The sequence below is a fragment of the Falco cherrug genome, chromosome 9 (assembly GCF_023634085.1).
Source record: "Falco cherrug isolate bFalChe1 chromosome 9, bFalChe1.pri, whole genome shotgun sequence".
In the NCBI taxonomy this organism is placed as follows: Eukaryota; Metazoa; Chordata; class Aves; order Falconiformes; family Falconidae; genus Falco; species Falco cherrug.
In genome coordinates, this window is record NC_073705.1 from 12,567,750 (window position 1) to 12,804,734 (window position 236,985).

The window sequence follows — 236,985 nt, forward strand, 5'->3', positions numbered from 1 at the left end:
AGGATCTGTGGTCCACCCCCTGACCCAGAGCAGGACCTAGGTGAGGTTGCTCAAGACTTTATATCTCCCTCTGAGTTTAATGAGGTTTCTGCCAGGCTGTTTCTCCAGCCTGTTGAGGGGGTCCCTTTGCCCACAGCCCTGCCCGGTGGATCTGTTACCGAAATCTCGGAATGAAGAACTTGTCGACACCAATGTGATGTAGATGAGCAGACACTTCTTTATTAACGGCCAGGTGCATGAGCGAGTCCTCTCACGATCAACGCACGCCAGGTCTCAAAATCAGACACCATATATAGAACTTTTTCATGCATATTCATTAAATATTCATGCATAACCATGATATTTCCCATAAATCATTAACATATTCTCCTCCTATATCCGATTCTGCACAGTAGAGCTTAGAAAGGTCTAGAAATGGGTCTGGGGTACGATTTGGGTAGGTGGTATATGAGTCGGTGATTGCGATCTCCCCCTGCCGGAATTACCTTTTACTAAAGTTCACGGTTTCTTGGCAGGTAACCACAAGCTGTTCCAGTCGACTCTCCCCAGTTCCCATTAATTCTATATTCTGACATTTCAATACACCTCTACATACAGAAGACTGGTCAAATACAAAGAAACCTTTCAAACCCTAAAGTTATTACCTAAGTTTTAACAATGGTTCTAGCCCCTTCTTCTAGCCTTGGTACAGGATGTACAGAAGATCTCATAGCAGCTTTTACTGTGCAACTATAAGTTTCATTAAAAATATTTCTTACCCTTCTATTTTTCAATTTTATAAAATGATTTTATAAAATCAATTAATCAATCAAATCAAGTCAATCAATCTTAACTTATTAACGAATCGATAACAGATCAGCTGTGCCCACAACTTGGTATCATTTGTGAACTTGCTGAGGGTGTGTTCTGTCTTCAGGTTATAAATTGAGGCATTAAATAATATTAGCCCCATTAAAGGCCCCTGAGGATCGCCAGGAGTAACGGGCTGCCAGTTGGACCTTGTGCTGTTTGATCACAACCCTCTGAGCCTGGTGTCCCCCTGGTTTTCCGTGCCGCTATCTGAACTGTATCAAAACGATTTGGTTACATGGATTCTTCAGACAGTTGAGTCAAAAGCCATTTAAAGCCAAGGTAAGCTACCCGCTGCGCTCCCGCCGCCCACCACAGCAGGCGTCGATTTGTACGGGGTTACTGGGTTTACCAGGCACAGGTAACCCTTGGAATTTGCCCATCCTCGCTGGCTGTGCCCTGTCCTCTTTTATCCCCTTTTATCTGTCATGTTTCTGGATACGATTTCCACATCCACACCCCCTGTCACCCCTTGTTCCTGGGACTTGCGCACTCGCAGTGCCAAGTCACGCACATGAGACTTTTCCATTTCCTGAAGATGTGTCCAAAAATAAACAAGCGCTAGTTCAGTAGAGGTGGAAATCCCTCCCCAAAGCTGCTGACTCATTGCGTGGTTTTTCTTCCTCCTGGGCTCTCAAATGCTGCGTGAGGAAAGTAAGTGTCACCTCTCTCCATCGCCTTGGTGCTTTATTTTTCTTTATGCAGGGACTTGTCTGTGTCTTGCGGGTGAGCTGGGAAGGTGGATTAGGTTTGGGTGGGAGACAGGGGCACTGTCCTCTAGGCTGTGCTGCCTTTGTGCACCTCGTCTCCCCTGCGCGCCGGGGTCAGTGCTGCCTTTGGCAGCCTCTCAGCCCTGCTGGCATCGGACTTAGAGGAAACAGGAACTGGGTATGACAATTGGGGCTGTCCTGCAAAGTTTTGTTTTTAAACCGTTTAAACTGTCATGGTAACTTACGCAAAATAACATCCCACGCTGCTGGCAAGCCTTGTGCAACGAACCTACTGGGGCCTGTGCTCTGCTGGGACTCGAAGGTTGGTTTAGGTTTGTGTTGGGGATTCTCTCTGTCACTACAGGTTTCCCGTATACCGAAGGTTTCCCTTATAGCACTTGCTGACGTGGTGCGCTCCTGCAGCATGAATTTCTTTTAATCCAGGCTGACTGATGTGCTCCTTGGTAGAAAGACCTCTTGTGTTTTAGCCTGTACCCACAAGACTGAGATATGTGCTGGTGATTTTTTTTCCCAGGTTTTTAGATCCACAAGGAAATGGAATCCCAGAGCACAAACTGGCTGTGAGCTGTGCTGGTGGATGCTTTGGTTGAGGAGGGGAAATCGAGGCAGCCGGGAGTGGAAGTGGCTGCCAGTCTGTGCTCTCCCAGCCTGCCTTCCACACAAGGATGTGAAAAGAGACACTTTTCAGAAAACATATTTTTACTAGTGAATATCTTGGCTTATTTCCATTCTTTGAGATGAGAATGGTTTCGCTGCAGTGCCAGAGCACCCGGACTCCACTAGCACAGTAAGCCTCACCCCAGCGTGGCAGGAGCTGGCTGTGGCTGCCTTGGCTCCTGGTCCAGAGTTGGGACATCCCTGGGATCTGCCCCGGGGTTCCCGTCTGGAGGAGTGTGCGCTCCTCTTCATCTCTAGATGCTCTTGTATCAGATGGTACAGCCCTGCCAGGTGAAGTACAGCTGCGCCGTGTAAGACAGTGTCTTTTTAAATTATTATTTATTAAATCTTAATTTTAAAAAATATATATTTTTTTTTTAATCTTCTGCCCTGCAGGTAGCGCCGGGATGCCCACGGGGTGCTGTGCGGTGCTGTGGGTGCGCACTAGAGGGTCCTGCTCCCCCGGCTGCCCCTGCTGCTGGAAATCTCTCCCTTTGGCACGGCACAGGGAGCTGGAATCGCTCCCCACTTGCACTTGTGTCGCAATTTGTCTTTACAACGGGGGTGTCATACCTGTGGTATGGAAAAATGTGTCTTCCCTCCAAACCTGCCATGCCTGACTGGGGAGGGAATTTGTACTATGAATTCTAATTCGCTTGAGCAGTCTGGTCCTCTCTGTGTGCTTTTCCTGAGAGATCGGAGCAATTAACAGCCCGGGGACGTTCCTTGGGCTTTTTGGATGGTTAACATTGAAATGAAATATTATGTTAAGCTGTGAAATGATTTGGATTGAGCTTCGTTAGAAGATGGATAGAGCACTGTAACTGCAACAGTCAGCAGAAGCAGCCAGTTATGGAGGCCTGTGCTAGCAGAGGAACCGGGTCTTATATAAAATTAGTGGGAAAGATTATTACTATAATGAAATACTATTTACTGACACCAAAAGCGTGCCTAGCATAATTTCAAAAATGCAGCCAGGTTCCACTCGACACATTGGTTTGAGGTAGGATGGCTTTGTGGACCAGGATAAAAGGAGACCAAACAAATCTCCTTGGCCAGAAAGAATAAGAAGACCCCCTGGATACCCCTCAGCTATTCCGAATCCCTTCTATTTTGCCAGGAACTCTTTGGTTTTTAGGGGATTCCTGGCCTCCTCTATACAATAGCTTAAGGGAAACCTGCCATAGGTTTAATTTCAGAGATAAGTGATTTCATTAATGGGGTTGTGCGGCGCTGGTCAGTGGGCTCAGGGGTCTGGCTGCAGTTCCCCCTGCTGTTCCTGGGGGTGTCGGCTCTGCTGGGACAGTGGCGCTGGAGGCTTTCTTGGGGTGACACCATCCAGTTCCCAAAGTATGGTGATAGGTTGGGCTGAAATTCCAGCCCTGGGATATCAGGGATTTATTATTCGCTTTATTAATAATAATAAATTTGTTATTATTATTTGCTTTAAGAAAGGAAATAGCTGAAAATCATATTTTCCCAATTTCTGTGCATTTAACTGCAATCCAGAGCAGTAGAATTTCTTAACCAACGGGGGAAAGAAAAAAGTGTTAGTCCAGCCTCAGGAGTGGCTGTGGCTTAGGTGCTGCATCAAGAGGCCCGGTGTGGGAGAGACCTTAGAGGTTTCTCCCCAGAACCAGACGAGGGTTCCGGCAGTGCGTACAGCGTGGGGAGGAAGTGTGCAGGGTATGTCCTGTTTGATTCCCGTGCTGAAGTGGCCGGGTTTGGGAAGGCGCATCGCCTCCACATCTGGCCCATCTTCTTGCAGAGGTGAGCACAAAACTGGGGTTGTCCTGAACTTCACCCTGTGGTCCCCGTGCGTCTGGCTCTGGAGCACCGGTCCCAGCACACCAGGTCTGCTAGGGGGTCTGCTGGGGGGATGAACCGGTCACCGGGGCCAGCTCGCTCACCGCTCCAGGCGATGCGGCTCTGCCTCGCCGGTGGAGCGGCCGGTTCTTTGCAGATGGAGAGTGGCCAGCAAACGCCAGGGACCAGCTTTTGCCTTTCCAGGTGGGGCAGGAATTACGCTTTGCAGTCATCTCTCCTGCCTTAAGCTTGGCTGTAACACTTGGGCCCATCGTGGTTTTAGCCTGAAATACTGGAAGCAAATATCAATCCCCTCTTGTTCTTCTAATTTTGTGTCTCTGCCCACTGTGCTGCCTCAAGTAAAGCTTGATTTTTGGCCAAAGCAAAGGAGCATGGCGTTGGGCTTACAAGTGACTGTCCCTCCTCCCCTTCTCAACAGGACTGGAGTGGCAGAAGTGGGTTCCTGCAAGGATCTAAATGATTTCAGCAGGCACAGGACCACGGAGAAGCATCCGCAGCGTTTTCACATGACATGTCCTTTGCTACCTCCTCTGCTGTAGTTGTTCATCACCAGACAATGAGGGCTGCTGGTCTGAGGGCTTCCCTGGGGAGGGACGGGGGCTGTCAGTCCCAGAGGAAACAGCCCTCCTGACCTTTCCTCCTACTGCTGGAATGCCTGAGGTCCACCCAGACCGTTCTTGCTGTGATTTCAGAGGCTGGCTACTGGGGCAGCGTGCAGTGGAAGCAGGTAGGCATGTTGCCTTGGCCTGCTGAGACTCAAGAATAGCCTTGAAATTAGCCTCCTGGAGAGCACCGGTTGCCAACTTCTGGTTTCCAACCCATTGACGCTATTTCCCAAATAGTCCCGCAAAAGCCACGGCTGGGACCCTCGTAAGGGTGAGCTCTGTTAGGCTGGTAAAGGTGGTAAGAGGTGGGGACCCAGCAACTGGAAGGTGGTGTGGTGCAGCTCCACAAGTCTGAATGCCCAAAAGCAGCTGCTTGGTGGCACAACACCCTGTTCTTAGTGCTGTGGGCAGTGGATCCATTGGAAAAGCGGTCGGGAGCAATGGGTTGTGGTGCAGATGGCCGGAGGGAAGATGGACGTTGAAAAGAGTGTCTGACAAAGTCTGGAGCAGATGCTGCACAGCAGGAAACTGAATTATTGCTCTCCAGGATACTTTTCTGGTGGAACTGCTATATGGTTCAGGCTTTACAGTCACCTCTAGGTTAATTCTGATGCGTTGCGTGTGGTGGGAGACTTGGTATGTGGCTTTCCCTGTAAGCGAGAATCCCTTATCCAGCTTCCTTGGGATGAATGTCTTGCTTTGACTTTGGGAAAGTGGTATTTAGCCTAGAAAATGAAATGGCATGAAAATTCTTAACTCCTTTTTCAGGATAGTTCAGCCGTTTGAGGATGGAGAGCCCCACAGATTTTGTCTGCAGGTATATATAAATGTACTTGTCGCTGCCCTGAATTTTAGGTCTCCTTACGCTGGGGTTGTTCCTCAGAGGTGACCAGCAGCAGGGCTGTGTGGGGCAGGAGCTGTGCCACCGCCTGCACCCGAGTGCTCCAAGTCTCTCCCAGATGCAGAGAGGAGACTGAACACCATGGCAATTCAGAGAGCTTCTGGCCTTCATCACAGTTGTGACTGATGCTGCTTTATGTTTTCTTTTGTACAGTGGTAGGAAGCCTGTCCTGGCATACAAATGCCATTATTAATACAGCTGTCTCTCTGGGGACACGTCTTGATGGAGCAGCTTTTCAGGAGGAGTATTTCTGCAATTATCTTTGCAGCTCTGGTAGATCCCACTGTGACCACAGAACTCTCTGCATTCTCTGGCTTTGTTTTCTCACCTTTATTTCCCCTTCAAGCTGTTATGTTCATAAGGGCTGAGCCCAACAGGGCTTGTGGACCAGTCCAGACTGTCCCCATGGCTCCGAACCGACAGACATGCTCAGGGTCTCCTTGCCAGCACGCTCCCTCCACCAAACCAGGCTCAGCATTAAAAATCAAGGGGTGAGTCGGCTTCTGAGAGCTTCAGGTGGGTGTAAAACACTGATTAAGGGCAGCTCCACCCAAATTCAAGTGTTGAGGGCACATCAGACAGGGTTTCAGCTCCATGGTTGCTCCAGACTTCGCCATCCATGGAGATGCTCTGCATCCACTGCCCTTTCCCATGTCCTTTGTCCTCTGCTTCTTGCCCTGGGGCACCTGGCACTTATTGCCACCACCTTCGCCTCCATTCTCTGCTGCTGCTTCTGGTCTCTGAGCTGACCCCAGCAGACCAGGCAGTTCGACTGCCAGAGGTCTTTCCCACCTGGATGAGGGCAGGTGCCTTAACCCTTCCCTCCAGCAGGCTCCTGGGAATGCTGGCTCCCGGTGTCGTGGTGGCTGGGGCAGTGGGACAGCCGGCCGCGTGCTGGGCTTGGCTGGGTGGGCAGGGGGGTGATGCCTGGCTCTGTGTGCTCGAGCCCCGGCTCCCCCTGTGCTTACAGCCCAGGTCTGTGCCTGGGGCAAAGCACAGCTCAGCCTGGGGTGTTGAGGGACCCGGGGCTCACACGCGTTGTGAGCAGCGTGTTCTTGCCTGTTAGTCTCGTGTGCTGGGAATTCACTTATAAACTACCTCTAGGTTTGTGCTGGGTTTATATGTCAGCCCTTAAAATTAAGATTTTTCTGGCAGGAGACACTGTTGTTGGAAAGTTTCTTGCTTTCTAGGGGAATCAGATTTTAAACCTGGCTGATACCCCGCTCGGTAATGCAAGAATGACCGTCAGTGAACAGAGGATGCATTAGCACGTGGAGACCATGCTGAAGGCAACGAGGTCGGTTCAGCTTGAAGAAAGCAGCCGAACCATCCGTGTGGGTGGGTTTTGACCTGCTGGACCTGCAAGGGGAGTTTGATGAGAAGGACAGAGCTGAAGAACTGGATGCAGTGAAACCAGCTTCCTTGCAAAACAGTTGCACAAGGTGGAAGAGGCATCTCACCAGGGCTTATGGACAGCTGCACCCAGATGGGTCCATGTTGCTGCTGCTCCCGATCAGCAGGGCCGGTCCTCAGGGAAGGCGAAAAGCATCAGCATGGGACCACAGAGTCTGCACCCACCTGGGTTAAAGGCAGCAGCCCAGAAGCGAGCATCAGTGCCTTTCTCACCTCCTCCGGGTTCTGTGAACATCAGCTCTGTGGCAAGGAAGGTAAGAAAGGTAATTCCTGTAATGAGCCACCCAGCTTGAGCCAGACTAAACTCCTGCTGGTTCTTGTGCCTTTGTCACTGAAAAAAGTCCAGAACTCAAGAGGCAATTATTATTACTTGTCGTTTTAATATTAATTTTTTCCCTCAGACTAGCATCAATTCACTGTGCCAAAGCTGTGTTTTCTGATCAGAGTTAACAGAATTTAAAAGTAGTGAAATGTTTATCAAACCCTAGTGATGAGTCATTAGCAACCTGATACAAAGCAATCTGATGATTAAGAGCGCAAGTTTCATTTTTCAACCACATTTGTAGGTAGAAGCAATTAAAAATCCTCCGAAGAAATATGTCTCAGAGCATCTGTTCTTTGTCTTTTATTAACTGTTGACTCACATGAGGCTGTGGAAGGCGCTGATGGATTCTGCACTACCTCTTTTTCTTTTTAACCCTGAAAATCCCTTTTCCTGGCCGCTGTGAAGGCTGAGATCTGCTCCCTCCTGGCTCTGTTGGCAGTTGTATTGCCACTTGCCCGGCTGGTTCCAGATCTGTTCGACTTCTGAGCTGAGGAAGGCAACACTGATGTGGATGAGGGAGAAGAGAGGTGTCTGCACGTGGTGTTTTTTCCCCTGCTCATGAAGCCTCATGTCGGTGTGGGAGTCACTGGGCTGGAGTCGTTACTGGCTTGTTGCTCCCCAGGCTTCGTTTGACAACAAAGCAGCTGGTCCAGTAGGTCACAGCTGTTACCAGCCCACCGCCCACTCCAAATGAGCACCGTGGTCTCTCTTTAATCTCTAATGAATAATCTTCTAATTACAGAGGGCTTTTTACAGGCAGGTTCCTTGCAGGGCAGCCAAAGGGCAGAGAAGGGAAGCTGTTACCGATCTCTCCTCTCCCGGCAGGACAGCACTCACACCCTTTGGCTGAGGGCAAGTGTGTACGGAGATGGGGGAAGCACCCCTGCAACTAACAGCATCCTGCTCAGGGTGTTTGGTGACACCAGACCCTAGGACCTCAGGTGCACCTTTACTAGCACAGTACCTAAGTAGAGATGCTTCTACTTACAGATGCTTGTGGCCCGACTGCTGCCTGTGGGGGATCACTGTGTCTCCTGGGCACCACAGGGATTTTGGACCATGACCCCATCTAAGAGCTGCTTGGGCCTGATCTTCTCTTTAAACTTGTGTGTGTGAGGTTTGATGTTTCCAGCCCTTGACTATCCTGTTGGCTGGAGGGATCCCTGCAGCCCCTGAGCCCTGTGCAAGGGGAATGCAGATCACTGTCTTGTCAGCAAAGCTCTGAAGTTCCTTCAAAAAAGCCAGTAATTGCAACAAGTTCAACACACAGTTTAGGTCCACCCTGACTTACTGTAACAAAACAATTGCTGCTGCCTTTCTGTGATGCTGTTTGGAGATTCTGGGAGTTCTGGATCAAAGGTGAGCCTTGGGAATGGTGGGGTTTCTGGTTAAAGTCAGTTACACCATCTTCCAAGTGGAACAATGGGGTAATGGGTGCTTCCAAGGAGCCTGAAGGAGGGTGACATTTGGTGTTGCACTGTGCCCTTGGGGCTGCAATGAATATAAATGCTGACTGGCACCTGCCACCTCTATTTTTTTTTTTTTTAAATCTCTTCAGCAGTAAAGAGGCTTAGATTGTCATCTGACAAAGAGGGCAACAAGCCCTGAGTAGCAGAATGACCTAGTCCCATTCCTCAGTGCCTTTGCTCCAGCAATACACAGCCCAAAAGAATGGGAACGCTGCAGCAGTCAGGCTTGCAGGGGATTGAAGGGCTTGGTGACTACTCAAGTGTTGGGGGTTTTTCTTCCAGCCCAACTAGCTGGACTGAGTGCCTTGGACAGAGGAGCTCGGCCCCATCTCCACCCTGGTTTCACGAAGGAATTGCAAACCTGCACGTGCTAGTTCCACTGCTTCTGACTGAGATTGTGTCAGTGCACCAGTGGCTCAGCTATGTCACGGTTCCTTGTGTGTCTGCTTAAACTGTGGGTTGAAAGAGTTGTCCTCTGCATGGGTTTCTGCCCCACTGAAACTGGGGCAGGCTGCTTTGTATCCAAGAAGTTGCTTTTCATGTCCTTCTGTTCTTCAGAGCCCACCTGAGTTCCAGGCTCTCTCAGGTCCTGCTTCCCTCTTACCTCAGGCTTGGAGAACTTTCTCCATGCCACTTCTTTCACTCAGCCTTCATCCATATTTGACCTGCTTGTCATTTTTGTAGACTTGCCTGAAAACAGCAGGAGAGAGGGATGATGTACCTGAGGAGTGCTGACTCTCAATTACAACCATTTGCAGAGCAGTGGACAAGTCGAGAAGCAGACCAAGGCTGCTCTGCAGGTTCAGGCTGTTTCAGCGCTTGGGTGCCTACGTCAGGCGACAGCCTTGCATGCCTCTGTGTATCTGTCCTGACTAATGACTGTACCAGGGTGTGCAAGAGCTGCTGCCGGCTCCGACCCTTAGGAGTCCCCAGCATGTTTGCTAACCGCTTCTTGGCCCTGCCGAGAGTACTCACGCGGGCTGAAAGACCCACGTCGGTGCTTCTGCTCCCACCCCACCGCTCCAGGCCGACGCCGAGGCTGTGCCCTTGGGCTGAGTTCAGGCGCTGGTGTGGGCTGGGGGAAGAAGGGAATCACCTGCAGCTTGGGGGGGATCTTGGGGTGCCACACAGCTTGGGCAGGGGGGTCCTGGACCCTCATACCACATGTCTGCTGGTGGGGCCCTTCAGTGCCATCCTGCCCTCCCCTCCCAAACTGGGCTCCAATCGCTCTAAAATCAGCCTCTCCCGTTCCTTGTTTGAGTCGTTTGCCGAAGAACTTGCTGCTGGTGACCAGTCACCAAGCTGCTGGAAACCAGCTGCTCTATCAGGAGCTCTTGGCTCTGGCAATAGCTCACAGGCTGTTGGCTTTTCTACATGACATTGTATTCAGGATAAATTGGTGAAATTTTTCACACAAAAAAATGTGTGTTAAAGTTTAGGTAGCTTTTTTAAGACTCAAAAAGATTTTCAGACCTAGGTGATGTTTGCTTCGGTATTGAGGATGGTCAAAGAGCAGAGGCAGCCTGCTGGGATTTTAGAAGGAGCATCAGTCCGTCAGGCTGTGATGTTCAGCAACAAGCAGATTTTTCAAAATGACTTTGTGTTCATCAGATAAAGCACCTAATACAAAACTAGGAGTAAGTTGTAGCGAATTGTCCTGCCGCTCTTACCTCAGCAATTTCTCTCTTTGATTTTGTGTAAAAAGCTGCTCTCCCCAGAACAAAAGAGTCACGTTGCCTTTACTCATTAAAAATTGCACATGTATAAAATATCAGTGTTGTCTTTAGACTAAAATCCCTTGCTACGTATGACTTGTACCATACATCAGAACCCATCTCCTGCAGCCTGGCAACTGTCTCTGTTGCTATAGGGACGGCTCCACTATCCTTTCGTGGAGAACCTCAAGTATTCCCATTTTTGTAGCTGTTAGAACACCTTCAGTCCTTCTTTGTTCCATTCACTTGCTCACTCCCATCCATGAGATCTTCTCCTCCCAATTTAGAGTTACTCAGCACTTCTGCACTCATAAATGACAGTACATCAGCCAGCTGGAGGGAAGTCACAAGCACTTCGAGGTGCATATTTGACTGGGGCGTTGATACTTTGGTTTATTTAATATGCAGGCATACTGTCTAATTAGCATTCCCCAGTGTGTATTAAATTTGTATTTAATAGAAAACGATGAAAATCCCTGGTTTCTGCATGCTTGTCTGCAGTTATATACCAAAGGGCAAAAGTTTCTAAGAAAACTCTGGCCTCAGGTGTTGGACCCCCAGGTAACGTAGCCGGAGTGAGCTGGGAAGCAGCTTCCTCGGGTGAGCTGGCTGCGACGTGGCACGTTACGTGGCAGCCGTGCACGGCCTTGAAGATCTGCACAACCCAGCTCCGTGCTGGAGAGCAAGGCCAGCAGTGCCTGCGTGTCGGAGCTGTGGAGTTGAAGGTGACGAGGGTCCCTGTGTTTGCTCTCCTCTGGGCCACCTTTTCTGCACCGAACGGGCACAGCTCCATTAAGCAAAGGTAGGCTGGTTGATCTGCCTTCTTGCTTCTAGATGACCCTGATAATTAAGTAGTTGCAGAGGGCTTACTAGTCCACCTTTGGAATTTCACTGGAATAACATGAACTTTGAGCAAGATGGTTTTACTCATAAAAAACACACTGGGCGGGGGGGGGGGGGCATTTTTTGTTGTATTTATCCAAGTGTCTAAACAAGACCCAGTTATGCTTTTATCCTGCTAGAAATACCAGGCACATGTATTGCACTGTGTCCTGGTGGAAGGGAGAGGCTGAAGTGATCTAGTGTCGTGACCAGATCTCAGCTGAGCAGGATCCTACGCTGCTAAACAGAAACATGTCGAGGGGCTGGGAGAGGAGCCGTGGTGTGGAAAAGACTGGAAGCTGTTGCACCACGGTTTTCCTGCACATCAGGTACCCCACCAGAGCTTTTCCACTGGGAAAACAGCAGCTGAAGGAATCAGAGGTAAGGAATAATGACAAGGAGAACAAAAAAGTGTGAGAAAAGTGAGTAGAAGAAAAGATTTCTCAGCTGCAAAATACTCGGTCACACTCCCAATGAACACTGGCTCGGTGCATCCCAGAATTCTGAGACACTGGGAAGAGGCAGCTCAGAGAATCCCTGGTCATTGACTGAGGGTTTTAATTTATTCCTTGCAGCCAGACAATGCTCCCCTTGCCGGCTTGTGGGCACCGCAGCCGCCTCTCCCCCCGCCACCGATCAAAGGGGCGCTGCCGAAGCCAAGCGGCTCTGGCGATGGAAGGGTAGGAAGCTCATGGCTGCGGAGTAATGCAGACAAAGCATGAGTGAGAGGGAGACAAAAGGGATGGAGTCCCAGAAGATGTGATCCACCCCGTTAAAGGAAACGTCCGTAGGCTCTGCAGCTGTGTTTATGCTGCTTCACGCAATAGGCACCAGCCTCTCATCCCCCCCGGGGAGATTTTTACAGCATTAATTCACTCTGCACAAAACCCAGCCTGCAAGGCTCCTCTTCAGCAGCAAACCTTTCATCCCTCCAGCTCCCCCCGTTCCCGAGAGCCCTGCCCGCAGGAGCTGCACCCCTCTGGCTGACCTCCCATCGCTCTCGATCAAATGTCACCTGTACCCAATGAAGCAGACCCCGAAGTGCCACGAATGGATCCCAGGATTCTTATTTTCCTTCTCTACGTGATGATCCTTCACGAGCTGGTGAGTGGCTGGATGGAGTACCAGAAGCAGATAGCCAAGCCAAAGAAGCAGGCGGGTCCGGTTTGGTCTTCTAGGTGAGTTAATGTCTATTCTGTTTCCAAAAGGTGAAGAACTCTGGTATGTGTTGATGGGGAGTGTTGTCTTTTGTGTACATACATCGGTCCTTATAGCTGTGTGCGTGCGTGTATCCTCCGTGCGCATTAATGCACAGCAGGAGGATTAAGGTCCATTAATCTTTCGAGCCTGTGTTGTCTGAATGTGTCCTGCACATTTGACACGCTCGCAGATAAATTTGCCCGTGATTTGTGGGATTTTTCTTTTGTGTGTGGAAATGTGCCGTAACTCAGCACAGTTATCATCGCTCAGATTCCCAATCAACACACCTGGAGGAGAAAAATGTGGGCAGCACAAGGAGCTACGCTTCATGCATGATATTCATCAATGAGGCACAAGCCTCTAGAGACTCTTTGCAATCAGAGTATTTCATGTTAAATCACTAGTGTGCATGTCACTATCTCGCCGTCTCCTCCCACTCACTGGGCTGTGCCCACTACACTAATTCCTTCCTTGTTTTCTGCCCAACAACAAAAATGAGCTGGAGAAATAAGGACACGAAAGAAAAATGCTGCGTGTCCTTAAAATTCAGCTGTTTCTGCAAACATGGTTTACTTGTAATAGTGGTCTTCATATTGTTGGGGTCTTGTAATGAAAGGTATCTCGGCAGCTATATATTGGCTGTGTGATTAGAGATGTGCACCCCAAGACCCAAAATTCACCTCCTGGCAGATCTCAGGCACCGGCTCACCGACACCTCGTAGCTTTGGACCGACAAAGACGCCTGTGACCCAGTTTGCTCTAGGTGTGACAGCTGCAGCGCGAGCGCATGGAGCTCGCCGCTTGCTCCTCACCCGAATCCCCTGACGTGCCGCAATCCCAGCCACAATCCCAGCCCCACTGTGCCTGGGCTGCACATCCCCACCCCAAAGGTATCTCCAGAGGTGAGACCACCGAGAGTGGCGCGAGGATGCGCCCACGGCTCGCTGGAAGTCAGCAGCCAGCAGGTACCAGCCTCTTCGTCTGCAGTTCAGGGATAAATGCACTGGTGGAATTTCCAGCCCACCGAGGCTGAGCTGCACCTTGCGCTGTCTGGTTGTACCAGTGAAATGATGAGCACAGGGAGCACGGCCATGGGTGGAGACAGCTCTGGTGCAGAAATAGCTTGAAAACAATGGAGCTGGCAGGGCTATAATTGAGGTGAGAGGCAGAATTCCTCGCTGTCTTCAAGGAGGAGGGGAGGGAGGCATTGAACAATTAACGTATGCTGAGGGACCCTGGTGCTAGCAAAAGGATGCAGTGCAGAAAACCTAACGGAATCATTTTATTTACGAGAGGCCACCAAACAACTTGCATCAGGCTGCTGGGATCATGTCACAGGACTGACTTTTTTTTTTTTTTTTAAGAGAACCTAAGGAAATTAGGCACACTCACTCTCAAGACACAAAATCTCCAGTGGTGCCATCTAACCCAGCCTCCTCTGGGGAGGTGGGACCAAGCCGGATGATTTGTGCAGGGCCCTGTACCCTGGGGACACCCCAGCCACCTCCAGCTGAGCTGAACGTGCAGCCCTTGCTGTGACGGCAGTCTTTGCCCAGCCTGTCCCTGCCCTAATACCTGCTCCTGCTGCTCCTCCAGCTGACTCCAGCCAGCCTGGGAAAGGAGAGCCACCAGACCTGCATGTCACACAGGTCATTCACAGGTTGCACGGTGAAGAGGTGAAGCTCTGTGGCCCGGAGAACTGGAAAATTACAGGATGAATTGGGATCCTCTCAGCAGAATTATGGTTGCCCTGCATGTGCACCCTGGTTCTGGTGTAGCCTGGGCTCATCCACCCCCACTGCAATAATGCTGAAGCTTTCTTGAGTGATGACCCCCATGATGTCCACGTGTGTGGACGTTGGGTGATGGCCACGTTTCCATGCTCAGAGAGCACCGCTGGAGCAGCACGAGGAAGGTTCCTCACGCCTCGCATAAGGTCAGGAGCAGCACAGCACCAAGCCGGCTCAGAAGCGAGGTTTGCACCAGTTGGTTCGATGCTGGACCAGGTACCATCCAGCCCAAGAACTGCCTGTCTTCTTGCAGCTGGTACAGTACCAGTATGAAAGCGTAAAGCACGCGGCAGTATCAGCTTTGATTTAATTGACAAAGTGACTGTACGCCCACACCTGTGCCAGACAAAGTACGGAACTGGGGCACCAAGCCCAGCTCAGCCCTGGTGTCAGCGGTGGTGGAGCGGGATGCTGCGCGCACAGCCACCAAGCATCAGCGCTGCTGGATACCACCTCCAGCTGGGAGGGATGGGAGCAAGGGGCTGGTGTGGTCTGGGATCCGAGGATTATTGAGTTTTAGGAAGGGTTTGCAGACATTGCTGAGGTAGCTGCCCGAAACTTTCCTGTAAGAGCTTAAACCTGAGCTGACAACAGGGCAGACCTCCCCAGAAGCGGTGGATGTAAGGCCACCCTGCTTCCCAGCACAGCCTCGAACTGGGCCAGTGCTGTGGTGGTGAAGCTTCACCTCCTGCCACGGGGCCTGAGTTGCCACCTCCCCAGCCTGTTAGAAGTGATTAACTTGAAAACCAATTAGGAAATTAAGTTATAAAGCAGCAAGCTAATTAGGGCATGAGGAAGCTGTCTCTTGCCTGTAGCCTCAGCACAGGCAGGGATTTCAGGGCTCTTCCTCCTTTTGTGGATGTTGAATAGTAACAAGCTCTGTTGTAAAGCAGCTTTTTCTCACATTCACAGCTTTTCCGCAGCGCTCTCTTCCTCCGCTCCCGGAGTGGCTGGCGGCTCCCCCACTCCCTGCCTCCATTCATCAGCTGCTGCTGGCGTCCAGTGTCGCTTCTGCTCCCCGCTAGGCTTTCCTCCACGACAGGCATGGGGGGAAAGGATACCTGGATGACATTTCTTGGTAAAACCACTGGGGATCAGAGGAGGAATAACTCTGAGCAGGACCTAGAAAGAGGAGAGATCACCGGACCCAGAGAACACTATTGCACAGCCCTTTTTGCAGGGAGGGGGAGGGGATGCGCTTCATCCCGTATGAATTTCACTGCAAATTCCTACAGAGACAGTTGTGCTTCACATCACCCTCTGCACTGGCAGGAGAAAACGCACGTTCACTGCACCAGTCTTTTGCAATCTTTGCAAAAGCTAGATAAAAAAGTGAATAGTGAAGGTGTTAGTGAGGAGGAAGAAAAGCAAAACCTGGGACCGAGTGCTTAGGGAGAATAGAAATGCCCAGGACAAGCGGGCCTGAGCATGAAGTCACCCCAGAAGAGCCCTAGGTGGGCACAACCCCACTGCTCCTGCAGCCGAGCCAGCTCTGCCAGGCTGTCCCGGGGGTCTCTGCACGTGGGGGTCTCTGCACGTAGCGTGGTTGCTCGTGGTGTGGTTGGACCACCCCCCGGTTAACCCCCGGGGAGAACACGGGCTGTAACAAGGGCGGCAAAAGCCCAAAGAGCTGCCGGGTGAGGATGGCGTTGGGTCTCATGGTTTTAAGGAAAGCTGCTCAAAGGGGTTTGAAGGGGAAGTTTCGGCAAGCCAAGGGGTTTGGTTTCAGTGACCCCCCTGGCCAGAGTGGTCGGTGCCTGGGGCTCTGCCAGGCTGTTCATGGGATTCTGAGCTCGCATTTGTGCACCTGTAGTTCAGCAGCTGTTTGCAAGACCTCCAGTAGCTGGGACGGGAGGGTCCCCATCACCACTTGAGGTGCGTAGGAGTACCTCACCCCTAGGTCTCTGCAGCCCCGGCATCTGGAGCATCAGGGGCTGCAGCAGGGTCCAGTACCAGCCCTTCTCTCGCCAGCAGTGGTGGTGAACCCCTTTCTGCTGGCCAAAATTCTCTACCTGTTTAGGAGCCTCCACTAGCAGCAGGAGACATGTCCCGGCTCTGACCCACACCAGTAACGATGTCTCACTTTGTTCCCCACTAGCAATGCCACCAGATCAAACCGCTCCAGCTTCTCCCGGCCTCTGGTCCACTCCGTGCGCAGGGAGAGGTACCGGGACTGGAGGAAACCAGGGCGGATCATCCGGAAAGCGTGAGGGAGCATCCACCAGGGAGCGATTACTGAGCCAGAGGCAACCGTCCCTCGCAAGGTCCGCACCGGCACACCACCCTGCACCAGCCACCGGCGTGAGAGCATCCTCCGGGATCTGCAACCTGCTGCTTTCGTCCCATCGCTGAGCCTGGCACGACCGAGAAGGAAGGAGCCCCTGTCTCCAGGGAACCCATCCCTGCGCTGGGAGGAGCTGCGGGGGAGACACCCCAGCAGCACGGCCCGAGGTGGGATGAGGCTTTTGCCACCCAACACAGCGAAGTGACTTTTCTTTCTCCTTCCCAAAGGGTTGAGTAGATTCCTTGGGGGAACAATGAGATTTGCTCCTGCATGGGCGGCCCTGGGAAGCCTCCAAATGGTTTCAGGCTCCTCTCCTCCTGCTCGAGGATTGCGTGCCCAGTAAGCAGCATTTCCCAAAGTGACTGGAAGATCGTTGGTGTCCAGTTTGTCACCGTTCCCAGGAGAACTTGCTTTCATTGGGGCACCCACTTTGGGAATGCTGGCTCCCCGTCAAGTCTCATGCACTGGGAGTCTGTAAATTTTTTTCTGCTTTTCCTCACCCTTGATAATTGAGTTACTCCAGGGTGGAAGGGGGAAAGCGCCCTGAACCAGTGACTCAGAGTTATGCTACCAAATGCAATTTACTGCAATGACCTTGTAATTAGCGTTCTTTGGAGCATTCTCAGCAGTCGAGCTAAATGAGAGCGACTTTCCAATGAGCAGATAGATGGGAAAGGAACACAATATTGCTCTTTTATCAGAGTCTGTGGTTTAGGAACAAAATTAGATTTTAGAGGCAAAAGTCAGTTGTCTCATCCTGCCACCCCACGGTAACAGTTGGCGCAGGGTGGGAATTGCTGGGCACTGGAGGGATGCTGACACTGAGCTCTAGCAGCCGCTCTCCGTGGCAGCACTGCCTGCTTTATTTGCTGAACAGAATGTTTGGCTCAGACGCAGCCTGTTTTTCTCATTGCCAACCATTTGTAAACCTGACTCAGATTCACAGACGCATTATCCAGAGGTAGATGGGGAAGGGAGTCGGGATAAATTATGCATTCATTATCCAGAAGCAGCCACCAGATACATTCGCACGTTTGTCTGCTGCTGGGTTGTTTGCAAATCATTCCTGCGGGTTGATGCTGTGTTTGTTCAGTCACCCAGGCAGGAGTCCCCTGGCCCAAGGCAGAGCTCCGTGCCTGAGCCAGGCATCCAGACCTCTGTGCCGCAAAGAGGGGCACGCGAGGGGCTGCCGTTTGTCTCCTCCAAAGTTAGACGTCAAAAGAAAGCTGGCTCAACTGTGCTCCAGGAGCGCCCAGTCCTCTATCCCAGGCAGGCTGGATAAGTAACTCGGATGTACACCTCTGCTGTTAGGGGGGATGAAGTTTTTGCCTTGGGAGATGAAGCTCATGCCTTGCATTCAAATATTTTTGAAAAGGGAGATGGGAGTGGCAGTTAACGCTTTCTGCACGTTTCCAAGCATGAACTCTGCAAAGATGTGCCTCTGCTCTGTGACGTGGTGGCTGTCTCCTGAGGTGTCCACTGCCCAGCCCAATACATGCAGGTGCATCACGTGCACAAGTAACAGCGCAGCAAACGGAGAAGATGTCAGGAGGAAAAATGCTCAGAAAGCATTTCTGGGTGGTGGGAGACTTTGCTTTCCTGGAGTTGTCTCTGGTCTTACAAGGGATGTGCAGCTGGGTGTTCTCCCTGCTCTTCTGCTAGAGCGCGTGTGAATTTGCTGGGAGCATTTGCTATGCAAAAAGTGTTTGAGTTAATTACTGAAGTGGTGCAGGGTCAGGCTGGGCTCCCAGCCTCAGCAGGACAAACGGACTGGAACGGGGACAGACCAACCGAATGGGGCAGGCAGATATCCCAGCTGCTGTATCCTTCAGGAACGGTGAGGGGACAGGTAGGCCTTGTTCTACTGATCACATGCTGGATTTACCCCTGTAAATATAGTCACGCTTATTTCCAATAAACTCTTTTACATATACGATGTTTAGGTTGTTTCCATTCTCATTCGGGCTGTGCATCTCTCTACTGGTGTTGGCTTTCCCAGCCCAGGAGCCAGCGAAGGCGGTGGCTGGAAGCTACCCCAGAGGGACAGGTGGTGGTGTAGGGGGTGAGCCAGTGCGGCTGAAAGCATCTTTGATGCTGAATTGACAGCACAAACATTTGTTCTCTCATCCTGTAAGCAGAGGAACACGTGATGCAGACCAGTCTCGCTTCAGATGGTTGTAGGCTTGGCTTTGGTTTTTTGCAAACATTCCAGTTGCTTTGCAGCTCTGTTGGAGAAAGTCCTGCCCAGAAACACACCTGGTGGTGGGGGCCGATGATGGTGGAGGGCTCAGGATCCACCAGTCGCCAGTGGTGCTCAGCCCAGAGACCTGAGGGAGCGTCGCAACCCAGCAGCCTCAGGCCAGACCCCCGCCAGGGCTCAGGGTTGGTATTTGCACAATTAACTGGGTTGACTAAAGGCTAATGAGGATGCAGCCAAGGGCAGCCAGCTTGCGTCTGTCTGCTGGGGTAACTGACGCCCCCGGGGGCGGGGGCTGGGTCTCATTCTGCACTCTCACCCCGCTGCTCCCCCATAGCACCCTTGGACGCACATTTGCCACCCACGGAGGGGAGAGGGTGACACCTCAGCGAGGAAGGGCTGTGCCATGACACCACCATGGCAAGAAACGACTCCGCACAGGAACCCCTGAGATGACACCCCATGCGCTGTGGCCAGCAACGTCTCTGACACAAAACCAGCACAGCCACTGTTCTTTATCATAAAAATAGAGAGTGATCTCCCTCCAAAAAAAGAATTGAGCGTGCTACTTGGTGCTCACCGCAGGCCACGGAGGCAGTGCTGCTCCTGGAGGGCCATGTAGCCCGGTGGAAGGGAGTCACCTCGTGTGGCCTCAGCCGTGTTAGATGAAGTCCCAGGGCGGGCGGCTGTGGGGGCTGCTGGCTCCACTCTAAACAGGCTCTGTGGGCTGTAGGCTGTACGCCAAATGCTTTTCTTAGAAACTTCCTTTTTGGCTTGAAATGGTTCAGAGAAATTTCTAGCCCTTCCACGGTGAGCCAGCGAAAGCCCTGCTCCTCCCGGGGCTGGCTGCTAGCAGGAGCATTCGGGGAGGTGCTACAGCATCATGTCTTGACCATCTGTGGAGTAACCTTCCTGCAGCGATTGTTTCCATCTGGTCCCAAAGAGTTCATTGGGATGGAGCATTAGGATTTCACCCTCTGGCCTTTTGATGTCAGCTGCGGATGCTGTCCTGCCTTACAAAGCAAGTGTGTGTATAAGTTAGAGCTGGTGGCAGTGAGTTTCATGAGTTGGGCTTGGATCAGAAGATTGCTGGAGTCAGCACAACTGGGATCATCTTCTGAGTATCTCAGCAAAGCCCCTTGGGTTTTATCTTTTGCTTGGGAAAGAAGCAAGGAGACAGTTTCAGAAAGTCACATTTTCTGGCCTACAATATGATGCTTGTTCTTGTATCTGGTGTGACTCAGGGGCATGCCTCGCCATCCAAATCTTATGATCCCACCGAATCTGCAGCTTTTACTGAGCCAAAAGAATAATAAGCAGCACCTCAAACCCACTGTATTTAAATGCTATAGCCGAGTTCTTGGGCTGAAGCCCTCCCTTTGGTGTCAGATCCTGCCTTTGAGGTTATCACTACTTAGCTATTAGTGTCTGCAGTACCTGGAAACTCTGACTGCCTGCCCAGCTCACCCATGTGGCCCTGCTGCTACAGTCACCTACCTGCTGGCACCCCAGCGGTTTGGGGGAGCAGTATCACCTCAGCCCTGCTGAACTCTGCATCCCTCGATGCTTCCTGCTGTGGCTGTGGTGCTTGGCTGGGGTCAGGCTACGCACGTCAAAGCAACCGCATCACCTGCATCCTCAACTTGCAGGGACTGTGCTCCCCTCCCCAGCGTCTCCTAGTCCTTCCCCTGGGGAGAGCAACCCCAGAGGTTCTTGCTTTTGGAGGATTTTGAGCAAAAGCAAGCTGTTCTTGTAAATCAGCTGCTGCTTTTCCTGCCCGCAGTTCTTCAAGCTGCTGCGGTTTCATCACCGAGCTCTCCTTTCCATCGTACAGCCAAGGGTCACCGGAGCCCATCGGTTCCTCTCTCGGTGAGTCTGAAGGAGCTCGGCCACCAGCTGCAGCGTGGACTGACTCTTGTGGGAGGACAGGGTAAGTCTCCCCTGCGGCTGTGCGTGATGCTTTATTCATATTCTGTTTTAACAGGAATCCGTTTCTAAAACTCTCCATGGGTGTAATTCCATGCAATGCTGTTGAGGTTTTCTAAGGGCTCAAACAGGTGAGGGTTTTTTACATAAAGAACAAGCAAAACCCCTGCAGTGCTCAGGGATGCAGGGCTGGATGCTGGTCCTCATTCCTCCCCTTCACATCCAGATTAGCTCTAATTCCGCTGCTGTTTTCCAGGAAAGTGTTTGGCTAATGGCTCAGGTAATTCACCTTCAACTTAAATGAAAAATAACTTTTTTTTCTCCTGCTTTGCCTTGTTAAGTTAAAGCAAATTTGAAATGTTTCAGTAATACTTATGTATTTTCTTCTCACCGCTCAAAACGCCTCCTCTCAGAGTACAGATCCTCTGCCTCTTTCATTAAGAAATTATTGTATATATTAAAATTTGCTTTCTACAGAGTGGGCATCAATTCTGAGCTGCAGCTAGTGTGGGGAAAATGAAGCCCATGACCTTGTGGATTTTTGTCACCCCAAGAGCTGAGCTGGTCATTGCCACCGCAGCCGTTCTGCTTTGAGTAGAGAAGAAAGGATCCACTTGCTGCCAGCGTGGCTGCTCTCTGCAACAGGGTAGGATTTCTGGAGCTTTGGGGATGATGATAATGATGCCAAAAGGCAGTAACAAAACAATATTAAAAAGTCCTTAATTTGGAAAAGTGTGCTTTTTGGGGAAAAATTGTGAGAGACAGAAAAAAGCCAATGGTTGATGGCTGCAGTAGCCGTAGACATCTCTGTATTAGAAGCCACCATCTTTAGCTAATGGCTTAGCAAATAGTAATTGGCATTCCCCAACCCCCTGGCTTAGACTCCCAGTTTTACCAAAATGGGCGATAAAGGCTAGATTAAGGAAATGGCACTGGTTGAGCCAGGTTTGGGGAAGCCCTGGTGAGGATGAGCCGGTTCTTGACCCCTCCTGAACTGTTCAAGCCGCATTCAGCCACCGCAGAGCGCACAGGAAGGGGCACTTCAAGTTCCTCTGGCTGACCAAAGCCAGGAGAGGTCAGAAGTGCCTCTGTCTGAAAATGCATCAGTCCTAAGAATGCCTTTAAGACTGTTTTCTCGCCAGGAGCTCACCCACGTCTCTCAGGATGTGGTGCAGAGCTGTGAGCTGTGACCGCAGCAGGGCAGGCTGAGAGCATCTTCCTGGAAATGGCTCATGACACGGAGCCATTATCCCAAAGAGCATTTTGGGGAGATGCTGGGATGCCACACAGTCATACCCCAAAGGTCAGAGTGAGCAATGACTAAGAGCCAGGGTGTAAATCCAGGTGTTCAAACATAATCAAAACTGTCTGATTTCAGAATTATCCACATATGGATGTGAGGGTCCCAGATGGCCAAGGAAATGTTTTACTGCTGGTGAGACATCAATGGGCTTAAAAGCTGCGTCCCAAAAAGGGACAGGCTTGGTGCCTGCCAGATGGGGCTCAGTGCTACCGTGACAGTCTCACTCCTTGCCCTGCCATCGCTCCTGCCAACGGGAGCCTGGCACAATTTTGGGTCCCCTCGTGGTTACAATTGTGCTCAATGGAAAGAGCAGCTTTGGAGGATGCTGTGCCCCCAAACAGCCCCCCTAGCTGTTGGTACCACTAGCAACAAAGAGGTTCCCAAAGGGCATGAGCTGGTGTGGGTGGAGAGAGCATCAGCCACCTGCCCTGTGGTCCTCCCTCCAGGACAGAGACCCGACGCGCACAGCAGAGACACCCCCTTCACCAGGCTGTGAACTAACAGCAGCACCTTGGACCCAGCGGGGTGTCCTGCTGGGCAGGGCGATGGGAGAAGTTTGGGTACGGCAGCTGAGCAAGGCAGACGGAGGGTGCACGGGGGCTGCTCTGTTTGCAGGGCTGGCAAGCCTGGCAGCGGGAGAGGGAGTAGGTCGGCGAGCTGCTTGCCAAGTGCACTGTAACAAAACCGGCTGAAATAATTGCACCATGGGTGATGCTGGGATCTCACCAGTGATTTTAAATGCAGAGGCTTTTGGAGCCAAGCAGTAACAGCATCATCTATTTCATCTTCCCCCATCAGCAGTTAGTAGTGGTGAGCATTAAAGCTGCTCCTGCTGTTCCTTTGGAGCCCTTTCTCTTTCCTTTGCAGCACAATCAGAGAAAGTCGTGCTGAGCATGGCAGGTTTGAGCCCAGTTCCCACAAGGGTTATACACTTGCATGTGAAAAGCAAGACTTGGCCCCTTGCACCTGCCAGGTCTCCTCCTGTGGAGGCTGAGATAAACAGTGGTCAGCTTTTGGCCACAGGTCTTCAGGACCAAGGATCATTTGAAAACCTGACCCTGCTGCTTCAGCCACTGCTGCCTCTGATCCAGCTCAGCCTTAAGATGATGAGCTCAGGTGGTTTCACTGCTTGCTTTTCTCCACCCAGCCCTTGCAGGTCAGCACAGAGGGTTCTCCTAAGTCCTTGGAACTGCTGGACTCCTTCATCTTCATGAACACTAGCATGGACTGCGTGGCCCAGAGCCTGCACCCCGCCATCCCTGCCCTGGGGACCCTTCTCCTGCTGGGCTGCATCCTGCTGAACGGCACAACCCTCTGGGTGTTCTGCTTCCGCATCAAGCAATGGGATTCAGGCATGATCTTGCAGTTCAGCCTGGTCCTGGGAGACGTCCTGGTCATCCCTGCTACTCCACTGAGGATTTCTTACTTCAGCCTCGGCAATCAGTGGCCATTTGGGCAGTTTCTCTGCCAGTTTGAAGTCTTCCTGCAGAGCATCCACATGTACAGCAGCATCTATTTCCTGACACTCATCTGTGTTCACCGGTACTTTGTCATCGTACGGTACAAGAGCAAGTCCGTCTGGAAGAAGAAGAGCTTTTTGAGAAAACTGTGCTTCTTCATCTGGCTCATCCTCTTTGTCCAAGGACTGCCTTTCTTCTTCTTCCTTAAGACTTCAATTGTCAGTGGCTCAGCAAAATGCCTAAGCATTTATCAGTCAGAATTGGCCTCTTTTTACTACTCCTACAACATGGTTTTGGTCGTGTTCTCTTTCCTCCTGCCCTTTGCCATTTCCTTGACTTGCGGAGCTCTGTTGGGAGCTGCCATTGCTAAAGCAGCAACAAAAAGCTCCAGAGGCAAGAAGATGAAAAGCAGGTCTCTGCAGATAATAACAGTGTCTCTGGTGATTTTTGCCATCTGCTTTGGCCCCCTGCACATCTTGAGGACTGTTGGCGTCGTTGTGAAGTACTATGGCATGTCTTGCAAGCTCTTGCACCAAGTGGAGTTTGCCTATTACATCAGCTGGCTGTTCACCATTGCAAACACCTGCCTGGATCCCCTGATTTATGTGTTCGCTAATGTCAAGTTTAAGAAGAGTTTTGCTGACTCCTTTCGCAAATGCTGGAGCACCAAGTGAGTGCGAAAGATCCGGGAGCCACTCTAGACATTCCTGGGAGATCCCGTGGAGTGGCTGCTGAAGATCCAGACCCTGAGCTTCTGCCTCCTCCTCCTCCCGTTCTGTCACACGTCCCCAAAGCTAGTGGTAGCAGCGCTGCAGGGGTTTCAGGGTTTCTCTGTGCTCCTCCAGTGTTATCGAGGAGTTGTTCCTGTGGGCAGGGACTGCCTGGGCTGTAGCAGCTCCAGCAAGGTGCTGCTCCTGCCGGTGCCTGGGTGGCTGGATCTCCCAGACGTGGGCTTCTCTACACTGCTGAAGTGGCCAAACCCTGTTGGGTGCAAGGGGAGGAGTAGGGGAAAAATTTACACCTAAAGTCCTAAATAATGAGAAAGTCCTGCGAAAACTGCCTTGAATTTCCTGTCCATTAATGTTTTGTGTTTCTTCTTGTCTGCGTGAAGCAGGGTCTGTGCGAGCGCTGAGCTGAGGAGTGTGCTACTCTGAGCCCAGCACCCTGGCACAGGGGAAAATAACCTGTGTCCAGGCACCTGCTTTTCCCTCGGCCACCCAGAAGCTCCCCAGGCCTGGAGACAATCCCAACCCAAGTGATGGGATCAGACAAACTCTTACCTATCAGTCGGCTCTTTTCAGATGAAAGGAAAAAGTGGCAGATGTTAAGCCATGGATGAGCAGTACAGGAGGGAGATGCACACATGGGGAAAGGTGCTTTACCACTTGCTAGGAAACCTGTTGGAAAGTCCTGTGAAACAGGAGTCAAGCCTTATCTCCAGAAACACTGGTCTGAAAGGCTGTGAGGAGCTACCCTCCATCCTAGCCTGGGTGGCAGCCAGCGAAGAGCAAGGCCTTTTACAAGAGTATGGGTGAAGAATGCAGAAAACTGGAGACTGGAGACAAAGCCTGTGTCCATCTCATTTTGGCATGTTACCTAGTTCACGTGAAGCTGAAGGTGAGCAGGGCCAGACCCCTGCCTCCTGCCTGCTGCCACCCAATGATCCCTTTGCCCTGCATCAGGGAACCAGCCTCGTGGTCTTCTCCTTCCTCCACTGCCCTACAGAGATGGGTGCCTGAGCCCTGGGAGCCCAACCACCCCGGCAGGAGCAGCTTCTCCTTCCAGGTGGTAGGAAGCGGCCCATCTCAAGGAGGGAGCCTGGCAGGAGCAGAGGGAGTGGAAGAGACTGGGCTCATGGGGACAAAACTGGTGAGCTGGGAGCTGGGTTGACCAAGACAGAAGAGGAAGAGTTGTGGGAGGCAGCATCTCTCGGGCTGGCCAGGGTTCCTACAGATCCTAAATACAGTATAACTGTGAAAAACATTATAATTTGGGGGTAGTGGTGCTCTTGTAACCCCTGTGTTTCACACTGAAGGATGCAAGAGGGCAGTGCTGGAGGCACTGGTTGCACGAGCTTGCAACTGGAGTTTTGTAGGGGAAGGTGAGGTACAAAAATGACATTACAGAGCTGTCACATTGTTCCCTTCAGTGCCGTGTGCTCCAGCCCTTCCCCTGCCTTGATTCACCTGTGTGAAAGAGACCCAGAGACCCAGCAGAGCTCAGTTGTGCTGAATAAATGCACTTGCACTTTCAGGCAAGTTTTCACATTGTCATAGTGTTGCAAACTGTGGGAAAGAAGGCAACAGAGCAAGTACAAGAGCCAGGGGCCAGAGAGAAGAGATGCTCCTCTGGTTAAGGCAATGGCCTGGAAGTTTGAGGGTTGTTTTTAGGCTTTGCTGTAAACTTAACTGTGAGCATGACACAGGGTCCATATTTCACTTCTCCATCTCTCAAATTGGTCTGAATTGTCCTTCTTCCCTTTTCTGTCCTGCCTCTTTCAAAGGAAAACCTGTGGTTACAGTTAGTAGCTGTAACTTGCTTTTTGTATCAGCAAAGCCAGAGAGACCTTGGTTTTGTCCAGGTTTTCTGGAGAATGCTGTGGTAAGTGCTGCTATTAGGGCAACAGGGAGCAAGTCCTCATCTCCCAGGAGGAGTTGGGTAGTAGTTGGGCTTTTCATCAAGGTTTTGGTTCCCAGTGCTCCACTTCAGCTTGGGTTCGAGTATCCTGGTTGTTGGATCTGCCTCCATGGCCACCTCTGACCACCTCCGCAAATGCAGCCCGTGCCAGCAGAGCCCCCCAAGTTGGCAGCAAGTTTCCTTAGGGCAGGTGTGGTGGGTGCCGTGTTTGTGCCCCCCTGTGAAGAGATGTCCTGGTTTTGCCTGGTACAGGCTAAATTTTTCTCCCCAGTAGCTGGTACAGTGCTGCGCTTAGGATTTAGCGCGAGAACAGCGTTGATACCACAGCGATGGTTTAGTTGTTGCGAAGTCGTGCTCACCCTGAGCCAAGGACTTCTCCGTTTCCCATCTCTGCCAGTGAGGAGGGGCACAAGGAGCCGGGAGGGAGCAGAGCCAGGACAGCTCACCCGAACTAGCCACAGGGCTATTCCATACCACAGGCCCTCATGCTCCGTACAGAGACTGGGGGGAGCTGGCCGGGGGCCACCGATCGCTGCTGGGGGACCGGTTGGGCATCGGTCAGCAGGGGGTGGGCAGTTGTATTGTGTCACTTGGGTGTTATCCCTCTCTCCCCCTCTCCTCATCATTAATACTATTATTATTGTTATTTATTTACTGTATTTCAGTTATTAAATTCTTCTTATCTCAACCAACAGGTTTTGCCTTTTTCCAATTATCCTCCCATCCCAGCGGGGTGGGGAGTGAGCGGCCGCCCGGCGCCCGGCTGGGTTCAGCCATGGCAGGAGGGGTGCAGCCCCCTTCCCCGGCACCCCTGGCACCCACCGTGCTGGCACACCGAGGCAGGTCTGCCAGGGTGACTATTCGGGAGGTTTTTAGTGCAGCAGCAGGTGCAGAAAGGCAGCTGCAGGGGTCTGCCTGTAATGTAACCCAACAAATAACATGTTTATCCTAGAAACTCCTATCAAGGGTAGGGTAGAGGTGACGGAGAGACTCACTTTCTAACTCAGCTTCTCTCTGCTAATTAATTCTTTGACTAATCTCCGCCTGCCTACCTCACTGAGGGCTGCTGTGAAGCTTAATTGAATTTGTGTCTCTAATGCACCTTGCAAGCTCGGGGGAAAGGTGGTGTTCCCTGCTGTTGGTAACATTCTGTTGGATAAATCCTGTTGCAAAACCCAGGCAGGCTCCAGAGCCCTTCCCATAGTGTGTGGGTGGCAGCAAACAGCAGCTCAGTTTGGGGCTCTTACTTAGAGGAGGAAATGTTTTTGTGTTGGTGATTTGATGCTTAAATAAGGGGACGTTTGTGTATGTCTGTGGAAAAGGTGGCTGTCCCTGTCCCCGGTCAAAGAGACAAGTCTTGTTTCAAAAGCCAGGTGAGCAAGATGGGAGAAGCAGAATCAGGATAATCCCTTTTTATTCCACCAGGGAGCACAGCTCTAATGATTTTGATGCGTCAACATTCGCCCTTCTGTTCTTAACTAACCGACAGTCACTCACTCAGGACAACCAGCTTTAAAATCCATCGTTGTTCAGGCAAGTACAGATACAGAAATTATTGGGAACCAAAACACATCTGCAGTCCTGCAGGTGAGTGTCATTACACCATCCTGCATTTAAAACCCAAGCCCTACCCTAAGCACTACCACAAATCCTATTGTCCGTCCTTGATTCAAGCAGTTACTGAGTTTTTAGTAACCCCAGTAAAGTCACCCCATTCCAGACATGTTTGATTTGAAGAAACTTTTGGGAACATGGTCCCTATTCACTTGCTATGGGGAAAATGGTTTTAAGCTTTTAATGTTTTAAGGTGATTTTCTTATGCTTTTCTGAGATGAACTTGTGCGCTTACAAGGAGCATGATGATACCATCACCTGGTTAAATCCAGATTATCTATCACTGTTTGACCACTGCATCTTTACTGGATCTGGCCTCTCACCCTGAAGGAACAAGACAGACCACTTGCCCAGGGCACTGAAGGTCTGGTTCACAAGACAAACGCGGCTGGTTCCTAGCGTTGAGCAAAGATGAAGATACTGATGGCTTCAGATGACTGACCTCTGCCACTTTCAGGTTTCCAGATCTTGACACCATCTTTTCCACCTTGGTTTAACTGACCTTGGTTCCCCCCAGCCCCAAGCCCTGGTTCACCCCTGAAACGCAGCCAAAGGTTGAGATTGGGAAAAGGGGATCAACTAACTCTCTGTAGCTGGGCAGAAGGGGAGAAGGAAGCCTGAGCTCAGCAGGAACGTTGCGGGTGATGGAGACTCATCCCCAGGCTGGTTCGCAGGTGGAAGTGGCTGCCTCGGGCTGACTGATCCTTCATCCACCCAGGGAGGGGGATTGCCATTGCCTGTTCTGCACAGACCAGCGCCTGTGAGTACCCCAGAGGTTGCTGACCCTCCCACAGGGCCATGATGAGCACCTTGTGACTTCCAATGATATTCCCTAGTTTTGAGGCAAGAAAGAGGCACCAGGTCCTCGCCCACTGTGCGCGTGGCAGAGCTTTAACGGGACAACTGAGCTCTTGTGAATGGTGGTGAGCAAGGGAACAACATTCATAATCCTGTTACTGGTCTCCTGTATTACTGGTCTCCTAAATCCTCCTGACTGTTTAGAGAATGGCTGCTGGTGGTGCTGTGGTGGATCTCAGCTGGGCTCGGGCTGGGAGTCCGCTGCGGCACGACCACAGCAGCACGTGCGGTGTTGCTTCAGTGACCTGAGCCCTTGCACTCACAAGTGAGAGACAGGCAAATAAACAGAACTCTGATGCCAGCATTGCAGCTGGTTCTCTGTAGAGCATAACGACCTTCTGGAAAAGCCCTAGTGAACCCAGCCCCAGAAAACTACCATGGCACCAAAGCCCCCTGTACAGCCTGGCAACATGGAGGCCCTGGTCCTGTGTTGATCCACCAGGTTTTATTTTAGATTTTGGTATTTAAGCTCACCAAGCAGCACAGCGAGGGTGGTGCTGTGGGAGTGAAGCCTGTTAAAAGACTATAAACCATGGAACCATCCCGGAGCACAGGCCAATGGTGCCCCTCCACGGGGCAGCTGGGTTCAACCTCCGGATTAAGCCAGTAGTTTCTTCCCAGATTGACACCAAACCCAAACCGTGTGGCAGGCTTTGCAAAGTACAACAGCGCTGTATTAAGGCTTGCCCTGTAGAGTTTCACACTGTACGGCGCATTGCACTGAGGTTTGCATCATATGGTGCTGCAGCACATGGCACACCTGGGAGCAGGGGTGTTATAACCAGGTCCTACCCGAGAGGCTGGAGAGCCGCTTCTCCACTTTTTAGCAGAAAGCTATCACTCCAGACGCAAACAATTCATTCTGTGGATTCCCTGGTTTTCCCACAACCTTTTCTCCCCCAGGGAAATATCAGCCTATTTGCATATTAAAGATGCTGGATGATGAGCTATTGAGAGGTTTTCTCATGATGTCAGAGCCCTCCTGAGCATTTCCAGTGGTTGCCGGTGGGAGGAAGGACTCCCTGGGGCCAGCTGGCTGCTGCAGTAGGGTTGGGGAAAGCCCTCAGCTTCATCCCTCTGTGCAGGGCTGGGGATCTGTTCCATTATCGCCTGAGGATCCCGACAGTACCGATCTGGTGTGTGGGCAGTCCATGCTGACAGCCTGCTGGCCCAGCAGGAACGATGGCCACTTACCCACATTTTTAGCTGGTGACTCGCAAACGTGCTTCCTGTTTATGAGTTGATAAAACCACAGCCTGCATGAACAAGCTGTGCCAAGGCTCAGCTCATCCCCCTCTGATGGTATTTACTGGATGCTGCCTGGTGCTACTGTGAAAGCTTTCTTCCTCTTCTGCGGACTGGTTGAGGTGGGAAGGGACATCTGGAAGTCATCTAGTCCAACCCCCCTGTTCAAGCAGGGTCACCTAGAAATAGTTGCCCAGGATAGTGTCCAGGTGGCTTTTGAGCATCTGCAAGGATGGAGATCCACAATCTGCCTGGGCAACCTGTGCCAGGGCTTGGTCATCCTTGCTGTAAAAAAAGTGTTTCCTGATGTTCAGCTGGAGCCCTCCTGGGACACACAAGAAGAAGTGTCCCTTGCTTCTTGTTCTAACACTGGACACCACTGAAAAGAGCCTGGATCTGTCTTATTTGCACATTCCTTCAGGTATTTCTAGACACTAATGAGATCCTCATGAGCCTTCTCTCCTCCAGGCTGAATGGTCCCAACTCCCTCAGCCTCTCCTCAAACGTCAGATGCTGCAGTGCATTCACCATCTTCATGGCCCTTCCCTGTGGATGGCAGGATGACCCTGTGATGTACCAACCACACCTCCCAGTTTGGTATCATCAGGAAAAATCGCTGAGGGTACGCTCTGCCCCATCATCCAGATCATTAATGAAGATGTTAAACAGGACTGGACCCAGGATTCCCAGGATGGACCCCTGGGGTACATAGGTACATAACTCCAACTAGATGTCCTGCCACTGATCACCACCCTTTGGGCCCAACCATTCAGCCAGTTTTCAATCCACCTCACTCTGCTCATCCAGCCCCCACAGCTGGATTTAGACCCAAGAGCTGGGGCTCCAAATCACTATGAGGGAGGAGATGAGCCACATTTTCAGGTTTGTGTCTGCATCCCAACCAGCTGGGAAATGGACTTCGGAAAATCTGCAGGTTGGTCATCAAGGGCAACTGAAATGCCACATCCCTTGAGACGTGCAAACCAGGAGCTTCATAGCAGCTTTTCTTGCTTCAAACACAAACAAAAGCAGCTTTAAAAGCTCCTGTCCTGGTGAAAGGATGAGCATGCCAGCACCTCCTGGGCTGCTTGCTGAGGGAGGCTCATACAGAATAAATGTTTGCGAGAGGGATTTGTGTGAAAAGGCACCTTTGAATGCTGCAGGCACTGCTTTTGGTTAAAAAAACCCACCACCTTCCCTGAAACCTGCCCCACCAGCCTCTGTCCAGCTGTGCACTGGGTTGGCTCGTGGCACCTGCTGGGGTCAATCCCACCAAAACCAGCACAAAACCAACCCAAATCCACTTCTGCTGGGAAAGGAGCCATCGCTGGCTGCCTTGTGGCTCAGTTTCTTTCTAGAAGAAGTCAAAGTTTATTTGCTACCCGTTATCCGATGCGGCTGTACCCTGTGAAGCTGCTCAGGTCCGGGCTGGGGCTGGAGTGTGCTGCTCAGCATCGTGGTCCTGTGGGGAGCAGCATCGCCCCAGCATGTGCTGAGCATGCGATGGCAGGTCCATGCCCACAGCCTCCCCCGCACCTGGCTGCCCCAAGCAGGTACCAGCCTTTCCAAGCCCACCCAGCCCAGGTAAAAAGGATTAACCAAAACAAAATCAGTGCCAGCCACCATCACCAGATTGGCACATGGGTCCCAGGGGAATGTCCCTCCCCAGCAGCAGCACGGGGAGACCCTGGGGCACTGTCACAGGCAGAGACATGCTGCTTCTTGCCCGTGCCAAGGAGCTGCTGAGGGCACCCCTCGCCCAGGCTCAGCGCCGCAGTGTGACCCCTGCTTGGGCAGCCGCAAGGTTGGAGGAAACACAGGTCGTGCCTGTGCAAAGGGAAAACAGGACACACGGCAGCCGTGTCTGTGCCTGGAGGCTTGTCTGTCTTAGAAGAAAATAACAAAGAAATGTATTTTTGCAGCCACACCGAGGAGCTGGAGGGGAGCAAAGGCCAAGGAGGGGCTGTGCAGCTCCTGGGGCTCTGTTTAGTGCCAGCTGCTGCAGAGAGCTCGCCCCAGCTGGGGGGAGTCCAGCTCAGAGAGGAGGAGAGGCATGAAATGTCACCACGGCCCCAGTGCCTCTTCCAGCCAGCTGCCAGGCATCACAGTGCCGTGCCTCAGTTTCCCTCCCTGCCCCTATCTGCTGAAGACTGTCACCCATCCCGAGGATGGAGAACCGGGGGAGGGATTTCCCTCTCTGCTTAGGAAAGCTTTGGGGTTGGGGTTCCTGATCCTACCCCCAGCCATTCCCCACTCCCAAGGGCTGCATCAACTTCCCCCCAGCACTGCTGGGGAAGGTGAGGGTGTGGGATGGAGGGTGATCATCCCCTGCAGCTGGAGGTGGGAGGTGCTGCTCAAGGACATTAAGCCCCAGGGGTGGGAGCAGCCCAAGGATGCTGCTTGGGGCTGGGCAGGGCTGCAGGACCCTTGTTGTGAGCACCAGGACCTACCTGGTAATGGCCAAACACGGTGTTATTTTAGCTTTCTGCAGCAGTGGTTGGCATGGGGAGGGTGATGGGGGTGCCTGTGGGCAGCTGGGGCTCAGCCAGCAGTACCCCAGGGGACGGGCACTGTCCCACCAGCCCCAGTGTAAGTGTCCCAGCACTGGCTCCAGGTGATGGCTGAGCTCCCCAGGGTCACCCAGCACAGCCTGCAGCCGGGCACTGGTTCCTGGCCTCCAGCCTCCCTTATTTTTCTAGGTCCACTCCCAGGTGAAGACTGATGAGGCCACCAGGGATGGAAAGTGGATGGCACCTGGGCCAAGGGCCAAGAGGAGGGTCCCCACCCAGGGCTCACCCATTGGTCTCACAGGATCTGGAGCACCTTGGCACCCTGGCAATGGTCCCCTCTGAACTTGGTGGTCCCTGGCTTGGTGGCACATATTGATGGCCATGGGCCCTTCCATGGGCAATATCGCTCTGACCAATATGGGAATGTTTCTGGATGGAGATCCCACCAGTGGCAATGCCACAGCTCCCTTGTGTTACAGCGTGTTTCCCTGAGCTCTCCCAGTGGGAAACTGTGGGCTGCACTGGCTCGGCTGGGACAGAGGCTGCTTTGTTCCCACCTCCCCTCTGTCCCTGCTCCCTCCTGCCCCAAGCTGGGTCAGGCACAAACAAGCGCATCCAGCCGGCTGCGAGGGATGGGTGGCTGTGTGTCCCTGCCTGGGGCATTGCCAGGGGCAGGTTTCCACCCTGCCTGGTTGGGATGGTGCTGCAAACCCCATCGGGGGGGAGGGGCCATGAGCCTCCCTTGGCTCTGGGTGGGCACCCCCAGGGGGTTCCCATGGGCAGGCACAGAGCTGTGGGCTTATCGTGTTTTGGTGTTTGGGGGGGTTGGGTGGACCCCCAAGGGGTAAGGTTGGCACTGCCACTGCGGGATGGGGAACATTGCCCTTCCTCAAGCTGTCCTAGCTCCTGTATCCATCCCTCTTGGCCACCCTCCTCTTCCTCCTGCTTGGCCCCAGGAGGCTGAAGCAGGTCTGGATCTGCAGACAGGGCTGTCCTCAGCACTCACAGGGGACCCTCTGCGCCCCCAAGGGCTGCCTTCGCTGCCACCACCCAGCTTGGTGGCCCCGGCCAGGGCAACCTGAGCAGGTATTTACTTCAGCCCCATTAAATGAGGAGCTGTCCCCACTCTCACGGCAGTGGGTTTCATCTATGGGCAGCATATACCCCCTTGTGTTAGGGGCTTCTTTACTGTCTCCATTAATTCTCCTCACCCTTGCAGTGTAGAAAACCAGCAGTCATTTCCCTGAAGGTGCAATGAGATGGATGGATCCTCAGGCAGAAAGAGGCTGAAGTCCTCATAGCATACAGTCCATACATAGCATCGCTGTTGTCCCCGCAGGTCCCCCATGTGCCAAAGCAGGTGATGGAGCAGCTGGAGAGGGCTCAGCAGAGGGACCCTGTCTGCAGGAATTGTGGTTGGCTCTGGTAAAAGGGGCAGAGAAATACCTGGAGGTTTGTCCAGGGCTGAAGCAGGCTCTCGGTCCCGCAGGATGCTAAATTCAACTTTCCTCTGTGACTTCTGCTCTGACTTGTCTTGTGGCCACCTCAGCCTTTAGCCAAGAGGGCAGCAGAGCCCCTGTCTCCAGCAGCAGCTTGGGTAGAGGTGACATTACACCTGTAACTAGACCATCTCTGCCACCGTGCTGGGAGGCGAGCAGCCCGTTAGGAAGTTCTGCTGGTCCCAGACCGCTTTGTGTTCATGAGTAAGGAGTAAGTAGTGACTTCCCAGTGTCTCGAGGCTGAAGGGTGAAAGGGAGGGTTGGTTTAATGTTAGCAGCCTTGCTCTGGCTGTGCGGGAAGCAGTGCAATGGCCATCGGCCATGGAGATGCCAGATGAAGGGCATCAGTCAGATGAAGGGGGAAGCAGCCAGCTCTGGTCCTTGCGATGGGGTTTTGCTGTCCAGGTCTGGGCAGCAGAAGAAAAAGGTGCTGGAGGGGTGTTTTGTCCCATCCTGGGATGTGAAACAGGGAAAGGGGATGGGGGCTGCAGAGGGGGGCAAGGGTGGCCCAGGGCAATGGCTCTGGAGGGGTTAAGGCAGGCTGTGCCACCCGCTCCAGGAGGCTCCCAGGAACCAGCTCTGGATGTGGTGGGATGTCTCCAGCCACGATGGGGTGCTGCAGCCCTGCTGGCCAGGCTGGATGCTCAGACCTGGGAGTGCAGCCCCCCTGCCCACACATGTGCGGGGGCTGCCATGTGCGGCTGTGCCAGTTCTGGCTTCGGGGCTTTTCTGCCTCATGCCATCGGTTTGGCTGTTAATGGGCTAAGGCAGGGCAGGGGACGATGGGGGGCTGCATTGCCAGCTCACCCCAGGGCGATGCTGGGAGCAGTTCCCAAGATTTGGACAATGAAAGAAACTGTATTTTGGTCTTGGTACTGTTTGGAAGAGGGTCATGTTGGGACAAGCACCCAAACCGGGAGTAACTCTGGGGTGCTTGTTGCTATGGCAGAAAAACGAACTTGCATCAGCTTAGTCTCTGCCGGGAAGGGATGCTCTGCTAGGGAAGAAAAGTACTTCCTTTCGAATCAATTTATTTGTGAAATGGGTTAAATGAGACCAAACTGAAGTGCTTGGCGGGCCTTTTTCCCCAGAACAAGGGAGTTTCTAGGGCCAGCAGGTTTGCTTTAAATTCACGTTAAAGCCCTCCTGAGAGGGGCTTCTGGGGTTACCTTTGTGGGATACAAAATGAGTCACAGACTCTGCAAGTTCAAACCGTGCTGCCCAAGGTGCTCAAGTGCAGCTGGCAGCTTTGCTCTGGGTTAGCTCAAAGTCAGCTTTTGCCAGAATTTGCCTTTTGTTTGTGCAAAAGGCTGCAATAAGCCGGCAATAAGGTGGTTTTCTTTAAAAATCAGGCTTTTGCCCCCCAAATATCTACCCAGCTGCACTAATGGCCTCAGACACCACACAGAACCACTTCAAGGCAGCCTTGTTTTGTGTATCTAAGGCCAAATCCTGCAAGCTGTAGGAATTGCCTTAAAAAGTGCCTAATTTAGGGTTTTTTTTCTCCTTTAAAGTTCTAGCTCCTGAAAGCACGTGATTGCAAGGCGATGGCATTGCTTCTGGGGAGAAAAACACTGGTCTTGGGTAAGAACCAACCTAACAGAAACTACCAACAAAGAACCTCCCCCTATTTTCTTTGGAACCCCCCCTCGTGGCCTGACCCAGTAAACAGTCACGCTGGTTTGAGTGCCCAGGCTGGAATCAGGGAGGGCTTGATGTGAGCAGCGAGGGAAGTGAAAAAGCTTTGCATTTGTGTAAGACTGCAAAATCAAGTTGCCAAACAGGATATAGGCTGGGAAACCAGCTGGGTGAGGTGGCTGCGGCTGTCTTGCTCGGGTGCATCGCTTGCTGGTGGTTATAATCCTATTTCTGATAAATGGTAGTTAATCTTTTTGGTGGTTCACTGCTTATTTAGAGACTCTACTCAGAGCACTTTGCTGCTACGGCATTTCTGATGTGCTCTGAGATTTAGTTTTGTTAAAATAAATGCTATCGGTCAAAAAAATCCCCTGGCTTTGCATCCTGGGAGGCTGGCTGGAGCCTCGGGAGGGGTTTCAGAGGGTGGCAATGGGACCATTAGTCCTGTCCCCAAAGCAAAGAGCTGCAGAAAAAAACAGGAGCTGGGCAAGACTCCCACGGGACAGGGCTCCCAGCTGTCATGTGGGGAGCTCCAACTCGTGATTTCTTTCTCTAAAGAAGTGAGAAGGAACTCTTCCCCATAAGTCACAGCTTGGTGGGTCCATCTCAGCAAAGATCATGGAGAAACTGGTCCTTCTGGGTGGCCAAGATATCTGCAGGCACCCCAGCCCCACCGCCTGTTCCCCGGCGAGCTGGGGCAGCCCTGCTCTGTGGCTGCTCCCGGCAGCTTTCCTCCCCGGCTCTGGGCTGTGGGTGACCCAGGGGAAGGCTTGGGTGAAATTTAGCCCGGCTGTTCACCTATCTAACGGGTTTTGTGCTCCTACTCATGCTGAGCCACCCTCTGCTGCTTTTCCTACACCATCAATCTGCAAATCGTAGCTCCTCGGCTGGAGATCGGCCCCTTCCACTTTGGCTTCCCAAGGTTGTGCATGTGCCGTATGCCCCCTTTTTTTCCCCCCTGGTTTCTTTCCTATAGCCTGAAGTGACTACCAGATGATTAAAACATAAATTCAAACAAAAACTTTGCAGGAGGAAACTGCTTGGGGTTTATACCTGGGGTTTGTTCTGTCTGTGGGCTGGAGGGGTGGGCATGCTCAGGGGTGGCGTGAGGATGCTCAGGGCAGCCCACGCCCTGTGCCCCTGCTCTGTGAGCCCTGTCTGCTGCTTGCTGAGAGCAACATTGCCCTACAAATGCACACACGTCCCTGAAGCTGAACAGAACCTCCAAAATAATTTGTAATAGCTTCCTGCAAACAGAGCCTAATGCACCGTCTGTGCTGCGAGGAGCTTGGGCTGTTACTGGCAGCTCACACCAGACCCGCGAGGCTGGATGGGGATCGCTGGCCTCGCAATGGGGTTTCTCTGTGACCTTGAGCAAGTTCCTCATCCCTCAAAGTCTGTAGATGTTGCAAGGTGTTACCTCCCCGTTGCCAAGAGGAGACCTCTCTTCCACAGCAGCTGCCCCAGGGGCGCTGTGAGCATGGGAGGGCATCCTTCCAAACCAAACCAGCCCAGCAAGGAGCTGCCAAAACCAGCCCGGGTGGCACGCGGAAGAAGGGACAAAGCTTTGCCACATTGACATTGAGCTGCTCCAGGATGAGTGCCTGATCATGCGCTATGAAGGTGGAGAGGCAGCTACACTACCCCAGGCCAAATACCCCCTTGTGTGTGCATGAACAGCAGGGACCTGCTTGAAATTCCTCCTCACCTGGCTCAGAGCAGGGTTTGAAGCCCCCACCAAGCCCAGGGAGACTCCCTGTCGTGGGCTTCCCCTGCCTGGATGGGGCTGGCTCTGGTGGATCTGGAGCCACCAGTGGATTGAAGCTGTCCCAAGGGGATAACGGAAGAAAATAATGGTTGGGGCCTCCTGGGCTTCCCTTGGGGTAGGAGTGAGTGGTGTGTGGCTGGGGTCTCCTGCCGCTGGCTTTGCCAGTGTGCGTGGGGGGAAATGGGTGGGATAAGTCTGAGTGGGAGGATCCCAGCTTTACAGGAGGGATGCAGGTTGGTGCTGTGCACTTTGGTGGCTGCCAAAGTACTGTTTGAGTTGGGATTGTGTGTTCCCAGGCACGTTGCTTGATGACAGACATAATTCTTTATGTGTATACATATCTATATGTGTGTGCGTATGTACAGAAGAAGGTATAGCAGTACTGCTTGAATGAAGAGAAAGTGGTTTGGGTGCAAACATGTAGACATAAGGAGATTTGTTGTTGCTTAAATGTGTTTTAACTGTAAAGGGAAACTGTCAGTTCAGCTGTTCTGTAGGAAAAATGTAGAAGTGAGTGTGGGGACAGGGAAATGTCAGCACAGCCTCCCCAAACAGGGTGCTGGGTGGTCCCTGCCAAACCCTTCAGCAGTGATCTGACCCACCTTGGCCACCTCCTGCTGCATCCCAGCAGCATCCCTGCAGACTGGCTGGGCCATGGACACCCTCCCGCTGGCCTTTCTTCACAGCATCCCCCTCGCATTTTCTTGGCTAGAGAAAATGCCTCTTCCCCAGCAGTGCACACAGGAAAATTCCCACCCACTCTCCCCCCACAGCCTCTCTAATCCCTTTATGGTGTTTGTGCTGGGCTCCCCCGCGCTGACCCTGCTCTTTGCCTTCCCTCTAATCTCCCCATCAAACAGTTTGGGTAGAAGAAAAAAACCCACAGATTGTTTGGTCCCAAACCTGAGAAGAGAACATGCTTTCCCCTGGGGCTCTGGGAGATGCTTTTGGGGTTTAACAACCTGGGTGAAACCCCCTCAGTTCTGAGCAGCAGCTTGAATCCTGGAGGATAATTTAGAGTAAAACCCAAACTCTCCATCCCAGTACTCTGCTTTCAGCTGTGCCCAGGGACGATCCCTTCTGGGCAGCCATGGGGAGGGGTCTGACAGCCAAGGCTGCAGGGTCCCCAGCCCCAATCCCCTGCCCTGCTGTAGCACCAGCTTGTAGCTGTGGTGAAGGGGTTAAAAGTCATGCCAGGAGGTAAGTCAGTCCATGTTTAACTCCTTCTTGGTAAAGCATATTGTGTTACTGACGTTTTTCAACTTGGAAAACTTGCTAAGGCTTTTATTGCTACTGTTAAAGCAAAGGCTTAAATAATATCTTTGGTGTATTTTGGCAAGGCTGAAAAACACTTGGGCTGATAAAGTCTCAAAGTCAGAGAGATAAAAACAGAAAATATTTAGGCCTCGGCCAGCGTTCCGCAGGAGACCTCTCCGGGCTTCGCTGGCTGCAGCTCGATGGCCATCACCCAAAAAAAGGTGTTGGGAAAGAGAACAGCCCCACCGTGTCCCACAACATCGCCTGCAGATGCCAGGCTATCCCTGTGGGTACCGGGATGGCATCTCAACCACAGCGGCAGAGGCGATGGTTCGTCTGTAGCAACAAGGTGGAATCAGCTTCTCTTCCTGCTGTCCTTTGTCTCAAGAAACGCTTCTGTGCCATGCCACAGCTCTGAATGGTCTTCAGCAAAGTCCCTTGGAGATTTGATCTGTGACCTTTTACTTCCACAAGGTCAACCCTGCTCCCTTCCTGCCTCCAGCCCCTCCGGCCACCTGACCTTGGGCCAGTCACTGATTCCCTGAGTCGGGTGCCTCGTGGTGGTTAATATTTACTGTACCTGGTGCAGAGGGGAGCAGGCAGGAACCCACTGATTGCAAAGAGTGTGGGTTTGCTTGGGGCATAAAATATTGTTCAGGAGAGGTAAGGATCCAGGTGTGAATTGCGTTTGGCATTATTAGAGTAATGTAGAGTTGATGCCGTAGAAATGGCTGAAATTAGACTGTGGTGAGGTAAGACTTGATCCCAAGAAAAACTGAATAATCAGGTGCCCTACACCGTATGGCAGAAATACTTTTTTCTGCTTCCTAAAATCCCTTTTGACATGAAATAATTCGGCATCAATTGAGCTGCTTCTGTTGCAGTGTTTGGGCAGAGGTGGGACCGTGGCCATGCGCCTTCAGGTTGGTGTCATCCCTACTGCCCCCAAACAGCCATAAACACATGGTGTTTGCCCTCCTGGGGCTGGGTGGGCTTTGACCAGGTGAGGGATTATCGGTGTTTATTCTGTCTTCCCCATTTGGGTATTTTGGTGCTCAGTGGTTCCAGCTGTTCAAAGAGGAGCTCTGCTCCCCAGTCCAGATTACTAGTGAGCATTAGCACAGCCTGAACTTTGCTTTGTTCCTCCATGGTTTGGAGTCCACTCATGCTTTGGGGTGTTTCCAAGCAGCTGGGCATGGCATATCCAAGAGGGAAGCTGGGGCTTTCTTTGGGGATAAAACAAGGTTCTCCCACACACAGCTGACTCGGGGAGGTGTGGGGTCTTGGCTGAACCATGGCATCTCACGTGAACACACTGGTTGCTGGTCCTGCAGTCTGCCATGAAGGATGCAACGCATCGGGCTCTGGAAAGGTGGCTCACCTCTCCCTGGGCTGGGGATACTTCCCAAGGGATGCAGGTCCATCTCCATCCTCCTTGCTTTTCGTGAAAGCTCAGCATCAGCTCCTGCTTTGCCAGCCCTGAGGCTGGTCCCATGGGCTCCAGCTCCCCAAGCAGGATGGAGATGGGTTCACAGGGCTGAGGGACCCGGCCAAGCCACTGACGCCTCTCTCACTCGTGCTGGCTTGGCTGCATGTTGCAATGCCTCCAGGAAATGCTGCTGCTGGGTTGCACACCCAGGGGTACGTTTCCTCCTGCACTGCCGCCCTGCTTAGGATGATTTCCAAACAGGAATGAGGAAATGCTGAGCTTTGCAACAACATTTGTGGAAGTGGCCCTAAAATACCCCAGAAAGGGAGGTGGCCGCTTTTGAGATGCGCCCCAGTTTCAGCTTCAGGAGACCCTGCACGTCACCTGGGCAGCATCAAGGACATGAGTGACACAGGGGAGGCTCACGTGGCTCTGCCACTGCTGCTGCTCCGCAGAACCTCAGGCACATCCCTGGGTGCCAACCTCCTTTGCACAAGCTCTGCTGGAGGCAGTGCCCATGGGCAGTGGGGTGGGTGACGTCTGGGCTGCCTGCAGCCACTGATGTCACCATCTGGGACCAAAATTGGTAATTAAGTTTTGCTTCCCTCTCTGCCAATCTCATTTCCTGGTTCTCGTGCAATCGCAGATGCTTTCAGATTCCTTCTCGGCTCTTTATCTGCCTGCCAGACCAAAACACCTTCAGAAGAACGACAGAGCTGAGGGTCCGGAGTCGGTGCCTGGTGAGGAGATGTGATGGGGGGCAGTTTGTGGGTCTGTGCCAGCGAGGAGGTGTCCTCGGTGAGGGCAACAACTGTTAAGGGATTTTTTTTAGCTGCTTTGGCGCAAATGTTTTACTGTTTAACAGAAAAAACATTCCTGGGGGTGAGTCATGCAGCCGCAAGCATTTGTCTGCCTTAAAGACTGGGGGAATTAGCAAAACCCCAAACTGCCTTGGAGCCCCATCATGCTTTAAAGCCTTTTCTCCTCTTCTAACATTGAAAAACTGCTTAAAAACAGAGGTTGGAGAGTCACGGTGAGCTCACCTGGCTGGGTTTGCTGGGGGTTTGTTTGAAATCCTACCCTCCTCCCAGAAAAAAAAATATACCGGAATATTTGAGATAACACTGGAGAGGCGCCGGCTGTTTGCGCTGGCACGTTTTGGATCTGTCTGCTCTAACAAATGTGAACTCTGTAACGCAGTATTATTTTCCATAAACAGAAAAGGCAGCAGCCCTTTTAATGAATCTAATTGAGATTTGGGTTCAGCTCAGTAGCTGGAAATTGCTGCTATATGGAAATAACCGACTGAAATTCACACCTGTTGGCTTAGATTTTTTTTTTAGGTGCCCATAAACCAGATCAGAGCCATGGCTGTGTGTGGGTAGTTTGGGGTTTTGAAGGTGCTTAGCTACACTCTGGTGTTTAAAAGTGTAAAGGAAATTGTACTTGAGCTCAAGGATTTATAGATGCGAGGGGCTGGAGCGGGTGATTTCGGTGTTTTCCCTGGAAAGCAAAGGCAGCCCTGCCTCCGTGGGGTGCCCAGGGCAGGATGGGGGGCACAGGGGTGGTGGTTGGGCTGCCAGGCACCTGGTTGCCCCCATCGCCAGATCTGGTTGCCCCTGTCCCCAGGGCCAGCCAGGCACACCCTGCTCTGTCCCCAGGCATGGCATTGTCCCAGCCAGGCTGGGGGTGCCCGGGGGGAGCGCACCCCTGGGCTCTGCACCCCGGCAGGGCTGGGGGGCACAGCACCCGCTCCGGGCATCCCTACTAAAACAGAGCCGGGGGGAGGGCACATGCAGCCAGGGGGTAAATAATATTTTCAATGAGTAATGCTTGTTCTTTTTTAATAAATAACTAGTTAATCAGCCTGTAACTTGTTATTTATTCACAAAGTGATATTTTAACAATATGAAAGTTGTTGTTTTTAATAAGTAATATTTTAATAAGTAAGAAAGAAAAATCGTGCTGAGCGCTTTCACTCGGTACCGGGGGGTGGGGCGGGATCGTGCCCGCCTCGGGGCGGAGCCTCCCCGCGCCGGCGGCCGCCTATAAAGCCCGGCGGGCGCGGGCGCGGGCAGCGCTGGGGCCGGTGAGCGACGGGATCGCGGGTTCGAGCCCCGCGAGGGGACACTCGGCTTGGGAAGGGGACAACCGGGGGGGAGGTTAGAGGGTGACTTATTTTGGAAGGGTGGGGGGATGATGTTGCTTTTTAAAATAAATGGGAAGGGGGAATATGGGCTGGGGCTGATGCCACACTCACCTGGCACGCTCTCGCAGGGCCATCACCATGTCGGTGTCGCACAGCTCCAGGCTGAACAAACTGGTGCGGGAGCAGTACATGAGGCTGCCCCAGGATGGGTTGGTGCAGGTCACCTACGTCTGGATCGATGGCAGCGGCGAGGGTGTGCGCTGCAAAAGCAGGACCCTTGATAAGGAACCCAAGAACATTGAAGGTAACACTGCTGCTTATCCCCCTGGGTGAGGGGGGTGGGTGGTGGAGGGCCCTGAGCATCACCAGGGAAGAGCTGTGGGGTGCTTTGGACAGTGGAAGTTGGCACTTGCTCTTGCTGGTTGCGTGGTGCTGGTGATACCCGCTGCAGTTATCTCGTGGGGTGATACCAAGCAACAGGGTAAATATCCGGCCTGTGTCTCTGCGGTTTGCTTAACCTGCAATCTCTGTCATTAGTGCTGGGTGGAAGGGGAGGATGAGATCCTCACCCCTTTCCACCGGGCAAACAGGCATGGAGGCATGTCGGCATCCGGATGGGGTTTGCTGGAGGGAGGTGAAGTGGCAGGGCTGATCCTGCCCCAGTGGTACTGGGGGGGTGAACACACTGATGCTTGGTGAGCACTGCGGGGCTCCAGGGTTGTGCAAGAAATCCTTTGAGGCTGTCATCCCACGGCACTCTGTGCCCTCTGGGCTCTCCATCCCGGGTCTAAGCCTCCAGCACTTGGCACAATCCATATGTGAGATACCTTTTCCCAAAGTTGCTCCCACCTCTGTCCCCCTCCTGTATCACAGATGTCCCGGAGTGGAATTTCGATGGCTCCAGCACGGCGCAGGCAGAGGGCTCCAACAGCGACATGTTCCTGGTGCCTGTCCGCATGTTCAGGGACCCTTTTTGCCTGGACCCCAACAAGCTGGTGCTCTGTGAGGTGCTGAAGTACAATAGGAAACCTGCAGGTGAGCACCTCCAGCGAGCACCCCCAGCTCCCAAGGGTCACCCACTTATTATTTAGGGTGGCATCTCTCCAGGGGGCTGCTCGTTCTGGACCGCTGGCATGGGGGAGCAGCTCTCAGCACTGAGCACTTGGCCTGAGGCTCTGAAATTCAAGCTCTGGTGGTGGCGGTTGTTTGCTGGAACCTGTTTTAGCAGCGCAGGGTGAGAAGAGCAGCGAGATGTGGAGCTCGGGGCGCTCACCAGCTCCAGCATGCCCAAGGCGTCACCGGGCTTTTAAGCCCCAGTGCACCCAGCCCCCGGGGGGATTAGGGGGTGGGGGGCTGGAAGCTGCAGGGGTTTTAATGTGCTGGGTTCGTGGCCATTCTCGTTGTTAACGGGCAGCTGCAGAAAAGGAGGGAGAAGGTGCTGGGGTGGCGTGGGGTGGCTCGGAGTGACCTTTTCCAAGCATCCCCAGAGCGTGCTGCCTCTTGGTCTTATCACACAGGCAGAAGCCTGCAGTCCCGGTAATGTTCTGTCTGTCTGATAAAGCCTGAGTTGGAGGAAGGGAAGCCGGTTTGCAGGGACATGCCGAGGGGCTCCCAGAGGGGTTATTTGCCGGCAAATAGCCGGTTATTTACCAGTAAAGCGGGGCCAGTGTCCCCACTGGGTGTGTGGGGGAAGGGAGATTATCTGCGGGATGATGCACACATCTGCCTGGGAATGGAGAGGCTGTGGGCAGCTATGGTGAAAGACAGGGCTGGCTCCTTTTCAAATGGGGTCATGCCTTTTGGCCACGGGGGAAGCATCTGGGTTGAGATTGCTGCCCGGCAGCTCCTCTGTCGGAGCAATTTGGCAAGAGAGCTCCTGGGGCTGGAGCCGGGGCAGAGAGCTCAGCCCTGAGCCCTGCAGATGAGGGGGGTGCACCCTCCAGCTCTTCCCACAGTGGGTCTCTGTGGGTGTTAAGGTGCTGTTTGGGCTCTGGGGGGGAATTGCCTTCCCCCCTTCTCCCATCAGTGCTAGGGAGATGTCACCACTCTTCTCCAGCCCCATGCTCTGGGCGTATATCGTAGCTGCTCTGGGGTATGTTATTGTTATTTAAAGGCAGAATTGCAGCCTGGAGACTGCCTGTCTCTGCAGCAACAGTTTTTCAGCCTTCTTTTCCCCTGCTGTTTCAATCCAAGCTCTCGTTCCCCTTGCCTGGCATGTTGTCCCATGTCAGGATGGTTCTCTGGTATCTGGTATCTGTGTCTCCCTGGCAAAGCCCTGGTTGCCCTGAGCACCACGAAGGACCAAGGCAGGGCCAGCCAGCCTGGGTGCTAACCAAAACCATAGAGTTGGAGAAAGATAAGGATAATTAAGCTGGTAGAAAGAGGATGGGTGTGAAGTCGTGATGGGAGATGTACGGTGCCTGTTCCCAGATCTACCTGAGGCCAGTAGGACAGGGCTGCAGTATGGCTCCTGGTCTCTCAGTGTCTAAGAGGAGGATGTTCCTGGACCATTGGCAGTGTTTTGGAGAGTAGGCTAATTAAGCCCTCTTGGTCTGTGGCCTGATGCTGTAGTGATGGGCTGTCTCTGTGAGGAGGAAACCTGTGAGCAAGGAGTGTTGCAGGGAGGGGGGATTCACTCACCAGTTTCCTTGAGGCTTTTGTGGGAAGCACTTGGCAGTGGTGGAGTCTCAACCTCTGAGTGGGATGGAGCAGTGTGGTGGGTGCCTGCCCATGGCGTAGGTCTAACCCAGACCTCTCTGCTCCCAGAGACCAACCTGAGACACACGTGCAAGAAAGTCATGGACTTGGTTAAGGACAGCCACCCCTGGTTTGGGATGGAGCAGGAGTACACGCTGCTGGGCATCAATGGCCACCCCTACGGCTGGCCTGACAACGGCTTCCCCGGCCCGCAGGGTAAGTCCTCCCTCCCTTCCCCAACCCAAATGCCCCCCTCGGCTCCCACCTGCCTGCGTGGGAGCACTGCCCAGCAGCAGGCATCCTGTCCCTAACCTCAGGCACAGCTTTCCCGTCACGGCTGACACCCGGCAAGAGCCAGCACGAAGTCAGGAGCTGTTTGCCCAGAGTGCCGGGTGGCCCGTGGCTCACGTGAGCCGGCCAGCAGTGCCGCTCCTGCCGGACCCCAGTTGCACAAACAACTCAGCTGCATGACTTGTTTGGCAAGGGCTGGAGATCTCGGCTAGGAAAACCTCCTCCCTGTGGCTGTTTGGGAAAGGGCTGGCACATCTTGCCCTCATGCAGCAGCAAGCAAGCCCCAGCGCCTCAGTTGCCTCCTGGGAGAGGGCCAGGGGTTTCCCAACCTGACTTAATCAGTCTTTTGTGGGGACTGGCTGCTTTCAACATCTCCCTTCCCCCAGGCAAAGATCTTCCCCCAGATCTTTGTCTGACCTACTTGAATGAGGAAGAGCCATATACAACGACAGGGAGCTGCATTTTCCAGCCATGAACAATGCCGGCTGTTGTCAGAACCATCTTGGACACTTGATGGGCTCAGAGGGTCAGCAAGGTGCCGGGGGCAAACTGAGCCAAGCTTTTGTTATCTCCTGGCCACCTCCCAGTTGATGCATTGCAAGTCCTGTTTACTTGCCTAGATAAGGCTGAGGTTGCACAGATGAGCTGCTCATGCTGCTGATCCTGGAGAAGGGGTCGGTGGCTCCATGCATTGTGGAGGGCAACACCATTTACTCCCCACAAATCCACTGCAGATGACGGCTGGTACCTGGGAGTGGTGGGATTTCGCTGCACTGCTGTTGCTCCCAAAAGTTTTACATGGTGGTGACTCCTCTTTCCTTTCCAGGCCCCTATTACTGTGGGGTTGGAGCAGATAAGGTGTACGGGCGTGATATTGTGGAGTCCCACTACAAGGCATGTCTCTACGCGGGGGTGAAGATCTGTGGCACCAATGCAGAGGTGATGCCTTCCCAGGTACGTGTGGATGGCACCATGCAGCTCCTGCTTCCAGTGATGGATATGAGTTATCGTGAGGCTGGAATAACCCAGCAACTCCCAGCTCTGCTGGGATGCTAAATCCACTCCCCACATCAGTTTTGTCTAGGTGGGAGCAGGTGCACTGCTAGGATGAAAATGTACAAGTTTGATTTTTTTTCTCCTAACCCACCCTGGCGTGCAAATCCTTGCTTTTTGGGGCAGGCAAGCGAAACCGCAGCTGAGCCAAACTGCAGGTGAGCTCCTTGCAGAGCTCAGCCTGAGTCCTGGCAGCCTGTGCAGAGCTGGGTGCTCCCCTGCACTTCCCTTCTTCCTCAGAGGGGGGATGTAGGGGACAGCATGAGCCAGGATGGGCTGCGGGAGCAGCATGTGGAGCAGTGGGTGTCTGCATCCTGCTCCTCTATCCTGGGAGCTGGGAGGCTTGGATTTATTTAGGAGTCAGCTGGAGGGAGTCCCTGATTGCATTAGTGGGTGGCCAGACTGGCCGATGGTAATTTGGCCCTGCAGCCTGTGAGTCGCTGACTCTCCTGCTGCTGATGTGGCAGCGATAAGTGGGGGGCTTATCTGCAGTGTAGCTGAGGCAGGACTTTTAACAACCCTGCTGTTTGCCCTGACTTTTTCAGGGTCCTTCTTGGCTGCCTTCTGCATCCTGGGCTCGGCCAGGCCAGGCCAGGCCATGCCAGCAGCCGTAAATGTGTCACCCTCTGCTTAGTCACCGTGGGTGGCGCAACCCTGGCTCCAGCTGGGGAGGGAGCAGCACCGGGAAAGGCTAACAGGCTCCTCGTTAGTCCCCTGCCCTGTTTGCAGTGTGGGTTGGGGATCCTGCATGCCAGCAGCCCCAGCCCCAGCCTGGAAGGCAGGCGTGGTGCTTATTTCCCTCCATTTTGATTAAAACCCCTCTGATTTGCTCAGTTTAGTCATGAGCGGTTTATTCCCATTTCTTTTGTGTGCCAAAGCTGTCCTGTTGCTTAACTTCATACTCCCCATCCCTGTTGCTGATTCCCAAGGGGTAAAGCTCAGCCGTCGCCCAGGCTGGCAGCCCTTGCTGGAGGTGGTGGCAGGGATGTGATGGCTGGGGAGGCACAAACCTGCCCACCCTCACCAGCGCATCTGCTTGCCCCTTCCAGTGGGAATTCCAGGTGGGACCGTGCGAAGGCATTGAGATGGGCGATCACCTCTGGATGGCTCGGTTCATTCTCCACCGTGTCTGCGAGGACTTTGGGGTTGTGGCTACTCTGGACCCCAAACCCATGACTGGCAACTGGAACGGCGCCGGGTGTCACACCAACTACAGCACCGAGGAGATGCGGAGGGAAGGGGGTCTCAAGTGAGTGCTGGGGGAGTTGCCTGGGAGGTACCCACGAGTTTTGGGGTGTCCTTGGCCATGTGGCAGGTCCCCATAGTGCATGTGTCTCTGTACCTGTGCCAGTCAGGGCTGAGGCTGTCCCAGCTCATTTTATTTTAAAAACAGCTGGTCATATGAGAGTGTCCCTTGGGCTGTCCTCATCCCTGGACAGAAGGAAGGGGTGACAGCCTTCCTGGCCATGGGACCCCCCCTGCAAATGGACCTACTGACAAACCCCACCCCATTCTCCTCTCCCACAGATACATTGAAGCTGCCATTGAGAAGCTGAGCAAGCGGCATGACTACCACATCTGCGTCTACGACCCGCGAGGCGGCAGGGACAACTCCCGGCGGCTCACCGGCCACCACGAGACATCCAACATCTTCGAGTTCTCTGCCGGTGTGGCCAACAGAGGTGCCAGCATCCGCATCCCACGTCAGGTCGGACAAGATGGCTACGGCTACTTTGAGGATCGGCGGCCGGCGGCCAACTGCGACCCCTACGCGGTCACCGAGGCCATCATGAGGACGACGGTGCTCAATGAGACCGGGGTGGAGACCAAGGACTATGCTGACCCCTGAGGCTGCGGGGTGGGTGGAGGTTTTCATTTCCACACTAGCTTCTCACGTGGGATTTGTGCCTGTGCGGTGTCCTCGGCTGCAAGCTCAGACTCTTTAGGAACCTCGCTTCTGGTTTTGTGAAACGTCGCCTTAGAAATATATATATATTTTATAGTAAGAGGGAGGTGCCCAACCTATTTTCTCAACCACTTTTTTTTCTGGTTCCTGGTTTTAGATTGTTCATGGGGAGTTTTTTTTAAAACTTGGATTGAATTTTTTTCCTGATGGACTTTACACTGTGATGTACATAGATCCCTACATGGAAGCTGCAGCTGCTGCTGTTTGCACCTGGGGAGGGCGGGTGCTTTTTTTCCATATCTGTGTTGCAAGGAAATGATAATAAATAATTTTCCTGGCTGCGTGGCAGCCAAGTTATGCGGCAGCCAGTGCATTTTTCTGTAGCTCCTAGAGCTCTGTGGAGGATTTAATTTGGGTCTTGCTGATGAATTGCAGCTACTGAGCAGCCTGCACAGGGGCTGGAGGAGCTGAGATGCTGGAGGATCCTTGGGACAGGTGCCTGGGGCTACCTTGCCCCATTTGCCGGCAGCCGAAAGGCCATCATCTCCTTCCATCGTGATCCCCCGAAAGGCAAACAGAGTGGCCGAATGAGCAAACAGTGGCTGGGGCAGCAGCTGGCGGGCGTTTACACAGGGTGTGTGCTGCTGAGTCAGCAAAGGCTGCACAGCGCTGGGCACAGTGAGCAGCAGCTCCCCTGCAGGTACATCTTTGGGTGAGAGAGGGGAGCCTGGGACACCCCCGTGCTGCACCCCAGGCGATGCCTTGCTGCATCAGAGGGATGTGGTGCAGGTCTTTGGGTGGGAATCTCTCTACAAGGTGGGGGTTGTAGATTTTGTTCAAAGTCAAACCGTGACATAGGATGCTCCCCTGTAGATGGGGTGTCAAACGCATCTCCAACAGCCAGGCTCTTGGGGTCCCTCCATGCTGCCGCTGTGGGGAGGAGCTGGATGGAAGCATGGGGACAGCTCTGGTCCCAGTGACACCCTGAACAGGCAGGTCATGTCCCATGGTGGCAGTCACCAACAGAAGGGTTATCTGTAGGCAAGGGGAAGCAACAGCATGAATGGACAGGGGATGTCATGTTCGTTCCAGTGCAGTCATGAGGATTATGAAACTGGTTTTATGTATTTTTTAATCTAATGCAGTTGACAAGCCAAAATAGAGGACCCTGAGTCCCTCCTGTAGGTCACGGTGCTGCAGGGAGTGGGAGTAGCAGGAGCTGGGGAGGGAGGTGGCCATGCCCCGAACCACAAGCAGCCAGGAGCCCGCAGTGTCTCTGAGCTGCTCAAGCATAAATGTAATCCGGTCCCCACCCTAAGAAGCATAAATTTTCTTTCCAGAAATTGCTGTTTGGGATGTTTAATGTTTTTCATCAAAACCACAAGGCTGTCTTGTTTTCTTCTCATTTCTATGATGTCTTTAATGGGTAATTTGAGCACTGGGACAGTGACTGATGGATGCAGCTGGAAAATCAATAAAGAGCTAAATCTGGAACAGAAAGATTCATGTTTGTTTCCCTGACTGTACCAGTGGCTTAAAGTACTTCAGCTTTCATCATACTGTGCTGTACAGCCCTCGCTAAATTTGGGGAATCACGTGAATTTGCATTGCCAACATGCAAATGTCTTTGGTCAGACACAGCACTGTGGTACAGCTGAACACTTTGTACCTGTTCCTGGCTCTCACCCTGCGATTCCCCTCTGACAGAGGACTGTCCTCTTCAGGTGAGGACAGTGAGGCTCCAGGGGAGACCCAGGGACTCACCCCCAGCCACAGGTGGGGCTTTTCCCCAAGCTGGGATCAGCCCTGGCCACTGTTCACTGGGGATGCTGCTTGCTGGTCCCCACGCGGCTGGAGCAGTTGCGTGCTTGGACAGTTTCATGCTATCTTTTGCCAAACACAGATCTTCTTGTTTGTACTCTTTGAGGTCAAAATGGGCCAGAAACTATATGTCAGGGTTTTTTTAATTTCCTAAAGCAGGAGTGGTTCCTACCCACAGGGCCTGCGGCAGAGGGGAAAGGACACCAGCAAGTTCCCACAAGAGATGTTCTCAGAATTTTGCTGCGTTTGCAGATGTCGAAGGTGGGTTGTTGGGTTCAGCCAGCGGAGCAGGCACTGGTGATGGAGCCAGCCCTCAGGCTGAGGCTTGAGGCCGGGGGGGGGGGGGGGGGGGGGGGGGGGGGGGGGGCGGTGCCCCCAACCCCACCCAAGGGTTGGACAGTGCCCAGCTGAGATGTGCTCAGCATCGCCTGGAGCTCCCTGCTGGACCACCATGGGTGGGAGCTGCACGGGGACCCCCCAGCTGGAATGAACCCCCCGGACGGGGCTGCTGGGGCCGCTGCAAGGTGGGAAACCGTTTCCCAGGGCTTTCCCGAAGGCTTTCCCGACGGAGCGGGGCGGGGGGGGGGCAGGATGCTGCCGCGCTCCGCCGCCGCTCGGCGGGTCCCTGCTGCCCTCCGCAGGCGCAGCCCCGAACCGCAGCGAGCTGCCCCTCTACCCGCGGCTCCGCGGGGCGGCCGGCGAGAGCCGTGTTCCTAAGAAAGGGTTGTGGGGGACGAGGCCAGGAAGCTCTTCAAGAGAAGCTCCTCTTTTTTTTTCTTTTTTTTTTTTTTTTCTCAGGCGCTGACCGTGCCTACCTGCCCCCCAGGACCACCCTGCGCCCTCTGGATGGATGTGTTCACCTTTACCAAATTTTGCATTTCCACATAAGCCCTCATGGATAGTGGCAAATAAATCCCGCTTTGGGCTCTTTCGCATACCCATCCCACCGCTCAGCTGGACGCATGGAGCTGGGTGCTACCAAGGGGTGCATTACCCCTCAGGACAGTTGTCCCCGGGGCTGTGACCGAGCAGATGGACAAGTGGCTCTGGCACAAGGACCAGACACCCACTGTGTCCCTTCCTTCATCTCCCACCACCGAGCACCCCAGGAAGGCACTGCAGAGGAGGACACACCGCGTAGGTGAGCATCACAACCACCCCGTGATAGGGAGTGACAGCATGGGAGCTTGCAGGCTTCTCAGTCTTCAGATCTCTTTTTATCACTATAAATTCCATTACTTCAAATTCAGTCAAGTCCTTCAGGATTTTTTTTTTTAAGCCAGTTATAAAAAGGACATTAGAATTACAGTTCTGGTGCTAACAATAGCATTACTCAAAGCTGCTGGCCAGAAGTAGAGAGCTCTGGGTAGAATAAAGACCTAAACTAAATTGTCAATAATAACTTCTTTTTTCCCCTCCCTGTCTTCCAGCCTCCACAATCTGCCCGGGTCTGTCCATCTTAATGAGTATTACAATGGTTTCAAATTAGATCTACAGAAAATTGAATTTTTTCCCCTCAGAAGCTTATTCTGGCCTTTAAAGGCCAGTGATCATATTTTGGTTTGTATAAGAGCATCTTTGATCTCAAAGGCTCTCAGCTTGTAGAGAGATACGGCTCATTACCAGCAATTCGATGCTGTTGAAATGCAGCCACAACTGAAAGGATGACAGGCACCGTGCTGCAGCACCCAACATGTCAGGAGAAGAGTTAGGGAGACGTTTGGCCAGGGGTGCTCGGTCCTGGCCCCCCACTGCCCTGCGTGGCTCTCCTAGACAGAGCACCGCTCTACTGACACCCAGCTGGCATGTAGGTGATCACCCTCCCCCAGGCAGGTGCTGGGTTTGCAGCCAGAGGCTTTCAGCACCGTTTGACTCCTGAAAGTATGGGATGAAAGAGCCCCAGCAGCCCAACCTAGCTCCAGGTGGGTTATTGGGGAGCCCCTGGGGACACCCTGGGTGACAGCAGTGTCTTGCTGAGAGGGTGATGCAGCCAGTAACCTGGCAATGCACAAGGGATTTTCTCATCTATGTGACTGACCCATGTAGCATCGCTGCTGACCCAAGCATGGGGCTCAGGCACAGGTGCTGTTCGGGGAAGGGATCATGCTGGCTGCAGGAGACCTGCTGCTTGCTCACTGCTGGAAAGGTACAGCAATTAGACTTTCCAGGAAAGCCCGTTACCATAGCAGGGCACTGGGAGCAGACAGTCACTTACCTCATCCACAAAACAAGGGGGATTTAGTCTTGGGGGGGGTTCAATGGGCCCAGCAGCTGCAATTAGACCTCCCATCTGCTTTGCATCTAGATAGCGCAAAGCCGAGCAAATCGTGAGCAATGTGATGCCCTGTGGCAGCATCCACAGTCTGGGCGTTGTTTGTAGGGGCACTGGGGACAAATGATTTCATGGTGCGTGGTTGGGGGGTAAGATGGGGCTTGCACCTGGGTGTAAGAGAGGCCAAGGGGTCTGCCCTCCTGCTCCTGGGAGAGAAGGCAGCAGAGGCTGCAGAGTCTCTGCTCCTTTCAGCCATACTGAGGCAGGTAAAGAGTCCCCAGTGCCCTGGCAAGGATGGGGCAGGGTCTGCCTTGGTGCTCCCTGCTCCAGTGGGGGCTGCTGCTTCGTATGGACAAGGCTTTTTCATAGAGCAGTGCCATGAGGCCCACAGCAGTAGTTTGATAGTTGGTTTGAGAAAGGTCTGTAAAGATATCAACTCCCCCAGGTATTCCTAGAGCAGCCTCCACAGAGTCCTTAATGACCTGCAGCAGCCACCTCTGCTCACCCCAGCACCCATCCTGAGCACCCACTCCCAGTGATGGGTGAGTAGGGCCAGATAAGCTATCAAAAGCACCCTGCCAGCTGGGGGCTAGATGAGGGCCAGGAGCTAAATAGGGTGTCAGGGCACTAACAGGCTTTAATGACCCTGACCAGCCTCCCCTGGAGCCACAGGCCCTGGGGGATCCATTTAAGCTCTGCCAGGGGCATCAGTCACTGCCTAAGTTGTTTTGAGGAGCGTTGGTCTCCTGACCTTAACCCATGGACTGATTTCCCAACTTGATCTGCTTTATCACTGTAGACCTGCTGAAAGATGACCAGGTGCCTCTCACTGATCCTGAACTGCAGGCTGATTTTCTGGCTTGATTTTAGACCTGTCTCATTGTGGGGAACTTCCCTGATGGTCTGTCTGGACTCCTGGTTGAACATTTCTACTACCTCTGCATCTGCCACGATTTGGAGCAGAGGAATGGGGTCCTTGCCGGTAAGACTGCCCCATAGCTGTGGTGTCTCTTCTGGCTTCCTGGACCTTTGGGAGCCCCTGGCCCTTGCTGTGCCCTAATGGGGGGTGGGGTGGTGGGGGTTGTATAAGGACTACCGGAGCACATACAGCGTTATGAGAGAGGGAACTGTGGGGTATAGGTGTTAACAGGGCACTATCTGCTGGGGTGCTGTAGGACAGTCTCCTCTGCGATGCCCGTTGCAGCACTTGCCAATGCTGCTCCAGTGCAAGGACCTTGGAGACGGGTGTACCCACAGCTGGGGTGCAGAGGAAGGAGGTGACATGTTAAGCTGTGCAGCAGCAGTTGAGCTGTGAAGCTGCAGCTGATTTCTCAGGCATGCTGGTGCAGGGATGCAGACTTTGCACTTGTGGGTCTGGGATCAGATTCCTCACCGGTATCTGTCTCTGTTGTGCTGCCTTTTGAAGCACACACCGAGATGGCCACGTTTCCAGCACGGAGTCAGCTCCCTGTAGTGATAACCTTGTGCACAGGCACCCATGTGAGGAGCTGGGAAACCAGAAACTTAGACCCCACAGAGTGCTCTTACCAGAGAAGTCCCCTGACTCTGCGTGGGGTCAGGCAGTAGTAAACGGAGTCTGGGGAATTTACTTTCTTCTTCAATCCTTACTCCCTGCAGCTGCTGAGATGGGATGCCATGAGCAGGAACGTACTTGCAGAGGATGATGAGATGCAATTGCCGTAATGTCTTTCTCTTTTTCAAGCCTATTTCATTTAAGCTTTTTGCAGCTCCCGCAGGTGCTTGGGTTGCAGCAAGGAAGGCAAGTGGTGAAATTATAATGGCAGAGCTTGCTAAGAGCAGGAGGGACAGGTTAAGCTATAGCTGTGCTGTAGTCAGGCAGGTGTCTGGTGGAGAGATGATTCAAACCCAAATGAAGTGATTTCTCCTGGTGCTGCTCTAGCCTGATAACTGTGATAACACAAATTGAATGCATTTGTTGGCCTTGATTCACATCACGGTGGGTGTTTTCAGTGGCTGAAATGTCAGTGCAAGGCAGGTTTTAGGAGGACTTAAAAAATAGCTGTAGTTAGGGCTGGGCTTGGAATATTTGCCCGTGGGAGGAGCATGCAAAGGTGATGGGTGCTGTCAGGAACCAGAGCTGCTAGTGAAAGAACTGGTTTCATCCTAAACCATCTCAAGCTCACAGGATATAGGGGAGACAGGGAAATGCAACTGTGATGACATAGTTCAGCCAAAGTGAGAGAAGTTTTGACAGCTTTGGCACCAGCTGATCTGTAAGGCAAACTCCAGCCCCAAGGAGAACGGTGAAGTAAAATCAATCTGGGCAGATTTAGCTAGGATGACTGTCTTCTCCATGGAGCTTAATCCAGGACATGGACCCGCAATGCCTGGGATGTTTCCACCTCACCCACATACTCGGAGAGAACTGAAGCACGCTGTTAACAGTTATCCTGGCTGTATTAAATCAGGCATACCATGCCTTTTCCCTCCTTGTCCTCAGAAAAGGGTTCCATGGCTTTTCCGTGCTTAGTATGTCCCGTTCCCATCTCCCAAGCCTTTTGAGGGAGGGAAAGGCTGTCAGGTCTTGTACATAGCTCACTGCTGGTCTGCCCTGAGCTGCCTTTCTCTGCTTTCTGACTAGTTGTGCTGTTATAACACACTGATCTACTCTTGGCTTTCAGTTTAAGGGGTGAAACTCTCAGATGCCGTGTGTGGCTCTCCAAGGCATGGGCTCTGCCCTCCCAGCTGCACCTGCTGGATGCTTCTCTGCTGCTTTCCTGCCAGGCTACACCCTTGTACCAACCCGGGGTTTGGAGGCTCTTGTCACTGCCTCTGTTGCGCTGCTTGTCTCAGCCCCTTTGGGACCCTGTGCCAGGACAGTCCCCAGGATGGGACAATGGCTTCAGCTCACACTGTCCCAGTAGGTAAACTGGGTGACTGTAGCTTGGCAGGCTTCCCCCACAGAGGCAGTGTTGGGGGAGTAGACATGGACACGCAGAAGCTCATCACGCTCAGCTCCTGTCACTGAGAGAGAGAGAGATGTGGAGGCAGACAGAGCAGTAAGGATGTACTGACAGCTTGTTGCCTTCACTTACCTCATGGTGGCAGGTGCTGGCTGCTTCCCCAGGGCAGTTTTGCCAAATTTATGTGTATTTTTTCTGCTGTCACCACCCTGCACCTGCAAATATAGACCTTTGAGGTGGGCTGGGCAGCTATCCTCTGTGCAGAGAGCTGGGGGCTGCTGGCAGGAGCAGTGTCCCAGGAGCTGCTCCTAGAACCTGTCATGAGCTGCTCGGTCCTCTGCTTGTGTCCCCCTGGGGACAGTGGGTTTGACTTTTTCCAGCTGGCCAAATACAAAGGCCACAAAGCAACTGGCTGCACAAGCATTGTTGTTGCCTGGTCAGCTGGTGAAAGTGGGTTGTAGACCCACCTTCAACAGCTCAGCTGGCAGTGTCATGGGCTGGCAGGAGACTTCCAGCACATGGTTCTACCTCCATGGAGGAGCCTCCATCAGCTCTTCATGTGAACAGCACCGTGCGGATGTGTGGCTGGGCAGGCGTTGCACATGATGTGCCAGTGGAGGACTTTTTAATGATGCCTCCAGTACTGGCCAAGGCAGGTTTGTCAGATGTGACTCACCTGCCTCATGACAAATCTGGCTGGCCAGACAAGTGACCTTTGAGTCTTGTGTATTAGCTCATGGAAACCCGAATCAACAATGACTGAGGAAAGGGAAATACCTGACAAGGAACAATCCCAGGACAGCCCCGCTGAGGAGCTGGGATGAGCAGGGGTAAGAACCGCAAGGTGAGGGGGGAGGGACACCCATGCCCCCCTGCTTTTCCAACCAGCATCCACCCATAAGCCAGCCAGCCAGCAAACTCTTTTGGAAAGCATTACTTCACAAAGAAAAATGCTCAGTGGCTGACAGTGCCTCGGGCAGAGCACTGCTCTAGCAGAAGTTTAGGCTCAGAGGCCAACTCCTTCCCCCTCATGCCTGGGTCTGGGTGGCTTTCTGGCCCACCCTGTAGGGTGTCCTTGGGGCCAGCGCTGCTGGCGTGCTGTCCTGTCCCTTACCCAGGCCCTGGGTGATGGAGAAGGAGCTCTGCACGTAGGTTAACCTAATGCTGTAGAGGGGTGGTTTTGTTCAGAAGGGGACTTTCAGCTGTGTCATTAGGTGTTGGGCTGCTTGCTCTGCTGGAGCCGCTTGCAGCAGCAGATCGGTGGCTGGTCAACATCATCCTGAGCCTTGGTCCTTTGGGTGCGTCTGCCCCTGCACCAAGCCATGGTTTGGCTCAGACATCCCACTCCAGCATGTGCCAAGAGTTGCTCTCTGTGTTCCTGCAGGAGCAGCTGCCGAAACATGCTTTTCCATGCTGGGGATTGACATTTTTTGCTCTGGACACATGGAGTGACTGATGATGAGCAGGAAAATGAAGTGTTTCTCTCGGCAGCAGGGGGTGAGATGCGTGCAGAGGGAAGGAGTAGAATTCTCTGTGAATTGGCAAAGGCAGCCAGGTGTGAGAGAGAAGCATGGGTGTTGTGGGGTGCCCCCACCCCAGGGGTCTCAAGCTGGGTCATTGACATGTACTATCTCCTCTCCCTGGACACCTCCTCCTGGGCTGCGTGGAGGGTTGGGGGACTTCTTGGTGAGGACGGGGTCCATCCCACAGCTTTTTATCAACTAGAAGTGGGACATCTGAGCTGGGTGAGCAAATTAATCCAAGCAGGGGGCTGCTGAGCCACACAGAGATCCACTCCTTTAGTTGGCAGCTGTGGTGGTCTCTGATATCACTGTTGCTGCCTTCTATCCCTGGATATTCATCATTGCTTCTCTGCTGGAGGCCATCTCCACCACAGCCAACAACATGGGAGTGCTCCTCAGCCGTTTCTGGGGGGAGTCCAGTGGATTTAGGTGAAAGTGCTGGAGGAGGTGTGATTGTGGACTTTGCACAGGAGTGGCTGATGAGATGTCACATCCCTGACAGTGAGTCTGTGGTGGAACAGGGGTCCCCACCAGGAGGGACGGTACCAAATGTCAGGAGTGTGGGAAGAGCTGGTGCCTGGGGTCGTGGCACATTGCTGTCTCAGCCAGCTATGCTGTGATGTTGTTAGAGGAGCCTGTTATGGGGAAAAGGGAAATAGAAGAACTGGGCAGTGAAGGGAAGGGAGACACGAGAGCCAGTCAAATACACATGTCTTGCACCTCAGGTGGTGATGAGGCAGGGTTAGCGACCTCACTGCTGCTGGACCCTCTGGCTGCCCAGGACACCTCTTGGGATGGCAGATGCCAGGTGTCGGGCCACCCTGCTCAGGTGGCACCGCAGTCCCCTGAAGGGATGCCCATAAGCCTTGACCTCAGCCTGCTCACGCATGTTAAACAGCGACTGCTGCCTTTCCCTGGCATTGTGCGAACCCCAGCCCAAATATGTGTAGGTTTGCAGTGAGGGAGAAATGAAAAAGCTGCCCAGTGCTGGGGGTATGACAGTGCAGCCCTTGGCTTTTGTTTGGCCCTTTTCTCAGGTGAGGTCCCGCTGGGATCACCAAGGGTGAGTAAATCCTTCCATTCCCAGAGCCCATAGGTGAGGGCAAATAAACCGTTGTCCCGGCTCTGCCTGTGCACAGATGCTGAGCCCTGTGGGGAAGGGAGGACAGGCGTCCCACCATCTGATCCTCCTCCCCAGTCCCACAATGAGCGAGAAGCTCTTCCAGCAAGAGATCAGAAACCCAGGCAGCACAATTAGAATTATAATAATAGTAATTACTGCCTTGCCTCTCTCTAAGGATTTTCTAGTGAGGCTCACCAGGTGCTGGCTGGGCATTAACTAATTAAAGCAATAGCATCCACGTGAAGGGGATGGGTGCCAGCTGGGTCACGGGACTGCAGCAGCTCAGCTGGGGGCTCGTGATCTCCCTGCCCTCATCTTTATCCAGGCTTGGGGGGGGAAGGTTAAAAGGGAGGAGCTCGATTGGGAGGTATGTCCCCGAATGGGCCCTCTTACCGCAGGGATGAGGGTTAATGTATGGGAGAGAAGAAGAGCAGGTCAGGAGCACTCCGCATGCTACCCACGGGTGCTCCTCTGGTCCCCAGTGATGTGAGCTAAAGGGCTTGCGCATACCTCTGTGTGCGTTTGGGGATAAATAAACTCTAATGCATCAACTTCTGTGTGTGCACATGTCTGTACGTAGGAGGCTGCTCCTGCACGCAGATTTCCATCAACACACAAACGCCAGTATGTGGGCCTGCGTAGATACAAGCCAGCACAATAACACAAAGGCTGGAGAAAATGTTTCACAGGGAGAGACCTGAAGACCTCAAATTGCTCAGTTTATCAAGGAAATTGAGAAGTGTCTTGATTTTGGTGTGTAAGTATCACCACAAGGAGAAATTGCTTGGCGCTAAAGGACTCTTTAATGTCAAAGAACGAGAAGCCTGCCAAAGTCAGACTAAAAAGCAGGCACACATGTTAGCAGCTAAAGGGATGAGCAGCGGAAGCAAACTGCCAAGGGACATGGCAGGACTTTCTGTCTGTGGGTGAAGGGCAGCCTCATCTCTCTGGCGGAGATGTGTCTGCCAAATTATTCTGTAATCAGGCATGCAACATGAGTGTAAGCGGATGATATTTATTATGTTTTTACAGCCCCTTAGATCTGTTTTTTTTTTTTCTTTCTTACTCCTTGAACGAGGCCTGGGATGCTGTCTCAGGGTATGGGGTCATGAAGCATCCACGGGACAGAGCCCAAAGCTGCTGCCTGGCCTCTGTGCAGTGGCGTCTCCCAGCTCTGCTGTGTGGATTGTTCCTGATCACTTACTGCCCTTTTCTCATCAACCCTGGGAGCGGGGCTGCCACGTGGCCCTCACGTCTGGGAGGCTGGTGCAAATGTGGGGTGTATCAGGCAGATGCAGTTTCAGGCGCTGCTGCAGAGCCCTGGGACATCGAGATCCCAGAGCTTCGTACACCACTGGTGGGACATTTAGCTCCAATGTCACCGCATGCCCTTGCCTGCAAGCTGCCTTGCTGGCCCACAGCAGGGACACAGGGGACCTCTGCTGTGGCAGCCTGCGAGGAGAGGGCGGATGGGCAGGCTGAACCAGGCTAAAAGTCACTGTGAACTGGTGAAAGGTGTCAGCCCAAAACAAAGGAGTAATTGTTGTTGCTTTTAGTATCAGATGATGTGGTTGACTGGCCAGGGAATCAGCTGAGAAGCAGAGAAATTATTTGGAAAGGTAATAAACGTAAGTGTAATATAAATATGCCTTTATTACGGATTTTATATGCATACATAGGTATATGGAAAAATTATCAGTGTATATAGTGTAACTGTATCATCAGTGAGCCCTCTGTGGGCTCGTTGTTCACGTGTGTGTATTTTAGTCCAAGGGAAGCTTAAGAAACTTAATGGCCAACTTCCTTGGCCGTGCTGCTCTGCTGCTTTCTCTCTTCCTCCATCACAGCCGCTCCCCCGCGCGACCTCGCAGGGTGTGGTGGGCTGCCCAGCCAGCAGCAAAGCCCCTATCGCTCCCCTCAGCAGGACCAGGGAGAGGGGTTGGAAAAGCAAAACCAAGGAAACCTGAGGGTTGAAAGGCTCCTCATCTTGTATCAGAGGGGCGAGAGAGCAGGAGAAGCTAGGAGTGTCCCCAGGGTGCCCGGCAGCACCCTGTCTCGTCTGTCTCCCCAGCAGACACGCACCCTGAAGCAACAGAGCGGGTGGAAATCACTGTGCGCACTGCAGGCTGCCCCGGGGTGACATGCTGCTGCCTCACCCAGGAGTGTCCACATCATTAAACCCGCTATCAGTCACAGCTCAGGTATTCACCACCATTTCCGCGCTGCCTCACCCTGAGCACCCCTGGGTCCCTCGCTGGGCTTGGCCCCTGCCCGGTCAGACTGTTGCAGCCAGCGCAGGGGAAACTGAGGCATGGTCAGGTGAGGCTGTACCTCCTCTGTGTCACCAGGCACAGCTGCAGGACAACAGCTGGAAAGCCAAAAGAGGAACAAATTTGTCTGCAGACAACACCTATGGACTTAACCGTGAAGCCTTTTACATCTATAGATCAATACACGTAGTTATTACAAAACTCGCAGCTACAGCTGATCCCTTCGTGGGCATGTTTTGCCCACGCGTGACAGCATGTGCAGCTGCTCTCCCCCTGCAGGGCCTGTGGGCGAAGCTCTGTGCTGCAGGCACAGCACGGCTAAGGTGCCAGCAGGGGTATTTTATTGATAAATGTGGGTTTTTTTTAATAACTACTATGTTCTTTGTCAAGAAATTTCATGTTCCATGAAGTTAGGGGAATGTGATGGTGTCTGAAAGGAAAATTTTATTCTAAAACTAAAGTTGACAATTGTTTTTCTTTTCTCTTTTTAAATTTCCCTTTTAATAAAGGAAAAAGGAGGAAGGGAGAGCAGACAGAACCCAGAGGAAGTAAGATTTCCCACCACCACAACAAACCCTTCAAAACATTTTTTTTAAAGCATAATAATGGTTCAAAGTTGCAGGAAAGCGAATCTTTTGCAGTTTAACAAACATCCTTAGGTGATGGTTTGGTTTGGTTTTTTTTTTAGCTGCTCTGAATTTCAGCGCTGGTGAGTCCACAGACAATTAGATAACAGGCATGACTCTGGAGCACGGGCAGATGAGCAGGGAGGCAGGAATGCAAATACACATTTGACTCTAATGAGTAAAATCCTCCTGAACCTAGCACCACCGGGCCCCATACAAGGAACAGCAGGTGCCCTGGCATCGGATATATTGAATTATTCCCATCTAGTTACGTCTTACTAACTGCTATGCACAGTGTAGCTGTGGTCTGGGGGGTTAGTGCTGTTGCTGACCGTGCCATGAGAAGGGCTCCTGTATTTTGTGTCTAAGTACACTGTGCCTGTCTTGCAGTACTGTAGCTGTGCCACAGCATGCACAGCCGGGGCCGGAGCCCCAGTGCCTCTGTTCAGCAGCTGGCGCAGGAATCCTTTTTATTCACGTTGTGACCTTGGGCAAGCAACTTCACCACGCTTAAAATTAACTTTCCTGCAAACAAGGCGTGTAAGTCTCTTTGCGCCAGGAGAGCTATGGCACAGCGTGAAGGGCTTGGTTTTGGCAAAGGGTATTTTTTCACCCTGTTGTCACGCCTGTGGTGTCCCTCTGGGCCAAGGGTGCCATGCTGCCCCGGTGATGGGGTGGCCCCAACAGTGGAAAAAGCCCTGAGTCTTTGGCTGCTTTCCATGGGGGAACAGGGCTCAGCAAAATCTTCGGTAGCACAGGGTGCTTTTGCTGTCCCCCCACCCCCCAATTTGTTTGTTTTTGCTGGCAGAGCTAAACAGGGGCTGCAGAGACTGATGAAAGAGGCTGCAGGCTCGTCTCACAAAAAAACTGAGATGAGAAAATCAGTGAGCTTAGCTAGCCTGGCAAAACAAAAGCTAAGGGCAGCCCAAGGAGAGCGGTGTATGGATGCATCCCGGGGTACGCCCTGCAGGAGGAGATGAGCTGTTGAAAGCCTTGGCACGAGACCCTATAGGGGTGTACGTTGCCTGTGACTACATGCAGGCTGGAAACAAGGCAGCTTTAAACATCGGAGGAAGGAGGGCCTGGAAGGGCTTCCCAGCAGGAGCCTTGTGCACTGGGAGCTCACAAACTCCTTTGGTGCTTTATGAGGGATTTTAGGTTGTGACACTCACCATAAGGCAGCACGGAGGGTCCTGCAGCCCTGTGTGCCCGGGCTGGTATTGCTGCAGGTCCACGGGAGGATGTCTGTCTGTCTGGCCAGGTCCAGGCTGGGTGTGCTCTGCAGATAAACAGCCCGTTTCATACTTATTAATTCTGCCTGTGTACACAGCCTGCGTGCCAGTGGCCGGGAGGCCTCGCCGGGAGGTGCCTTTCCTCAGTGCTGCCTTTGGTGTGGATTTTACAGATGTTTTTTTATTCAATCACACAGCTCAGAGGGGGAACACGGCAAGTGTGATGGAGGGAAGCCGGCTGCTCGCCCTCAGCTTCCTGGGATACCTCGGCGGGGTCAGGCACCTTCACCCTGACCTGCTGGGAGCATGAGGCCGCCATTTACCCCTCAGCCCCAGGCGGCCATCGGGTCCCCTGCATTTGCCCCTTGCTGGATGCTTAAAGAGATTTGGGTTATAAAAATAGGAGGGGGAAGATGTGACAGCTGGGCCGGGAGAATTACAGGGAGGAGATCAGATTAGATGGAGAAGGGAGCACTCGGAGGCAAGATGGCCCCATGCTGGGACAGCTCCTTCCCTCACAGATCAGCCCTACAGGCCGCCCCTTCCCTCACAGCCCGGCCCCATAAGCTGCCCCTTCCCCCACAGCGTAGCCCCACACCCAGCTTATTCCCTCATAGCCCTGTTCCATAGCCGGCTTCTTCCCTCACAGCCCAACCAGACAGCCCAGCCCCACAAGCGGCTCCTTCCCTCACAGCCCGGCCCCATAAGCTGCCCTTTCCCTCATAGCCCGGCCCCACAAGCTGCCCCTTCCCTCACAGTCTGGCCTCACAGCCCAGCCCCACAGCCGGCCCTTCCCGCGCGGGGCGGGCCGGGGCGGGGCGGGGCGGGGCGGGCGGGCAGGGCCGGCGCGGCGCGGCGCGGGGCGGCAGGTAGCGCTGCCGGCGGAGCGGAGCGGGCCGGGCCGGGCCGGTGGGGCCGGCGCGGCCATGGGGAAGGTGCAGCTGTTCGAGATCCGCCTGGGCGACAGCCGCGTCGTCTACAGCCCCGGCGAGCCGCTGGCCGGCACCGTCACCGTGCGCCTCTCGGGCTCGCTGCAGTACCGAGGTGAGCCCGCGGCCTGCCCGCCGCCTCCCCGGGGCCGTGGCTGCCCCCGCCCGCCTCTCCGGGCGGCGGGGCCGGGGGGGGCCGGGCCGGGTTCCCGCCGCGGGGCCGGGGGGCGCGGGCTGCCCTCGCCCGTGGGGCCGCTGCCGGGGCGGGGGGGGACGCGGGCGGGAGCCGGGTCCGTCCCCCCGGCGGTGCTGGGGCCCGGGTGCTGCGGGGCTTGCAGCTCGCTTCCCCCGCTGCGGGACGGGCAGGAGCCGCCTGTGCGGGGGTATTTTCTCCTTTGCTTCCCTCTTACTTTTTACTTTTTCCCATGAAAAAAGCAAACAAACCAGCACCCCCGGAAAAAAAACCCCAAAAACACCCAGGGCGAGGGTGGCTCACAGGCACCGCCGGAGCCGGCGGGTGCAGGGCGGTGGCACCGGGGGAACCTGCGCCCCCCGCCGGTGCCCGCAGCGCCGTGGCGTCGGCCCCGGGGCGGGGCGGGGGGTCCCGGCGGGGCGGGGGGTCCCGGCGGCCCGTGCCCGGCAGGGCGGCAGCCACCCGTTTGCAGGCGGCTCCGCGGCGAGAAGGCGTTTGGTAACGTCTCACACGAACGTTCTGAGCTGTGGAAGTGCCGGTTCGGGAGATACCCAGGCTGTGTGTGCCGGGGAGGCAGCAGTGCCCCCCGCTGTGTGGGGGCTGTGGGCGGCTCTTGCTTCGAGGGAGACCCAGGCCCGGCTGGTACAGCGTGTTAGGGCAGGGGGATGGGGATGGAGCGTGTGTGTGTGTCGGGAGGTGAGCTGAGCTGAGCTGCTCGGTTTGGATTTTCCAAACTGGGAATGTGTTCCCCCACCCTAGGGAAGTCATTCGCATTTCCAAGTTACTTTTGTGCTCGATGCTGTGGAAGTGCAAACTGGTTTGCTGGATTTTGTCTTGCTTGCTTCTATGTGCACACTTCTTCCTTTATAACAAATTGTTGGGGTGGGGGGAACCGAAGACTGTAAAATGCAAAGTCCCTTGAACAGAGACGTCAGCCTGGGTGACGGTGGATACGCTTGCCTATGGCTTGCTTTTGCAAGCAGCTCTCCCCGTTGTCTGCAATAGCTTTTTGGAAGCTTCCTGAGGAAAAAGGTATCTAGGACAAGTGCAGACTTGTAGTCTCTTTCACTCCTCTCAGAGCAAAACAGTTGCACGGTCCAGCGTTTATCTTTGGAGGATACTCCCAGATGTACTACTCCCAGCAAACATGTTCTTAACGAAGTGTGGCTGACTTCCATCCTCGGCCCATCCCGTTGACTTCCATGCCTGTTCCTGAAGGTGCCTTTTGGATGAGATGAGAGCGTTTGGCCATGGAGGGCTCGGTTGTGCCAGCCCCTCGCACAGCCAGCTGACCACAGTTACACCTTACTGTTTTGTTTCCTCTACAGCTCCCATCTTGGAGGGGAGCAGCCAGGTTCTCTCTACACCAGATCTTTGCTTCCTGGTGTGCTGCACCTGATCATTGTGGGGAAGGAAGAAGGTGTCTCTTTGTTGTAGACCTTCTTTCTGCTTCCTTATTGCTTTGACTCTGTGAAGCTTCAGGGTCTGGCATCAATATTAGCCCTGAAGCCAGGAGGGGTTTTGCTGTTGGATCTGGTGTTTGATGCTGGGGCAAGGATTTTAGTAAGAAGCTGCGGCAGTTGAGCTCTAGGAAAATGGGCAGAAGTATGGAGCCAAAATCTGAGGTGGGCTGTGTGTGGCTGTTCCTTCTGCCTTGGTGTAGAGGTGACTTGAGCAGCTCTGTTGGGCTGAGGTCCCTGCATGTTGCCTCCACCAGCTGGGCTGGAAAACTTTCTGTTACTGGTGTCTGAACCTGCCCGAATAAGTCACATTGGGATGTGATGCCAGCATCTGCAGAGCACAAGGGTGACTTCTTGCTGTGCATCCTCCCTGCTGTTCTGGTGTTTAAACCCACACGTTGGGGCTGGGGATCTCTCAGATGGGGCCTCTCGCCTTCCTTCTGGCTGAAGGAAGTGTCTTGCCCTCCGAGGAGGAGGCTTGTGTAGCTGCTGAAACATCCTCCTTGGTTTGACAGCAGGCAACAACCTGCTGGGGAGAGGTCTCAAAGGGACTAGTCAGCCCCGTTGAGCTCCACAGGCTCAGCACGGGAGGAATCAGACAACCCCTGACACGCTGTAGCTTTCCTCTGGGATGTGAGGAGAGGTGGGTGGCATCAACTTTTCTGATACAGTATGTATACCTACACCTCTGTGACCAGCTATGGCTTTTCAGATTAATAAACAGCTCAAAGGAGAAGACACAAAGTCCTCGCCCAGTGCAGGTCTGGCTCACAGCACTGCGGCATGGTGCTTTCCATTTCCTGAGCTGGACCAGTCTGGTGGGGTGGCTTCTCTGTGTTGTGGTTTTTGAGATCACAGATGCCAGCAAGCCTGCCGATGACTACTTCACAGAGTAACTCGTTTCATGGCTCTTGAAAATTGCACCTTCTAAAAGGTGGACAATGCAAACAAACAAAGCTCGTTCTGCTTTTAGCTTGCTAAACAACCACCCAAGAAATCTTGGGTCATAGGAAAGCGTAACTGGAGACACACCTTTTGGGATCATAAATGCTTCCACCTACGCTGCCTTCTGTGTCAGCCCTGCTGACTAGCAATAAAGGCTGTTCCGTAGCACACCTTCAGCTGGCCTTGTGGCAGTGTCACAAAAGATGACTGACTGCCCTTTGATGACCCACACAGACCATTTGGGGTGGCATGCTTCTCCCTGTGGCTGTGCTGGGGTTAAGGTCCTTCCCGGAAAACTTCTGAGCCTTGGGGGAGAGCGCTAATGGGAATGCAGAATTCCTAATCATTGTGCCTGGCTTGCTGGGTAAATCATCAAACTCGGTGTACAAAGAATAATTAAGCTTAACAGGAAGCTGGCGCTGGGACAGCTGGAGAGGGAGTTAATTTGGGAGGAGGGAGAAGGGAAATAAGTTTGTTCAGAGCAGGGCAGGCGGCCCGGTTGCTGGCAGGAGCGTGCTGGGACAAAGGCTGGTGCTGCTCGGGGATGCTGGAGCACTTTCCTCTCAACTCTGCGGCTTCCAGGGCCCGTGTAGATTATTTCAGTCCTGCTGTCTGCCATTCGGCAAGCCTTCATGCGGGCAGAAGTGTAATGTTGAAATAACAGCCCTCTCTTGTGGGTCACTAAAGAAACCTGCAAGTGCTTTCTGGAGCAGATTTCAGCACTTTGCTATTCCCTACTCTATTATTTAGCTGTCCAGGTTTATGCAGTGATGACTTGACTTTAAAATCACTACCCTGAACTACAAAGCTGCAGACAGAAGTACCTATGTCTGTTCGTGCTCTAGAAGTACCCAGGTACGTAATTCCCATTTCTGCAGAGCAGAGAGCCTGTGAATCATAATTTCCTTCTCTAATCTTAAATGTAGTAATTTTTCTTACTTCTTATACAGAGAACCAAGAAGGCTGGTGGTGAAGAAGGGGTTTGAAAAGCAGGTCACTTGAAACCTAAGTATGTATCCGAACTAAAAGATGGCTTCTGTTTCCCTAGAAGGGCAGTAGGAAGAAGTTTGCGTTTGGCTAACATGTAAGGTGGTTTTGTTGTGTGTGTAACCTGTGCTGTTCCCGAGGGGAAGAGGTGACACTGAAGGTCACTGTTGGCCACAATCCTTTCTACTACCTGACCTCTGAAACAGAGGAGAATACTGTTCCTGCAGAAAGGCTGTGGCTTGGGCTGCTTGGGAAAGTGATGTTCAAAGCATGGATTCGGTCCCTGGTTCATAGTCTGAAGCTTGCTCTGTCCTGAGTCAGAAGTTTTTCTTCTGTAAAGGTGGATTTGAAATTTAGGTATAAATTTAGGTGTAAATGTAGGTGTGTAAGGTCACCTATACATCATCGGGGTGGGAGGAACCCCACGGTTGGTCTCCGCTTTGGGTGGCAGTGTGGAAGGGAGCGCGGCGCCTGCAGTGCAGAGCTGGGCAAGGGCACGGTGGGTTTGGAAGGCAGGAGCGGATTCAAAGCTGTTGCTGCCCCTGGCGATATAGGCAGTGCCCGGTGAGGTCCTTGAGCCATCCGGCATCCGCTAGCAGCGGTGGGTGCCAGCATGAGGGGAGGCTGGCACTGATGTGCAGGAATGCTCATACATCGTTCTGCAGCATCGCTCCAGCAGGCTGGATGGCTCCTGCTGTAGGCAAAGTGGATTAACTTTCTTTTCTCATTGTCTGGAGTGAGACAGCAGGGAGCTGTGTGGCCAAGTCTGTCTGAGGCTGTGGAACAAAAGAGGGATTTTTGCTCTCCTGGCTGGCTTGCTGCTAGAGCTCCAACTCCTCTGGAGTTAATAACTAATCACGAGATTGTTTTGTGTCTCTTGTCGCTGCAGTGTGTGCCTCTCTCTGCTGCTCCCCCCGCCCGCGCACCACTTGTGCTCATCTGAAAAACTCTGCTTGCTGCTTTCCTTGGCGAGGAGACGTGCTGCGGCCTCCCATCTCTTGTTTAACAAAATGGGAGAACAAGTGGAGCAGAGTTCTGTCTGTCTGATTTGCTTCCAAGTGTGACAAACGGGGTGTGAGTGCTTATTCCTTCCCAGCAGCAGTGCAGGGCTGTCGGAGATGTAGCTTGTCTTTCAGGGCTGGAGTCAGGTAAGCAGCAGGGAGGCTTCCTGGCTGGGAGGAGGAATTCTGTGGGTTTCCATCCCTCTCCTCCGGAGGCAGCTCCCCATCCCTGGCATGGCCCTGCAGGCAGGGTTGGGCGAGGAGGAGCAGCTGAGGAGGATGATGGCTGGGGCTAGCCCCTCTGCCAGAGGAGGTGTGTGTGCATGGACAGGCATGCTCTGCTCATAGCATGTTGTGGAATACCTTTTGCTGAAAGTCATCCGTGGGGAAGAGGAAATACGTCTGTAGAGGACACATAGCTGTCACTTGACTTGGCACAGTCTTGCTAGAGGCACTGACAGCCAGAAAGAGTAGGATGGGCATGCAGACCATCTGCTGTCTGGAGAAGGAGGTGACGCTTGGGCTCTTCCAAGAGAAGAAGGGCAATGGGTTGGTTGGGTTGTGCTGCGGGGCTGCTGCAGACCTGACCTGTGCAAAAGCGTAGAGAAAGGTGCTCTGCCAGGCACTGGGGCAAGTCTTTACTCCTCCTGCTCAGGGCAGCTGCTTCTGCAACAGCCTGGCAAGCATGCCAGGGGCTGGGTTTTGGTTTGGTGCCTCTGTTCTTGAGGGCTGATTGCTGAGATATCCAGCACACAGCCTTTAGGCTACTGTTGTGACCTCTGAAGCCTGGCAACAGGGATTGCTGTGGAAGTTAATTACCTCTTTGTGCTGCTCTTAAAATCTGTTGCTCTTCCCATCTCTTGTGTAAAAGTGCAAACTGCTTAGGAGAGGAGAAAATGAGCAAAGGGCCGGTCTTGAGAGTTTTACCTTGTGCACAGTTGTGCCTGTGTGTGCTCAGAGTCCCTGTGTCATGTCCAGGATCTGAAACAGGAGGTGAAATGGCTTCAGACCACAAAGATGTGCAGGCTTCTCTCTCCTCAAGATGGCTTTTTAACAGCAACTCCACATCCCCCAAGTCTCATTGATGGCCAGTTAAAACTAGCTGGTGAGGTGCCGGCGTCAAGTGTGAGCTGGGGGTTTTGCTGTGAATAAGCTTGTGCACAGAGGACTTACACCAGGAGGTGGGTAGCTGTGGCTGGGAACCACTTTGTCCAGCATCAGGGACCATTTGAAGGGGTGGGTCAGAGCCCTGTGATTGAACTGAATGCCTTGAGCTAACTCCCACAGGTGTATCAGGACCTTGAGACGCTGGGTGATGGCAGCAGAGAGGATATGGGGGGTGTCCTGAGATAAGGGTGGACGCTACTTTTGACCCTCTCATCAAGGTGAGGGTGACAAGCTAGTGCCAGCCTGGAATAATTTGAACACCTAGTTTAAAAACACCCTGACCTCTGAGCACCTTAACCTTGATTAAAAGTGGAGCTTATCACATATCTGTAGGTAGCAAAAAGGCTGTTTCCAAGAAGAATGAATCATTTCTGGAGCACTAATGCTTATAACTTCCAATCTTTTGTTCTTGCTGACGGAACCGTGCTCGGTCGTTCTGGCTTTAGCAACTCAGGCCAACAGTAACAATGCTGCTGCAGCTTGCTGTCCCTCCCTCCCAAATGCGCCTGCCTGAATCCCACATGCTCCCTACAATAACACTTGAATAAAACTAGCTCGGAAGGCAGCGTCTTCAGGGAGGAAAGCTCCATGTGTGCGGGAATGAATTGGTGCCGCCTTGATGGGGAGTGTCAGCACGGGACTGAATGTCAGGTCCAGGGTGCAGCTCTCGGTCACAAATGCTCCATTTTCTGTCTGCTTGGACCTCTGGAGGTGTCCAGCCTGGCCACAGGGACTGTCGTACCAACTTGTAGCCCTCCTCGCATAGCAGAGATCTGTTATGTATCTGGTGCTGTGGTAATAACAAGAACCTAAGTTGTCCTTCCAAACTGATGATCTTGCTATAAATAGAGAATCCAGCTGCTTGTATTGAATGGCATCAAAGAAAATCATAGGAGCAGCTATTATGCAGAATGAAGTGGATTCTGGCTGCTTTCTCTGGAGATGGTGGGGCGGGGGGATTTCTTGACAGTTGAGACGTGTGAAAGCAATACTCGAGAGCTCGGTGTGGCGTATGAAGTCTTCAGCGGGGAGCAGGTGAGGCATGGTGGCTGGGATCTCCTGTCATGCCATCCCATGCTGTGCCTTCCTCCCTCCCCACTGGAGGACCTGCCTGCGCTGCTACCCGGGTGAAATGAGGGCTCACGAAAACGCAGGGTTGCTTTACTGCTTTACTCTTAAGGAAAAGGCACTTGAAACCTCTCCTGCTAGGGGGAGGTGAGTTGGCTTCGGGCTTGTGCTTGGGAGCTGCAGCAGCGCTGAAGCAGACGATTGGAGGTGTCTCAGCAAATTCTAGCTGCTGACTCACGAGTTTAGCACCTGAAGGAGGGGTGGCCGCAGGGTGGACGGGCCTTGGTGCAGTTATGCGTGGTTGCTTGTCCCCCGTGCTCTTGGCTTCTCTCCTTGTATGCGGGCTCCAACCCCTCATGCTGAAACTGTTGTTTCCAGGGTGGCTGAGCAGTCCTGAACTTGCTGCTTTAGTCCTTCTCAGTGCCTTGGAGGCGGAGGCTTGCTCAGGATGCCTGGTTATGGCAATATTGTCTCTGCTGAATCCTTTCAGCCCCAGGTGCACGTGGTGGGGGTTGTCCAGCCTGTAACAGACCTTTTCCTGGCTGACTGGGTCCTGAGCTGACTTTGCAAGTGTTCTTTTCTCAGGACGGAGGCCAGGTACTGGGGAGTTTGTGCCTGGGATCCATCCCTTGAGCCCCAGGAGGTGATGGAGGGGCGTCACCTCCTCTCCTGAGCATCTGCATTGCATCTGCAGGGCTGGCCGTGGCTGAAAAGACTGGGAGAGCTGTGTTGTGGGTGGCAGTGAGGATCTGCCAAAATGAGCATCAGCCAACAAGACTTATTGTAGCCTTAACTCCTAGACAAGTGTATCGGGGAGTCTCAGAAGAAAATGAGCATGACGCAGTCCTGCAGCAGAGTCTGGCCCACAGGAGCCCTTGTACCCGGGCATTACAGTAAGCCTGTTAAGCATGAATTTCCAGAAGTCTTTGAAGCCTTTATTTAGAAAGAGCCTGAGAAGGGAGTAGGCTCTGGTGAATCAACCTCTTTGTGGTAAGTAGAGAAACCTGATCAGTCGGCTATTTATCTGCCTTCAGTGGCTTTTGCACCCAGTGTGGAGGGGTGATGCTCCTGCGGTGGGAGCAGAGGGGCTGTCTGGGGGGAAGAGCTCGCTGAACCTGCTCTGAGATGTGGGAAGAACAGAGCAGAGCGCTGGAAGTGGTGGCAAACAGAGGTGTGTTCCCAGGACATCAGAGAGCTCAGCCTCGCTGGCTGCTCCTTGTATCAGGTGAATCGCTGGCTTGTTCTGCCAGCGAGGTGGGAGAAGATGCCTGGCTTTGCACTTGCTGGCAAAGAACAATCAAATTTGTGAATGAATTTAAAGGGGCAGTCTGTTACAGCGTAAACCTGACTGGTGTTAACACACCCAGCAAAAGCCTCCTGGGACCTGCAGCACTGTGTGGTGGACTGTGGTGGGGTTTCTTGCCTGGTTCTTCCTTTTTTAGACAGCCAAGTCAAGTGTACGGGAATATCATAACTGCTTTGGCCTAAAGTAGTGTTAAGTGCTGGGTGGAAACCTACTTCACTTTGGGCAAGCTATAAAAAAAGAGGTTCTGCTCTTCTGTTTCAGTGCTGCTCAGCCTGAGGAAGAGTGGCTGTGGTCCCTGGCTGGCTGAAGTGTTGAGTGCTGGCAAGTCCTGGTGTCCGTCAGCATTCCTGTGAGCTGGGGCGAGCTGCTGGCTCTGCTCCACATTGGGCATCTGGGACCTGCATTCTCCTCCTACAGGGCTGTTCTAGGGGCCAAACATTGAAGATTAAGATGCTCTGAGTGCTTATGTGTGTACAGCCTTGTTTTTTCTTTGAAGAGCACAGCTTGCTTATGTTCGCATTGTCCAGGGCTCACAATAGCAAGTTTAAGTGGCCCAGGTCCCCTGAAAAGGCTGGCAGTGAATTAGGATCTGTGTTGTTCAGGGGATTGTAAGTAAAACTCTCCTGGACCTCACTGAGATCCTAAATACGAGATGTTTCTGTACCAAGCTGGCAGCATGTGCTGCTGGGAGGTGCTGGTGCTGGCAGGCAGCCTGCAGCCCCGCAGAGCTGGGTGTAGCTGCTCGGGGCAGCGTGGCAAGGATGAGACCAGGAGCTGGGCTGCACCTGGGCTATGCCGAGCTGTACCGAGCGCTGGGCAAGAAGGAGGGAGCGCAGGCAGTGACAGGTCATGTTATTTGCAGAGATCTGCTGGGTAACAAGCTGAGCTCCTCTTTGCCGGTGTCTGACTTGCTACAAGCCCGGCCTGGAGCTTGTCTTGTCCTAGTAAAAGCACAGACGGCTGTCTCGTGGATGGGGCAAACAGAAGCGAGCCTCAAGCATAGCTCTAGAAGGAGGACAGGCATGCTGGTCTCTAAACAGGTCAGAGTTTTCCCCTTTGAATTTCAGTCCAGAGAAGTAGAAAGGAAAGACGTTTCTTGAGCTTGAAAGTTGGCTTCACACAGCAGAGTGGTTGAAGATCCACATGAAACGCTGCAGCTATCTCCACCAGCCTTCTGCTCCTCTGCAACCTCTCTGCATTTCCCCACTGATACTCAGAGGAATAGATCTTAGGAGAGGAGGCAGCGAGTGCTGGCAGTGTGGCTGAGGTGGGTGGCTGGCATGGGGATATTCGTAGTCAGCTGTGAGATCTGCCTCTTACTGCCAAATCCGTAGTTTCTCGCAGTGCCTCCTGTACTGCTGTCTGCTCTGGCTGTTCCCAGCACACAGGGTGTCTGCATATGCCATCGTGGCTTGGGAGGGAGAGGCTGGTCCCTCGGCACGCTGTGGTGGTGTGTGGTTGCTCTCCTTGCACAAGGACCCAAGGGCTGGCGTCGCTGACCCAGCCCTGTGTGTGGCAGCAGGTGTTGCATGGAGCAATTCTGCAGGGCCGTGCTACCTCTTTAGGATGGGGCAAGAGTTTGGGCTCCCAAAATGGGTCCGAGGTACGACTTTCTTCCCTGCTTTCTCTGTAGCCACTAATGAGGGATGCTGCCTGTCCCTGGTCCAGCCCGGGCTGTCCTGTGGGAAGGCCATGGTGCGTTGGTGGGCAGCCTGGCGCTGGTGCCTGCAGTGGGGAGGCCAGGGTAGGTGGCACGGTGAGGGCAGGGACAGCTGTGTGGCTGTACACCCCTGCCAGGCTGCGCGCATGGGCTCTGTGCTATCTGGCTGTGACGGTGCAGCCACCTCTGTCCTTGTGGGCTCTCAAGGCAGAGTAACCCCATTCCCCACACCTCTCTTCCCAGGCTGTTGGGTTGTCACGGTGCTAGGACCTGCATCAATCTGAAGCTTAAAAAAAAAACCCCAAACTTGTCCTTTTTTTGCAAGAGGCAGTTCTGGAGAAGGGATGCTGGGGGAGTCCTCTCTGGAGCACGTTTGGTGAGCAGTGAGGTGGCTGAGGCAGCAGTGATGTGGTGGGCATCGGGGTGAAGGGCAGGACAGGGTGCAGCCTGTTGGTCCACACAGATGCCACAGTGTTTGATGCCTGTTGCTAAGGAGCTGCTGTTGCCTTTGGCAGCAGGACTGGCAGATCCAAGGCACAGGCTTTGTGGCATGTGGGCATCCCCCTCCCACAGCCCGTGTGGCCTTGTTTGCCAGTGAGTTTTCCACCCACAGCCTGACATGTGCAAAGACAGGCTTGTTAAATGTGCTCAGCTGGGGATTTCATTCCAGATGTTTGAGATGACCCCTTCCTCTGAGGGCAGCCAACGTGCTGATAAAACACTGTGATGCTATAAATAAACCTGTCAGCTCTACAAGGGAGAGGAGCCTTCTGTTTGAACAGGAGTTTGTTCTAAACGGGAACCCAACAGTTTGCTTTCTCCTCTTGGGGTGTATGTTGACCTCTTACTCTGGGGAAGAGCTGGAAAGTATAGGTTTCCCTGTTGCTCTCAACCTGATGGAAGAAACTGCTTGAAGAGCGGAGAGGATCAACCTGCCTGGGGGAGGACTCTGAGAAGATTTGTTGCTTTGCTTTTCTACAGGCACACACCTGCCCAGTCTCCCTTTGGAGACTTCTGCATTTGCTAGAATGAGGACATCCTCCATGTGTCGATACTACCTGTGTGAACGTGCCACTCCTCACGTTGGACTCTGGCTAAAATAACTCGTGCACAGCCAAAATAATGGCTGTGGGCGCTCTGCCTTCCTAGTAGAGCTGTTGCTCCCTCATTGTTGGTACAGGTGGAGTTTTCACCGGCTGTGTTGAGGAGCTGGTTCCTGCAGTGTGGGGCTGCGTTTGTGGGTCTGGGCTTCCTGCAGGTCGTGTGGGAGACCCAGCGGCGTCCTCCTGCTAGAGCCTGACAGCAGGCAGATACAGCCCTGTTGCTACAGCCAGGGAGAAGAGGTACTTGTGGCCCAGCCCTTAGGATGGGTTTTGCTTAGTTTGGGCTTGCAGGGCTGGCTCTGCTGTCCTGGAAATCAGCTCACTGAAAGGTCAGAGCCAGGAAGGGAGGGACTGTCCCTTCCATGGCTGTGAGTCATTTGGCTGGTCCAGCCTCTTGCAGGGTGCAGAGGGCAAATGCCAACCTGAGGAAGAAATGGCTGAGCAGCAGATCTTGCTCCTGGAGGCTAAATGATGTCAAAGCTTGTGTCACTGCAGAGGGATCTGCAGGGTGGTCCTGAGCTCCAGCTGGGCTGATGTGTGGCAGGAGCATTGCCCGCAGCCAGCTGCACAGGGACAAAGATGGGTCAAACTGTGGCAACAACACAGTATTTTGCTGGGAGCCGGTCTGCAGCCTCAGAGTGGAGAGCTGTATTAGGTGTGACTTGTGTGATGGGCTGGTTGGTTGTGGGAGGTGGGATGTCCCCTGGGTCACAGGGAGCAACTGCCAAGTCCTTTGTGTGCTCGAGGCTGCTGCTGGTGTGGGAGATGCTGCTCAATGTGTGTCAGCTCCAGATAACTCGCCTCCCAGAGCCTGGCTGTGGGCTTGGGTTTGAGTTGAGACGGAAAGCATGAACTACTCTTCTAGACAACTCTTCTCCATCCACATTAGAGGCCGAATCCCCTTTCTGCCCCTGCGCTGGGCTCTTGGGAAGGAAGAAGATTAAAACCTTCCCAGACAATCCTTAACCTCGTGCCAGACTCGTTGCTGCCTCTAGCATTTGGTGTAAGCTCTGCTCACGCCTCGCTGGCTTGTGAAATGCTCAAGACTATTTGTGTCTCTGAGAACTGACAGGATGGACCCAGAAGGATGGGGACAGCTGAGAATTAATTAGGAGCTGCTGGTTTAATTAGTAGTGTCTCAGTATGTTCGTGCATGAGGGCTGGGTGCTGAGGGAGTAGCATATCTTGTGAGCATCCAGCCTTCCTGCTTAGCAGACTTGAACCCTTTGTGTCCGGCATTGTACTGGTGTGTTGCTGTGTAAATGCCATCAGTACAAAGGCCTCATCCTGCCCCTCTTCAGGTTCTCAGTGTCCTTGGTGTCCACTTTCCAGGGAGCTTTTCTAGGAATTGCCCAGTCTCTACAAACTAGTTGAGACTAACTTGCTCTGTCTGTGGTTCTTGCTGTCTCCCAGGCTTTCTGTTTTCCCAGTACCATCTGGTCCCACTTTACTGGCAGTGTGGGTAACCTCAAACCCATCATCTTCATCCAGATCCAGGGCAGGGGCTTTACAGGGCCAGAAGACCTCAGGGCATACCAAAACTCGTGATCTTTCTTGAACCCAGAGGTTTCACTCGAAGGTGGAGCTGTGTGTTGAGGTGGCCTCCTGCTGCCACTGTGACAGCCCATGAAGTCTGTCGAGGGCAGATCCCCGCTGCCATCGGTCAGGGAGTGGTTGGGGCTCAGGGCCATCCATCATCCCCTTCTCCCAGGGCTGTTTCTGACCCCTGGGGCATGCAGGGCCAGGGCGGGGGAGAGGTGGCTCGTTCCCAGCTCATGGGATGCTCTGGATGTACAGATGGCAGCTTGAGGAAATCTAATTAAAACGTGGTGACAGCTGCCTGCCGAGGCTCTGATGGAGGGGGATGAGGAAGGGGGGATCTGGCTTCCCGTGGCAGGTTTCCATGAAATGAAGACTTCTCTGATGCAGACTCACTTGTCTCCCACAGTGCTTCCTCTGCCTCTTCTCCCCCGTTATCTGGATCCAGTCCCACGCAAGTTTCCCAAAGGGTGTCTCAGTCCCCAGGTACCCTCTGAGCCCATTCCAAATGTGCGCCCCGGTCCGCTGTGCTGTGTGCGGTCACTACAGATGCACAGGGTGGCTTTGCCATCCATCTCGTCCCTTTCTCACAGGGCTGGGCGCCTCCTTCTCTGCAGCAGGGACGGCTGGAGCCTCCGGGTCCAACACACAGCTGGGGCCATGTGCTGACTCAAGCAGGCTTCAGCTGGCAAAAGCCCAGGGCTTTTTTTTTTTTTCCTAAGTGCCATTTCAGAGCTCAGTCGCCAGCTCTTTGGCTGTCCTTGCTGAGGAAGGGGAATGACGGGACAGTCCGTTTGTCCTGCATAAGATGCTGCCAAATGCGACAGCCACCACCCTCCATGGTTTTTGCTGCTTCCCTTCCCCACCCCAGAAAACCCAAACCAACCAAGCTGTCAGCACCTCCTGCCCGCTGCTGCTGTCTGTTGCCTGTACCTGTTGCAGCAGGTGTGTGACACAGAAGCGACTTGAAGCCAGGGGTGGTCACTTGGGACTGGCCCTGCTGCTGCTAAGTGCAGGGTGGCCGGTGAGACATTGCTTGCTCAGCACGTCACTGGATTTTGGCAGCAGGGTTGTCCACACACAGCCTGCCCCTGGCAGGGGAGGGGGATGTCTGTCCTCAGCTTTCCTCTTGCCTGTGATGCAACACCAGCTCCCCACTGAAGGCCATCTTACTGGGTCACCAGAAAAAGTAATTTGAAGTCTATGGCTGCTCTCCTTAAATCACCTTGGAAGAAGGCAGACGTGCCCAGCTCCTGGTATCTCTATTTTTACTTCATGCAGAGATGGATATGGCTGAGCTATCTCCTTTTATTTCCAGCATTTGGCACGTGCTGTAGCGTGTTGCTAAAGATGTGTCTGGCTGGATGTGAAGCTGCCTGCTTCCCTGAATCCCTGGGGGACTGCAGGGGTGAAGGGCTCTTGCCTTCTACATGGCTTCATAATGCTTTTCTTCTCTGCTTGCTGTTCTTTGCCTCCCCCTTCCACTTCCCGTACAGTTTTTTGACTTATTTTGACTGTATTTATTCAAAGCAGCCTGGATAAACATGGAGCAAGAGTGTATTAACTGGGGCCGCTGGTAGCACTGGATTCTAGAGACATTTTTAATGGGTTTCTAGTAACTGGAACTGGCCTGTTCTGATGTAGTAACCTTTAATTGCTCTATCTGCAGCTTGGCACAGAGATTTCCTTGGGAAGGCTCAGCACGTTTAGCCTCCTGACAGGCTGACAAGCTTTGCACCTCAGTTGGCTCCAGTTGCAGCAGCTCCAGTGGTGCTGGTTTGCCAGACCTGGCCCACCAATGCTGGTTTGAGCTTGCAGCGGCCCACGTGCCCGAGTTGTGCCTGTCAGCTGCCCCTTGCCCTCCTCCTGATTGTGGGCAGGAGTCCATACACAGTAGCTGGGCAGGTCCCCAGTGTCCTGCTTTGCCCATGGGATGCTCATGGAGAGGCTGACACGGTTAGGTGCTCCAGAACCTGGTTAGGAATAAGATGAATGGTTTGACCTGTTGAACTGGGCACCTCTGAAACCTCCTAGATAACCTGGGGGGAAATGAACCCTGCAGCTGCCAGGCTTTCCTGCTGGGGCTTGCTGTGGGGGTGAAATGGGGGGGCTCTCAGGCTCCCCCCAGCATTGCCCACCCTGTGGGGGGCTGGCTGGCGAGGGGGAGTGAGTTAGTCCACTGGCACTTCCAGGAGCCAGGGGGATGAGCTGGGACACGTGATCCCCATATCTGGCCATAGCTCTGCTGCAGGGCAATGTGTAAGCTCAGAGCTGTCGTCTGCTCCGTTTCTCCCCCAGTGAGGCAGAGAGAACTCATGTTTCTGGAGCAGGTTGGAGAGGATGCTCCACAACAAATCCTCTGCCACCTGAACTGCTCCAAGGCTTGTCCTACATCTCATGACTTGGTGAGCCTGGTAATGGTACGCTAGCGGCTTTGGAGAGCGCAAAGGGAAGAGTTTTTCCATTGCTATGGAGTTGTTTTCAAGCTTTTCAGCTTTCTGCCCCTTTGCTTGCCCTCACGCACCGGGAATGGCAGCCCCAGGGAGTGTGGCGGTCAGGAACATGGCTAGAGAGGGCTGTCCTCGGTGGGGATGTGGGACTGGGACCCCTGAGAACCCCAGAGCTCTTCCTCCAGGGACCATCCCTCCTCTGTAGGCAGAGGCTGGCTGTGACCACACCAGTTTGGGGTGTCAGTGGTTAACTGAGAAGCCTGGGAGCTGGCAGCTCCTGTGCCTGCTATAGAGAACTCGTTATCTAGCTGCAGTGAGACTTTTAGATAAGGACTTTAGCTTTGATGGGGGGTTATAGGGGGGGTCCACAATCGCAGCAGGGACCACCAGGCAAGGGTTGGCTCCAAGTGTCAGGCTGCAAACCCATTGCCTTTGGTTGCTGAGTCTCTGTCTGCCGTGGGAAGGGAGATGGCCATAACATGTGTGTGTGTTCGAACATGCCCACCCACCTGCCTCCCAGGAACAGGAATGCCTCAGCACCGCAATGCAGCAAGCGGGCTTGGGCTTGAATTCAAGGCCATCATCCCCTTATCTGGGTGTTGCAACAGATGGTGGTGATCTGTAAACTTCTGTGGCGAAGGGAGGCTGGGGGGGAGCTGTTCAGGGGCTGTTCCTCCTGAAGGATGCGAGCGTTCCCCAGTTCTTGGTTGGGCTTTTCTCACTCGCATCTCCCCCATGTGAAAATGTGGGAGTGGAGCAGCTGTCTGTGCTAACTCAGAGCAGGACAGGCCTGTTGTGAGCCCAAACATGTGGTGGGATGTCCAAGGTGGGAGCGTGAGAGCTGGTACCAGCGTGTGAGTACACAGGCTGCCACCCTACTGAAACCACTCCCTGCTCCTTCTGGTGCTGAGACCCCTATGTGATTTTTGGCTCTGCCAGCTGGCAGAAGAGGACTGGATGTCACCCGGGGGTGCGCAGGCAGGTTCGGTGTGGTGGTTTGCTTTGAGAGGGGTCCTGTGTCTGCTCAGACCGGGTGGGCTGTGTGCCGTGATGTGGGCAGCTCCTGTTGTGGGCCACGCTCTCCTGTTCTCCCCCTGCCTTGGAAGTGCCGATGCACATCACAGACACAAAACAAGTGAGCCAGCGTGTCTTGCTTCTGTATTGATGTTTGGTTAATGAGAGTTGGCATCTGGAGCTGCTTATCCTTTGCCCTTGAGATAAAACAGCACTTTGACTGCAACCGGCTCTGGTATTCAAAGTCGTGATCAGGCCGTGAAGGTATGGCAGGAGATCTGACGGGGGAGGCTGTTCTTCGTTGTGGGATTAGAGGCTTTTAAGCCCTGAGGAGACCATTCTGCCTGAATGCATGTAGCAAAGCACCAGTAAGGGGTCTGAGGTAAGGGCTGTGCATTCCCCTTGCAAAGAGGGCTGGGTTTGGGTTTCTTTCCACCCTGTCTTGAGTCGGTGTGGAGGACAAGCTCACACTGGCCAGGCAGGTGCTCTGGAGAGCTGTTTGAGGTGGCTATAAGCAGCATCACTTGCAGCCCTTGGTGTCTGGGTAGGTGGGTGGAGGTGGTGAGATGCGCATGGCTGAGAAGGCTTGTGCAGTGGGGAGGGGGAGAGCTCCGAAGCCAACGCAAATTGGCCACCTTTCTCCCAGGGAGATGCTTCCTGTGAGATGTGGCTTGAATACAAGGGAGCAGATGGGTGAAATGGGAAGAGAGTCTGTCTGGTAGCGCCTGCCACCTTCCTGCCAGCAGAGCTGTTCATCTGGCAAATCTGGGGAGGGAATTCTGTGGGATCCATTAAAGCTGTTGCAAAACCTGGTGAGAATCAGGACAGGAGATGTTCAGGCTGGGACAACCCTGAAGGCCCAGTCTGTGTCTCGACAGGTCTGCCTGCGTCCTCCCTGCGTGGGGGTAGCACAGCAGATCATCTTGTGCTGTGCACCAAGGCCAGTCTGTCACGTTTGTCTGTCTCTTAAGGTGCAGTGTCGACATCAGAGCTCGATTTCAACCTCCCATGAATTGGCCAAGACTAACTGAAAATGTCTTGTGGGTACCTCTTCTGAAAGCCACGTAGCTCATTGCCACAGGGTGAGCTCTGGGGTGACTTTTCCATGGCAAGACACAAACATAGCTTAGATTACTGTCCTTGCTTTGGGAGGGTCAGATACTTCCAGACCTCGCTGTGTGGCTTTGCTGAGAGCCCTGTGTCTCTAACAGGAGGAGGAAGCCACTCACTTGAAGTGGTGTCTGGCTGCTGAGAAGCAACATGCTTATCAACGTGACTGGAGGTCCTGGTGAAGGATGAGCGTTAATGGCCAAAGTGCTTCTGCTGCAGTCCTTTGAAGCAGAGGCTGACCCCGGGACATGGGAGCAGTGTCCCACGAGCTGGGGATGTCCTTGTGAGGGTGGGTGGGCTGTGAACTCAAGCAGCAGCTGAGCTTGTTCAGGCTGTACTGGGGGGTCCAGCTCTCTGCTGCTGCTGCGGACAGGGCTGTACACCTTTTTTAGCAGGCTAACGGGCTCGTGCCAATGTATCTCTCCTTGCAGGGATGGTGGGACACTTGCTGGGATGCCCAGATACTTGTGTGGTGGGAGGTAGCAGAGCCCACTGCCACTCATCCCAGTCTGGAATGTGACAGCCATGCGTATAGGAGAGCATCACTGCCACAAAGGTCTCTGCTGTCAGCCTGAGCACCGAGGCTGATGCGCATATCGGGAAGGGGGATATTGCTTCATTTGGGACAAACTAGAGAGAGGGTTGCTGCTCAGGGAGCTGAAATCACTGCTGTTAAAGGCTTTCACAGTGCAAGGAGGCCAGCTCGAGGACTTGAAAGGTGATAATACCTGGGAATAGCACGGGGGTAGCAGGGAGTGTGCAATAGTGCTGTGAGTAAGGGGAAAACGTGCTTCTGAAATGAAAGCATGACCTGATTCCTTTGCTCCATTTTTCCACCCTGTATGGGTTTTCATGAGGCACTGCTGCACAAGTCCATATACAGTACCTGAAGCAAGCCTGAACCTGAGGTTTTGCTTTCTGCCGGTGCTTATGTGTGTGCTTTTTCTCAACAGCCATCAAGGTGAGCTGTGTTGGATCCTGTGGGGTGTCTAACAAGATCAATGACACAGCATGGACCGTGGAGGAGCAGTACTTTAACAGCACGCTGTCTCTGGCAGACAAAGGTAAGGTCTGCAAAGATGCGGTGGAGATCTGTGATTCTGAGATGATTTACAGAAAAGTGTCACCAAGACTTCAGCATCTTCTCGATGTGGAATACCCCTTCATAGGCTGGCTTGGTCTGTGTATGGAGGATGGGAGCCAGTATTAGAGACTACAAGAGCATAGAAGGAGCTGTGCTGAGAGGCATCCTGAATAGCTGCAGAACTTGGCCACCACCCTGCAAACACTGCTTGCATCCTCTGGCCCTCGTCTTCCTGAAACGGAGCTGCCAGCCGTGACTTTCAGTTTTTTCAAGGCCCTGTGGGTTCACTCTGCTCCACTTCTTATGTATGTTGTCTGTGGTGGTCACAAAACACTGATCAAAGCTGGTCAGTAGAAGCCAGTTGTGGGCCAGGAGTAGTTTACACTGAAAGAGATGTGAAAGTGGCACTTGTCCTCCAAGAGAGATGCTGAGAGCATGGCAGCAGCAGCCTAGGACAGTTTGCCTCCACACCCCCTCGCAAGCTGAGATGCCCAGAGATAGCAACAGGGTTGTATTATCCCGTGGGGTAAAGTGACACCAGCAGCCTCTGGGGAATCTGGGCTGGAATGAATGCTGTCTTTCTGCTGTTAAATAGGTCAGCCTTACCACAAATAATTCATGCTGTGCCCTGGCTCCTGTTGAAATCGAGATGTGCCAGTATTCACCTGCTGAAGGCAGTGGCTGTAGCAGTAACTAACGTGGCAGAAGCCCCGGGGTAGCAGGAGCTCAGCCCTCTGATGCCGTTTTATCTAATAACAGGAAACGGGTAGAACAGAAGTGGCAGTTCCTGCTAGCTCAACAATTTTTCAAGCAGAGCTTTTAGCGTTGAGGGGAGACTGACCTCATCCTCGCAGCAACTGGCGAGAGCACTGCTTGCTCTCAGGCCCGGGAGAAGGGAGACAGCTGGCTGGCTTGCCTCTTGGCTTGGCTCATAGCCCAGGGGCTGCAGTTGGAGGTGAACTGCCTGGGAGGGCAATGAGAATTGTTCCTGATTTTTGAATGCAGCACTGAGCACAGCCAGAGCGCCCAGCTGTGAATGTCAGGATAGCAAAATCCCGGAGGCTTTATAAGGTGCTGGGGGCCATTGAGCTTAGATGAGTTGGGAGCTGGAGGCTGCAAACAATTGTGGACTCCTGGAGAGGTTTAAACCTGCAACTGCATTGAAAAATGCACCTTCCGAATTTATTTTTTTTTTTGTTTCTAATATTTAATGATTCAAGGGAGAGCTGTGATACTGTGGTCAGTTATGTCCTGGTAAAGCTGAGCTGTGGCAAAAGCCAACAAGGAGAGACAGGAGTGTGAAGAGGTGGGTGTGCTGTTGGTTTGCAGCCCCTCAGAGATTTTGATGGTCACTTCAGCAGTCCTTGTGAGGTTCCCTATGGGAGCCATCCCCTTGACAGCTAGGGCCAGTGTGGACTGGGAAGGATGGAAGGAAAATGCAGTAATGGCTACACGCTTTCATGGCTCTGAAACGCCCCCTTTGAAAGCCCGAATTCTAAAGACAGCCACAATTTGGTATTCCCAGCTCTTAAACTGTTCATGGAAAGCCCTAATCTTTTGGCTTCCAATTTTCTGGGACCCAGGCTCTTGCGTATCACCCAGTGCAGTGCTGCTATCTGTCAGCCACTGTGTTGCAGACTCTGCCAGCCTTGAGCAGGCACCAGGGATGGGGTGGCAGGGCTGGGCTGCTCGCTCTGTGTTGGAGCCAGTCGTGGAGCTGGCAGCTGCCCAGCTGCCCGTCTGGAGTGTGATGGGACAAAACAGGCCAGCTGAAGTCTTCCAGAGCTACCACAGCTCCAGGCAAGCGAGGCAAGAAGTGGTAGTGCATGACTTACCAGGGATGTAATGAATTGAAGGGAAAATCTGAGGCATCATTGTCCTGTCTTGCAAAGCTGCAGTGCAATTATGGGGTGAAGCCTGGTCTCTGCTACCAGCAATCAGTCTGGAGCAGTGTGCCAGGTACTTACGGTCACTGACCTGTGCCCTTCAGCTTTTTGTGTCAGAGTGGACCCAACTGATGGGAGCTCTCAGCCTCTGGCTTCCAGCTGCAGGGAAGCAGATAAGAAGTCGGGCAGTCCCTGTGCGTGGGGTGGCAGCCAAGGGCAGTGCTCGTGGGGCATTTACTCTTTGCGTGACTGGTACAAGCTCAGGAGTTACTGTCCTGGACTTGCCATGTTTGTCCTGTGTCTTTCTTCAGGCAGGGTGGCTGGGCCCCTGTGAGAACATAGGGATGGGCTGTATGTGCGAGGGGACGGTATTGATGCTGCCTTTGGACCCGAATCCTCCAGCAGAGATGGCTTTGAAACCGTCCCTTGCAATTGCTGCACTGGCCTGTGCGGATATGGAAACAAAAGCCCTGGGGGCTGGCAGCACTCCAGCCTGTGTCGTGGGGAAGCGAGATAACGGCTATCACAGCCCTCGTGGTGGCATTGATGCATGTCTGGGCTGGCAGAGCAACAAGGGAAGCCAGGCTGCTTCTCCGTGTCTGTGCCTCCGTACGTGCCTACCTGCCTTCCTCCTCCGAGGGCTGCTGGCAGCACAGCATCCTGGCACGGCACGTGCAGCGCGGCAGTGGCAGGGGTTCGCTGGGACAGTCATGCAGTGACCTGGTGCAGGCAGTGCCTTGGTGCTGACTCAGCCGTGGTGGTTTTAGGCTCCCCAGGAATAGCTCTCAGCTGCCCCAGCCTTTCCTGAACAGATCGTGAAGGAGCTTCAGGCGGGTGGACCATCCCTTGGGTGCCTGCTCTGCACAAAGCAGGGCTGTCCCTTTCCCTGTGCCTCTAGCCAGCAGTGTTCAGCAGCGACGAGCTTCTCCGGTGTCTGGCAGAAAAGCGGTTGCCTCTGGGGAGCTGCAGCCAGTGCTTGTGTGTGCTCCCTGGGGTGCCTCCCTTGCAGGTCTGACACTTGGCTGGGAGGGGAAACTGAGGCAGGCTTGTACCCTTAGGGCACGGGGTGTTGAGCTCGCTGATGGAAGCCCAGGGAGCAGATGAGTTCAGGGAGCTGGAAGTGTTTCCAAGCAAGGACCTCCAAAGGAGCATGGGGCCAGCTGGGCTGCTCACCCCCAGCACGTGCCTCCTTCCCTTCCAGCATCTGACAGCCACCGGTGAAAAGCAGCAGGCTCTGTGAGCAAAGGTTACTGCCGCTGTGGACAAATACTGCGGTGGCCTATGGGATGTCCTACCATGTGCGTAAAAATGTGTAGAACCCACCCAGGGTGAACACGTGCCCTCTTCTTTCAGGTGAGGGCTGGCTGTGCCCACCCATCCTTCTCACGCCTGGAAAAGCAAACAGCAGAAGGGCAGGCAGGGACCACAGGAGGCAACGTGCTGCCTTTCTGTGGTTCTGCAAGAGCGTCTTATCCACAAAGGGAGATGTCACCTCCCAGCAGCACAAATGGAAAACGAATGAATGAAGGGGAGGAATTTGCTTCTGCCTCAGAGGGCTCTTCTCTTCCTCTGTGTGTGTCCCCTTACAGCAATGCTGTTACCTCTCCTTTTTGAACCTGTGCATTAAGAAAACAAAAAAGGAAGGGGGAACAGCGTGTCCCCGCTTCAAGAGGTAACTGGCAGCCAGGCTGTGCCCTGGGGCAGGGGGTGGTGATGCCAGGCATCCTGCTGGCACCATCCCCAGCCTTCTTGCAGAGGGCTCATCCAGCCTGACAGCATCAGCTTAGGTTGAGGGAGGATCCCAGGTGTCCCTGAGGCCATGCAGCCAACAAATCTCCATCTTGCCTGTCTCAGTGCTCCAGCGGGGCCACAGCGGTGCTGGCACCTGGAGGACGGTGCAGCGAGGCGGACTCAGCCTGAAAGCCTGAAAAACAACCCGCCGCGCTCTGTCCCTTCCCACATCCTGAGCAGTAACTTCAAAAAACGATGATCTGTGTTCTTTGAGGACGTGGGGGGAAGGGGAGAGGAACTATCGAGCCTTAGATTGCTCTTTAAGCATGTAAGAGTGACACGGCACTTCTCCACCCACACACCGTTGCATTGAAATAAGTGAGGGGGCAGCTCATCCTCTGTAGCGTCAGCTGTTGCTTTTATTACCCACTGTTTTGTTGATTTTTTTTTTTTAATGGTGTACGTTGTATGAGAAATGAGGCGAGCCCTGAAATAGCCCAGATGCCCGCTTTGCAATGTCAGGCACTTGTTTAAGGCACTGGCCTCATCCTTAATTCCCCTTCTCTCCCACCCTCAGAACAGCATCCAGGGTGTGGAAGACTCAGCCTTGCCGTTGGAGCATCCGCAGGTTGGCGAGCGGTGTTTTTGTTACAGAGGACCCTGCTTGCATCGGTGCTGGCGTGGTGCGTGTCCCCACTCGAGCAGTGCGGTGGCCGTGCACTGGGAATTTCTCGCTGGGCTGGCCGGTGCCGAGCGGGAGCCGGAGGCAGCAGGCACCCGTGAGCTGCTGGGGGATTGTGCAGGGCTGCGCTGTAGCCTTGGCAATAACACACAAGTCAGCGGTTTCATGAACTCGAGCTCTTGACATAAAAGCTGCTGGAAAGTGCTGAGCATATACCAGCTGGTCTGGAGCCTCTGGCTGCTGTGTTTGCTGGAGAGCACACTGCGGCACTGGGGAGGTCACCCAGCCCACCGGTGGCTCTCGGGGGAGGCACGTTATTTGCTTCCTGGAGGGGAGGCTGATGGGGAGATTTGCTTTTCCCACTTGGCTTGAGTTTGACTTGTACTTCGACTATTCCCTGGTGCTGTTTTTTCTTGGGTCCTTTTTTTGGAAAGAATCGCAATGGGAGTGTGGGGGTGTTGGGTTTCTGTAGGTGTCAGCAGTGCAGGAGATCAAGTGCGCCAGTTGCCCTGAGTACAAAATAGCACCGCTTGTACCCGCTGCTCTTGGACAGAGAGATGCTTCTCTTGATCCGATATAATGGAGTAATTCAGCTCTGCAGAGGCCTCCTGCTCTTCTCTCCCTCCCCTGCTGCAGCTCTGGCCTTAATCAGCCACCGAGGAGTAGGTCTGTCGTGTGCCTGTACCCACATGGGGCTGTTTTCTTTGGACACTCCGTATCTCCGATGGCACACACAGCTTTTGGCCCTGTGGATGGGTTGTGCATGGAAAGGTAGACTTTCATTTTTTTCATTTCCTTTAAATCCTACTTGTACCTGAGTTGAACCCGTGCAGGGAGCTGGCTGTAATTTCCAGTTGACCTTAGTTTTGGCAGCTTGTTAGCTAGCGAGAAGACGCTGCAGGGAATTCCTGGCTGCTCCACGCGCTTCCTCTGCTGGCAGATTTCTTGCACAAATTGCTAAAAAGGGGCAGTTGTGCATCACCTCCTCTCTGGGTTCTCTGCCGGACTGGCACAACACCTTCATGGCCAAGAGTTGGCATAGGGTGACGATCCTGTCTTGCAGCTGAATTGCAGGAGCTTGGCGACCTGACTTAAGCAGGCATTGAGAGACTCTGTCTCTTGTTCTGTGCTCAGGAATCACTGAGCAGGAGGTAGTGAAGCAGCAGGTGATGCTCCTGGGCAGCCCCTGGCTGGGTGAGAGCAGGAAGGTGCCCGTGGGCAGTGGTGAGCCGTTAAAGGGTTCTGGAGCAGTGACTGCAGGGTCAGCCCAGGAAAACCACACGGAAGGAGCTGCAGTTGCTTTAGGTCACAGCTGCTTCCTCAGCGCTTCCCAGTTTCTTGCCTCAATAGATCACTGTTAATCCTCAGCGTTTTTTGCAGCATTGCCATACCACCAGATCCTGCTAATTCATTGAAAATCTCACGGAAAGTGGCTGACAGAGATTTATGAGCAGTGGCGCCCGAGCTTCAGTGCTGGTCTTTCCTGTGTGTTTTCTTCCTTCCTCTCTCCCGCCTGTGTTACAGAAAGGTTTACCTTGGCTGCTTTAACCGTATCGGAGCACTGGCTGTTGTTCCTTCTGCGTGTCTGTGTGCGTTCAGAGCCGGTGTGAGCAAGCTGCTGCTTTGAACGGGAGCTTGGATCATCCTGGGGACAGTGCTCCCTTGCTGCTGTACGGCAGCTCTGCTCACTGAAGTGCTGCTTCGTGGCCTGAGAGCTTGTTTGAGCGAAACTAATTTGAGCTAAATACGGAATCTTTCCCCGGCAAGTATGGCTGTGCTTGCTGGCAGGTCACTCTTCTGACTGTCAGCAGCTCCCTCTGAGGCACCTGTATCTGCTGCAGGGATAGCATGAGCAAGTGTGTGTGTTTACCCTCATTTGTTGTAGTTTGTAATCTCGTGTATGAGTTTAATCCACTAGAGACCGAGTTGGAGTCCTCATGCTAAAGCTGCAACAGCCCAGCATTGCCTGAAGTGCCCTGACACAGACAAAATTAATGCTTCCCATCTGATCTCTGATACAGCCTCCTGCAAGCTAGTAGAGCTCTGACCACCTTGCTTACATCTAATACTCACTTTTCTGCCCTGCAAAGGTGGATGAGGGAGAGACGGGAAGGCAGGGGTGGTGAGCAGGGTGCTGGCTGTCAGGGCTGCAGCGACTGATGGTTCTTCCAGTAGCTGAGGAGTCGGTATCCTGTAGCACAGCATGGAGGCAGGGCTACCTGTTTCTCCACCCGAAAGTGGAAAACACAAACCTGCTGCTTTCCTGCTTGCTGCCTGGAGAGCCTCGAGAGGAAAGTACCCGAGTTGTGCATCAGCAATGCTGGCGTCAGTCTTCAGCACCTTTGGAGGAGCTCACCCTCCCTAGGGGAGAGGGAAGGCTGATTTTAGGCAGCAGGAAGACTGTTGCTACAGGCGATGGCAGGGGGACCAGCAGGCACAAAGTACCTTTCCGTACTACACGATTTGGCCAGCACAGTTAATGCATCACTCGCTAAGTAGCCAGAGAGAAACTGCCATATGGCTCACCCTGCTGTTCCTCTACTAGAAGAACCAAAAAATATGTGTATTCCAAAGGCGCAGCTTGTTCCCACTCTAGCATCCGTGCATGCAGCAGGAGGGAGCAGAGCCACTGCTGTCTGCTTGGCAGGTTCCAGCTGGAAAAGCCGGAGGTCGGGGCAGGAGCCCTGTTTTGGCTGCTGCCTGGCTCCTGTGCCTGGGATGCAGGGACACCTTCCAGGTTCCTAGTTGTGGCTATGGAGCAAATAGTATCCTCCTCTTTGGAGGACAGAGGGAGCAATACACAGATATTAATCTTTTTTGCCCTAGTCTAGCCATGGATGAAGCCTGCCAAGGCAGAGGTGTGTGTTGTGTACCGTGCGCTGCCGTTGCCTGGCCCTGCAGCCTGCTGTGGGCTCAGACATCTGGGCTGTCTCTCCCAGCACACTAGAGCATGAGATTTCACAGGGGTCAGTAATGTGGCTCGTCTTGAGTCTGTCGTGTTTGTGCATCAGTGACCAAGGCATCTCTCAGCCCTCTTATGGCTTCTCTCCAGTGCCTTCCCCCGCTGGCACCAACCTGGAGGTCCTGGCTTTGTTGTGGTGGCGGCCAGCCTTGCAGGGAGACGGCTGTGACTGCCTGTGGCTTCCAGCTGTCCAGGGATGGAGACACTGAGGCTGGGGGAGCCAGGCTGGGAGGAGGCGTTTGGCAGATGTCCTTGCGGTGGCACTGGTTTGAACATGCAGCCCAGGCAGATCTGGCCCCACCAGTACTGTAAGACTGACCTGTTTGCATGGGCCACTAACTGAGAAAGCTGCAAAACAGCCCTGGGAAGCCCAGGTGGGATGCAGCAGGTCGGACTCTGTGTCCTTGCCTGTGTTGGTTTCTCCTGAAGCCCAGCCCTGCCCTGCTCTCATGCGGGGGCAGAGGCTGCCAGAGGACCTTTCCCAGCCCTCGGTTGGCTGCTGGCAGGGCAGGGTGTGGGCAGCAGCTTCCCCTCGCTCTCGGAGGGATGGTGGTTTTGGAGGGCTGGTGACTTCCTCTGGCTGCTGGTTCCACCTGGGCAGGTGCCTGGCAGCCAGGAGCCAGGGAAGCTGCACTGCTCAGAAGAGGCTCCAAAGCCTTTCAGCACCTGAGCTGTGGCAGAGTAAGCCCAACTTGGATCATTTGTTTAGCAGTGTAAATACAGACGTGTGGTCATTTCACCCACACACAGTTATGACGGTGTCGTGTTTTCCCATGTGGTTGTGCAGCAGCATGCTGGTTTGCAGTGAGCGTAGAGAAACCTTTGTGGGTCAAAGCAAAGCTGTGTGCCAGGAGGGAACGGTGCATCCAGCAGCTGGGTAGGCTCAGGGACATGCTCAGCTCGAACTTTGCCTGGGAGCCCCATACAGCCCTGGGGAAAACCCGTTCTGTCCCTCCACTGCACACCGGTGTGACCGCAGGTGCCCCAGGTGCTGTGGGACAGTGCTGCAGCATTGAGGTCTGTCGCGCCGTGCAGGCTGGGCTCGGGGCCATGCTCCCCAGCGCTGGCAATGCTTTGCAGGCTCTGATCGTGCAGGGGAACCCCATCAGGCTCTGGCTGTGTCACCACGTTACCTCCTGGGGACCCGGCAGAGGGCTCAGCATCAGCTCTCTGGATCAAAGCATTTCTTTTTGGGTCCGGCCAGGCCTCCTCCACATCCACTGGTGCAAGTGAACAACCCCCCATCCCAGTGCGGAGCGGAGAGGAGCAGCTGAGCCGGGAACGGGAGAACCCATTTGCTTCCAGACAGATCTCCACTGTATTCAGGGAAATCTCCAAGGTCACTCTGCTTTGCACTGTAAGACAGCTCTTCCGCATCGTTTGCATGTTGTTGTTGCTGCTGCTGCTTGTCTGAGTTTATTCTTTTTCCAGGCTGTCTGGGGTAGCAGCTCCTTTCCCTCCAGGAATTTTTAGGGAGGATGTTTCGAAAGGCCGTGCAGAGGCAGCCAGTCTGCTGGCTCAGTTCCTATCGGGAGGAAAGGCTGCTGCAGGTATGGCCCCACAGCAGAACCCTGCTAATCCAGCTGCCTGTGTTGCCTAATGGATTTCTCAAGGTATTTTTAGCTGCGTGTAAACTTCAGGAAAAGCTTTTTTGCGGCTGAACACACTATGGCCTTTGTTCAGGCTTCTGGCAATGGGGAGGTAATGGCTCAGCGCAGCTGCGGTGGCTTGCACAGCCCTTTCCTCTCGCAGTGTGTTTGCAAGCTGCTCGAGAGCATCGCAGCCTGCTGCATGGGGCTCTGGGAGATCCCTCGAGCGATGCTGGACCCCTGGCCTGCACTTGCCCGTGCACACACTGTGGCTTCGTTTGGCAAAGCTGCTGGTTCAGGAGCAGCTTGGAAAGGAGCTTTCAGGCAGGGCTGCCTCCCTCGGGTTTCTGCGTGGTGGGGTGGCTGTTGGAGGAAACCATCTCACCTCTGCCTGCTGTCAACAGCTGTCTCTGTTGCAAAGTCAATTTGCAAGTGAAATTAGCGCATTAAACGTCCTGGATCTTTCCTAGAAGCTCTCAGGGCTGGAAGGATAGGGGCAATGAGCAGCTTCCTATGGGCTTTGTGTCCGCCTTGCTGCCTGGATGCTGGAGTTGCACAGGAGATGCAGCTGGGCAGGCAGAACAGTTTTGCATGCTGTCTGTGCATGCTGGCCCTGTCCTGCTGTTGTGGTGGCTGTGCAGGTTGAGTGAGCATTGCAAGTGTCCCTTGCGGGGAGCCGAGGTGGCTTTTGCTGCTGTTTTCCACAAGAGAGGTGCCTGGGTGCTGGCACAAGGTTAGACTGTGCCCTGCCTGTGCTCACAGGGTGGCTGGGACAAGGGAAATTGCAGATTTTCCCCATTATATCAAGACCAGTCAGCATTTGGAAATAGAAGCTCAGCCTTTAGGAGCAGAGTTGCCAGCTGGAGAGTTTAAAAGTAGTTGCCACCTCCCTTCCCTCTGTAAGGGGAGACTCAGCTTGGGACTTGTCAGCTTTCCACCTGCCAAAGGCACCAGACACATGGCAGAAGACCAAAATGGCTTTGTAATCCCAGGCAAGTTGAACATGGAGCCTCCACTGTGTGCTGGGGGAGCTTTGGCCAGGAGAGATGAGCAGGAGCCCAGGAAGGAGCTCCAAGGGTGCCTGCAGCTGGGATTGGGGGTCCCCAGGCAGGTGGAGGGCTGAGGGTGCTGCTCCTGTCATAGCCTTTCCACCAGTGACCTGCCCAAACAGCTTCCATGCTCACAATAAGGCCAAGAAATGCAGGTGTTGAGCTGGATGCTGGGGCGCGGTGGGCAGCTGGCTGTTAGCTGTGCTAGAAGTGAAGCCGCCTGCAGTGGTGGCTGCACCTGTGGGTAGGACCTGGGTGCTCGGTCCAGCCTGCTGGAAAATTCCCTGTACCTGGAGGATCTCCGGGCAGGCATAAAGATGCTTCCCTCTCTTTGGGGGAAGAAGAGTGTGGGCTGGAAGGAGCAGGTCTGAAAACAAGAGCTACTGCTAATTGCCTGCAGCATCTCTTTCCTTAATGGAGTGGAGAACAGAGCTCACTGCATTTTCCTGGCTGCCTGCTTGGTGTAGGACAGAGGTCTGGGCTCTCGTGGCTGCAAGCCAAGTGCTACTGCAGTGCCCTCGGTCTGCGTGCACTGGGATGGGGAACAGCTTTAGTCTGGGATGGCTGGTCTTGAAACTCATCACCGGCTGTGAAGAGCAGGAATGGCCTTTTCTAGCCCTTACGGGCAGTTTGTTGTGGGCAGGAGCTGTGGGAGGAATTTGCAGGCTGCTCCCTGCCCCAGGTGGGCTCACAGCCAGTCTGGGTACGCCGTGAGCCAACAGGTCTTAGGGTGCTTGGGTCTGAGCTGTCGGGGTCATCCGTGCTGACCTGTGGGCAGTTCTCACTTGGTGACTTGCTCTGAGGCTGGGCTACCTGTGTGGAAACTGTGCCAGGGCACCGAGTCACGCGGTGGCTCCAACAGCCAAACCACATCCTCTGCGAGTGATGCTGGCCATGCACGTTGCTGTGAGAGTGTTTTGCCTTGCTTGGTGCTGCCGTTGGCAGAAACCTTCAGGACCCCTGGCTTTCTGCAGGGGGTTAGGAACTGTGAACGTGAGATGCTTGCAGGTTCACCTCCAGCACGACTTTCTGTTGGTGCACGTGAGCTGGGTAGGAGCTTGGCCGAAAGGACCTGTTGGATCATGCTGCCTGTAATGTGGAAGAGGAACTTTCACTTTGTGGAGTCCATGAGCTTTTCCTGAGGGTCCTGGAAAGCTCGTGAAGTTTCATGCTCCTCGCAGGAGACTTGAAATCACTGCCTGCGTGTTCATCTGGGGCTCTGCAGGTCAGACAGCTGGAAAGTCTCCAGGTCTTGGTGAAAACTCAGCGGCCACTGCCCTTTGGGGCTCTCATCTGCCTTCTGTCTGCATTGCAGTGACAGGACTTGCTCCCTCTCCCCTTCAGGTGGAGCCAGTCCCCTTAGCGCAATGCAGAAGCTGTGCGGGAGAGTTGACGTATTCCACTTTATTGATTCACTTTCCGAAAGTGAAATGATAATAAGGTCAAAGTTGAACGGTGCCCGGTGAAAGGCAGAAACCCTTGGAGCAGCACCAAGCTCTGGCTTAGTTGAGCGATTCGGATTAGCCAGACTTTACCCCGTAGCCGACAAGCAGAGGCACCTGCTGCATCTCAGCTGCTGCCCTGCACGGAGGGATGCTGCCCGGGGAGGGGGCAGGAGGAGCTGCCCTGCTCTGCCTGTCCCAGCGCTGCAGGCAGCAGTGCCGGCAGCGGGGGCAGTGCCTGGCTTTGTGCCTCCACCTGGTGACAGGACCTGGTGCTGCATTTTAGCCTACATAACCCGGGTTTGGGGGGCGAGGAGGGAAATCACCGGGGGGGTTTTCCGGGTGGGGTGATGGGAAGGAGCAAGTCTTGCTTGCTCCTCTTTGTAAGGGCAACGTGTATAAATAGCCATCGCTCAGTTCTCTCCTGACTTGCCTTTGTAGCGCTACGCGAAGGGATGCTTGTCGTGCTATTTATGGTGCCTGCCTGTGCGCTGTGGGCGGGCTGTGTGCAAACTGGGGTGTCCTCAGGTCCCCGAGGGGTGGCTGAGCAAGTGGAGGGGCAGAGGTGCAGCTTTTTATAACGTGAAGGATGCACTGAGTCAAACGTCACCTCCCCTGCTTCCTGCCTGGATTGCAGTGCCAGGGAGGGGGATTTACCCTTCTCTCTTCCCCACCTCCCCCCGTCACGTAATCCACTTAATCTCCCAGCGATAGGACTCTTATTACTGTCAGCTCTGCGGAGCCAGCATTGCTAACAGGCAAGCTGTCTCCGTCTTGCATCAACAAAAGTGCCAGCCAAATCCGGAGCCTTGGTACCTGCAGCAGTGATCCTGCAAAGCAGAATGAGCACAGCGTGGTTTCATCGGTATCCGGGTCTCCTCTTAGCACTGCCGCTTTACAAACAAAACCTCTCCTGTTTACACGTATTTAACAAATGTGGATACACCTTAGTGCTTTCTTACTGAAGGCAGCTTCGGGAGCTGCCCCTGTGGGTCAGTTCAGCCATCACGCTGCCCTGGGAAGCAGCTGGAATCTGGATGGGAGTGCTGGAGGGTGGATGGGGTTGGGGAGTCTGAGTCTGTAGCGGTGTACAGCCGTGTGCTGAGTCTTGGCTCCGATCCGTGCCCTCCAGGCCACTGTTGTAGGGTGGGATATGGTTAAAGAAAACCAGTGATGAGGTTTTAACGTTGTGGTAACTTTTTCTCTGCTCCTGTTGTCTAAGCAGCCAGACTGGGGTACTGCAGGTCCCTTCTTGGGATTGGGGATGGGTTTGGGAGATGGACCTCTGTTTCCAGCTCCTAAACACTGCGCAGTCTGCATGGGGCTAGGTATGTGGCTGAGGCTGTAGAGGCTTGATGCCCACCAAACCTCCTTACCACCCTCTGACAGTGCCTGTGCTTTCTCACCTTCCCTCTGACTGGCTGTAGCCTGCTTGAAGAAGGATAAACACACAGCAACCCTTCTCCATGCCCTGTCAGTAGTCTGGGGCTAACCACTTGCCATGGTACTGGGATCCCTTAAACTCTGCCCCAAACTACCTTATTTACTGGGTATCTTAACATAGAACCAGTCATTGGGAATGAAGCCTCCTGTCCCAAGGAGTGGTGGTGGCAGCAGATGCTCCTGGTGACTCGAGCACTGCTCGTTGCATCTGCAGTTGTCCAACCGGCTGTAGGCAGCTGAACAAGTCATCTGTTATTCCCCAGGTGGTGACCTCTCGCTCCAGAAGATTATGCTCTCCAGAAGATCATTACCATTCCAAGGCAATGGCCTGTCCAACTTACCTTTTACTCTTGTTTCCCACAGGGGTCCTGACAGCTGGAGAGCACAACTTTCCCTTCCAGTTCCTGCTGCCAGGTATGATGCATTGGCTGAAGGCAGTTCCATGTAAGCCTTGGCTTTGGCAGCCTCTCGAGGTGTGCTGAGCAGGGCTTGGGCTGGATGGCAGAGGCAGGCTGGCAGCTTGGCCTGGAGATGCTACGGGCAGCAAGCGTGAGGTCAGCCACAGACAGCAGAAGAGCTTAGAGAAGTAGGTACTTTCTGTGTTGGTGCAGAGCCGGGTCTGAGCTGTCGCTGGTGCCTCTCCAAGCGTGCCCCTGTGAGCTCTTCAGGTGTGTGCAGGGGTCCTGGTCTGTAGCCATCCATCCATCCTGCACAGTGTGCCCAGAGAGAGGATCTCTGCTCTTGCGCCTGTGGTTGCAGAGGATCCCTTCTGTAAGGAGGTTGCAGCAAGGCCTCTGAGTGACCTAGGTGTTCAGGTCTTTTTTGGGGGTGTCTCTACGTGCTCTGTCTCTGAGGTGCTTGCAGAACTCCTCAGGTCAAGAGGAAAGCTGTTTAAAGGGACTGTACTTCCAGTTTGGAAATGCTTGGTCTGACTCAGCCTTGCGATCCTCCTCTTTCTCTCTCAACTCCAGCCTCTGCTCCTACATCATTTGAAGGCCCTTTTGGCAAGGTCCTCCATCAGGTGAAAGCTGTGATAGACACACCTCGCTTCTCCAAGGACTACAAGTGCAACAAGATCTTCTACGTTCTCTGCCCTCTCAACTTGAACGACATCCCTGACATCGAGGTAAGAACAAGGAGGAGCATGGCTGGGAAGTGCCGAGGCTTCAGCTCTTGTCCTTACCCTGGCATGCTGTCTAGGGAATAACTGTGTGGTTGGACAACTCTCTGACCGCATGCCTGGACTGTGCAAGAGCAGGATAAGGACTCCTGATCTGTCCTGCCTTGCCATCTGTCCCTGCTCCAAGCAATTTTTGACTCTTCTGCATGTTGCTTTGAAAGATTTAGGTGAACGTTCAGCACTCGGAGGTACTGGCCAGTATCACCAGGTGCTTGCAGAGACCTGGGTTTAGGGAACTTGCTTTGGAGGCAAGAGTGGCTAATAGAGCAGCGAAACTGGGGAGATGGAGAAGTGAGACCTGTTGTCTGTGGTAGTGCTGTGTTGCTGGTTCTTTGTGTCCTCTTAGACTGGTATTTCTGCTTGAATCTTTGAGTGTTTCCCGGGAGGCTCTCTTGAGCCAACATCTCTGTCTCTCTGCTGTCCTGCAGCAGCCCAACACTATGTCAATCACCAAGAAGTTCAACTACAAGCTTGTGAAAAGCGGCAACATTATCCTGACTGCCACCTCGGATCTGAAAGGGTACATCGTGGGGCAAGCCATCCAGCTCCGCACAGACATAGAGAACAAATCGGGCCGGGACACAGGGGCCGTGGTAGCCAGTCTGCTCCAGGTAACCGTCCCAAAGCACAATTCTTTGGCTTGTGCTGGTACTCCACTCCCCTGCGACCTCTATGAATCTGGGGCGGTTCTCCCCAGTGTGCCTCTCCGCTGCTGGGAGGTGGCAGAAAGGAGTCCAGACCTCTGGCTATCTCTGTTTCTCTCTACCTCCCTGGGGAAAGAGGTGGTAGCACTTGTCTTGCTTAAACCAACTCAGTCTGTCATACAGCGATGGGTATTTCTGCTCTGTAATATGCACGTTAGGTTTATGCTTGTGCTTATTTGACAAAGCAGTTGGGTGGTTTTGTGTACCGGGTTAGGTTTGTGGGAAACAGAAGACCATCTGCAAGCTTTCTGCTAGCTGTATTTTCTCCTGTCCATACAGAAAGTGGCTTATAAATCCAAGCGGTGGATTTATGACCTGAGGACTATCGCAGAGGTGGAGGGCTCAGGAGTGAAAGCCTGGAAACATGCAGAATGGAAGGAGCAGATCCTTGTGCCAGCACTGCCCCAGTCCATTCTGCAGGGCTGTAGCCTCATACATATTGACTACTACATCCAAGTGAGTACACCAGTAGCCTTGTGGAGCTCCAGTGGGCTGTGCTGCAACTTCTGTGCTCTCTGCTGGGTTGAGCTCAATCACTGAACTCCGTAGCTGTGTGGTGTGGGTGGCCCTCACATCAGGTGAACCTTCCCAGTGCAGTCTATAATGAAGAGGATGCCACTGTTTTTCCTTCTCTTCCAGGTTTCCCTCAAGTCGCCAGAGGTTTCCGTCACTCTCCCCATTTATATTGGGAACATTGCCGTGAACAGGGTACCTCTGAGCCCCTCCCGCTCCATCCAGCACATACCGTCTGCAGTGGTACCCAGTGCCCCGCCGGAGGAAGAGGAGGCTGCCAGTGGTTATCACTCGATGGACAATGTCTCGATCCCCACCAAAAGCCATTCCCAGCAGCAGCCGTTTAGCTACGCCCCAGGACTGAGCTTCCAGGAGATAAGGGTGGACTCGGAGCAGACGGGCTCCCCAAACCATCCCACGCTCTGCCTGTCAACGGGAGCCACTGTCCCTTACTACGCCGAGGGGAACGTGGTGCCCGTCCCCACGGCCAGCTCGCTCATTTTGCCTCCAGAGTACAGCACGTGGGGCTACCCATACGGTGAGCAGCCCGCTCCTGAGATCTGAACGGGCTGGCAGCGCGCTGGTAAATGTCTCCTACCACGAGAGTTCCTTTGCCAGCTGTGAACTGGGTGGGAATACAGGGATGTCAGGCTGCTGGGGTCCGATGTCAGAGGGGATCATGAGATCTCTCTGCCTGCTTTAGCCTCCGCAGGAGTCCCCTCTTGCAGCTGTAAAAGCCGGCTGTCCGTTCCCACATCTGCACCCGTGCCCGCCCTGGGCTCGTCGTGAGAGGATCTCCCTGTTCTTAAATGAGCTTCCAGCCTCCCACTGATAGAAAAACTTCTTGGCTTGCGGTGAGGCTGGTGGGAGCAGAGCCAGGAAAACCGTGTAACTGAAATCTTCTGTCTGACTTGGAGTGGGCTTGCAGCTGGTCTGAAGACACAAGCTGCGGGGGTGGGAACTGGGAGACTGTCCAGGGTGGAAAAGCTTGGGGAAATCCCAGCGTGCTGGATGCCTGGAGCTGTGCTTGTCCCAGGCGGCTGGGGTGGCAGGGGCCAGCAGTGTCTGTTAGCACAGTCCTGCCCAAATAAACCTGTCTGTTAGCACCGGCGTGATGAGGCACTTGGTGTGTCACTTCAGCCCTGGCTTGGGGTACACGGAACGCAGGTCACCTGTGATCTGGAGGTGTTGGAGTACGTGAGGATGCTTGTGAAAGAAAGGGAGGAACAGGACAGGACTCTGAGGTGCTGATTTTAACCCCTGTAGGTGTCAGCACAGGGGTGGGACTGGCTGGCTCACGTTCTACGTGCACATGTGCAAACCCCATCTATTTCAGCAGGGCAGGGTCCTGGAGAGGGAGTGCCTGTGTGCATGACGTGTGCGTTGTTAGCAGTTTGCCTTACTCTACGCTGAGTTACATGGACTGGGATGAAGGGAACCTCCCAAACACCCACCATAACGGCTCTTATTCTTTTTTTCCCCCGCAGAGGCACCTCCATCCTACGAGCAGAGCTGCAGCAGTGCCAACTCCAGCATCAACGGCAACTAGCCTCCCCTGCTTCGAGTCCCGCTGGCGCTGCCCACCCCCAGGCGCCACGGTTCACCTGCCTACCGCAAAGTCTGGTACAGCACAAGGTGTCTTTTTATCTCTCTGGCTGCTTGGTGGGGTAAATGGCACATCCCTGCCCAGGCTTTTTAAGTCTCTTTCTAGGGAGGGGGGAAGAAAACCAAAAAGGGCAGCCAGAGCAGCCTGTGTGTGCATGTAGGAGAGGTCTGGGAAACTGAACTGTCTCCTGCTGCTGCACCAAGTGCTGGAGAGCTGGTTTTGCCCCAGGGTTGCCCTCTGCAGCAGCTTGTGTTAAAGTACTGTAGTCAACACTAACTGCTTTACTATCAAAGCACCTGCGATGCCTTATCCGAAATGCTCCTGACTTGGCATGTCTCCACTGTAGGTGAAGGCTGGGCTGTGTGAACTTTCTCGTCTTTTTTAGGGGCCGTGTGCTCTCCAGAAACAGTTTCGACAGCCCTTCCTCCTTGTCCTCATGGGTCCTAAGGGTAGCTGAAACAAGAGGTTTCTTGGAGTAAGCGGGTTCAGAAGGTCAGGGACTCTCAAAAAGCCAAAAGCACAAGCCCTCGCTGTGCCCGTTTGTGCGGTGAGTGACCGGCAGCCTTTGGCCCTCACAGTGGGCTGCACCGCTGCCTGCACGCGGTGAGCTCGCTGGGGCACGTGCTCATGACGCAGGAGGCCGTGGTGAGCTGTGGAGGCAGAGCCCGGTGTTACCGTGGGGTGCCTGCCAGCCCGCTTCTGGCCTTTCCCAGCAAGGGCGACTTTTCTCTGAAAAGCCTTGTAGCAGACAGCACGTCCTTGCTCACCGCTAGACCGCAGCGCCCAGGCTGAACAGCGCTAGCCAGCCTGCAAGCGGGGGGGACCAGATCCCCTGTGTCCCATCTCCCAGCCCTGCAGGGTGCCCTCTCCATCCCAGCTGCCACTGCCCAGGCCAGAATTACGTGACGACCAAGTTACAAAAGTCAGTCCAACGCTACCTCTGAGTCTGCCCAAGGACCCTGTCCGTGGAAGCCCATCCCTCGGGACAGCCCTCCCGCGGGGCTCAGACGGGTGTCCCTTGCGGGAGCGGTCAGTGCCACCAAGCCAGTGCACGAGGGTGCTTGGCCGGGGGACTGTTCTCGCCACGAGCTGGTGCTGGTTTACTGCTCGTCTCCTGAGCCACAGCAGAGTGCAAAAACGAGCAAGTGGGAACACAAACAGCTACAGCTCGTTCGCAGCCTCTGCCGGACCTGGCAGGTCAGGGGAAGAAGCTGGTGGATGTAAAACAACATTTTTCTTTTTGCGCTTCTTTTTTTACCCCTCCTCATTTAGCTTTTTTAGTTATTGACTGCCCAAGCTGAGGAAACCACAAACCAGATACTCAAGAGCTGCAGGCATCCAGCCACGGCTGAAATTATGGGCTGCAGACCTTTGGCATCCCTGAGGACTGGCCTCCAGGCTGCCTCACACTGGGCAGGCAATATCTAACAAACCCGTTAGGAGCACTGCAGCCTCTGCCACCTCATTTTAGCTCGCCGCTGCACACCCCTGGCAGGCAGCTGGGGACAAGCCCTGTTTTGCACTCTTTTCTTTGCAAATGCTTTTTATTATTATTTTTTTTTAAGTGTTGAACTGCTTTAAGGATAGTGTAGAGAAGGTGCTGTTCTGAGCAGTGCTGGCACAACGTGCACCAACGTTGATAGAATGATTGTCGTTGTCCTTGAATATATATATATATATATATGAGATGAAGTTTTGTTTTTAATGATTGAATTCATAAATACAAATTTTAATGCTGTATTTAATAAATTATTCTAAGAGAAATGCTGTGCTTTTTCATCCATTTCTGATGCTTATTCATGTGCCTGTTCATGCCAAATCTAGGAATGCACCTTGCTGATTTCTTACAATATGAAGCAAGTTTTTTGCTCTTGCCAGAAAGGATGGTGACTTTTGCCAAGGCAGCTCAGGGAGAACAAGCACGATGCAGCCTGACCGTGGTGCTAGGCTCCTAGTTCCAGATGGCTGGAGGGAGTTTGGCACCGTGTGCGCTTGGCTCTGGAGCACTGCTGCTTCCCTGGCCCTGTGTCCCAAAGCTGTGGTTTGTCCAAGTGGCCCATGGGTCTTGGGCAGTGCTCTCTGCTGCCTGACTGGAGAGGTGAGCCGGTGGGGAGGAAGGGGAGAGTGGATTCTCCCTTCAGGAGGATGGAGATGGAACAGCCAAGGACTGGCTGGAAGGGCTGGAGACCACCAGCCCATGCCCTCTCCTAAAGGGACATTTGGAATAAACTTAGAAAAGTGGAAGAAGGCTCCTTCCCATACCCACAGTTTGGTGATACCATGTCTGAAGCATGTAGGTGTTGCCTAAATGTTGTCATGGCAAGTAGCCTGAGGTGTGATCTGCGTCTGAGACACAAGGATCCTTCTTCACTCTCTGCTCAACTTATGCTTCTGCCCAGCTTTTATTAGTTAAAGACTCTCTCCTTTGCCTGGTGGTCTGTGCCTGCCACGAAAAGCATTCTTCATCTGCAGGGGGTCAAAGGCAGGTGCTTGTTTGTTCATAATGGCGCATCTCTTCCCTGATGCTCTTCCTCTTGCTCCCAGTTAGCTGAACCTGTTTTGCTTGGCTCAGCCGGTGGCTCTTGTGCCCTTCCTTGCTGTTGGCAGTACATACCCTTCCTTCCAGGTCTCAACCCACATCCCTTCCACAGCTCTGGAAAAATTCCTGTGAGTTGTCAATGCTTCTGGACCTGCTGGGTTGGACTATGGGCTTCTGAGCCAGCCGGGATCTGGGAGAGGCAGCCTGGGCTGGGACTGAGTTCCCGGATCCTTGTTCGCCGTCCCTGAAGCTGAGCTGCTGGCGACATGTCTAGCCCATGTTTCTTGGCTGGAAAACTTGATTGCTGTTTGGTGACTGTGGCCAGAGCCACTGGGCTGCCTTTCTAGACCCCCAGCCAGTGTCTGCCCACCTTGTTTTAACCTTCACAGCTGGGAACGCAGTGTTCGCGGTGGAGGCTGGAGAGGAGAGGCCAGCTGCATCGCACACAGCTCCTGTGTTGTGCCCAGCATCTCTGCAGCACTCCCGTGCACCTGAGCTTGTTCTCCAGATTGTTTGCTACGAACTGGTCCTTCAGCACCCGATGCTGCACGTGGAGTCCACTTTGCAAAGCAAGGAGCAGGTGGACACGCTCTTCTTCGCTGCTGAGGAGTGTCCATCTCCCCTAGCCGCTGTGGAGGGAGCGGGAAGGAGTCGGAGCTAGGCTTCATGGTGGTCCTCATTCTTTTGGATGCTGGGGCTGGGCACGCACAGCTCCTGTGGAGCGATGCCTCTGTCAGACCCGCGAGGCAGCTCTGGCCAGGATGCAGCAGGTTATCGCCCTGAGTTTGGCTCTGAGCGCCCTCGCTGTTGTGCAAGCAGCCAGCCGTAACCAGCGCAGCACCGTGATTTCCACCATTCCTGCCCAGCCTTGCCTGTCCCCCAGCGCTGCGGCAGGGAATTGAAGCCTGACACAAAGAGCCTTGTTCGTGTCTCATGGACCCCTTTGAAATGGTCCGGGACTGCAGGATGGAGGAGTTAGTCCAGCTCTTCTTAAACCCGCCTGCAGCTGGCCCCAGGGTGCTGTGGCAGCGAGGTGCTTGGGGTACGCGAGTGCTTTGGGTGAGCACGATGAGGCAAAGCCCGGTGCCTGGCTTTGAGTACGTTCCCTTCTGGAGAGGGCGAGCAGACAATCCCTGCCCTCTGCCTTGTTGCTGTCTCTCTTCTCTGCAGCCTCTCCAGCTTCAGCCTCTCCGGCTTCAGCCTCTCCAAGTCCTGGGGAGTTTCTCTAGGCTCTCGGTCATCCCTCTCTCCTCTTTCTGAACTCTGGAATAAAGAGGGGGAAAAAACCCTTTTTTCCGAACCCAGCTCTGGGTGAAAAAACTTCAGTACATAGGAATTCAAATTCCTGGCTCAAATTTTTTAAGCAATTGGTTTTGGTTTGTTTGAAATGGGGAGGGGAAGTGGTGGGACATGAGTGAAGCTTGAGCTAATTGTTTCCAAACTCAGCATTCAATGGAAAATACCAAAAACATCATCTGCCTTTTTTTTTCCTCTGCTTCTTTTTTGTCCTTCATGGTTTTGTTCTTGTCCTGCTCCCCACATGTGCTGCCTTCATGTTTTTGGCTTTTTCGTTGTTGTGTCCTACTAAACTCTGCTTTGGCACCTGTTGTCCCGCTGCCCACAGGAGATTGGGAAGGGGGGGACGGGGGACACACGGAGGCTCTTATTGTTGGACCAGTGAATCTTTTTTAGCTTTCCACTGAACTTCCAGTAGTTTTGTAGAGGTAAATATTTTCTGCTAGGAAGTTTTCCTGTTGAGCCAGCACAAGAGAGGAGACAAAGGGTTTTCTGAGGTCCGTTTGGTTTTTATTCTGTATTTGTAAGTATTTCCAACTATCTGCAAGAGGAATGTCCCATCCCTCCTCCCCAAGAGAGACTGGTGGGGTAAAACCCTCAAAACTCGTGCCCTTTCTTGTACCAATACTCATGGCTGTAATTCTTTATCCCTGTGGTTCTCTTTACAGATTTTGGGGTTTTATACAACAATATTTGTGACGGCTCTGTACAACCGGAGATTTCTGCGCAATTTATTACTGGGTTTTAAAATGTAAACTAGTGGTTTTACATGTTTGCCACGGCTTTGGGGGGAGTATTTTTGTCCTGGGTTTTAAAACACCAAATGTAAAGATCTGAAAGGGTAAATAAAGCGCTGCTTTTTTTTTTTTTTTAAGACCATGGGTGCTTTTGCTGGGGGTAGGTGTTTGATGAGCACAGCCTGTCCGCTGAGACCCACCGGGAGGGCATCGGTGGGCGAGAAGTGGCCATCAGCTTTCAGAGGCGGCATCCACAGCGGCAGCTGGAAGGGAAAAGCTGGTTTATGGCCAAGGCGATGGCAGAGCCACGTGTCCCCCGGCCCCGGGCAGCCGCTGCGGGGGGAAGATGCTGCTGGGGCCATCTCGGCTGTGCCCACGCTGCCGCCATGGGGAAGGGCCCAGCTGGAAGGACGTGGAGGACGGAGGAAGCGCCGGGGCGGTTGGTTGGTCTCTTCCTGCTGGCAGGAATCCCAGGATGTGGCGTCCGTCCCTGCTCGGCCGGCTCGGTGCGGGAGAGGGCGATGTCAGCCTGGCTGGAGAGCCGCGCCGCCACGGCCGAGCTGCGGGCTGGCCTCATGCTGCCTGGGGCTGAGCCCCTGCCCCACGCTGCCTGGGGCTGAGCCCCTGCCCCACGCTGCCCTGGGGCTGAGCCCCTGCCCCACGCTCCTCTGGGGCTGAGCCCCCAGCCCAGGCTCCCCCTGGGGATTGAGCCCCTGCCCTATGCTCCCCTGGGGCTGAGCCCCTGCCCCACGCTGTCTGGGGCTCAGCCCCTGCCCCACACACCCCTGGGGGTTCGCAGCAGGGAAACGGGGCAGTTAATGGCCAAACAGGTCTCGCCCTTGCCCCGTTCACTGTAACCGGCCCGTGAGGCTGAACTAGGTGGGCCGAGACCCGTGATGGCAGGCGGTGGTGGGCTGCGAGGGCTCGCTGCCTTCACGTTATTTCTCCTTGCGGGAGCCTCTTCCCTTCCTGACGGCCCAGGGAGGTTTGGCCCAGGTGTCCCCAGCTCCCGCTCAGCAAGATGAAGCCCCAGCAAAGGCACAGGGAGGGGGGCCAGCAGCCCCTGGCCCTGCTGCTGCACCCACTGCCCTCTCCCCCCAGCCCCAAGCACTGGTGTGAGGGTCTGGGGGAGCCAGGGCTGGGTGCGGGGGTCTGGGGGAGCCGGGGATGGATGCAGGGGTCTGGGGAAGCCGGGGATGGGTCTGGGGGTCTGGGGGAGCTGGGGCCGGGCATGGGTGTCTGCGGGAGCTGGGACCGGGTGCAGGGGTCTGGGGGAGCCGGGGATAGGCATGGGGGTCTGGAGGAGCCAGGGCTGGGTGCAGGGGTCTGGGGGAGCTGGGGTGGGGTGCGGGGGTCTGGGGGAGCTGGGGCTGTGTGCAGGGGTCTGGGGGCCGCAGGGTGCAGGTGGGCGCTGCCCTCCCTCCCACGCCAGCTGAGCATCCCCAGCACAGCGCGGTGGTCCCGGGTGACGCCGGGTTTTTCCCGCCGCGCCGCATCGAGGGGCTGGGGGCTGGCGACGGACGGTCACTCCATGCTGGGGGGAGCCAAGGGGGAGGACACCCACCCTCGCCACCACCGGGGCAGGGAGCGAGACCCCGGGGACGCGCCTGGGACCCCAACGGCAGGGACTCCGCGGGGGGATTCTCGGGGGGATTTTTTAGCTGCTACTAAACCGGGGCGCGGCGGGGGCCGGGCTGGGCAGCGGCTCCCCCGGCCGGTCCCGCCTCAGCCCCGGGGACTCTTATTTTGACCGCGGCGCGGCCGGGCGGGGGCAGCAGCAGCCGCGGCCGGGCCCGGCTCCGGGGCCGCGGGGGGCCGTGGGTCCGGGGCCGGCCCGTGGGGCTCCGGGACCGGCGCGGGGGCCGTGGGGCTGGCTGCCCCTTGCCCTCCCGGGGGCGGCAGCGCCGGGGGAGTGGGGCCGCCGCCTCTCGCTGCGGTCTGGGGTCTTGCCTGCAGCCTCGGACGGCCATTTGGGGTCTGTCACCCCCCAGAGAAGCCCTCGCACCCCGGCACTCGCGGCTCTGCTGGGTCCGGGGGTCCCGGTGGGGCTGGGGGTGGCAGCCCGGCGTGGGGCCGGGGCTCCGTGGGTGGGTTACAGGGGCTGCCACCAGGGCAGATCCTGGGGTACCCCCGTGCGGGTACCGGGGGGCGCCTGTGCTCGCCACCCCGGAGCCTCCTGGCTTCCATCAGGGCAGCGATGGCCGCCCGGCACCGGGGCGGGGAGCCCGGCGGTGTCCCCAGGCGCAACCCCCCAGCAGAGCAGGGTTTGTGGAGAAAGGCGGCAGAAGATGGGGGGACCCTGGGGTGGCTGGTCAGAGATCTGTGAAGTGACATCGGGCCACCCAAAGCCCTCCTGCCCCCGGTTCCCTGCCCAGCAAGAAGCTAGCCGCAGCCGGACCCCCACACCTCGATGTGGCTCCCCGGCTGCGGAGCCCTTGGGGGGGGGGCGTTTATCTCCCCCTTGCAGTATCTTCTGCTTTACTGAAGAGCTGTAAAAGGGATAATTGTTCTGCAATCATGGCTTTAGGGCCTGGGCGTTGGGAGGGGATTTGGGGTGTGTGAAAGCAGCTACAGGGGATATGAGAAGGGGACAAAGACGCTCCGTGGGGTGTCCCCCTTCCCCTAGCCCACCCGTCCCCGGCTGTAGCAAAGAGAGGTGCTTAAGGCTGGGATCGGCTGGTGCTCTGGCCCCACGCCGGGCCGCAACCGCGGGCAGCAGGGACACAGCCCATGGTGGGGTACCCCCCACGGCACGAGGGGCCAAGGCCACCGTGGCGGGGTCTCCCGACAGAAGTAGTGAGGAGTCCGCGGTCCGAGGGGTGCCGGCGCGGCCGTGCGTGGGGAGCGAGGGGCCCCGTCCCACCCGTGTCCCCGTCTCACCCCATCCTCATCCCACCCCCTGCCCGGCGCCGGCTGTACGGCCGGCAGCTGGTGGGCGCCGCCATGATGCCGTACGGCCGGAGGGGCGCCGTGGGGGCCGCCATGATGCCGTACGCATGCGCGATGGCCGGCGGAGCGTCTCCATTGAGAAGAGTGAGGGGAAAGGGGCGGAGCCAAGGCGTGAGGAGCCGCCGAGGGGGCGGGGCTACGCTCCGGGGCTCCGGCCATGGCCACAGTGGATGCCGAGGTGAGTGAGAGCGGCGGCGTCCATCTACCCGGGCGGGGGGAAGGAAGATGGGGGAGCGTAGAGTGGTATCGCCCAGGGCCAGGCGGGTTCTGTCGGAGGCCTGGAGGGGGGCCGTGCCCCCGCCGCCCCATGGTTCAGTCCAACTCCTCTGAGGGGAAGAATGTGGGAGCTGCTGCCATTGTGTGTAGGGGGGCCCGGGACTCTGTATAAGTAACACCCCTCCGCGGTGAGTCAGTGGTATGGGCCATACAGATTCCGGGGTTCCCCCCAATGGGAGCGAGTGCGTGTGGCGGAGGCGGGGGGAGCGGCGCGGCCGCCATCCATGTTCCGGGGCCCCCCATGCGACGGGGCGCCGGGCGGCGCTGGAGCGGCTCCATCCAGAGTCCAGGGCCGGCCGGGCGCGGCGGTAGCGGCGTGGCCGCCGCTATGAGCTATGCAGGGTCCCGGGCGGCGGGCCCGCGCCCGTGCGGGGGCAGGCATGAGGCATGCAGAGCCCCGGGCCCGCGCGGCGGCGGGGCGGCCCCGGCCCGGCCCCCGGCCCGCCCCCGGCAGCCGGGCCGCGCTGCGCTGGGCGGGAGCAGCCGGCGGGCGGCCGGGGCCCGGTGCGGGCCCTGCGCGGGCGGGAGGCGCGGCAGGTGCTGTCCGGCGGGCTGTGCCCGCGGCCTGCGGCTCTCTGGGCATGGGCGGCCCGGCGGGGCAGCCCCCGGCGGGGAAGGCCGTGGAGTTTTCCCTCAGAAAACACTCGGGAGTTTCCCCAGGGGCCGAGCGCGCCCGGCTCCCGCCTGCCCTCAGCGCGGCGGGCCCGGCAGCGGGGCCGGGGGCTGCCGGGGAGCCAGGGGCGCTCAGGGTGGCTGCACACACACACACACACCCCCTCCGGCCGCAGCCAGCACGGGGTGCGGGGGCTTCCAGCGCGCTTTGCCCATGTGTTGTTGGGGTTTGACTGTGAGCGCAAACCTTGAGGAAATTCTGGCGTCGCATCCAAAATCCCCAAAGAAAATGAAGTTTGCCGTGTAATGACAATTGGCTGTAATTAGCCAGAGCTGGAAACATCCCCAAAGAGTTCGGCTACTCCATGAAACTACGTGAGTGGCACGTGGAGCTGGGACACTGCGCCTGCAGTGGGTCTTTGTGCCAGGCTGAAACTTTCCCCCCTGGTTTTGTTAATACATTATAAACTCTTTTTATAAAAAGTCTGTTTGCCCTTTTGTTAGAGTGTATAAACTCTTGTAGGTCTGTTTGCCCTCAGGTAAACACCAGCTTGCAGCATGCTGGCTGCTGAGCCTGCCCATGCAGAAGGAGCGCTGAGGTGGTGATAAAAACTATATATATACCTCGTATAGAAACTAACAGTGCCCTGTCACTGCAGCCCGCTGCTGTTACCTCAGGACCTCTGGGCACCTTGCGGCTCAGGTGTGCCAGGTTGTGCTGCAGCCTGTCCCAGCGCTGTCCCTGAAACACCGCGGTCGGAGGGCTGTGCTGCCGCAGGGAGCTTCTGCCCCGCCTGGGATGAGGTCTGTGGCATGGCCACACAGGTGGCAACGGCGGTTCCTTGTGGAGCACTGCAAAGAACAAGTTCTTGGACAAGATTCCCTTCATTTTTGGTGGGAGTTTTGCCCAAGGGTTTCCTTTACGGTTTGTGTTCTATCACAACAGCGGTTCTTTGGGAAGCGCTGCAAAGAACAGGTTGAATTAGTACTCAGACAAGATTCCCATCATCTTTAGTGGGAGTTTTGCCCAAGGCTTTCCTTATGCTTTGTGTTCCATCACAACTGCATCTCAAGGCCTGATCCTTCTGCCCTTTGTGTGTGCTTCTGAAGTGAATCAGGTGTTAATTTTGCCTGTGATAGAGGAATCAGCCCTCAGGTGCTCGTGTGACTCCACAGTTGGGTTTTGCCTTCGGCTACCTCCGTGTGATTGCTTTCAGGAGAGCGCCATGGCTGTAACAGGGGCAGGAGTTGGCTCACAAATCATCAACTTTTAATGCACAGGTTAGTCTTAACACTACAGATGCCCATCTTTTATTTTGGGAAGCATCTCCCAGCAGTCCTGGCTGGGTCTGCTCTGTACACAAAGCATCAAGAAACATCGCTCTTAGAATCAGGCTTAATATCCACAGATGTTGCTGTGGATTATGGAGGGGGAACGATCACTCATTTGGAGTTTAATTCCTCCCCTCCCCCATAAACTCAGACAAATCTGAGGCCAGAGGGGAGGAAGTTGGTATAAATCAGGCTGGAATTTAGAGACTGGAGGAGATGCTCTTTGCTCCCCCAGCGCTGGCAGGGGAGAGCAAGGATAAACATCCCGCAACTGTGATGGTCTGCCATGTGCAAGATGGAGCAGAAACGAGGGATTATTTCACTTGAGAGAGGGGCAGAGGTGTGTTGCTGGGAGGAGATAATTGCTCCACGCAAAGAGCTGGGTGGGAGTGGGCAGGTTGGAAAGAGTGCTGTCTGTGTGTCTCCAGGGAGTGTCCATACCACCTCTGCAGATAAGGTTGTTGGCTGTTAAGACAAAAGCTTCCAGTATAGAATAGCTCCTTGGCAAATCTTGGTGTTGATGGGTGAGGGAGAATCTCTCTGAGCACCAAGTTCTTTGTAAGTTCTCAGCTTTAAACTTCGATGGTTATTCTCTTCTGGGTGCCTTGCTCTGAGGCAGCCCCAAGTAATTTCTGTGCTTTGGTTGAGCTGCCAGGTAAGTAGCCATGCTGCAGTCATTAGGCACAGTAACCACATTGCTTCAGAGAAGCCTGGTTTTGCTGCTGCTTTGCTTTAGCAGGTCTCTTGTGTTCCGTCTGGTTTGGGACTTTCACGTATTTTAGACCTGCTGCAGTTACAGTGCTAAAGATTAAAGTTTTAAATAAATGGGTTTGTCTTGCTCAGCCAGTTTTTTATTGATAGTGCAGGTTCATTTAATTTGATGCTGCTACTCCAGTTTGCATCGGTTTAGTGAGGAGACTCAGCTGACCTTGTGTTTGTGTGTTTCCTAAAATGATTGTTTGGTGTGAACTTGAAAGAGAGGTTTCAAGCCATGATGTTTTTCCTCAGACTCGTGCTAACCTCAGGAAGGCTGGTGCCTGCATGCTAAGCAGGAAGTAAGGTGTGTGTGTGGCTTTGAATGAAGTGGTTCTCTTCAGAAGTCACACTGCATTTTTCATCATTTTTTTTTCCTCCTATCTGTTCTGATCTGTAACATCTTTTTTTCTGGAGATGCAGCTTTGATCTTTAAAGTGAAGAGACGGTGTGCAAGCCACATAGAGGACAGATTTCCCCACTGCTCAGCATCCTCAGCTGAGGTCGGATCTCCGACGAGTTCAGCACCCAGCAGCTCCCCACCTTTTAAAGGTGAGGACTCAACAGGCTGAGCAGTTTTTGCAAATCAGGCTCGCGGTGCTGAGGCTTTGCCCTGGCTTTGATCCTTGCTCTCATCCCCTCAGCCAGCTGGTGCCGGCAGCTCTGTCGGCAGCCCTCCGCCTGTTCAATGAACTCCCCACTGGATTAAGGGGCAACATTCACTCATGTCAAAGCGCTTCCTATTCACGGGTCCCTGGCTGGAAGGAGGTTGCTGTAATAGGCCACTGAGTGCAGCAGTGATAATAGGAAAAGCCAGGACCTAATGAGCAGTGCCTTTGAGCAGTGAGCACACAGATGACTACTTCGGTTTCCCACTTTCTGTTTTGCAGGTGACGTGAAATCCAGTGCTTCTTTCAGGCCTGCCCTGCCCTTCCTCCTCTCTCATTTACTCCTGCCAGCTGGTATTGCAAGTGAGGAGAGGGCTTTGCTTTCCCAGGGCTGTTGCTTTTAATACGGAGTCTGTTTCAGTAAGTTACAGCAGGAAAACTTGGTGCGTTTAATCTTTTCTACTGTGTGAGCTGTCTGGGAGCCTGCACTTCTTGATGGCTGCAGGACAGCTGTTTCCCTTGGTCTCCTTAGCACAGTGAGCTATGTCAATACTACACTGACATGAGACTGTGAACGCGGGCAAAATATGTGTGTTTTCAGTTGTCTTAAATTTCTTCTGGAGTACCAGGGTTAATACATTTTATCTGTGTCTTTGTATGAAGAGAGAAGGTGGTTTTTCCCCTCTCTGATACTAAAGGCCTAGTAAGGAGATTTTTAAACTTTTGTCAGTTAGGGGCTTTCGCACAAGGGTTGCTTTGTTGACATGTTAAAATTGCACACTACCCTGTCCAGGACAGAATTTTGCCCTCTATCAGATGGATGCTAACGTTTACTTCCAAAACATGGGTTCTCATGTGCTGAGCAAGCTGTGGGCTAGCATAGGCCCTTTGGGAACTCATCCTTTTCTTCCACATGGAAAAACTTTAAATAATAACAGAATGGGCAAATGCGGCTTCTGAAGTTTTAAGAAAGCCTTAGAAGTGCCCTTCAGTTGTGTTAAGCTAACGTGGCTGAGCCAATGTGACTAAAGAAAGCATCTGAAGAACGTTTAGTCAGTCAAGGCAGAATCAAAGGCCTGGTTTATACTTTAAAAAAAGCCCTTCCAATATAATTACGCTGGCTGGAGAGGATGATTTTTCATTTTCCCTTGCTGAAATAGTCATGCTAATATAAGTCCTTGCTGTGGACGTAGCTGTATTAGCTTAGAGGTGATTTTAGACCAAGGTAGTTTATTTTTTGCTTTCCAAAGCAGAGGCTTGGTCTACATTTGAGAAGTTTTGCCGACTTAGTTATCTGTCCGTGAATGCAAAGAAATTGCTCTCCCCTCCACCATAGCTGTGTCAGCAGAAGTCCTAGTAGAGATGCAATTACGAGCAAAACCCCCAACAACAGCCAGAAAAAACAAACAAACAAACAGCCAGCTCTTCTGTGGAGGGAATGGATTCGAGCTGTGCTGGCAGATAGAGCTGGATGTGCCCTCACCTTGCAAACAGCTGTGCCAGCTGATGAAGGCATTAGCATCCCTTGGCGGTTCATTGCTGCTAGCAGAGAGTGATCTACCGGTACCCTGGGGTATCACATTTCCAAATGTGCATGAGAGCAGCTGATATCGAAATGATTAGGGACTGATGCTGTTGTGTTGCCACTGATCTGAAATGCTAGTTTGGGGCCTTGCTCTTGATCAGCTTGCCTGGTGTTTTGTCATCTGTCTCTTCCCCTCCTGAAGCTGCGGTGATGCCACCTGCGTGGCCTCTCCGCTCGGGAAGCGGGGCTGTGGAGGGGATGGCAGCAGGCTGTATTCCTCTGGCTTTTCCCTAGCAAAATGTTTGGAGCAGAGGGCAGCTGGCGCCTGTGGTTTGGGTCACTGGGTCCCAGAAAAGGAGGAGGTGAAAGGGGGGGTTGTGCTTTGTGCAGGACAGTGAGAGGTGCGAGGGGTCTGTGTGAGTGCTTCAAGACACGTTTCACTGGAGATTTCCCTTTTCTTGACTGTCATGGGAGCCAAAGGTCGCCGCTGAAAGGCTCACCTAGCTGTCTGTGTCTCCGGTAGATCAGGGAGAAGTTGTGTGAGTCTGGCCTCCCTCAGTGTGTGGGCAGGCACGTCCCCTTGGTGATGGCTGGTGACTGGTTGAAGCGGTAAAGTAAATCCGACCAGGAGTGGAAGAGTTTGCTGTAGCCCTGCTGGCTTAGCTTGGCTGCCAACCTCTGTGAAATGCATATAAACCCAGAATAAACTGTACTTATAAAAGCGCTTGATGCTGGTATCACGGCGTCTAAAATAGAAAGGCTTTCCTGCTTTTAATTAAAAATTTCTAGCATAGGCAACGTATCAAGGACATCCAGCGTATCCTCTTTTCAAGTAGGAAATGTTCTTCCAAGAGGATTCCTGTTTCCTTAATGCCCAGCCTGATCCCCTCCATTGTCTTGCTGTCTGCTTCCGTACCAGCTCATTTTGCCCGAGTTTACATTTAAGATTGTTTGGCTCCACTGAGGAGTCCCCCCGGCTCAAACACGCTGCCCGCCGTAAACTGCAGACAGCTGCTGAGCCAGGTGAGCTGACACGGTGTAGGGCTGAGCTGCTTGTGTGTTCAGGGGACTGGCTTGGGGGTGGAGGTGGGCTATTAAATATTAAATCCATCCTTTTCAGTGTCATATCTCCTTCTCAAGGGAGAGCTCTCAGAGGCAGTGGTGAGCAGTGTCAGTTTAGGACAGCGAGACGGTGAGTGGGATGGACTGGTAGCGTCGAAAATTCAGGTCCACTTTGGTTTGCATACGGCTAATCATCCTGCAGGGACAGCACATGGGAGAGGGAGGAAATTTGCAGGTGGCGCAACTGGGGAGGAAGTAAATACAGAGCAAGATAACCAGGCTGACACGGATAGACTCAAAATAAAGCCAGGTAAGTGACTTTCCCCATTTGTTACAGGGAAATGTAAAAATTATGCAAAGAGGGATAAAAATAATCAAAATCATTAGAGCTTCTTGAGTCAGCTGGAGCAGTACATGACCCAGAAGATAGTTATGAGCTTGCCATGGCTACAGCATTCAAAACCAGCAGCGGAGAACTGGGGAACTGAGCAAACTGCGGTGAGCAGAGATAATAGTGGTGCCCAGAGAGCATGCAGCAGGCCCATTACCTGTGATTTGGGGCAAAGCATTTGAGCCAAGTCCAGGAGGCTTGTGATGCTGCAGAAGAACGTGCCTGCTTGTGCTTGTCTTGTTGCTAAGAAGAAGAACATGGTGCTTACTGCTTCTGGGAACAGAGGGCAGCTGGGGTGAATCTGATGGCGTCAGCCATCCGTAGAGCTGAAGGGAACATAGCACGAGAGCACGGGCACCTCCGTGGAGACAGAATTGCAGTCCCGGTGTCCAAACTGAAATATGCTGTGCTTTGGCCTTGGTTATATTAAGTGTCTATGTGTCCTTCAGAGTGCTACTTCAGATTTTTTTAATTGATTTTAGAACTCAAGTGTAGATGTGGACAGATGTATTTCAGCACATTAACTGGCAAAAGGGAACCCTGGTCTCCCCAGGACTATTGGCCATGACCTGCTGATGCATTTGAATCAAATGCAGTGAAATACATTTTTTTTTTCCTTTTTTTTGGCCTCCTTTTCCTTTTAAAGCGTGAGCTGCTGGATTCTTAAGAATCTCAGCTACCTTCTTCCTCTCCAGTCGCACATTTCTAGTCCTTGCAGTTTCAGAGGAAGTTATAATAGGTAATTTCTCCCAAAGGCTTAAAGCCAGAAGGCATATTACCCAAATGTTTTATCCAGCTTCTGTGGTAACTAGGGATGCTTCGTACTGCTGGCCCAGAGCATTCAGAAGCTATAGTCTGTTTCTCTCAAAAATCATAATATTGTTTCAAGAAGTGGGAAATTAAACATGCACGTGGTAGAAGAGTTAGAAAGGATTAATGGGTTTCAAAATTACATGTTTTATCCAGCTGTTGATTTGGGAACTGAAAGGACGCCTGTCGCAAAATCAGGAGGTAGTTACTGAAATGTGATGCTCGTCGGTGTCCAGTGAATGCAGATGCCCAAAGGCCTTTGACTGAAGGCTGTGCCCTACCTCTAAACCAACTCTAAAGTTTTTGATGCTGCATTAACTCAGCCCAGGTGCTTGCAGTTGGGCAGCAAAGCCTGTTCTTCCCTGTAGTTTTAATTTATCCTCTCGATAATCTCAGTTCCTGGGGTGTTACCCAAGGCATGTTTTTATGCTGCCCTTGACTGAAGTTCATTCCCTGTGAGTTTTGCTTTAGGCACGTGGCAGGGACTTGCAGGAAGGTGCTGGAGGCTGGCAGCGCCGTGCGGGTGGTGTCAGCCCTGCGCACCCCGTGTATCGCTGGCCAGGGGGATTCAGGGGCTGGAGAGGCAGCACCTCCAGCCTGGAGGTCATCAGGACCTGCACTAAATAGGAGATGGATGTTTTAAGTCACTTGCATTTTTGAGACCTGAGAAATTAACTTTTTTTATTTTTTTTTTTAATGCCTTTCTTATACCCAAGGCGGTAGGTAGTGAATATGCAACCTGGCAAACGTGGGTTTATCAGTGTAAAGGGAGCGTGTGTATTGGGGAGATGACAGCGTTAACAGTCAGGCTGTGAGCTGGTTCATAGGATTCCGTCTAGTATCCTGTTGGCCTGCGAGTTTGAACATAAATCTTCAGATTATGAGGACATAAAGGATAAGTCTAAATATTTCATTAATTGAGGAGCATTATTAATATTTGATAGATTAAATCAACACCCAGAAGGCTTTGCAAAAAAGCACGGCTGCTGAACTGGTAACCAAGATATTAGGTGGTTTTAATTGCAAACTTGTTTGTAATAGCTTTTGTCAACTCTCTGTTTTAAATGTTAAGGATCTGTGAATTCCAGACATTAGAAATCCTTTTGTTCTTTGGATTAGGGAGGGTAGTTTTTAGTGCTGCTAGGATGCATTGTTTCAAGTTGGTGCTTTAATGCCTTCTTAATATGCAAAGATGATTGTTTATAAGCAGGTGTCCTGTAGGACCTGGAGATGACATCTGGAATATTTGATCTTTTTTGCCACACTTTGAGGAGAAACAAGGAGTGTTCCTTTAAAGATGGCTTTCGGATGAGATGTAATATTTACTCTTGCTGTACTGCCAGATCCTGTAGCTTTCAGAGCGTGTGTGGAGAGAGGAGGTGAAGAGCCATGCTGTCTTTTAATCAACATCCCCTTGTACCAGGGAAACGCCACCAGTGAGCAAACAAACAGCTACTGAGCACATTTGTTGAAGAATCGTCTGCTTTGACTTTTGAGAATTTACAGTGGGGAAAGGTTAGCACTGCCTCCGGCTTGTATCGTTTGAAAAGGCCAGCGAGGGGGCATCATATTCTATCTCGGTTATTTCCACATTGTTTTCCAGTCTGCAAGTTGTACTTCCCATCTTTTTTTTAAGATTTAGACCAGGTGTCTCTCATACACAGTGTACTCTGTGCCTGACTCCCACGTTTTTGGTATTTCTTTGTCTGTGAGTTTTATGGTCTCCTTCCCTGTTGAAAGCACCCTGCGTGCTGGCAATACGGTTATGTTCTTGGGTTTCTAAGAGTTTTGCACCTTTTCTCACATAGCTCTACGTTGATAGCACATTGGTCTTGATCTTTTAGGGCTTTTATTAAAAACTGTTTGGATTGGTGTCTTCTCAAATCCACACCCCTAGGCTATCCTCGTGTTTTATAGACATAATTTATCTTCTCCCTCTTTGTGACAGCAGGCGTAAAATTTTGCCTTTTGCTGCGGATGCAAATGGTGCTTTATGCAGTGACAAGATGTGTGTTATGTTGCTGTTGCTGCTGCTTGGCCTGGAGTTGTGGCTGGAGGCTGCCGTCAGCAGTGACACATGACACAAAGATCCTCCTCGCCCCCAGCCAGCACTGAAATACAGGTCCTGGTGTGATCCCAGAGGGATCCCAGAGGCAGCCTGGCCGCGGAGGAGAAGGTCAGGAGGTGATGAGGGATGAGGGTGATTTGTCAGGTCTGAGGCTTGGCTAGGGCTAGGAAGTTTTACCAGCCAACTTGCCTTTCTTCACCGGGTCTTTGTTTGCAGCCATGCTTCTGCTGAAAGGCAGAAACGGCAGCTCCTCCATTGGCTGCAGGAAACCACCTCCCCATGCGGCACAAGCCCTTGATGAACAGGCGCTGCGGCCGAGTGCCAGCGTGGATGCGCTCCCGTGGCAGAGCCGCTTTGGCAGCCGCGAGCCCTGGGCTCTTGCTTGTGGGGTGCTGGCTCCTGCCAAAACAGCCTCCTGCAACGAGGAGGAAAAACAGCTGGGAGGGGGGATTTCCATGAGATCTGCCTTGAAACGCACCTACCCGAGGCGCCTGGCAGCGCACTGGTTTGAGCTTGCGGTGCCTCTTGGCTCAGTGAGGGCAGGTAGGCCCCCATGGAAGCGCTGGGATGTTCTCGGCGAGCTCCCTGTAGTGGGGAGGTGGGATACGGTGTCCCCCCCCCCCGTGCCTGTGATCCAGCAGCTTGAAGCCGATACAGGGGCAGAGCTGTGTAATGTGCGCACATGGCCAAAGAGCCCATGGCGGGAGGCCCTGTCATGTGTATTTATACATCAGATGCACAGGGATAGTCTAAATTCTTCTTTAAATGACAAAAGCTCCACAAGTGGAAGCTGGTGTGGGGCTGCCAGGAGCTGCTCCTGATGCAACAGTGTCTGCTTTTAAAGAGAAATGTGACCGGTGACAAGCCACCGAGGTTCCTGCGTGCATTTCCCTGATGAGTCAGATATCTTCGCTTGCACTGGGATGGTAATGCTGATGCAGTTGCTGATTGCTGCCAAAGCAAGGAGTCCACACAAGGAGATTAGACAACAGTCCTTTTCCCTGCTGGGTCTTCATTAACATTTTCTTGCTGATGTATTATTAATTAAGCTAATTTTTATTGCCCTGTAAGTATAGATGGTGCTTTGCAAGCACGGGACATAACCTGCTTGTTTCGCAGAGTTTCTGGAGTGTGTGTTGTGCCATGTGCAAAATGAGTATTGGAAAAACTGACTGTGCAGTAGAATATTGAAGTAAAGTAAATCTATGGGTTTTGTTTTCTTTTTGCCTTCTTACTTAGCCGATGCCCCGTTTTGTGGCTGACTGGGGCTGGAACTTGAGCTGTATGTGCAGAGAGCTGAGGACCTTTATATGCCCTGTATGCAGAATTAGTGCAGACGGATAATAGGACTTAAGTGTAAGGAGAGTTTGCAGCGTTGACCCCTCCATAACATGGAAGATTACATAGACTGAAGTAGAGTATTACACTAAAAAGAGTGTGGGACCTGATCCAAACCCACAGAAATCAGGGAGGGATTTGCCATCAGCTTCAGTGAGAGGCAGCCTGCTTGCAGTGTACACAAGCAACGGGGCAGTCAGCAATTTAAACAATAGAGGTTCAAGAACTGTCCAAAAAAGGCTGGGTGGTGGAGTCCGATTATGAGACTTAGACTTTGTCCCTGCTGAAAAGCCGCTGTGCCCAAGATGACTTCCTATCGTAGTCTTGTTGAATGCCAATGAATTGAAATTCTGCTAATTGGCCTGCCATCCCATTGTGCTTTGTCTACTGCAAACGCAGTGTCCTTGCTGTCAGCAGCTTGTGTGCCTTAGAGGTGCAGCCGGGCGCCGCCGGTGCAGGCGTATCTGCCGGGGAAGGGGTGGGCTGTCATCTCCAGGTTTGCTGTTTCAGCTCAGCTTGAGATCTGCGTGTTTGGAAGTCCCTTGAGTCTGCTGAGGTTACCTGTGTAGATCTGTACGGGTTGCTTTCTTGTGAGGTCTGTGAGGTGGCCTCTTCATCCGAACGTGTCCCTTGGTTCCTTTGGTGCTGGTGGTGTCCCTGGGGATGAGGGGAGGCTCCCACTCTGGAGCTGTCCTGGTTGAACACTGTGGCTGGGTTCTGCAGCCTGTGCTGCTGCCCCAGGCTTTGTCCCTGCGGCTGACAGGTTGATCTTTTGCCACCTGTGATGCTTTTCCAGCGAAAACGGAGGTAATCTTTTTTACAAAGTTGTAACACTTGATTTGGTGTTAGAAGCCTGTAACTGGGACTGTTGTGGAAAGGCAGAATGTTAATTTTTAAATGTACAGATTATCTTCACTGGGTAGGAGATGGCAAGTGACACAAGTCAAAGTATTCACTGCTTTATATGCTCTGGTTTATGTGCTCTGGTTTCTGGCTTCATTCCTTGAGATCATGGGTGGGCCTGATTAAGAGAAATAGAAAACTTCTAGAAGCACGTGAACTACTTGTGACAAAGCCAGTATGGCTGCAAATGTCCAGCACCTCTGTTTTGGACTTCTCATAGCAGCATTGGTCTTTACCTTGAAAATGTGATCTAATTTTTCACACATTCTCTTATTCCATTCTTAAATTAGGCTAATGTATCCTGTTCCAGCCTATGCAATTATTAACAAATGTATGCAATTATGGGATCTATTGTACAGTCATTCTGTGCTCCTTGCTAGGAGAAGTCCATTTTTAATAAACAAATCTGCTTTGACAACGTGTCGCTGACTTTTCTAAAACAAAATGTTGGGTAGAAAAGTGACTAGCGAATTTTCCTCTTTTATTTAAAAAAAAAAAAAACCAAACCAACACATCTGTTTCTTTTTTTATGTGGTTTTGCAAGAGCATAGCAGTTGCAGCTGGGGGTTCAGGCCTAGTTTCACATTGCAGGTGACTGGAGGAAAGCAGAGAGGGGACTAATGGGGCTGGACCCCCATCAGCATCCTCTGCTGTGGGCTGCGACATGGCCACGCGGCCCAGCCGTGCCCAGCGCAGGTTTCTCCCAGCCACAGTCTGGCTGTGGCTGCATCTGACCCTGCAAAAAGTGCTGGGAAAAGCTCTGCTCTGTTGGTTGATTCAGCCGTTTTTTTTTTTTTTTTTTTTTTGAATGAGAAAAAGCCCTTAATATTTTGGCATGAATTCACAATGCTTTCTTTTATTCCGTGCGTGACAAAACCATGTGGTTACAGTCTCTTGCTGGGTAAGGTCCACTCCTTCGTGGGCTGCCATCAGAAGTTCAAGGCGTATCTTAAATCCTACTTAAACCTCGCTCTGCAGTGGATCCGCTGCATTTGGCTCTGGACACAAGAGTGGGAAGCAGTGTGTTACATTGAGTACTAGAAGTTCAATTTCATGGAAGGCAAATCAACCCGTGTTTTTTTCACAGCCTTATCAGAGCTTCGTGAAGGTTTAGGCAATGTAGGCTACGGTTTCTGTTAATTGTAAATATTCCTGTGTGTTATGTCACCGGAGGAGCAAAGGCAGGAGGGAGAGGTTTTCCTGCCTCTGCCAGACGACATTACCTCTTCTTTGGGTTGCCAGCCACGTGTGTCCCAACAGCTTGCGCTTCCAGCATTGTTGTCCAGGGAGTGCCAGACACAGGCCACCTCTGGAAATGAATTTCCAAGAATACAGTCATTTCCCCATTTCTTTCTACAGGAGTACTTGAATCAAAATTTTTGCTATTCTCCATATGAATTCAGGGACTTTTCCTAAGCTTAGTTTTAGAGCTAATCTTCACGCAGACGCTGCCATTATCTTGGTGATGTGTCTCCTCCCCTTAACTCACCAGCTGCACTGTGGCATTAAGCACGTCTGTCTCTCCTGACACCGGAGTGCTGTATCGCGGTGCTGCCTTCTGGGCTGAGCAGCATATGGGAGGAGTAGTTAAAATCTCTTATCTTTTCTACTAGATCCTCTGAGTCCCTTATGTGACAGCATCAGCTTCTCCAGGGATGTGGTGCCCAAAATCAGACAAACCCCCTTTCCTGTCCTGACAGCCCCCTGTGAGTGTGCCGGGTGGTCTACCTGTGACATAGGTTATTTATGTGAATGCAGCCTGGTGTGGGAATGAGCCCACGACACCTCGTGCAATGGTGCGCTGCGGATCCAAACCAGGCAGAAGAGGAGCACAACCATGTGCAGCCGAGCGCTCTGCTCTGTAATTACCTAAGGCGGCTAGACAGGTACGTTTCCATCTTGCAAACGTTTACACATCTGAGTAATAATTACTAATATGCCATAGTATGCAGCATCACGGGGAGAGCTGTTCATCGGTGAACATAAGGGCTCAGGTGCTGGCTGCACCATGGGTGCAAGGCTGGATCCCTAAGCCCTGGCGGTGTGGCTAGGTGTGAGCCGTGCCTCTGTCCAGGAATGCTTCCTTGGGAAGGCTGTGCAGGTGTCTTGGGCTGGTGGAGTGTGGGTGCAGTTCTACTGGCAAAATCAGCCCTCCTGTGTGAAGCAAGCTACTGCCAGGGCATAAAGACCTCCCAGCTGAGGGCTGCAGAGGTGTGCTCCTCACAGCCCTCCGCAGCACGGCGGCGAAGCCAGGAGGTGGGGGATGCTGCTGGTGTGTATTGAACAGCATTTGCAGGTTTTCAGCCACGAGCCACTGGATTTGTAGAAATAACCGTTGACAGGATGGTCATGGCAGTTCCTATGCATGTTGAAAGCTATGACTATTAATTAAGATTGTACTGTGAGAGCTCATTTACATCCAGCTCAGCATATACAGGCTGAACCTCTACAAATCCTAATTAACAGTTCAAGTTAGCACTTCTGTATTGATACAGCTAATTTGTGTGAAGACACAGGGCTTAGCCATGTCGACAGAAGCACATTTGTGCTGGTATGAATGTAGCTGTGCTGCACATCATATAAGTGCGTTGACCAAAGTCATGTTTCTGTTGGCATGACTTTGAATATACTTTGAATTGTCTCAACAGAACTGTCATGCTATAAAGGATGCCTTTATCAGGGAGAGCTAAAAAGATGCAAAAATTGTGGATGGACCAGTAATCAGGTCCTTGAATTAATTTACTTATTTTTACATTATACTGTTTCAGTGTTTGTCATTCCATGCGTTTGTATTTTTCTGTGTTTGGGATTTTCTTTTTTTTTTTTGGAGGTGTTTGGTTTTTGGTTTTTTTTTTTTTTAATGGGTCAAATGGGGAACAAACTATTTTGGAAACATACAAACAAAAAGCTGGAACGTAGATGCCAGTTGAGGTGAGACTGGACCATATCCCACTGCACATTCGCTTTGCATGCCTCGTGAAAGGTTTGTTGTTGAGCAAAACAGAGGAAGGCTCAGGGTGCGGAGGAGGCAATGATTCTCCCAGAGCTGCGAGCAGGCACTCGAGGAGGCATGTGAGCATTGATACCTGTCTGTTCTGGAAGGTCCCAGTCACAGTTTTGTGCTATCAGGGCCTTTGGATCAAGTTGCAGCAAAACCCTTCAGTTTTCCTGAGGTCTGAATTCTCCCCGTGCATTACAGCAGCTTGAGAGCGTGGGGCTTGACCATCTGTTCCCAGAGCAAGGCAGGCGGTCAGCGCTGTGATCCTCATCCTCAACAGTAACTTCTCCACCTTTGAATTTTAATTCAGAGGGTGGATAAATAATGCTCATCCTCTTCACTGCTTGGTTTGTAACCTGTACAGGTGTTACAAGCCAGAGGTGAGGCCACATCAGAGCCTTGAAGCTGGTACTGCCTTTGCTAGCCATCATACTCACTTTCACAAGCCACCATGAGAATTTTTGCCTTTGTCAGCTTCACTGAGGCATTTGCTTAAGCTTTGAAAAAAAAATTATGTATTTTTTTTTGGCTTTCGTACTTCCAGCCAGATGCCTCCAGGACTTCCTCTCTGATACTTCTCCTTAGTTTGTCAGCGTGGTTTTTAATCCCATGCCAGTAGGATATTAAACATCTGTACAGCAAATATGACTACTGCAAGTGGCTTGCTTTTCTTAGCTACCTCTCAGAGACTTCTGGAAGTAGTTGGCAGACCGAAGGTTGAAAGCCACTGGTGTAGGTGACAGGAAGACCAGGCACAGAGGGACAGTTTTTGGTAAATGAAAGAAGGACCCCTTTAAACAGTGTTCTTTTCTCTTGAGAGACAAATCTGTTAGTCAGGTCCTCGTGACCAGTGCAGGGCAAAATGAATCCATGTGCGTGTCAAGTACGAGGATCTTCTGAGCTCTTCCGAAGTTCTGCAGTGCTAAAACTGGTGCTGCAGGCAGCACGATGCAGCACACACAAGCCACCGTGGATTGATTTTGAACAGTGGGTTGCAATCACACAGAAGTCTGCTGTTTGCTATGCTCCCACTCGCCACACTCCAGCAGGTAATGTTTACAATTGGGGACTCTGCACACATCTTTGGTGTAGTGTCTCCATGCTGAAAGTGCTAGAAGGGACAAAGGAAAGTCCCTGTATCTGTCTGCTTTGAGGATTATTTTCTAAAGCATCCATATTCATTGCAACCACGTGGGCTGTTCTGACAAGCCCTGGAAGGTGCACTGAGATCCCATTAAGAGCCTAATTTTGTCTGCTCTGCCCAATAAACTTCTGGAATTTAACCTACGTTGGATTTGTCTGGTGGGAGGTACTCTGACCACATCTCCTTCTGCAAAGGCAACCTGCCAGACGTGCAAGCAGGGATTTACTTTGCCTTTACAGAAATGTCTGTCCCTAATTCTGCCTCTCTGCACCGAAGTCAGCTGTGAGGTCCCACACTGCAGTGGCACGTTCGTGCTGGGCATGAGATGATGGCTCATGAAGAGGGCAATGCCTTGGCTGGTCCTGGGGCTCCTGACAAGAAGTAGACATGGGGCTAAGCTGCTGTAATTTCTAAATTATCATTCTGCCCACCGAAAGTATTGAAGATGGCAGTTCCCTGCTCTAAGGGAGGTCTCTTGGTCCATTTTACATTCTTGCTATCTCCTTGATAACATCCTCGGTGGGGTCGTGGAGCCCTTTTGTTCTCTGCTCTAGTTTCTAGCATTTGTTGCTCTAGCAACACTTTCAGACCCAAAGCAGCGGGATCCTGGTGCTAACACACGCTCCGTTTTAAAAGAAGGAAGCAGAGCACAACAGGTGATCACCGGCTTTTGTATGGAATGGTCGTGCCTTGAGGTCTGAAGGAGGAACGGCAGGTTGCGATATCTCCTCGTCTTGCAGCTGGCATTGTTTTCATTGTAGAAGATGAGAAATAGTCTTGTGTTACTGCCGCATTTACAGTTTGTGACGGTGCTGTATTATTTTCCTTTTCCAGAGTATGCCAACGCAGGTTAGGCTGAGGCTGTGTATCCATCGAAGCCAGGCCCAGAGCTGGCAGCAGGATTGCTTTCCTTTGTGGGGAAATAAATAACTATCTCAGTGGTCAGCACCTCCAGCGGTTTTGCAGGCTCCCCTTTAGAGCTGTGCAAAAGGAGTAAGGACTAGACTGTCCTTCCAGTGTGGATGCGCAGACCTGCTATTTATCTGGATCTTTGGAGGGGGAGAGGAAAGAGCACTATATTTTATACCAGAAAAATGCAGGTGGTGTGTGAAAATAATTCTGGTAGGCTGCAAAACTCAGGAGTCCGCTGTTGCTCTGGAGTGCGGTTTGTGGGATCCTGTCAGCTGCTTTGGCATTTTGTGGCTTTACTATAAATGGCAATAGTGATGCAGTGTTATGTGTTAACACAATTTTTTTCTCCCAAGCGCTCTTCCATGCTTTGCCACGATGTTGCAGACTAGACTGACAGTGTAAAAGCCACCTGTAGATGCTTTGTGGGTAAGAAGTGGAGAAATCCTTTTCAGATTTCGGGCATACATTCCCACAGCTTCCTGCTGTCCCAGCCACTGATGAAATGAAGAACCGAGTGCGCTGCGTGTTGCTAGAGGAGGAAACCTCAGTAGACTCCTCCACAAGAAGTCTGACCCAACTGGCGAGTGCAGTTGAAGTAATTCGTTACCTGCTGCCTTTCACCTGACCTTCTTTCCCAGACCTCTGAAAGATGGTGAAGACTGAGGATGTGTCCTCAGATGCCTGCGTTTTGTAGCAAATGGAGTGAGTACCAGTCATGGGGTTGATCCTGCTTCCAGTGGGTCACCCCTTTTTGTTTAGGTATCAGGCTCAAAATCTCAGGTTTTTTTCAAGCTAGTGTGATTGGAGATGCTTAGTCTGCAGTATTTGGTCATCTTTATACAAATATGTTCCTTCCTGGGACCAGTGGGCATGTCAAACGAAGCAAGATGCCTCTGTGCTCTGTTCTTTGGGAGCTGCTGGTGGGACGGTCCCAAGTCACGCCACCTTCTTCTCTGATGTCTCTGGCATTGCCTAGAGCCCTGGCAGCCTGTCTAGGTGGGTCACAGCTACACTGCAGCATGGTGGCGGGGCTGCCCCAAGCTTGATGAATCTGGGACACTTCTGCAGCATAAGCAGAAAGCTTCACGGGCTCCAGGGGTCTTGGATTTACGATGCTTGTGCAACTTGTTGGTACGTTGTTTACCCCCTCCTGTGCCAGCAGGTTAGCACCCGATGCAGAGGATGCAGCATCCTGTAGGCCGCCGCCTACCTCCTCTAGCAGCAGAAGCAGAATTATTTATTAAGTGTTGCTCTGTTCTTTTGGTACTTTTAGATTGTTTCTGTGACTTGTGCAAGAACCCATGGGTAAACAGTGAAGGTACCAGAGTTTCTAGGTTCTGCAGTACTAGATAGAAGGTTGCCGATGCTCTAGGCTTGTGTTCCAGCTGCGTGATCTCCTGCAAATTACATAGGCAGTTCTTACCTCTTTTCATACAAATGAGTCTTTAAAGGCAGTCTGCACTGAGAGCATAAAATGCCTACAGGAGTTTTCGGCAAGGCTGGTTTTCTTCTCTGTTGTCTGTTGCACAGTGTTGGCACCACTGGATTTAATAGCATCACCTCTGGGTCACTCCGAAACGTGGAAGAGGAGCCTTTGGCTCCCATACTTGTATCATGTTTAGTCCATGAAAGAGCAAAGAAGTGCATTTCCTAGGATGAAATGATTAATTGTATAGCCAGGGTATAGAGGTCACAGCAGGGATATTAGAAAGATGCCATCAGTTTGCTGTCACGGTGATGTTAAACAGGCTCTTGCTGCTATTTCCGAGGCTCCCAGGGTACAGTGAGGTGGGTCACAGGGAGCCAGCCAGGAACGGTGATGTGCGTTTGGAAGGCTGCCCCGCTCTGCTTCTTCCCTACAAGTGACTGTTTGAAGGAGAAGGGGTTTGCTTCCTCCTCTCTCATCTTCTTCGTCCAGCTGCAGCTCTCATGCTGCTCGTGACAAGTGAGTGTCAGAGGTGGATTTCACCACGACATGTACTCTCTCTTCTGCGGTATATTAGCAGTACGCCACCGTACCGTTCTGCAGGAACCTCTCTGTCCTAGCTGCTTTTTCAGCCAGGTTGAAGGCTGGGTGGGTTTTTAAATGATGATATTTTAAAATTTGAGAACAGCTTTGATTTATTGACCTGCTGCCTCTATGAATCGAGCTGTCTGGGCTGGCATCTGGAGATAAGAGGCTGTCGAGTAATTGCTTATTATTGACCGATTGCCAGCTTGGGCTGTTTGCTTGAAGAAGAATCAATAGCAGTCAATCTTCAAAGTCTAAACTCTCAGGGAGTATGACTGGTTTCCAAATTGGGAATGACAGGTCAGGATAACTCCATATCTGATATCCCAACTTCGTGTTTGAGTGTAATCCTGCAATGGAGGAGGAAGCGCAGGACATGATCTTCCTGCATCAAGGCTTTCACGTCTGCCTGCTCTGCAGTCTGGGATTTTTCTTCGCGGGGATTTTCAGGGACAGATTCTGCCCTGGCTCCAGACCTTCCTCTGAGAAGTTGGAGCAGCCTCAGCACTACCTGAGATACGTGGGAGGCCAGGGCAGGATGAGTGCAGGCATCGTTCATTAAGTCCCCAAGGGGTAGAGCTGGGAGGGGTGGACGAGCAGCCTCTGCTATGACACATCCAAACCAACCAGTTTGGATGCTTTATAAATAAAACAATGCGTCTATTTTAATGCATGGTAACAGAGATTTCCTTTCTGTGAGTGATTCTATTTAGGTGACAACAGAACAAAATATCCAGTGTCACCATACGTTTTATCATTCCTTATGGAGACTTGTCGCTATGGTGAGCGTTCATTTTAAAAAGCAGACATAGCCCTTATTTAACACTATCATGACATGTTGCCTTTTTTGTAGATTCACGTGTAGGGCTCACAACATAAAAGGGGCTTCATGGCATCAAAGGCATTCAAGACTTTTTTTCCTTTTTTTTTTTTTTTTTTTTATAAATGTTTAGATCTTTGTAGTGGCTGGGGTGAAGGCTGGCGACTGGATTTGCGAAGCAATCTCACACCTTTGGCTGTAGCCCACTCTGGATTTTCCCCAGCGCTCCAGGGATGCTGCAGGGTCTCTGTCCTAGACTCAAGCAGGGTTTAAAACTTGAAATAAGAGCCTTTTGTGGGGGAGGGGGAGGCTTGAATCTCTATCAGCTACAAAGAGCAATTAAGCAACAGGACATAAAATAGATAAATGGGAAGGGGAACGGCAGTAACCCTGGTAATATGGGAAGATGAAAATGGAGGAATCTGCTTCTAAAGCATAAATATTTGTCCTTAATTTTGGAGCTTTGTTTTCACCAGGAAAACTGGGATTTGAGGTGCACCGTGTGGGGTGAGGGAGGAACACCTCACGAGGAGCAGTTTGATCTACAGTGGTTGAGGAGGGAATGGACAAGATTACTGGAACAGCCTTGTTTAGATACTGGATTTGTTGTCTACTAGCAAATCCTCATTTGCATGGGTCCTTAATCTGTGGAGTTAAATGTGTCTCAGGATCTGTTACCTACTGTGATGCAGAGTTGGGAACTAGGTTTTTAAAGCTGTTCCTTTTTATTTGAACGTTCCCCCTCCCCTCCCCCCCACCCCCCAAATTACCTCCCTGATTATTTATTTTTTTAAAAAAAGCAAAGATGAGCCAACGAGTGACACAAAGGAAAAATCTGCCGGTGAGAAGGAGCTATTTTTGACTTAGGATTCGGTGGGTGAACTGTCCACCAGCTTGTAGAGAAAAGTCAAGATCAGACATTTAAAACGTGTGTCGCAGGGAAGCCACTAGCCCCCCCCCTTCCTGACAGGGCACATGAACGTGAAATCTGTAAACCTCGTTGGAGGTGGAGGGTTGGGCAGGGATCCTCTCTGGAGCCCTGGGAAGGGATCAGCCCTTATTTTTGGGGGGCTGTGTAACTTTGCCTGTAGTCCTGAAATGGCATTTCCTCATGTCTGCAGCAGCCCTCATTTCATGAAATGGATGCAACTGCTGAAAAAAGATCTCGCGTGAGCATGCTCACTGGAAGATTAATCCTTTAGAGGGAGTTGGAGAGTTAAGCTACTGTAATTTCTCTGCAGTTGGCTGCAGTAAACAACTGCTCTAAAGACACGAGGAAAAAAATTGACGGAGGTATATGGGATTAATGTACATATCTTTTTGTGTTTCTACTTTAAGGTTGAGGGTTTGCTAAAGGTTTTTTGTCTAAGAGCTGGGGAAGAGGGATCTGTGTAATGATTTTATGGGTGACCTTCATGTTGTGGTTTCTGTTTTTTCCTCCAGGCCAAAGCAATCCTATTTCCGTGCAAGGCCACGCTGAGGCACGGGCTGGCTTTCTAGAGCTGGGGTAGAGCACCAGGGTGGCTTTGTGTTGAGTTAAATGGTTGTACGAGGGTACGAGGCGAGGCCTGCTGCACGTTGAGCTGTGTTGGCAGAAGGGAGCTGAAAACACCTAGTCCTGTTTGGTTGTGATCAGAACCCAGCGGGGCTCGAGATCTCGTGCTTCTGTTGGGAAAGAAAATGTGTCAAGGGATTAGCTTTGATTGCCTACAGAATAATAGTCTTTTTCTTTTTATTATTTATTTTGCTCCCCCTCCTCCCCATGCCTGAGGAGCTGCAAACCTGTGTCAGATGGGGGAAGAAAAATAATCGTTGAGCTCTTTGGCTTTGCTTTAAAGGATGATCGCTTTTCGCATGTTGAGGAGCGAATGCCTTGCCAGCGAGGTAAGTGTTGCAGGCACACGGGTTGCATCAAGGTGGAACCCAGCTCCTTCCTTCCCAAGCGCTGCTTTCCGGGTGCATCCTGGAGGAAGGAAAACCTCTCCTGGCTCCTAGAGAGTGAGCAGTGTTTTGTCTGCTCGCCTCCAGAAAGTGTGGGTGAAGGAGGATGTGATTTACCACCCTTGATGCTTTCTATCCGCTTCCTCCAAATACTTACAGCACAGGCGATGGAGGGCCGGCCTGGGGGCTCCCAGGACATCCTGCAGGAATACCTGGGTGGCTTGATTTTTCTCGGGCTGCTTCAGCGCAGTGCTTGAGCTGGGAGAAGCAGTGCTCACTAACCACAGCTTGCATCTCTACCTCTTAAAAACATCTAGCTGATCCCTCTAAATGATGAGGAACTGAAGGTGAACTGCCAGCAAAATGTGCCTGGCTTGGGGGGGTGGGGGGGTGTGGTGTGGGTAAGGGCATCGTTTTGAGTGTTCCTAACTGGAATAAATCGCCCCCCTCGAACTCGAGTTGTTAGAGGTTGTCCGCAGCAAGTCACCAGGGCAGTGTGGGATGGGAAGAAGGGTACACCCTTCCTCCTTTCCAGGGAGTGAAGAAAATAATAGGTGCAACTCAGCCTTTGCCACTGAAAACTCATTGCGTGGCTGTGGTAGCAGCCCTGATGTTACCCGGTATTACTTTTATGTCCAGCCGCATGTATTGGAAAGTGGCTTCGTATTTCCTTGGAGTGGTGTGAAGAAGGGAATAATAATTCAATAATTTTGCAAATGTCAGTGGTTCCCACTAGATTCGTCCTGTGGTAGCTGTCAGCTTACATGTGACACACAGGTGGATGCTAATGCTGTCGGATGAGTTCAGAAGGGCAATTCTATTACAGACTTGGCTGAGCTCGAGGTGCTGCGTATTTGAAAAAGAAAAAAATTCTGCCACCCCAATGTTGAGGATTTTCACTTAGTCCCTCCTTTTCCCCTCCTTTCCAGAAGCTCTGGCTAGCACAGATTGTCTGTTCTGTGGACGGTTTTAGGGAACATTGGTGGCTGTGTGCGTAGGGGGAATAATTAGCTACCAAATGCAAATAGATTGTTTCTTGCTGTTTCAAAATCATTGTAATTTCTATTGAGGGTGGGTTAATTATATCTTTGTTTTGATGGGTGTAAGGAAAATGATAGAGATATAGCAATATAAATCTATATAAGGAGGAACGTTGTTTTCAGAATACTGTTTTGGAAATTGTGAGAACAAAGACTTGTCTCTTGGAGGACCGTGGTTCTGTCGGGATTCAGCGGTGTTGCGTGTTTCTCAGTGGTGGATGAGTGTTTTCTGTTTCAGATTTTTCTCTTATGCCAGCGACACATCTGCCACCACGACAAGGAGTTTGTAGTACAGAGGAAAACTATCAAGTTCTGGTGAAAGTGCATTTGGTTGAAGGGCTGGGACATAGCTTTTTGAAAAGCCAAGGTGAAAGCAAGAAAGTGAAAATAGCCCTTAGAATTTATGATCAGAGTGTAACAAAAATACATCTTTAACCAAAAGTGTGTAAGCAGGGGGCTGCTTTACCGGTACAGTACCCAGAGGTCCCTTGGCACCAGGACTGGTTCGTAGGCTGAAATGAGGTGCTTGTCCCTGGTCATCACTGTCTTTCCCTCTTGCAGTGGGCCACTTTAGGGAGCCTGGGTCCATCAGCTCATTCTTTATCGCAGCCTCACCAGGAAAGGGAATTGGGTTCATCTCTGAAACGGTTTGGACTGGCTGGAAACTTTTTCCTTCAGTCTCCAGTACCAGGGTGGGCATCTCTGGCACCAGAAAACAGGGGAAAGGCTCAGCAAAAGGACAAAGGTGATGCTGTTTCCTCAGTGCCATGCCTTTTGGCTCGAAGCCAGGGAGCAAAGCCCTCCTACTCTTCCTGTTTTAGAGTAAAATGGGGAAAACGAGCCGTTTGCAGTGGCTGAGGAGAGCCCCTAGCACGGAGCGCTGTGCTTCAGCCTTACCACACCTTGGGCGGCTGGAGACTTTGTGCCTCCGGGTCGGAGCAGCTTTTGCAGAGCCTCAGCCCACAGCTGCTTCCCTCCTGCGCAGGGCTCTTCGGTGCTGAGAAGACGTTCAGCTCCTCTCCAGCAAGCTCTGGAACTGCTGAGTCTGAAAGGGAAAAAAAATAATAGCTACAACCAAGTTTAATTTGGTCGGTTTAAAATTTGTGGGTCTGTTGGTTCTTGGGCTCTGCCAGAGGAGCTCTGCAGCTCCCTGCCAAGGTGTTCTCATGGAGTGGGCACGCCCGTGCAACCCCCCCAACCCTTTGGTATGGTTAAACGTTGGTTCTTCATTCAACCTGGGCTGAAATGGGGGCAGTGCCTGTTGTGGGGCAGGTGGTGAGCCCCAGCAGCCGAGGGGATGGGGCACATCAGCGCCGGCTGTAGGAGCAGCAGCCTACAGGGAATGGGGCTGTCGGTGGGGAGGCAACAGCCAGTGCTCAGGCTGGTGTCATCTGGGGGGAGCAGAGGTGTCATCCCACCCGAAAACCTTCCCCCGGGTGTTTCACTCCTGTATCCTGCCCGTCAGCACACTGGGGCTGTGCACACTGTGGTGGTGCAGGGAATGCAGCGCAGGGGACTCCTGATGCTCTTACCAAGATGAGTAACTCGAGTTTTTCAGGAGGCTTCATTGCCTGAATTTGCAGGCTCCTGTCTTTAGGTTTCTGTGAGAAAACCTGCCTGTATGGCCAGTTTTGTCTCTTCCTCCATCAGCATAACTTGGTGCAGTGGAGGAACTGAAACCTGAATGTGGGACTTGCTCACATCTTTGGTATTGTAGCAGCCAAGGACTGCATTCAAAACAGAAAGAACAAAATGGAACTGAATCTTACAGGTCTATCTAAAGAAACCTTATGCAAACCTGGCAATCACAGGGAAAGTTACTGCGCTGGGTAATGCATTGCATCAAGGTCCTGGTCTTTAATAATCAAATACTGACCACTTCAAAGCCCAGTGTTTTTGCATCTCACCCTTCTAACTGCTTCAGCCAACCTTTAGTCAATTGGCAATGACTTGAAAACCAGACATTATGATATAAGCCTTGTAATTATTTGCTGTGATGAATCCTCTTTCTGCTGTGAAGCTGTGTGGAAGGGTTTTCTGTAATGCGCAGCATTTCTCCACCTTCATGCCTTACTGAGGCTCGCTTCAGAGGAGAAGTTTTATCTCCTGCTCTCCAGCCTTCCTGGGCATTTTGGAATCCGGCTTACGGCTGCATTTCAGCTTCTTTAACACCCTGAACCAGCTCCTTGCTGCTGCAGCCTCCTTCGTGCCCTTTCGCAGCGCTCTCCCTCTGCCCCGAGCCCTCCGGCTGGGCTGCCAGCTCTTCGCAGGTCCTGGGGAAAGCAGGGAAGGGTCTTGTGGCATCTCCCCGGCGGCTCCCATGGGATCTGCTCCAGGGGCGCTGGTGGAGCTCTGTTTTGGGAGGGGACCGGAGCAAGCCTGAAAGCAGCAGCTGGCAAAGAGGACTCCCTACCCCCCTTCTTCCTGAGGATTAATAAGTGAAGTTATGGACATAGGGGAAGGAGCTGCATTTTTTAACCTGGTTGTGAAATTAGTAGAATAACTACCTTTCCGGTGGTGGATGAGGCTTAATGAATTGATCAGTGTGGAGGAGGACGTAACATTTGGGCTTCTGAGTGTTAGAAAAGCAATGCACTGCAGTATGTTATGCTTGGGAAAATACGGTCTGTGGTGAAAGGGAAGATGGAAGAAAAATCCTGCTTTAAAGACCTGCCTCCACCTGCAGGGAAAGATGGAATTAAACAGACCAGGGAGAGAGCAGAAATGGAGGAGACAGGGCTGTGGGCATAGCAGCCAGAGGAGGAGAGGACCAGGAGGGATGGATGGATGGGGCTGTGCTGGAGGAGGAGGCTGCTTTTGAAGGTGGTGGTGAAGTGACTTGGTAGCTCCTGAAAAAAAAAAAAAAAAAGAAAAGGGAAGGCAATGAACTGCAGGTGATTCTTCAAGCGCCATCTAGTCCGTGACCTACTTGCTGCCACAGTGATTTGCAGTTCGAGAAGCAAACAGAAGACATGGCTGTTCCCCGTGGGAAGGGCAGCGGTGCCGGTATGTGCGGGAGCTTTTTCTAGTGGTGCTTTCTCCAGCTGCTGCAACGTGGCTGTGCCTGGGCACCTGGAGTTTGTAGAGCCACTGCTGGAGAAAGCAAAGGGAGCAGCTTGGAGCCATGCATTTCCCTCTGGTGTCACAGCAGTGGGGGGGGGGCCGGGGCCGGATCCTGGAACCAGGCTCAGATTTATGAGCTGGCATAAACACGTGGGCTCCTTGATGCACGAGCGAGCTCCGTCCCCAGGAGGGGTGCGGGGCACTACGTAACTGGCCTGTCTGGGGACATGGCTTGCCAGGACATGATACGAACAGTAGGAATTATTCATCCCTAACCTTCTTAATAATCCACTGCAAACTAAGAGCCTGCTTCTGCTCCTTCAGGAGGCCCCACTAACTGATCATTCTTAATCTCATCTTATTTTCCAGATCATCAATTTGATTTCTCAGTACTTTTACAGTCAGTGTTCCTGGGAATCTGTGCCTCCATCAATTACCTCTCTTTCTTTTTCAAGGCTGTAGCAACCTTGAACCACAGTTTCCATACTATTTTTATAACTCACACTGCTTATTAGAGGAGTCCTTCAGAAATAACTGTACAGTTCCTACCAAGATATCCCAAAATTTTCTCAGTAAATAGTAACTCCGTCTCTTGCCAATATGAACTTGAAGGCTCTCCTTTTCCTCTTACTCACTTCTCCCACTGGGGTTTGGGATTTAAATGTCTTACCTTTAATTTAATTGCTAAATGGAGGTATACATGCATGTCACGGTGTATCAGATACTCCTTTAACCATATTAATCATGGTGCTGAGCATCACGTGCTACAGGCTGGTGTCAAATAGTGGCGTTGGTAAGACAGTCGCTCTTCTGCTTTGCATTCATCAGCAAGCATTAGCATATAACCTTCCTTTGTTTGCTTTTGAAACTGGTTCTGATAACTTCTGCAGTGGCTGAAATCCAGATAAATTCATTAATCTCAACGGACTCAATGTGGATTTACTGGGGGCAGAGCCCTGGATGGGAAGAGGACCCTAAAAAGCGGTGACCTGATGTTGTCAGTGCCCAGTGCTGTAGCTGTGCTTGCTCCTGTGGCACCTTTCCCACTCGGACTGGGGCTGCTTCAGGCTTACCTCTGTACAAAATGAGATTGGCAAGTGGCCTTTGTGACTTTTTTTTGGGGTGTTCTAAGTTGCTATATTAAAAAATTAAAACAGTGGCTCCAAGAGTGTCTGAAATGACCGTCTTCCTCCTGCTGATGGCATGTAGTGAGTTAGCAGTCCAAGGTTATTTAACTCCAAAACTTCTGCACTTGCCTTGCAGACTCCATCCAAGAATATCTTTTCTTCGGAAAGAAAAATGAAAAAAAGTCCTCTGTTTTTCATAAGTTGTGAATTGTGTTCTTGTCTAAGCTGATTATTTTATTTATTCCAATAATCCTCTCTTCTAGAATAAAGGAAAATTAATTGTCTTCCTATTTCCGTAATGATTTGCCCTTCAGACAGTTGCCAGGCAAAGTGCTTAAAACCTGAAATGAAAAGATGGTGAATGTTTAAGATCACTGAGCTACTGTAGGAACATGTTTGTATTTTAATAGGGTGGTATTCAAGTAGTCCCAAAGAGTGCTATTTGCTCAGTGTTCTGTAGGATTATGAAGTTGGGTTTTTTTTTGCTTCTGCATATGAAAATGGGGTCAAGCCTGCTGTGGTAGATAGTGCAAGTCTTAATGTAGGATTTTGCTAGCAATATGGACTGCCTGCAGTTGAAGCCTTAAAATTATCCGGCATTAATGGGGAGCGTTGTCCTTGGGCTTTGTGGTGTGTGTTTGCTGGAAGGTGGCTTTGCTGCATTTCAGTGCCTGGAGACGGGCAAGGACTGACTGACTTACAGGTGTGATGGGACAAGGTTTTCCCTGCAAGAGCTTTTCAGTGGCACCTGCCTGGCCCTTGGTTATTTTTAACTTTGTCTTTGGCTGAAAAAAAAAAAGTTACCTGATTAATTTGGGAAAATGCTGGAATGCTTCCTTAAAAGGCTCAAAAGTGATGTACGATCCGGTGATGACTCTCAGAGCTAAATTAGAGCTTTTGTGGGTGCGTTGGTTGAGGAAGGGAGTTTCATATTTTATCAGCTAACACATTTATTTTTTGATACCAGACTAGGCGTTGAGGGCTCCTGACTAACCGGGCACGCTGGCGAAGCTGGTGTGGACGCAGCGGCACAGCTCCGGATTTAGACCAGCACCAGGGGCCTGGTGAACCTGCCTGCCCTCTGCTTCGCTTCCCAGTTTTATTGCCATGAACTTTGAGAACTGGGGATGGCCGTGCTTCCAGTGGGGGTTTAGACTGAGGGTGTGCAAAGAGAAAAAAGCACAATGTATTAAAAACAAGAGTCTTGCATGATGAGAAGGGTTTGATGCCCAGTCATCCAGGTCCCCATAAGCATTGCACGTCCAGGTGTGGGCTCCCAGGTGCAGGGAAAAGGTGCTGGCACCAGACCTGGATGTGGCCCTGACTCATTCCTCATCTCACAGCGTGACCGGAGGCACTGCAGACAGTTTCAATGCTGTGTTTCAACACAAGAAACCACATGGCAATAAATTCCTCATACCTGTCGTATGTTCCTTCTCCCCTTACATGAAATTGCTCCAAAGGAGCAGAGTGCAATCCATCGTGGAAGAGAGAAGGGTGGGGGTTAATTCATTTTCATGATCTTTCCGTAGCACTTGGTCCAGCTAATAGTGATTTGTCTTACTTGGCTGCTGCAGTAATCCCGTGAGGGACCCACTGGGAGAAGGCTCGGCACAGAGCCCGTGGCCCCCAGGTATTTCCATGAGCTGAAGAGTATGTGTGATCCCACCTGTTGCGTTTACAGCCAGAGGTTTGTGCTGCCATCTCAAGGAGAAGAAGAATGGAGGTATCTCAATACCACCCAACCCCAGGAGACTGCTGTACCTGGGTGGGATAGCAGCCCATTGCCCAAATGGCCCTTAGCACGAGGGAGCGAGGGGGGCTCTCGCTTGGGTAGAGTGAGCTTAGGGGACATAAAACCAGGTGTGTGAATGTCCACCTCGGGTCTCACCTGGTAGTGCTGGGCATACAACAATCTTTTTTGTTAAACATTGTAAACCTGGCAGGGGAATTAATTAAAGTGAGTCCTGACAGCCTTTGGTTTTGCCAAGGACTGATTTCAGATCGCTCTCCCTGCTTTTCATAGGCGAGATCTCCCTCCTCCCTGTTCAGAAGTCCTGGGGTGGTGTAGGTGTAGGCTGCGACACAAATCCGCCCAGTGGTGTTTGTTCTGTAGCTGGTCTGCATTGCTATTGCTGCTGTCGGTACACTTGGCTTATTGCACGTAGCATGGAAGAAGATATCCCAGACAGAGAACACTCAGGTGGCCACCTCCTGTCTGTGAAAGTTGCTCTTGATTTCATTTTTTTAGGCTCAGTCTCTTAAGTTGCAGATGGAGCTGTATTTCCAGGTAGTACAAACCCATACAGTTCATTGAAGTACGTGAAAATACTCCTAATTTACAGCAGTTACGGTCTTGACCTGTAGGCATAAGCTACGTAGGTATGATGTGGAGGGAAAAGCCTGAATTTTATCAGTCACACAGAGGCTTGCTTGCATAAAAGAGCTCTATGCTGGCTGGCATGGTTGTCAGAAGGGCTTTTGAAACAGCAAAGGTTGTGAAATAGTGGCAGGGAACAAGAGGACAGGAGCTGGGCAGAGCAGCGTGCTACCCTTCCTGTAGCACAGCAAAGACTGGGAGCGTGGGTGGTGATGGCTGTATTTTGTAAGGCACCTTCCTCATGCTCCAGGCGTTCCGTGTGCTAGGCAGTGACCTATGAGCCTTTTTCAAATGAGAGGAGTTTTATAGACATAGTCTTTTCTCCTGATCTTTTGACGGCTCTGCAGGAGTAACTGTTTGTTAGCTGGGGGCTGTTACTAGTCCCGTGAGACAATACTGCTTTTGAAAATTAATAATATTTTTTTTTTAGTCACCACCACTATTCTGTTCATCTTGTCCTTTTGCCTCCTGTTCCCCAGGGGAGTTTTTGCCCTTCCTGGATCTCATCCTGATTCCTGCTTGCGAAAACAAATCCCAGGTTGCTGATGAAATCAGTTGTCTGATGAGCTGCATCATCTATGATTGTGCAGGGAGGGAAGGAACTGGTGCCCTGCCAGAATAGCAGTGCATTAATACTGTGCTCTGGCTAAGGGCATCCAATCTTCCTTTCTGTGTATCCTCTGTGTAGCTGAAGTAAGAGGAGTTTATCATACTTGGGTCCTCGAGAGTATTACCTCTTGGCTGTGTGGTTAGGACTAACTATTGCACAGCATCAACAGCCTTTCCTTCCTCTCCCCTCCCGGCACCTCAGTTCTGTGTTACACATGCACAAGAGATGGGCTGAAGGGGCAAACAGATCTCCATCGTGAGCGATGAGCCTGTCAATGAACGTTTTCATGCCAGCAGTATCACTGTATGTTCTGGTCTTTCACCCTCTGGAGCTCACAGACAAGGAAATGATGAGAAGCAGGTGATGGGAGATGTTACCTGCTGGGGCTGCCTGCTCAGCTGCTCCTGCTGAGCAGCTCCCCCGGGGAAACACCTCTGTGTCCTGCATTTTGGAGGGCACAACTCGTTTCGACTGTCCTTGCTGCGGAGCAGCCTGGGCTGACTCGTTTTTCTATTGGGCACCTTGGTGATGAGCTGGCGTGCCCAAGGTGGTCGCCCCAAAGGCATCGCTGGGTCCTGTGTGACCTTCAGGTTGCAGAGGGATTCACGATGAACATGCATCTAGTAGGCTGCATCTGTGTAAAAAAAACAAAAAAAAAAAAAAAAAAAAAGTGGCTTGTTCCTCTTTTTTTTTCCTAAGATCAGTAGAATTGTTGGCTTGGAATGTTTTGGTCTGCTTTTTGGTGGTTGTGGTTTGCTTTGTCTCCATGCACCTACAATGTCACGGCGCCACGCACAAGTGTTCGTAAAATCGGAGCCATCTGGGTGGCCTGGGGCTGAGGCTGGGGAGGAGGGGGAGGCATGGCTTCCAGGAGTCTGGTTAAAAATCAAACTGCTGGATTTGGAGTGACAGCTCAGCAGTAGCTGCTTGTCTCTGTTTACTTTTCCTTGGGATTTGGAAGCTCGCACAGGCCCTGTGCGCTGCGGCGTGGACGGACACGTGGGTTTGCGTGGGGTTCGTTCTGCCCGTGGAATCGGGCTGGGGCACATCTGCGGGGTTGCGCCTCGGCACGGTGGGCTTCTCACTCTTCCCACAGAGCTCTTGTCTGAAGAGACACCAACAGACGTTTGCTATTGATTCTTTGTCTGGAGAGAGAAGTAGAGTGTTTTATATATATATTTATATATATTTTTATCTCTCTCTCTCTGTAAAATTAAGCGAGTATATGTGTGTGTGTGTGTCTATATTTTAATACATGAGATTAACCCAACAAACTTCCCTCTTTCTGAGTCACCGCTGCGTTTTGAAGCAGGTGGAAGACTTGCCATGGCTGAGAAGATGGTTGTTAGACCTTTTTGAGGTTTCCAAGGCTCAGAAAAAAAAAATGAGGAATGGATGATTTAGATCTGTAACAACAAGAACAAAAAAACCCCAAACAAAAAAATCTTTATCACGTTTCAGATCTTACACACACACACACACACACCCCACTTCCAAATGTGCTTTTTAAAGAGTTACAAATGCTTGTTGGCATAGAAACTACAGAATCTGAGTGAAGCATGCAAATGTAAAAGGAGCCATTCTGCCTGAGCAACATGGACTGAGTCTCTGCAAAGCTGGCTGAAATCTTTTACGAGGCAAAGAAAATTGTCCAGATGTTGCTCGAATTATAATGGCACTAAATATTTAGGTTTCTCAATTTGCACTGAAATCCAAAAAAGCTTGCAATGTAGTGAATCAGATCCATTACCAGTGGGCTTTCTTTTCTTATGAAAGAATTTGTAGTCCAAAAATATTACTAAAATCTGTTTGGCTCTGAGTAGTGCCAAATCCTCATTAAAACATGTGGATATTTCTGTGGTTTAATCTGTTAGAAATGCATTGGGGATCCAGTTATGTTAAATTAAGCAACAATATTGGCCTGGATGTTGTTTGAAATATTAAATGTGGCAGTCGGAACACCAAGCAAAATGTTTGCACATTTTAATCACTTGATGAGTAATTTTTTAAAAATTTTATTCTGAGGAATGATCGAGAGTGGTTAAAAACCCTCCCTGCTCTGCTCCGTTTGCCTCCTTCCCCCCGCCAGGCTCCTGGAGCATCCCGGTTCCTTGCCTCCCCTTGCAGCGGTGGGCTCTGGGAGGATGCTGCTGCCTCTGAGGATGCTCCTGGCCACCTCCCGTGGTGCGGAGCCCATGGATGTGCCGGTGTAGGCCTCCGAAATCCTTGATGGGAATCTAAAAAGCCAGCACAGCCCAGCAGAGGTATGCACCACGCCAGGCTTTCCTTGAAAGGTTTTTACTGCCGATTCTTCGCTCCGTTGGGGTTTCCTAAAGATTGCCTTGGACAAAATGCCTCTAAACTTAGATGGCTGAGCGGCACGTAGCAGCAGGTTGTCTCCTGGATAGTTTATCCCAGGTGCTGGAGGGTCTGGCAGCATGATGCTGTGCTCTGCAACGGGCTGTGCTGAGGATGTTGCTGTTGGGGGGCTCCCCTGCACCTCTCCCCCCGGCAGGTGAGGCCATGGGTTGCAAAGGCACTTCGTCTTGCCCAGTATTTAATTTCATTTTCTCTTTTTTGCGTTTGTTTTGGTTTTGGTTTTTTTTTCCCCCCAGTTAATTGCCTCATGGGGAGGCAGGCCCCCTTTTTTCTGCTTTAAGTGCAGCTGTGCCAAGGAAGGGCTGCGCTGGTGCGAGTGGTGCGGAGGATGGCCAAAGGAGCCATGAAGCACTGCTCGGGCTGTAGTGCCCAGGCACACACTGGTAATGTATAGCACGTAAAAAACACCACTGCTGGGTAGGCTTGTAATGGGCTACGGGTCCGTGTGTCTTTGGTTTTAAATTTGACACATTGCAAAAATAGTTTTGTATTGCTGCCTTGCTCCTTGTTTGAGGTAAAATGAGAATAATCGGGTCTATTAGTAGGTTTTTTTCTACAGCCTTTTGTTTTGGGGCTTTTTTTGTTGCATGGCAGCTTGTGTTGTATTAAAATGAGCACCTAGCTGGAAAGTGGTACAAAGCAGGATCGGATTGCCAGTACCTGTGTGTGACTTGATAGCATTCACACCTCTTTGTTGTCGGACACAAAAAGGGCAGTGTGGAAGCCTAGTAGGCTCAAAATTCAACCATGCTTTACTCTTTCTGTTTTTCTTTTCCTCTTTAGTATAAAGTGCATACTTTTCTGTGGGATGGTTAGGTGTTTGTTTTTTTTTTAAAAACCCCACCAAACGAAACCGTCTGAAGGTTCAGTGCAATTTCCTTTATTATTTTAATTTCAAGAATAACTATATGATGATAAATGGGGATTCTTAGTGATTCATGATGGCAGAAAGCAAGTGAAATATAAAGTATAATGGAATGGAGGTCATCGCTGTAAATGTCCTCTGCAAAAGTAAACAGGCTTGCGGGGAGGGGAGGCAGAGGTCTAGAGTCAGAAGAGAAATCAGCATCAACCCTTCTTTTGGCTAGTTTTTGTGGCTGTGAAATGCACCACGTGGAGGGTCCAAGCCCCAACAAGATCCTTGGCAGGAGGCTGATGGCTCAGTCATCACTTGTTTGTTCGATTGCTCATCCCGTTGTCCCTCTCTTGGCTTTGTCTGCTTCACTGTAGGGACCTCATAGCACAAATTAACTTCAAGCAGGTGCTTGATTTATTTAAGCAGGGTTTTTTAATGCTTAAAATGTGTCACTCGGTTAGACCAAAGTGTCTTGAAGCTTGCAGAGTCAAGGCTGTGGGATGCGGGAGAGGCTCGGAGGGATGCTTTCCCCCTGCTCTGTGTGTTAGCTGTGCAGGGCTGGTCAAGACCCCCTTCCCCGGGGTGACAGTGCCAGCAGCCTTGCCCAGACCACCTTCACCTACAGGGTCCACAGCACCTTTTCAGGGTAACCATGAGCTCTGGGGGGTTTGATTAAGCAGTAAAGGCTGGATTACCTGCAGTTGTGAGTGTTGTATGAGAAGGGATGTCTGGTGTTGCCTGAGCTAAGAACTGTGGGTGTACAGAGAGGCTTCAGCTCCACCGCTTGTTCGCTCACCAATTTGATTTGCAAAGGGATGTTTCTCTTCATTGTTGGACTGGGTTCATATTTTTGCTGCACTAATACTTGCTTAACAGTTCGCTTTACAAGTGGGATAGGAGCAGCTGTTTAAAACAAATTTTCAGGTGGGATCCAGTATGCATCCGACAGAGCAGCATCATTAGTTGGGCAGGACAAGGTAGGTCAAGCTTGTAGAAAAATCTTGAATAAATGACAGAGAAGCAAGAAAACTCTTCCTTGTACTTCCACGTATGTGGATGTGTGTGCATATGTATTCAGTTATATACATTATCACTTTTCATCGGTCAGGCATTAACGGGGAAGAGTATTTAGATTTATCCCTTGGTTACATTAGGATACGAGAGACTACTCCTGTGTAGCACTACCTTCCTGTCTGTTGAGTCAGTGGAGTGTGTGTCTGTCTTTGGAGTGGATTTGGTGGGTTTTGAGACTGGAGCAGGGATGTTGGCGGGGTTTTTTGCCTTTTGTTTCCATCTGGGTTCTCTCATTTTCAGAGTCTGCAGAATAAAGCAGTTAAGCCTTGTTGCAGCCTGCACCTCGAGGTGAGCAGCAGCAGGATCTTTGTTTTAAAACCTGCCCCAAGAGGATAGTAGGAAAGGATTAGAAAGGCAGAAGTGGGATGGAAAGAGTAAATTAGAAAGAGAGGAGAAAGAAAATAGAGGAATTAAAAATAGAGGAAGAGAGTTCAAAACAGGAGAGAAAAAATGGAGTGGATGATGAAGATTTGAGGTGTGAGGGGTTGGGTATCTGTGTGTGTGAACAACCGCAAACAGAAAAATCTCTCATCCCAAAGCAAGGTTAAAGGACAGGAGCCTCTCTGTGTAGGCGAGAAGGTGGGAAATGGGTGAGGATGGCCAACAAAATGAGGGATTGGGAAGCAAGTACCAATTGTTGTCTCTGCAGCAGGCTGCGGAGTATTTGCTTTAATTGTCCTTTATGCCAGTGACTAAAAAGTGACACAAAAAAAGGGTCCAGAGCCCTGGATATGGATGGGGTGATGAATGGGAAGGACTGACCCATCTGTTCTCCACAGGGAGCATCTCAGAGGGTTGGCAGTTCCCATCATTTAGGAGAGGCTGTGGGGAAGGCAGTGCTCTACCAGGCTGAGAAACCTTCTGATTTTGAAGGTCTCCCACAAAACCTGTGAATGGTTGAAGGGAGAGGACATCGAGCACAACTGTACCTGGCTAATGAATGAAGAAATTGTGTAAGTCACATTTCCCACATCTGCTTCATGGTTGTGTCACAGTCTTGCACTGTCCACAATGCCAAAAGCGCCGTGTTTGCATCAGGACTGGGGACTGTTTCAGCGCTGCAGCTCAGTGACGATAAAGGATTTTTTGACCTCTACATCTCAATTTAATTTAATTTGCAATTTTATCCTATGTACCTAGCAAAGGCAAGGTAATATAATTTTAACTTCCTGTAACCTGGCTTCAGGTAGCCCTTTTAACACAGACATGCATTGGCTCTTGCAGTGAAGATAGATCCTCCATTTAATTGTCAATTAAATGGCAAGAAAGAAATGAATTGTGTCGCTGTTAGACACTGGAAGTCTGAAAGGCGTGAGCTTGGTGGAGTTTCCTTCTTACCAAGAAGTCTGGCTTTCACTTCTAGAAGTGTGTTTTATGTACCTGTCAAAATACTTGGTGAATTTTTATGATGACTTAACAGGCTGAGCTGACCTTCATTCTGTAAGGAGCTTGTTGTAATGCAGCTGTGCAAATCAACACAGCTGGATCCATTGGGTTGTAGCTCTTTAAAACAAAATGATGGCAGCAACCTTCCTTCTTCCCAAGCAGATTGGCAGACTTCTGGAGGTGAAGTTAACTGATGGGTGGAAGGCAGCATTACAGGGATTAGAAATGAGGTATACAAACCTGATAAAAATAAATGGAGAAGAATCTCTCAGTTACTGGACTCTGTTACTTTATATATACATCTTGGTGTCCTTCCTTCATCACTCAGATCCGAAGAGAAGCTCCCATTTACGAGCATCCCTCCCTGCAGAGTTAATCTTGCTGTATAAACACGTGAGACTGGGACTTATTTAGACTGGTGTGTATGAACTACACTGCTGCAGGAAAATTCGTATGCACTTGTGTTACTTAGGAACTTTCTTTTTGTTTTGTTTGTTTGCTTGTGCATTGCAGTGGATGCAACCTCTTCTTGAGGTTTTATAGTTTAAGTCAAACTTTGATTTATGACATCTATTCAGTCTCCTTGGGAATGGGGCATATCTAGATTAGCAGAGGAATATGCAGGGGTTTATAGGAACTTCTGCAATGCTTTTTTTCCATATGGAGAGGAAGAAGAGTGTTAAATGCAGTTTGAAATGACAGGCGTTTTGGGTTGCTTTACAGCTGACCCTTTACTCTGTTCCTTCTAAAGCAGGGCTTAGGAAAAAATATATTGGTGCTCCTGGCGTCTCACAGCATATTGACTTGTAAATACCCTCCCTTGCAGGTTTTCACACCAACATCTGAAGCGTGTCAGGAAAGGGGAATATAAAAAATATTACTGTGATGATGGCAGTACCCAAGGGATGTTCCCATTATAACCATCTGGGCTGTTGTCATTATTGTCATTATCTGTGTGGGTCTTTCCCTCCCTCTTTCTTAAAGGGGGGGAAAAAAGCTGCTGAGCGATCTTCCTGCTAGGATAAGAATATTGTCTACCTGCAGTCAAGGCTTAGAAGTGTTTGTGTTTCTATTGAGTGTGGATACGTTACACCTGAGGTGGCAGGGAGAAGACAGGACAGCAGTCTCCAGGGCAGATGGCACATGGATGGTGCTCGGGGCTGGCTGGGCTGTCCCTCCCTCGCAGGCTGGGGACCTTGCTAGAAGTCTGCGCTCTTTGGGTTGGAATTGTATGGTGGGCAGCAGAATGGTCAGGGTACGTATATACCCATGCAATAGATTGCAAAGGATTTTCCTTCCTCTGAGGGTTTTTGCTTTGAACCCATATATCGCTAAGCCTCAACGAGGGCACGTTTCTTTGGAAGCAGTCCCACGCGTTTCAGCGGGGACTTGTTTTGGTGGCTTGGGTGTTGGGAGCAAGCCCCATACTGCGGCTCCCAGGTGCGGTGCCGGAGCACAGCCGCAGCCCCCGCCTCGACGTCAGTCTGTCGCGAGAACTGAATGCACGGAGCAGGCAATGAAAAAAAGCTGAGCGATGCTTGCCAGGTGATGCAGCAGCTCTTCGCTTGAGTCTCACCCGGCTCATCCCGCAGGCTGTGTGAGGTGTCAGGGACCTGCCACCGTAACGCTGTGCAACACCCTTCCTCCGTGACGGGGTCTGGCTGTAGGTTGTCAGCTGCTGACTAGCAGGGAGTCCTGGAAATCTTTGTTGAGGGCCATATCCTGCCCAGCTGGCTGGTTTTTCTTGGCTTGAGTGTGAAAACAAAGCTGAAATTCAGTTCCCCAAGTGAAGCAAGAGCCTTTAATCAAAGGTGCACGGGAACGAGCTGTCTTGGTGTGATGCTCTGGTTGTGGGTTTTGAAGTCAGTGACAGGGAAGATCCAGCTGCTAATAAGTTTCATGTGAAACTCCAGAGCTTTCAGCTACCGAGCAAATGTCTTACAAAACTGCTCGAGGAAAGGAAGCAAACTTCTGCAGTCCCTGACTTTGTTTAATTGAAGCCTGAGAGTGATCAAGCGGCTGCTGAAGGCTGGATTTGGCTTCCTGTTACAGAAGAAAAATACTCAGGATTTTCTCCCACCCCCCACCCCCCCCCCCCTATTGCCTGTGCACTTTTATTTTATTTTATTTTATTTTATTTTATTTTATTTTATTTTATTTTATTTTATTTTATTTTATGTAGTATTACCAAACCAGAACCAACCACTTCTGCTTGCCTTTTCTCTGGGGTAAGGCTGCATGAGAGTGGAAGAGACACTTCCAGAGGTCCATGATGCTTTTGAAGCACACTTGAATTCAGATCAGCACGGGGACGAGAGTCTGGGCTCTGTACAGAGCACTAGAAGGGTGAAGCCCTTTCCTGTTGCTTGTGTGATAAAAATAGTGCAAGTAGTCTTTTTTTCAGTGTGCAAAACTTCTCTTCAGTAGACTCCAGCCTTCCCTTGCTTGGCCTCCAAAACAGATTTTGGATGCTGTGGCCAAGAGCAAGCAAAGGAGGAGAGGGGCTGCTGTGCTCAACCGCAGACGTTCATCCGTCCCCTGTTCTCAATTCACCTCTCTGAGAGCTGGTTACATTATTGCAGCATTTTGTGTTGGTTTTGGGTTTTTTTCTCCTTGTGTTTTGCTGTGTTTTGAGTCCTTCCGTTTAAAATGTGAGGGGGTGGGGTGGGGGGAAGATGGGAGAATTTAAGGGAAGTAATTTTTTGAAATACTAGTTTAATTTTTTATGTGAAACCAGAGCTTAATTTTCAAGTGTACTGACCATTTGGATCTTCCTATAGTGTCTCTGTATCACTAGGAGATGCAGGGTCCCGGCAGGTCTCAAAGACTCTGCCTGAGCTGGCCACCCAAAATCGGCGTGTGACTCTTGATTTGTAATTTGTTGGGTTTTTTGTTGTTTGTTTTTTTTTTTTTTTTTTTTGTGTGTGTGTGTGTTTTGTTTTTTTCCCCCCAGTGCTTTCATGTGAGAAAGCACCAGAATGAGAGAATGAGCTTATCAGTCTTCAGACCTGAGCTTTAGGTACCATCCTCATGCTTGTCCTCTGTATTACAGCAAGTCTTTAGCATTGTAGCTCTGGGAAGCTAAGCAAATAGGATAGTTTAATGATTTGGGCATTAAAATAAATCCCATGACTGTCATCCCAAATTTAATCTGTGTTCAGAAGTCACCAGATGTACATGGGGCTCACGGCATCCATCGGCTCTTTGTTCCTCTGATACCTGCAAGCAGCACGCTGAAGGGGCTGCCGGGATGGAGGGGGAAAAGAAAGGGAAGGGAAGCAGTAGTGAAATTTGTTAGTAAGTGGTGTAATCTCATTCTATTTCCACATTTGCTTTTGTTTCAATACAATATTTCCACCTAAGTGTTTGCCAGGTGTTTAATGCATCTGCATTAAAAAACTGTAACCAGGCTTATTGCCCCAGGGGCTTTGAGCTGCAGCCCAGTTATCTGAATTTATTGCTCCTGTTGGTTGATTCAGATGTGACTGAGTTCTTGCGTGAGCCTGGGCTGTGTCCTGGTGTCACAGATCCACCCAGCTTTCAAATCTGGCAATGGGCATAAAAAGCTCCTTAGTGATTGCAAGGTCACTGTTTTGGGTAAATATTTCCCCTCCCCTCCAAAAACATGTTAGTTATAGGGAATATTATAGAGAGGGAGGAAAAAATACTGATCTGTTACGTACATTGACGTGTTTTGCATTTTGTGGTTGTTTTTAAGTAATGGAGGATAAGATTGTTTTTTTCAGGGGAGCTTAAAGTGCTCAGATGTCACTGAGATTCAAAGCCAGGTCATCCCAGACGAGCTGTCCCAGCACGTTCTTTGCTGCTCCAACTTGGCCAGCCGAGGTGACTCAGTAAATCAGCAGTAAAGTGTGACTTCATGGCCAGGTCTCCTGTATCATGTTCCTCTGCTCCATATGTTTGTGAAGGACCGCTCCAGAAATTTTTGGCAGTTAGCTCTCCAAGCCTTGATTGTCCCATCTGCAGAATGGAGGCATCAGTGTTGCCGGCTATTCCCATCTCTTATTATAAATTGCTTCTAAAATGTCCAAAGTAGTAGTATTGTTGCAATGCATTTAAGCAAATCAGTATCTGTCGGGTTCTTTTTTACATGGTGATGTTTAGATGCGGTTTTGAGTACATGCTTTGGTTTTTGATCAGGAAGAACTGGATTGTTTTCCTTGCTCTTCCCCCAGGATTCATGGTGGCTGGAACAGTCTTCAAAACCCCTTACTTGATTGCAGCAGGAATGGAAACCTGTGTTAGTCATCTTGAATGCTCTTCAGCCACATTGGAAGAGTCAGTGGGCTGAAGAGAGATTGTTTTTTCAAGCCTTAGGGTGAGACCCTTGGGCAGTTCTGCTGGACATCTGCAGAGTTTCGGGGTGTTTTGGTGCTCTTTGTTTACAGTTTGCCCTCCAGGTGACTGCAGCGGTCCCGCCGTGAGCATGTTCAAGAGGGCAGCAATTCTGCTCTGCCAGTGTTGTGGCATTTGCAGACTCCGAACCTCTTTGGAGTAGCTGGTGCATTGGAGTCCAAGGCCTGATTTTCCGAAGTGTGAAGCATTCAGGGGTCACATCAGACAGGAACAAGAGACGTGTCAGGCTCTGCTCCCTTGGATACAAAGGGAATCTCCTCAAGCAGAGATTGCAACCCAGCCTCGGCCCAGGCATGTTGGGAAATGAACTCTGTGCTAAGTCAGCCTCCTGCACGGCATGTTTAAGGGACCATAATTTTATTTGCTGTTCTCCTGTGTGTCCATTTTATGCCGTATCTGAACAGATTCTTTGAAAGGTGCTGAGCTGCTGTAGTTCCTGACAAAGGCTCTGGAGGCTGGAGGAACTGCCTGCCTTTGCAAATGAGGCTGTGGAGACTCAGACGCTTTTTGCCCTCCCTCCTCTTTCTTGGCCGCACAGGGCGGTTGTGTGTCGTCGCCGTAGGATTTACTGGCTTCAGCGGGAGGACCTTTGATGTGAGCAGGCTCTAGGAGAAGAGTTACAGCTGCGTGCAAAGGCTGGCTTCCCACTTCAGCCCTAATGCATGCCCTCGGTGGGAAAAAGTTGGGCTTAAAACTGGCACAGCATGTCTAGAAGATGTTACCGCTTTCTTTTTTATTAAGCTTGTGTTGACTCTTCAGTCTGTGTTGAAAGCAGGTGTGTTTTCAGCTGTACTAGTGTATCTTTTGGAGCGATGTGGTAGGAGCAATACAGGGTTTCCCTCTTAAGTTGTTCCTCCACTGGAACCAGCGCTGCTAGCCTAGGTTAAGAAAATGACTCTGGTTTTGCTTTTTTTTTCTTCTTTTTTTTTCCTCTTACCTGTCCCTAAGGAAACAATATAAATGCCATGCCTCGAGTGTGTATCTATTGAGGGAAAAAGGGATTTTTAAATAGCGATGAACTGTGGTTTTCCCTTAGTGCAGCCAGCCAATTGTTCATTAGTGAAATATATTAATAATTCTCTTATGAACCTTGTTGGTAAGTGAATCTGCTTTAATTCCTTTGTATCAACAAGAGCTGCAGGTATGTATGTCTTCGTTACATAAAAAAAAAAAAAAGGAAGAAAGCAATGCTTGCAAATTGGTCTTTGTTTCCAAGGAAACAAATTTGACATGCTTGAGCTGTGCTAGATGCAAACACTGCTAGATTCAGCAGACATGTCTCGGGATTATATGGTCTGAATATTATTTTTAAACTACCTCCAATTTAAAAGGCAAGGAAGAGGACGAGAATAGAATTTGTCGGCAGGGTTTACCAATCTGTGCTTAATGAAAGCACTGTGCGGTGTCTTAGAGTTGCCTGATGTGTAGAGAGAATCACGTCCTGCGCTGAGCATGGAGGTCCCTGATGAATGTGCCTGGAGAAGGGGCAGGCGGGGGCCATCGGCCACCGGTGAAACCCTTCTGCAGAAACAGACTCTTTGACACGGGCTCTCTGTGCCAAATTATGATGATTTATCCTGGGTCACTTTACCAAAGCTTTTGTGCTCTAAAATTATGTTAGTAAAATGCAACTTGGCGTGAAAGGCTGCCTGGCGTGCAGCAGTCAAATGCGAATACTGTCCCAAATAATTCGCTAAAAAGCTGTTGCCTGATGTTGAGGATTGGGCTGAGTTTATCGGGGAAGAGACGGGAGAGCAATATTAGGGGTTGTTTGCGGAGCGTATCTGACACGAACGTGCTGCGGGCTGATGAATATCTCAACTTTTGGGTTATTGCATTGTACAGAAAGTCTTTTAGTGTTTTTGTGATTACTTCGGAAGTTTGGTTCAGGAAAAAGCTGGGGTTTGGCATTCATCTGTCACCCTGATTATTTTTCTGAAATGCTGTGTGGATAAAATCACTTTGATTTATTATTATTATTATTATTTTTTAGTCTTCCTTTGAAGAATGAAAACTCCAGCACTGAAGCAGACACTGTACATACATGGCAGAAATATTAGCCATCCATGCATGGGAAACAAGCACCGCTTGGCAGAGTGCACACACAATTAACGGATTTGAACATCCAGAGTTGTTTTTGGCTTGGGCCCAACATCAGGAATAGGGTATACATTAAAACTTTGTTGGGATTAAAGAACTGATTTTTTGCCCTGGCCTGCAAAGCTTTCCTTCTGCAACAACTCTCTTTGCTTTCTGGAGCAGCTCTGTGAGCTGGTAGGGATCTGTAGGGGATGTGCAAAGGATATACAGGGAAATACAAGTTTTTAAGGAGCAGTCAAGTTCCATGTGCAGATCGCTTGCAGTATGCAGGGCTGTCGTCCTCCGGCACTGAAAATACCTGGTGGACTTCAGCGTTGTGTGTCTTTGCATATATTGTTGTTTGGAAAACGGGAAAGGGTAAACACCCTCCCCCCCCCCCAATAATCCTCTATTAATTCTTTGAAATGGTCCTGCTGCATTGAGGAGACAAGGTGACGATGGAGTAATTTCGGGGCTGACTAGTGGAAAAACAAACCTCTTAAAATTGAGGTCGTTAGGAAAACACAGCATGAGGTGTGTTGTACTGTAGTCTCTCCCTGCCCCCCCCCCGCCCTCCCATCCTGCTTTTTAACTTTCTTGCAAATGGAGTTAAAATAACCTTGGAGGTGATAGAGGGTAGACTGGAGTAGGTTTAGCTTTAAGATGGATGGGAAGCACTATTTGCATTGTGAGCTCAGAGACTCAGTTGAAGACCATTGGGGGGGGGGAAGGGGGGGAATAATATTAATGGCATTTCATGAAAATATTGTAATTTGTGGAAGGCCCAGAATGAAAAACCTGCTGGTTTGAGCATCACTAGGAAATGCTCCCTTTTGCACAAGGCTTGCCTGAGACAGGATTTTCCTTGCTTTTGTTCTAAAACAAGACGCTTGCTGCCTAAAAACGCCTGTGATCCCTGCAGCGAGAGCTTCACCTCCTTGATAGAGGATGGAAACAGGAAGGTTGGCCTGATTGGGATGAATCCTGCACCTTTTTTTTTCTTTTTTTTTTTTTCCCTCTTCCTAATGACACTTCCTTATGCTTACATTTCATTAAAGCTCTGAAATGGCTGAAGATCAGCCGGTACTGAGCATGCTCCGGGGTGGAGGCTGCACCCATAGAGTGAGATGGATTTGTGGCTGGAGGAGGGATAGGCCTGGAGTCAGGATCTGGAAGGACCCAGCAGCTTCCCACAGACGGGACGGAGGTAGGGCAAATCCCACCGATTCCTTCCCGTGCCCCCGGGCCGGGGGGAGCGGGGAGACTGGATGAAGTAAAAACTGTTGGAATTGATTCAAAAGCAGCATAGTTAACCACTGACACGAGATGGCTTCAAACCGCTTCCTGCGGATCAGCGGGGAGGGGTTTTAAAACCCTGACCTTTACCGACTGGCGAACCTATATAAAGAACGGACCTGTCTCATGTTAGGGTGGTGACATAAAGTGACAGCAGGCAGGGGCTGGCAGCGAGGGCTGTGGGGACTTGCTGGGTTGTGCCTTCATATTGGAATGGCATGTGATCGCGTCTCAGTCGTGGGCTGCGCGTCTCGGTCACTAATTATTATTAATGGGAAGCCTTGCAGGGCGCAGACCTGCTCTGCAGTTTAAATCCAGATCCGTCTGTGATTGTGGGAGGGTGAAAGAATGTAAAACTCAAACTCCCTTTTTTGGACTTACTTTGCATTCCAAGAATTACAAACAAACCTTGCCACATCAGGTCCTCCAAACTGGCAAGGAGAGGAGGGAATATAGATGTGTTTATTCCTTTGGCTGAGAGATTTTCCATGTTCCTTGCAGGGGTTTTAACATGTTGACGAGTGAGTTTTGGGGAAGGAAGGGGACTCTGAATTGTGCCAGGTTGGGCTCTTGGATTTCATCTGTAGTTGCCAGCTTTTTACAAGGAGCGTGTAAGCACCAGCAGGTGTGTGCTGCGTGAGCTGATTGACTCCAGTTGTTGTACAAGCAAGCTGCGTGGTAAGGTGCCAATAAAACATGTACGTTGGCCCTCGGTGTCTGTATTGGTGAGGTGTAGGGAAGATCTGACCATGTGGAGCAGGGGGTGAGATGTCAGCCGGGAGCCTCAGCCCTCACAGACCCTGTCTCCCATGGGGTGTGTGTCATTGGGTGCCCGCGCTTGTTTCAGCTCGGCTGTAAGTCAAGGTAAGGCAAGAGGTTTGCTCTGCTTTGGGCGCTGCGAATACGTTGGTATTACAAGTTTATTGTGTTTTATTAATGGGAATCACTGCAATCACGGTCTGTCTTTCGGGTGTGTGCAGTGAGGTAGGTCAGCTCTTTCTTCAGGGCAACTCTGGCTGCTTTTCAGGGGGTGATCGGCAAGGAGCAAAACATCAATTTTTATTTTATTGCTGTGGCTCAGGTGATGGTCTCACCCAGTTGGGTCAGTCTGCATGGTGAGTCACTTCATCACCTAAAGTAACTTGCCTGTTCATTGCCTGCTTCTGAATTTCTTGTGTGCCCAGTGCTTCCTTGACGTTTTCTGAACCAGTTTGATAATGTCAGCCCTGCACTAAGCTGGTGACCAGTTTGCTTACTGGTGTTGCTTTTATGGTCCCTGAAAAAAGGCCTGCTGGAGCCCCAGCTTGCTGGCTGGCCATGCAGAACTTCTCTTACTCTTTAACAGATGCTGGGTTATTGACGGTTGGATGAGTGCACAGAGAAAAGCATTTCTGTAAAATAAATGGCATTGTAATTGCATAATGAAAGGAAGAGGTTTTGATTTTCTTTGGTTCTGGTGGGGGCTGCGTTCACAGCTTTTCAGAATTTATCCCGGTGGCTTGTTCTCCTTGGGCGATTCTGGTGATGAGGTGATCTCAGCCCCAAGCTTTCATGTATGGTCTGTCTCCCTTGATGAGGAAATTTGACTTAAAACAGTTTCAGATGCTGGAAAACCACTGGTGTGATAATTTCCTATTGTGCTTGTGCGAAAGGTGTAAGGTAGCCTTAAAGACCCACTGCCACCTTATGGCAGTTGCTGAAAAGCAACCTCTTTAGAGCCAATTCTGTATACACATCATGCTTGCTTTATTTCTCCACTCTTCTTAACTAGTGATATTTGCATGAAGGCAGGAGCTTTGTTTTTAAAGAGTTCATCTGCTCCTTCTGTTCCTTGCAGAAATTTTATAATGTCAGCGGAATTGCTTGTAGAGCCATCAACTGCGATATTTCATAGGCGAGTTCATGATGTGGGGAGAGACACAAAAGCATCATGAAGCACTGCTTCTCCTCCAGCGAAGAACTTGGCTTATTTTCATGCGAATGCCCTAATCCTTAAAAAAAATAGGTGTGAGGTCAAAGAACAGGGACACGTTGAACACGTGAGGCTCATCGGCAGAATCTACACCCGAGCTCCAGCGTTTGTTTCAGCGAAGTGTTGCAGCAGAAGCCAGATCGAATGTGAGCAGCCATTTTTACAGCCGCCTCTGCTGGCACAAGACTGCTAATGAGCCGGATGGCTTTGCACGGACATGGGTCTGATTCCCACCCCATCTACTGTCCCCCAAATAAACCAACAAAACATTTGCCTGTGGAGCGAACGGTGAGTGCGGTTAAAGGGATGAGCTTGCTCGCTGTTGCTGAGACAGGATTGCTGTATTTAGGATCCTTCTCGAGCAAGGCTGTGTTTGTATGGTAGGAACTCTTGATATGCGATAGCTGAATGAAGGGGAGAAATGGTGTTTTTAGATTTCCAAAATAGAGCTGTGGTTACTATAAGTTAAAGCTGAAGGAGTTTATAATTGGGAACTGTTAGGAATACAGTATGTTCTAAATTACAGCTGTCTGGCCAATATGCTTCTAAATAAAGTTCTAGGATTGCCCTGTAAATGAAATACTCAACGCATATTCTTATCAAAACATAGCAACATCTCCCTGAGAGCTTACGTCTCAACATCTGTCGCAGCAGACTCTTTTTTTTTCTTTCTCTTTTTCATTTTTATTCTTCTTCTTGACGTGTGTGATGTACTCAATGTCGTGTCTCCGGGAACATTTCATGTTTCCTATTAAGTAAAAGCAGTTTTCAACTTTGCTGGGGAAAGAGGGGGAGGAAGGGAGATGGCTTGGAAGCTTTGAGGGGGGAAAAAAGCAAGTTTTGAAAGGTGGAGAAAGCTGCGATTCCAGAAGCGTGCATGAATGACTGCTTGCTCCTTGGAGGTGGTTACCTGAGCCTGGAGCCAGACATCCGCGCTCCCCTGGAGGATGCTGAGGACACTCAGTGTGTCCTGGGACGTTCTGGTTAAGAAGTGTCACATGTAATGGCTGAGGAGGGAAGGGAGGCACTTTAACAGCTTCCTGCAGAGCTGGGGAGTGGTTCGTAGCAGTGCAGGAGCAAATCAGGATTCCAGCAGGAATGCTCATCTTATATCGAAAGTCCCTTCAGCTTGTCGCGCTTTTGGGATTGCTTCCGGGGAGGCTGAAAGGGAGCTTCGGATTTGAGCAGCTGGAGGGTCTGGAAGAAGAGGAGCCTGATTGAAATAAGGAGAACCTCTTGTGTTTTGCAGACCTGAATATTGTTCTTTCTATGGAAAGAATAATCTCCCCTTGCTTCCCACTTGTGCTTCCTCTGCAAGGGAGCTGTGAAAATGCCATACGTAATGGTGTAATTAAGCAAAAGCCCCGAGGAACCCGGTGTCCTTTGTGAAGAGAGGTTGTTGTGCTGCTGCCTTCCTCCTGAAAATGTGAGACTTCTGAAAGGGATATTCTAGCCTTGAATCAGAGAATGGAGGCCACAGAGTGCAGGAGGAAAAACACCTTGCGGTTCTATGGGCCCTGATCAAAGGTGCTTTGAAAGGGGGGTGCTGTGCTGTCTCGTGCTGGCTTGGGGGGGAAACTGCTGGTGCGTACTCGGGTTAAATAAAGGAGAGAGTCTCACGGGGCACAGGCTTGTTCTTGTCCTACACCATTAGAAAACCTGCTTCTTTGGCCAGCCTGGGACTGGATCTCTAACCAGCTGGTTAGGAAAGAGCCTACTGCGGCACCTGACCTCTACAGAATGGGGGAGATGGGGGTCCTGGGGGTGCTGGGGCAGGAGATGCTGCTCTGACAGCCCCTGCTCAGGCACAGGGGAAGCTTCTTTCTCCTTTCGGGTGGCATACATTTGAAGTCTTATTTATCAGTGCACAAGCAACCCCCATAAACGCGGGTCTGTGGAGTGCTGCTGGTATGATGGCGATCGATCGCTTTGCTCAAGTTGGTTGTTGAAGCACCTGTGATACCCCGATCAGCTTTGCTTTTTCTTTCTTTTAAACAGTGTTTAGTGCTTTCAGGGATGGCTGTGAGATGGGAAAAGCATCTCTGGTAGCTTCTGCTCTCTGTATATATTTAACCTTGGCAGTAAAAACATGTCTAGTGTTGAGATGGAGCGGGGAGTGCTGCCCTTCTGCATGCACAGGAAGGCTGAAGCGTGGTGCTCCATCGCTATTTTATCTGTGAAAGGGGATGTTGACTGTGGTAGTTCATTGATACTGCCTTTGTTAATAACTTTGTTTCTATTTCTGGATATTTAATGAAAGCTTGGTAATTTCATGCTGCAAGGAAGGGCAACGTGTCAACTGTTTTAAAGCCATCTTTGGTTTGAACTACAGTACTCTTTTGATGCAGTGGATAATACAACTTCTGCCTGTGTAGTCAGTTTTTGTTGCTTTTGTTTGGGGATTTTTGAGTTTGTCTTAAATGGGTTACCTCTACACCTCTCAGTGACTGATAGAAAGGCCAGGACAATCTCATTTTGTGTGTATTAAAACTTAAGATTTACATCAAACAAAAACCCAGTGGGTGAAAGAGCGAGCCTCCCTTTATACTGTCACCTCAAATATTTCTTCCCTACGAATTTCAGTCATCTCAGTTTAGCCTTGTGCGTGTTAACTGTTGAGCAGCGAAACTTCTGCAGAGTGTGGAGAGGAAAACAACGTCCTCGTAGCCGAGGCAGATCTGTAGCAGGCTCTTCTGCTTCTTTAACTATTGCTGTTTTACAGATGTGCCCTGGACATGGTGGTGAGTTAGGTGCTTGGGCTGGAGAAAATGTGGCTGGTTGGTGTTTCCAGCCTGCAGTGCTGCAGTGGCAGGACACGCTCCTGCGATGCTGGATACAGAGGAGGGGATGGGCAGAGCAGAGCAGGCGACGGCTTCGTGCTCGAGCTGAAGGCCTGACTGCTTGCCTGCTTCTGGTGCAAAGTGTACGGCAAACTGAAGCCTTGGGCTCCTCAAAACCTCACTATGGATTGCAACGGCTTTTTTATCTCCCTACAGTGCCGGCTGCTCCCTGCCCCCCCAGCCCACAGTAACACATTGCACTCAGCTCATCTTCATTTTAATGTCTGCTCCTAAAGAGAACCATCTTCTCTTCTCTTGCATTATTTTTTTATTATTATTATTTTTGAAAGTGTTTTTCCTTTGGCCAGGAGCAAGCGGGTGGTGCCACAGTCCAGCGCTGTTTCCTCTTCCTCCTGGCCTCCTCTCCGGGGTTGCTGGCCGCCCTCCCCCTGCGCGGTGGGAGGTTCTCCAGCTCCATACGGGCTCCAGCAGCCTCCTGCTCCTGCCTCCCATAAATGCCAGCCTTGCGCTTGAACCCCTTCCAGCCCATCTCTGCTTACAGATGTTCCTGTGACTTGCTCTGGCAGTTTTACTGGGAGCTTGAGCAGATGCGGAGGTTGCCAAGAGTTTATACTTAATTGTTAAGTGGAACAGAGGCAAACTACTTTTATTTTGAAGCTAAAATTTCATCTTTTATCTTGCTGGCTGGGCCAAGCTGTATCATATGGTTTGACATGGGCTGAGCTCAGAGCTCCTGCACCCACTAGTGCACTACCACTTCACTAGGGTTTTCCCCCCTCATCCCACCCCCCCACCCCCCTCTTTTTAACGACTGCGTTCGTGATACCCTTTTAAGGTTGGTTGTACCAGGTCAGGTTGTCTTATTAATCCCCAAAGTGAAAAACAGCTCTCCTTCAGCTCAGCAGATCGGATCTCGAATGCATTTGCAGTTGGACACTGCACGCTGCATCAGTTTAACCCGTGTGCCTTCATCCCCGCGCTCAGGGGTCGGGCGCTTTATTAAGCAGAACCAAATTGTCACGGGAGCATCCCCCGGCCGCGCAGCATCCCTGCCTGTCCCTCCCGCCTCTCCTTTTCCTGCGGGCAAGGGCTACTCTTGAAGGCCACCGAGAGAGAACACCTCGCTCTATGGTTTAAAAGGCTTTTTATTTTTTTCAGGCGAGCGATCAGTTTTGAGGCCTGGCACCCTGTCAGAAAGTTGACAGATGATCTGCATTACCGGTGCGTCCCCGGGATGCCCGGGATAATCGCGCTCCAATGGACGCCCTGGAGCCGGCAGGTTCTCTGTGAAATGGCTGCAGCTTGGAGGGAGCAGTGAAATGGTCTCCTCTGGGCATGCTCACTCTGTAGAGGGAGCTTTTATCACATGAGCAGAAACTGAATCACGGCTCATGAGGATCTGGAATATGCAACTCTTTGAGTCTTCACCAGAAGAAGACAACAGATGTCCGCAGGTACCGCAGGGTCCACCTCCCGTGCCTCGCACAGAGCGGCTCCCCGCCGGCCCTGGCCGCAGGCAGGCTGGGGAAGGAGAAGCCTTGGAGAGGAGGAAGACAGTTTGGGGAATCATGGCTGGGGGTTATTTAGTTATGTGCTTCTGGAGGAATGAGTTCTGCTGCCCGCTGCGCGGGCGGGCGTGCATGCGGGGGAGCGGGCTGCGGCGGCTGGCCTGGCCCCAGCGGTGCTGTGCGGCTCGCTGCCGGGTGCTGGGCCATGGGCTTGCAGGTTCCTTGGCATCCCACGGCGCCTGGCTCCGGGAAAGCTCGGCCTTTGTTTCCTCACGTCTGGGTGGGCTTTTATTTCTCTTCTGAGGTGGGGAGGCTTGTTTGGGGCTGGGTTTTTTTGGTTTGTTTGTTTTGTTTCGATTTTTGGTGCTTTTTAAAAAAAATATTTTTTAAAGTGTGAAGTTTCTGGAAAATTCTCCCAGCTTGCAGCTCTTGTAAGCAAGAAGCGCAAACCTTGGGGTGTCCGAGCTGCTTGAAGGCTGAACTTCCAAAGGGGAGGAGAGGGCCTGAGGCCACATGGCACCTCCTTGCTCAGCTCCTTTGAGAGCTTCTGCTTGCAGCAGGCGAGCCGGCAGCTCATGTCTGCGGGTGGAGGCAAAAGCGAACATTATTTTGCCAGGAAGAAGAAATAATCCTTTTTATTTTGGGGTGGCTTCCTCCCCCCGCCCCTCTCTCTCTCTCTCTTTTTTTTTTATATATAGTAGCTTGCAATCCAAGGGAACAGCTGATTAAAATGAAACATCCGTGGTTGATTTCATGGCAGGAGGCCCATGTCTGCAGTTTATTTTAAAGGTTGCCTGAAATTCAGATCACTGGTCCTGCCATGCTCTTGGGTTTTGGTGTTGGTTGTTGGGGTATTTTTTGCTGTCATTTGTGTTGTGCGCAGACAGCTCTGTTGGCTGCCATGGACCTCGGTGGGACTTGGGGTGGACACCGAAGGTCCCAGAGCCATGGGGGGTCCAGGCAGCCCTGGCAGCGGGCAAAGCGCTGCCCTGAGCTTGCTGTGTTCTAGAGAGACCCCTGAAGCTGCCATGCAGACATGATACAGAATTTTCAATCCAGGAGCGAGATGTGAAGATGGCATTTAAAAGATTAGGGAGCTTACAGGATGATCTGTGGTACCTAATCTAAATATCTACCGTGTCTCCACTGGACTATAAGTACGCTCACTGCTCGTCATCTAGAGGATGTCTGCTGAAGGAAAAGGCATCAGAAGAAGCCAGGAGAGAAACAAGATTTCATTTTAACAGCGAAGAGGCCTTGATGTGCTGCCTGATCAGCTCCCATCCAAGGCAAAAAAATGTGCTTTGGGTTTGGTGAAGGAGACAAGCAACCAAAACCACACTGAGGTGTGCAACGTGCGCTCTGGTGTGGTGGTGACCACAGTGACACTGGTGTGACAGCCGGCCGAAAACAGCTAATGCTCCATCCCTTGCCGGCTGATGCCCTTTGAAAAGCATCTGTGGAGAGACGCTGAAAAGCCTGACCTACTTTGGAGGGAAGAGAGAAGCCCGAGGTCTGGACTGGACTTCACGCTGCTGCTGAGCAAGGGTTAAGAGCCCCAAAGTGGGGCCTTGGGTTTCTTCCCCCTCACATATTTAACTGACTTTTTAAGTGCCAGCACGAGCTCTTCCCCTCTTCCCAAGAACATGTTTGGACAGAGCACACATGGGGCATATTTTCTGCTGATCAGCTCCTGTTAGATGAACCCTGGGCCTGGGGGCAGGATCAGGCCCAGGACTGGGGTTCGGGCAGCAGGTGTTGTCCTGGGGCCGCTGGAGCCTCCTAAGGGAAGAGGACCACATGCCTCTTTGCAGTGGCAGGGAGCTATTTTATTCCGGTAAACAAGGAGTTTTAAGGAGCTTCACCCTTCTGGCTAGCTGGTTTGGGCGAGGGCTGGCTTGATTCCTGCTGCTCCTCTTCGTTGTCCTTTTGTGGCTTTTCCCTGAAGTTTTTCCTGCTCCCCTTCCCACTCCTGGAGCCGAGAGCAGTCGAGGAATCACCGCGGCAGGAGAGTTACCTTACTTTTGTAACTCGGGGCTCTGACAGTGCGTGCTTCCCGCCCGTGAGGCTGGGAAGACCATATGTTCCTGCAGTGACATGTAATGTCAGTGATTTGGAAACGAACCTTGAATTTATAATCCTTAACTGCCATTTTCAGCCAGTTATTTTTTGACTCCTGTGAATTTCGACTTTTAATAGCAAACCCTCCTTGCAGAGGAGACCCTTCTGTCCCCTCGTGTTTCCCTTGTTCCCATGGGATCCGTCCCTCCCAAGGGTGAGGTCCTTGGTCTCTTGGGTGGAGGGGGAATGTCTGGCTTTGCTGTATGGTGGTGCTGGTCCTGGAGGGGGGCAGAGGAGGAGGACGGGCAGCAGGCAGCACTGCCTGCCAGGATTTACAGTAGTCAGGAAAGCAGCAGGAGCGAAGCCCACAAACTGTATGAGCTAATTGGAAAGCATCCTTTAAAAAAAATAGAGGGGGAAAAAAGGTAGAGCAAGCTTTCTCAAAAAATATGTTGGGATCCAACATAGCAGGTTGCTTCCCCCAATCAGGTAATTTATTTATCTTTTTTCCTTCGGTCCCCATCAGGAGGGGGAAGGCTGGTGGACCTGGTGGAGAAGGGTTGAGGCAGTGGGGGTTAAGAAGATGTGACGTGCAAATGTCTTGCCTGCAACGCAGCCATACTGTGTCGGAGCAGCACAGTGCCTCTCGCAAAGGAAGCTTTTCACAACTTGTCCTTGTTCCAAGGGTGAGGAAACTTCCAGCTCTTCCGGCATTTTCTCTCCGTCATAAGTCAGAGCTGCTTTCACCTGTAAAGTACGATCAGCTTGGATGGGGAGAGGACTGGAAAGGAGAGGGGCTGGGGAGCAACCTTGCAAGGCTTTTCATGGAGCTTTTGGTGTTAAATGAGGAACTTTTCCCCTCCTCCTCCTCCTCTCATTTTCCTGTGTGCCTGCAAAAATACTCTGGTTTGCATTTAAAGGAGAAAACTGTATGTGCTGGGACTAAGCCAACTTGTTTATTCAAGGGAAATACCATATTTCCAACCCTTTCTCTCACCGAGGAAGGCTTGACAGAGGATGGCAGACTGGGCTGGGTATTATATTTTTAGGCGACATCGAAGCACGGTTGTGATTCGAAGAAGCTAAAAATCATGGCTGGCATTTTGCATCGAGCTCTGCGAGACCTCTCCTCCACCAGCTCCCCCCCAGCCCCCAAAGAGCTTAACTTCTCCCCCCAAAAGCAGGTGGATTTTGACCTAAATCAAGGAGGGAAAAGGAAAAAATAGACAGACAAACAAACAAAGAAAAGGAACACACACAAAAAAAAACAAACAACCCAAACAACACAAAACCAACAACCAACCAACAGACCCACCACCACAAACCCACAGCCTGCTGCTTTTGCAATTTCCCTTCTCCAAAGCGGATTTTTATGGCGAGGGGCTGGGGGGCCGCGAGCGGTCGGGAGGCGAACGCCTGCTCCTCTCCTCCTGTCAAAAAATGGCAGGTCAGTGTGTGTCTGTAAACAATGCCGTTATGAAATGGCAGCGCCAGGCCGAGCTGAGCATGCTCGGGAGCAGCCTGCAGGGGGAGGTGAGCCCAGAACGATGAGCTAATTCAGTGCAATTCTTGGGATTGAAGGAAAAGACCAGGCTCCACTCTTAATGACAGAGCAGAAAAAAAAGGCCCCACGCCGGGGACGAAGCCCGTAGGCCATGGAGGAGAGGGTGTGAGGATCTCCCACCTCCAGGACTTCGGGTGCTGGGCAGCGCTGTGTCGCTTTCTCACCCTCCAGGAGAGTAAAGCCTTGGTGAGGTTTTGCTGTAGTTATTAGAGGGACAGGCCCGAGGGTGCAAGTTTTATTATGTGTCTTTTTTCATTCTTCTTCTTTTTATTATTATCATTATTTTTCTCCCCCCTTTTCCTCGTCCGCTTTTCTGGCTCGCAGGCATCGCTGTCTTGCTGGTGGCCTCCGGATGGCTGGAGGTGGCCCAGGTGGAGGTGGCGTGGGCACCGAGCGAGGTCCTCCAGGTCCCCCGGGAAGCCCGTGCGGGGCCTTCCCTGCGCTGCCGCCCCAAGGAGCCCCTCCGCCGGGCGCCGCCGGGGCGGGCAGGGGGCGAGGGAGCTGCTCCGCTGGCTGCCGTCGTTTGGGGGCGGGAGGAAGAGGAGCACGGAGGCTGAAGAGGTGCCTGAGCCCCGTCGATGGGGGCAAGCTGTCTTCCAGCTCCTCCGCCCCGGGCTGCTGCAACCTGCTGGCTCCAGGCTCCTCTTGGTGCTATGGTTTTATCCTGGCTGAGCCTTCCTGGGGACCGGGTGTTTCTGAAATGGCTGGTGTGCTTTTGCTAGAGATAGTGATGGATCTTGGTCTCCATTTTAGGGTTTTCTTCCCCGTCCCCCTTCCCCTCACGGGTGCTAGGAGAAGGCAGGCAGCAGCTGTACTCCTTGCTAACCTCAGGCTGTGGAAGGAGGAGATGCCTTTGTCTGCTCTGGATTTACACTTGCCTGCACGTACCAGTTGCACTGGCTTTAACTCGACTGGGACACAGCTAGATGGGTACAAGGCTTCCCAGTGTGGAGGCAGTGAGGGAGCGGGAGTGGGATCTCCCCTTTCCAGGAGGGCATGGGCTGCGCAAACCCCCCTTGCCTGAAGCCTGCACGCCATTGTGGACCGCGTTGCCTTCCGAGAAGTCACTTTAAGTCCTGTTGTGTTCCATGCACGTGTCTCCTTTTCCCCAGCTGTTGCATGCAGGGACCTTGCGCCTCGTTTCTATGCTTCCCCCTGTTTCGGGAGTTGATTTGTACGGCTGGAATAGGAGAAAGGACATGGGGGTCGAGGAGGAAATGTTTCTTTTCTTTTAGGGAGAGCCTGGATGAAAGGAATTCGGGAGACAAAAGAATTGCAGAGTTTGATTTGGGGACAAACTTCAAGCTGAGGGCAGTGCTTGTTGTGAGCTGCAGATAAAATTCCATGTTCACATGATTGCACGAGGCTTACAAGGAAGTGGCCTTAGCCTAAAAAAAAAACAAAAAAACCCACCACCAAACCAAAAAGGAGCTTTGAGACTGGTGACTGCTTTGTAGGCCAGGTATGCTGCTGGTTACGTTTCCTTCCTTCTCCAGATCAAATGCTTCTACTGCTTCTAATGACAGGCCCGTGGTCAGCGTCCCCATGAGCAGTGATCCCAGACCTTGCCCGTGTGCAGCAGGACTTGAGCAGCGCCGAGATCTGAAATGAGCAGCCTTCGCACGCCTACAAAAGAAACACTCTCTTTCTACAAGTGTTTTCTTAATCATTACTTTCAGCATAGTTAACTGCAAAATGTTTGTCTTCTTTTTAAGGCAAAGGTTATTATGAGCAAGTTGGTTTGGGTTGTGTTTCTGGTTTTGGTTGTGTTTTTTTTCTTTAGCAGAAGAAGGGAGGGAAAAAAGAGTGAATGAGAAGCTGCTGCTGCTGCCGTTGCATCATTTATTGAGAGCTTTGCCTCCCTGCCTTGCTGCAGTGTATTGCAAACCTGGCCGCTGCCTTGCACGGGAGGTGGAATCCTGCCCTGCGGAAGGGCTGGCGGGGGCTCTGCCTGTGCCCCGGCCCCACTGGGCACCTGCACTGGGGTACATGCCCCAGCTGCTCGTGGGGAGCGATGTCCGGTGGTGTCACCTCCGAGGGGTTGGTGTCCACCTCTGGGCTGGAGGCTTCGCAGGCCGGGCAGGATCAGTCCTGTCCGTCCCGCCAGCTCTGCAGGCAGATGTGTTGGTGCAGCTGCTGCCCCGAATGGGAGCGAGCAGTTTCAGAGGGGTCCTCCTGCGCCCAGCCCTCTTTCAGATCGACGGGCTTTAGCTTAGCTGCATGGCTCCAGTCAGAACAACGCTGCTGCAAAGCCTCAGGTTCCTAGACGGTTGATTTTTAAGACAAAAAAGAAAAAAAAAAAAAAAAAGACCCTGGTGAAGGTAGACATCTTAGCACATCAACCTCCGCTCCTTCCTGGTCTGCCTGGAGAGAGCTCTGGTTCATGATGTAACTCACTGGTCTCTTGGGCTTGGTAAGCTGCAATACGTTGGAGTTCTGCTGTGCATGTATTGTCTTTGACTATAAAACCTGTTTGGACCTTTGCGAAGGGCACCCGGATGGCTGATGAAAATGCCAAGGAGGAGGCTGAGAAAGCTCTTTCTGTGTTTCCCAGCTTTGTTCTTTTTCTCTTCTTCTTCTTTTTTTTTTTTTTTTTTTTTGGTGGGCTTTTTTTTGTTTGTTTGTTTGGGGGGTTTTGTGGTTTTTTTTTTTGTTTGTTTTAAAGGCACCACTGTAGTTTCTAGTCGTTGTCTGGAAATGCTGCAGAGCTTTCCTTGGCTGGTCTGACCTGTCCTCCATCCCCTCCAAAGACCTCTTGGAGGAGAGGAAGCCTGTTTTCATGTAAACAGAGGTTGGAGAGGAAAAACTAAACCAGCACTCGCTCCTCTGCTTGGATCCTCATGGCTTTTAAAGCCCTCTCAAAGACCTGCTCAGTCTTTCTTAAGATGGAATAATTTTTTTTCTTCCCCTTGAAAGCTAAAAATAAAAGTGTTGGGGCGGGGGGGATGCTTCGTTGGTGCTGGGTGCGCTTTATGGAGGCTCCCCAGCACGGAGGGTGAATAATCAGGCTGGGGTCGGCGAGGGAATGGAGGCGGACGGCTGCGGGAAAGGGGGGAAGGAGGGGAAAAAAAATAATGGAGAGAGTGAGACTTTTATTGTGAAGCAGCTTGTGCTTGGCAGTTGGCTTTTGTTGGGACTGCTGCAAGAGCAGGCATTTCTCGGCGGGGAGGGTGGGTATAGGGTTTCCCTGCCAATCGGGAGCCGACGGATTGGGGCATGGGGAGTGTGAGCAGTAGGGAAGTTTGCTTTGAATGTGAGGGAGGGGAGGGGAAAAAAACCCCAACCAACACACACACAAAAAATGGAGGTATTGACACTTGCGGTGAAGTTGCTCTAAGTTGGCTGGGTGGAGCCGTGGACTGGTGGGAATGAACGGGCAGCGTTGCTTGGCTGGTGCTGGGTGCCCCCGGTGCTGGGTGCCCCCGGTGCTGGGTGCTGCATCTGCCGGCTGGTGATGGAGCAAGGAGGGGAGAGTGCTGGCCTGGGGGTGAGAGGCTTCGAGTGCTTTGCAGAGGTTTCCTGTAGCTTCCTTTTCATCAAAATGCTTCCAAATTCACAGTTGGCTTCTTTTTTTTTTAATTATTATTTTATTTTCTACCTTGATGCAGAGTTTTTGTTTGTTTCAGAGCAAGGCATGGAAGTTGCAAAGCCGCTGCTGCTGCTAGCCAGGGATGTGTGTCTGAGATAGGAACTGGGAGACCCCGTCAGGTGCCACCTCACTCAGCCTTGCCCTGGCACACAGCTTTTTAACTCCCACAGGAAAAACACCATGGTTTCTCTCTTGGTGTTGGAATTTCTGCTTTGAGAGCTATCACTGCTGGGCAAGAGCCAGGGCAGCCCCAAGCTCCTGGTAATTGCAGCGAGGAGGGAGGGTGCTCATTAGCTGCCAAGGTCTAATTGACTCCAGGGTCCCTGCAGTGGCTTTTCTTCAGGCATCATGGGCTGAGCAAGCAGCAGTGCCTCTGTGGAAGGGAGAGCATGGATGCTTTGTGGAGTTGGGGGTACTGCTTGTAAAATAAAGAAAAACTTAGAATGGAATGGCTAAGAATGACCTGCTGGAAATCCTGGGGCTTCTAGCAGCAGTCAGCTTCATAGCAGGAATATCAAGACCTTTCCTTGTTGCAGCAAAGGTTGGGAAAACAGGCTGGTCCCTCTTAGACTGAGGCTCTTTATGTGCTGCCGGTGTCTGTGGCGAGGACCTGGGTGCCCCTTCCCGTGGGTGGGAGCCGTGGGGCTGTGCTTGAACCCCGGCTCTCTGCAGCTCTCATTGCCTTAGTCTTGCAGCAGGGTAAGTCCATGAGAAAAATGAAGTTATTCCCAGTTTACAAGAAGTCCGGCTAGAGGAGAGGTAGGGTTTACAAGCAAATGCTTGCAGCAAGGTTATGTAGTATTGGATTAGCAAATATATATATATATATATATATATAAAAAAAGCTGGTCTATGTTTAAACTGTGGGCTGTGTTGTTATGGTTGTTCCTCAGTGGAAGCTGTGGGCCAGTGTCTGGTGGAGGTATGTTCTGTTCCAGGCTATCTGATCAGTTGGCAGAGCAGAGGTTTCAGATGCTTACAGCTTGCATTTTTGGTCTGTGCCTGAAAATCTGAAGGTGGTGTGCTTGGGGCACAAGTTCCTTCTTGCTGAGAGCATCTAGACGTGGCCGTGTTTGCTGTTTGCTTGCGCTGGGGGGCAGGCAGCCACCCACAACCACCTTCCTTCTCACTGGAGGAGCGATCCTTGAAGGTGCCCTTGGCTCCACACGGGTGGGCTCGGCAGGCGGTGCAGGCTTTCCCAACCAACCTGCACCCAGCTGGTGTCCCTGAGTCTTCGCCTTCCCACCAGCTGTGTGTTGCCTTGCATGTAGTGTTGTTCAGGTGCAGGGCAGGGTGGTCGTGCAGGCACCCAGGGGCCAGGGACCTGGTGCTGGATGAGCCCTGGCTGGCTTCACGGGGTGGGAGGGCTGCTGAAATCAGGGGGAGCAGACCCCGCTGCAGGACGTGGCATTGCAGCTGAGTTCATGTGGAAACGAAAATGACAAAGGTGGCTGGTAATAGCGATCAATCGCAACACCAGAGCTCATGTCCCCTGCTAGCTTTGGACAGAAAGTTGTGTGGGGAAGGGCGAGCCACTGCTGGGGATGGTTTTGGAGCTGGTACCCGCCTGTGTGCATCCCATCTCTTTTGCTTGTTTTACGGGAGATGGGCAGGTTGCTTTTTTTATTATTTTTTTCCTTTATCACTCAGTGTGCTTTAAATCTTGTGATTTGCATGGCTGCAGGCACCATCTGCTCTCTGTGGTGGCCTACAACAGTTGGCTTGACCTGGGCTTATTCTTCTCCTGCGAGGCCGGCAGTGTGCGGTGAACCCTTCACCCAGCCTGGCCCCGGCCCCGGCAGTGGGCAGCTCTGCAAGGCAGTTGCCTTCTTTACCTTTCAGAACAGCTTGTCTCCTTAAACTGTGTCAAATAAACCCTTCTTTTGTGCGTTTGGGGTTTTTTTAAATACCTTTCTCCTTTTGTTTTGTTCTGGTAGCTTCTTTTTTTTGTCTTCCCACCTCAAAAGGCAAAGGGAAGGTATTAAGGCTGCAAACCTGATCTGGCAATGTGACTGCAGGTGTGTGAAAGGCTGAGGAGACGAGCAGGTGTTCCTTTTTTACAAAGAGGAGAAAAAAGAACAATTACTTTCTATAAAATTAAAAATAGAGCTCGCTAACTATAATAAACATGGATGTTAGGAGTGATGAGTTAGCTCACTGATGGTTTGCAGTTTGTATGTTACATTTGAATGAACTACAAAAAAACTCCAGACAAACTACCAAAAGCATACTCGGGCTGTAAATGTTGATAGATGATGTGTCTGATAGATCTGCCTTCCCCTACCCAAAATCTAAAAAGTTTGGGGGGAATAAGGGGTCACCTCCTCGAGATGCCTTTCGTGACTGTTTTAATCCGCACCTCTACAGACACGTTCAGCTGGATTCCCAAGCACGTTACGCTGGGAAGATCTGCCTGGCTGCATCTTGACCAAAGAGTCGTGAGGTCTCGGCCCTGGGCACAGCTCGAAGTCCCTCTGCTTCTTGGGCGAGACGGGCTGTCAGCTGGGGCGAGCCTTGTCGTTCTTTATCTTTGACCTGTGCCTTGGTGGCAGTTTCCTGGCAGCGTTATTTTGCAGAATGAGGTTTGCTGGTGATGTAAACAGGATGTGTCCATGATTGTCTCTTCTTTTAAACGCAACGTGTGTATGATCGTTGAGCTAAACCGTGCTGTTTTCTTTTTTCCCACCCCCTGTCCCTTCTCTCCCCACCCCTAGCGAACAGTGCTGAGTAAGGGAGAGACAAGGAAAGACGCCTGCATGAAGACTGAGCTGCTGAAAGATATCACCAACAGCAAAGAGGAAGGTGAGCGTCTGCCTCGGTTGAGGGCCAGACCTTGTTGTGAGGTTGGCATGTGATGGGAACAAAACTGGGGGTTCGGAGATGGGTTCTGTCCCCTGAGCTCCCACAAACAGAGTAGCTCCATTCTCCTGTGTTTATTCTGAGCAGGGCTCTTCCCCAGAAGATGCAGATTTGCTTTTCAGTCCATCTATTGCCACCCACCTAAAGAACGGTATCTAATTTTCACTTCTGCTTTGGTGTGGCTGTGAAGCACAAAGGAATTACTTTGAACCTCCTCTGTGTAACTTGTTTTAACTGAACTCTGATCCCCACCACACGATGACCTAGCCCTTTTCCTCCCTCTATTAAAGTTAACTTTCTGTTCTCCTGTGAGTTCCTGTGTTGCTCCAGATCAGGCACCAACTGCTGCAGGATGGCCGGTGGGGTTAGACACTCCACCCATCATGCTGTTGTGGGATGCTTCATGATTTCTCCCTTGTTTCTGCTTGCTTTTACTTTGCAGGATGCAGAGCACATGTTAATTTGACGAAGTCTTTCCTGTGTAGTTCTCTATGAGTTGCATGCACACAAATCTGAGGGCTAATTTTTCCTAATCTGGGATTAGGAAAAAAAAAAAAATCACCGCCCTTTATCTTTCACCCCTCTCTTTTCTTTCCATGGCTTTATTATTCCTTTATTAGTTACTTCTCGTAGCTCTGCAGGGATCTGATTTATTTTTGTTCTCCGTTCCATAATAGAGCATTTGAAAAGCACTGAACTAGTCCCATCAAAATACCTAGTCTTAGATAGAAACAAAATTTTGAACTTAATTCAGGTGTGGTGAGGACAGCATTGCTTTTTATTGCTCTTCTGTCTAGCATAATTTTTTGTCAAGCTGCTCTAGTTAGAAAGTGAAGCTCAGAGCAGGCAAAATACTGAGTGCCGTGTCAGATGTGGCTGCAGTGCTTGCATATTAACTGGGAGCATGTGAGCGCTGCTGCTGACGCCGGTTGCGTGTGGACCTCTGGTCTGGGCAGACCAGAGACGAAGCCTGAGGTGTCCGTGGGAGGTTGTGTTACTCTGGGAGGAGGCTCTTGCTTCGATCCCTTGCCTTGCTTGGCTCAGGACTACAAAGTTAGTTTATTTAGCTCTTGGTTGATCCAAAGGTAAGTGTCAAGAGCCTATGGAGGTAAAAATCCAGGAGGAGGGTGGGAAGAGACATTTCTGTGCCATGTATATCTTGACTGATTTTTAATTGAAGCAAATGCTGTGTATCAAAAGGGAGCTGAAAACGGTCCCTGGGTAGGAAAGGTCTCGAGGCTTCCCAAGGTGCTCAAATTCTAATCACTGCAGCTTATTGTCCAGTCCTGTTACAGGGGAAGGAAGGGTCCTAAAAGGAGAACTGCGCAGTCTCCATTTTTGTGGCAGTGTTCAGATTGTACCCTTCTCTTCCCAACCGTACCACGTGTGTAAAAGACAATGCGTATTTGCGTGGTTGTTGTGCTCTATGCATTGTTCTTTGCTGACCTCCGTTACCCAGCTGTGATCATCATAGGAGTTCGATTAGCAGTCCCTAAGGTCTGTTATTAACAGTGTTTAGCATTGGCAGAGAATTTATATTTTTGAGCATTGCATAAACATGAAGTCATTATGGCAGACTTGCAAGATGGCATGAAATAGTTTCTTTGAGCCTTGTTTCCTGACTCAGGGATGAGTGGCAGCATACGGAGCTGGGATGTGTAGACTGGAAAAGCACTCTGAAGTCTTGAGATTTCTCTGTTTAAGTTTGCTTGAATAGTCTTATTTTTCCTTTAGCGAGGAGGATGGCACCAGTACAGTTTTAATATTTTCATCCAAGGACATAGCGGGATTGAATGCACCCTCAGCAAGGTTGCAGATGACACCAAGCTGAGTTGCTCTGAGCAACCTGATCTAGTTGAAGATGTCCCTGCTCCCTACAGAGGGGTTGGACTAGATGGCCTTTAAAGGCAACAACGTTGGCCTGCAACATAAGGCTAGATCTGTTTTGGGTTTTAGTCCCTTTGGGAGAATCCCCTTGGCAGGTTATCTGTCAGTATTAAACCTGGGATCTAAAATTTTCAGGGGCTTGAACTTGCAGATCCAAAGGCTGACTAGAGGTGCTGTTTGGGCTAAAGACTTAGTGTGAATTATTGTGGTTTTCCCTCTTTTTACTCCCCCTTGACTCAGAAGGGTACTGGTACTGAGGTCAGTATCAGATCCCCATTTGCACTGTATTAGCACATACCATAGCTCTGCTGCTGCCTCTCTGAATGGCCTTTTCCAAGTTACACGTCTGTGTCCAAGAGGAGCCGGGAAATTTCAGTAGCTTGCAGCCTTGAATGAGATTTAGGGGGTCTGTCTCCCAAGCAAGGCACATCAGCGCCACTGCAGCAGTGCCTACGACTGCTGTCTGACTCCACCACTGATGATCACCATCACGTTGGAGATCTCTGTGAAGATCCCTGGTTGCAGGGAAGGCTTGTACTCTTGTAGGGCAATAGCTGAGCTGCCCCAGTTTATCATCTGCTGGTTTGAAGCAGCACATCGTCTTTCTTGGTTGTCCTCAGTGTGCCATCCTGCCATTTGTGGCAACGGTAGCTGCTGCCGCAGGGAATGCGTTGTTGGTGCAGTGGGCTGGGGCAGGGGCCTGGGAGGGTGCTCCTGGGGGGCAGCCTGGGCGTCGGAGAGCCTTGGGTGGGCAGTCGTGGTGTTTTGTTCTTTGTTGTGCCAGTGGAAGGTATTGCAGAGATGCAGTGTGTTACCAGCTGGGATGTCCTCTTCTGGCTTGATCCTGGCACTGATGAAGAGAAATAATTGAACTATAAATTTAGCGTACATCTGTAGAAACAAGATCTTTGTGTGTTCCCAGCACTTCCATTTCCAGTTCTGGGGTTGAGTCCCAGCCCGCGTGAAGCCAGTGTAAGCTGTGCGCTAGACTCAGTGTCCCCTTCTGTGTAAAATTGCTCAATACAGATAGAAAAAAACGAGCTATGCATGAGACTGTTCTGTTGTCCTTGGGGAGACGTTCCAGTTCAGTTGTGGGGAAATGTTCCAGTTCGGTTTTACATGTGGGTGTGAGTTTAGGTCCGTCTTTCCCTTTGACAGGGAGATTGAAGAGATGAGCAGAAAAAAGTTGCTCTCATGTTTTATTAGGCCATATTGTCTTTAGTCTGACTCAGAGAGAAACTAATTAAAAAGTGGTTTCTTTGCAAGAATTACAAGTGATTTCAGTTCTTCTCCTAATGTACATAGCTTCTAACCCTGTGCTGCATCTCACTTGACCTTTCAAGGCAAACCGATCTTTTTCTGATTCCCCAGCCCCAGAGGTGGAAAGTTCCACTAAAGCAGTGGCACGAAGGAGCAGGAAGGGGAGTTGGTAACGAAGTTCTCCATTAGCCTCAGCGTTCTGAGACTTCACCCGAGGCAGCTGTTTTACAAGAGCCACGGTGCTGGAGCGTAGTGCTGGATGAGACGTGCACAGTCACTTTGCTCTCAAATAAACTGAAAACTACTTTTAGAGAGTGTCAGAGGTTTAAATTCCTGGAGGCCCCCCCTCCCCCCCTTCTCTGGTGTGTGTATTTCTTTTTCTCCTTCTTACTACAGATAGGAAGCTGCCATGAGTGAGGGAAGTGCTGCTTTCCACTGAGCAGCTGCAGCCTTTGCATCCCCAGGTGCAGGGATGGCCGCTTTAAAAGGAGAAAAAGAATAATCTCCTCGCCTCAGCAGACTAAGCACTTGGATCCCCTGCTGAGACCGACAGACAGCCAGGAGACCAGACGAGCAAAATGATGCTTAGGTATTTTAAATGTTCACCCAGATGTGCACCCAGGTGCTCTCGGTGTTCCAGACCCCTGTGCCAGGGGAGGCTGTGCCCTGCAGCAGGCAGGCTGCGGCAGCAGAAGGAACGCTCGGAGCTCCGGCAGCCCCAGAGGGCTGCCAGAGCAGGAGCATCCCAGTCACAGCTGGGCTCGAGGCCTTGTGGCCAGTGCTGTAACACGGTGGACCCGATCCCACGGCAAAGGAACAAATTAATTTCACGCAGGCTGTTAAACTGCTTTGAGTCCCCGCCGGTATTCACAGGCAGCCCACCAGCAAGATGCTGAATCCCATTTACCCAGCCTGTGTAATCTCAGTATTGAGCATTCACAGCACAAATTGTTCTTTTTTTCTTTTGTTTTTTTAACTTTTCTTTTCCTGTTTTGACTCTCAGTGTGTCTGAGGAGATGGGAAGCAGTGATACTGCCACAGGGTGACAGTGCTCCAGGGCGCTGGGAGGAGTGGCACTTGTGTTTTGGAAATACAAGGCAGGCTCCTGTATGGATATCACCTGCCTTCACGGATTTAAAGGGGTGAGGGAAAGAAGAGAACATCAGTAACTCACCCCAGAGAGGAATTTTGCCCTGAGAACATAATTCTGCTCATTTCTTGGCTTCAAAATGCTCCGCTTTTTGGCTTTAGTGATAGAGGTGGTGCATTCCTTTCCAGTGGATACAGGATCTCCAGCCACCCATCCTCTCTAGTCTGTGTGGTTTCAGTCTTTTTTGTGTCAGTGGGGCTTCTCTCTACTTGACAATTTAAAAAAAATTTTTTTTTTTGACTTGGAGGAAGAAGGGTGGAGGGAACAGTTGCAACACAAGGATTATAAGCAGGTGCATTTCCTGCTCTTAAAAGTTTATCCAGCAGGATAGTTGGGTATTGAATAAATGACGTTGGTATCTGTGGTGTTTTAAAGATCATCTGCAAAGTGCTTAAGGTAAAACACATGTGGAATATGCATGTGTGTAGTACTTGTACAGCAGCACTTCAGAATCCTGAGCTTTTCACTGATGCTCAGTCTTTGCTTATTTCAGAATCTGATGTTTCTCCTGCGGCGGCTGAAGCCTCATGGCTCTGCTGAGCTGCCCTGTGTTCCGTGCTGGGCACTTGAAATGTGTGGAAAATACCGTGCAAGCCGTGGGCAGCGGGGTGTCTTGCCTCTACCAAGTTGTTCAGAAAAACGTGTAAAAGTTCCAGATCAGATATTAGTGCATTTGCTTGTAGGATAGGGTTTTTTTCTTTTTTTTTTCCCCTCGGACTAGTGATGATTGCATTTTGGCCTTTGCATAAGGGCTCATAATGCTTGGGTCTTTTTCTTACTTTGTCTCATTGAGCAGTGAGATCTGAATTTAAAAAAACCCAACATTTCAGACTAGAGCGTTCTCAAAGTAAGACACAGTTTTATGCTGATCGTCTGGCTGTCTGAATGTGGGAAGTTTCTGGTGGCTGCTCATCCCTTTTGGTCCCACAGAGGCGATTCGGTTCCTTCTGGCCGTGGCTGGGCTGGCTGGTGGGGCCGGCAGCACATCTGTTAGACAGGCTGTGCCTTGGGCAGGTTCTGGCAGGCTGGAGCGAGCTCCGGGGCAGGACGGGAGCCAGGTCTGGCTCTGCTGAAAGGGCTGGAAGCCTTACAGGCAAAGGCAGTGGAGAAGAACCCTCACTGCAGGAGTCTGGGCTGAGAGAGCAGAGGTGGGTTTCATTTTGCCTAATTTAGGGGTATTTTTTGAAGTTACGGTAATTCTGAACTAGCCCAGCTAATTTCTGCTTCTACGTGGTAGGCATGTCTGGTGGTGATTAGTTTATCTGAAGATAGATGCTTGAAGTCAGAACGTGGTTTTTTGGAGCCGTCACCTTCACTCCGTTGGTTGGAACAGTGGCTTAGGGCACCCTGGTGTTTGAGATACCTTTTAGGTACCTAAAATTTGATGAGGTGTCCTCATCCTGTGTGACAGCTTCTCCCCAACTTCCATAGGATTCTGTTCTCTACATGGGAATATCATTTCAATTTTGAATGACTATGATATTAAGAAGAAAGCTTAAGACTGAAACTTCCACAGAGGGTCTGCTTGAGCCGGGGGAGAGGTGGGAGGGCTGAGAACTCTGCATTGCTTTTAATGAGTTATTAATTCAGCTAAGTGATTTAAATATATTTCTGATTATTCTTTGCCACGTGGAGTTGCAGGGATAATGATCTGCATGACTTGCTGAGTCTTAAATTCTTTGTGTTACTAAAATGCAGTCAAGCTCCTAAATAATACACCTTTGCTGAAGTTTGTTGCAGCCTGGAAGAACGCGCATCATAACAGAAAGTAAATCTCTTGGGCAAATTACCTGTCCTACACGTTGCTGGATTTTAAATTAATACCAAATGCTTGAATCGGGATGCAGGCAGCATTGTGGTCAATGTGGCAAGCTGCTACTGCTGCATATGGCGTAGGGGATGCTTAAGGGAGCCCTGAAAATACTGGGATGCTTCTAGTAAATGAGGTTACACTTCCGTGGACATAGGCTATATCTTTCTACGTTTCTTCTTTTTTTTTATTAAAGAAAGAATGGTGTTAGATTAAAGAACAGTGAGTGAGTTGGAGTGAAAAGTGGATATGGAGGAAATGTTTTGGTGTACTTCGAAGGAATGAACGCTGTCAAGTTGTAAAGTTTTAGAGAAATACTGATTTTAGGGTTTTATTCAGTCGCACTTGCAGCGCAAGAGCAGAAGAGCTGTTGAACAGCATTTTCAAGAAGAGAACTTGTTGCCACAAGGTGGATTTGAAGCCAAAATTTTAGCAGGTTTGCAGTGAAACCTTTTTTTAATAATGGAAAAGGGGAGATGTAAAGGTCACATCAGGAACAAGTGTTTCTTTAGCTGTCTGGTGCTGTTGAAGAGCTTCTCTAAGCTGTTTTATTCAGTATTTCTCCATCGTGATGTTCCTGCTGTCTCTAGTTTTGTGTTCTTATCCCCATCTATAGGCCATATTTCAGCAAAAGTGTAAATATATATTGAATTGTGTCTATTCAGCAATGCTTGTAAATGTGTATTTAGTGGAGCTAAGACTTGTTGAACGTGGTCAGACTTGCAGACGTGTCCTGTGACAGAAGGATGGAGCAACGGAGTTAGAGGCAGAGCATCATGGCAAGTGGAACAGTAGCCTAGCCTGGGATGGCAACCCCTATTTTCCTGTTACCAGACCAGGTACTTTGGTTGTGAAAGCCAGACTAGCTTACTGGGGTTACGACATCTTATTAAGCAATGTAGCTCCTGACAGAAACTAGTTCTTCGTGGGGTCTCTTCCATTCAGTGTCCAGGTAGCGCCTTGGGATGCCGAGCTCCTCCAGTGGGCGGGTTGGCTGTGGTGCTTCTCGCAGGAGCTGTGCGGGAGCTCAGTCTGCAGGAAACAACGCTGTTCCAAACTATTTATCAATTTTTTTTAGTGCTGCCAGAAAAGGGAGCAGGAGGGTGGAAATGGTTTTTCCCCAAAGCAAGCAGCAGCTCAGGACAGCCCTGCCTGCGGTGTTTCAGACTTCTTGGATGTTGGAGAGGGACATGGTCTCTCTTCCCATTCCCACTGGCCTCTGCTGACTCTCGCCAGCCAGCGCGCTGGGTGATGACAGTTGCCATGATAGTTTTTGTCATGTGGATGCATGTCTGTTAGGCACCGAACCGTAACACCCCACCGGTGGCAGCACAGATGTTTGGGGCTGGAGCTGAAAGCCCTGGGACCTTGCTTTGCCCTGCAATGTGAGCAGTCACCTCCGGCAGGGCAGAGTGGGTGCGTAATCCTGTTAAATCAAAACCATACCCCTGACCACTGCTGTGAAGTTGTGCGCAACTTCAGGGACTATGGAATTTCCTCTTTTCTTTTGTCAAATCTCTAGTCATACAGATTTGGATGTCTGGTGCCTGTTTATAGGGGATTGATGGCACTTCCCCAACCAGATTGCATTTTGCACACTTAATGAGAGTGTGTGTGTGTGTGGGAAACCGTATGTGGGATTTTAATTTTAGCTTCATAGATTTTTCATAAAGTCTGTGGCGTTTTCTGGAGGAATGCAGTTACTCTTTCCCCTAAGGCAGTGCTCTAATTTACCTTGTTTTGGTTACCTTTGTGGCAGGTAGAGCAATTCTTGCCCTCTGCTTTTACAGTTTATCTAATACACAGCCACTGCAGTTACTTGACTGCTGTGGTGGGAGTGCACAGAATTTAAATCAACAAATATTGAAGGCTTCATTCTTCCAGGTGCCTAGTGCTGAGTGCTAGAAACCTCCGTCTGTGGTTAGGGAGCTCATTTTTTGTTTTCTTCTGGCACTGACTTTAAACAACTGTTTCAGCAAATGGCCACAGCATGACCTTTTAAAGACACTGATTGTGGAAAGAGAAACAAGGACTGAAAGAATAAGGGCATGGCTGTTGGTTCCCTCTGTCCAAGACCTTGCTAATAGTTAAATGAGTGAAAAACTTAGCACTTTATCTTCTCCCAGAGTTGTTGCTACCCAAAACAAACCCTTGTGTGTCTTACCAGAGCTTTCAGTACACAGAAGGTGGTTTGGGTGCTCAGAGAGGGCAGCAGATGGAGATGATGGCTTTGAGTCATGCTTGGAAAGCCAGTCAGTTACTGCCTACTGGAGGTGGGGGTTCTGCCTCTGCCCCCTTGTGTGTGCTTCAGCAAGCACCGAGGAGCTTGTTTTGGAGCTCTTTTTGGAGGCTCTGAGCCAGCAGATTCCGCATGGGAGGCAGTCACAGACTGGGTAGCCTGAGTTTGGGGGGAATGGACTGCTTAGTGCAGGTGTCTCGTCGGGAAAAACAGCCAGAGTTGAACCCCAGCGAGGAGATACCGCTCGTCATCAGGGTCTGGAGACACCTTCCAGTAAGATGCTTTGTGCCCAGTGTCTGTGGCTTTCAGTTGGAAATACGGAGCCAGGACTAGGACTGTCCCTCTTGTAATTTATGGGTAGGACTAGGCTGGAGCAAGTTGGGCACTGCAGCAGGTCCTGGAGACCCACCTGGGCAGAGCCCTCACCAACCGGGTTTGAATTCAGCACTGACCGTGCTTCAAGCTGGAGGTCGGATTGGGTGGTCTAAGCGTATTGACCGGTTCTAAGGAGGCTTTCAGTTTGGTGCTGGAAATGTTTGTCTTTAAATCTCAGATGAACACCAAACCCAGGAAGTTTAGGGAATAATACGGTTGTTTCAGGTACTAGAATGCTTTTAGAGTCTAGATCTGCAGTGCTGTTTGTGCAGAAATCTGTATCAGTGTCTTTTAGGTCAACCCAATGGTAAGGAGATGGACTGAATGAATGCATTGGAAAGGGGTAGAAAGGAGGGGGAGGCCCTCAAATAGTTGGGGAGAGATTTTTCTTCCCAATTGTCACTGACTGGAGAGGGAATGTGGTGCGTTTTGGGAAGAGCAGTTCTGGCGAGCTGTGCAGCGCTGCTTCTCCTCCCCGCAGATGTTTGCACTGAGCTGCCTGTGCTTGGGGGCATGCAGCAGAGCTTGGCTTCGAACAGTCAGCCCAGGTATATTGGACTTGACATCCTGGGATTCAGGATCTTGGATCTTCTTCATGCTTTAGCCTTGCATCAGGTTTTTGCCAGGTCGAGACATTCAGGGTGTTGTTTTCCTTCGAGTGTTTGGGCTTCAAGAGCAGCATGAAATAAGATGCTGATACCCAGCGTGCTGGTCTGACTTGCAGCGTTGTCTGTTGATTTGACTTGGGCTCCTTCTGAATACTGTAGGTGAAAATTGCTGTGATTTGAGCTGGTTGTGAATCAGTCCTACCTGCTTTGACAGCCCACTCGAACAGAGCTTTTGCTGGTACTTCTTGTGATGCTTTTCATAACTGTCTGGCCTCTGGAAGGAAAACAATACAAGGAATCCCTAACAGCAGGTTGATTTAATCATTTTACTGATCGTGCCAGTGAATTGTTATCACTCGGGGTTGCCTGGGGAGCTGCTAGTTTGTCATGTTGGAAACCTTTCTGCAAGTGCATGGCATTCGTACTTGGATTTTTTTCAGCTCAGGTCTGGAATCTCTGATGGGACAGATTCATCGATGGGGGAAGAATGTTTGGAAAGAAGGAAAAAACCCAGTCTTTTTACATGGACACTCCTGGTTTATCTGTGCATGAGCTTTTAGTCAGTCATGCTGCATTTGAATCATGTAATTATTTTAGTCTAGGATTGCATTAACATGCTTCGCTCCTGTCTTTACTCTGGCTGTTGCCTCTGAAATGACACTGCTCCTGCGCTGCTTCATCCGAGCGCAAGAGCCAGTCTCCAGTGGACAGCATTGCCAGGAGAGCTGTGATGGCCAGGGGGTTATTCCTTGCAATGTTTCATGTAGTGGCAGAGCCCTGATGTAGACATTTGGCTGCTCAGCTGTGTCTGTGCCACAAGAGCTCACCCATACAGCCCCACCAGCAGGCTTTTCTTGTCTCAGTCTGGCATTGTGAAGAGCTTTGCCAGAGATCTGAATGGGAGATTGGACAGCATTTTGTTTGACATGCGAGGTGTTGACATATGGTCCAATAAATGTAGTTATTGGAAAAGCTAAAGATAATATTTACCTTGAAAAATCCATAGTTGGGGAATAAATGGCCACATCTGCAGCTGAGGCAAGTGAGAGTGAGTGCACTGCTTTCAACTGAGCCACCCACCCCAGTTTTCACCATCTGAGGATCCAGGCAAGCCAGTCAGGTAGGTAAGCAACCTAAATGGAGAGATATATGTGTAATATATCTTTATACATATAGCAAGCAGTGTTCTGGAGGAGAGATTTGTTCTTCGTTAGCCACTGTAAGTAGCTGTACCTTCTTTTTGGAGTGTTGATACTGCTTGTGACCCTTTTCTTCCTCCTCTCTTCCTCCTTACCCTCCCTTTTTCTCCAGGGTTTAATGCCATGGCTGCAGATGAAAGTGCTACAGAAAAGCAAGCGGGGGAACCAAAAATGGCAGTAGACGGTGAAACCAATGGTTCCTGTGAGCACAGTGAAGCTGGTAGCCACCCAAACCCAGCTAAAAACACTCAGGACAATACGAAAGTGAGCCAGCAGGACTCCAGTACTAAATTAAATAGGATAGCAGAAAATGGCATTTCTGAACGAGATGGCGAGACTGGGAAGCAAAATCATATGAAAGCTAATGACTTCACACAGACTTCTGTAACAGGGAGCAATGGATATATTCTAACCAAGCAGATGGCACAGGAGCAACCTCTAAGGACTACCAGCACCTTTGCTTCTCTCACCGGCCATGCTGCAAAAACCCTTCCAGGAGGAGCAAGCAAAGGGAGAACTGTGGGCTCCTTTTCTCAGATGCAAGCCACGATGCCAGCCAAGCTCGGGGAGGGCAGTAAGGACATGGATGCTAAAAAGGCCACCGCTGCTAACGCTGAAGTCAAGGTCCACAGAGCACGGAAGACAATGCCTAAACCCACCCCTAGCCTGGTAATGTATATGGGCTGCTGCGATTGCTCTTGGCTTGCTCTGTGTGTGTGAGAGGGATACCTTGCTGCATTGGGAACACCTGCAGTTCGGAGGTGTCCTGCTGAGTGGATTGATTATTTTTTTATTGCATATATTTTATTTCTGTTTTTTCCCTCTCTTCCTACAGAGAGACAGAGGCGTTAAAACAGTCACATGGCTACCATCAGCCCTCTTCCCCAGTGTGTTTCTAAATATGTAATTGATCAATTACCTTCTCCGACAGATTTATGTGAGACACTAAATGGCCTTTCTCTCTTGGCTGTATCGCTCATCAGCCATCAGCTGAAATCCAGAGCTGCTTGTGAAACAAATTATATTTCTTACAAGTTTGACCCAAAGGAAATTAAGCATAGCGTGTTAACTTGAGGCTTCTCCTAAGCTCGGAAGCTGTCAAGAAGCTGATATGTTAGGCAACTTGATTGCATTGCCATATCGTTACAGTGGTAAACCAGATGATGTTTTCTCTCTCTCTGTTGCCTGCAGTAATGCAACTTGTTCAGAAATCTTCACTCCAGAATGCTTAGGGGTGGATTTACCATCGCTTAAACAGAGTTCTGCCTTTTTTTCTAGGAGGCAAAAGGAGATGGGAAGTCATCTGGTGCATTGATGTTGTAGCAGGGTGAACAGAAACGGGACTTTGTCACTGGCCAAGTTTGGTTCTTTTGGTTATTTTTGGGTTCTTTTGCCAAAGGTAGGGAATGGATACTGGAACAGGCAGATCTCCACTGTGAGCACTTGGTCTCCAGCCCTGTGACGCTTTATATTTAGCTGCAGTGAGCTAGATCCTCTCATTGTGCTAATGATGGAGAGAGGCTGGCCTTTAGGTATCCTGCACCTAGGAAAGGATTACGAGCCTTGCTTGGCAATGTGAGTCACACCCAGAAATAAATGGGAAGCTGCTGCAGCTTCGTAGGGGTTGGTGCAATGGATTGTCGTTAGCTCCCAGCATGTCATGGCCCAGCACATGCAAAGTGATCCTCAGGTGGCACCCACGTGTTGCAGCTCAGCAATAATACAAGGTGAAGGTCTCAAAGCTGTGAATCGCTGTGGTTTGGAGTAGGGGAAGGCAGGAGAAAAAAAAAGATGGGTGGCTCCTAGCCAGCCACAGATGGGGAAAGGTGCCCTTGGCTGTGGCACCACCTGTGCCTCCGGAAGCAGGTGGGAGTACAAAGAGCACATCAAGATTATAAACCTCGTGGGCACCCAGCCTCAGCAGGAGGGCAGAAACCACGCCTGCTATGATTTCTCAACCATTCTCCTAAACCGCTGATTTCCCCTCTCTCTTCCCCTGATTGCATTTAGGTTCTCTCGCTCCTGCACCCCTGCTGTGTTTTCTGGCTAGCAGGCAGGGAAGCCCAGATGCAGTACATGCAGCCTGATGAAAAGCTCGCAGAAGGCTGTCTCCTACCCAAACAAGGCTTTGCGACCAAAACTGCCTCTCAGCTTTCCTCCAGCAGCCTGTTGTGCGCTTAAATTAGGCCGGGCAAACCCCCAGACCCTTGTGGAATTTGACAGGGAGGGATCCCTTGGGGCTGAGCAATTGAAAGAGGCAATTCCCTTCTAAAAGATGAGTGCGAGGTTAGGAGGGAGTGTTTTCTTCATTCATATTTGATGATACATCAAAAGAATATTTTTGTGCAGCCCCTTGGGCTTCAAGGTTTGTCTCTAGAAAGCTGTGTGCTGCGTCTACGAAGGCTTGCAGTGTGCGGGTGCTGGAGTGGCTGTGACCATGCTGTTGATCATTACTTGCTCACACAGTAACAGTGGCTTCAAAAACTGAAACATGCAGTTGTTGGGTGCACAGCTTGTCCTCAGCACCTCTGCCCATTGCCCTGGGGCTTAAAATAGGGAGAGAAACAAAATTCGCAGGGAGGGTGGTAAGAAGAGGCTGTTCCCATGTGCTCTGCTCAAGCCTTAGCATCTGAATGTGAAACCAAGATTTGATCTCGTGTCTGCAAGACAATGAAACAGCTGTTTTGTTCAGCCTTCCTGATAATTGCTGCCTAATTTTTCCCCATTGTCTTTCGAATTTACATGCTATTTTCTTTTGGTAGCAGAGTCCTTGCTAGTTGTCATTTTCCTGTCCTGATGATTTCTCTGTTGAGCTGCTTGTAAGAGGCTCGGCAGCACGGCACTGCAGTCACTTTTCACGCACCACCCTCCACGTTCATACTTTTTCCCCTTCAAAAACACCACCATAGCAGGTGCTGTATTCCAGGAAATAAATTGTGGAAATCACCCAGAATTGACGTTACAGTACACAGTAATTTTCTTCGCTAATATTTTTTAAAGCATTGTTGTTTTCTTGGTAGACTGTTCTTGCTGACCTGTGCTGCCTGGAGGAGGGGAGGAAGGTATTTTGTTGTCTGCAGGGTGTAAACATTTGTTCCCACTGGCTCCTGCAGAAACCCACTGGGGCCAAGAAGTTATTTTCTGTAATCCAATAGCTGTCAGGGGACCTTGGTAGCCTTTTCCTGCGCATGTGGATTGGTCTTTGAAAGGAAGAAAATAATTTTCTCACAAATTTAACCAGCTTTTTCTCTGTTTAGGAGTTGCTTCCTGAATTGGGATCGAAGCTGAATCTGAAACAGGTGACAGTTTTAATTGATATTGTTGCATGTTAAGGTGGTTTTTGAACAGAGACCTCAGAAGAGTTTTTGGCAGCATCATTTCTGCTCCCCTTCTGAATAGCGCAGTTGCACAAGTTTTGCACCTTTTGGAATAATCTTTCTTTACTTCCTCATTCATTTACAATCCCATTAAGAACTCAAAGGTTTCCAGGGCCAGGCAACAGACTGAAAGGCAAGTGTATGCCTGTGTGTGTGTGTGTCCTGTGCTTGGAGAAGGCCCCTCCTGCTTAGAAACTCCAGTTTCTGAGCTTAATACCACTAAGACGTGTCTGGAAGGGATAAAGGATGGTAAAGGTAGTGAAAGCATGCTTAGTTCTCTCTTGAGGTAGGAAGAGCAGGTGGCTGAATTGGGAATTCCAAGTTACGTATCCATTCATTATGTGGTGACCACGAGGCTGTAGTTTGAGGTGTGTGTCCCTGGGGGTATTTTTTTATGCTGTGCAGAGGATGGGGTCAGGGGAACTGAACTGTCAGAAGAAATAGTGCAGAAATCCATGACATTAATCTCTCAGCCTGATTCACAGTGTGAGTCCAAAATGTAGAGTACCAGTTTAACTAGTGGAGACAAAGACTGGGAAGGAAGGAAAGAGGAGCTTGGAGCAGGAGACACTTTGCTTGTGTTGGTGTTTCTACCAGTATGCATCAAACTATACCTTTAAGCAGCGTTGCCACTAAATATCTGACCCCAGGACTGGTAAACTGCTTTCTTTCTGTGTGCACACAGGTGTTGCTGTTGCTGTATTGTTTTCCATGTCAATGTCCAGCAGTACTGCAGCAGTGTGCTGACAAGGTCTGTGGGATGCTCTGCAGGAGCTCCTGGCCTAAGAACATCTCATGTTCATCTCTGGGGGCCAGGCAGGTGGCAGTTGGTGGTTCGCAAGCATCTGGGATTGCTCAGCAGGCTAAGACCTTCTAATATGCAGAAAACTCAAATGGTGATGGAGATACTGTCTCCTTGGGGGGAAAAAAATAAAAAGAGAGTACAGAGCAGAGTGAGATAGAGTCTGCATCTGATTGCAATGCTGCGGTCAGCTTGTCTGGACCTGGAAGGTGCACCCATCAAGGAACCCTCTCCAGATGGGTACCCAGGTGTGCGCAGGCAGACTGACAGTGCAAAGTCCATGTTTGTGAGCTTGGCCACAGCTTAATATCCCCTGTGGGAAATCTTCAGGCATGATGAGGCTATAGGCTACCCCTGGACTTCTTATGTAGAGGGTTTACTGCAGAGGAAGGTAGGAAATGAACGCTATTGCGCAGTACTTTTAATTGTATATTTAACTGGTTGTGCTTGTGCTGCTGACACGGCCACACTGGCTGGGTGGCTGCTCCAGCTGCTGACCACAGCCCTCAGAAATAACTGTCCCAGTCCCAGGTCACCAGCAGACCTGTTTCTGTCAGGAGGCTTGCTGTGGAAACTGGTTTGTGTTACCCGGTTTCATTTTGACTGGTGTGTGACACTCCCTTCCTCTGGAGCTGCTCCATCTAGGAGGGCACAGGGATGAGGAGTGGGGTGTCCTCCCCCTGACCCAGCAGAGCACACACCTCTGAACGATGCAAGTTCGGAAATCCATTAAATGCATGTTTGTAGCTTGGTTTAGGAACGTCTACACTTAAGCAAGTCTGCCTGGCAGCCTAAACTGCTACGATTTTATGCAGATATGACCGCACACAAATTGTAACCAAGTCGCACCAGAATCCCGCTTCTAATGGGCTTGTTAATCTGCAGATAAAAGGGCGTTAATAGGTGGATCAGCCTGGCAGCTTGTTTGGTCTAGATGAAGACCAAAGCCATGCAGGTTTTTTTTATTGCTCCAGGGTAAGGCTTAGGCAGTGGCTGGAATCCCCAGGCAGCTGCGCTGAAATTTGGTGGTGAAAAGTGTAATTCTGCAGCAGTGGAGGAAAGGGAGAGTAACACCACTACAGCTCCTACAGGCGCTGTCATCTGCTTGTGATAAATTTTTTATAGCAGGCTGATATTTCTTGCTTAAATATCATTCACCAGTTGTTAGAGGCAGATACCCCTGGGAGCTGCTGCTTTGTGGTGTTCAAAGGCAGCGCCTTGGTACAAATCTCGTTACCCCTCTGCGTGATGGATGGAGAGAAGCGGGTTGCTCCGTGACAGCTGCTGTGTTGCCCGGTGGCGGTGGCAGTTAGTTTAGTCCTCCTGGCTAGTTGGCTTTGGTTTCAAGCTCGTACTGTGCTGGAGATGAAAGTCCTTAAAAGAAGAGAAATAAGGCAGCTCGTATGTCTAAGCTGGAGATGGTTTCAGGTGTCGAGAGCGAACAGCACTCCTGCGGCACTTGTCAAAGCTGCTCTGCTCCAAAGCAGGACCTGCGGGACTTTTGCCGGTGTCGTTGCATCCTTGCAGCAGCACACGGATGGAGTTCTGGTCTGGCTTCTCTTCGGTTGTTCCTAGCTTGCTTGATTTGGTAATAGAAAGACCTCTTAATTGCTGGGCTGTGGTAAGAATGCAGCGTGCAGTCTATCAAATTAGCGTGGGGTTTAATTAGTAAGGTTTGTTTATTCTGTATTTTTGCTTTGGGGAAGGCTAAAAAAAAAGGGATATTCTGTCTTTTGCCATTTTTAGTAACTTCTCCCTGCTGCGGTAGGGGACTTAAGTGCCAATAATAGAAACATGGTCGATCCTATTAAAATGTAGAGAGCACTTGAGTTTAATATTTATAAACATGTAAAATTCTCTGTTCATGTCCCAGCCTAAGCAGTTTGCTTGATTATTTTTCTCCCAGTGGTGTCGGACATAGTTGTGGTCCCATTTTTGCTGTTTCCAGACACAAGCATCTCTAGAAATGCTGGCCTGAGCCTTGGAATAGCTGTCTTCAGCTACTTGGCTATTCCTTGCAATGCCCAACATGAAATAGTGACGTTACAGCCTTTACCATGGAATGAGCTGATACCACGTGAGAAGCTGCAAGAAATGAAGATGTAGTGACACAGTTACTTTCTTTCTCTATTGTTTTTGGTCCTTTCTTGGCCTTCAGTGGCCCACACGTGTGGTGGTTAGGACAACATGTGAACACAGGGAGCTCAGACTGAAGTTGCCTTTGCATGGGATTCTCCTCACCGTGCTTCTTTAAAACTGGAGATGAAAACTGTGCTTGACTGTTAGATATAATTGAGGGGAAAAGAAAAAGACCATGGCTGCTTTGGACAAGGATAACACACAGGAGTGGCGTTTACAAGGGTCAGGAATAGTGCTTCTTGCTTCTAATTTTGCTGTTTGCAGTGGAGCCCATGTAGGTGTTAGATGAAAGCACCTCTGCTCTCTTGAATGTTTGTTGGTTTAAGGGAAGGAAGATGATCTTCATCCAATTTCTGGGTGTAGGAGTCTGCTTAGTTAAAAATGTGGGCAACTCAAAGTGTGCGTGGCCTCGTTAGTATTCTTGGCAGATCAGTCCGTGCCCAACAGATCACTGACAGCCGTGCGTCGCTTTCCCGGCGTGGTCGCTTCTGGTGCAGGCTCCGGCATTGCTGGTCTGCATTTTCCACCTTTAGCACAGGACTCTGGATCTTCAGAAAATGAAGCAGGGGCGTGTTAGCATTTGTCACAGCAAATTGGATGTGTAGATGTTGACTAGCAATCAGCTCCACTGGGTTCTTTGAAGTGCCTGCTGTTGGCAGCCCCCTTTGTGCTTTGCCAGCACGAGTGTCCTCTGCTGTTAAAAGGTAAGAGAGGCTGTAAGCCAAGGAGCAAGAGTTTGCTTGGGATGGATCCTGAGCTGCAAGCAGTTTTATAGGTACCTGCTTGATGCTGTGCTTGTGCTAGGAACCGGGAAGGCAGGAGGAACCCATCCATCATGAAACTGGAAGAAGGAGCGTTCACTGCTATCAGCTGTGCCAGTGACTGTGTAGCCCACAGAGGTGGCTTGGAGATGGGTCCTACCAACCTGGGGCAGGGGCATGGGGTGGCAGGGCTGGAGGTGGCTGCTCAGCCTGCCCTGCCTCTTCTGCAGGAGAAACCTTGACCTGAGGTTTTCCTTGGACAGCCTTTTCCCTAGCAGGGAACTTGGTGGAGCTAAATGGATGTGCAGTCTTTTGAGAAGTCGTCTGATGGTGCTGGGGGCTTGCAGGTGGATTTGTGAGCTTTGCGTTTAAGTGGATTGCTGTAATCTGGGAGCAGCATTTACATTTGGAGCAGATAGAGCAGAGCATAAAGGCTCAGTGTTGGAGACCAGGATGGGCTGTACCTACAGGCTGGAGTTAAGGAAGTGGCAGAATTCAGAGACATTAGAAATGCGAAAAGAATACAAAGTTTCATCCACTGAACACTCTTACTTGCTGGAAGAGTAAAATTTAATCAGAACAGTAAAGTTCTGGTTAAAAAAAAAACCAGAACAGTAAAAACTTCTATCTAGCTAAGAATGATGAAAGATGGTGAGAAGACTCAGTGTAAGTGCTTTCAAATCTTTGCTGATCCTTTTTATTATAATCCTTAGATTAATATTTATATATATATATATTTATACACAAACACACGTGTGTGTGTGTGAGATACATATGTTTTACTGCTGGCCTGCTCAGCTTCCCATCCCATCAGGCTTCCTGAGAGATCTGGTCACCTCTCTGTGGGAATTCGTGTTCTTTAACATTACTGCATATGCCTCCGAGTAATAATCCAGATCTCACAAGGCTTAATTTGGTTTAAAAAACTAGTTTACTGGAATTGCCATGAAAAAGTCACATTTAACAGTTGTCTAGCAGCCCTATTGAAGATTTTAAATTTATTTCCATACTGTAATTACAGGGGGAGAGAAAAACCCCAAGCTAATAACATACTAGTTTTTCATTTAAAATTTGATTACGTTCTTCCAAACCATCTGGCATGGTCTGAATGTGAATTCTTGATGTTTTGGAGTAGCAGCACATTTTATCAGAGACCAGTTGCAAGAACCTGCACTTAAAGAACAAAAAATGCAGCCCTTGCTTATACTTGTTGCAGGCAGCTCTGTGTCAGATCTGCCTCTCCCAAGCTCATTTTTCTAATTTTAAGTTAAAAATGGAAAGCAGTGGATGTTCCAGGGGACTTGGGAATTCTCAGAATAATCTTGTAGCCAAGAGTTACCGTTAACCTTTAGATCTGTAAACTAGGGAATTTTAAGAAGTATAAATAGTATTGTTGAGACTATCATTGGTATACTGTGCCCAGCACTCCTGACGTACATTTTGAAGGGGTAGAACAAGTGGGAGCAGTCTCAGAAGTGATTCAGTGTCCAGAAAATGATCCTATGGACACTTAATTTGCTTATTCTATTAAACTTACTGAAGAGAAAGTTGGGTGGTTTTTTTTTAAAAAGGAAGTTGGCCATAGTCTATAAGTATCTGCTTGGGGTGAGAGTTTCTGATGATACAGGGCTTTTTAATTTAGTTGAAAAAGCATAATGCATTTAATTATTTGACAGCGAGAGCAATTAAGCATTGGAACAACATATCAAAGGATATGGTAGATTTATTGTCTTTGAAATTGTTAATCCAAGACTAGATGCCTTTTAAGAGAAGATGTGGCAATTCAGCCATAAGTTATGGGCTTGATGCAGGACTCATTGGCAGTTTGATGGCCTTTTTATGCAGGTCATTTTTGATTATCATTATGGCTTTTCTGTCTGTGACCGAGTCCTTGCTTTCTGCCAGCAGTGTGCACGTGGCAGAGCCATAATTATGAGAATCAGTCGCTTCCCCATTTGTTCACAAGGTCACATCACTTGAAAGCAGTGTCTGAGAGCGCCTATCTGAACCTGGACTTTAAAGAGTGTTTTTATTTCTTGCTTCTTTTTATTCCTATCTTTCGTTTGCTTGGGTTCCTCTCTTCTGTTTTGGTATTTCAGCTGTTGCTTCAGAAGTCCCATAGGAAGTATTTTCCTGCAAATGGAGCAGCACTAAAACATTGCCACTGCAGACCTCATGGTCTGCTAACTGTGCTTTTGGTTTTGTGGAGCATCTTTGCCAAACCTGCCTCCTACCTGACAGCTGAGTGGACAGATGTATGGAGAGGCGTGGATGCAGCTAGGTCATCTGTTAAATACATAAGAGGGGCAAATCCAGTGTAAAATGTCAAGTCAGAGTGGCAGCATTTGCCCCGTGCTCTGTTAATACGGTGGTTGCTGCCAAAGGTGCAGCGCTGGGATGTGGAGCTGTAGGAACCCTGCTTTCCTGACCAAAGATGCTGGATGAAACTTTGCCTTAAGTGCAAGCTCAAGTCAGAGGAGGTGCAAACTGCCTTGGGACCTGGGAGCCTGGCCCCAGCGACAGGCAGGGCAGTGGCAACTACAGAATTCTCGTGGTTTTCAGTAGGAGCTTGTAGCTTGCTCTGTTTGGTGTTGCAAAAGCTGGGTCAGGAGTGCCTGCTTTAAAGTAAGCTTGGGCAGGTCTGTGCTGCGCCAGTGGCATGAACCTGCAACATCAAACAAATGCCAACTTTGCCCATGTTTTGTTGTATGCCAGGCTAGAGGTGGGAGCCTTTGCTAAGATCTGATGGTGCCAAATGCTGTCCAAAAGGAAGGATGCCTTCCCGTTGCTGCCTGCTTTTCCAAAACATCTCTGCGAGACTGTTCTTGTGCATGCTTGATGTGACAGCCATGCCTGGGGAGTGTTTCAGGGAATAGATGTTATTTGTTGCATTTGTCCGTCTTCTCCAAAGCCAACCAAATGCCTGTGTAAATAGTGTCTGATCCTTTCCGTGACTGCAGTTGCTCTGGGTCTGCCACTCTGCCTCTGTGAGGTAGCCTCTCACCCTCAAAGGCAGCAGCCTTCACCCAGTGAGCGGGCAGCAGGCTGGGAGTGTTTTGCAGTCTTTAGACAAAGTACCATTATGTGCCAGAGCAGGGGCTGTGCGCATTTGTTCCGGATGCATGGTCCTGTCTTCAAAAGATTATGCTTGAGAGAAAGGAATTAAGTTTATTTTCTGATTATTATTTTTTTCTTTAACTGCGGAGGTGCAATTTACCTGTGTTTTGTTTTCCAGCATGCAAGTAAAGACCCCAAAGATGGGAGAGACAGCAGAGATCAAAAAGAATCCAAGGAGGAAGGCAACAAAAACATCCTGGAGTTTGGGAAGCCGTTGCCGTTGCCCTCTCTCCCGGGCCTTCACCAGTCACTACCTCAGAACCAGAGCTATGTGGCCACCACAAAGTCGCAGACAGGTAAAAAGGAGAGAGTTAAAGTCCTCGGCAGCACCCACCTCCCAAAGCTGCGTGTGTGTGTGGCTGAGTGGGAGGTGAGGGAGGTTAAGTGGGAGGTGAGGGAGGTTAGGTGGGAGATGAAGCAGGTTAACCTCGTTAACTGAAGCCTCCGTTAGTACCTTTTTCCCACTGAATGTCCTTCGGGGTTTCCTTTCTGCTGGCATCGGTAGGGCTGCTGCCACAGACCTCGCTTGGCAGAGGCCGTTTCATCTGGCTGCTTCTCTGCAAGTGGCTGTTGCGCTGCAAGCACGATGCTGGTGTCCCCTGGGCTCCCTTCTGCTCACCTCTGGGTGTTGTACAGGGCGTCTTCTGGCGGTCCCCTGTTAAAGCAGCCTCCCAAGTGAGGTCCACCAGTTTTCTGCTCCACAGGGAAGGACTGCATGGCACGTGCTCCCTTGTTTCGTGGGGTGCAGGTCCCTCCCAGGTGGCGCGGGCAGGTAGACGTGCTGCTCTGTCAGGCACCACCACACACCAAGGATCTCTCTTCTGCTAAAGGTTTTTGTTAGAGGAGACACTTCCATCCCGTCTTCCTCGGTGATACTCTGAAGATGTTTCTGTCAGGTCTGAAGGGCTTTGTATATCACCGCGACAACTGCTTACTGTGAACTACAGCCTTATAAATAAAATTAATTGGGTTAACAGCGTTCTTTTGAGAGGTCTCTTCGTACATTTTTGGTGAAATTTCATCATAGTGGGAGATGAGGAAATGCTTTCAAGGAACAGGCTGTGCAACTGCAAATGATAATACTGGTACTGAGGCTGGCTGTTCCCTGCTGTATGCTATTCTTAAAAGAGTCCCATACTAAGAGTCCTTCTGATGTGTGTTCACCAAAGACAGCATCAGGCAGTGAAGTGTGATGACTGATTTGATTAGAAGGCCAGAAGGGAGACTTAACAAATTAAGACCCAATCAAAGTAGTGAAAGGAATCAAACAAACTTTCATAGTAGGTGTGAAATGAGGTTAAATGGCAAACGGCTTTTTATTTCAGGTACCTTTTCCCTGTGTGTTCTTCAGTTATTGTACAATTGCTTTCCTTGTAAGTCGGTATTATTAGCCTTGCAGTATCTATTTGAGCAAGTTGGATTCTATTCAGCCTCCTACAGCGGAGCAGTACTGCCAAACACAGGCTAATTTAAGGATTTGATATTATGTATGGTGATGGAGGGACCAGAAGGAGCGTGGCGAGGGTACTCAGAATTTGGGTGGGTTTGCAGCCCTGGCAGAAAGCTCTTTGTCTGTTTGCACATATGCCTGTGTCATCTTTTGGTTGACTTGTAAATAAACTAGTTGGAGGGGAAAGCCTTTTTCTCAGATCGTGCCCTCAAATGTGATCTACCCCCATCTCTCCGCCTCTACTCTCTGTCCTTTACTCTTTTGATTCCTGAGCAAACTTTGGGGGTTTTTTGCTTCTCTTTTCCAGCTGCTGCAGTATCTCGGAAGAAAAAACGGAGAATGGGAACCTATAGCCTGGTTCCCAAGAAAAAGACCAAAGTGTTAAAACAGAGAACAATGATTGAGATGTTTAAGAGCATAACTCATTCCTCTGCGGGTGCCAAGGTAAGGGGAGCACTGAACCCGCTGGACGTGTTTGTCGTCACCATATGTGTCTCTTGTCCTGGCACACCAACCCCCTGTAAAGGCAGGAGTGTGCTGGCTTACTGTGGTTGCCATCTTCCATTCTGAGTCTGCATCTTCTCTCTGGTGACAGCATCCTGCCTGTAGCAGCCTTACTGCCTTGAACATGGTTTTTTGAGAGGGGTTGGTTAGATACCAGCTCTTAAACAAACGTTTTCCAGTGGATGTTCCCCTTCTGTCTAATGAGTCCTGTGGAACTGTGGAGAGATTGCAGGCATGCCCCACGTGGTAACTTTTTTGTTTCAGTGTCCTCAAGGTAACGCTGTATAGTGTTGCTGCTTGAGGTTGTGCAGCAAAACAACTGGTTACTTACAAAGGTTTAAACAGGGACTCACTCCTTTTCGATTTCAATTTTGAAAAAATTTTGAAAAAAAAAAATACTGAAAATAAATTTGATTTAAAAAAAATCAAAAAGATCAAATTCTGCTCTTGTTGCAACCCATGCCCTGAAGTTTTGGTCTTCAAATTCAAGGAGGACAGTGCTAGGCTTTCATGGAGTGGTGTGAAAATCCTCTATGATTTAACTTCCCTTTCCATTCCCTCGGAGACCTTCAGACATGCCCTTCCATGTTTGAATTGGACTGCAGGGTTCTGTCTGAAGGCTCCTGCCCAGCAGCCTTCCCTTAATGCCTCGTACAGCCACGTGAGTCTGGAATGACTCCTCGTGGCTCCTTGGTCCCCAGACTGACAGGGGTAGGTGACACATGGCAGGCTCTCAGGCTGGCTTTGCTGACAGCACTGATGAGCTCCAGAGGGAAATTCAGCCAGCTTCCCCTGGCAGCTTTAGGGCTCCTAGCACGGAGGTGGTCTGGGGTGCGTTCAGCTGCTCTGTCCTGTGAATTGATGTTGTCTCTGTGGCTTGTGTGCTTGGATGACTTTCAGAGTGAAAAGGACCTGGGTGATGCCAGCCCTCATGTGAATGGGGAAAGCATAGATGTAGACTCTGAAGAGGAAGACTCTGATGAGTTGGAAGAGGAGGATGATCATGGAGCAGAACAGGCAGCTATGTTTCCTGCAGATGATAACAGGACCTCTAAAGACAGCGCATCCGATGCAGACAATGCCAGAAAGGTACTCGCATGTCCTGTGCAAGACTTGGAGCGAGATGGGGCACTGCTTGTACATGTGGGGTAGGACTGGCATGAGTTGAGGCAATTTCTGGGTTTTCTAAGCCTGCAGGATGGCACAGAGTGCAGCAGTGGTAGTGAGACTTTTCAATGGTCACTTCCTGCTCCCCACTGCACCTGTGAGAGTTTCCCCACCAACCCCCCAGTTTCAGCCTTGCTACGTAGGTAGGTCTGTGGTCCACTACACATGCAAAACCCCCACCATGTTTCGTTATGGGATTCACTGAACCAGTAAGAGACATCTTCCTGATCTTGCTTGTAACAGGCCGGTAAAGCACTAAAATCAGTTTAATTATTTATTTTTTTCCCCCCAAATCATGCTACATGCTGTAGACATGAGGCTGGTTTTGGATAATGAAGGAAGTTAAGATACGGTTGGAAAACTTGCTTCTGGAGTCAAAAGATCTTTTCCCTTTACAATCCCCCATGAATATACCATGACGTGCATTAGCAGCCTTGGAGTTGTTGCCCTGGAGAGGAAATTCTGTTGGTGCATGTGCAGGCTGGGGCTGGGTGCTGGGCGCAGCAGGGTGATGGGGTGATGCTCCACTTTGAGACACCTGGCTTGACTGACTTTTTCTGTTCTTGGGCAAATGGCGGCTGCAGATTGATGACGGTGAGTCTGAGGAGGAGCAAGAGTCTGGAGAGTCTGGGGAGGAGGAGGAAGATGGAGATGAATCTGACTTGGTAAGCCTGGCTGCTAGATGTCTTCCAGCCTTTGTCCTGTTGATAATAACTTCCCTTTTGCACTGCTGCCAGAAGGAGAGAGCCAGAGAGCACAGGGGTGTAGTTTCATGCCTCTTCTACAAAACTTACTCTCGGAAACCACCTACACACAGAGTATTGTTTTCTACAAGGTGCTGAGCCCTGATCTGCGTTACAGTTAATTGCTTTCTGATGCTAATTAATGGGCTGATGTTGTTCTCAACAAGACGTTGTCTGCTTTAAATCATTGGAATGTTAGTAGAAATATTTAAGGATGCTTAAATTCTTCAGATACAGACTTGGCAAGTGGTGGGAGCCAGCAACGTGTTCTTACAGCCTGAAGCTCTGCGTGGCTTTTTGGAGCTCAGGTGGAGTTGTTCACAAATCCATTGGCCCAGCCCACAGCCTAAATTCACGTTGATCTGATGTGCCACCTCGCAGCACCAGATGAGCAGCTCTTATCTGGGAGACATACAAATAGCAGACAGACAGATACAACAACACTCCTCTAGGAGGTTGTTGTATAGTGCTAGGGCAAGACTTTCACCAGCTGCTGGTGATTTTTACTTTTTGTTTTTAGATGGCTGGTGAAGAGAACCCAATTATTTTTTTTTAATTTAAATTGTTGTTCATCGATTGTCCCCTGCCCTCCCCTTTACTTAAAAATTTTGCTCCCTTTCCACAGCATCTCAAATTGAGGAGCCAGCATTTAAGGCACCCCAGCTCTTCAGTCACCTTGAGAAAATTCTTGGCTTTATTTTTTTTATGTTTTGGGCTGAAGGTAAAAATGACTGTACCAAGTGAATCACTGAAGCACTTTAGGGTCTTGTTCCTTGTGCTCTGACACTACAGGAGCCAGAGAGGACCAGGCAGCAGGGGCTGTGTAGCCTGCCCCTTTCTTTGGGTAGCTGACACCAATCTGTAGCGTTAGCTCAAACCAAAGGTTGAACTTGCAAGTCCAAACTCCCAAGTCATACCTCCACATCCTAGACGGTGGTTTTTGCTTGCTCATATCTGGTGAGTCAGTCAGTTCCCCAGACAGGGACTGGCTCAAAAGCAAACCTCTCCCCCACAAGCAGTGTCATGCAATTGATGTAAGCCACGTGGCAGGGCGCAACTGAGCCCACACTTTGGGACAGTTATCAGGGACAGCATAGACACACCGGACAGCTGCCCCGGAGAGTCAGGGCTCAGCACTGCCTTTGCCTGGCTTCCCTCACTGATAACAGGGCATGGTGCAGCACCGGCTTCCTATGAAGGTAGGGTGTGATCCAGGGACTGCTAGTGGTAGCAGGAGGTTTGTTGTAGGCTTTGGTGGGAGACAGATAAGCATCAGGAGCTGACAGTTCCAGTTTGAACATGAATTTTATGATTGATGCGTTGAAGACTGCCTTACAGGGTTGGGGTGCCTGATTCCGTGTCCCACGTTGACTTTAAAAACCCACCACAGGCAACTGTATTTTCTTAAACCCAAACCCTGTTTAGATTCATATATGTCTGAATATTTGCTGCATGATTAGTCTGTGCTACCGTGTGCTGTGCTCGGGGAGGGGGCTGGTGCTACCCTAAAGTTCAATTCCCCAGACTTCATCCCAACCCTGTAAGGTGGCTCTTCAGGTGCAAGGTGGGGTTGTGTTGGCATTTTCTAGCATGACTGTGGAGCAATGTGAATATTTTAGTTTGAAAAACCCACAGTTTTTCTGGGGAGAAGCTAAAAGTGTGCATGTGCCTGCATACTTGCCTTGCTGCGTGGAGGTGCTCGGCTACTACTGTGATGAGTGTGGTGTAAGAGCCTACGTGGAAGAGAAAGTGAAGCATGCACTATTGAAATGACAGGAAATACACCCACACATGTGCTTGTGTTTCCTTTTCGTCGTTCTAAAGACATCTTAGCACCACTTGGTTTTAAACCCCCAGTCCTTAAGGCCTTTTCGCACAACTCAAGCTGCGAGAAGGCTCTTTCGCATGGGCGCAAAGGACTGCTGGGACGCTGATGCCAACATGCCTTACATGCACGTGGCCTCTCTGGTTATTCAGAGCTCAGAGTCCAGCGTCAAGAAGAAGCTCCTGAAGAGGAAAGGAAAGACGGACAGTCCATGGCTGAAACCCACCCGCAAGAGGAGACGGAGGAATAAAAAGAAACAAGCCAGTGTGCTAGGTAACTAACTAATTGTGGTTTGTTCCTTAACTACACAGAAATTAGCCTTCCAGGTGGAGGGCTACGGACCTGAGGCAGTGGCTGTTGGCAGGGCTCACTCTTCCTTTACAAGGGTGTATGATAAACCAGGGTGTGAACTGGCATCTCACTTGCCAGTAGCTGCTGGTGGGCACACTTGAACAGCAGAACACATGTGAGGTGGCATGCTGGAGGAATATTTTTTCGTTCATGAGCTCCCTTTATTTTAGAGTATCCAAACAAGACCTCACGGACTTGTGTCCGCGTGGACTCATGTCCCATGAGCTCGGGGAGTGTGGTTAGATGCAGAAGGGAAAGGAAGAACCACCCCGGAGTGATACTCAGTTGCTTTTGTGTGGATGTTTGTCCAGCTGAATGCAATGTGCAGGTTGTCTCTGCTTATTCTGAAAGCGCTGCAAGGTTTGTAATGAGCTACCTGTGGCCCAGCTCATGGTGTGGACGTTGTTCAGGGGGTCACCCTTGTTTGACCTAAGTTACCCAGCACTCAAAAGAAAGTTTCAGTGGCCTTTGTCTTCTGAAAGCTGTGGGGAGACCCAGCAGTGCAGGCTGGGTGTGATACTTCTTCAGGAAAGATAACAACATGGGGAAAAAGAAGTGGATGGTCTCAGGAGTGAAGCTCTGTCTTCAGCTTTGTTATTGAGGTTTCATGCACCCATTGCCATCAAAGGGCTTATTCTTCTGTGCTTGCTAATTCTTTGCAAACAGGCCTTTTTTTTTTATCAGCAGATTTGTGGCTACTTCTGAGCTAAATGACCATGTTTCAGCCACTCTGTGCCTGGGGTTTGTCAGCTGTCTGACTTGCTCCTCTTCCTCCCACTGCAGCCCTTTTCTCAAGACGAAGCGGGGGCCATTGAACCCTTTCACAGCAAATAGCTAATTCTTCATTTCAGATGCAAACTGGTTTTCTGCCCTTTCAGTAAAGGTGGCGGCCAGTCTTCCAGGCTAACAAAAGTCTCTTGGCCAAGCTGGAGTGGGAGAAGCAAACCAGGAGAGGAAGCGAAACAGGGGTGCGCAGAGAGATTTGACAATTCCCGTGAAGGCTCCGAGGGATCCCCGTGCAGTCTCTTCCCAGCCAGGGATCCCCGTGCAATCTCTTCCCAGCAGCAGCTTTGTTCACTTAAGAGCCAGAACTTGGCTTTTATGTTTTTCCCCTTTCCATTAAGCGGAATGTCGCCTGTCTCGCCCTCCGTGGGATGCAGGTGATGAGCTGGCTGGCTCTGCCTGGCCGGGGTGCCCCTGGAGCCCTTGGCAGTGGCTGGGGCAGGAGGATGCGCCAAGCCCTGTTGCAGCCCTGCCTCGTGCCATCTCGGCTGCTGCTGGTGCCTACAACAGCAGGCAGATGTGCCTTTCAGAGGCAGAACTTGTCTCATTTATTCTTTTTTTTTTTTCTTTTTTTTTTTTCCCATGTGTTACCTAGTGGAAAATCTTTGTGATCAGACAGGGGAGGAAATCGGAGATCGATCGTGCCATGTATGCCCAGATGTTGCATTTCCATAATTCAGTGCGCGGTGTGCTCGTGGCTTCTCTGAGGAGCCTGCATACAGCCTGCTGGCTTAGATATGGCCCCGACACCCGCACGTGCCTGCAGGCGCGTTTATTTCTTGTTTTAGTCTTTTCTTTTTTTCGTCGCTGTGTAAATAGGTGTGTGTTTCCATCTAGGTGCCGAAGCCTATAAACCATCTCTGGGAGGTAGAGAGGGCCCCGGCCAGGAGAACAGCATGGAGTACATGGAGGTGTCCCTGGATTCCCTGGATCTCCGGGTGAAAGGAATCCTCTCCTCGCCGGCGGGAGGTGAGAGGGGCCGGGATGGAGCCGGGATGGGGCCGGGCCTTTGTTCCACGGGGCGCAGCTGGGCGGCGCGGGGGCCAGGCTGCCCCCTGGCGGCGGGGACCGGCACTGCCGTTGCGTACCCGCCGGCCCCTCTGCGCCGGGCTGCGGCGGCGATGGGGGACCCCAACTCGGGGATGGGGCATCCCAGCCCGCGGAGGGAGTGGTGGCTTGGGAGGGCACCCTTCAAGGGGTGCAAGGTGCTGTGCCAGCCCTCTGGTCCCACTGGGCAGCTCTCTCCGTTCCTTGAAGGATGCTGGTTTAGCATCTCCCCGCATCGCTGCTGCTGCACCCCAAGATCCTCTTGTTCAGCCCCAAGAAGAGGAGGGACTAGTGTTGGTTCCTGGATGCTCACCCCGGGCTGCTGTTACCAATGCTGAGCTTGCCTCAGATCCTGTATCTCCTGGCTGACCTGGATCTGTCCGTCTGTCTCCATCACTCTCACGCTTTCCAAGGGTGTCTGGCTCTTCTGCTGGAGGCGCATCAAGGAGCGGCTGGGAGTGCTCAGCACCAGGGGAGGGTCCGGCTGGATGAGGGATGCTTTCACCAGAGCCTCTGGATGTCAAAAAGATTGTGAAAGTGGCAGCTCGGAGGGTGAAGAAGGAGCTTTGTGATTTGCAGTACTAGAAGAAGATCTTAAACCTTTTCAGGTCTTGACAGGTTTTTACATGAAAACTGCAAGGACTTTCCCTCTGCTTGTGTGTCTTGAAATACCCCATCCGTGCTCTTGGCTTGGTCTTGGAACTTTTTGGCTGAAGGAAACCCTTTACAAGATGAAAGGGACTTGTGATCTGCTGATGGGGCCGTGCCCACGGGCAGGGTGCTGCGGGGGAGAGTGCTGCCATTGCCAGAGCAGCTAAAGAGGAATCTCCCCCAGGAATGAAATTAGTCTTCAAAACTTTGCAGCAAAATAATTCCCCTTTCCAAAGCTGAAAAGCCAGCAGCACGCTTCCTTCACGCTGGGACTCAGTCCCACAGCAGCCTTGGGTGGGGAGAGCTTGTGGCACTTCAGGGTGAGCCACTCCAAAGGCAAATGTGTGAGGGTTTGCTTCTGTATTAAAAATGTTGCAAAGAGGTGTTACAACTGTGTAGGATTAGAATAGGAGGGTAGGACTAGAAGCAACCCCTTTGTCATTAGGCCAGTGTTTTGCAATCACAGGTGACCTCATGATTGAGTTGAATCCAGAGAAGCCACAGGAACGTTCACTCTGTGCCCCCGTACCTGGTGGTGAGCCCCCTCAAAAGCCATTATCCACCTTTACATAGGTTTGAAAATGTTTAAAATCTGAAAGAGATGAGGAGAAGGCAAGAACATCTCAGCGTCTTGTTGCTTTCTTTTCCCTGGTTTGTTGTCTTTCCAAAATAAATAATTCTTGGTTGACTGAGACCAAACAGTCCCAAGAATTTTGTTTTCCCATCTGTGTAATAAGCCTCTACAAATAGAAGTTTATGCTTTCCTGATCTTCTCTATTTATCACTCCACTAACTATTCAAATTTCTAGTGCCGGCTGGTTTCCTACAAACACTCTGGTGCCAGAGCAGTGTTGTGGGGCAGGTGGGGAGGAGAGACAGACTGGTAAAAATCTGTACCTAATCATTGCTTTTCCTTGTTGAGGTTTTCTCAGAGTAAACTGTTCTTAACTTACTATTCCTGATTTCAGCACAGTCAGCAGTGGTGTGGCTGGACTTAGAAAAGTACAGGATGCTTTTCCAAACTCCAGCTGGTGTAAGAAAGGGGTCTCAGAGGGGTTAGATAATGCCTTGAGAGCATTTCAGGACATGAAATGGGAAGATGCCACGGGACAGGGGTGGTGTTGACGGGCTGCATCCTTTCTCTGGGGAGAGAATTTCTGAGTTGATTTACTGGTCTTCTGTACTCCAGGTCTTTCCAATGGTCCTGAAGCAATGGAAGTAGATGGTCTCCAGGAAGTCCCCCTCTGTAGCTGTCGAATGGAGACCCCCAAAAGCAGAGAGATCACCACGCTAGCCAACAACCAGTGCATGGCCACGGAGAGTGTGGATAACGAGGTAGGAGCCTGTCTTTCAGCTTCTCACAGACTTTTCTGCTGAGGACAAAGACACAAAGAATAAAAAGCTGTGGCAGGAACACGTGTCGGGTCACGCAGGGGCTCTGCAGCCTGCTAGAGTGGGAGCCCACTGGTGTGCGGGAATGGCAGGGCAAACACCTCATTGCTAAGCTGAGGGCTCCGGCGCTCTGCGTGTGTCGCACGGTTGGGTTGAAGCACGCAGAAGGGAGGAGGTGGTGCGCTCTGCAGTTGGAGAGGCGCTGGGTGGATCTCTCCTGCTTGTCCTGGCCTGTGCGGCTGGATCAAGTTGATGTAACTGGCACACTTGAGGCCAAGTGGGCTAAAATACATTAGCATGCATCAAAGTGAGAAAATCCAATCAGAGGAAGCTTGGAGCTGGTTTCCCTTGACTACGAAGGAGCTGATGCAAACCTTTCTGTAGCCAGCTCTTGAGCTTCGGGAACTTGGCATGCCCTCCGCCGGCTCAGCCTGCCCCAGCCTTCCTCTCTCTTCCTTCCCTAAGAGGCTTCTGTGACAAAGCTTCCTATGTCCCGGCAGCCCTGCGCAGCCTCCAGGTCTGGCTGACTGAAAATTACTGCACTCGATGCTTTTCAGTCGATCACAGCTGGGCTAGTTGGGCTCTGCTGGTTCCAGAAGTGTGGAATTAAAGTGGCAGAAGTGACCCTCTCCCAGAGGCTGGAGAGTGAGACTGCAGGACAGGAACATACTTGGTAGATCCTCCTTTTGCTGGGATGCTCTTGGGTTTCTTCTAAGCTTCAGCTGGCTGCAGTCACACTGCAGTGCTCGGATACTTGCTGGTAGTAGGACGGGGAGTGAGAATATCCCTGGTTCTCCTGTAGGATCCCAGGAGAAGGGTGGATGGAGGAAGAAAGGGATAATCAGATTGGCATCCCAGCTCTGCTTCTGTTAGTACATGCTGGTACCTACAGAGAAGGGAGTTTCTGAAGCATGGCAGAATTGATTCATTAAGGGGAGAATGCCCTGAAGACTTCCAGGAGAGAGGGGGACCCCAGGGTTTCTAAATAAACGAAGGGCAGTGAAAGAGTTCCTTCTCGTGTATGTGGTGGTTTGACAGTTCTGTCCCTGGATAAATCAGAGAGGAATAGCAAAGGCCATGCTTTATGTTAGATTCTTTTTCATAATGGGATAAGTGACTCATAGATGTTATAAGAATATTATATGTGTGAATAGTGGGTTCTCCAGACTGTGATGTCCTTGGAGAGTGTTATAAATAGTTATGAGCACCCTGCTGCACTCTCTAATGGTTGGAAAATAGCAATTAATCATGTCGTAGTTTTTTAGAGTTTCTAACAAATAAGTAGTGTGACATAGTAATGCAGGGGCTTCCTCACATGGACAGTACAGCTTTTCACGTGTTAATGAAATTTCCTCAGCTCATAAGTAAAAAACGATGCAATGGTCCTATCCTGCCACCCCTGCAGCCCCTGGGGTCTGTGTGTTAGCGGTGATCAGGCTAGCCAAAGTCTCACAGCCACAGGTAGACTTTGCAGCTGGAGTTTGGGTAAGTTGAGTCAGAGATTCTAGGGGCGAGTGGTGAGCCTAGGTTAAAACCCGTTCTCTTTTTTTTCTGTAGGGGTGTTGATTCTGCAGGAGAAATGGAATTTTAAAAAAGAAAAATTAGAGAGAATGTCTAGTTTTGTTGAGAAAAAGCAGCAGATGAAAGAACTAGACCAGAGGGACAGTCTGTTGGTGGTGAGCAGGTTCCTGACTGACTCCTCTGCTCACGGTGACAGCACGCAGTAAACCATGCACAGATTTCAGTAGGGACGTTTCCTTGTAGCAGCCTTTCATGTTTGTATGTCTAGTTTATGAATGTCCTTTGCCAAGCATCTGGGGAAGGCAAGGTTATTATCCAGAGGAACTTAGAGAACCCAAATGGCGTTGTGGCACACTAGCAGGTGGCAACAGAGTTGTGAAAATGTAGAGGTATGAATGGGGGCAGCAGGAGGAAGCGCTGATCCTTCTGAGGCAGCAGAACGAGTAGCACTGATTAGAAAAAGCGAGCTCCAATTACGGAGCCTGCTGTCATTAACAGAACAAGGTGGTGCACGAGAAGACAGCATTCTAAGCCCAGAGCTGTACGTTGGTGAAATCCTTCAGAAAACACGCTCAAAGTGTGACGTTAGCTGAGCTCTTGTGAAAGCCTGGCTATTCATCCCTGTGGTCTGGGCAGGGGCCAGTGCTGGAACCAGCGCAGGCGATAACTTCCCTAGCAATGAAGAGCAATTATTTTCCCTTTATCTTCCTGTGACTTACGCTTTTGAACAGTAACAAGATTTAGTGCATATGGTCTTGTTCTCTTGGTCACCGACACCCACTCTTCCTGGCAAAAGGAGAGTGTATGTTGTGTGAGTCAGGCCCCTGGGACTGCCCCTTCTGCCGCTGCTTGGCTGTTGCGTATTTCCCGTGACGATTTTTTTTTTTTCCTTGCAAGGGGCAAAGGGCCCGGGGTCCACATGCATGTTAGTAAATGATGCATTTCTTCCTGAGAGAGCAGCTTTCACAGCTTCCTGCTGCACTGCTAATGCTATCTGGCACACATCGGAATTACTGTGAAAAAGCCAGGGCTCATCAAAGCAGTGTGCAAAAATCTTCCTCCGCACAAGCACAGAGAGTGTTTTGGTCTCCAGTAATTTCATTTCCTTTAATTTCTCCTGTTCCAGCTGGGCCGATGCACAAACAGTGTGGTTAAGTATGAACTGATGCGCCCGTCTAACAAAGTCCAGCTTTTGGTGCTGTGTGAGGACCATAGAGGGAGGATGGTGAAACACCAGTGTTGCCCTGGCTGTGGATACTTTTGCACTGCAGTAAGTCCGTGCTCTCGATCTAGGGAAGGGGGTACCTGTCGCAGTAGCTGGAAGAGCTGAAGGTGGAGATGGTACCTAAAGGGGTTTACTGACTTCCTGGCATCAGCTCCACCTCGTTCCACAGCACATCAGGTGGTGTTTTCAACAGGGATGTGTGTGAGGGTAGCTGCAATCGTCATCTTTTATTTTCCTGGAGACCCTGAGGGGTGTTACCGAAGGGTTTTCACTGGGATTTCACACCGTGGAAGACTTGCCTTAGGAACAAATTTCTTTGGAACAAGGTTTTCTTTTCTTTCTCTGTACAGACCAATCACATCAAAAATTGTATTAGTTTGGTTTGTAAATGAATCTGTGTACACACATCTGTGTCCCCCCAGCCTGTTCACGACGGTTTAGGTGGGGAACCTGAGTGATGGCACTGGAACAAGGCAGTCTTTGAGATCTGCTGCTGCTTCCTCCACCTCTGCCACTGAGGCTTTTAATAGCATTGGTCCAGTCCTTTAAGTCATCAGTGTCCTAGTTTCCCTGTTGTTAAAGCTGAAAAACACCAGTTGAGGGCCTCACGGGGTGACGAGAAGGCTTAATTGTCTGATGGTAGTGTTCTTCAAGATGACTCAATGAAAGATGCTACAGTAGTCTTAAGCGTTATTGTAATAAATGGAGCCATCCTGGGTTTTCATGCTGAGTCAAAGATCATTTAAAAGATAAAATCCTCAAAACCCTTAAAGGCATTTTGCAAAGCTGAAACAGAGTTAATTAGATTGCTTGGGAGGACCGTGAATTCAGGAGAAGAGTGGGTTTTAACTAGCCTTCCCTTACATGCTTGTACGTCTCTCAGTGACATGTCACTTCACACAGGTGAACCTGGGAGGGTTTGTCTGTGCTATCCATCACTAGTAACACAGAGCACAGCAGGGCTTCGGGTAGCACTGGTACCACAGGGCAGTGAACTCTGGGGTACCCTCAGTTCAGTTCGAAGGACTTCGCTGGAAAGGGAAACTTAATTTTAAGCAAAGTTGCCCAAGTTTGTTGAATGTGCAGTCAGCCACATTATTGGCATCAAACAGCGTATGGGGCTGGTCCAAGCAGGGAGGTCGCATACGTGAAGTTACATTGGGGTGACAGCTGATGTAATTATATTCATGTAGGTCCTTGAATGGTTTGTGCGCAGGTTTGTTGGGTAGTTTTCATGCTGGCTCAGCACATAGGCCTGAAGTTTTCTTTTTCCAGTTTTGGGGGCGTCCTTACAGTACACTGGCACTTCTAGGAACATAAGTGAGAACTTCAAGCGTTAAGAGGAAAGAGCTGGAAATTGGGACTTCTTGGTTCTGTTTCCCAAGCACAATTAAAAAACTTGCTTTGCAGTCCCTAACCGAGTGAGTTTTTTCTCCCATTACCTTGCTTTTGTTCTTTTCTAAAGAAGTGGCAGTGCTTGCTTACTGTATTGGAAGCGCCAGGGACAAGAGTGGTGATGAAAGAAGTGTTTAAGAGATCTGCGGATGAAGCATGTAGAAGGGGTAAGGCATGTAGTGACCAAGGTGTGAATTTCTTCCATGTGGTCTTTTTAGGGCACTTTCATGGAGTGTCAGCCGGAGAGCAGCATCTCCCACCGTTTCCACAAGAACTGTGCCTCCCAGGTCAACGACATGAGCTACTGCCCACACTGCGGGGAAGAGGCCTCCAAGGCAAAGGAGGTGACAATAGCAAAAGCAGACACGACCTCGACGGTGTCACTGACCTATGAGCAGCAGAAACCAGCGGCTGTGGAGGGAAGGGCTGACACCACGACAGGGAGGTGAGCTCAGGAGACCATACTTTGCGTTGGGATGCTTGTGCTCCTCCTGATGGAGCAAAGTGCTTTCTGGTCCTGCTCTGACAACCCAAACTCAGCTGCAGGAATCTGCAAGTGTGTTTCGTTTTGCTCTTTGTGCTGGAGAAGAGCACAGCAGCCACAGGGTGAGCTGGGGCAGAGACTGTGAAGATACGGGGGGTTCAGGACTTAAACCCATTCCTTCCTCTTGTTGTTAGGAATGGAAGTAGTAGTGGAACAAGTTGATGTTGCTAGGTCTGCTGAGTGACAGGGAAATTCATGAAGTATCGAGCTATAGCTCCTGACTTTCACCAGTGGGCACAGGTATAAAGAGAGGATGAAAATGCAGAGGAAAGCACAAACCAAGCCATCCCCGTGTTGAAAAGTGCTCCGAGTTCTTGTCTGACCTGATCTTGTTCTGGTGGCTGTTACAACTTGTGCTACATTCCGGGGTTTCCTGTAGCACAGAGTACATCAAATTGTAATCATAGGGCAGTGCAGCTCTTCTTTGGGGCAAGGTCTTACCGAAAAGGCTGTATAATATATTGGTTTGTGTTTCAATTTCACTTAAGCTTATCTGTATTTAAAATCCATTTCCTTTCCTTCTTTGGCATAAGATACGCACTGTTGTGTATTTTTAATGGTTGTGCTTTGGCTGTCTCTCATTTTTTTCTCTTCAGTGGCACTGGGTCACGGTTGTCAGAGGAAGACAAGCCAGAAAGTTCAGCTGCTGAGGGGTTTGACATGGCTGGGTCTTCAGTTTTTCCAAAGCCTACTACTAGCCTGACCCAGGGACCGGTTAAAGAAACTCTGGAAAGTGCCCTGATTGCCCTGGACTCCGAAAAGTAAGAAAAAGACTGCTGGGTCCCTCCAGTTCCCAGCGAAGCTGCTTAACCTAGAGAAGAATGAGGTTTAGCTTCTCTGGATTTTGGTCCCACCCAGACCCTTTTTCAGTCGTTTGTCACCCCCAACAGATCACTGATTGAAGAGAACAGTTACAGCTCTAAATGTTGCATTGCTTTATCTGGAGGATTTAGTTTTTCACTGTCCCTCCAACCACAGCTGTAACTATTGGGAGTGCCTGTTCACAGTAGTAAGACCCAGAATCTGTTGGTGAGCGGTGCTGAGTAGATACGGCCCTTGTTAGCCCAAGGCTGGCTGTGGTCGGGGCTGGAAGTTTTAAGACCTCCTTCTGGAGACTTGTTGTTCTTGTGTTTTGCTGGCACTCTGGAGCTGTGCCATAGGGACAGACTTTGGCATGCATGTGGGGTAGCAGCGGGGTGGGATGAAATACCGGGAGTGTTATTCAGTGAGTATTAATTGTGCCTCTTGCCTCCCCTCCTGTAGACCCAAGAAGTTACGGTTCCATCCAAAGCAGTTGTACTTCTCTGCGAGGCAAGGAGAGCTGCAAAAAGTCTTGCTTATGTTGGGTAGGTGGCTCCTTCCCAGGACATTGCGTGTCTGGCAGTACTCCCAGCTCCTGCCAGGCAGCTGCCAGAGTCCAGTTCCCAGCATGGCAGGACGTCATATTCCCCACTGCCCCCTGTGAGTGGAGTTGGAGGAGAAAAGACACTTTACAAGTGATGTGTCATTGGAAATGGCTTCATCTTTCTGTGAAATGTGGACCTGCTCCCAACCTGTTTCTGCATTTGGGCATGGTTTTATCCAGAGAAGCTGTTTCTGTCCCCAGGTGACCTACATGTGATTTTTCCAGTCCCACAGAACTTTTTCTCTCCATGCCATGGGATAGTCAGGTTTTTGCATCCAGTAGAGAGCTAAAAAGGTGGGAGTCTGCTTAAGCTGGGAGGCATGAGCAAGAGAGCAGAAAGAAAGAGCCCTTCAATATACAGGGTTTGTTTTGGGGTACATTGTTGTCTGTCACCGGATGACTTGGAGCTGCTGAGCTTCTTTTTACCAGCAAATATTCCGGAGGAATCTCCCCCTTTGAAGGACACAGTGTTTCCTTGGGATCATTTCCTTTCCACTCCAGTACTTTGCAGTACATTTTTGGATGCTTTCTGTTCTTGTCATTTATCAGATTCTTCTTTTTTTGTCTAGCAAGTGTTAGCTTCATTGTTTGTGTCTTCAATAGCACAAAAATGTTATTCATTGATATTTAACTACGGCCTCATCATATGCAACATGTTATCATGCCCAGACATCTTTGTCTGGCTGTCATCATCGTCTGTCAGTCTTTGCACAGCTGTGTGAATCTCTGGCCAGATCCCGAGCTTGTGTTAGTTGGAGAAGCTCCATCCATTTTGTAGCCCTATGTTTGCAAGGATGCAACAAGGATTGCTAATATTAATTGCAGTTAATAGTGGTGAGACAAAAAAGCCCAGGTAGTACCGACTCTGTCTCCAACTTCTGTGTTGCTTTAAACAAAGCAGCTTTTTTTTTTCTTTTTATCATTGTATGGTGTTTGTTGGTTTTATTGCACTGAGAGGTGGTGAATTGTGAATCTGAGGAAGACAGCCTGTGCAGAAATTGTAATGCCTTGAAAGGTATTAAATTCCATGGTGTTTCTGAAACTCTTGGTTGGAGGGCTGTTGCATATCAAATGTCTGTGGGACTACCCTGAGAGCTTTCTGGCTCGAATGTGTAGTGAGCCTTTAGAAGGACTGAGGATGGGCTGGGAAGCTGTCCTTTAAAAGCCTCTAGCTGAGACCAGATTCTCCTGTTACGCTTTTCTCTGATCTCTGAATTGAGGTTGAAAGCATCTCTGCTTTCTTTTTCAGTGGATGGGATTGACCCCAATTTTAAAATGGAGCATCAGAATAAGAGAACCCCTCTCCACGCTGCTGCTGAGTCTGGCCATGTGGACATCTGCCATATGCTGATTCAGGTCTGTCTGCACTTACATTCTTCTGTACAAGCAATTTTCTGTGGTTTTTGGTCTCCTCCCTCACATGGCTAAAACACGCTTGGAAATCAGCACTGAAGCATCCCTCCTGTAAAAAAACCTTCTCGTTCTCAGGGTTTGCTAAGGAAGGAGTGGTGCAGAGTAACGTGAGGTCTTAGGTCACAGGACTGAAGCTGTCTTTCTAGGCTGTTCTCCAAGCAGGCTTTGCTCTGGGCAATGAGCATGTGAAACTTCGATGCAGGGCACAGTGGAGCACGTGGGAGCCGCAGAGCAGAGCGGTGTTCCAGCGCAGGCTGACCGCAGGCAGGCTGCATGTGGGCTGCAAGCTGCTGCCGCGTTGCTCTTTGTAACGAAGGCAGGTAGGCTCTGGAGCCCGGAATGTAGCAGACCCTGTCTTCCCTTCTGTCAAAACCTGAATAACTCCAGCAGGATTTTCCTCTGTGATGTAAATGTCCCGCACGTGGACAGGAGGGAAGGAAAGATGCAAGTTTGGCTTGTTGGCTGAGATTTGGATTCTAATTGAGGGAAGATGGTCAAGGACAAAGAGGCGCTCTTGTTGACCCACTCCAAAATGACGTGAAGAAAAAAGGATTTTAAAAGTTACAGCTTTTGCGTTTTGTACTGGCGTACATGGTCCGGAGTGACTGGAAGTATGTTTTCTTTACCCTGTGTGACTGGTAAACCTTAAAGGGCTTTCGAGAAAACAGCAATGCCACATCTCTGAAAATGAGCCTGCTGAGATGTTGCATTTCAGTGTCTGGAGTTAAGATGCTTTCGGAGTGCTGTCCGAAGATGCAGCTATGGCCCTACCCTGCTGCTCTCACTCACTTCAGTTACTGTACATGAAGGCAATGGAACGACTTGTATTAGTAAAAGGAACAAAATTGGCAAGGGGTGACAAACAATTTGAACTGAGTCTCACTAGGGTTGGCTTGTATCCAAGGTCCTTCATCTTCTTGTCTCTTCCCTGATGTCTGGCTACTGCAGTAGCACAGTATTTGGCTGGGAACGTCCCCAGCTTGTTAAACTCAAAGTGCCTCTTCTCTGGTCTGGTTTAAATAGCTGCAGCTATTTAAAAGTGATCAAAACAAATGCATTCAGTGGGAGGCACCTGGAAGCCGTGGGGCCAACTTCTTGTGCCAGGTGAACCTGGGTCAGTGTGTGGCTGCTGTAAACAGCTCTGTGCTTCACCCGTACGTACGCCTGCGTGGCCTGCCCGGAATTGTGCCATCTCTACAATTTTCTTTTGGTTTTAAGTATTGGGTGGGTTATTGAGCTAAGCTGAAGAGTTAAAGCAGGCAAGGTACATGACACAGTAGTGTTTTGGAAAAAAGTAAGATTTTGGTCCAAGGTACTCCATGTTGAACTGAACAGATTCTCAGAGACCTCTAGAAATGTTAACGTTGACTTCAACAGGAATAGTTAGCCAATCTCTAGGACTTTTTTTTTTTACAGCTCCTGCCTCTTGCAATCAGCAAGTTGTTCCTACTGCTTGTGACATTGGGAAGAGCTGGTTGTTTTGTTCATTGTGTCTGTAGAAATGAAAGGCCAGGGAAAATGAAGCTGCTGGAAAAAGGAGGGGGCTGATTTTTCCAAATTGTTACACAAACAGTATCTAGAATGTAGCGATACAAAATCCATTAATAACAGGAGATATTTAATAACAGCTCTTGGCTTCCTTATGCCCCAGTTACTGGCTGTAGAAGGCAGGAGAGGGGGCAGACAGTGTGTGCTGCTTTCCAAAACAGGTGAAGTTGGACTGCCGCCTTTCCTGGTTTTATTTCTTCCCCCCCCGCCCCCCCCCCCCCCCGCCTCTGCTTAATATGGCTAAATTTCAGGAAAAAACTTCCTACGAAATTTCTGCTCCCACATCCTTCCGCTGCTAACTGGTGATGATTATAACTGTCCTTGTGTTTGCCTTGGCCTCTGTAACAGGCTGGTGCCAATATAGACACCTGCTCTGAAGACCAGAGGACCCCACTGATGGAAGCAGCAGAAAACAACCATCTGGAAACTGTGAAATACCTTATCAAGGCTGGAGCACTAGTAGATCCTAAGGTAGCAGTTTATTTCTTCTCTTTTTCTCCTGAAGAAGCTTCTGTTCACCGTTTCTTTCTTGATAGGTTTTAAGTCTTGGGTGGGAGTACACAGGCAGAGGGGGAACGGACCTGCTTGTCTTGGGCGTGAAGGCTTGGCGAGGCTGTGCTTGTTGGTAGGATCATTCTCACGGCGCTGTGTCCTGGCTGGGAGCACTCTGGGGCAAGTGCTGCCACTCGCTACATTAGTTTGTGGCCCCAAATGTAGCAGGTATTTGATTTTGTATGGGGACCACTAAGTATTAGTGTCACAAATCCATTGCATTTGAATTTGGAGTTTGATTTCAGAGTTTCCTTCTCTATAGACTCTAATAATGAGGATTTTAGGGTGACATTTTAAAATGAGTTGGTAATTAGGTGCTTGCCAAGCCAGCAAAAATGACAGAGGAAGCTTTGCTTTCCAAAGGACTGATGTGTGGTTTCTTGCAGTCACGCTGCGGTGGCAAAATTGGACCCCATCTTTAAACTCTACCCTTTAATTTAAACAAATACAATAAAATGCAGCTGTCTGTTTGCCTTCAGCATGCTCTGGTTACTTTGCAATCTTGGAAAACGTACAGATCGTTTATTAGTCCCATAAATCAGATGCTATTTGGAACACAGGAACCCTCCCCATGTGAACTTCTTATTGTTACAACCTGCTGCTGTAGGCACGCTCCTCTGCTATTGCTGGGGAGTACGGCAGGGTCAGGATGTTCTTTTCGTGAAGGAGCTAGCAGGGCTAGGAGGATTGCACAAGATATCGAGTGCTGCCCACCCCGAGCCTTAAAAAGATCCTCAGGAGCCTGGTTCTGAGCTGGGAAGGGGGAAAAGACAGGACAGGCACACGTGAGCTCATGCTGGCCACTCTCCCAAGTGTCTTGGAGCAATCCAGATGTCTCTCACCTGATTTGTTCCTGTGGAAGAGAAAAGAGGGGGGGTTTAGCTTTTAAAGGAAGGAAGAAAATCCTGAGCTTGCAAAAGCAAATTAGAAGCCCGAGATCGCATCTGAAGTCTAGACTAGTTTATTATGTTAATTAGTTTCTTGCACCAAATTAGTCATCTTTTTGAAAGCAGCAACATTGCAGTTTAAAATCAGCCATTTCGATGAGGAATCCAGACGGTAACTGCTGTGGGTGTGCTGAGCCTGCCCAGCCTGGCCCAGCAGGGCTGCTAGGTGGAGGGGATGCTGAGGACAGCGGTGGGGTGGATGGGGGCTTCTCAGACCCCTGGGTGAAGGTTTTGATCCTGTTAAAAACCCACCCACAAAATCTGCAGGAACTTTTTTATTAAAATGTGCCTGCTGCCTGTAGGGTTGAGAAGCTGCACTTGGCTCATGCTAATTTGAGGGGAAAGCTGTAGCATGATTCAGGTATGGCAGGCAATATGGGGATGTGGAAATCCCTTCTTTACCCAAAGGAGCCCACACAGTGTAACCCCTACCCCAGGATGTCCCATCCTTGCTCAGAGGGTTGCTCCCCAGCCCTGTGCCACCACACTCTCAGCTCTGCTCCATCCAAAAACTCTCACCTCCAATGTTGTTTCCAGAGTCTTAGCTGGAAGGAATCATTTGGGTTTTCAGTCTTTCATTTCCTCCTCCTTATTTCCTGGTCTCTGGGCCTTGCAGCTTGCTCGTGGGATATAAATGCCTGATAAAAATCAGGCTTCAGCCACTGAGACCTTTCCTGTTAGTGTGGGAGTGTCTCTGTCGTGACTCACAGCCTGTCCCATCTCCACCGGACCCTGTATTCTCAGCTCCCAAAGGCATTTTTCCTTTCAACCTTCACGTTCTGTTGTTTTTGGTTTTGTTGTTTTTTTTTTTTATCTCCTATCTCAGTAGATGGTTGCAGGCACACTGGGGACTTGGTCTCTTGGCAGCCTGGTAGCCCCTGGTACCCCTTCGCCCTGCTGCCAGGTGCTGGGATAATAAGGCCTTGTGCTAATAAAACACAGCAAAAAAATCTGGTATTGAGACAAAGCTGATGTAAAGTGCAAGCTCTGCCTGTGTAAGGGATTTCTGTCTCCCCTTGGCTCTCCAGCACATGGAGAGGAAGAGCTGGAGAGGGTCTGTTGTGGAAGGGGAGCATCAGTCTGTCAGGGTTTGGGGCTGGTACCTTCCCTAGGCTTTGCCAAGGCATCTGTTCCCATAGCCTTTGCACTCTCAGCCTCCTACTCTGCATGGGTTGCACCTCTGAGCTGTGCGTAGAGCTCCCTCTGCTCAGTGCTGGCGTTGGTTTGTGCTCTCTCCACTCCTGGCAAGGGGCTGGGGGGTTTGGAGTCCTCTGCTCTGTCTGAGAACTTCCCTGATGTTCCTGAGCATCACTGGTGTCATGCCAACATGGGAAACACTAGGAAGCCATGTCTCCTGGGTGCTTGTTCTGTGGTTATGTCCAGGATGCGGAGGGCTCCACGTGTCTGCACTTGGCTGCCAAGAAGGGGCACTACGATGTTGTTCAGTACCTCCTCTCCAACGGGAAGATGGATGTCAACTGCCAGGTGAGGCCTTTCTGCAAGGGTAGAAACTGCTTTTCTCAGGTCAAGGACTCAAGTCTCAGCAGTGTGGGCAGTCATTGCTCAAATACAGTCCTGCTGCTGGGGGGCACCTGAGGAATTACGGGGTGACAATGCCATGGGCATCCTGGTTGCTAGAGAAGGCGATCCTCTCCACTGACCACATGGAAACTTTCGTTCCATGTGCCTTCATCTGCATTTTGTCCTTGACCCTGGATTTGCTGGTGGAGCTCTTCCTAGCAGCAGGGGTGGTAGCATCGTGGGTGTGCTGTGGAATGGGTCGAGCCTGGCACTCGCCATGGCAGAGCTTAGCCATTGCTGTAGGGTGAGGCATTGGGGTTCCTCGTTCTGGGGGAAGGCCAGCTCCCCCAGGCTTCTTGGGGAGCTTTTGTAAGAGCTTTTACACAAGCTGGATGTTTGTTGTGCCTTCTGGACAGTCAGCTGTGTTTGAACAACCAGGAGATCCATTGCCGGTGTGTTGAGCTGCAAATAAACTCCAGCCTGCTAGGCGTGTTGGTTCAAATCATGCTGGGCATGCAGGACCCTGAGGGACCTTTCCCTGGAGTGGTGGAGACAAGGATAGCGATGAGACACAGACATGGCGAGGGAAGGGGTCTGTGGCTCCCAGGCAAGGTGCTCCCAGGCAAGGTGCACCCTGCTGCGGCTGCCAAGGGGCTTGTGAAGCCAGCAGGAGGCTGAAGCCAGCAGGGCATTGTCCTGCCCGTTCTGCATGTCTCACCCTTTCCTTTCCCTCCTCAGGATGACGGAGGCTGGACGCCGATGATCTGGGCCACCGAGTACAAGCATATTGAGCTGGTGAAACTGCTGCTTGCGAAGGGGTCAGACATCAACATCCGCGACAATGTAAGGTTCTTCCTGGAATCCGTTTCAGAAATGAACCACGATCTCTGTCTAAAAGCCCAACAAACCCAAGGAGGCAGATTCTGGGCTCAGTGCAGGGAGGCGCAGTGGTCCCTTGACACAGGTAGTTTGGGGCAGTGAGTGAAAAGTACCTGGTGGGAGAAGTTTCCTCCGTATTCTGGGGAGAAGTTTAGAAGCTGGCAAGAAGTCCTTTTCCTTCAGCTCTTCTGACACAGCCCATAAGGATGCTGTACGCAGCGCTGCAGGCTGCAGTCAGCTCTGTGCCTTGCTGCTTCTTACGCACCTGGGTCCACCGTGCTGCCACTTGCATGCTGCGCCAGGCAGATCCCCCTCTAGTCCAGACTTACCAGCTCCACGTTGGTCACAGGCCAGTGTGCACTGGGCATGGGTTAGGGTTAGGGGCATCCTGCGTGCTTTTTGAGGGGCGTAAGCTTGTGCTTAGGTGTTCTGGATGGATTGGGCTGACCCTCTGCCAGCAAGTAGCACAAGCCTGGCTTTTCCTAGGCATAACAGGCATGTAGCCACCAGTGTGGAGCGAGCGTGCCCAGGCTGGCGGCAAAACGTGCTGGAGCTGGCTCTTGGCCTGCTATTCACCTCCGTAAATCCTGCTCAAGTGGGATGTGCTCCATATCTGAGTCTCTGGGAGCTCCATGGGCCCAGCAGTGCTGCCTGTGGGGCTGTGCCAGGCAGTTTCACAGGGATTTCCAAGTAAGCAGGGAAGATACAAGGGAGATGTTGTCTCCTTTTTTCCCCAGTCATCCAGCTTTCTGTTCAGGAGACTCATTATAATATCAGCACTGCTCCTCTTCTTTTTTTCTTAATAGTATGTTTCTCTTTCTTTCTTTTTTGTCTCTAAGGATATTGAAACCCCAGAAGTACCTGCAAGGCAGGCTTGAGTGTGAACCGGGGTGTGATTAGATATTCCAGGCACTGGCCTGAGAATAGTTTGAGATAGTGACATAGTTTGATAAATGAAAGGTAACTGGCTTCACTGCTTTCTTCACGGAGTTTTTACAGTGAAGTACCTTCCCCACCATCAGTTCACGCTCTAGCATGCCTCATGGCAGTCTGTTTTGTTGTCCAGGGCTCCTAGTGCTTTTTTAATCCAAGGGATTTAAGCAGCTGGTTTGTATTTGTCTCCCTAAACGCCTCACTTTATCTTGGGTGCTAGCAGAGGTAGGTGTTGGCATGTTTGTCTCCTGGGGCTCAGAAAGGCTCCAGCTGTGCCTGAGGAGTTGCCGTCCCCAGTCTGAAAGCCCTGCTGGGTAGGAACCTCCTCGATAGCTTAGATAGTTCCCAGGCAGGTCTGGATCTGATACTGTGCCTAAAAGCAAAAGTCGAGGGGACTTTCTGGGTTGCTGCGTTGCTTCAGAGCCCTACTGCTGACTCTGAACAAAACTGACTTGTTAGATCTGTCACAGAAGCCTTTTGGCTACCAGTTACAAGATCACACATTAAATGATGAAAATCAAATCAGCTCAGTCAACAATTTACTTGAAAGAAAAATGTCCTCTTAGTAGATGTATGTATGGCGTATCCGTTACTGTACCTAGGTTTGGTGTCTCCTGATTGCAGTCATTAAGAAGCAATGTCACTTGTGCTGGGAAACATCATACTCTGGGAGAAATGCTTTGGATTGTAATTATGCCGCTGTTAGGCAGTAGCCGATGCAAGGTGGAGCAGCGAGCCTAGGTGTCTGTAACCTGTCTGAGCGGCAGCACATGGTGTGCAATCGACAGGATTAATTTTTTCTGTAGATCGGTACATGATATGGTTAGAGTTTGGTTTTTTTTATTCTAGATGTTACCATAATGGGAGGCAGAAGCCTTATAGAAAAAGGGCTCCCCACTCCCTGGTGTATGTCAGTACACCCATTTAAGGAGGGATATAAGTTAAGTTGCGGTGACTTAAAGATGTGCTTTATTTTTGCTTAAAAAAAAAAACCAAAGGAGAAAAGTTAGGTGATCATTACTATTATTGCACTGTTGTAATGGACGTCTTTAGAGCTTGTCGTGGGGAAGTGTTCAAAGTGTGCTGCAAATTGCACTGTAACAGAAAACAGAGTATCATCGCTTAAAATATCTCCATCAAAAAGATGAGTGTTCAGCTATTTCTAGTGCCGCTAGTGAGAGATGAGTACATACAGTATTTAAGAGATGCCTGAAGTCGGATTGATTGCTTTCCCTGTGGCTCACGGTTCGCTTTCTAGTACCTTCATATACCCTGTAGCTTGTGCTCTGCTCTTATTCTCTTAATTTTGTAGCACTGGGAGACATGCTGGCTTTTCTGTCTGTCTGGGCTGGGGAAGCTCAGCTTCTAGCCTTTTCCAGCATGTTTGTTCATGTCTGTCACCTCTCTCATGGATTGATCCAGATTGTTTTGTGGCTTAGAGACAGACGATTTGCCTGCATGTATAAGGCAGGCGACGGACCGCTTTATGTGCAGCCTCCCCGTCGTTGGCGCGCGGAGGCGGCGGGAGTGAGAACTGCCTGCTCGTCTGCACGGAGATTTCCCTGCCCGCCCTGGCAGTCCCAGCCAGAAGGAGCAATGCCGGGAAGGAGACTGCAAGCCACATGTTGCATCCTGCAGGTGTAGAGCTCCCAGAGCGATAGGGTTTTAAGGCACTAAACAGCCTCTACTCTGTTTTCTTTCTCTCCAGGAAGAAAATATTTGTTTGCACTGGGCTGCTTTTTCTGGCTGTGTTGACATAGCGGAGATACTGCTGGCTGCTAAGTGTGATTTACACGCAGTGAATATTCACGGGGACTCGCCCCTGCATATTGCAGCCAGAGAGAACCGCTACGAGTGTGTCGTGTAAGTACAGCTCCAGTCCAGCCACTTCTCTCCCCTCCCCTGGTCACTTCTTTTTACTGGATGCAGGCTGGCAAGCTCAGGAGATCCTGGGAAACGCCTTTGGCATTTAAACACAAACCAAAATTGCGATGGAGGGCTTGTTTCTCCATTGCCTCGCTCCTGGGGGCACTGGGCCTGAGCTACCAGCTGCTGCCAGAGCTGGTGTAAAACATCAGAAAACGGGGAGTGGTCCTGGAGCCTTAGGCAGAGGGCTCGGGGGGCTGTACTCAGCCTGGGCTTCCCAGCAGAAAGGTGTCAGGCATCCTCGATTAAAGCTTTTTTTTTCCTCCCCTACTCGCCCTACAACTAGCCAGGCATAATATGGTAACAGGGCTTTTCCTTTGCTCCATCGCTGCTGTGAATGAAGTCCCCGTGTGTACTCACCAAAAGCTGGTGAGTATAAACAAGGGCCAAGTTCAACACCAGTTTTCTGCGGGACTGTTCCGTTTCCAGCCGACTCTTCCCACCCCATATCTTTCCCTGTCAGAGAGTTTCAAGCCTGTCTGAAGTTAGGCTGGTACCAGCCAGGTACCTGTCACGCCTGAAGCAAGGCGAGGTTTGCCTGGAGCTCTCGTGAGTGCCTAGAGCTCCAGTCTGTGGCTTCTGCCAGCGCCTTCACCTAGAAGGATTCACTGAACCATGCTTAATAAAGAAAACTCAGGTGATTATTCACTACTACAGATTCTTCCTTGTCCCTTAAGGGCTGGCTGGAGGATGCAATTCAGCTTGTTTTCCCCTTGCACGGTTTCTTGTGGGGAATGCTTAACCTCATCCTTCCTTACTGTTTTGCAGTCTCTTTCTTTCCCGTGGCTCTGATGTCACTTTAAAGAACAAGGAGGGTGAGACTCCACTCCAGTGCTCCAGCCTTAACTCTCAGGTCTGGGTGGCCCTACAGATGAACAAGACTCTCAAAGAATCATCTACTGACAAGCCTGCCCAGATAGAGAAGGTTGTGAGCAGGTGAGAATACGCCTGGCTTTGCTTGTGGGTCATGAAATAAAGCCTTTGCACGGGGGCGACAGGGGACCTGGTTTAAGAAAGGATTGCAAGTGCATGCTTAGCTTTTTTAATTAGTGTGAAGGTCAGTTTGGGCTTAGCAAGAACGAAGCATATGCTGATTCAGACCTTGGTTTGTAAATTCATCCTCCAAATGGAAATACTCACAAGCAGAACAATCTGTAACACGGGGCGGGGAAAAAATGAACTCGGTTCTAGTCTGTGATGCTTTCAGGCTTTGAGTGCTCAGTGATCAAAGACAGTAATTCTGCCCCAGGATGGCATCTGAATGGCCCCTTGTTCAGCAGAGCTTTTCTCCTGTGACAATTCTCTTTCTCCTACTGACAGAGACATCGCCCGGGGTTATGAGCGGATCCCAATTCCCTGCGTCAATTCAGTGGACAGCGAGCCTTGTCCTAGCAACTACAAATATGTTTCGCAGAACTGCGTCACCTCCCCAATGGACATTGATAGAAACATCACTCATTTACAGGTGAGGAATCGTGCATATCCACATGTTTTTCCTTGTCCTGGTGTGTGCATTCAGAGATGTTGCAGTGCACTGCACCTCAGAACAGGTTTTGCATTCAGAATGGTCTATGTCTAGTACTAATATTGCCATCAAATTCCAGCTCAGGCTGTAGTCCTGAACTCCAGCTCTTGCTCTAGGAGGTGAGATTCTGCTTTTCTTTGTTTCCAAGACTTAAGCTAACCTCTGCATTCAGTCGTGTGCTGTAGCCTCAGCCATCTTGTGCTGGCTGATGTGGCTCCCATTTATCCTTTTCCTCTGTTCTGTATCTGGAGAGTTAGTGAGTTGGTGGGAGACCTTCCTCATGCTGTCTCCCTACCGACTGCAGCATCCAGGCCAAGGTCTCTGTTGTGGTACTGGAAGTCCCTGAAGAACTGGGTTGTGAAAGCAGAGGTGAGGAAGCGCAGGGTGAGGGTGACCCCTCTGGGCACAGCTTTCAGGTGGCCCAAGTGACCTTCCCATGCCTCACCCCCTGTTGTGCAGCAGCTGGTGGTGGGACTGTGCTGGCTGGTGGAGTGCTGGGGAAGCAGCCAGCTGGAGCACCTGTGTGGGAGGAAGCAAGCAGCAGGGGAGGACTGAGACATCATGTTGCATCATCTCCCAGCTCTGGTCCCTCCTTGGAGCTTGCCTTGTCCTCAAGTGTGGAGTACAGCTCATAGGGCATGGAGGGAGGTTAGTGACACAGGGGAACATCTTCTCATGAGAAAGGAAGGTGGCTCAGTGTGAGATTCTTTCCTCACATTCGTTGCACACAGAAATAAAGAATGGAGTGAAGATGCCACTGGACTGATGAGACTGATTATCTTTCTGGCTAATGAGCTGCAGCAGGAGAAAGTGAAGACTTGAGGTTTTCTCTCTGACCCAGTCACAGAAGTTGCTCTCTCAGTTGAGTGAGTGTGGTGTGGAGTTAACCCCTTTTCTTCTCTTCCAGTATTGTGTGTGTATAGATGACTGCTCCTCCAGTAACTGCATGTGTGGCCAACTCAGTATGCGCTGCTGGTATGATAAGGTGAGGACACAGAACCTCCTCTTGGGCTAGACCAGTGCCTGTGAGCTGAACTTTGCACGTTCAGTAGTACCTTGAAAACAGTTCCTTGCACAACTCCTCTCTTCTTGTGTTAAAATGCCTAAAGTTGTAGTCCCAGCTTTGAGATGTATGTGACAATAACGAAATGAGTACTCAGGGAAGCTTTTCTAGTGTTACTTATTTGTGTTACTGTCATGCCAACTGAGCCATTAATTATACCCATGTGATAGAGAACATTTAATAATCCATGCGTGAAACGGCTTCCGTTTCAGAGCAACGTAGGAAATGCTGTAATATCTGAACAAGGGGAGGGTGGTAGAGAGATTTTTTTCCCCTGCTTTTATTTATTGTGATCCTTCTGGATGAAGACAAAGTAAAGATGTTTTAACTGCAACATTGCCAGAAGCCTGGTTTGTTTTGGGTAAGTGTGCTTCAATCCTCCAGGGAGGTTTTGAGGTTAATATTTGGACAGGTTCTGCTAAGATCAGAAGTTCTGTGAATCTCGGCAAGTTTCTCCCAGGGGGAACGTTGGCATCTTTCTTTGCTTTGTAGCCATTTTATTTACACGGTAATAGGTGATTACATCTTTCAAGCCTTAAAAGCCAAATTTGTTAAATATGATGAACTGCATCTATCACTTCTTTAATCCTACGTGGTTGGTAAATAATTGAATTGCAGCCTTTTTGGGACTGTTATTTGGGAAGATAAGATAATGTGGTTCACAGAACTTGGGTGTACTGGCCTTGTACTCTGGAAGTTTAGGCTTTATTCCAGAGACAGACTAAGCGTCTGCTTCTCCCCTCCAGCACTGCAAAATGATAATAATGGTGATGCACACCGGCTTTTTGCACAGCACTGTAAGATGTGGTTTTGGTTGTGCATAGGATGATGCCAGGCAGCAAATATCTAGACCGTTTCTTGCTGTTTGTCAGCTGTCAGTGATGGTGGCAAGTGTGCCACTGTCGGAGTGGAGGAAAACTACTGCAGAAGTTGAGATCTGGTGCTGATTTTGGGGAGCTCAGGGCCTGTCTCCACCTTGGGGTGCTCTGGCCTGTTCTTACACTTGGGGGAATTTCTGCTCTCGGCCTGCCTCTGGTTTGGAGGGGTCACAGGAACAGACAACTAACCCAGTCTTGAATGCCTCTCCTCTTCAGGATGGCCGACTCCTGCCTGAATTCAACATGGCTGAGCCACCACTGATCTTTGAGTGTAATCACGCGTGCTCGTGCTGGCGAACCTGTAGGAACCGGGTGGTGCAGAATGGGCTCAGGTGAGGAGGATCCAAACGCAGCTTATCTTGGCAAGACCAACACCAAACTTTTGAGCTTTCTGGCTCTCTAGTCTCAGCTCACCCATGAACCCACAAAAGCCCCAGACTTCCCGAGATGAGACAGGAGGTGGGGCAGGTACCACCGCACATGCAGTGTGGGATGCACGTGGGTTCCTGCGTGCTGCTGGTGGGAATGGAGCAGCAGTGGGTTGATGAGCTCAGTTAATATTTGCACCCTGTCCCTGCCACGTCGTGTAGGAACCGCAGTGTTCTTTCATCAGCCTGACCATGAAACATACAAAGGGCTGGTGGGTTTGCATGAACAGCCTAGATGTAACTTCTCAGATGGAGATCTGTGAAGAAAATAACAGCAACAGAAACGGCAAAGCCTTAATTTAGAAGATCTTGTGAGTTAGCAGTCTATATTAGAAATATAGGCCAGCATGCCCAGACTTGGCTGCTTAAAATTTCCAAGCTACTGGCGTGACTCCCCCTGAATTGCATACCTGAATACCTTTTGGTCTCCGGTGCTGCAGATTAGGCTGTTCAGGTTTTGGTGCCAGGCTAAAAATGTACGTGTTTTGTTTTGGACCTCTGCTATGGAGAAGTTTGCCACTGCACTATGTTCAGAGGAATCCCACTGGAAAAAAAGCCTTTTGCAAATTTTTTGTAGTACTGACAACACTTTTTTTTTTTGCAAGCTTTGTAGTTTCAATGACATTTCAAAATGTTAAAAATAAGTAAGGAAAAAGCTCGATGTGTTTCCACAGAACTTTACCTCTCTGGTTTTCCCTGCCAAGCTCCAGTGCTCCATTGTCTACGTGGGTGTTTATTTAGGAGCTGTACAGCTAGAGCTGTTGCTTTTACATTTTTGCTTCGCTAAAGTGTTGTGCTGAAAGATGGGAAGGGTTGGAAACCCAGCCATGAGCCTGGGAGAGCAGCTGTGTTGGAAAGCTGGCGGTAAGGTCGTCAGGTGCATGGCAGAGCTGTGCCTGAGGTCCCTGGGGAGGCAGTGCAGGGAACCTCTCGCGTTTGGGCTGCGGTGTGACACATGGGTGCTCCTGCTCCATTTTCAGTGCTTCCTTTATCAGATTCGCTCCAAATTAACTCTGCTTGGCAGCACACACATTTCCATCTGGCAGGCTGACCCAGCTCAGCTGGGAAGCTGAGATCGGAGCCGTGGTCCTGCTGCTGTCGGTGTTGGTCCCGACAGCAGAGCCTGAACCTGAGCTTGGCTCTCTGTTCCGCTGTGATGGATGAGGCAAAACATGGGGGAGCTTCCTCAAGTCTGAAATACAGTGTTAATAACTGGTTTCTCTGAGGGCAGCCGTTCTCATGAAGTCATGTTTTGCCCTGGTGAAGGATGCAAGAGTTGTGAGCGAATATGGGAAAATGCACAGCCCCTGGTTTGAGCTGACGGTGCAAGGATGGGATGGGTGGGGGGAAGAGGAGACAAGTACTGGAGAAAGCAACAGGATGAAGTTAAGGTGAGCATTGGGTTTCTCTTTGTTCCGATAACAGCGTTGCTGAGAGTGGGTTTTGGTTCCCTCGGGGACAAGAGCGAGCCTTCCCTAGCCCTGGAGACTGTTCATCCTGCACTTAACTCAAGTTCTGGCTGAGCAGGAGGCAGAATGACTTACAGGATTGTTTCTCTGCCTATAAACTCCCCATCAGTAAAATTCCACAGAGCAGCTCTTACACCAAGAAGTTTCAGGTTGCAGTGTTTCTTCCTTGTCTTTCAGCCAGGGAGCTGGATATGATGGAGTTGCTAAATGCACTGGCCTCAGCAGAGGGCAAAGGCATCAGAGCACTTAGCTCAAGGTGTTCTTAACTCACTGTAGGCTCCTGCAGCACACCTCCTGGCAGAGCTGCGTTGCCTTAAGTCCCCTTCCACCTTCCCTGCCTTCCCCTGAGCGCAGGGGGTGTGCATGGAAAGGAGAAGAAATGGTGGTGGTGGGATTCTGGTATCCTAGTGTAACCACACAGAGCATCCAGTGCCGTACCCTCTTCCCCAGCCCCTCGTGTGGACCTCACAAGGTGCAGCTGGGCAGGAGGAGGGGTTGACAGGTGCCCATCCCTTGTCCCCAGGCAGTTTCCATCCCAGCATCTGCCCACACGCTCTGAGCAGCAGTGGGAGTGGAGCGTACCCGCAGTGGTGCCAGCATGAGAACTGGGGTGGGGGGTGGATAGTTGGATATTGAAATCCTCTTTGAGTTTGCAGTGGTGGAAGGAAGGTTGCTGGCTGTTTTGCTCATCTGTCAGAAAAGTCGTTGCCATTCTGCAGAGTGCTGCCATTAAGGTGGCTTTGTTTCCTCTTTTCCAGGACTCGATTGCAGCTTTACCGGACACAAAAGATGGGCTGGGGTGTGCGAACAATGCAAGACATTCCACTGGGAACCTTTGTGTGCGAGTAAGTTATTCAGCTTTCATTAGCTCACACAAACCGTGCTTCCCGAGGGCTGGGTCGTTACACCTCTTTAAGGCAAAGAAGTGGTCACCCAGCCAAGCTGCTTGCCCTCGGTCAGAGGTTTCCTGACTCCATTTCCTATTGTGTGTCCTTTTCCTCATGGCATGGAGCTTTCTCCACCCCTCTCTGTCTTGCTGGAAGCGGTGCTCAGCTCTCACCCCTCTGAAACACAAACGGTGCTGGGGGGGTGGGAAATGCATTTGGGTTGTGCTGCGAACGTGCTCAACTCACATGTTCATCGTGGATATGGGACATTTAAGGCCAAGGCACTTTGAAGCAACTTTTTTCATATTGGATCTTCTTCCGTTTCAATACTGATGTCTCAAGAGGTTTTCCAGTGTCACAGCTCTGGTTTTAGTCTGATTCAGCAAAACAATGAAGCGCTTGGCGTTAAGCACATGTTTCGGCCCTGATTCAATAAAGTACTTAAGAACAAAAAATGTTCAGATTTACGTCAAGTGAAAAAAATGCTGTCAAACCCCATGGTTTTTAGGCTTTAAAGTGGTATATGTACTTTATATTTTGGAAATATTTTGGGAAATGTTCTTTCCATTGCAATAGTACAGTGACTTAAGACCTTCTAAATAAGGCTGGACTCATGATCTCCATGGAAATAGCTGCTGGGGTTTTGTGGAAGTAGTTATTGATGTTTTATAGAATTGGATTGGGGGTTGAGGAAGATTATTGTAGAATTTAAAAAAAAAAAGGGGGGGGAAATAAGAAAAATCTTCAGTGGATCAGCCAGATATTTCTTCCCTGTTAGGAGCTGCTAGATGATAAAATGTTTTTTTCAGAGGTGAAGCTTAAAACTGCTGTTTATGGGGAGTGTCTCAGGTCCATCTTCAGGTGAGGTTAAATACCAAAGGTCCTGGTGTCCTGGTTTAGCACCCAGAGTTGAGCCAGAGCCTGCGAGTAAACTGCTCTCAAAGAAAAAAGGCGCTGACTTGACCAAATCCTACTGGAACGCTAACACACGAGAAGAATAAGCTGTGGTGAACAGGCAGCCCAAGGAAGTGGGGCAGCCCTGCATGACGGTGTAATGAGTGTGTTGTAGAGCACATCAGAGCTGATGGGATGCAGATACCACAACCATGCTTAACTCTTCCCTCCACCCTTGCCAGGAGCTGCTGACACTGTTTCAGTGGTAGGCGCTATCTTCTTCATTATCTAAATGAGCTGCATACTAAAAAGCTGAGCTAATTTATGTCTTGCCCAGGTGCATTCCTCCTAGTCTCCATCACTCTCACAAATTATTTACTCAGCTCACCGACTCGACTCGCAGTTCTCCTCTCCTCCTCAAGCCGGATTGCATTGCATTGATGTCCTTCCTGTGATTCTTTATGGACAACCTGTAGACCTGGTTTCTTCTTCTCCTCATCTCTGGCAAAGAAGCCCCAGTGCCAGCAGTGCTCGGGGGCTGCTTGCACACAGCAGCTCCCAGGATTCGCTCTTGTGGAAGAGCATTTTGCATTTAACTCCTGGTTTAGAGCCCTGAGCAGGTAGTAGTTTTGTATGGCAATTATGCTGCTTCAGAAGGATGATAATTGGTGTAAGGATGACTTTTATTTCATAGTTTTTCACATATGCCCACGTATGTGAACTGTAGTTCTCACAGCATTTTTATTTTGCAAAACTCTGCTGGTCCTGGCTGTTTCTGTGTGTAAATCGTAGAATCACAGAATGGTTTGGGTTGGAAGGGACCTTAAAGATCATCTAGTTCCGCCTCCCCTGCCATGGGCAGGGACACCTTCCAGGAGACCAGGTTGCTCCAAGCCCCATCCAGCCTGGCCTTGAGCACTTCCAGGGATCCACAGCTTCTCCGGGCAGCCTGTGCCAGCGCCCCCGCCATGAAGAATCTCTTCCTAACACCTAATCTAAATCTACCCTCTTTTAGTGCCTTTCTTAAACACACCCTACTTTTCAGCCTGTCCTGTACTTCAGATACCTCTCCCCTTTTCTCTGTAATCACTCCAAAAGCAGGGTCACCCTCCCTGCCCCAGTGGGGTCCCGTGGAATTTTTAAGCTTTCCACTTGCAGATGCTCAGGGTACAGGTTTCTCCCTGGCCTCTAAATGTGTCACTGCTCAGAAGCTGCTGTTCTTCACCCTGTGCTGATGTTGCTGTGGGTTGTTTTGAATGTGAGGTGGTGTAACGGCTCGTTCTGGAAATGGCACAGCTGGTCAAGGGCTTTTACTGGAGAGGCTGTGAATTAGCAGGATGCAGAAACTAGAGGCTTGTGAGGATCTGGTCTGTTCCTTTCAGTGCACAAGCATGGTGGGGTTTTCAAATATTTTCTGTACAAAACAGTGATGCTTTAGTAAGATACCATCTGCATTGAGCCAGATATTTTAGCTACACCTTCAGCCAGAGAAGCCCCAGGCATCCCATCTCCCACACCCCGGGGAAGATGCTGGAGCCTGTGCTAGGGACTCCCTGCTGGTTTTGATCCCTGTGTGGAGTACCCTCTGATCTTGCGGTGATGAGTGGCACTGAAAACCTCTTGAGATGTGGTTACTTGCCACCAGCATGCTGAACACCTTGCTGACAAGGACGCTGGCTTGACTTCGGGGGTTGTTAAATGAAGGGGCTGATGCTCCTGCGCTCTTCTGGGTAGGAACACGTACCTCTTGCACATCCCTCCGTAACTCTGGACCAGGGAAACTTTCGGACTAGGGAAACTAGGGAACCATCTGATCTGTAAGCAGGCTTGGAAAGGAAATGAGTTACAGGAATAGTCTTTAAAGGAACATCAAACCAACAATTTTTCATTAGGTTGTCGGGTTTTGTTTCACTGAGTTGTAAACCTGAAGTGGCTGTCCCTCAGCAGAGTGTCTCTCCGTGCAGCATTATTCAGCTGTTTTGCAGCTGCTGCTGGCTACTGTGCCACGCTACAGCAATTTCTCTCCCTCTGTGGCCATCGTCTATCACTTCAGGTCACCACCGAGCGTGTGATTTCCAGTAATGCCGCAGCCTTACGGGAGCGCTTAATAAATAACAAGATGCAGTGGGGGCAAACGGGAGGATCACATGCGGTAGCAGCCTCATGCTCTGGCAGCGCAACTTGGCCAGATCGCTCAGATCTGGGAACTGCAGCCAACTGATCCCTTGTCACGGAGCACGTGGGTCCTCTCCAGGTTAACGTCTTGTGGCTCTCCTGTCCCCCAGCCCTGGAGGGAAACGCTGCCTTGAGCCACAGGGGGAAATGTATACAGTTGGTTAAGGCTTGCGAACGCTATGAGAGCTGCAGAGGAATAATGTGATAATGGCTGCTGCTCCTGGAAGTCTCTCTTGATGCTGCGAAGATTTTTTATTCGCATTGTGGATCCTGTGCTTATGATTAATTAGCATTGCATCGCAGGCCAGGAAGACTTGCAAACCAGAACCTGCTGTGCTGTTGCTTCTTTCTTGTATCCTTGCTCCGGCTCAGTACCCCTCCCCTTGTGTCTCTTACCGATTGCAAACAAGTCAGGGCAGGGGGTGTTGAACCTTGACAGTCCAAAACTGTTCCAGACGGAGATGGGGAGACAAATGTGGGAACACCAGTGCAGCAGGGACTGCTGCAGCAAGGGGGTTTGCATCAAAACCAGCCAGGCTAAGCAGCACATGCTTCGTGGTGGTCAGAGAACCTGATTGTAATCTGCCTTACACCTGGTTTTCCAACAAGGTGGTTGTTACTGGGATCCCAGCTCTGATGTATTCTGATTTGAGAAGGGTTGAGAAGGAAGCCTAGATCCTTCCAGGGATCTTGCCAGGTTAGGTTTTACCTAAGACTTTTAAAACTTTCAAAGGTATGTAGCCTATGTAATCAGTCACAACACCCAGGAAAATACAGGAAGGACAGATTACTTTGGGCTGTAAACAGCGCAAGTACTGCAGTGGTGTATAGGAGAGCCAGGACACGAGTCTGACCATGAACATAAGGAGAATTGGATTAATGTGTTGATCTTGGCCAACAAAGTGATTTGCCAAAGGAAACAAAGTCCTCGGGAAAAAGTAGATTTTGTTGGAAGGAAGGCTCCATTTTTAATATTAAAAGTGTTGCCCTGAAAAGATGGAGTCTGGAGCCAGATTTCAGCTGCCGTAAATTGGCAAAGCCCGGTTTGCCTTGGTGGCTCTGAGGTGACCTGCACTGCTAAGGCTGTGGGTTGCTGCCTGTGGCTGGGCTGCATCCCTTTCTTTCCCTCTTCCCAGAAAGAGGTGTCTAAACCCAAGCTTGTGATTGCATGAGCGTCTTATTTCTTCCTTTCCTGTTTGTCTGCAGGTACGTTGGTGAGCTGATATCCGATTCCGAGGCAGATGTCCGTGAAGAGGACTCCTACCTCTTCGACCTTGACAACAAGGTACTGTATCTGAAGGTGTCTAACAAGACAAACCCAAGGTCTTGCCTCTACAAAAGAGCAAAGAGAATATTTGCCTCCGTCTTGACGTGCAGCACGATCTGAAAGCTTGCAAAGAGGAAGACCACGTCCTCACTGCGTTTTAATAAAAATATAGAGTGGCTGAGGTAAGGCTTATTACCAGCAGCACTGGGCCACCGCGGTCCGTGCTGCCCACACCAGTTTTGATGCCAGGTGCTCTTCTGTCAAAACCGTTCGGGGTTCCTGAGTTCAGCTGTTCCGTTTTTGATGCTCAAGTGTTTATATGTAGGCTTGCAGCTGTGTTGATTGGCAGCTCTGTAATTTCTTCATAAAAAGATGAGCTGGAATACTGAAAGAAAAAAAAAACCACCACCAAACTAACAAAACCCCCTGTTCACTTACAAAGGGATCCATCAGATACCCTGGCAGGGACTTGTGGCTTGTTCTACGGGTAGTTACCCCGTGCTGCTCTTGGAGGGCTGTCTTGGAGCAGAAATCTGGCTTCGACAAGTGCAACCTAAAGCTTTTAAGCAGGGCCATCACTCCAGACTTTCCTTGGGAAAGGAGGAGAGGAGAACGGTGAGCTGAGGACTCAGAGGAGTGGGGTGGCTTCCAAGGAAGCCTGTTAAACAGTGTCTGTCTTGTTTCTGTTGTCAGCTAGTGACAAAGCAGCTTTGCTTTGTTTTTTTTTTTAAAGTGACACACATTCAGCAACTGAAAAAAGGTAAGTAATGAGCCTTGCACTCGGTCTGAAAACAGCGAGGTAAAGCTGTAATTACAAAGTTGAAAAGCAGCAGGGACTTCAGCCTGGTTTGTGTGTTTATGAGCAAGAGCCCACCCGGGCCTTGCCTTGCCTTTAGGTTGGCCTCTGGCTGTCTGTCTTGAGGGAGAACCTCTGCGTTTGCTCTTACAAAGCCTTCAGTGAAGCCAGGAGGGAGACCTAAATCCAGGCATAGGCATTGTTTTTTCAGGGTATCTTCAACGTGGAGCATCCCTAGAAAACCAGGCACCAGGTCATTGAGTGATGGTCAAAAGAAGCCCCTTGGGCCGGGCGGAGGGCAGGGCAGAGCCAGCCGGGTCCTGCGACCTCCTGAGGGATGGGAAATGGCTCCGGGTGTGAATCCCAAGCCTGGGACGGGCAGCCTTGGGGTCCTGGTGTGTCCTGGAGGGGTGGCCTGAATGGGCTTGCGCTGGAGTGGAAGGGTGTGGCTGGGTCATCATTTCTGCTATCCCTGTTCCTTGAGTTGTCACTCGAGTCCACATGCATGGTGAATCGTTCAGTGCACCAGGTCCTGCAGGCACATCCCATTCTAGGACTGAAAGAGGGCAAATGTCACACCGCCAAAACTTCCTGCCATTGCTGGGTTCCCAGGACGGAGGCATAGCATAGCAGGTGCTCTCTGAGCTTCCGCCGGTTGAAGGGATAGCTTTCTTGTCTCTGTACTGGAGAGCTGGGAAAACTCGTGCTATTTCTGGGAAGAAAGGTGAGGTTGAGTTTTAGCTGCTGTGGGTGCTTTCTGTTATGTTAAGCCACCCCTTTCCCCCATGGAGGCTTATCCTCCTCGGTCCTTGCTCACACGGGTGGCCCTGCTGCACTCTGTCGAGGGGAGGCAGCGGCTGGACTGCCTCCCTGCTTGCATCCCTGCTTGCATCCCTGCTTGCATCCCTGCTGCATCCCTGCTGCATCCCTGCTGCATCCCTGCTTGCATCCCTGCTGCATCCCTGTGGCCCCTGCGGGCACAAAGGGCTTTCCTGGCCATCCTCCCTTCTCAGACACCCCAGTGCCTTCCCGCCCTTAAGGAGACTCACCTCCCCCCAGAGCAGATTCACATTTTCTCCCTTTCCTCCCTGGTTGCCACCATGTGTCCGTCAGTTCCCGATACCCTCAGAGCAAGGTGGGAAGCAGTTTGCTCTGGGACTTGTCCTCCTCAGCAGCTTCCCGGTGAGGTCACCGCCTGTGTTGGTCAAGGCACCTCTGGAGAAAAACACCTCGGCTTGCAGAGAGCACAGGTCTTCCCAGATGGTCACTGGATGTGGTAGTGGGTGATGTCCTCACCAACCACGGCTTTCCCATGGATGAAAGCAAGGGGGTGACGGGAATGACTTGAAACTAGAGCTGGTAATACTGTGTGTGATATGGGACGGTGTGGGGTGATGCCTCCCCCAGTTGTTGGGACATCTCTCCTGGGCTCCTGCACCAGTCAGGTGGTGTGATCTGGCACAGCTCATCCATTAATGATTGCAAGGTGCTTGCCCAAAAGGGAGTTTGAGCACTGCTAATGGATCCTTTTGCTTTTGGCCTCTTCGCAACTGAAATTAGCTTCTGTAATTAAAGTCTCTGCTTTGCACAGTCATTCTCTGCTGGAATAAAAAAGCCCTGAGGGGGGTTCTTTTATTTTCAAGGAAGACAAAATATTACTGCTCTCTGGGCAATCTGGAAAGGGAATTTCTGTGTTCTCACTTTCACTTTTATCTGCAAAACCCTGTGTTTTCTGGAGGCTCTGGCTTTGTGTTTCCTAGCTGTCATGTTCAATTAGAGGACAAACAAGATGCCTGCTCCCCTAACCAGTAGCTTTTACCCGTAAGGTGTCTGTCTGCAGCAAACATCCATCCTGCTACGCCAAACCGGTGCTTTAGCAGAGCAGGGCTGGGGGATAGCTGGTGTCCAGCCAGTGTCAGGGCATTTTAAAAGGTCTTTGGGCTTGTGGGGGCAGAGTGTCTTGCAGAAAACTCTTATTTTTAGGATACTGTTGAATATAAACGTGTGTGTGTGTTGAGTCCCTTCAGACCCACAGTGGGTGTCCTGCCCTGGTTGTTCTTGAAGCTTCCCAGAGTTATTAGCGGAACGACCAGTAGTTTGATCATTTGTTTTATTTAAACAAGTAGCCGGGATAGTACTAAACCCAACCTCATCTAATGAAAGATGCCACGTTTCTCCCCTAGGATGGAGAGGTGTACTGCATAGATGCCCGTTTCTATGGCAACATCAGCCGCTTTATAAACCACCTCTGTGAGCCAAACCTCATCCCAGTGCGAGTCTTCATGTCGCATCAGGACCTCCGCTTTCCCAGGATTGCCTTCTTCAGCACCAGGCATATAGAAGCTGGAGAAGAAATCGGGTAGGTGGTGTCCCCAGGGGCCGCCGCTGCCTTGTGTGGGGAAGGACGGGGCGCAGAGTGTGAAAGCTCTGCTGCTCCTGAGCTGGTTCTCTCCATCCCTTTGCTCCCCGGGCCATGTCCCCAGGGTCCCTCGGGGATCCCACGAGCACACTCCATGCTCTGAAGCTTTGCAAAAACCCAGATGGTGGCAGCGCGGAGGGTCGCCGACCCCGGCATCTCATGACGGTGCGGGGTCCCTTTTGCTCCTCAGTGTTGCTGCTTTGCAGTGACCCCATCTCTGTCTCTCTCTTGCAGCTTTGACTATGGAGACAGGTTCTGGGACATCAAAGGCAAATACTTCAGCTGTCAGTGTGGTTCACCCAAGTGCAAACACTCGAGCTCAGCACTGGCCCAGCGGCAGGCGAGCACCTCGTCCCAGGACACGCAGGAAAATGGGCTCCCCGACACCAGCTCTGCCACAGCAGCCGGCCCCTTTTGAGGCTCCCCGCTCCACAGAGACTGACTTGTTTTAACCCTATAGATTCACATACTGTCTGAATTTCCATTTAAAGAGAAAAACAACAACAACAACAACAAAAACCACAAAAAAAAACCCACACAAAAAAACCCCACTCAAGGAAAGCCAAGGGTTCGTGACACTTAGGGCTGTGCCACCGACTGTTACTTGAGGAATAAGTAAAAGCAAATCCCGCCTCCGTGATGTTGTTCTCCCCTCCCTGGTCCTGGAAAGCTGCTGGTTTTCACAGTTGCGTGTGGAGGGGTGGCTGTTGCGTTTTTTTTTTTTCCATGCAAGCTGTCCTGGCCTCCATCTCTTAATGTGCTAAGTGTTGTCAGAGCCAAGGGAGAGCCGCCCGTCCTCCGAATATTGTTAATTGAATGGATCGCACATGCCAAGTCATCTCCAGTTCACTTGTAATAAACTTTGAATACTTGATGGGACTTTCTTTCTAACAGCTGGGGGGAGCGGGGAGGGAGAGGGAGGTGCTGGCACTTGGGTTTGCTTGGCACAGCCCCAGGGCAGGTTCTGCTGGTTGGTTTTTGTTGGTTTGTTTGTTTTTTTGGTTGTTTGGTTTTTGTTTGTTTTTTTTTTTGTTTGGGTTTTTTTTTTTTTAAGTCAAGTCATGATTTTCTCCCGCATCTCACAGGACATTGCGGTGGGACCTTTCCCTAGGAGCTAGAGGGCATTTCTAACAAATACCCTCCTTGTTACCAAATCCACCGGCTTTTTTCTCTTCTGAGGAGAAGAAACCCACAACCCTTACAAATCCCTTTGCTCCCTGGCCCTCTCCCGAGCCGACCAGAGACACTTCCCCTGAGACCCCGCTCCCTCCCAGGCTTTCTCCGTTACAAACCAGCTCGTCTGCGCCGCTTGGCCGTGTTACTGTCTCAGTGTTCGGTTCGTCTGTGGAAGGATTTCCCTCGCCCCATCGCAGTAGCGGTTTTAGAGAGGGAAGGTCGAAGGGGATTGTACAAGACACTAACTTCTTAAGAAAATCAGGTTTTTTTCTTTTTTAAAAAAAATAAAATGAATGAGATATATATTATAGAGAACCTCGACTCACGTCTGCCGGCTGGGGCGAACAGACAGGACGTGTCACGGCAAGAAGATCCTAAGATGCTACCAGCTCGTCTGTTCCCATCACTTTTCTCAATGCTGGGCACCTTCGATTAATTTTTAAGCCACATGCTATGAGGTTTCAATAAACTGTTTTATTTTTTACCATTAACTGAAACATTGGGGACTAGCATTAAAAAGAATAATAAAAAGAAAACCACAAAAAACCAAAAAAAAAAACAAAAAACAAAACGACAACAAAAAGAAACCACAAAACAAAAACGGTGCTGATTCTGGTGTGATTTTTGCTCACCACGTGAATATAAACTTATCAATTGTATAAAAAGAACAAAGTGATTTTAGTATAAAAATGCAGGAAAAAAACAAAACTTTTTTTAAATTGTTAGTATTGTAGTGTGAATAAATTTGCCATCACCTTTTGTGTGGTGGCTGGGCAGGTCATTATCTTAATTTTTTTTTTTTTTGCATATACCTTTAAATACTGTAATTAGTGCAGTAACAGTTTTTTTTGTTCATCTCTTCTAGAACATTCATAAAGCCGTCATGTTTATTATTATTATTTTTTTCTGTTAATGTTTTTGACAGTTTTAAAGGAGCAGTCTTTTGGCTCTGATCATTTTCTTGTTCTGTTTTCAATGAAATCAATAAAAAAAGAAAAAAAAAAAAGTGCTTTAAAAGGAGTTTGGCCTCTTTGTCTGCCTGCGGCGATGGGGCTGAGCTGGCGGGGATGGCACCTCTGGCCGGGTGTGAGCTTCTCATCCTTGGGTGCAAAAGGAAGACGAAGAAAACAAAAAAACCCAAAAGCCAAAAGAACCCTGCATACTTTCAAGCAAGAAAAAAGAAGCGTGACTGTCTGCTTTTTATTTTGTGGGATTTGGTGTTTGGTTTTTAAATTCTGTATAATCCTTCGGTCGAAGTTGTCCTGTTTGGGAGCCTGGGCTCTGGCTGGGGCTGGGCAGTGCTGGTACCCACCGGCCATGCAGGGCGCGGAGGGACCCATCACGCCTCCCCATCACCTGCATGGAGGCAATTAAATAAAATTAAATGAAAAAGCCCAAGGAAAGGGGCAAGGGGGAGAATCTCCTACTCGCCAGCAAACCCTGTTTCCTGGCACAGGGAGGAACTGTGGGCCTCCACGGGTTTGTGGCCAGGGCAGGGGCTGGGTTTGGGGGGTGCTGTGGGGTGCATGTCCTGGGGGAGCAGAGCTGGGGGGTCCCCAGGGTGCCAGGTGCGGGTGGGGGCAGCCGGGGCTGCGTGACTAAGCACAACCACCGCGCGCCCTCGCCGTCAACCTGAGAATAAGCGACTGAGTCACTGCCAGTCGATAGCTCATAAAAATATTCATAAACAGCAGGAAAAGCCCGGCCCGATGCCAGCTGGGAATGGCAGGCATGGGCAGGGCTTCAGCTGTAGCCTCACACGCTTGCCCACCTCTCACCCCACCTGGCAGGAGCCTTCATCACCTGCAGAGCCCCGGGGATGCCCTCAGCATCCTCACTGACGGGCGGGTGGCTTGCAGGCAGCTGGTCAGTAAAACGCGGAGTCTGCAGGTTGCGTTGGGTCGATGAGAAATGAGTTTTTTCTGCTGGAATTGCTAAAGGTGCCGTTAGGAACAGCCAGAGCTGGTGGGGAACGCGAGCAGAGCCCTTGAAGACATCCATGTGCCCTCACACCTTGAGACCATTTAACTCTGGGCTAACGCTAATTATAATCATACATTCCAATATTGTATAATTAAACACTATAATGAAAATAATATGCTTTAATTGGAGGTGAGAAGTGGAAAAACCCCCAGAGAAATGGAATCTCTGAACATAACTTTCTCGACATCAATTGTTTGCCTGGGGTTGAGGGTGGGCAGCACACGTGCTCCTGGGGGTCACACGCTGGTGGTCCTGAGCGCAGAGGGGATTCGTACCCGGTGGAGACGGGAGGAGGTGGAACCCTGCCGGCTGGCACACAGCCACAGGTAACACCAGCACCGCCGGGTGTTGCTTTTGCTTTTCGGTGCAAAGAACTGTGAATTAAAAACACCCCTTCCACGCCCCACCACATCCCGGCAGGTAAGGGGGAGGTGGAGAGGGGCTGCCTGGTCTGACATCATGGTGCTGAGCAGGGGGCTCTGGGGCTGGGGTGCGCAGGTGAAGCTGCCTCAGCCGCTCTGCTGGCCTCATGCAACTGGGGCAGGGGCTTGTTGAGATGCTTCGTTTCAAAGGATGCAACAGTTTCAGCATTCACATTTCCCCCAAGCTAAGCTGCTCTGTCCCCAGTTGATGGCTCCTTCCGAGCTGTAGATGCCAAGCCTCTGCTGCGTGCACCCCAGGCCGCCCGAGGAGGTGCCAGGAGCTCTGATTTTGCTTTTGTTTGAGAGAAATTTCTTTTCTTTTAATGCGGGGAGAGCATCTGCCCCAGGCTTTGCTCTTGAGCAGCTGGTAGACGCTTGGCACATGGCAGTTACCAGCACGGGAGGATTTTCTTTTCCTTTTCAGCTGCCGCCTTGCACGGGGCCAGGAGCCTCCCCTCGCCTCTGCTGAGGATGCAAAGGAGCCCTCCGTCACTCTTCGGCCTTTTCCAGGGAATTTCACTGCTTGGCACGTGATACTTTGGGCTGGCCCCATGGTCAAGTAACTATCCTAGGGAGCAGGACCAGGGCTGGATGCTGCATTTGGGTGCCGAGCTCAGGCAGGGCGTGGGGCTGAGCTGTGGGGGGATTTTGTGCATCCCACAGCATCCCACCCCCACCCATGTGGCTGGAAGGAGGGTAACAGGGCGAAAGCCCTAATTTCACAGAGCTAGAGGAGACACTGTTCTCCTTCCATCCCTGCTCTCCCCTTCTTTCTCCCACTGGATCCTCCCAGTGAAGCTGGGGACCCCCAGACCAAGGGGGGTGCACAGTGGGTCTGCACAGAGCTGGGTCCTGTGGGACAGGGTGTGATGGCCCCTCCTGGGGGGCTGCACCACACTCACGACTCAAGGCACGTGGCAGGCATGTGTGGATCCACGACAGGAGCAGTGCCGGGCAGTTCAGGGTGCCTTGTTGGGGTCCAGGCTGTGGCGCTGGGTCGGGCTCCTTCCTGCACACCTCCCCCCTGCACCCACTCCCAGTGGGCATCGCCCCCCCTGTAGCTATAGGGGAGCATCGTGCAGAGGCCAGTCACCTGCTCTGGGGCCGGCAGATGAGACGAGGATGGATCAAATCCAGCTGCATGGGATCACCCGGCACTGACCCACGCGAACCCTCTGCACACCGAGCAGGTCATGGAGTGGGTGAGCTCGTGCGGGCTCGTCTCTCGGGGGGCTGCTGGGCACGGTGGGGTGTCAGAGGCACCCGAAAGGCAGCATCCATTGCCCTGCAGCTGAACTGGGCCAGCGAAGCCATAAAATTACCCTGAAATAATGAAGCTGATCTGGCTTCTCCTCTTTATAGACATCATCTCTCCCTTCCTCCCGCAGCTATAATCTCCCTTGCGATGAACCGGGAGCGATGGCTATCCTGCAGCCTGGGAGCAGCAGCTAAGAGTTATAAAATCTTTATAAACGTACAGTCTCACCCCACATCTTATTCCTGAGTCTTTGCCAGAGCTGGAAGAAATATTAGTTTATCTCACTGATAGCACAGAATATTCCCCCGTCTGCTGAAAGAGCTCCCTTATCACCATTTTAATTTCCTTTCTGGTGCTACAGGGTGGCATGAAAAGCCACAGGTGCTATCGCTGTTGGCAGGGAAAGGCCTCGATGTCCTGGCCGCTGGCTAGGAGAGCCTCGCGCCAGGCTCAGGGTCAAGTGTAAAGTCTGCAGACGGGATGGGAGCGATGAAGTAGGTGAGGGCGAGGTGCTGGTGCTCTGGGAGGTCAGACTCAGCCCCCCCCATCCCCTCCTCAGGTATTAGCAACGATCTACTAAATGCCCAGGAAAAGCAAATATTGCTTAATGCAGGCTGCGAGCAAGGGCGCAATGCTGCCATTGAAGTTGGGAGGGGGAGGTTGAACAAGGACAGCCCCGCACATGAGTTTTCCTGCTCGACTCTGCCTTTTAATTTCTGTTTAACCAATGTGAGAGTCATTAAAGAGGGCTGGACACCCAACGGCTACATCGAGCTGCTGCTGGGGCTCCCACTGTGCTGGTGGCGCTGGACGGAGCACACCGGGGGGCGATGCCTTGCGGGAGGTACCTGCGTGCTGTGGAAGGTGGCAGTGCCCAGGTGGGGAACGGCACCGCAGTGCCAAGAGAAACCAAAGTCCCCGGCTCCGTGCCAAGGAGCTGGGTGCCCAGGAGCTCACAGTGCAGCCTGCTGCTCCTGCGCAGGATGTGGCTCAGCCCACGGAGACCCAGCCCCAGTGACCGAGGGCTTCATCCCCAGCCTGGTGAGCCTCGCCTCTCACCAGCCCCTTGGGTTACCTCTGCTCTTACTGCAGCATCAAGGGGACCTCAGCAACCTCTGCAGCAAGGAAATGTCCCCGTGCCCGGGCACTTTGTATTTATAATGAATGGATGCTCCCCAGCCCTGCTGGGATGGGTGGGGAAGTGGAAGGAAGGAAACCCAGGCAATGAGTGTCCCGACAGCGTTACACCCTGAGCAGCCTGTGCTCAGCACTAGCGTAAGGAGCCCCAAACTGTTGGGGTTTGTTAAACAGCTGTTTGCCATCCTCTCTTTTGGAAGCCTGAAAGGTTTGCAGGTACCTAAGACAAAGGCCCTCGCCCTTCTGGGACCAGGGGGTTTATGCCCCAGGGCTGTTAATGCTCTTACTGAGCCATCACAGCCTGATGTTTGGCTGGAATGAAATTCATCATGACAGCAAAATTCCCCAGCTGACCTGGTAGGAGCAGGGCATTGGGACAGTAAGCCAAGACTTTGTTTAAATACTTGGAGCTCTGCTATCTGACAAGAATGACAAGAGATTACATTAGGAAAAGGGCTGGCTATTTTAAGAGGGATCTGTTTGCCAAATTCCCTGGCGGCAAAAGTCTTTAATACGGCTGCAGGAATAGAAAGCGTCGGACACATATGGATCCTACGCGCCCAGTGAACCACTGAGGGTGGGTTTGCAAAAGGCATAAAATGCCTCGAAGCCCAGGCAGAGCCGAGCGCCTTTTGGGCTGAGTTAATTTTAAGAAGGTGACTGTGGGAGCAGGGCAGGGACAGGGAGCTGTGGGGACATGGAAGGATCAAAGCTGCATTTTGCATTTGGGACGTTTGTTTCCTCCCCAGGGAAAGGGGTGACAGGGTAAGTGTTACCAGCTCATCCTCTTTACAGATAAATTAGTTCCCACCCCATCGCCCTGGCTGCCCTTCCAGGGAATGCTTTAAAGCACCAGTGCTGGGGACCTGTGTGGTGATGCCTGACCTGGGCCTTGCTGTGTGAGCAGGGGGTCAGTGGGGTGTTCTGTAGATGAATAAGTTGGAGCAGAAGTAAGATGAGCATTTGTGGTGTTGATGAGGGGGAAAATATACAGTTTTTTGGGCTAGAAGTTCTCTCTGCTGGGGTGTTGCTTACTGCATCATGCTAATCCCTTGAGAGCCCAGCAAGGTGGGTGTCTGGAGCCCACCGTATTAAGGGTGTAAAGCACCTGATTGTTAAGGGCTTCCTCTCCTCTGAAGGAGCCTCTGTCTGTGTTTTCAGAATGAGGTTGATTTAAATGGTGATGTGTTTGCCTATGATGTGTAATAAGCTAAAAAAAAAAAAAAAAATCAGCAATCCTTGTTCAAGAAGCAGAACAACATGCAAGAAATCACTGATGTTTTAATTCCTTCTTTCAGAAAATATAGTGGCAATGAAGTAACGGTGATGGGTAAATCATAAGTCTTCTGCATGGCTCACTTGTACTAGATAAAGTATAAAGCCTCACTGGTGCAGGGCTCAGGATGGGCAGAAAATATTCTACCTGAGCAACAGCAATTAGTGCACTTGGCTTTGTCTTTGCTGTGCTCTGTAAATATAATTCTGAACAGCAAATAAGCAGATAAGCTTTACCCAGACATAGTAAGACGAATATCCTTTTCTTCTGCCTCTGCTGGGAAGAGAATTTCTTTCTAGTTGTGCAGCTGTTGGAGAAAAATAGCTGGAATAAATTGCTTGGGAATTTGTGAACAGCAAACACGGCCCGCAACATTAGTGAAATGACTGTATAAATGAGTCAAAAAGGATTGGGGGGAGTATTCTCATTTATATCATGAATATCCCTTTGACACAGACTTCAGCTGAAAGAAGTTCAGAAACTTCTGTGGCACGAAAGCATTTTGTTCTGCTGATGATTGTCTGCATTATCCCTCCTGCTGCGGCAGGGACCTGCTTTTCTGCCCATGGTGCAAAACTCCAGGAGCAGCCGCAGCTCTTCTGGGGAGAGTGGGTTGAGTTGGGTACCCAGCGGGATGCTGGAGCTGTGCACCTTGGGGTGGAGAAAGAGCAGGAGTTGATGACTCAGTGGGCAGATACATGATGCTCAGCATCAGCACCCTGTGCCTGCACAGGAGCAGGGCAGTGCCAATCGGCGGGTTTTAAATGGGAGGCAAAAATGAATTCAGGCAACTGTGTGCTGATGCGCTTTTGCCGAAGCTATCCCTGCATTTCATTTGGGTATAAAGCCTCTTCCTGAAAGCAGACATGGCTAAATTGCTCGGCTCTGAGCCACGAATGTGTCCTGCTCTGCCCCAGGGCTGGTTGCATTTGGAAGTGGATGAGCAAAATAGCTGGAATAAATTGCTTGGGAATTTGTGAACAGCAAACACGGCCCGCAACATTAGTGAAATGACTGTATAAATGAGTCAAAAAGGATTGGGGAGAGTATTCTCATTTATATCATGAATATCCCTTTGACACAGACTTCAGCTGAAAGAAGTTCAGAAACTTCTGTGGCACGAAAGCATTTGCCTCTTACCCCAGGTGAAGGCTTTGTATGTTTGAAGTAGTGGCACAGATCCTCCTCCCCATCCCTCTCCACAGTGCATCTTCTCAGTAGCTGGAAGATCTCCCTTTGCCTCAGTTTCCCATCAATAAATTGGGATACAACTTCCCTGTGGGTTGGGCGGTCCTTTGTGCTCCTGATTTGCCTACGGATGATTGAAAACCTCACCCCGAGTCATTAACAACTAATTCTGAGCTGGGTCCTGCACGTGCTGGTGGGAGGAAACCCTCCAGCTCTCGTATGAAGGCAAACAGAGTAGAAAGCCAGGGATTTGGGGCCAAACTTGCAAAGGCACAGGGGAACATAGAGTCTGGTATAATATCTAGTTTGGTGTATATTTAATATCTGGTCTGGTATAAAATCTGTTTTTTAAGAGGACCAAGCTGCTTCTCTAAAACTAGCCTGGAAAACACACTCAATTGTTTGGGCAGATATATATTTTTAGTTAATTTTCGTTGCTATGAAAGAACTATTGTAAATTTAACTGATTGTAGAGAAGGGAAAAGAATGCCCCGTGACCCGCAGACTTCCCAGCCTTGTCTCTCCATGCGATGTGTCTGCGGGTCAAGGTGGTGTTCGACCCACAGGCTGGGTGTGCTGTGAGTTCGGTGGTCTGGCTGCCGAATGTGTGTATCTCGGTGCTAATTAGCAGCCTCCCATGCTGCGGTGCTGAGCATCTTCAAGGATGGAGACCTCCAGTGTGGCTCTCCAGCTTCTCCTGTAGTAGGAGGCTGTTGCAGGCAAGCCATCTCCCCCCATACGGTTGCCACGGCTCTTCAAATGGTTTCTCTGCCCGAAAATTCAGCTTTATGCAGACTGACCCATCTCACAGGGTTATTTCTATGTGCCTGGGAGGTGAGTGTCCCAGGAGCTGCTTGCTGGTGTGGCAGCTGGGTTGCTTGGGAAAGCACTTGCCAGACCCTCTGCTGTGGTGTGAAGATGCTGTTTGCTGCCTCTGCATTTGTCCTGACCAGATGTGGAAACCTCCCCGTGGGTAGAAATGCCCATTGTTTTGGATGGTGCCTGGATCTCAGGCTCTACTAGCCTATGAAAAATCAGGTTTTTTTCCAGTTATTTGCAATGTCTCCATAAATCTTCATAAATTGTGTGCAGAAAAGAAGTCAGACAAGGGATGCATGGCTTGGTTGCGCACAGAGTTCCCTGGTCTTCCAGCATGGTGAAGACGATGCGGCTGCCCAGGGCTCAGCTCTTGGTGCTGAGCCCTCCTTGCAGCCGTGCTGTCTGTGTGATCCCGGTGGCATCGCTGCCCCAGGGACCCGGGCTGAAGGAAGCTCTTGTCTGCGGTGCACGGCTCCTGCTGGTGCTGGGCAGAGGATGGGGACAGGGAAGGGGCTGCTGGCAGCTGCTGCCTCCCTGAGCCGTGGGGGAGGCAATCGGCCAGACCTGAAATGTTACATTTCTCTGGAACAACAGTTTTGCTGCATATTGGATTCTGTTAAAGGAATTCAATTTAGAAAACATTATGCCAGGGAGAGGAGGAGAAGGGCAAAACATTATGGCTAAATAATTTCAATTAACCATTCCAGGCCTTTCTTGTTAATTCAGTTGAAATAAGTGCTGCCTGGTCTACAGATCTGCAGAACAGAGATCCTCGCGCAGCACCAGCGACTGCAACTTTGATGATGCCCATGATTACCTCTTCCAGCCATGGGCTGGACCTAAGGACATGCTTGTTTGATGTTATTGAGCCCTATTTCTTGAAGCAAAACAGAGAAAGAAAAATCTGGACGGTGAAATAGAACTCGGGTACCTTTATGCAGGCAGTCCTTGCTGCCACTTAACTTGGCACACATGACAATTTCCAAGCTAATTCTTAAATCAGTGTAAACATCAAAGTACTGCCTAGAACTAGGCAAATTATCTAACTCAATTCTGCTTTGAAAAACAACCCAGATCCAAATGTGAAGCTTTACCAGAAGTCTTTGGCAATCAACCATGCATTTGAAAGCTAGCAGATATTCATGCTAGAGAGCTAAATTCACTGTTCAGGTTATTGATTATTCATTGACCTTTTAAGTAGTTGCCCTTGGTATTAAGACACCAACAAGTGTTGGGCTGTTTGCCTTACCCAGCTGTATTTCATCAGGCCAGTTCCCAGATTTGGATGACAGAAATATTTACTCATGCTTGGTAAATCCTGGGATTTTACCTCAAAATCAAAGGAAGCTCAACCACCTGGAGGTTTGGGAAGTGCTTTAAAGCCCTGACCAACCTGTCTGGGCTTTATCTTCAACATATCTCTGCCAACTCTGACTTCTGCAGGGAAGCATCTTCCCTGGGCTTCCTAGCCAACCCTTCAGTCTCCTTCTCTGACAGTTTAAAAAATGAGAATGAAAAGTTGAAAATAGTGTGCTTTTTCCCCAAATGTTTACATGCCTCCCCTATCCACTTCTCTAAATGTCTTCCCTCTGGCTGTTTTCCTTTTCTGTTGGAAGTCTTAATTTTTATTACAAATTCTTTGGGGCAAAGACCACGTGGCTGTGTAAGTTCTTGAACTATGTGGTTTCTTAACCTCCGAGATGCAGTGTAAACTCGGGTCTTTCAGTGCCTTTTATTTCTGGCATCATGGAAAATGCTGGCTTTCTGCTTGGTCTCCTCAATCTGTTGTCTTTCTACTCTTTTTCCATCTTTCTGTACTTTCATTCTTTAACTTGATACTTGTTTCACACCTGTCCCCGCTGAGGCTTTCTCCCACATCTGGTTATGTAGGGGGAAACAAAAAAAGCTTTTATTTTCCTCTTAGCAGGAAAAGCAGTTCCCACACAGGGTGACCTGACCTGGTGCTGCTCAGACTCTGCTGGGGCTCAGTGTTGAAGGACAAAGTGTTGCTACTGTTCTGCAAAACAAAAAGGATCAACATGTGCCATTAGCTGTCGGGATTTTGCTTTTCTGACCCCCCCAGCTCCTGCCACCTGCCCCATGCTGATGCGTGACGTTACCCAGAAGATGGGTTTCTTCATGGGCTGTATGGAGTTGGCTGGTTTTTATTTCTTCTTTTAAAAGTAGCAGAGCTCTTGATGTTGGTTCATGCATCTTAGCTCTGCTGGAGAGATGCAGGCCTGGAAGCTGTCAAGGGGGCTCTTTTATGAGCACTTTAAAGAAAAAAAAAAAAAAAAAGCTGGTGCCTGAAGAGTAGATAGGACTAATGAAGCTGTTTTATCTTTGCCATTTGTATGTATACAGGGTGGGGGTAAGGGGAATCCTACGGAGTGTAGCAAATACATGTAGGGCAAAGCAGTTAATAGGATGAAAATGAAATCAATAGCCAAGACTTAATTAAGAAGCTGTTTTTATTCATGTCCCAGGAGAAAGGCCCCCCAGATCAGAGATGCCAAACACTTGCTGGATTGCAGTCTTGCACAGGCTGCGTCCTGCAGGCCACTGACAACCCAGCAGCCTTATGAAATGTTATTTTCAGCTGTGTCGGTAACAAGAGAAGGCGGCAACGAGGGGGAAAATGAGGATGCAGTCTAATGGTCCTCCAGCTTTGGTAGCTGCTGCTCAGAGTTGCACAGATGCTTGGGGTTAGTCTGTGCGACCCCCAAACCCCTG

The 236,985-nt window shown here is 50.9% G+C and overlaps 4 protein-coding genes and 1 long non-coding RNA gene across 29 annotated transcripts; all 5 read left to right on the forward strand.

Annotated features, from left to right (window-relative positions):
- The first annotated feature begins 23,296 nt into the window (after positions 1 to 23,296).
- LOC129736787 (P2Y purinoceptor 4-like) lies at positions 23,297 to 24,208 on the forward strand. The gene has a single exon (XM_055720607.1). The coding sequence runs from the start codon at positions 23,297 to 23,299 to the stop codon at positions 24,206 to 24,208; it is 912 nt and encodes a 303-aa protein (XP_055576582.1).
- Positions 24,209 to 40,550: 16,342 nt separating this feature from the next.
- LOC102057417 (glutamine synthetase) lies at positions 40,551 to 48,449 on the forward strand. Of its 2 annotated transcripts, none has more exons than XM_027809557.2 (7): positions 40,551 to 40,575; positions 42,267 to 42,442; positions 43,012 to 43,173; positions 44,905 to 45,051; positions 45,953 to 46,080; positions 47,229 to 47,428; positions 47,707 to 48,449. In XM_027809557.2, the coding sequence occupies exons 2-7, from the start codon at positions 42,277 to 42,279 to the stop codon at positions 48,026 to 48,028; spliced, it is 1,125 nt and encodes a 374-aa protein (XP_027665358.2). In that variant the 5' UTR covers positions 40,551 to 40,575; positions 42,267 to 42,276; the 3' UTR covers positions 48,029 to 48,449. The 2 variants fall into 2 exon arrangements, with proteins under 2 accessions (XP_027665358.2, XP_005442057.2); XM_005442000.4 differs by lacking the exon at positions 40,551 to 40,575 and adding an exon at positions 40,582 to 40,729.
- A 1,292-nt stretch (positions 48,450 to 49,741) lies between these two features.
- Positions 49,742 to 58,320, forward strand: LOC129736799 (uncharacterized). 4 transcript variants are annotated; one of them, XR_008733873.1, is made up of 4 exons: positions 49,742 to 49,809; positions 50,085 to 50,167; positions 50,705 to 51,047; positions 52,978 to 58,320. It is a non-coding gene; the product is annotated as an uncharacterized LOC129736799 (long non-coding RNA). The 4 variants fall into 4 exon arrangements; XR_008733874.1 differs by having other exon boundaries at positions 49,758 to 49,809; positions 50,066 to 50,167; XR_008733871.1 differs by having other exon boundaries at positions 49,753 to 50,167.
- Positions 58,321 to 62,744: 4,424 nt separating this feature from the next.
- ARRDC1 (arrestin domain containing 1) lies at positions 62,745 to 102,404 on the forward strand. 2 transcript variants are annotated; one of them, XM_055720670.1, is made up of 8 exons: positions 62,745 to 62,941; positions 80,783 to 80,893; positions 94,061 to 94,111; positions 94,669 to 94,823; positions 95,306 to 95,488; positions 95,861 to 96,037; positions 96,221 to 96,677; positions 97,582 to 102,404. In XM_055720670.1, exons 1-7 carry the CDS (start codon positions 62,824 to 62,826, stop codon positions 96,656 to 96,658), a joined length of 1,233 nt encoding a protein of 410 aa, XP_055576645.1. In that variant the 5' UTR covers positions 62,745 to 62,823; the 3' UTR covers positions 96,659 to 96,677; positions 97,582 to 102,404. The 2 variants fall into 2 exon arrangements, with proteins under 2 accessions (XP_055576645.1, XP_055576644.1); XM_055720669.1 differs by having other exon boundaries at positions 96,221 to 96,632.
- Positions 102,405 to 105,264: 2,860 nt separating this feature from the next.
- Positions 105,265 to 226,740, forward strand: EHMT1 (euchromatic histone lysine methyltransferase 1). Of its 20 annotated transcripts, none has more exons than XM_055719954.1 (28): positions 105,265 to 105,399; positions 164,602 to 164,689; positions 175,387 to 175,943; positions 178,532 to 178,573; positions 185,589 to 185,766; positions 187,228 to 187,364; positions 188,325 to 188,513; positions 189,176 to 189,256; positions 191,192 to 191,432; positions 193,131 to 193,262; positions 195,181 to 195,326; positions 198,031 to 198,174; positions 199,743 to 199,969; positions 200,665 to 200,829; positions 201,332 to 201,414; positions 202,723 to 202,829; positions 204,783 to 204,905; positions 207,317 to 207,418; positions 208,193 to 208,297; positions 210,975 to 211,129; positions 211,961 to 212,128; positions 212,513 to 212,657; positions 213,625 to 213,702; positions 214,875 to 214,990; positions 217,314 to 217,400; positions 221,718 to 221,796; positions 224,758 to 224,933; positions 225,228 to 226,740. In XM_055719954.1, exons 1-28 carry the CDS (start codon positions 105,379 to 105,381, stop codon positions 225,409 to 225,411), a joined length of 4,056 nt encoding a protein of 1,351 aa, XP_055575929.1. In that variant the 5' UTR covers positions 105,265 to 105,378; the 3' UTR covers positions 225,412 to 226,740. The 20 variants fall into 20 exon arrangements, with proteins under 20 accessions (XP_055575929.1, XP_055575932.1, XP_055575936.1 ...); XM_055719957.1 differs by having other exon boundaries at positions 191,312 to 191,432; XM_027809447.2 differs by lacking the exon at positions 105,265 to 105,399 and adding an exon at positions 125,994 to 126,077.
- Positions 226,741 to 236,985: the final 10,245 nt, after the last annotated feature.

Excerpts from the sequence above, each read along its gene's own strand:
- LOC129736787 (XM_055720607.1), top strand. The coding sequence starts at position 23,297 with ATGGACTGCGTGGCCCAGAGCCTGCACCCCGCCATCCCTGCCCTGGGG.
- LOC102057417 (XM_027809557.2), top strand. The coding sequence starts at position 42,277 with ATGTCGGTGTCGCACAGCTCCAGGCTGAACAAACTGGTGCGGGAGCAG. Across the intron at positions 42,443-43,011 it reads GGAACCCAAGAACATTGAAG|ATGTCCCGGAGTGGAATTTC; the intron begins GTAACACTGCTG and ends CCTGTATCACAG. Across the intron at positions 46,081-47,228 it reads CAGAGGTGATGCCTTCCCAG|TGGGAATTCCAGGTGGGACC; the intron begins GTACGTGTGGAT and ends TGCCCCTTCCAG.
- ARRDC1 (XM_055720669.1), top strand. The coding sequence starts at position 62,824 with ATGGGGAAGGTGCAGCTGTTCGAGATCCGCCTGGGCGACAGCCGCGTC. Across the intron at positions 95,489-95,860 it reads TGGTAGCCAGTCTGCTCCAG|AAAGTGGCTTATAAATCCAA; the intron begins GTAACCGTCCCA and ends CTGTCCATACAG. Across the intron at positions 96,633-97,581 it reads CACGTGGGGCTACCCATACG|AGGCACCTCCATCCTACGAG; the intron begins GTGAGCAGCCCG and ends TTTCCCCCGCAG.
- EHMT1 (XM_027809442.2), top strand. The coding sequence starts at position 154,557 with ATGAGGATCTGGAATATGCAACTCTTTGAGTCTTCACCAGAAGAAGAC. Across the intron at positions 185,767-187,227 it reads CACCACAAAGTCGCAGACAG|CTGCTGCAGTATCTCGGAAG; the intron begins GTAAAAAGGAGA and ends TCTCTTTTCCAG. Across the intron at positions 208,298-210,974 it reads ACATCAACATCCGCGACAAT|GAAGAAAATATTTGTTTGCA; the intron begins GTAAGGTTCTTC and ends CTTTCTCTCCAG.